Source organism: Coloeus monedula, assembly GCF_965178545.1.
Source record: "Coloeus monedula genome assembly, chromosome: 16".
Taxonomy (NCBI): domain Eukaryota; kingdom Metazoa; phylum Chordata; class Aves; order Passeriformes; family Corvidae; genus Coloeus; species Coloeus monedula.
Window position 1 is genome coordinate 995254 of NC_138796.1, and position 288358 is coordinate 1283611.

Below are 288358 nucleotides of genomic sequence, written 5' to 3' on the forward strand. Positions count from 1 at the left end.
GTGTGTGTCTTTAAACCTTTGCTGGTAGTTCTCCATATGGTCTCACCACTGTTACACGCTCAGATTGTGCTGCATAATTTTCAATGACACATCTTGATGTTTCCAGACCTGTGTGCTCTCTGTAGAACACACTTTGCAGTAAATACAAGTTACACAGGCACCCTGAGAGGTCTTGGCTGGCCCTCTAAGGGACTGTTAGGCATCCTCGTGGCCAGCCATTGCCAGTGCTCCAGTTGAAGTGGTAAGAGAATGAATTTTCTGAATATCCAAATATATTTACAATTCTGGGAAAAGGAAAAAAAAAAAAAAGGTTGAAGCAGTTGTCCTAACTTCTTGGGAGGGATGTGGTATTCACACCTCCTAAGCTGCTATCACACTTAGGTGCTTGTGTTAGGAGGAGGAGTTACCAGTCTCTGCCAGTGGAAGATAGCACAGCCTGTCTCTTCTCTCCATCCATGGGTGCATTGCACTGTCTGTAAAACTTTTTGTGACAGACTTTGAATAAGCTGGAAATGTCAATGGCAGAGCTGGATTGGGAATGCAGAAGACCATTTACAAAGGATCATAGGAAAGGAGTGTTTCCATTTTCCTCTATGAGGCTTTGTGGTGTTGCTGCCCCTCATTTTCTATTAGTGATGTGTTCTGCAGAGTGAAGCAAAGCTTTCTTGTACTTAATTCAGAGTAGCATCCCTGATGCCTTGTAAACCTGGTAAGAATTGAGCACAGGAGCACAGACTCCCAAGCATGATAATTCTGCAGATTTCTTTTTCATATTGAAAATTTTTTAGTATCAGAAGTTACATTTGGATAACAGAATCCTATCACCGTATTTTAATATGGTGTAAGTGAAACCACATAGTAACTAATTTCTTCTTGAATACAGAATTCTTTTGTTAAATCTAAATCTTTTCCTAGTCCTACTTTAGGCAGTATTTTAAGGGCTGGAGTTTGGTTTAGTCCCATGGGAGTTCCATTACAGACCTCTGAGCATTTCCCTCGATTGCTAAAGTTGATGTCTATTTATGGTGCCATTTATTAGCATCCAAGTACATGTTGTTATTATGTTGTTTTTAACATCCTGAAGTTGTACAGCTGAAGGTTTCATTTAACACACTTGAGTGCACAGTAGGCAGTACAGGATAGGATAATGGAACTCCATCTTTCTAGTTTTATTGGCCTAATCATCTTTATCTCTTTATTAGTTTACCAAAACCTTCCTTCCCTCCCAGCCTAACGCACAGAATGAGTTACCTTTACTTTAGTGTCAGTGAGTGTGAGGTGTTTGGGTTTTTTTTAATGTAATCTTTGTATTTTGGGAAGTTCATTTTCCTTATCAAATTCCATCATTTATGACTCACTAACTCCTGATGACAATGTGTTGAAGTGGATCCTTTCCCATTACGAGGTACCTACATGCTTAACCAAAACTCAGACCTGAATCAGATTTTATCTTTGCTATAGCTCTTAACTTCTGTTCCATACCCCCAGACTGCTTTCAATTTCCACTTAGAGCATCTTATATCCTTGCTGTTACATCCTATATCCCTTGCATAGGTATAACCACAGAGAAGGGGTTGGCATCAAAGAAATAAAACAATTTCATACATTCCTACATTGAAAGACAGTTTATCTACATGTCAGATTAAAGTTTCTTTCTCCAAAATGCATTACCTCAGGGTAGGAGGGTTCAGAGACCCACCAACAGCTGGTACCTTGCTCCCTCTTTAGAGGAAACATCACCTTTTCCCAGTTCTATGTTTGCAAGAGGCACTAACATGACATTATTCTACTCCTTTTTGAAATCCTGAAATGCGTGTTAGAGAGACACTGCTACTGTGTTAGAAATGTATCCAGTAATAATAGCTCAATATTTTTGCAGGTGTCTGTGAATAGGTGTCATATTCGTGGCTTCATTATTTTCTTGTTTCTTCCATTACAGCTCTGTTGTTTTCTCAGAACAGTTCCAGGGGCTTTAGGAGCTGTGTTTTGAGAAGAAGACTTCACTGGGGTTTTGCATTGCTGAGCCTAAATTGGTCCTTTCCTGGAGTCACCTATCAGTGTCACAGGAGTGCATTTCTTGGAGCCTCATGTCCTGGCTGACCACTAAAAAGAGCTTCCAAAGTGCACACATTGCCAGGGGAGTTTTCACATTTACCCTTGCACACACATTTGGGAGTAGATTCCCAAGAGGTTGCATCGAGATCTTTTTAAGTACTCAGATATGAGTGTGCTTTGCATAGTAATTATATACAGCTGTAATTGCTGAAGTGTTGAAAATAGGAATGTCTCAATAGATGATTCAGTTAATTCATGGTAAGTGCAATAGCAGACCCTGCTGTGTTTCAGACCCACCTCCCTGCAAAATGGATTTTTTTATTTAACAAAAAGTCATATTTATGCACAACTCTATTTGTGCTTGTGGAGTAAAAGCAGGAGAAACACTCAAATGGGACAAGTTAACATCTTATTCATTACAGTTCCAGTGAACAGCGGGGAAAAGTCGATACCAGCATTGGTATTGTCCAGTGTGACAAATGGTACTGTGAGCTCCTGCAACACACTTGCTGTAAAATGACTTTTTGAAGCAGGTAATAAAAAAAGAATCTGTTCACAGAATTCAGTATTTGTACAGAAGTTCTTTGTTTCTTTTTGAAGGCAAAACTTCAGTTTCACCGAATTTTTTCTGCTGGTGTTTGTGAGGCTGTCAGGACCAAAACAACCCCTAGACAAAAAAAGACTGCCTGGCCCTGAAACTTGATCCCTTGATTCATCTTAAACTGCAATTTCTGTTTTGTTCCTACTGCCTTTATCAATCTCTCTCAGCAGCACTGTGTAAGGTGTTGGGAACCACAGCCACACCAAGACATGGCTCTGAAATGAGCTCTTTGAGTAGCAGAAGAGATTTTGTGCTTCTGGAGAATGACTGGAGAGAAACAGAGCCTGGGGCATCCCCTCTCCTTGAGGGGAGGTTTTGCAGACCTGTGGTCTGTGCAGAGTTTTATTTATCTTCCTAGGTAGGATTAAAATACCCCTTAAAAGCAGTGCATTTAGTAACTTAGGATTCAGTGGAAAACGCTGAATTATTATGATTTTATAGTATGTTTCTGTTTTCAAATGTTATGTAAATGCCAAGAAATGATATTTTGAGATTGTTCTAAATTCTGAAAATACGAGATTCTACTCCATAAATGCTTTAAAATACTGAAGACTTTAACCTATGAACTTGCACAACTATTTTGCAAGGTGTTTCTGATTTCTCAGTGTCATCTGTGCAGGCCAGCTTGAGTTGAAAGAGGGAAGGACACCTGGATAACTGTAAAGGTGTATGTTATACACAGCTGTGTGGGGTAACTGCAGCTACACTGACCATAGTGATGGTGTTTTATAAATCACTTTCCTAACATCCCAATGTTCCTGGCAGTTTAGTACCAATAGTGAGGGAAAAGATACAAAAGGATGCCCAAAGTTATGTTGGAGTTCTTTTGGTGTGAAATAATACAGAACTGCAACTGCCATGCTTTCATTCAAGTCTCACCTCTCTTGTGACCTTTTGGTTGAGGGTAGCAAATCTTATGCAAAGCTTTGTATTTTGTTGTGTTTTAGTCACATCCTGTTCCTCTTGGTCAGGTTCAAATGCAGCCTCACAGCTTTAAACTTACCCAAGCAGGTCTTCCAGGTTTGGAGTTTAAATCCCATCAGCTGTGGGACAGGAGTCCTAAAGAAACCCAGAGACCTCACAGGGAGCTCTGGTGGTTCCCCTCCATCCTGAGCCACCACTTGGAGGCTTTGTGTCCCGGCCGTAGGTCGTGGTGCGTTTCAGAGATGTGGCACAGGGTCCTGGGTAGGAATGGGCCATCAAGGGCTCTGGGCTCTTAGCTGATGACCAGTTCTGGCCAGACATTGCTGGAGGTTGTTACAGGCCAGGGGGATAAATGGTGCTTCCTTTTGTGCTCAGTTCTCATCACGGTGTTTGTACGAAATTTCCCCTTTCTGTGAAGCAGCTGCTCAGCATCATCCGCATGAAAATGAGGGGATCTCCTCACCTGTCTCATTGTGTTAGCTGCAGTTAAATACTTCTTGCAAAGCCCTGGATGAATTTCATGACTAATAGTATATAGTGAAGAAAAAGTCATTAAAACCTTCCCAAAATATAGGAAGTGTCACCTGTGTGCACTGTGTTTTTTCCAGCTTGGCCTCTTATGTAAAACAGTGGCAAAATGTCAGCTGGAAGTAAATCTCTGTGCTCAGGCCTGTCACACAAGCAGAGACATCTCAAGCGTGAGCAGTTGCTTCAAGCACTGCTTTCATTGGGAGTCTTGAAACTTTCCTTTAAACCTTGGAGTGACTCAGCCACACTGTCCCTGTCCAAATCCAAGCTGGCTGGATGCCAGGGAGACCAAACCTTCTCAGTACTGAATTACAATTCTTGTAGCTAAAAAACTGATACTGTTTACATCTATAAGTCATTAGCTTTTATCGAACAGAGGCATCAGAAGAACATGATCAGTTACTGTACCCCGTGGAAAAGATGGGTGTATAATATCCCCATTCCAGGATTTGATCTTTTTCCTGCAAGCAGAAATAGTCTCAGAAGGGAAACTGTTGCCTTGAGAATTCACAGCAGCCAAGGTTCAAAGAGGTAAAGGCAAGTTTGTTGCAGGACATTTTTTCCTTTTCTTTGAAAAACACAGAACTCATTTATTGGTCACACTGTACCAGAGATGTACACAGGGGCAATTGGATATTTGCTTGGCTGCTTTTCTTGTTTCTAGTGGAAATACAAATGAAAACTATAAACCATTAATCCTCAGTTTAGTTTTGCAAAGTATTGAGCAGCATTTAAAAACAATTAGTTTGCTTCACAGCAGAAGTCGCTAGAGGAGAGGGATTTAGCAGCTGCTTCAGCTCAGGATTTGTACAGGAGAAGGCATATTGGTTATATGGTAGGAGTTACAAAAGAGGTAAAATTATTTACTTAGGCCTTCTATTTAAAGCTCAGCTAGAGCGTGGCTCCTCCTCAAAACAAACACAATGTTCTGGGGATAACCAGCCCCTCTTGGTTGCTAGGAGATGCTTGAATCCCGGTTCTGCCAGTGTGCTGCTGGCACCCAAACACTTTAATGCTCCCTCCATTTCTGGAATGCTCCAGTGTGGAACAAAGTGAAATCACTGTTAGGTCAAGGGAGAGAGAAGTAATGTTGCTGAAATCTCCAGGGTTTTTAAAGAATGAGCAAAGTCATTGGCTCTTTCAGCATTTAAAGGTGTGGTTTTTTCAAAGTTATCAACATTTCTTTAATGTTGAGCTTCCAGAGACTTTCTTCCCTTTGGGACATTGATTTGGTCTTCATGCTGAAGAGCCCTTATCGAGCCAGCAGTAGGGTCCTGCTCAGTGGAACTGTGTTCCTGTGGGATCAGGCACGCTCATGGCCTCCCCTGCACATTACAGACTTCCTATGGGATAAAATGCAGCTTATGATGCCCATGGTTTTGGCCAATGTATCAGAAGAGTCCAAGGCATTGATGTGTCCAACAGCTCACCAGTCTCTGGCCTCAGCTGCCTCCATTCACCCCCAGTGCTCACAAGAAAGATGTAAAGCCAAATAAAGATATGTTATAAATGGGACCTGACTAATTTATTCACTCAATAAAACATCAATAGCCTAAAGTTAACTGAGCAAAACCAGACTCACACTAAAATGCTAAATTAATACCTCCCTGCAGCACAGAATCCATTGCTTGAGTGCATTTTGCAGAAGTTGAAAAAAGTGACATTGTATAAACATGTTTTAAAGATTATTAGAAAGGGCACTCCTTCTAAGTCAGTTTTCCATTATTTTTAGCATTATATTTAGAATATTTAAAAATAAATTGTATTGGCAGCTCCTGAACTGCACTGCCTAGCCGCAGCTATCTATAAAGATGTTAAAACCCAAGAGTGTTGATCCCTTTTTTCACCAGCTAACCAACAGTTGGAAATTTTTTGCCATTTGATATTTATTACCTCCTTCTCTCTCCTGTGTTGTTTCTAGCTTTCAGCCCTAACTCACAGCAGCTCTGTGACAGTGCTGCATTTTGTCTGGCTCCAGCACCTGCAGGTCTGAAATGTCCTCGTGCTCCCCATCTCCCTGGCACGGGATGGAGAGCAAACAGAGGACAGGGCACCTCCCAGCAAACCCAACCAGCTTCCACAGCCCCCTGACCCGTCCCAGAGAGTTCTGTGCGTGAAGAGGGCACAGGATTCAATTTATGTTCTGATAGTAGGACTTCAGTTTAAATGGTTTGCATCTCGACTCTGTCCCCCTCCTTGCTCTGAGTAGTGCCACACTCTGCAGGCAGCCCTGTGGTGTCCCAGAGAAGCTGGGGGCTGGTTGTGACTTCCTTGCACTCCTCCAAGGAAGAGTTACCCTGCTCTTTATGTGATAATGCCTGTTGCCAGTGAGGCTCTTGGGAGCTTGTCCTTTATCTCTGTAGGATGGTTAGACCCCCTTATCAGCAATGCTCGTCACCCTGAGCTGGCTTTCTGTGGCAAAAGTTACTGCTGCAGATCCCAGAATGCCTATTCAAAGGGCAGGCAATGTTGTCCGTACCTCTTGATGGCCTGAAAAATGAGGGAATCTCAAATAATTGCTAAAAATAGGGAGGGTTAGACGTTAGATAACTTGGAAGTAAAGTGAATTTTAAAATGCGAATGTTCGATGGGCAATACAGCAGAGAAGGGAATGACAAAACTACCCCCATCCCTGAGCCTGAGGTAATTCTGAGCTAACTGTGATGCCTGTGCCTGCAGATCTCTGCTGTGTGGCCTTTGCAAGCTGATGAATGGCTCTTTGTAGCCTTGTACTATTTTTATTGCTTGCAACATTTGTTTTAGCCACAACAGGGAAGCATCCCTCTAAAAGGAAAATGCTGACACGTGTGAAGGAAACCCACAATCCATAACATCATTTAGCAGAGAGAGATTTTTATGTTGTTTTCTAGCCTCCATCTCTGTAATGCATCTCAGTGATGGATGATGTTGTGAAGGCTCCTGCCCAGCTCCTGGTGCTCTGCAATCCACAAGGGCTGCAGCTGGAGTGGGATTGCATTCACCTGCAGTAGCAGAGTGGCTCCCCTGGGCTGTTCCTTCCCAGCACCACTGTTCAATCCTGACTCCTGCCTGCATGAGGGCAGAGGCAGGGAAAGTAGGAAAACTGATGTCTTCCTCTGTGTGGTGGATCCTCTTACAGGATATGGGTGTTAAACACGCTCCTGATGTGTGAACCGTGGATTTCAATATAATAATTCTTGTCTGGACTAATTCTTTAAGCTTCGTGTAAATTTTACTTATAAATTATAAATATTTCTACAATATACCAGGTAATTTAATACTCCCTAGAAATGAAGCCATTAATCCAACCTCCATCAGACATTTTTGTGCTTTTTCCTATAATAATGCACAAGAAAGCTCTCCTAAAAGCCAACAAAATACTACATTGTCCTTTTTCAAATCTCTCCTTGACTTTTGCCACTAGTGCAGTGCCAATAAAATACTCAGCAACAGCTTGGCAGCTACTCTTCTCTAACCACTGCTTGTTGCATTAGTCACAATTATCTCTCTTTATATCCTCCTGCTGTTATTCCTACTCTTGTGGCCTTTTCCAGTTGTGCAAATACATATACATGCTCTTGAATTCATTAATAGGATGAATAATCACTTTGGAGTCTTTGGAACAACCTACCTCCTTCAAGATAAGGATGTGAACAAGTGTTCAATCACAGCTTTAAATTGTAAAGTCTTTGGAGCAGGAATTGGTTTCTGGTAGGTCTGTATAATACATTTTGCACTAGAGGACCACAACTGGACTTCTGTCCTACTGTGAATAAAATGCAAAGGTTCAGAGGTTTAATGCTCTTTATAATACAGCCAGGTAAATATGAAGTTGGTACTTTTGAAACCACTAATTAATCACAGCCAAATAATTGCCAGCTAAGGCAGAGTGGTAACCCCTGAAGAAGTAATCAGGAATTAAAGCCAGCTAGGGTGGTGGTGTTTAATAAAAATTACAGAGTGGTCCCTCTGCACTTGGTGGCACAAATCCCGTTCCTTGGGAGGAGCCAGTGCTCTGGAAGGGAGCCACCAGCCTGGTTCCTTCTTGCCTGCAGAGGTGTGCTCGGAGGGCAGTGAGCTCTTTGTCTGCAGGGTCCCCAGGATCTCTGCACAAGTCAGACTCACTAAGCTGGGTGTTCTTGCCAGAGGGGCCACTGCCAGCTCCTTTTGCAGCCTGCTGCAAGCACGCTGGCACGGGAGAGCAGAGGCTGCTGTTGCACAGCCCCCACTAAGAGGAGTTGTTCTTTGCATTCTTAGCTTTCCCCAGTGTTTCATGGATGGTTTTTCCCTGTTTCTCCTTCCCTGCAGCCCAAGTAGTGGTGTTGGCCCCTGCTTGCACACAGCTCTGGTGATGTCTTGCTGGGGTGTGTAAGTGAATTCCTCACAGGAATTGCCCGTACGGATTGCCTTGGGAGATGAGCAGGGGTAGGTGACAACTCACAGGCAGTCACTCCCTCGCTCCTGATGTATGACTTTGCTCCCTGCAGTTGTATTCCTGCCAGGAGTAGTGGCAATGCCACATCCTCAGCCTCACCGTTGTCCTTGGTGTCTGTGACCCATAAAGGGACCTCACAGATCAGTGACTGGCTGTCAGGGTTTAAGGACAGTGCTTCCATATGAAAGCCTGGTATTGCCAAATCTCTCTGGGGTTAAATCTAAGTTCACACAGTCAGTGGAAGACTCTCATTGATTTTAGTGGGCTTTGGATTCTTAGCTATATAGTTACAAGGCAGTAAGTGCCTGGAAAGACAGGCTTTAAAATACCAAGGTGTTGGAATTGAGCTGCAAATGGAAGACGTGTCTTCAGGTGAACTTCTGCTGAGCAGAGGGAACCGGGGTCAGCAGTGGGAGTGTACACGTTGCTTCACACCAGGAGTGTTTGAATCAGCCCTCACAACATTCTGGTGAGCAACTAAATGCACTCACATTAGTGGAAATCCAGATACTTTCTTCCCAATGATGATTTAGTGCATGGAAAAAAAATGAGGTGTAGGAAAGTTTTGGATTTCAGCCCACAGGGTGGAAGTGAATGATCACAGTACTTGAGCCATCTTTCACTGTGCTGTCATCATGTATTGGAAGGTTGGAGGTTGTAAGCAGCAGCTGTCCAGAGAGACAAATCAGTTGAAAAAAATTATGTCTTACAGGTTTCCAGATACTGACCCTGGGAAGATAATCAATTATAAAATCAATGTAATACATGGAACTTGGGATCTCATTCTGAGCATGCTGGGCTTTGAAAGATTCTGGCTGTGTTGAGAAATAGGAATGCTGCAGGAGTCATCCTCCTGTCTTTATAAAGGATGATTTTATAAACTGAAACAATCCTAATTCACACATGCCAGCACGTTGTCCTCCTCTGAGCACACTGACTGCAGGGTTTCAGTGTTCCCCTTGTACACTGCTTTTAACACATGTTGTGAAACAGGTGCAGATGTTGTGATACTGCATCAGATGGAGCAGGTTTAGGGACTGGATACAGGATCCATGTGTGTTTAATGCAGAAATCTTGATTGCAGTAAAGTCAAGGCAAAACTCCCATTGACTTTGGAGGGGCTATGTGTTCTTCCTACCTTCTCTTTTGGAGTTATCTGGTTTTCCTGCCTGGACTTGATGCTACTTGATTCCTAAAGCAGTCTTTCTTACCCTTTAAAGTGTGTAACAATTGTACCAGCACAATGGCCTTTTCCCATATGTGCCTATTAAGTATTTCCTGATCAGAGTGTTATGCCTGCTCTAGGAGAGAAGAAAGACACATTTAGTGGCCCACAGCTAAAAACAAAGCTGGTGGCAGATTTGGGAAGTGAGCCAAGACACTCAGTGCTGACCACGGGGCTGCCCTTCCTGAGTTGCTGTTTTGTTTGTCTTTCTGTGCTTTTTTTATTTTCAAAAATGGCAGACAGAGACAGGATTATAAATGTAATTAGAAGTCCTTAGGATTTGTGTCCCTCACTATCTTGAGCACTTTTCTAAAAGCAAGGTCTCTACGAGAAAGTAGCTAATGGAAATTTTATGTCTGTTTTCAGGTATCTGCCTAAAAACACTTTAATGTTTTATGTTCGGGAATACAATGCAACTGCACTACAAAAATCAATATTCTTAAATATTCCATTTGAGAACCCCAAAACAGAATATCTAATATCTATTAGATTTCTCTGAAATCTTTTCTACTGAGTTCATAAATGGCATGAAAAGGATGCCATTGCTAGAGAGCAAATGAATTCTGTTTCTGGGAAGGTAATTTACAGCTTCACATGAAAAGGATTGTGCATGGCATCTGCTAAATTTTGCTGCCCATTTTCCCCAAATACAGAGAGCAGCTCGAGGTTGCTTTTCTTTAGGGATAGTTTTTAACCCTGGACAGCTCAGCAAAATAGTAAGGTTTGTAATTTGGCTATTAGTATGTTATTAATTAAATAATATAGCTAGAAGCAGAAAAGACTAAATGTGAGGTACAAGATGCAATAAGTAAAATGAATTGTTACTCTTCTGGAGCTCTGTGTGAGTTCAGTTCAGATGCTGGCTGTATCTGCACCTCAGTCAGCGTGTGCTGCAGAGGGGAGGGCTGTGTGTGGCAGCTCCACGCTTCCAGCAGTGCTGGGATACTGTTGATATTTGTGCCACGCTCCCGCTCTGTGCCACAGGATAAATTCTTTCCATTGGTGGTGGTGGCATTTTGCTCATCAAAGCCACAGATCCTGGACTATGATCGCTTTTTCTCCAGATGTGGGAGAGTTTCTTCAGTCTGAGATTTCCGCTGGCAGCTCTGCAGTAGTCGCTTCTGGGGAGTGCAGAAGTGTGGGGGGATTTCTGGTGCTGCCCAGCTGAAATGGGGTGGGATTCCCAGGGCAGAGCACCAGATCTGTGGGCTGGGCTGAGTGCATAAATGGGAGTGAGTTTTCTGGTGTTCTGTGCCCATTCACAGAAACCAACTCTGCATAAACTAGGGAGCATGAATTTGTTGAACTTTATAGCTTTTTTGCCTGTTTTATTTGTTTATAAATCCTGATTTCTGTCACAGAGAGGGAGCACTTCACCAGCCATTTTAAGCCAATATATGGGCCCACTGTGAATGCTGTGACTTGCTCAATGCTTTAAAGACATGCTGAGCTTTGTAAAGAAAACATTAATAAAAAAGAGCTTATAAGGGGTATAAAGTTCAAACATACTGTGCTTTCTTGTTTATAACAAGATTTGTGTTCTTATTTTTGACATGCATTTTATTAAAACTTTCATCAACTTATTAAAAGTTCCACAATTTTATTCTCTCCTTTCAATTACTTAATCTCAAGCACCATTATAACTCATCTCCAAGAAATGATGTATCATGAAGCCCTTCCTTGACGATGTGAGGTGTTTGGAAGCAGGTAATGGCCGTAGGTTTCTCTGCCACCTGGCAGCTCTCCCAGGATGTGCTGCCAGAGGAAGGCTGATGGAGCTACATGATCATCAATGCACATTTCACTCATTTAGGGCCATATGAAACCTTTTGTGTTCCGTGCAAATTTCATGCCAGGGTGCTGCTTGCTCCAGAAGGTAAGAGACAGACTCTGCTCTTGCTCTTTAGCAGTTTCCAGAAATTTAAGACAAATTTCATTTAACTTGAGATCCATATGTTCATCATAGCATGATCAATGATAAGTAGTTTTGAGTCATGACTGGTGTTTTGAACATATGACATTCCTCATTGAATTCTTTTGGACACTCTTATTCCAGGCAATGGAGCAGTTTTGATTCAAGGTGAACTACATCAGTCACCGAAATTAGGTGGTTATTGGTAGAGGAAGAAATTCCTTCTTCTTCCCCTAGAAGTCAGCAGTGTATGCCAGAATGTATTTTTACAATATTGGTTTTATAAGAACAGTTTCTCACTTTTACTCATTTGAGAATTGAATTAGTTTTTGCTGCTGCTTCACTGACTTCACAGAACATTTCCCCACAATCATTTAACATGCTATTAAATTCTAGAGTATGTTGTCTGAACATCTGATAATTTGATTTTGAATGATGTTTGTGTCATTACAAAGTATTTTAGTCAGCAACAACAGTGTTGGTAATATGAAGTGATGCTTTTAACAATGAGCTCAAAAAGAGAGGCAGAAGCCCTGGTGTAAAGCTGGCAGCAGCCAGAATGGATGACTCCTGAAGCCATTATCTTCCAACAGCTTCTGAGGTTCAATGCACTTAAACTTGCTGCTTTTGCATTTTCATCAGCTTCTTCATTTCCTTCCATTTAGTCAAACCTGTGCAAAATTGGATTTCATAAAGCTATTTTTAAACAGTTTGGAGCTTCCAATCTACAAAACATGAAGTACTCTGAGGATTGCACTTCTCTCTAAATGTCTTTATGTTGCATGTTGTTATTCAGGGGCTATCAAAGCCAGAGAAGACCTAACAGATTATTAACTGTGGCCAGCTATTGATTCTCCAGTTCTGGGCCTTGTTGCACAGTGCAGCCCATTGCACTGGAAATGAATCCTGTTGAAGCTGTGCCAGTTTGAAAGTACCAAGCATGAGAGAATATTTGGTGTGTCCAAGTACCACATTTGACAGAGAAGTTACCTTGGCTTAAGCAATTGGTCATGTGGAGGATTTGTACCAAAGGGAAGAAAAAGGAAAATCCTGGTTGCTCAACAGTGCAGATTTATCTTTTTTGCCCATAAACATCCATGTTAAGGCAAAATGTGTTTGTGTTTTGCTCCAGCCTGAAGGGATGGGAACAGGGAGTAGCTGGTGCCTCTTCCACCATTTGGTCTTCAGGCCCAGGATCACTCCCTGGCACTCTTCCTTAGCAGGACAAGCAGCTAATAGAGACTGTATCATTTGCTTTGCTTGCTCTTGAGGTTCTGGGGTTGGCCTGATTGTTTTTCTGGGGATGGGAGGAGTGATACGCCGTGATTAGTACAAAACCTCTTAATCTGCTGCTTATTGGGGTTTATGTATTTTTGGTTTCTCCCTAAAAGTCTTGTCCTAGGGAATTCTCCTGTGGCTTGTGAATGTTTTGCTTTGTGAACATTTAATCCAGCGTGGGCTTCAGCAGTAATTAGTAACATGGATATTTATGGAGACATTCTAACCTGCTTTGTTCATGAATATTCCACCATGGTGGAAATTTCACACCCAATAAATCACTAATGAAAATGTCTTTTCCCAGCTGCATTTACCTGATGTGCTGTTAATCTTGCTGTACCCACTGGAGGCAGAATTACTGTCAGATTTGCAACACAGAAAGGAATTGATTTTTAATTAGTGACCCCAATAGTGTAGGTTAAAAATTATTTTTTAAATGGTGATTTAATGGCCCTTTTCATATAATGGCATCAGCTTCATTGCCTCTACTGATGTTTTCTAGGCTGCCATTCGAGCAGATGCTTTGAAGGACAGCGTAACAACCATTGGGATCAAAGGGATCCAGGAGAGCAATGGTGTGGGGAAGGTGGCTCTGAAAGCACGAAGTGTCAGAGAAACCCCATGAAACCCAGTACCCTGTGTATTGACAAATCTCACAAGCCAGAAGTGTCAGTCTGCTTGCATTTGGTCTCTTCCCAAAGTGGTCCTGAACTGGGCCATCCAACTCTTGGATGACATTTCATGAAGGAAATCATTACAAGATAAATCATTGTGTTTGGAAAGATCATAAATTATTTTGCCTGATTGATGAGCTTTACCCATTTTCCCAAAGTAATTTACATCATCCAGCATTCCTGTGGTCAGACATCTCAAATTTAAGGGAAAGCAGAATGGCACAGCACAAAAAGAGTGTGGCTTCCCTGAGATTGTCACTGCAGGTTAATTGACTAAATGAAGAATGTTAATGAAATACTAGAATAGGAAGGTCACTATTAAAAATTATCAGGGAAAGGATATGAATTGTGCCATAGGAGGGAGCTGTAGCATTCTCCTTTCCTGAAAGTCAGGCTGCATTTTATTATCCTGCATATTGCTGACTGCAGGTGCTCACAATCAAAAAAAAAATTATTAAGCACTGGTCAGTGTCAGTGAAGCTGTCAGCTCATTAAATTCTGTCAAAATCTGGATTTGCAGAAATCAAACCCTGCTTCTGAACTTGCAGGTCTGTGTGCCCCTGTGTAAATGCTACAGTGAGACCTCTGCAGAGAGGCTGTGACTGGGGAGCAACACCTTGGGATTTTCACCTGGATGCTGAATGCTGCAGAAGTAAGGCTTGTCTGCATCTGTGTTGATTAAGCTCTTGATAAGGCCATATGTTTCTCATGTGTCTACTGCTGTGACTTTTCCTTCAGGAAGGATAACCCAGACTATCTGTGGGCTAAATTTTGAGGTCTCTTTGTCTTGATTGTTGAACACACAAGTTGAGGAAATATCCAATATGTCTGAAATAAGGCCTTTTTTTATAACTGTTGCTAAAACATGAATTTTGAACCACTCAGAGTCCACCAAAATCAAACCCAGTTTTTCTATCCACATTGCTAGGTTTTGGAGCAAATCTTAATTCCTGAATTTAGAGCACTTAACTGTCTTTCATGACTAACAACTCCATCATGTTGGAGACCATGGAGCTGTGGCATGACTGAACACTCCTCTCCCAGACTGCAGGCTCTTTTATATTTTATAGAGGCTCATAACCGTGGCATTATTCACTGCCTTGAGATAACTCCTCTCTCTGAGGTGCTTTGTCTGAATCAACACTCCTGCAGCTACTGACTCTCACACGAGTTGTCCTTGCCTTCAGCAGAAACACGGGGCCCTCTGCATTGAGAAGGGAAGGCAAGAGTCTCTTTGAGAAACAGATTAACCCTAAGTTACTGCTGATGTCTTGAACTGGGTGTAGGGCGGGGGCTGTGAGCTCTCTCAGAGGGAATGCACCACGTAAGAAAAGCAGCCTACTCTCTACATCAAATCATGCCACAGGGAGTTGTAGGGTAACATAAAAATGATACAATGCCTCTTTGAGGGCTTGTTCATTTGTATTCTGTCTTAATCTGCGTTTGCACCGTGGTTTGGTGTTTGCAAAAGCAGTGCTGATTCGGGACTATGTGCTTTCCAAGTCCCCATGCTCCCATGCTGGTGGGACAAACCCACCAGGTCCTTCCTGCTTCCCACAACTTTGAAGGGCACCCCTGCTGTACCTCTGCTTTCAGCCCACGTTTTTTTTAACTAGAGTTAACTATTCTGTGTTGGTGCAGTTTGCCAGCAGATTTGTTCCTCCTGTGCTGATGAGAGAGCTCGAGCAGCCTGTCTGTGAGCTCACCTGAGCAGGCCCTGCAGGGCAAGTGGAGTCTGCAGGAATGGATCCCCAGGCTCATATTGTCAAACGCTTTGACAAAATGGCAGATGAAATTCATTGTTGATAAATGTGCAGTGATGCACATGGGAGGAAAAACACGCTCGGTGATGGTCTCTGAACTAGCTATTAACTCCAAGATCTCTTTCCTGAGTGGTTTTATAGGACTATCCATTATATTGTCAATTCAGCAGCAAAGCAAAACAAAACAAACCAAAGCCCCACTAGAATGGGAGTAATTACTAGGAAAAGGCTGGAGAATAAAACAGAAAGCATTGCTGTGCAGCTGTATAAATCTGTTGTGTGCCCACATTTTAAACACTTTATCTAGTTTTTATATCCTACAGACCTCCCCCTCCCATTTCAGAAAGGGATGATGCAGCTGGGAGCGAGCCACCTTCAGGTAAGATGGTCACATGTAAGATTTACATCAACCAAAAGGAGGTGCTTCTTCACAGAGCTGTTCTGAGCTCTGAATCTGCCATTTATCGTCGTGGAGATGGAAGGAGCAGGTAGGTAAATTCTCAGAGCAATGAATTGGTGGAAGAAATCTGTGTGTGCTGCCTCTGGCTCTGCAAGGATCTGAGCTGCTGCTCGGCCCCGAGGTACAGCAGGGTGCCCTGCCTGTATGTGATATATCAGGCACTCTACCCTTGGCACAGGAACCTGGACCTTTGAATGATCCCATACGACTTGTTTTTTGTCTCTGTCAAGCCTAAATCCTTGCTGGACTCTTGAGCAGTGTGGGACAGCTTATCAGCAGGCATTCCTAGAAAGAAGTCTCAGTAATGTCATTCACCCAGGTTTAAGGAGACTGCGTAGCCTGACATCTGTCAGATGCCCTCAGAGCTCAGTACAGGAGCTCATTCTCCAAATATGTCTGCTTTTTAAAAGTTATGAACACAGGGGGCTTGGAGCCCAGCGTAATTCGAAGTTTCAGGAAGATATGAATGGTTCCAAGACAAGTATTTGCAAAGACTGTTCCTCTGGAAGCAAGATGGCTTGCTGCTTCACCTTTCCAAGCTGTGAGCTCTCAGCAGTTACTGCTGGAGCATTAATTTTTTACTGTGAAATGCAGTGTCTCATCTTTCATTAATAAATTTTCTCAGGAGAAGAGGCAATGGCATTTAACTGTCAGGACAAACAAGGAAAGCCTTGTGGAAGCTGAAGATTCTGCATGTTCACCACCAAAGACACTGCAAGGGCAACTGAGCTCTCAGATCCCTGTAGAGGTGCAGTCAAATTCAAAAGATCTTTCCCTGGAGGTCTGAACCTTTTCAGAGAACAAAACCAAACCAACAACCAGAGCACTCTGCTTGTGAAGGTTCCTCTGGGATCCCCAGCTGGCCTGGCTCTGCGCTGAAACTTCCAGAAGGAAACAAAACAGACACATCACCTTGTTTGAACTGAAATTGTTGCCTCTCATCTTCAAACTTTCTACTCTAAAGCCACAGAAAGAAGCTTCTGTGAACCTGAAGACCTCTGTCCTCCAAGTCCTGCTCACTTCATAGCTGGGTCTGAGTATGATGGGCTGGGAAATACCCTTGGCCAGGTCATGCTGTCTCCCTGGCTGGGAGACATCTGCATTTGATCCAGAGGAAACCTGGTCCAGGTGCTGGGACTGGGGGATGTGGGAGGTCTCTCTGACACTGCACATTGCCATGGCTGATGCTCTTCATGTGGGAGAACAGTCAGTTACAGAGAGAGAAGGACTGATCCTAAAATACAGCTTTGCAAATAAAAAGCCTTGAGACACCTGTTTAAGTCTTGGTTATATCACAAGCTAATACAGATATCCTAGACAGAAGTCAGATTTTCTGTCTGCTGAGTTAATGAATTTATTTTTAAAACAATGTTACTCTTTCAAAAGGGCAGAAGGACACTGTTTTTAAAAGTTATCTTGTATACTAAGAAAAAAACCAAACCAAACCAGACCTTGAAAATAAACTCATTGCCAAAGTCAATAATGAAGTAGAGGTAAAAGGGTTCTTAGCTTGTACACAAGAGGGACTTTCCCACACAGGTGTGCAAGGATTGAAAAAATGCAGAGTTTTATTCTTAACTGAGAACTTGGGTGACAGCAATAGGAAGAAAAGATGACAGTGGCACCACTGCACGAGGGGCTGAGAACAGCACACACATTATAATGAATTATTCCAAGATACTTTTCTTCACACCTCATTGCAGACAGATCTCTGAAAGTTCAGTGGAACAGCCAGTCTCAGCCAGTACTGAGAGAAAAGCAAAATCTTCAGAAAAACAATCTGAGGTTTAAAACTGACATCACGGGGTATTTACCCCTACTTCAACACAGGTGATTCACTGTGCTGCTGCTTGGTTTGTAGGTCCTTACACTGCCCAGAGGAGCTGTGGCTGCCCCAGCCTGGAAGTGTTCAGGGCTGGACAGGACTTGGAGCAGCCTGGGACAGTGGAAGGTGTCCCTGCCCATGGCAGGGGTGGAACAAGATGACCTTTAAGGTCCCTTCCAACCCAAACCATGCCATGAGCCATGATTTTCTACCCTCCTATCTAAATTAGTACCTGTCTGGAAGCCACAGTTTTTTCATCTCAGCTTGTGCCCTCTTCTACAGCCAGTCCCACCTTGACTCCAGAGACACACACCTTTGTCCAGGAGGGCAAATCCTCCATCCCTGCCCACAGGATGGCTGCTGCAGCATTTTGCTGTTTTTGTAGAGGAAGGTGTTACCTTAAATGTGATCTGGTTTTCTCAGGCATTGACCAGTTTTATTCTATGCCTTTTCCCAAGTCTGATGCATAGAATTCTGGAGAAGTTTAGCTGTGGGCTAACCATTTGATCCCTGCCTGAAACAGAATGGAGAAACTGGTTGCAGGCATTACCCTTGGTCTTGGTAATCTGAGCGAGGTTAATTTGTCAGCAAAACAAGCAGGGGAAATGCAGTGTGCCTGAACTGCATGAATGGAGCAGGAGAAATTCACGGCCTTGTGATTTAAATTAATATTGATCCCACTAATAGGAATCGGAGGACCAAAATGAATTACATAAATGGAGTAATCAAGGCAAAAAATGTCTAAAGAGTAACCTTGTGTTAATGGAGCTGCTTTTTCTGATGTCAGGTAAAGGCATAGAGAAGGATAACACACCATTTGTTTGGAAAGATAGTGGGCACTGCTGTCTCCTGCTCTGACTGCCCAGGACTGCTGACATAGGAAATTATTTCTGAGGACCCAAGACAGACTTGAAAAAAACTATTTTTTCCTGTTTTGCCTGACTCTCTGTGAAAATACCCCAAAGCCTGAGGCTGCCACCACGTTTTCTGTGTCTGACTGACAGCCCTATTTCCCTTCCTTTGGGGAGTGTCCCCAGCTGGCAGGTGCAAGTAACCTTTGCTGGCAGTGCCTGGGAGCTCTGGGCTCCTACGGAGGGGCAGAGCACTGTGCAGGTAGAGATGAGCGGGAGCTGGGGCCGACGGAATCGGTTCAAAGCTTCTTGGCAATGGATGGACAGAGCAGGTAACACTGAAATGCTGCTGCTGCTCTGCTCCTCCACCAGCCCTTGCTGCACGAGGCAGTGCCAAGCAGATGTTGCTTAACCTGTAACTCCAGCTGCTGAGCTCCAATCCACTGGGAAGGAAGGACGGGAATGATTGTGGGGAGCACATCCTGGGCACCCTGGCCTGGTACAGGGTCTTCTCACAAGGACCTCATGGACATGTTTTGCCTCAGTGTTCTGCAGGTAGCACAGAACAGCAGTGTCTCTCGTAGGATTTGTGCAGGACAGTTTGTGAGCATCTTTGCTCTCTGTGGGCAGCCTCCTACAGAAACAGGGCCCTGTCACTTGTAGGCAGGGCTGAGGAGACAGCGGGTTAGGTCTCTGTTTGCCAGGTGCTGTCTGCTTTGGGAGTCTTTCAGGAAACTTCTCTTGCTGAGGAACTGATCTGCAGAGTGGGACTCAGGCAAACCTGGTCTGCTGTGGGAGAAAACACCATGGTAGAAACACTCAGTCCTGCCCATGCTCACCCCGAGGTCTGACACAGCCAGGCACCAGAAGCACTTGGCACATTGTACCCCGGGGTGTTCAGAGTGGGTGTGGCAAGCCCGGGGTTCAATTTGGCAATGGTGCCTAAGGAGGTGCTTATTTCAAACTGCTCAAAGCCTGGTTGGAGATGTTCTGTCCCTTCTCCAGTTCAGCAGATCAAGAATTTTTTCCCTCTCCTGACATAGCTGTGTCACCTGGAGTTCAGAGGTTCACTCGAGGGCATTCAGGGATATGCTCATCCAGTGTATGTCACTGGGGTTTGCCCAAGAGCAAACTGGGAATACGGCATCTCCACCTCACCCGTCTGATCTGTGCCCTTCCTTACTGAAATGTTCTGTCACCTTCTCCCACTGCTGTTACCTCTGACAGCAACCATGGTGAAAAACTTTCAGAAAGAGATTGTGGTAAGAAAAAAATTTTAAACAAAGTTTGACATTCACTTAAGTTGGTTCTGGAGACTTTGAACCAGCTCAGGGAATTTGGATGTGTCATTTTCATTCTTTCTGGTTCTGTTCAATTTTTATTATATAGACTTTATTTAAATGTCTCAGACTGCATCAAACATTGCTATTACTGGATGTGGAACTGTGCTGAATTGTGTCAAATGTATTACACACTGCTGCTTGTTTTTGAAATTTAACATTTTTTCTTGACTTTTTTTGACATTGTAACTTTAGTCATTCAAACTCATGTTACATTACTACTTTCTTGCATATTTAATACATTTCAGTTCTATCTCTGCAGCAGTTGCCAAAGTTTTCAGACAAAGCTTTCAAAAAATACAGTAAGTATAAATCTTCATTAAAAAGTTTTAAGAAGATTATTCCAGCTATTTTCCCATGGAGATGATCTCCGTGTGTTTGGTAGAGAGCTTGTGTGCTGGGGTGCTCTAGGATGCTGCACACACAAATTCAAGGGACATAAGACTGAGACAGTGAATCTTTAAAACAATATGGCTTCACAATAGCTGAAAAGCTGCATTATGCCAAATACTCAGAAAATAATCTTTCCCATCCATTAACTGTATTGTTACTAGAAGAATATTTGCTATCAAAAAGAAATACAAACAGTCAATATGGAAAAATATTAGCTGGAGGAATGCCAGGGAGTGCAGAGCAGAGTGTGCACATATGCAATGTGCAGATGTTCTCTGCTGCATTATGTGGCCAACAGAAGTGTGCAAAGACAGTTCTGTTTATCATCCCATCAAGTCAGTAATTTGCATTTAACACTCAGCAGATCTTCCATCATCCTTCTCTTCCTTCCTCGTTTCCATGGAAAACCCTTCCAACTTGAAAATAATTTCTTCCAGCTTTGAAGTAGTGTACGTGCCAAATGCCTGCTTGAGGGCAGTGCAGAACGCCACCACCCAATGGAGAAATGAAGTCTCCAGCAGAAGGACTCTGTGTCGCCTGCTCTGAGGGGCCTCTGCCTGTGCATGTGCTGGGAAAACCTCTGTTCTCTGCCACTGCAAAGGCCCTGGTGCTGCTGCACCTCTGTCTCCTTTTGGTGCACGGATGCTTGATCTGTGTGCAGGTGCAGCTCTGCAGTGCCCCCGTCACTGAGCTCAGCTGAGGGGTCAATATACAGTGTTTATTGTTGGTGTGTCACACAGGGCAGCAGCAGGAGGAGGACAGACACATTTGATCAGCAAATTATGTCTTCTGAATTTTAAGTTCTAGAAAATCATTTGGGCTGTCATAAGAGCTCAGACACTTGAGAAGCTCACACAGTAAAAGCAGAATGGAGATCTGATAATTCCCCTTCACAGTAAAATCAAGAATTACCAGCTGGAAGAAGAAGACCAGGGTAATTTTTTAGAACTTGACAAAGGAAAACAAAGAGGGGTAAAAAAGGAGAAATATCTCAGCTATTTCTTGGGTTTTTATTTACGGAGGAAATCTTTGTGTTCCAGTATTTATGCTTTTGTCCCTCCAGATGAGGCAATCAATTGATCCAGGTTTGTGAGAGGAAGGAGTGTAGAAATTTCTGAGTGAAAGGCAAAGCGAACAGGAACACATTTAGGCTTTGATGTATAATCAGTGGTCCTCACTCTTTGCTGGCACATCTTGTGCCAGCCTTTTTTACCAGTATAAAGAAAGGACAAAATACATTTCTCCTTTGACTCAGAACCTCTTCTGATGCAGCAGCAGAAGGTGAGTGAGAATCAGGATCATCACAAAAACACAGAACATTTAAAATTCTGGCTGTGTCTTATATCCCCTTGTACCAGACCGACTCAAAGTCTCAGTTATCACAACACTACCAAGCCTGGAGCCTCTGGTTTTGAGCAGGGACCTGTGACAGAGCTTTGCCTCCAGTCCTGCAGGCACCAGGTGGCTGCAACAGGACTGGGACCCCAAATCCCTGAGCTCTGGGCCCCTTTTCCTGCCAGACCAGCTCTCTTCCCTTCTTTTTTTATAGGAGACAGCAGAATAGCTTGACTGAAAGAATGATGTATGAATGTGGGGAGTACTGAGCACACTGCATGAAAAAATAATCAGTTTCTAGAATTGCTAAATTGACTTAACTGAAAGCTGTGCCTATAGAATTGCCAGAATATGGAATATTGTAATTAATTGCAATTAATAATTAATGGCAGACAGTTAATGAATTGATTGTCATTTGTACTGAAGTACAGAACAACGATCCACAACGTCAGAGGCTTGTTAGTTTGGCCAGCTCTTTTAGCCAACTGTGTCACCGTCACAAGGGCTCCAACATACAACAGGCAGGGTCATTACGTGGCAGATACCTGGCAGAGGGTGTGTGGAGGTGTCTGACAGCCAGAAAAAACTTCCTTCAGCTCACCTCACCCTTCCTTTTCACACAGAAAATCTAATTACACGAAATTCTATATGGCAAGTATTTGAAATGCCTAATCACGTGGCATTATGGGGGAGGAAGGAATGATGGAAGTTTCTCCAGACCTGACGTGTTCATGGATATGGACTTGCTGGTCTGAATTTCCACACTAAATATCATAGAAAACTCGACTACAGAAAGGCAAGAAAAAATTAATATTCAAGGCCAAGCCATTCAAAGGGTTATAAAACCTTTCCTTAACCCATAAGTAGGAAGGAACAGTACCCAATGACCTCAGAGCTCACAGCTGCCATGTCCTTCATTTCATTCATACCCTTCACTCTTTTTGGAATGATTTCTATGAGCAGAGGGTTTCTGCTGAATTGAAGATTAGGCTTCTCTTAATTGTATCCCTTTATTGTGCATTCAGCACGTGCCTGCCTCGTGTTTGCACGAGCACATCCAGGGAATGCTGCACCAGGATGCTGATTAGCACCCTGAGCTGCACCTTCTCCTGCCTCCTGTGTGACACTGCTGGTGGGAGAAGTGGAGTGCAGGGGAGGATTTCAAGCCTGAATTTTGAGCAGTGGCAAAGCTGAGGTGCCTGCGGTCTGAGGCATCGTTTTCCAGCTATCTGAGCTTTGCTTGGCTGAGTGTGGGACTGGCCTAAGCCCCCTTTAGCACTCCCAGCTCTGGTTAAAGGAAAGCTGGCCTGCGCTCCCTCCCTTGTTCGTGTGTGTTTGCTGACCACGGCGTGTTTCCTGGGATGCTGGGATGGCAGGGCCACAGCAGGAAAGTGGGAAGTCAGCACAAAGTCATGGAAAAATTGTGCAAAAACATGTGTGGACACATGGGGAAGGAGGTGTGAAGGAAACCAGGATGCTCTGGTGGGGAAGAGGGAATGCAGGGATGGAGCAGCTGGGAGGAACTGGAGGGTGGCCACTGTTGGGACACAGCAACTGGACATCTGGGTAGGGTCTAAAGACTCTGCAGAGGTAGAGATAGACCTGAGGGATATTGAGGGGGATGGAGAAAGCATAAAGGGCAAGAAGCAGTAAGTCCTAAGAAAATCTTCATAGAAATATTTGAATCTCTTATATAGGAATCTGTGTGAAAGTCTATATTGCCTGTAACAATAATATATTCATCCTGGGGCCAATAATAATGTTTTATGGAAAATAAACTCACACTGATTTAATTTCTTCTTCGTGCTTCTCAAGGGCAAGTATTCTTTGGCAAATTTTCTGAACAGGTTTTAGAGCTGGACTGCAATTGCTCAATAGTTTGTATTAAAGCTATTGCTAAAATTCAGAATCAATTAATGAGAATGGTGTTAGCTCACTGAATGTTGGAAAAGCAAAAAGGGAGCACAGATAGAAACTGCCTTGCTGTCCTTTTCACCGAGTTTGTGTCTTTTATGTCGCAAAGCTGAAAGGCCAAAGCAGCACTGGGGAAATTCTCTGGTGAAGGAGGAAGTCGTTCTTCCCTCCTTAATTAATGAACAATTTGAACTCACAGTTGATTGTTAGAGAACCAAAGCCAGACTCATGAACTTCCCAAATGTACTGAAGTTCCCTAAAGTCTGCATCAGGGAACTGGCAGTGGCTCCATGTGTAATGGATTATTTGGTCTATTTTTCTTTCCTCTTCATGTCTGACTCTGGCAAATAACCTCCAGCAGAAGGACCTATTTTTGCTTTTTCTGAGCATGGTCCTATGGTACAGCAACAATTTCAGTACCCCAGGCAGCACACGCAGTCTGTGCTGGGATTGAAGTGGCACTGGGGCAGCATCAGCATCAGCCCTGGGGTCTGTCCCTGGGGAGAGGCCCCATCCCATGGCTGCAGTGAAAGAGTCCTTGCTGCAGTGTCTCCTGCCTCCCACAGCAAGCGTGGAAAGCTTCTGCAGCCTTTAGCCCTGCTGCCAGCCAGGCTGTTGCACAGCTCTGTGGCCCAGCTGCTCCCAAGGAGAGCAGCACCAGACTGTCAGCAGTGACTGTCAGCAGTGACTGTCAGCAGGGGAAACCCCTCGTGGTCTTGTGAGCCCCACGTGCTGTGTTAAGGGATACCAGAGACATTTTAGGTATTTCTGATGGGACTGTAACGACTGGAAAATGCCCCAGACCCAAGGAACTCTCTTGTTCTGAGCCATTCTTTAGCTCACATGATTTCTTGTTTAAAAAAGTAATATTTTAAAAGCTCCCTGACACGCAGTGGAGCTGAATTCAGCAGGTTCAGATTTACTGATTTGAATTCACTGTGCCAGCTTTTGCTGGAGAACAAAGTTGTGTGTTTTTAAATAAAGTTTTTGTGCAAATGCTGTTTAGAAGACCTTTAAATAAATAATAAATATCTTCTATTTCATCCGTGCATATAAATTTACATTAATCTGCAGCTAAGTTAACAAATGCTACTTTTTGCCTTAAATACTGAGTTTGATGAAAACAGTATTTTGTGCCAAACTGGTTATAATGATCGTGTAATTGAGGAAATATATGAGACATTAAAACTCTGTGACATCTCCTTCCCATGCTAAAGACTGTAAGAGGGATTGATGGGACCAATAAATCCTTTCCCATAGGGAAGAATGCAGAAAAAACAGGAAGCAGTACAAAATATAGCCCACCTGGTAGTTTTATGGCCCTGTCTGAATGCTGTAATCATTTTAAAGAGATGTTGATTAGTACCAGCAACAGGAGTTGAATTGGCAGCATCAGTAGCATCAATTTCAACAGCAGCACTGGAGGTCCTTAAGTTCCCATTTTGTGGTTTGGATGCAAATGATTCATCCAGTCAGCAGGTGCTGTTCAATCCATACTAAATATATGGGGCTAACAGATGAAGGAATGCCGAATTTGCACTTAGAGAAATAATTGAATGCCTCAAATGTCACTAAAATTCATTTATTTGAGAAGACATTTTACAGTGCAGACAGAAAAGATACGGGCCCAGCTCTTCACAAGAGTGCATGTGGACAGGCCAGTTTATCCTAACTGGGAGTCTGGCATGGAGATGGTTCTTTCCCTTTTGTCATGAGTTTCCATAGTTTCCACATCTGAACCTCTTCCTGCTAAAACCCAGTCAAGCAGCAGTGGTTGGCTCCAGCCAGATCATCAGGATTCATCTGGCTGAGCCTGAAGGAGGAGAGGCAAACCACTGCAACTCAGAGAATTGGGAACACCTTTCCAGAGCTGCATAAATTCTCTTCATGAGCCTGAAAACCAGCAAGATGGCATGATGCCATCGGCAACAAGCGTCAGTGATTATGTTTCGCAAGCAGTTCCTGTCTTTCCATTCAAATCTTGTTGTTGGGGTTTATGTGTTTCAGTTTCTTCCTGCTTGTGGTGTCTGAGGCACACAATTAGAATGAGAATTGGAAGTACACAAGCAGCAGAGTTAATCCAAGGTTCCCTGTGGACTCAAACAGGCCGTTGGTGTTTCTCTTTCCTGCTGGTAAAGGGCTGGCAGAGGAACTGCACTGAGGCTCGTTGTCCCCAGCGTTTTGACATTCAAGCTGTCCATCAACATTTTTTAAAATGTCAGTTGTATCACGTATGAGAAGTAAATTGAGTCTGTAAGCGTTGTGCAGGGCCATCTCTGAACAGTGAGTGTGGAATTCAGAGGGCTCAGCAGCATTTGCAGCCACCCTCACGTGGGACAGGCAGGGAAGGTGTGGCCCTTGCACTGAACCAGCCACATTTTCACCTGCAGCAGGTGAAACGAGAGCTGCTGGTCTGCCAGTGTGCACAGGGTCCCAGCACAGTGAAATCCACTTATCCACAGAGTATAAAACATATATTTTTCTCCTCAAAGCCCTTTGATGCTCCAGTGATGTTGTACCATAAATACAACTTTTGCTGTAGCTATTAGCCTGGCACTTTCTTTTTGCACTCTTTTCCGTGGAACCAGTTTCTACAGAATTTAATGACAAATTGGACTTAGATCAGCAAAGCCTTGAGCGAGCTGGCCATTGATCTTGTGGCAGAATATATTGCTCTGTTATTCCTGGTGGTTCAGTTCCTATCACCATTTCTTTGTTTTGTTTCCTTGTTAATAAAAGAAGAGTGGCAAATACCTCCTGTGCTCATTATCTTTTCTACACCCCAATTTTTTCAGCTAATTTCCTGATATATTAATTTCTTTCTTTCTTATTTTGGTACATTTTCCTTTAAGGCATTGTAATTAATGGACTGTACTAATTTCCTTTGAGACAACATTCTTAATTGCTGTAATTCTCACTTATGTCTTTTAGGCATCCCTGCTGGCATTGATTCATTTCAATTTGCATTCCCAAATGCTGTAACTATAAATACCCAATACATGTAGGAGCTAGTCTCTCGTCCTCTGAATGCTATATAGGTTTTTCTTTGCTGTGTTTTGGTAGCAAAACTAAATGGTGACTTATGGTGTAGCTTTATCTTGAAAGCTGTCATGTGTGTGCCTTTATCATGTTTGTGCTTTGGGTTGGTGGCAAAGTGCCAGGGTGATGTGTTCCACTGTGCACACCTGCCATTTTTGAGTTATTTTGAGAATTATAACCTTTAGGGGTTTTTTAATACCAAATTGTCCAAACAAATGAGTTTTCCAGGGATAGAAGTGACAAGTTATGAATAGGACTTGAAAATCTAGAAAAAAATAACATCTGCTGGTGACACAAGATTTCTTTATATAGGAGAGGTGTGAACGAGATCATCTGAAGCTGAAGGTCTCCAGCCTGATGAAGGCAGCAGGAGCAGCAGGAGCAGCAGGAGCAGCAGGAGCAGCAGGAGCAGCAGGAGCAGGCCACTATGCAGGAGCATTTTACCTCTGTGCTCACCCCAGTGCCAGGGATGATCCTGCCCCAGGTCCAGGCTCTCCTACCACTGCCCCCACCTCACGCTGGCTTTGAACTGAACTTTGGGTAGAAATTTTGCTACTTTCTACTTATTTCTTGCAGGCCATCAGAAAAGCCACAAGGGAAAGAGATGTTAGTCTGAGCTGTAAATAAAATAGAGCAAAACGAAGCAGCTCTGTGTCCTGTTCCCAAACTCTGCCTCACTTGGACCTCCAGGTTTCTCATTTGACTTTGCACTCTTTGCACGCACTTTGTACAGTTACTTCTTGCAGGCACAGAACTTCAAAATTAGATGAAAATTACTTGGTTACACTTTAGTGTATCGAGATTGCTCCAAATGCAGTAAAAATATCCTCCACAGAGAAGTCCTATTTATAGATCAAAGAAATGCAACAAATAATCCACTACTTTGTTAGTATCCCTACAAACACATTCCCATGGAAGGGAACATGAAATGTGGCTCTGCAATCAGCTGAAGCACTTGCAGTTTCTGTATTGATGGCAGAGAGTTGCAATGGGAAAAGATTGCTGGATTGCAGGAAAATGGGAAAGGATTAAATAATTGTCTTCTCACCAATTAAGATGATTAATCAATGAATTAGGACAAGAATTGAAAGCCTAATGCACTAAAATAACAGTTATACTGGTGATTTAAACTGCTTTTATAGATTGCTTCTGTTTAAATTTGTGTCCACTGCACATCATTCACAAACAGGTGATGGGCAGCACACGGAACAGGCAGGAGGCAGAAAGGAGAGATTCTCCACTGAAAGGGTGGCCAGGCACTGGAAGGGGCTCCCCAGGGAGGCAGGGGGGTCACCACCCCTGGAAGTGTTCAAGGAATGGCTCAATGTGGCATTTAGGGCCACGGTTCAGCTGATCTGGTGGTGTTTTATCAAAGGCTGGACTCAATGGTCTTGGAGGTCTTTTCCAGCCTTAATGATTCTATGATTCTTTGATTTGTGCTAATGTGCAGTTCCAGGGCAACCACTGGCAAATATTTGTTGCATCTTTTCCTTTTTCCACGTGTTTATTTGGAATTTTTAACTCGTTTTTCAGTACTCTAATGTCTTTTTATGTAATGGAAAGTATTTCTGAACTATCATCATGTTCAGCAGAGAACCCCATTTTCCCCTGCCTCATTTGTTATTGTTGTAAATTTTCCATTCACTGACAAAAATGAGTTCTGTTTCCCTTGTTCTTTACGAAGTATAGAGTAAAGGGGTTTCATTGCAATGTCTTCAATGCCAATTAGAATGAAATGCAACATTGGCTGGCAGGAAGGCTCACCAGCCAGGCAGCCTTAGAGTCCAGATAAGGCTGGAATGTGAGCTGAGAACAGGCTGTGCTGCTTTCACACCGTTTGCTGTCATTGCTCCTAAATGATGGGCTGTTACACTGCCCTGGGCTCCTGGTGCACAGCACCTTTCCCAGGTGGGCTGTCCCTGTGCAGAACTTTGTGTCCCCAGGTCATTTACCTTCAAGGCAGTTTTAGCACCAAGCTGGGCACGCTGTGATGTGCTGAGTGGACCAGGCTTTCTCTGCACATTTGGTTTGGTTTTAAGTAATAATAACTTGACTCATTCTCTCTGTGTCTGGGTTTAAAACAGAGATAGATGATTTAAGATGAGAGTGAATTAAAATTCAAGATGTGTTGGGAGCTTGAACAGGCTGGGCTGGGTTCCAGGCTGCTTCACCAAGAGACAAAGACAGGAGGAGACAGCAGAAGTGGTGAGAGCAGACAAGAAAAAGTAAAGTGGTGGCTGGCAAGGAGCAGGGAGGGAGTGATTCCCCCCATGCTGAATGGGAAGTGATGTGAAGGAGGTGCTGCTGGGCCTGTGCTCTGTGTAGAGCCAACTTTTGCTTTAAATTGTTTTTAAGTTAATCAAACAAGGAGGAAAATGGTTTAAAAACATTGCCCCTTTTCCCTTTCACTCCTTCTTCCTACAGCTGATGCTACTTCTGTCTTTGCCATTTTCTCATTTTTCTCGTTTCTGCTGGCTCTGTGCAAAATGAAGGAAAATACTCCTTTTTCCTTGATTCCTTCTCCTCCCAAGCAGTCCTCTCTAGGAGAAAAATCTGAGAACAGCTGGACATCCCTGGAAGTGTTCAAGGCCAGGTTGGATGGGGCTCTGAGCAACCTGTTCTCATGGAAGGAGAACCTGCCCAAGGCAGGGGGTTGGAACAAGATGATCTTTCAGGTCCCTTCCAACCCAAGCCATTCTGTGATTCTGTGACATGGAAAAGGATGCTTCCCTCAGGACAAGCCCAATATCAGGGAGGTTACTGATGGCCTGTGGGAGCCCCGAGGGCTCACAGCCAGCATGAGGAGCAGGCTGAAAAAGTATCTTTTTTCCCAATTATCTTTTTTTAAAAAGTGTCAATTCTTTTTTTTTCTTTATTCCTTCTTTTGTAATTAGTTGGCATTCATTGGTATTTTCTTATGGAGAAAATGATGAATAGCTCTTAGGTTAACACTACTTTGCTTGCAAATGAACTTAAAATAAGTCCATTTAATAAATGATAACAAATGTAATAGAGCTGAAGGGAGGACCAAGTTATGCATCGATCTTTTTTTCCAAATTAATACATAAAATAAATTTGAGCAATATAATTTTCAGCTGGCTTCATAAAAATAAATAAGCATATTTTGCAAAGCACTACTAAAGCAGGAAGAGATGTAAACAAGACAACATTGTGCTCTGACTGGGATTCCATTTTTGCAAAAGAATGGTGTACTTTGTCAAGGAAAATTAATAATTAATGATCTCATCCTCTGAAATGTCGAAAGAGATATGAAAGATGTTCTGTTATTATGCAGGATTTCCATCGAGGAAAGCATATGCAGAAGGTAGCCAACCTGCTGTAGCACTGCTCCTCCAGCAGCTCTTGTCTATAAATTCACAGGACTGTCTGTAGTCTGCTGTGCTCCTCGTGCCCTGTCACTGCAAGCTCGTGTGCCTCAGTTTGTGCCCTGCACTCCGGGAACCCTGTGAGCTCATTGCTGCATTCTCATGGTGCTGCTGAACAGACCAGAAGCCAGTCTGACCCAGAGGTGGAGGGTGGTTGTCCTCAAGGAACATGAAGAATTAAACCAAATATTGGCAACTGCACCCTGGGCTGCATCTCTGGCAGGAGAAACCCACCTCTTCTTCCTTTCCTGAATTCAGCATCTGCCTCATAAATTCTCCTTCCTGGGACTGCCTGACATAGGAGCACACTTATTTAAGGTCAGAGCTAGCTTTTTGATAGCTTCCATAATAGTGACTGCCATTCCTAAGAATATATACTGTAAGAAATATAAATCGACTGGCCTTTGCTGCCTGCTGCTGTTTGTCAGAGTCCTCAGCTCTAAGGAATAAATCTGATCGTGCTCCTGCCATCGCTGACTGGAGCTGTGGGCTGAGCAGGGAGTGGGAAATGGGTCTGTTCTGAGCAGCCTGGCTGCTGCCAGGGGGCTGCTGAAGCCATTTGTTTGGGAAGGGAGCTGCTGTCACTTGAGTCTCAGCAAGCCCTGGCTTTCCTCAGAAATAGCAGGAAATCTGTATTAAAATCACACAATAGTTTGCACCAAAATAACACCATGGAGCTTTACTGGGCTCTAGGAACCTGCTCCTTCCCCAGCTCTGCTTCTGCCTGGGTATTCTCTTCACGTTAACCTGCACAAGTGGGAGAAGTTAAGTAGGGCTTTCTAGATTACACTTCACCAAGGGAAAAAGAAAGCCAGAACCAGTAACTTCAGCAGCTTTTGAGAGCAGCTGAAGAGTCTGAGAGAGTGATGTAATGTGCAAAACACAGTAGAAGTCCACCACGGAGAAAATCATCTGAAGTGCTGGCAAGGAGATCTCTCTGTTCTTATGCTAAAGCCCCATAGAGATCCATAAAGGTATTTGTATGGCTGACAAAATTCAGCCTTCTGTGGGGATATTCCTTCCTTGGCCTTCAGCAGCCGCAGCAAAGATGATGACTGAGACTTGCTCGGGCTCCCTGGAGTGCAGAGCACAGGGTCCTTCCTCTGGCAACATGGATCTCTCTGGACATGACACTTCTTCAGCACTTGTGGTTTTTTGTCCTTTGTGCCCATGCTCTACTCCTGGAATAAGACCAGGATTATAGTAAAGGATGCTGATGCTATGCAGTAAGTGTTCTCAGGGGCTCTGCAAAGTTACTTCTCTTCAGAAGATTTAGCTGTGCTGGCACAGCAAGGCTCTGGATATCTGTGCATGTCCCTCTTGTCCCAGTTGAGTGTAAAGACCAAACTCTGAGATGTGCTGTTGATCCTTACAGACTGATAAAAATGCCTAAGTGACTCGTGGATTCTTGATTCAGTTGTTCAGAGAAAATTGTTACAGCAAAGGTTGAGATGTACAGATAGTTTAGTCATGTCTTAAATGCAGATGCAGCACCACAGTTAGACATAGCCTGTAGCTATTTAAGATTCATCCATGATGTGCAGAGCAGCTCAGTAACACATCTCCAGCCCTTGTTCTCCTAAGGAACAGTGAAGATAAGTTTGTGGAAATATCTGTGGGGGAAAAAGCAAAAAATCTGCACATCTGGTCCAAAATTCAAAGTGAATTCAAATTAAAACATCTGGGGCATTTTGGAAAGGTTTGTTAACTTCTGTAAAAATTATTTTCAGGTTTGAAGTTATCTTACATGTGGCTCTTGACAGAAATCTACTCAAGTTGCAGTCTGGATCACTTTGGTCTTCTCACATTCCTCCATCCATACTTGTGTGACACCATGTTCAGATCTGTTGAAGGCTCTGAAGCTTGGCCACTGATTGCACGAGTAAGTTTTTCTCCAAGTCTCTGGGACAGCTGCCATGCAGAGAGCTCAGCTGTAAAATTCACAGTGGCTGAAAGGTGAACTTGGAGACACAGCAATGTGAGGAACACTCCACATCTTTCTGCTGTTGCATTTTATGGTGTACACTTCGCATTCTGCTCCTCAGTGCAGAAGATCGTATGAGGACAAAGCTGTGGGTTTTTTCTATCACAGCTCTTCAGCATCACAACACCCTTACTTTCTTCAAAGCTTCTGACTGCAGCTTAACATCAACGTTAACTGAGCTCCACTGACGGTGTTCCCGTGCCTCCACTCAGAGATGTCGCCCCGTCCACCGTTCAGGTGTGACTTTTCCCCAGCCGGGCACAGGGTTTGGCTGGGCAGAGAGTGCTGAGATGATGCTGTGGGCAAACTCCAGCTCTGCTCCCGCAGCCGAGGGTGGCTTCAGGAGAGGTTCTTCTCCTGGAAATACGCCATGGCTTGTAGGTGTTATAGCTACAGCCTTTCTTTTTCGGAACGCCACCCTCTCCAAGCTCGAGTGGAAGCTCTGGGCGCTCTGCTGCTTGCACGGGTGACACCGAGTGACCGGGGCCGAGCCAGCGAGCGGGGCCGTGCCACCACCGGCGGCTCGCTGCCAAGTGCACAAAGCTGGCATCCTGCTGGATGCTGCCCCAGCTCCTGCCTGGGACCGAGAAACAGGAGGAGGAGGCTGCAGCAGCAAAGGCGTTTCTGGGCACCACGGCGGGTGTGAAGCAGGAGCACCGAGGGTGGCTCTCAGCAAGCTGCTCTGGAGCTGGTGGCTTCCCACAGCCAGGGCCCCTGTCTAGCACCAGGTCTGACACCACTGCCCGGGTTTCAGGCACCAGCAGCTTCAGCTGCCCCTCGTGGGACAGATTTCTTTAGTGGGAATGAGGAGGGGCTTTGCTCTTTGCTGGGGTACGGGGCAGTTTCAGGAAAAATCCCTAATGGGGAAGGAAGCAGTTTATTTCTTGAAGTGAAGGATACAGGGAAGTTTCAGACAGCAAGGTGAGATCTCTACAAAGACAAGAGGAGCTCTCTGTCAAGCTCAATGCAACATCCTCTTGTAAAGACCAGCAGGTGTAAACTCTGCACACTGCAAACCACTGGGAAAGTATTCTTTCCAATTCTGTTGAAAATTTGGAAAGGTTTCAGCCCATGCCTCCATTGCACTCTTTTATTCATGCAACACACATTGCATTAAAATCACATTGAAAACACTTAAAGACAAAGAGCAGAGAGAGGAAGGAAGAAAAATCTTGGTGAAGGCTGAAACAGATTTGCTGCATCTGCCCCTCGTTACCCCGTCACCAAGGGGTGCTTTTTGACAGCCTTTATCTGCTTGCATTTCTGCCAAGATGCTTGAGGAAATACACCTTATTCTGTCCTTTCCTGTGAATTTCTTAGCCTTTATGGTTTCTCAGTATCAGGTGATTGTCAAGGAAACACAAATCCCACTCTATTTAGGAAGGAGGGTTTTTAACCTTAGTGTAGGTAAAGCACTGCTTTTGTTAACAGCCAGTGGGAAGATCCCAAACCTTTAGAATATTTGTGAAACTTCACAAGTTTTTTCCTAATGACTTAAAATATTTTTTGAGAACTAAAGCTTATTTCTGTCCTCCTTGCTTTGATGTCTTTATAAATGCTGGAAGACTGTCTCCCTGTCTGCTGTGGCTCTACATTTATAGCATGCTTACAGCAAAATCCTGTTTCTGTTTGTAGTTGTAAGAACTCCCAAGCTGATCCTTAAGTAAATCTGATTGCTCTGTAGTCCTTACTGCCTCAATTTGCCTAAAAAATATTGGTCTATTCTTTCTAGTTAATAAATGTGTGCCCCTCTGTCTGCCACCAAGGATTTCATTGGTGTAAGTAGTGCAGAATATTTCATGTTTTCCACACATGGATTAGAACAGGCTTAATGAGACGTAAGTATTTATATTATTTGAATAAACCAGTTTCTGCTTTTTTTCTGCTTGTTAATTTTGCTCATTTATTTTGAGTGTTTTGTTCTGCCTAACAGACCTGCCACAGGGATCAGTGAGACCTGAGATCAATAATTGCTGGGAGCAAAAGGCTAGAGGCAAGCTGTGGCTACAACAGGTTTTCCAGATCTGATTGGGAATGCTGAAGGGCAGTGCTGGCCTCTTATGTGACAGCTGTTCCTGACATCCTTTGCAGCTCAGGGGAGGTTTCCCTGCTGGAAGGGTTAATGTCACATCTCTGTCACTCCTGCAGGGATGAACCATGAGCTGTAATCGCTCTGGTGCCATTATAAGGTAATGTTCCTTCTCTTCCTTTTGTGTTGCAAATTGTTACTAATAGGTGTGTTTGGAAAACGGTATTTATGCTAAAGAAATAGTTGGCACTTTTCTGCTACTTAAAGCTTTCTTGGTTACTTTCCTTGTGCTCTTTATACTTCTCTCTTAACTCACACTTAGGGCTGAGTGGTTGGGAAAAGGCTCTGGCAGAGTGAACTGAGATCTTTGGGATTACTGGGGAGTTTTGTGTCAGCAAATTATTCAGACTAAAGCTTAAGAAGTACATCTGTCAGATGACTTGAAGAAACTTGAAAGAGTGGCGGGTGCTGGTGAGAAATCAGGTGCTGTTGCAGATAAGACATTTTATTCAAACAAAGACAAATAATCAGGTGTTGAGATCTGTTTTTGTAAAGGGTTTTCTGTCTCGAAGAGAAGAGGGATGCATCTGAGGCGCTGTATTGCTGTGGACTTTACAGATCTGGCCAGGGGAAGCACTGTTTTAGGAGCTGTCACTGTAGATCTTGTGGCCCCTCCAAAGACATCCCCAAAATGTGAGCCCTCCTTCACGAGCAAACCCTGTGGCACCTGCAGTGGCAGCCACTGGGAGTGTGTGTCACCTTTGATACATCTGTTTATGTCACAAACCCCACTGGTTTTTAATAGAAATGCTGTGTGGAATAAAACTCATTAGTTTCTTCTTTTTTAGCTTTTTAATCAGAAATTCTGATTAAAAGGGAGCAATTTGATCCCTGCAGGGTCTCTAGTTGAGGTTCAGTGTCACAGCCCAGGGATGGCTGCAGTTCTCCCTACAAGAGCTCCCAGATTATCCAAGGTAGTTCACACCTTGTGTATAACCTTCACCTCTCCCTCTTAAAGAAACAGCTGAAAATATCTTTGCATTCACGTTTTCTTCCTCTGAGATATTTAAAGCTCAAGCCCTGTGCAGTGTTTTAATATAATTGTTATGTACAGTTCTCCCTGCATACTTGCTCACTTCAGCAAACAAAGAATTGCACATCATTGATGTTCAGAGTCTGCAAAATTTATTCCCCAGGGTTGTTTATGTACTATGCTTGTTTTATTTTTCTCTCCCGATGCTCCTGTCAGATGACAGCTGGGAAATTCAAGATGTGTCTATATGAGATGAGAAACCATTTTCTGTTGGTTTAATAGACAAGGCAGCAGTTCTAGGAAGGAGGCACCACCTTAAGGCCTGAAAATAAGCAAATATTTATTTCCTGCTCTGCCCTGAAGTGAGATTCCTGTGCAGGCAGCAGCGGGATCAGTCCTGGGAGCCCCGGTGGAGCGGGGCCAGTGCCCAGAGGTTTTAGGTAGCAAGCAGAATAATTGTGACACTGAGTGTCTGCTGAAGGCTGGCTCTGAGCCCTGCACCGAACCAGGGAGCACATGGCAGAGATTTCACACCTGTGCAGGTGATAATGACACACGTGAAGGGTCCCACTGGTTTCTGTCAGTCAGGCTGGGTAGGAGATGCTCGGGTCTGCAGCCGTGCTGCCCATTCCTGCTAAGGCTGCAGTTCAGGGACCGGGCTGCTCCATCACACGGTGTGTGTGCCCCGCACAGGCACAGGGCGTGCTCCCATGCGGGGTGACTGCTTCACACCCAGGACAAACAGGGAGGAGTAAGGCCCATGCAGTGGGCAGCAGCCCAGGAGCCCGGCTGTGCTTTTCTACAAGGCTGTCCTCTCGCTGAGGAAACCCTCCTGGCATGGCCAGAGCTGGCCCCAAGCACAGGGTGTCCCTTTGCCAGCCTGCTTTTGCCTCTTGCGTTGTGCCCTTGGGCAAGATGCAGAGATGTGGCACTGAAACATCCTCATCTGCAGAGGAAAGATAACAACACTTTTCTTCCAAACAGGGATTTTGCTAGGATTAGGCAGTTAATGTTGCTGTGTGTCCCTAAAGTGTAAAGTGATGAATGTCCCTGTTAAACACCAGGGACATCAGTTTATTGTATAAATAGCAAGCGATAATAAAAATATTAAATTGGATAGGCTTCTTAAATAGTTCTTTCTCCAGGCTGCCAGTAACTTCATTTTTAAATCACTCAGAAGCAAATTAGCATGCAAATGTTTCTGCCTTCATTAACAGATGATTTTGACAGTTTTAAGTTTAAAAGACAAACAATGCAAGATGAGAAGTTAGAACCTGTTGTTCTCTGGCTGACAATGGAAAGCAGCTGTCAGAATCATGAGATTTCTGCTTCTAGTTAAAAAATGACACTGTTGCTTAAAGGAAGTATAAAGGAAAGGGGGAATGCCATCCGGGATCTGGTAACATCAAAAGTGGAAATAGCTAAATACAGAGTTGTGTAAAAGCTCACCTGCACCCATCATGGGGAGGCAGAGTATCTGGTAATTTCTTTGCACCTGATCTGCCTTTTGAATTTTGCAAGGTTATGTGTGTTCGATCTCATGCAAGCACAAAAGTCAATGAAACCCAGCAGAGTTTTTGGGTGGGCTATGAGATGTTGAACAAATCCTAACCGAGTTCAGAACAATGTGAGTGAGGCAGACAGATTTTGCTTGATATGAGCTAAAGGAAAATCAGATTTGTTGCTTGGAATCAGAGTGTATTAATGGATCTCTCTGCTATTTTGAATGCCTTTTCCTGCTTATCTCCAATTTTCACTCTCTTCCTCAGAATTGTTTCTGACTTTCAAATGATATAAACAAACATCCTGAGTCCCCATAAGGTGTAGTCTGGTGTTACACCTACTTAATGACAGCTGCTGACAGAAACGCTCCCAGCTCTACTCTTGGCTGTGTGTTCCTGCTGTCCCTTCTGCACTGAATCTTTTAGAGGTGGTTGGCCAAATTTCGTGGAAAACTATCTCAGGAAAAGCCCCCACAAAATCCCATACCCTGCCTGTTCCCTCTGACAGCCCGGTTACTGGTTTCAGCATGGGCAAGGGGACAGGGCCCTGGAGCAGGGACAGACTGCGGCAGGGAATGCAAACTGCTGGTCCTGACAGAAGCACCAGGAAAAATATAATGTGAAGTTCCTGTGGTGACACTCCTTGAGTGGGAAAGGTGTGATGTGAACATGGGTTCAGGCAGATAAAATCTCACTTTGACTGAGAGAACACAGCCCCTGCCCTCTCTCAAGTGGAAGATATCACAGATGTTTTCATTTGCAGTGTCTTAGAGATGTCCTGATTAAAAAAAATCTGTTGATATGAGTTTTTACTTTTGTTAATATTGGGAACTGAGCTCTTGTGTAATATGACTGCTGAAGTTTTCTAAGGTGTACAAAATGCTAGCATTCCTCTAGTAAGTACTAACAGCTTGATTGACTGAAGAAGAGCTGTGCAACTTTGTCTTGCAGCAAAGTGTTGGGACTCTCTATGCACTATGTGGTTTCTGTAAATGGCATCAGAGGAAGGAATGAGTTAATCTTTTCCAGTTGAAACCTCTCTGATACCCGCAAATTGAATGGAGTTTGATGTACTTTAAATTCTTGGCTCCACACAGAGACAAGGTTTGGGATGGTCAGTGGGTGAGAAGGGATACTATTTCTGAGCTTAGCATAAATCATTCTGTTTGCTTTTTTTTCCTGTCAGACTTAAAACTTTACTATTTTCTGCATGGTTTTCATGTCACTTCCTGCACCAGGATGAAATAAAATAATTTCATGCATGATAAAGAAATCCCTGGTCAGTTCTGTTCTGCAAGACCACTGTTGGAAGCTTTAGAGTGAGATATGTAAAAGGACAATGTAACTTTTCAATATCTATTTCAAAGACTTTTTTTCCCTGCTTAATCTTCAAAGGCTTTTATTCTGTCACAGCTGACATAGTTTGATCACTAATGTATCCCAGTGCTCTCTGTACAGACTGTGGGCATTCCAAGATGATGGGGGTGGTGTCTGCCATCACTCACTGGGTTGGAGGCCCTGGGCTCCTGCAAGGAAAACTGTCATCTCTGGTATTTGCAACATCCTCTTATGCACAGGTAAAGCACCAGGAGCTTGGCATTCAGCATAAGCCTGACAACAGTCAGCAAAAAAATCCATACAAGTAACCCCTTCCAACTCCTCAGGAGGCATTAGACTGAAAGCAACTGGTTTGGAGATTAATTTCTTAGAAATTTCTAAATGCAGAAAAATCTTCATGCCTTTCAGTACTAATTGGATGCAAAGCTCATGATTTATGCATTTGTGAGCGGCAGTGAGTGACTGCTGAAGGATGTGCCTGGCTGCTGTGTGCCCTCTGGGCTCAGGAGATGGGTTTGGTGCCTGCTGGCTGCTCACCCCTCCCGGGCACGTTGCTGTCTCTGGCTGCAGGTCACTGGAACTGTGCCACACTGTCCTGCTCTGGCTGGTGTTTCAGGAGCTCCTGTTACACCTGCCAGCAGAGAATTCCAGTGCTTCCCTGGGCTGTGTCTACACCGGTTTCCCAGTCCCATGACACAGGGGGATTCCCAGTGCTCAGACCCTGCCCAGCCTCGGCCCGTGTGTGGCCTGCAGCCGGGAAGGCACGCGCTGGTGCAGGAACCCCAGGGGCACTGGGCACGCCAAGTGACCCCACTGCTCTCTCTCGGAGGTTGATCATTCTCTGCCACAAGCAAGCTCAGGTTCAATCTGTCTTTGAGAGTGAGCAGAGCCTCCTCAGCCTTCCTTACAGCTATCCATCAAAACCTCAGCTAGTAATGCTTCCCTGCAAAGTAGGGGCACAGCCTGGCCTCTCCTTTTCCCTTCCTATGTAAAGCAGTAAATCTTCATTTTCTCAGAGCTCTAGGAGCAATTTCTCATCTCCATATATCCCTGTTTATAAAGATGTTACTTATGCAGACATCTCTTCTGCAAAATGTTTTCTGCCTCAAAACACTGAGTACCCTTCAAGCATTCCATTCCCCTTTTAACACACATCTTGTTTCCAGCCCAGCACCCTGCCCAGCCTTCTGCTGTGGCTTTGGCCTTCTACTGACAGCAGGTAATTTGCAACTCATCCCTCTCCATGTGAAAGCAAAGCTGATCATCAGCTTCTTCCAACCCACCACCTCTTCCCTGAGATAAAAGGCTGTCCTTCCTCACAAGGCGGCAGGGGAAGCGAGTCAGGAGAGCAGAGGATCACACAGCCACACTTGTCACATTAGAGGGGAGTCTGGTCCCTTCCTTGGGAACCTGTCATCCCCCGTTACAGACCACCTGAGCAGCTCCAGGGCTCTCTCATTAGCATTCCCTGTACTTAATGTGGAATTGTAAAACACTGAACTCGAGGAAAACAACCTGCCTTAAGTCCTGTGGCCAACTGCAAGCTATCATAGCAAGCCATGCTCTTCCTGTGGTGCTGGGGCAGCATTAGGCCAAATCTAAATGCCTGTGCCAACCCCATCTGGGTTTTATTCAGAAATAATTTGGCACTATTCATGGCACTGCAGAAATGAATATCCATGTACCCGCTGGTGTTGCTGTGGGTATTTTTGGCACACTCTGAAGTGGCTGCTCCAGGACACAGTGGAACAGAGCTCGGGGTGCTGAGTGCTCCTGGGGTCTGAGTGCCCCCAGCCCCACAGCTCTGCTGGGCATCTGCTGACCCACTGTGACTCCACGTTCACCTTGCACCAGCCTGAGTTCAGTGGCTTCACCAAGGAGGTTTCTTAAGTTACAAACGTAAGGAAGAGGAAGATTTGAGCCCAGCCATGATGACAGAAGGAACAGCACAGCAATAAGCCGGCTGCTTACAGCAGGAGCAGAGCGAGGCCTGCCAGCCGTGCTGTTTGCAGGCTGGCTCTGGTAGCACCAGGGCTGGCCAAGCCAGGCAGGAAGGGCTCCCAGCAATCAGAGCCGGAGCCCTCCCAGCAGCAGGGAGGCACCGCAGGATGTGCTGGACTCTGCTGGGCTCACCTTGCCCACGGTGTGCTTTCCTGGGGCACGGCGCCTTTGTGTCCCTGCCACTCTGCAGAGCCCAGCGTCCCAAGGGAAGCGGAGCAGAGCCACTCCAGCCCCAGCTCAGGGCACAGGCAGGGGCTGGGTGGGACTGAACTTTGCTCTCCCTGCTCAGCTCCTGCTGTGACACCTCCAGCTTTGCAAAGCCTGCCAGCATCCCCAGCTCCTGGACACATTAAATGCCACCACGCTGCAAGTGCACCGACGAGTTCCCTGGGGCTCAGCTACGCCTGTGAATGGCACGGCTGGTAATTCATCCTGTCGACAAGTGGGTGTGTTAATCAAGGGGAAAATTTGTGCAATTGGCTGATCCTGATCCCAATTAATTTCCCATTAACAGATTTCCTAAATCACTAGCAGAATGCCTAGTTACAGATGATGCCAATAACTCTTGGCACATATGGCCTTCTTGCCATTGTGGGAGGGAGTGGGCTGGTGCAGTCAGAAGGAAGAACTTGGAGCATCCTGGCACCTTCCTTAAAGTAAGGATTTTTACCTGAATATTTTTATGAAGGGGCTTCTTGCTGGAAGATGTGTGTCTTGGTCAAGATTGATCCCTTTGTAAAGTGAAATTAGGTTTTGTGTGATAAGAAGCAAAGTTTGTAATAGCATGTGTATTGTGAATTTTGATAATTTTGATTTCTGTCCCAAATGATCATGGCTCTGAGTTAAGATTCTGGCTTCTGATTCAGAAGGTTTTTTACAGGCTCTGACCACTAAAACATGCAGTATTGTGTGTTAGAGAAGGAAGAAACAATTAGCATACGTGGGTATCGTAGAGGTTTTATAGTGCTTCAGGTTCCTGCTGCTTTGCACTGCTCCACTGTTAAGAGCTGCCTTAAAATCGCTCTACCAAGGGGACTCTTCCAGCAGAGTCAAGTTTAGGGAGCTGGGACTTTCTGGATGGCAGCTGCGTGTTTAGACCCTGAGCAGGCTGGTGTAGTAAAAAAGTTAATTTTCATAGAGATCTTTTATAGTTCTGGATATTTTTTAAGATCCCTTCTTTAGTACATTAGGTTTCAGTTGGCAGAAAGAAGGCATTTTTTTTCTTCCATGAGGGAGTTCCTGGTGCCTCTGAAGTCAGTGGGAGTCCTGCTGTGCCTATAGTGGCTGACCTGTGCTTTTATCCTTCAGCTCTGTGGTTTGCAGTGAGCCACCTGAGTTGCCCTCGCTCCTGGACAGTGTGATTTGGGCTGCTCTTGGCTTCTGGCTGTGCCATCAACCCTTGAGTAAGGGCTCTGCTGTTGGAAAAGACCCTTAGGGCGAACTCAGTGGAGTTAACAAAGGTATCTTCAGTGGTGGGCACTTTATTCAGTGCTGGTCTCAAAGGAGCTTGATGTCATCTCTCATTTAGGGTTGGCTCTAGCAAGAGTTACTACCCCTATTTGCTACAGGTTTCTTGTTCCTTCCTCCCTGGAAATGTCTGAGCTTTCCTGCTTTTTGGGTATATGGCAGCCCCCGCTGTGCTGTACAGGGGCTGGGTGTACACAGAACACCACCAGTCAGCATGCAGTAACTTCAATAATCCTTTGCCTCTGTTAGGAATGGCAGACCTTAGCTTGGACATGGTTGTCTGTCAGCCCCTCTCAGCCCCAGCTGGGGACAAGTGCAGTTTAGGACCGTGCAGAGCCTGCGTTCCCTAAGGGACGCTGCGTTACCCACCAGCCCTGGGAGCAGCCTCTGAAGTAGGACCCAGAGGATCAGTTACTCAGCCCTGGAATTTAAACAGCAGCATGGGGAAGGGAAAAAAAAGAAAAAGGCCGAGCAAATAGTCTGGCTGGGGGGAAGGAAAATAATTTTATTTTATAATTAAGCTACAAAGCAGGATGACAGACTTCATAAACTGAGTTCTGTTTCCCCAGACAAGCCAATTAATGTACATGGTTGGAATGATATGTGTTTTAACAAGCAGCATGAAGAATAGTGTGTTTCAAGTTAGGAAAGTCACAGTTGAAGCCTTTAACATGCACAGTCAGCTAGATACAAAACACCAACAAATCTATCTTAACAAGCTTTTAAAATGTATTTGGAGTAATGAGGAGAAAATATAGGAAGACTTATAAACACACATGAAAGTAATTTCAGCAGTTATAGATTGCATAGCATAGTGAAAGCATTTTAGTTACTGAGCAGCAGTAAAATGTGTTGACTGTTTAATTTGTACACAGTTTTTTTTAATAGCATTTTAAAAGTTGCCTTTTGGCAGAGAGAATACATTAGGATGTTGACTTATTGTAAGGCAGATGGCTGACGAGAGAGCTCAAGTTATGCTCAAGGTTAGAACAATTGTGTGAGAATACTGCTCCTGAGGATCTGGGATGTACGTGGCTGTGGCTGGGATCCCACCAGCAAAGGCATTCTTGGATTAGCAGCTGGATTTCACATGTTCTGCCAGGGCCTGGTCCTGGCCCCGTGCTGGGCAACCTGCTCTTCGTTCCATGGCCCATAGAAAGGGCCTAATGAGAAATTGTCTTTTCACCAATGGTGATAATCAAAGAGAACAGGGCCCTCATCGCTGTTTGTGAAATGACTGAGATTTCCTGCACATTCTTCTTTTATCCAACAACCATGCAGGAATCCTATCATCCTTATGAGGCCTGGAAACTTCATCACAGATATTTTTACAGTTGGTATTTTCTGTCATAATTCAGTTTAAAAGTACTGCACTTGGAATAGTTAAGTCTATAGTAGTTCTTCACCCTGCCAAGAGGTTTGGTTTCCGTGCTTCCATCTGAGAGTCAAATGCTTTCCAGTCCTAAGGGCAGCAGTTAGCATGATAATAACAAAATTGTCCATACTTCTTGGCCATGTATGGAGTCCACATAGCAGGGTGGGCAGCAGTTACACCTGCTGCACACCAGCAAAGGGAAAGGCAGCAGCAACGCTGAAGCAGCTGCAAGTCCCAGGAGAGAAGGAATCGGTCTGTAAGGACTAAATGACAACAAAAATGTGCAAGAGCAGACCCTGCACTTCAGTGGCTGAGCATGGTGCTCTCTCTGCGTGCTGCAAGGCTCCTTTCTGATGATCTGTCTCCTCCCCTACCCTGGCAGTGCCTGAGGAGCATATCTGACTGTAAGGCAGCCTGGCTCAGGCTGAGGGCGGAGCTGAGCTCCTCTGAACCCTGGGAGTGCTGTGCTGTACAAATGCCTCTGACTGTTGTTTTCCCTAAGGAATGCCCAGCGGGTTGGACTGATGTCAGCTGAATACAGCCATAGGTGTTTGAGTTTGGAAATTGTTAGTTCAGGAGTCACAAATCTCATGCCCTTGTTCCTTGTGTTAGGCTGTTGTTTCTTGACTGCCCATCAATGTGTTTGAATGCACAGGATCAGCAGCAGTGATTTTTATGCTGCTTGGGTGGGGTTCATGTGTGACTCCCAGATTCTGTAGGCACAAGCCAAGGAGTCCTGGGAGAGCTTTGTATTACCAAACCATGAAAGAATCAATTCAATTGTGTCATTGCTGCTGAGCTGAGGGCTGGTGAAAAGCTCTGCTATGCTGAAGACTAATAAGAAGTCAAAAGAAAGCCCAAAATTTACCTCTTTGTGGCTTGGTGCAATATCCTGTGAATCAGCGGCAGTCAAGGCTTGTTTCCATCTATTTTTTCCCCTCTGTGAGATGAAAGACCAGGGCCCCACCCTTGAGTAATAAAGTTTCACCAGCAGTTCCTGCTGCTCGTGGATGGCCCAACTGCCTTCCCCGAGCAGAGAGCCAGCTCCAGCCGTGTCTGGGCCAAGTTACACTGCACCATCTGCTTGGCATTACACAGCAGCGACTAGCCCTGGCTTCCATCTCTCTTACACGTTAATATGGTGCTGCTGCACTCCAAAGTGTGGAGGGAGGCTCTTTGCAGAGGTGGATTGTGCACAGTGCAGCTGAGGAGGTGGCATCAGTGCTCCCATTCCTCCCAGGGGTTAACCTGCTGCTGCAGCCATAAGCCTGCCTTGGACCCCACAGAAAACACTCCATTGTTACTGTTTGCATGGAGCAGCAGCAGCCTTTCAGGAAAACTACTGAGGAGGAGAGCCACTGCCATGGAGCTGCTCACCCCCATCCCCTGGTATCTGGGTGTGCAGTGTCCTGAACCTCCTGCAGCACAGCTCAGAGGCTTCCCCGCAGCACAGGTGCCCCTCTTTGTCCACATCACGCCTCGTTTGCTTTCTCCACCGCCTCATGTATCAAAGAAACACCAAACCAAACTGCCACAGCCTCTATTCTGTTCTCCTTAAGCTCTAATCCCATAAAACAGCTCTGCATGTGTTTAATGCTCAGCATGGTCTGGTCATCTCACTGGACTCAAAAACCTGCTGTTCAGCCTTGTGCAGGGCTTGTATGGGAATAGCAGCATGGAGAGAGTGGTGTAGGCACAAGTGCCACCCACAAAGCCAAATCCAGGAGCTGTCCTCTTTCTTCCCAGCACTTAACATCCATTGACATCTCCTGCCTATGTCGCTTTTGGAACCACAATGCATTGTGTGTGCTTTCTGTTACATGAAAGGTAAAATACGGATGTGAGCTCAACTTCCAGGATGCAGAGCAGCCTTAAATGTAACCTGGCATCCCTTGACAACAGTCCCTTAAATGCACCCTGAAAAAAGGAATAGTTCAGATTAAGTTGTAGCTTCATTGCTCTTACTTTCCATGTATTTAATTTATCTCTACATTCAGAATCCTTCATGAAAATTATCACTGACTGTTTAACTCTGCTTAACTAATTGGTACTTGTATATGCAAGATTGGTGATCACCTATACTAATATTATTGGCCCCTGTTTGCCCTTTAGTGCTATCTGTTTTTCCCAGGTGAATGCAATTAGAGTGTAATTAATTATCAAATAGCTGTGTTCCTTTTATTCCGAACACTGTAACAATTACTGAGATCGGCACAAAACCCTGAATGCATAACACATTGTTTTGTGCCTTCCCTATAGAATCCATTGGAGAGTTCCCGGACAGTAAGCACAAGTAGCAGATACATAATGTATTTGAAGACCTATAAAAGTTTCATACTTGATGGCCCACTGGGAGGAGGATGCTTGAATTTAACTTTTAATTGTAGAGCTGAGAAATGAAATACAGATAAGGGATGGTTACTGTAACTGGCACCAGACCAAAACAAATGTTGGAGCCAGCTATCCGTATCCATGAATACATGAGTAACTTTATGCTCTTGGGTTGTTTAATTGGATTCTGTGGGGCTGTGAATTTGAGTAAACTTATTCATGCGTGGGTGTTTTCTGAGGATGGGGCTGTTGCGAGTACTTTCCGCGGTGGCACCGAGGAAGGATGTCGCGGTGACCGCCGATGGGCGGTGGCTGGCGCTGGCGGTGCGGCGCTGCCCACCGCGCCCGTGCTCCCGCACACGGCCCCGGCACCCCGGACACGGCAGCGCGAGCGATGCTTCCCACGGAAACCCCGGCGCTGCGCCCCGGCGGGCGGGCTCCCCGGTCCCCGATCCCCGGTCCCCGATCCCCGGTCCCCGATCCCCGGTCCCCGATCCCCGGTCCCCGATCCCGGTCCCCGATCCCGGGGGCTCCGCGCCCCCCCTGAGCCGGTGCTGCGGCGCCACCTGGCGGCGGGCGGGGGCGGAGGCGCGGCCGCTCCCGCAGGAGCTCAGGTGAGCTCCGGGGGCCTCGGGTGAGTTTAGACGAGCTCAGGTGAGCTCCGGGGGCCGCGGGTGAGTTTAGACGAGCTCAGGTGAGCTCCGGGGGCCGCGGGTGAGTTTAGACGAGCTCAGGTGAGCTCCGGGGGCCGCGGGTGAGTTTAGACGAGCTCAGGTGGGCACCGGCCGCCCCTCCGGCCCGGCGCACCCGCACGTGCTGTGGCTCTCGCCTTTGCCCAGCCCTCGCCTTTGCCCAGCCCTCGCCTTTGCCCAGCCCTCGCCTCTGCCCAGCCCTCGCCTTTGCCCACCCTTTGGTCTCGGTTAAACACCAGCCGGGAGCGCTGCCCCTCCACAGCACGGCCCCTCCCTGCCCTCCGACCACAGCGTTCTCTCCGTTCGTTCTCTCCTGGTATTCCTAACAGCCGGGAATCGGTATTCAAGAGAGAAGAGTGCTACGTGTTTTAATAATTTTCCAAGAGATTTTCCAAGAGCGGTGCTCTAATGCTGAGCTCAGCTTTCCATGGCAGGTTTTACTGGTTTGAGATGGAAAATAGCTGTTAAAAATGAGAAGGTGGAGAGGGAGGAAAAGGAAAACACCCCAAAGTCTAGTGATGACAGGTTGGAATACAATTAGCTGAGCTTCTCCTGGCTGGAAAGCCCTGAAATACTGAGGGCTGCAGGAGACTCTCGTAATGATATTGCAAGAAGCTTGAAAAATACGTTCTGTATTGTCCCTCAGTTTTAAGTGGCAGGATGAGAAAACCAAATTTCATTGGTAGAACACATCAGGGAGTTCCTTATGTAATTCTCCTCTCTCATCATGGTATTTTTATGTATGTTTTCTAACAGAAGCACTTACCTGATTATGCCATGGGCATTCTAAAGTATTGCCATGTACCTGTGGGGGTGCCTGACACAAATTAGGCCAGAGGATTTCAAAACTTCATTAGGTTACCACTCTTCTTGCCAGCTTATGCAGCTCAGAAATGCTGAACCATGAAGTCCAGCTTTCTAATATCCACAAACATATCCTGGGGCAGAGAGGCTCATTCCAGGTCCATCAGCTGGGAGTCTGGCTTTAATGATTCCCATCAGTTTCCTCTGTCAGAACCTCGACTGAGCAGAGCAAAGAGCCTGTCCATTTTTAACTCCTCCCTCTGATTAACAAAAATAGTAGCGTGTGAAGGTAAAGCTTCTTCCCCTAAATCAGGATTTGCTCCTTGGCTGCTATGTAAAAATAACTCCAGAACAATATCTGGAGACACCAGACCTCTCCTCTTTCAGTTGGAAATGGCTCATTTGCTAAATGAAGGTTGTTCCAAATCTTAGTTTGATGCAAGGCTTGGATTACACAGGCTGCTTTTCAGTGAGATTTACATGAGAAAAGACAACGTTCTCCACCCTCACATACTTTCATTTCTGCTTTTCAGAGCTTTTCTTAGCCTCCTCCAATACAGAGAATTGCTTTTCTCTTCATTGAGGGAAGGCTGGTGACTTTGACAGCTGCTGGGGTATCCGTAGTCTGTCACTCACAACAGCAAGTCACAAGAGCTGAAAGTCTGCCTGCATCTCTCAAAATAGGTTAGGTAGTTAGCAGAAACATTAACAGAGCCATTCCTTATACATTATGATTAATTGAGCATGAATTATGAATTATAGTTCACATTTGGTGCTCAGCATGCTGCTTAGGAACACTTGTCACATGTGGTACTCTTCCATTTTCCAGAAAGAATTAAAGGATGTTTATAGAGAAGAAGGAAGTATTTTGATGTTACTGTGGCATAAATTGGAATAGCTTCACTGTTCAGTGATTTTTAGTCTGGATTTCATCCAGGATTACTCAAGGGATAATTTTACCCAATTTTTATTGCATTTCTGTCTTCAGATGTTTTGTTGTTTGTGGGTTGTGTGCTCTCTCTCCACTCCCATTTCAAGGGAGTTCCCGATACTCTGGTTTGTGACTTCACCTTTGTTCCTGGTCCAGGTGCTGAAGGGCAGGCCAACAATAGCCTGCCTTTGGGGCAAAAATCAGACTGCAGGCTTTTCATCCACTTGGGGGTTTTTTTTAACAAGGCAGAAAATGTTTTAAAATCAATGTTCTTTCACTACATCATTAACATGATCATGGGGATGAAAGAGCTGTACTGAGCACAGAAGAAATATTAAAAATTTAATACACTGCATTACATGTAAATCCAGACAGGTATTTATTGAAAAAGCAGGAAATCATAACTACATACTGGGACTGAAGAGGTTGTTCTGTTCTGGTGTTATGCTAACACTAGATTTTTCAGTTGAGTTCTAAACAGAACAATTCTGGTTAAACGCCCCAAAATTGTGGTCATTTCACCAAATTCACCCCAGCCTCTGAATCTTCTAATCCCCCCCAGTTTGTCCTTCCAGCACACTCCTCTGTGATACCTCTTTTCTCTCTGCCCCACCTGTGACCTTTGGCTCCCAAGGAAGCTCCTTATTGCATGTAGAATCCTGGCGGCAGAAATGGGATTGTTTGGGCTGGAGAAAAAAGCAGATTTACATCCAGGGACCTTTACTGGGCAGGTCCTGGGGAGGGCTCTCAGACCAACACAAACACCTTGACTGACACAGCAACAGCAGCTTCTACCAGCCTGAAGAGCTCGTCCAGGCCCTTCTTTCACTCTCAGATTTACACTGCATTGCACATTACAGACGACTTAAATCTTCTTTGGGGTTTCTTCATTTTTGTTGTTATTAAAAGAATCATCAACACTTACAGGTCCACAATGGGATGAAGTGGGGGAAAAAGAGTTCTTCAAGTCACTGACTTCTTTTGAAAGTAATGCTGCCCTGTGCTTATGTACACAGATAAATCCATTGTTCTAAATAAACTGGCTACAACTGCATGTGCAAATGTAAATGGCTTTTTGCTTTGGCTTTGAAGGTGTTCATACACAGGTCTTGAAACTTCTTTGTGAGCCTCATGGCTCTCCCATGGGATGTTCTCCCATAGGCCAACCACAACATGGGTAATCAATTGTAAAGCACAAATTCTGGCAGTGAAGCATCCATTTTTTAAATAACCGTGAAGATCAAATTGACAAGAGGATGTAGTTTGTCCGTAGGAAACTCCCAAACAGAGAAAGTGATTGTGGTTTGGAATTGAGGATTTGTTGAAAAATCTGGGTTTACCCAGTCTTAGAGACCTCATTTTTACAAGCTCTAGTATTTTTGTTTTTGAGAAAGATGTTGCAAAGCAAGATCTCCCTACATGTAATTTATTTAGAGGCAAATATCTGCCAGACAAATAGAGGATGTACACCAGAAAATGTAGAATCACAGTGAAATCTGAATGAAATGACTCTGTCAGCAATGAATATGGCATGAAGAATATGGAATCCTTCTTATTCAAGGAAGATGTAAGGAAGGGTCATCTGGATGTCATCCACAGAGCCTCCTAGAGACATGCCTTGACAAGCCTAAAAAACTAATGCTGTTTATTTTCTAAGGGTCAAGGGTACTATAGCAGAGGAAACAGTACATATTACATCAAACCTAAATATTTTAGCAGTATTTATGGTTATTGTATACAGAGTACAAATATCCATTAATAGAATTCCTGAATGGGTGGAACTGGATTGCTCTGAAAATTCTCAGTTAGTGTTCCCAGTTCCTACAGACTGCTAACCCATCCCAACTGGTACTCAGTGCCATGGGTTAACTTGTCCTACCTCATCGTTCAATCAATATTTGTTTCTATAACACTAATTTTAATAGTGTAGCTTTAAGCATATGAACTAATCTGAAATTCTTTATAATTGAAGTAGAACATATCACTAAAAATGGTAATCTTTCCAGAACAACCTTTTTCCTACATTTATAAATTGGGGGGGAGGGGGGGGTGGGAATCACAGGGACCATTTTTGTAATCTTCTCTCAGCTTGCACAGACATGAATTAGTTATGTCTTGGACCCTTTTAAGGGGAATTTTTTTTTTCTAAACCTGCCTTGATTTGACCTTTAAACTAGAGATGATGAAGATTATTCCCCGAGAGTCCAGGGTGAGATGTTCTATTGGCAGTTTCGATCCCAGCCCTTCCTTACAGTGCCCAGCTGCGGAGTCAGCCAGCCCGTTTCGCTGACCTCTGCTGTGCTAAACAACCCAGCCTCAGTTTTTTGGTCTGAATCTTAAATCTCTTTTATTTTAACAAACGTTTTCAACCCCTAGAGCTCCTCAGCAGAAACGGTGTTGCTCCTATCCCCCGCCCTTTCATTACTGCTTTGGTTTTGCCACCTTTCAGTTTGTTAACTCCCCCCACTGTGGATCTGGTGCTGGATTTAGTATTCTGACAATGCCTGAGACAATACAGAGTCTCTATAGCTTATTCTTTAAATGCTGAGGCACAGCAGGATTGTATTTTGGCCACGAGGAAAGAGGAAGATGCCCATGCCCACAGGATTTCTGCAGCTTCTGTGCCTACTGAGTTTGTCTGAGCCTATATTGTATCTCTGCTGCTGGTACATTTTCTTGCAGAGGGAGGATATACTACAGTACTTATCTTCTCCGTGCTTGTGCTGGCTCTCGGGGGAAATTTGGCTTTTTAGTATGCAGTTCGAACTCTGTCTGAAAAGGAGTCATGGTTTGGATAATAATTTTTCAAACAAATTTAATACACTGATTTCCTTGGGATGAAGATAAAGTACTGTTCCATCCCAGACGCACCTAAAGGGCAACTTGTTTGAGTTAAGTTTACTGAAACAGAAGTGACAGAATATAAATTTTTTTCCTTCATGTCATATCTGAGAATCAAATAAGCAATTACACAAGAGTAAATTGGATTTATTTCAGTATCAGATTTGCAGTTCACTTGTTGGTTTATTTGATTGAGATAAAATAGCCTTTCATTTTACAGTAAACATGCTCAAGTATTACATTTCTTTCTTGGCTCCTTCAAGAGCTTGTAGTTTTTGAGCCTAGAATTGAAAACATTCCTGATATATAACATGTGACTGACTTACTTAACACCAGAAGCCCTCCCTGTAGTAAGGTGATGAACAGTCCTAAATATCTCTTGCTTTGCAATGAGGTGACTTTTAAACTGGTGCCAATTTATTCATGTCAACTTCTTCCATCATTTGCATTTACCAAAACACAAAAATTAAGTGCAAAAATAAGACCTCATACATATGCATTTGCTCAGTCTAAGGCGTCAGCCAAGTGTAAATACAGATCCAAGTTATATGACCCAAAAAGTGTACAATTTTAACTTTTGTTTTAGAAATATGGCATTTGAAGAATCTTCCTAGATTTTTCCAAGTGTTCAGATGCCTTTAAATAATCCAAATTGTCCTACTAAAAGGAAGCAGATTTCAGCAGGCTTCCCCTTTCTGTTTACCAAAGAGCTCTTACTGTAATTTGCTTTGTTACTAGTTATGATTTACACAAACGTTGCTGCTCCCTAACACCACCTAAGGCTCCCAGACAGCTCCAAGGGTTACTGCAAGGAACTGTACGTGCTCACCTCTCGGCCTCCTGCTCAAGGTGTTGGAATTGCTTCCTTCCCCTGCACTCACCCACAATGTATTTTGCAAAATGTGTCAAATCAGACCCCTCCAGTTCCAGTTTCTCAATCTGAATTAATTCCCATGGTGGAGAGGCAAGGATCATGTTGCTTTTGTTTCAGTTCATCTTTTATACAGAATTATTTTGGAACATTCTATTACAAATTACTTCTGTATTAAAAAGCACATTTTTTATCTAGAATTGTAACGCCTCTCTAGGCCAAACAGAATTTCGATGAAATATGTGAAGCTCTTTGCCAAATCCCTGAGCCACTGAGAGTCATTCTATTCTACACAAATCAAATTCGTGCATTTATAGTAAGTGTTAAAGAAAATCCAAACATGACAATTGAGGTTTTACAAGCCTGAAAATTATAGCCCAGCCACGGTAAGTGACGTTCTGACAGCAATGAAACTGAAATTTGGCTGCCAGAAGCTGTATTTAGCTGTTTGCTCTAATGGTTGTGCTCACCATGAATTCTGAAGGACAGGAGCAGTCTCGGCCCTGTAGCTGCAGTGCATGCAACATGCAGGAGACAGCCAGGGATCTACAGCAGAATAACAACTGCCAGCCAAAGGGATGAGCTCAGACAATTAAAAGCCACATTAGACCCTAAATGAAGGACACAGAGGAGCTGCCCACACAGGCCTCTGCTGGAGGCCACGAGCACTGCTGGACCTCGCGCTGCCGCTGCCCGCCGGGGTGGGAAATGCAGCACTCGCTTGGTGGGGGCTGCCAGCCTTTCACAAACACTGCACTCACGTCTCCTGTTTCTGCTGGCTACATAATGCTCTTTGCAAACATTTCTTAAGCCACGATTGGATCTTCCTATTGCAATTGTTTCTGTAGATCCTTTCAATAAAATAATACTATATATTAATACACATGGCTGTGTTTATTTTTCTAGCATCCTAACACGTTCATTTGTGTTTCCATGTGGAATTGGCAGGGCTCCTGCCCCTTTGGTTCACCTGCTAGTGTGGGAGGGAAGGGATCCTGAAAATTCATGTTGACCTCAGGGTAAATCAGAAGCACTTAAGCCATTCCGACAGCTTATTCATCTGAACTGTTTTTTGGAGACTTCAAGACTTCCCCAAATGATCTTATCAGTGCTTAGAAAGTTTTATTAATGTCTTTCTCAAATCTTTTCCTGTTGTAATTGCACTCAGAACATTTAATTGCTTTTCTCTTGGTGACAGTCTTATGTATATTTGAAGGCCATAAGCATATCTACTAATATTGTCCCAAGATATATAATATATATTTTCATTTATCTTTTTTTTTTCCCTTAAGACACAGCACAGATAGGCTGTGTCATAGAATTTACTATCTCCAGTGTTACCCCATGCTGGGTTAAGGACTTGGATAAAGAGTTTGTTCATTGACTTTTTAGCAGGGGGTGGTAAAGAGTACAGGGTTTTCTCCTCCACAAGGTTTTTAATCATTCCTGTGACACTTGTGCTCAGTCAAAACTAGTATTTTGCAGCTTAGTCCAGAAAAGGAAGCAAATGGCAATGTGAGACACAGAGCAGCAGAGCCAGAAGTGCTCCTCCTTGTTCAGGGTGCCCACTTTCATTTCTCCATAGTAAGATTAAGCATTTTTTTAGCCCTTTTGCACAATTGCTTAGAAACCCGGGGAGGGGTTGCTCTTCTCACTCCTTTCCACTTCCTTTCCAGTCCAGCTGTGTCAGAGGATAAGATCACCACGCTCAAATAGTCTTGACTACTGCTCTGAAGGAGAGCAGTGTGTGAGTGCTGCCTAACAGGCTTCTGACAGAGCCAGCTGGGTAAGTTTAAAGTTTATAAATGGATAGTCTGAGCTATGTCAGACAAATTTGCTTGAGGAACTGTAGGAGTGTTCCTGTAAATGTTTTCAGTAGAGTTATCTCCACCAGGGAATGGTGACAAGTACTAGCAAGCCCTGGAGGACACAGGAAAAATAAGTTGGACATGTGATTCAAAAATACTGAAGGTTCAGAGCTTGCCACAATACCATTTTTAGGGGAATGTCCAAAAGCCAAGATACTAAGAATAGGCAGCCGTGTTTTGCAAAGGAAGGGTTCAAAATGTTACGCCAGTGTGAAGTTAAGAGCTGGTGCCCCTGGAGCCAGAGAGCAGGGTAGGTGCAGTACAAGCTGCTGACTGCTCTGGGTCTCTTGCATTGCTGTGAGCCAGGAGCCAGCATGGTGAGTTCCAAAATGTGCTGCTGTAAGAGCAAAATCGGGCATCACTTCCATGTGCTGGGATTTATTTGCTGCTCAGGATTTACAGTCATCTCTGGCAATTGCTTCTGGCAGCCACAAAACCAAGTATATCTTATACTGAAGCACAGCAATAACAAGATTTGAATGTCATTAGGGGCTGCTCCTACACATCTTGTATTAAAGCAGCTAAGTGTTTAACCCATGAATAGAACTCCTATTATCTTTGCTTTTGAAACCTCAGTATAGATCACTTAACCACTCTGCAAGAAATCCCGTGAGAGACCAGCAACAGCAGGGAACAAAGTCGGGCAAGAAATAGCAGATTGTATCTGCTAGAGCTTTTTAAATACGTTTTTCACATGAGTGCAGTCAACTTGAATATTATTCCTAATATAGATCAACTTAAGACAGATTTTTGCAGAGCATGAGGCTTTGAGAATTTGGCCAGACAGTTTTTTCACTGAAAGGCTCTGCCAATTATTTACGGCACAAAGGAGAGAATAATGCATGAAATGCATAATATGCCTTCTTCTTCACTACATGGGGCTTAAAAATAAACGATACAGATCCTCTTTGCATTTTTCATCTGCGCTCAGGTAAATCTAAGTCTGAGCTAAGATTCTGTTTCAGTGGAGTTCATCTAGCAGAATGAGTGACCAAATTTGTTGGTTCAGTTTCCAGGAAAGAATGTGGCCATTTGAGAAGTTTCAGTGTTGCACAGGATCAGCTAGAGTCTCATCCACAGTTGTGTAAATCTGGAGGATCAGGAGCAGAACATTCTCCAGGCAAACAAGTTGTCAGATGTGTGTCATACCCACAACTTAATAATTAAATAGGTGGAAAGAACCAGTAATTTCAGCACTGAGCTGTCGTGGCAGGAACTGTACTATTCAGAAGGTAGAACTGCAGTCATGTAAGTATCTCCATCTCACAAGGCAGACCTGAATGAAGTAGAAGCAGCAGGACTTGGTATCTCCCTCAGTAAGACCACAGAGCAAACAAGCCTCCACCTCCAGCAGCCCTCACTGGAGAGTCAGCACATCCACAGTGCTTTTATGTGAGATGAATATCAATTTTCAAAACGGATGGAGCCACGATGGTGGGCACCAAACCACGCCTTTACCTTAAAAGTGGTCACAACAGTATGTGCTGTACTGTGGTGTAACCTGGCCATCTCCCTGCAACCTAACCTGTGCAGACAAACCACTGATCCCAAGTGTGTGCAAGTGGGCACTGCAGAGTAGCCTCTGCTCAGGCATGGTCAGCAACACAGCTCTGCAAAGTGCAGGGAGCTGGTATGTTTTGTGTGATGTTGTTGATGTGGACAGATAGGTTTACCAACTCTTTTTCCTCCCAGTCCTCAAGTTCATCAAAGCAGAAATCATTACGAAGCCCAAACCTTACAGACCAACACTGGGATTAGCTCAGTTGGTTGGAGCATGGTGCTGATAGCATCAAGGTTGTGGCTTGGATCTCTGTACGGGTATGGGCCATTCACTTCAGAGTTGGACTCGATGATCCTTGTGGGTCCCTTCTAGCTCAGAAGATTCTGTGCTTCTGTGAACAACCAGATGTAGAAGAGCACTTCAAGGTACAGTTCTGTCTGCTCCTGCAAAACTGCTCTTAGTTACCTACCCCACGAGGACTCTTCTCTGGCTCCTCAGTCTCCATACAGCTTCAAGAACCTTCCTATTTGTCTTGCCAAGACAGGAACTTGTTCCTGAGAGAAGCATGTTTGCTAGATTCACATGGAATCTCACATCTTTATGGAGGGTTTTCCATTGTGATGGAAAAACCAGGACATAGATAAAGTCAGCGCTGTCAAGAATGGGACTAATTCTCAAAGACTGTAAAGGAGGTATCAGCTTTACCAAAATCTTCCCTGACTTAGTAACAGGTGTTTACAATGTGTTACCACTTCTATGAATTCAAAAGCTGTTAAAATGAGAGATCACACAATGTATGACATAGCCATCTTTGTCATACATGGACTAATGCCTTACTCTGCCAAAAACTGTTTCTTTTAAGGCAAATATCTTGTCCGAAAACTTCCTTTTCTTGTAGCATTCAAATTACAGCCAAACAGGTTTTTGCACCAGCTTTTGCTAGTGACTTTCTAAATACAGAAAGATTAATGATTGTTATCAAGTTTGTTTGCTTAAATTTGTATGGTTGTCTTTGCTCTGTAATATCCTACATAGCCCATGGTGTTGGCAGACCAATGTCAGAGGGAAGCTGAGGCATTCCTTTGCCAACTCAGCTGTTAGGAACTGCAGCAGGAAATCAGGCTACCTGGTCAGCTCCCCTCTGCCAGGAGAAAATGGCACAAATGCACTTCCCCCACTCCCTGCCCTGGGAAACTTTGTCCAAGGGTTTGGAGACTTTATGCAGAAGCTCAGGAAAGTGTCACTGTCACACACTGGCAAATAGTCCCAGCTCCACCTGGTATGCTGTGCTCTGTGGGACTGCCCAGCGTGGACAAGGGACACGAGTGCAACAGTGGGAGCAAATGATCTGTGGAGGCTGCCAATACTGGGTTTGGCATACCATCATAAACAATGTTTCCTGACAGAAAAGCTTGTATTAAATCATCTACCACAGAATGGCTTTGTTTATGAAGAACAGCCATTTCTGATGCTATTTCATCAGATATGTTTTCAGAGCAAGCTTTCATATAGATGAACTTGTATCATATCAGAAGCTTAAAAATAAAACTTTGTCTTTAAAATACTGTATTTCCAGTGTTAGGCAAAATGAAAGACTACTGAAATCTTTGAAAAGCTGTTACTGTTCCTGCAGCAAGTGATAGTGATATCTCAGTAGAAGTTTAGACACATAGAACATGTTGTAGGTGACTATTGGGATAAATATCTACAAATACTTTGCACTGGTATGTCATCATAGTAAATATAGTCTAAAAACTATTGGGTGTTCTGAAAAACTGGCTAATCATGTAAACACAACCTACAGTGCCACTCTTTTTTCCTTCTCCTTTGATGACCCTTTTTTTGTGTAACACTTGTTTTTCTCCATCAGGTGGACAGACAGAAAAAGAAGCAAAACCTAGAATGAAAGCCCAAGCCAAAGAAACCTTCTGCATCTAAACAAAGCCCTATTTGCAACAGGCGGTGGCTGGTTCTAATTTAGATAATCCAAAGTAGGTCACCTGCAGGAGTCTTCCAGACTTTCCAACTTAGTAACTCAGATGGATAATAAAACAATTTTTAGTTAATGAGAGACCATCAGAAAAAAAGAACTGCAGGAAGCTGTGAACTGCAGTATCTCCTTACTGAAGACAGAATGACACATGGCAAGAACAGATGGGTAATGCTTCCGTGATTATCCTCGACCACTGGCTGAAAGAAAAAGCTGTCACAACACGGAGGGCTGTACACAGAGCACATATCCCCTCATTGATAGTAAAAGGTTTTATATGCTAAGAGATTATAAAGAAAAAGGGATGCTTTAATGTGATGGTGAAGGGAATAATTCTTCCATTTTCCTTTACATCCTGAAGTGGAGCATACGCCGAGGTCCTGAACTAAAATTATCTCTCAGAAGGAAGGTGTAATATGCATTTCACATACATATTACATATTGCATGCAAACTGAACATAGAACCTGCTTTTATTGTCTTTGGATCCTGACACGGTATGTTCAGTTGATAATTTATAGACAGTGTCACTGGAATGAAACGTTGGTGTCAAAAATTTGGCTTTTGCATATTCATTGACACCAGAGTTTGCATTTGTGCATTTGTGAAGTATGAAGTGGCAAAATGAAACCAGAGTGGATTAAGAAACGTTTGCTGGGATCTCATGTTTTACAAAACCACCAGAATGAAAGGCATTTTTTGCATGCAGTGGTCACATCTCCATTGACTTTAGTTCTGCCCCCGCACATAAGAGAGAACCTGAATTTTATAACCCACTTGGAGAGTAGCCTGATGTAAAATGAGTACCTGGCAAAGAATCTTGGTTTTGTTTATGAAAAGTAAAAAATGGAAGGGTGAAAATCCATGGTACATTATACCCAAGTGGTGAAGAACACACATGTAAACCATAAAAATGACTGAATTGCAGAACATGAAGTTACTGGTGGTTCTATGGTTCCAAAAAAATCAAAATACACTTCCTCTACCTTTTAAGTCTAGCAACATACCAGTGTTTAAAAACAAAAAGCAATGTTTTGGGAACTTGTTGCAGAGCAGACAGTGACCTGTAGTCTGAGATCGTGAAATTTTCAAGGAGTAATTCCCTACCCTGTTTTGCTCTTTCAGATTTGATGCTCAGACCAGTAAGACTGCCAGACTCCCAGGGAAAAGGTCTATGTCCTCCATATGCACTGAAACGATTAGGAGTGGTGTGTTGTTCTGGCTAGTGATGGAAGGAAAAGAAAAGAAAGAATTTGTCACTTCAGGGAAGGAGCCCAAACTTCAGAAGACATTGCTACTGCTGCTGCAGATTACTCATTGAACACTGCTCATGGCCTATTTCCAATCTTTTCTATTCCTAAGGCACATTCCTTAGGTGCTATGATTTTTTTGATTTCATAGGAATATACACAAATTCGCTATTTGTTCTGTATTCTTCCCAGATTTTCTTTTAAGACTATATTAGAGATACCCATTCTTAGGCAAATCAGTTCATTCACCTTTTTCCCCTTCAACCTGATAACATACATCTGAAATCTAAATTTTGATGTGATAAGGACATGACTGTTTTTAAGAAAAATGCAAATCTTCACTCTGAAATAACTTAGTCTTCCACTGATTACAGAATGTGCTTCTAAACCGCCTATGAGTCAGGCTGTGAGTTGGAGTTCAGATAAGCCTGCAGTGTTTGTTCACCAGATGGACCATAAGCTCTGCAAAGTAGAGCAAAGGATATTGCTTATTAACACTGCTCTCAACTCCACTTATTTCTTTGTGCAAAGTCTGGTTACTTGGTGCAATTTTAGACTGTATTTACACTGTTAGGAGGAGGAAACAATTTTTTTGGTAACAGGATAGGTAAATCTAGCAAAGTAGATCAGACTAAAATGGAACTGAGTATGGTTCTTTTTTTACATCATTTTAAGTAGGCAAGATTGATACCCTCCATCTCTCAAACGCACCCACACTGAATTTACATACCTGTGCAGTAGCAAAAAATATTTAAATCAATTATCTCTTGGGATTTTAGAGCAAATTAGCCAAGTCACAGTTGTTACCCTTGCTTAAAACACCATCTCTTTGACAGTTATGTGCAACCAACATAATACTTATGTAAGAATCAAATCTGTTTTTTCTCTTATATACTTTGTGCTAGATACTAATTCTCACCTAACATGGGCAACATGGGGAATTTTCGGTGGTAACTCTCTTAAGTGTCCTCTGTGTAACCTGATTAAATATCTTCTGATGCAACACAGCTCAATCAAGCTGCCATAATTCATAAATGTTGTAATAAGAAAAATAATTTAATGGTTTTAACTTTTATGCAATTTCTGATTTAGTTTGTTCTTTGGATTGGAACAGTTCACTTCTTCAGTTTCTGTGATTTTTTTTTTTTCATATTCTCAAGATGCTCAGCCTTGCCCTTTTTTGTTTGAATCACACAAGAAAAAAAAGACATTATTAGCTAAATTCCTTCTATCTGGCTGTTTTCTTTAGCACAGAAGAAGGATGTTTTGAGCAGTTAGTGGTCATTGGTTATATCGCAGTTTTAAAAGTGAATGCCATACCTACTGCACTGTCCTTTCCAGATTTTGCATCTCTAAATATGGGGAAAGGAGGAGGTTGAAGGAGAAGAAGTCTGCTCCTCTGTCTGCTCTGCTTTTTCTGTCAGTGCAGAAGTGTCTCATGCTGGGGCTCCCACCCATACACAGGGCTGACTTTACACTGAAGGCTAAGATCTTTATGGCCTATAAATTATTGTGGTTTGGATACAAATCTTCTCTCCAGAAGGGCTTTCAGTGTGAGACTGAGCATGCACTGCTGTTCCTCACTGCCCTATCAGTCACAGTAATTATATTACAAAGATTAGCAACATCCAGAGACATTTTCCAGCATAAAAATTTCCCCATAAAATCTGGAGGAAATTTTCCAATAGGTCATAAAAATTTTAAGAACCATGGATCACAAGTTCATCACAATTACTGCTGTGCTCCTTTTATAGAAAGCAGTGTTGCCCTGTGCTAAAGTATTGCCTGCCTCGGATGTTGCTGTTAGGGCTTGTAGCCATTTTAGGGTATCCATGGGAATGTGTCTCCCATTTCCCAGTGAGGTGTGCAGGACCAGAATCAGGTCCTGAGGCTCTTCAGAGCTCTTGGTCATTTGGCCTGTTCAGAGTCTGTTTCTTTTCTGGCACCATGAGCACTTCCTGCCATCTACAAGCCCAAGGGAAGGCCGCAGGGAGCAACCACTTGCTAAGACCACAACTTCCTTTTGAAGAGAAAAGCATTTAATCCCAAGTGGAAGATGCTTTTATCTTGTATTTGTCAGCAATTTGCTTGACTGTGTTTATAATGCCCAATTATCTGACAGTTTGGAATACAAAATTATCCATCATCTTCCTGAGCTGTGCAGAGTCTGTCAGAATATTCAGGAACACTCTGAGTCTTTTTCATTTCTTTGTTCTAACAGCTCACTTCACTGTATTGTGGGACCAGCAAATCTGATGCATGTGCAACTGGTGTGGAAGCCCGACACTGTCAAAATTTGTTATCACAGGCTCTCTGCCATCACCCCAGCTGGCAAAAATGGGACACGGTTCCAGTGCATGAACAGGAGGTCAGCCAGACGATGCTCTGCTGTCACACACAGAGGAGCCTTTCCGGGCTGACTTTCCTGGAAGTTACTAAGGATGTGTTCTGACCTCTCTGTTTTAGAGACACACCTCGCAGTGAATATGCAGTGTGGCACTCTTTGAAACTGACACTTTACACTTCATCTGCTTGTGAAATGTTGCAACGAAGGATAGCTCCTGTGAAATTTCATTTCTAGCCTCATTGGATCATGAGGAAAATTCCTTTAATAAAGGATGCTTTGGAATCTTACTACTTGTTTCATTTTCTTCAGATAAGAAACTAAAGCACGTCCAGTGGAAACAAAATCTCCCTGGTCCGTGCAAATCCAACCTGGCTGTCATTTTAAAAAGCAACTGTTCTTACCAGGAGATAATATTTTTTACCTTTGGATTTGGTTTTTAAAGTGGAATTAGGTTTAGAAAAAGAGGCACTGTGCAGGCAGATTTAAAAAAAAAAAACCTGCCTACTTCAGTCCTGTCATCAGATAATGAGATCTTTCAGATTAGAAAGCCAATACCAGTATGGGAGAAAAAGGCAACTGAACTCGTCCATTATATTCACTTTTTGAGACACTGGGCATCTAGCTACAGTCGCCTTGTGCCTGGTCCCTGCAAACCTGTGCAGGTGTTACACCTTGCTCTCGATCTCATTCCGCTGAAGAGAAATGCTGCCGGGGACCCTTTTGCTTCAGGAAAAAACCCCCATCATCTCAGCCTCGGGGAATTCGGGCCCTTTTCGCCCGTGACGGGTCCGCACGCGGGGGTCGCCGCCCGCCCGGCCCGGCCGTGAGGCCGCGTTCCCTCAGAAGATGGCAGTCGCCGCCCGCCCCGCCGCCGCCGCCCCCTCCCCTCCCCTCCGTTCCCCTCCCCTCCGTTCCCCTCCCCTCCGTTCCTCTCCTCTCCCCTCCCCTCCCCGCTGCCTCTGCCCGCCCCGCTCCGGCCCCTTCCCCTCGCGCAGGGCCGGGGCTCGCCCGCCCGCGGCCGGCAGCAGCCCCCGCCACCGCTCCTCCTCCGCCTCCAGCCCACCCTCCTCCTCCTCCTCCTCCTCCTTCTTCCTCTTCCTCCGCCAACCCCACCCTGGCCCCGGGCTGGCCCGGCCGCGGGCTGCCGCGCCGCCAGGGCTCCCCGCCGGCTTCCCCCATCCCCACGCGCCGCGAACACCTCCTCCTCCTTCCCCCCCTCCCTCCTTCCCCACCTCCGCCCTCCTCCTGCTGACGTCTGGCTCTGCCCGGCTGAAAACTCGGTGCCGCGGCGGATGCGGCGGCTTTCGGCAGCGCGGCGGCGGCAGCAGCGAAGATGGTGGCGGCTCCGTGCGCCCGGCGGCTGGCGCGGCGCTCCCGCTCGGCGCTGGTGGCGGCGCTCACCGTGCTGCTCCTGCAGACCCTCCTCGTCTGGAATTTCACCTCCCTCGACGCCGGCGAGGAGCAGCGCGGCGGCCGCGAGAAGCGAGACCGCGGCGGAGAGCAGCGGGGGCAGGCGCAGCGCCGCGGACCCGCCGCCCCGCACGGCAAGGCGATGGTAGGCGGGGGAGCGGCAGCGGCGGCGTCTCACGGCGTCTGGCGGTGCCTCACTCGTGCCGGGACTGCGGCGCGGGGAAGTTGGGGCGAGCGAGGCGCGGTCGCCCCGGGGCTCGCGTTCCCCGCGTGGGCGCCTCCCGCAGGTGCCGCGCTGCGGGGCCGGTGCTGCCCCGGTCCGGCGGGAGCGCCCGCGGTGCGCAGCCAGAACATGCATCCGCGGGATCCTCTCCCTTCCCCGAGAGAGGCGTCTCTCGTCCCATTCCCGGCACTGCCTGCCGCGGGATCCCCTGGCATCCCAGCATCCCCGAACTTGGCGGGAGAGCCGCCTGCCCCACACTGTCCTAGGGGTTTGTTTTAGTGCTGCTTGGCTTTTTTTCACCCTGAAAAGCGCACAGGCGCTGTTCTTTACTGCACAGCTCTGACAGGCCCAGGAGGTGACGGGCACTGAAATGTAATGCAATCATTTTATTAACCGCTGACAACTCAGGAACACTGAAACTGTGCCCACACAGGATGAGGACCTTGTCTCTTACCACGTTCTTTTGCAAACTCCCCAGTTTTTATTCAAGTGACTCGGGCCTGAAACCACAAGGGATTGCAAATCTGGCTCTATTGCCAGTAGAATTTTCTATTTTTGAATTTTCTATTTTTGAATTTTCTATTAGGCATGTGAAAAAGCAAATTAATAGTGTTCTTGCAAACCTCAGATGTATAGCACCAGTATTCTTCAGCTCAAGAGAAGCTTCCTTTGGTTTTTACTTTATTCTTTTAGCAGTAGGCTTATGTTAAGTAAGTGATGCCTCTCAAAGTGCATGCTTAGTTTTGTCAGTTTCTGTATTTTTGTTTACGTCCTTGGGAGAGAAGGCAAGAACTTGGGGCTCAGAGGTGACTTACCCTTGTAAGTTACAGTGAGTGCTTTGGCCTCGAAAGGCTGCAAAGAGCTCAGCTCCCAGCATACAGGTACTCCGTCACTAACGTTTGGGACAGCTTGTAGTACGTACCCACCCACTGTGTGCAGATCCTGCTCTACTTTCTAGATGTGAAAATTAAAATTCTGGTTTACTGAATTCAGATTTTGTCTGTACACATAATCTTGTCTTGGTATTTGCTGTGTTCATAAATGTAGCTATTTAGGCTCCACTATTTTTCCTCCAGCACCTTGCCCTCTGCCTCTTTTCCTGTCCTTCTAGTCTTTTGTTCTTTCATCTCTCAGTCTTCTCCAGCTTTTTTCCTTGATCTCTCTGCTGTGGGTTATCGAGGCTGGCTGATGCTGGTACCTGGGCAGGCAGGGGGCCGGGAGAGGGCAGGCTGCACCTGGAGCTTCAGCCCCGCTTCCCAGCTCCCCAGACTTTCTAGGAAATGATCCTCTTCTGTGGGCTCTGGGCTGTGTTGGAACAGGTACTCTTAGCAGTTGTCCTGGCCGTGTATCCAGTTTGCACCCGATGTGCAGGAACGAGTGCCGAGTTCGGGGTCGAGAGCTCATTGTTTCCATGCTGGCCACACGCAGACACAGAATATGAGTATTTTGATGCTGGCAGTTATGAATCATGCCTTTTGCATACAGTTTTGATCAAAGACCTAAAGATGGAGCACTGGGGTTCTGAATAGAAAACATGCTTTAAAACACATGCTGAGTGCACCAATTTTCCCCTCGTTATCTAAATGATTGGTATGGATCACACTGGGCTGTGCCACAATGCCTGACTTTGATATCAAAAAAAAAAAGGCAACAATGCTCAAGGCAAGTGGCAGCATACTTAACGAAGTGCTTTGTCAAGAGGTGATTTGGCAATGCTTCTTCAAGATGACTTTGTGGTAGTTGTGGCTTCGCTTAACCTGCACACTGGGAAGTGGCCGCCATCCTTAAAATTACTTTGTCAGAATACAAAACCTCACACTTAAGTATCCATCTATTGATGGCAATGTGTGCTTGGTTGGAACAGTGATAGGGAAATTGGCTTTGTGCAGCCTTCTGCCTTAAAAACTTGGCGCCTGTCTTAAATTGGTAGGTAAAGTTACCAGTCTTAATTTCAGACTCCGTTCACAAGGAAAATCTCTGATAAATGGAATTGTATATAATCTGTATGAAAGAAGATTTTTTTCCTGTTGCTTTGTTTCCACATTACAATGCAATTTATGTAATAGCCAAGCAAAGTTAGCATCCTTCTCAGTCCAAGTTTCCCATAGTTTGTGTATGTCAGATTGTTTTGCAACTGTTAGAGAAGCTGGCTGGTGTGAATACAGTAGTTCCATTATATCCACATGGCTTGGGTTAAGTGCATCTGAGGGGCCCCCCAAGGATTTTTCAAAAGTTTCTCAGTCTTGCATTTTAACCAAAAAATAGTATTAATTTTAATGTGTCTTTGGTCTGTGAATGGGATGGCGTGTTTTAATACGTTTTGAGGAGTATATTTTTGAAAGGTTGCTAAATGTTTTTCTGGGATGTAATACTTGATCATGTTTTTTTCACTTTTTTTCACTTGTCCTGCTAACTACCCTTCTAAGAGCCTTTATACTAAATAGTTGTGCAAACCAGATTTTGGACACTTGGCAGAAGACAGTGCTTTTCAAAGGTATGTCTGAAAGTTGCCATATGAGGCTACAGTGCTTTTATTTATCTTGGTTTTAATTTGTCTCAGCCCTGTGTACAACACTGAAATGGGGGTGCCTCTTTTACTTTACTGAGTTGGACATAACTAGTGTGAGGATTTGGTAATTTGTGTCTGTGGAAGAGAAACACAGTCCTTTGAACCAGGTGTTTAAAAGATATTTAGATTTTTATTAAATGTGATCAGATACATGTAATAAGCACTATCATTTGGTAGATAAAATAACATTGTACCATAGTAAAAGGGTTGCCACTGTACCTGTGCATAATTGAACGGGAATTGCCAACTTGGCAGGAAGAAACAATTTTGAATTGAGCAATTTTGCAACTGAAACCACTTACTGTGCTAGCTCCCCTGACCAGTCACATCTGGAGCTTTCATTAGTCATAAGCAGTTTCCTGCAGTTGTTCCATATTTAATTAAACCAGCTTATAGATACTTCTAAAGAAATATCAACTGTGTCGTTAGCAGTGATTTCAGTGGGTACTTGCAACTGTTCTTGCAGCTGCACCCTTTGCACGAGCTTTATTCATGCAGCCTAACTCAAGTGTCAAAAGCACAGAAGAATTAAGCTCCCTTCTGAGAGTGGGTTGATTTTTATGCAAGGGTCTTTATCTTTGGAAAGCATGCTACAGCTTTTTGTGCAAATACTGCAAGCATACTGCTCAGTCTCGGGCTTCCTTAATGCAGCCTGCTAGCGATGCTGGAAGGGGCTTGTGGATGATGTGTGTTGGGAGCTCAGAGGGAGGAAAATGGGATGCAAATCCCTGCTTTGGGGCTGCTGAGGATGAGAGGGATGTGACAGCAAAGCATGTGCTGCTGTGGTGTTGCACTGACAGGCAGATGTGTGTCGCAGGGGTGTGCTTGTGCTGCCCAGCTGCAGCCCTGCCGTGGAATTGGGTGTTGAAGGCCCTGACTGTGGGTACGTGCTGCTCCTTTGTGCCTCCTGCTAGCCTTGGGTTTTCACTGCTGCCTGTTTTGCCATAAAGCAGAAATGCCAGTGCCTGTTACTGTGTCAGTTCGGTGAAATACAGCTCTTGCCTGCTGGTGTGGGATCAAAGCGTTTCTTCAGTCTGAAATTTTGTGTGTTCTTTTAAAGAAATGGTATGTTCCTTTCAGCATGAAGCTGTCAGAGGAACCAAATATATTGACAGCTCAAAATGTTGAGAACTGTAGAATGAAAAGAAAGTCTGTTTGGGGTCAGTGAGCAGTTTTAATTCCAAGCAAAAGTTAAGCCAGGGAGGGCAGTCCTGAGGATCACCAGTGCTGCTCCTTAATTTCATATCTGTAGGGGGAAATGTGGTATTTCATCTTCTCCTGGCAATGTGGAGAGCGAGGCTGGGGCCTCCATGGGTTGATCAGCTGAATGTACTCGAGCCCAGTTTTTCTTGCTTGTTCCTTCCTTGTCACCTCCCGGTGATGTGTGCTGAACTCCGCCAGGTTAAAGGTGCAAAAAGTAATTACAATGTGTGCCTAAACTCTGTAATCCCTGTTGGTTACTGAAGCTAGGAAAGGCATCCAGGGGCTGCTCTGCTCCACGCTAAGGATTATAAAAACTGTGGTCAGTTGTTGTAACTAAAAGCAAAGAAGCAGCAACTCTAAAGCTGGAAAACACCAGGGGAATCATACAGCAAAGAAAAGCCAGGAGGCTTTACTCCACTTCCTCTAAGGTTCGTCCATCAGTTATTTCCCCCAGCATTGTCCAAATACTTCCCCAAACTAAAACCAGTGCAGAATTCACCTTGTGTATAATATAAAAGCTTGGGATTCTTTAAGGTTTGGAAACGAGTGTTTTCTTTTGAAGTGCATTTGCCCCTGGAATGTTTAGATTCTGCAGGTGGATTCCCAGCACTGTTTTGCCAGAAGCAAACACACAGCCCAGACCTACCCTCTGCTGAGCATCGTGTGGGAGGTGTGGGACAAGTGAGTTTCTGGATGGAGCACAGCTTTCAGTGCAGCACCAGCACTGCAGCACAGCTCTGCACTGGGGTGGCTGCGGGTGTGCCTCTGCCGTGGGCAAGGAGTTGTGCTGCTGCTGGAAGAGTCACTGTGGTCCCTGGGAGTTCACTCTACAGAGTTGCACTTAAGTGTAAAATAAGCTGTTAAGCTTCATAAAACAAATGAGTTTTCAAAAAAGAAGGAACTATTCCACCCCTGATTTATCCTTTTGCTTGAATCAGTGAATGTATAGGTTCCATATAGGTAAACACAACCAAATAGTACCTATTTAAATATCTTCCCCTGTAAGCAGCTTGTTGATGTAGAACTGTGGCCTCAGTAATTTAATCTGAATGCAAGAAATGAGGGAAAACTAGTTTTCAAAAAAATTTCCAGACCTGAGAGGTGCAAAGAAGTTTAATATGAGCTAATCATTTGTGTGTTAAACTTCAGTCCAGAGTGAATCAATCTCTGGAAATTAAGTCTCTCCTGTTTTAGTACACCGGGCTTAGTGAAACACCTTAGTTAAGGTACCCTGTGTTGTGAATAAAATTATTAGCATCGAGCTACTGTGTGGCCAAAAATGATATATTTGTAAGAGAATGGGTCCACAGTACTGACTTGACTGTTAAGTACAGTTCTACTTATTATCAGGAGCTTAATTGTACTGCACTACGGTTTTAATAACAATCGAGAAGGAGAATGGAGACAACTCATCATTTAGTAATGGCAAAGGGGGAGACAATACATCTGCAGCTGGAAGCTGCATAATGATTTTTACGAAGTCTTAGCGCTTAACAAGGCACCCGTTAATAAAACAAACAAATCTTTGCAGTAAGAGAACTAATGTATGCATCATTTAAGGGGAGTGTTAGAGCCAGAGTAGATTGTTGGTCTCCTGCAGCAGTTCCCTTGTTCAGCATCTTCTCTGCAGGAATGTGGGAATGTATGATATGAAATGCATTGGAAGCCTTTTTCAGGCCACTGGTGTATTTTTTTTTTTTTTTATTCCTTAATGTGTGATGGGATTTTGCAGATGTTCCCTTTGAAATAGAAGCGTTGTAATTTTTTAGCAAGAGAAGACCAGCTGTTGTACAGGGGATGTACAAATCCCATTTACTTCCCATCAGCTATTGCAAAATGGGTACTTTTTGGTGTAAAAGGCCTTCGTTACCTGCCACATGTTTTGGCTCTATTCAGAAATATTTTTCAAAATATTTCTTCCTTTCAGCATTGGAAGTCTGTGATCTGTGATATGGCATGGTATTAGTGCTTGCTGAAGGACCAGGAGTACAATGAAAGCATGAAGTGATCTTAATTTGTAGGAGCAGTCAAATTTTATAACCTCAAGGATTAATTTCAATTAAATACTTCCTAATTTTTCTTTACAGTGTTAAAATTAAATCTGGCACTTTCCTGAGGCTTTTGCAGTGACTCTTTAATTGGAATACAATGTCCTGTATTTTTTTCTTTTGGCTGTGGCTGATGGGATGTCTGATTCGAGCAGATGCAGGAGCATCCCTGTGCGGACGCTCAGAGGGCACGCGGGTTCTGGTGCTTATAACTGCTCATATGAGTAGAGTTTCAGGACTAGCAGTTTCAAGTGTTTGAGTCTGATTTTTAGACTTGGAAGCTCAGTCCTTCAGTTTTTTTAAGTAATGGTAGGCCTTTGATGCTGTTCCACAGAGCACATGTTGAATGGGAGACTGCTCTGTGGGACCGGGGAAAGTCCTGGTTGTCTACTCTCATTAGTAACCTCTTGACATCTTTAGCAGAGTGTTTAGGGCCACATAACTAAGGGTGACACATAGTTTTGGTTTTTTCAATCATTGGTGCTCCATACTAGTCCTCTTTGGTCTTGATAATTGTGTGTTTTATCTCTTTCCTCCAGTGGAGCCAGGCCCTGGCAGGTCCCAACTTTATTCTTTGCTTTGATATTTGGTGCTGCTGATTATGGCTGTCCTCTTTTGGGTGCTTAAGCCTGGGGTCAATCTCACAAGCATGTGGGGTCTGAGGCCTTCTCATGAATAGAGATGAGTGTGTCCAGAAGGCAATTCAGCCCTTTTGAAGTGTGCATCTGTACAAAAGCCTGCTCCTCTGGGCCAGCAAGGCAGGGGGCCGTGGCAGTGATGCTCAGGTACCTGCCATGCACGTAGGAATCCATTCCTTCAGAGGCCAAGGCTGCAAAGTGTGCTTGATTAACATCCCATCCTTCATGGAAGCGGTGTGGGTTTGAAGGAATCTGTTCTTGTGAAGCAGTTGAGATCTTCAGCAAGGACCAGGAGCTTGTCAGCTGCCATGCATTGGTATAACTCCATTAAAGTCAGTACAGACCAGCTGGGGATTCTGGACCCACAAATGTAATTATTGTTATAATACTAGCATCAAACAAGTAATCATTATTTTTACTCTCTCTTTTCATTTCGAAATGAGAAAATTATTTCCTCTTGGATCAGTGAAAGTAATTTACATTATGCACAATAATGGTCTACATGAAAATATAATTATTGTTCATTTGTATGGCACCATCTGGGCACTAGAAGCTTCACAGACACATGTGAGGAAAGGTCCCTGTCTTGAAGAGTTTACAGGCTGAATAGCAAGTTATAGCTGCTAGCAGTTAACAGGAGTCACAAATGGAACTTTGCAGCATCACCTGTTCAGCCCAGGACTTCCACAAACCCCTCCTCAGTGACTTCCAGTCAGAATTCCTCTGTGATGGGCACTGTACAGCCTAAGGGATGAGTCTAAGGATCATTAGCATGGATGGATCAAGAAAGAATGCAGCAAGAGGCTAGCATTATAAATTGGCTGCCCAGCTGGTTTTGACCAAGTATACTTGGAAGCACAGAATGGTTCTGATGCCTTGTGGACATGTGCTTCCTGTGGAGTTATTCCCAAGTTTTACATCAAATACAGCTTTATGAATGCTTTACTGAGTATGAGTATGCACTAAAAGTGAAGAGACCAGGCTTTTATAACTGTATGGTTATAAAAATTGAGCAACATTACCTAAACATATATAGTGTAACCTTGCTGAGTACTGAAAGGGTCTGTACAGGACACTGAAATCATGTGACTTCTTATTTTTAGAGATTATTAGAGAATTTCTCCAAGGGACAAACTATTTATAACATGCCTATAATTTGCTGCTTTTCTTTTTTTTTTTTTTTGTGATGAAATTAAGCCAATAAATGAATACTGGTTAATTAAAAAAGTTAGCTAAAAAAGATTTCACACTAGTGTGTGGCTGACTCTGAGGTCAGATCGTGAATGCTTCCCACATACATTTTGTTTTCAAGCTACTGTTCTGTTGCTGTTCTATTATTAGAGAGTAAGTGGGATGCTTATTTAAAACAATTCTACAAAGCTGAATGACACTGCAAACTTCAGTTTAACTTGGATTTGGTTGAATGAGTCATGGACACTCATTCCTGCTTCATGCTGCAGCCTTTGCTTGCCCTTCAGATGTGCTTTTTTGGTTCAGTTATATTGGTGGAATCTGAGTATTTTTCTTCCAGTTGATGCTGTTCACTGACTTTTTGTGGTGGTCACTTTTGGATTTTGTGCTGTCTGAATTTCTGAGAGGTCTCTCATTTTGTTCTTAAAACTCAGCCTGTTTCTAGTTATCTTTGTTCTTTATAATTGCACTCTTTCTGATTCAGGAGCACACACGGTTCAGTTAAAATGTCTTCTTTGAAAGAAAATGTGTTTGAGGTCGTGAGTGTTGTGACTAAAGTGAAGCAAGCTCCCTGAAACTACATCCAGCCTGTTGACCCTTACCTGGGAGAGGGTCATGAAAAATGACATTTCATGGGAATTTTTTTGTTCTTTAGAATTGCACAAGTGCATGTCACAGAGGCAGGTAGAGTTCTACATGTTCTACCTGCGAGCTCAGCAGGGCGACAACTGCCCCCCACCCTTGATGAGGAGTCCCACAGCTGCCAGTGTCCTCAGTTGTTTAAACTAAGGAACTTTTTTCTCAGTGTGGCAGTGTACCTGGAGCTGTAACTAAATAAATGGCCATCTGCTAATTATGAAAATGTAAACTGGACTTCTCTGTAGAAATGGAGCGTTACCAGAGACCTGGATTGGAGTCATCTTGAACAAGCATGTAAATAAAAAAAATCTGTTGTGAATCTCATACTGCTTTAGAGAAAAAAATACTCTCACGAAAGGTAGCAACTTGTCTGCAGAGATCCACATTTGGCTAGCTGGAGATAAATCTAGGCACCTAACTATATTGAGTTAGATGCTTACAGGCTTGCTTATGCGCTTAAAACTTGCTGTGGGTGCCTGACAGCTGTTTAAATATGTAAATAAGAATTCAGGTGGCTACTTTATGGCTTCGAAGTTCAGCAACTTGGCCTACAGTGTGTAAAACCAAGCAAACAAGCAGAAGAGGAGTGAATGTAGTAAACAAAGCTGTTAGTGTGTATACACTAGGAGAATAATAATACTTTGCACAGCTACTGTGCCTCAAATTGCTTACGTTTTGGCATTCACTTGAGTTTAGTCACTCAGTGGCATAAATAGAAACTTGGAGGTGCTGCCTGCTAGCAGAGTACATGGAGCAGTACCTCAGCAATGAGCTGCCTTTTTGGCAGTCTTACAACAAAAGATGTGCAAGTCTTCAGCGCAATATTTTGATAAGTCATTGGTTCTTATTAAAATAATAATTATAGCAATAATTATAACTGTAGTTGGCTCTGACTGAACTGCTGAGTAGAGGACAGGGGGAGGAGGATTATGAAACATCTGAGCAAAGCCATCTGAGTCCTGCTCCTTCAGCTCTGTGCACACAAATGAGGGTGTTTGTATTTTTGGCATGTCGTGTGCCAGTACATGGCACTGCCCATGTGCTGGGTGGCTCCCCCCAGAAGAGAGCTGGAGACTCCTGTGCAGCCTGCCCTACAGGCAGCTCATCATCCCTGTGTTCGTGTTTCTAATAAGAGATGTGATCAAAATAGGTGATAGTGTTTTACAGCAGTATGGTGATAAACTGGTGCAATAGGCTCAGGGCCATCTGGCTTTCTGTTGTTAGCTCTGACGTTTGCTGTGTCTCACCTTCATAGCAAGATCACTTCATCTCATCCCCAAAGCCCAGGCCAGCTCTCAGTGGTACTGAAACCAAAGGAAAGTTGGGTGGGTTTTGCAGGTGGCGCTGTAGCTGTGATGACACTGTCCTGAGCCTCTCTAATGTAATTCAGTATTAAACATTTACACTGGCCAGGCTGCCCCTGCGTGACCTCCTGTGCTAAGTGACTGCAAGTGATTAATGACTATTTATTAGGAGATGATGGTCTCAAACCTGCTCACTTCACAGACAGTGTAAACAGTGATTTCACCCTCAAGCCCCAGTTAAAAAATACAGTATTTTTTCTCCTTGCTTTCTTTTGAAGTTGTTTTTTTTCATCCCTGGATGTCTAAGAAAAGCAGACTGCACTGGCCTTTTCCTGCTCCCACCATGTGAAGCTGCAGTGAGCATCTAGAGTGTGAGTTTTGGGGTGCTTGCTCCCCTTGGTTAGGGCTCCAGTGAAATGCCTCATGAAATGCTCTAGATGCTCTCTGTTTGTGGAGCGGGTGTCACCTGGAAGGGATCAGTGAAGGGAAGCCCTTGAATTTCATACTCTCCTGGATTCAACCTCAGGGCTGTGTTTCCAGTTTAGTTACCAGAACCAGCCAGGCTTTGCTCTGAATTCTGCCACCTAAGCTTCAGTGCTGTCAAGCCTTTGGTGGGCAATGAACGAGGTGCTGTGTGTTTTGTTTGCTTGTAAATGTTTGTATATTGTTCTTAGTTTTAACACAGTCTCGTGTACTCACTTCCTCCTTGTCCCTGAACAATTCCCTCCTGTTGCTGGGGCTTTTGTCAGTGGTTGCTCCAGCTGGAAGTCCCTGGGAGTCACGGCAGTGACTCCAGTGGCTCAGCTGGGACTGTGTTGGTTAGGAGGTGGATTAATGTAACTGGTGAGGAAAGTACTTCAGGTCTCTATTCCACACTTGGTAAATAGTAACTCCATTATGAAATACTGTTTCACTGTTGAATAAATTGGTGTGGTTTTGTTTTCCTTGCTTGCTGTCATTGGTGAGTTGCTTTCTTCCTAACTTGTGTTGTCCAGTTTGAAATACTGTTTCCTGTTGGTTTGAAATAACCTGTTCTGCAGCATTTGCCTGTTTTATGTTGCCTACAGAGAGCAAAATATATCCTCAAATGTTTGAATCTGTTGCTAAGGTTAGGATGGTAGTTTCATAGCAACACAGAGATACCACAGGTGTTAGAATCATTTCTTTAGTAGAGAGTTGGTGGTTTGGTGGTTTCAGTGTTTCTCCCCTTCCTGTTTACTAGAGTAAAACGTGTTCAGGACTCGGGTTTGCAACTCGTGTGCAAACAGAGGCATGCATGCATACCTGTATTCCATAGTGGTCAAATATTTGTGGTCAAATATAAGCAAGAGTTGCTCAAGATAGAATTTCCCAGACTGAGTGTTGCTTAGAAATATTTTTCTTTACAGCATGCAGTTTAAACAAGTCTAGGATGTGGCAAGTCATCACTTCATCAAGTTTGTGCTCTTTTAGTAGCAGATTCTTTTAGAAAATCTTCATGTTTGGGGTTAGTTCCACCTTTGATCATTATCCTGTGTAAGCATAACGTGTGAGAGGTTTTTGTACAGGACTGATTTTGAGACACCTTTGTCAACTAAATTTCACCTTTTTCGGTGTGCTCAGTTGTTTGCTGTAGGATGAAGATGCAGATGTGTAAGAGCTCAAGTGAAACAGCACACTGAGAATAACCTGTGGCTCTTCAGAGCCACTGAGTGTCTTCATTAGGACGTGGAGGGCAGACATGGATGTAAAATCACTCAAGAATAGTCTTACGGATATCATTGTGTTAGGGTGGGTTTTTTATACAGCCTTTGTATTTTCATTTAAATTGTTAAAGTGAAAAGGGTCTTAAAATAAAGGTTGTTCTGTTGTCCTAAAGTGTTCCATGTCACTAGAAAAAAAAAAAGAAAGTATTTGATAGCAGTACTTCTTTAAGTGGGTTTTATAAATATTGGTTCTGTAAAACTAATATATAATGTTATTTTAATTTCTGTTCTGTGTTCTGAATGGAATTACCTGTGATAGGAGAGACTGATGGTGCTGGGCAGTTACAGCTTGAGTCCCTGCATATTTGTCTTGGCAGTGGTAGAATTATTGAACAATCAGTCTCCATTTTTAGTGTTTTTACGAGTGCAAGAACTTAAAATTCAGCTTTTTTTTTAAGGGCTTTTCATATTCTGCTGGCCTTGTTTGGTCTTGGTGAAATTCGTGCAGTGTTAATAATTTCATCCCATGCTGAATTACTAAGGATGCTCATGCAGGAGGACTGCACTCTGAGTTTTGCATTATGGAAATACTATGTTGATGGCAGGTGTGTTGAATCCATCTCTGTTACGTTTTGCTGTAGCTCTGATTATCTCAGTCAGCTTTTTAGAGGTCATGTGTGTAACTGGTGGACTTCCTTGGGCCAGATTTGGAGGGAATGGGTGGGGTTTCTGAATGGGCTTAAAATGCCTGCTTTGTATTCAAGTGGATTACCTGTGTTAGAATTTAATTTAAATGTATTGATCCCTGCCTAAGGAGATATCCAAATTACCCATAAGTGATGATCAGCCCAGGGTTCAGCCAGTGTGAGGCTAAAGTGCAAACATTTATGTTGTTGTCTTGTGTTCAGATCAGCTTGCACAGTGTGCCAGCTTCAATGGCTGGTTTATGGTGTTTTTAACAGTTGGACTCAAAGATCCTACTGTCTTTTCCAACCTAAATGATGCTATGATTGTATGAACCTAACTTTGATGAAAAATTAAACAAAGCCTCAGGGTCTAGAAGAAAGGTGCTCTGTCTGTGTGGCAGCAAGTGGATGTAGATTCAACTCCCAGCTTTACAGAATGCTGCTTGTGTGGCCTCCTCCTGGAGGAGGAAAACACGGGGCTGGTTGTCTCTGCTTCCCAGTCAAACAGAAGCACTGAGTCGCTGGATAGGGACCAGGTTTGTGTGTACCACTGCCTGGCAGACAACAAACACATGTATTGAAGCTGCACTGAGAAGTGATGTTTGCCACACGTCCATGTCTGTTTGTGGTTTGGGGATTTTTTAGTGACAGGGTGACTATCCTGGGCAGACCAGTCACCCAAAGGAGGTTGAAGGTTTAAAGGGCATTCATAACTTGGTAAGTGACTCACTGAGGAATACAGAAGAGAAGGTGTATTTGAAGAAAAGCATGAGATGTTTTTTTGCCACAATATCTGTTGGGGAGTAAGGAGACTAAGGGGAGTTGTGACTAAGGAGATGGCGTAAATGTACTTTGCTGTGACAAATTCTTATTGCAAAGGCAGTGCAAAAAGTGGCTGTTGTGTACAGCTTTTAAGTGTAAGTCATGTGCCTGGCATCACCCTGTGCAGGGTTCCCAGAAGCAGGCAGCTCTTCTCTCTGTTTCCATTTCAGAGTCTTGAATTCGTTTGAGCCCAACCTAAAACTGTCGCCTGCCAGTTCTGACAGAACAGTTGCCAGCCCTCGAGGTACCCAGGTGGGTTGTGCAGGGACCTTTCCTGCCACAAGAGAAGAGACCTTCCTGCTTCAGCTGTCTGAAAGGCCCTGATTTGGTGGGATGGATGGTCCAGGTCTGGACAGCGATGGTTAGATCTGTTACCAGTGCCACGGGCTGGGGTTGTGCCTGGCTTGCTTTGCAGCAGCTGGTTCTGTTTTGGAGCAGTTGGTGGATGGAACCTGTTCTATCTTCTTTCTGCTACATCAGTAATCGGGATCATTTTTCTGTGAGCTGCCACATCTGTGGCCCAAAACCTGTGCTCAGCCTGGGGGAAGGCAGTGAAAGGTGACGTTTCCCACAGCTCAGCGCTCGCTTGCCAGCAGTGGAAGCAGCTTATGCTGCTTCAATTCTGTGCATTTTAAGGATTTAACACAGATATTTATGAAGTCCTTTGGTTTGCATGTATCAGCATAAAGAAAAGTATCTTCCTAGATTCCTGAACATACCTAGTTGCAAGACTAATATTTCTTTTAAGATTACCCATCTCCTTAAGTAGTCCTTCTGTGTGTGTATGAAAGGGGAAAAAAAAACCAAACCCCCAAACCTTTGGCCATTCCAGCTGCTGATTGTGAGCATAAGTCCTTGAGAAGAAGCTTTTCTATTATCCCTAATGCTCTAAAGCTTGCTGAATAAACAAAATGAACACAGATGTTTCCTTGCTGCTGATACAATTAAGAAGAAGACGTTACTCAAGGCACTGCTCAGCTGCAACTTAAACTCCTGTGTGCAGAAATCTGTGGACCAAACAACTCAGTCGTCCTCAAGGAAACTTCCTGTGAAGTTGAACAGGCTTGCTGAGTAATACCTTTTGTGTTAACAGTTTATTAACCACTTACTGAATTACCCAGGTAGGTTTAAATTAGCCAAAAGCTCATTTCTTGCCATATGGAAATGCTGTGAGGGTGCTGCAATGTGCTGCTGAGGTCAAGTCCCATCCTTGGAGGAGTGACCATGAGAACAGGCATTTGCCTGCAGTTCTGGGGGACAGGTATGTGGCTCATAGTTGAGGAAAACCAGAATCAAAATCAGTACTGTACAGAAACACTTTACAGGTGTTTTAATTCTGGGTAAATACAGGTTGTGCTAGTTTTAACAGTTTTGTAAGAAACTTTCTTCACACGATGAAAGAGAAATAACTATGAATTGGTTGCAGTCTGTAGTTAGTGACAAAACAACTCTTTGCTATCACTCTGGTCAAGTTGCCTCTCTGCTTACTCTTCTTGCAATTCTTTCCTTGTTTAGGCAATTTCTTGTGAGACTAAGATTTTTAGGTTTATAGAGCAGAGTTTGACCATGTAGGTGTGAAGGGGAAGCCAGAAACGATGTCCAGATCTTCAGTGAAGCTGCGCCACAGCAGTGGATGTGCTCTGGGAGCAGAGGGGCTTCCAGGGTGCCCTGACCTTAGACAGCTTTCACAGCTTGCCTGCAGGTGAGGTCGTGGTTTGTAGAGGAGAGCAGGAGTACGTTAAGGCTTTAGAGCAAGCTTGAGGAATCTGACCACTTAGACTCTATCTGTCGCTGCAGGACCTGCTGTTGAGTTTAAAAAAAATAAAAAAAAAGAAAGACTTGGCATATGTTTGCAAGGACTCGTGTTTAATAACAATTTCAGACTGCGTGTTTCATGGATTTTAGAGGTATCAGTTGCTACTGGAAGGTAACTTTAGTCACTTTGCTCATGAGAAGTTTGAAGCAACTTGTGTAGGATTAAATTATTAAATTAAATCATTAAATAAAGCTGATTTCTGTTACTATGCTACTAGCTGCTGACTTCTTGGTAACTCTGTTGCTGGGCTTATCCTCAAATCCCTTTTTGTTGAAAGCATCCTGGTTTGGTGCCCGGCAGGCTGAGCTGCAGTGGCTGCTGGCCCCAGGCAGGGCTCTGTGCTCCTGGCCACAGCTGTGTTGGAAATGCTGCACCTCCAGCCACCCTCATCCCTCACAGCGGGGCTGATTCACCTGCAGGACAGCTCATCACTGCTGCAGAGATGAACTTGCTGTTTGGGTTCTCCCTTAGCATGCCGTGGAAACTTGCTTTCATATCCACGTCTGTGCTCCCTCTCTGCTCGCACCTTTCTTCTTTCTAAAGTGCAGATTTTCCTGTTCTCCCTTTCATTTTTTATTCTCACTGATGTGTATCTCTACTTCTGTTCTTCCGTCCCTTTTCTGAACAAAGATAATTTATTGTTTCTGAGCATTTGAGTAACAGTTTTGTCACCTTTCTGCAGAGATAGACCAACTTTGATCAATAGCAAAAGAAAGTGGTTGTAGAAATTCACACTATGCACTTGCATACTCTGTAGAGTGTCTTTGTAGCTGGTGCTTAGCATATTGCCTCTGGAAACGGGTTTCTAGCATGTAGCTTTTATTTGTGCAGCAAGGGACCCTGGCAAATGCTTCATGTTTGATATGAACTCACATTCCTTTCAGATAGTGAATAATGTGAATGAGGGCTTATCAACATCGTCTCAAAGAGCACTGCAGTTTGTGCCCTACAATGGTGGCACAATATGATTTGGCTTAATGGGAAGGTTGCAAACAGCATTTGAAATACTATAAACTGTATTAACAGTAAAAGCAATTCAGCGGGGAAGGAATTTCTTAGGAAAATGGTGAATTTTCTAATGCTGAATTCTCTTAAATGAAGACTAGAGTCTCTAGGGGAACTGGAAGTTAGTACAGGTATCACAGGGTGATATTCTGGCCTTAGTGGGACATGTCTGTGCTTGTGGTGTGTTGGAATATCAAAGGGCAGACAGGTAGTTGGAGGCTTTAGGTGAAGTACTGTTCTTGACACATTGTGTGTGATTCATCCACATCACTGTGCAGGAGCTTTATATGGTGCTAATGTTTCTGTTAGCTGTGCTTGATATTTCTAATTTCTATTTTTTCAAGATCACTTATGAGTTAAAATAAAATGACGATGTCCTCTATCCTTTAATATGCAGCATCCAATATGTAGCGAATTCTAAACTCCTCTGAAGCTGGTGGAAAATTCCCAATTACAAAATCACAGAATTAACTAGGTTGGAAAAGACCTTTGAGATCATCAAGTCCAACCTATTACTTTGAAGGAGTTAAGATTTCACCTTAAGGCTTGTTTGCTCCAGCATTTGTCCTTTGAGTTATAAAGTCCTGGCACAGCTGTAAGACCTGAAATATTTAGCAGTGATTGGTAGTGACTGACTGCAGTCAAAGTCACCTGGAGCCTTTCACCAAGCTGACATTCTGTTCTCTAAGCTCAGGTTGATGTTTCCTTTAACATTTCTTGCTTGAAATCAAGTTCAGTTTTGGTTCCCATGGCCAAAGAGGCAGTACAAGCTCTGCCCTGAGCTAAGGCAGTGCAGTGTGCTGTGCTGTGACATTTATACCGTGGCAGATCATCCTGAGCTGATGTTTAGGCTTCTTTTGCCAATGCAAAGCATTTATGGATCTTTCTCCCTGCTTATGAAACGCCCTTGTCTCCAGTATGGTATAAACAAATGCACTCAGAATAAATGCTTTTCCCCTGCACCCTGTTTGCTGACAAATCAACCACCCTTACTCAAATCTTCTTATCTCCATGTATGCATATACATACACAGATATGCTTATGTACATATATATGCATATCTGTATGGTGGAGGGGATTTCTTGCCATGTGAAAATCAGAGATCAAGGGGTGAATGCTCTCCCTGAAAGGCAGCAGGGTGCCAGCCCATCCCAGTTGCTGTATAAAAAGATTGATGTACGACTTTGATGCTGCATGAAGCAGCTTTAGATTCCCAGTGAACATTGTTTTGTTGCACAGAGGAAGACAAGGACACTAAATCTGTGGAGAGTGAATCTTGAGGAAAAAGAACTTCAGCAAATAACAAGATGAAATTTGTATTCATACACAGCTCAGGTGTTTAGAGATACAGGGTGTGTGCAGAGCTGTGCTGCTGTGACAAACCAGCTTTTTATTCTTAACAAAACTGTTGCTATTAGTCTCTTGCAGCACATCCAACAGCTCTTGTCACATTTGATTTCGGGTTAAAACTGTGTAAAGCCTTCAGGTTTTTTTAAAGGAACTTTACATTTTCTTCTGTTAGTTGAGAAGTGGTGTCTGCCTTTTCTTTCTTTCTCCTTCCTTTTTTTCCTTTTTGAAACTTTTTTCCTTGGTATTTATAACAAAAACTGCCAACTAAGTTTTGTTTCATGTTCACTCCATGACAAAGTATGTAATTGGCACAAATTTTTCTTTTATAGCTGAAAGAGAAAGCACAGTAAAGATTTGGAAAGGGAAGTAGTCTGTCTTTATCTAAAACAAATGTTGGTAATCTGGTGACCTTTCTAACAGCATAAAAGTGGAATATCTTGTATTTATTTGCAGTCTCCTTGGTTATAGAGGTTGTAGTGGGATCCTGCTCATCTCTTGCCAATTTCTGTGTTTTTCCTGCCCGTGCTTGTTTGTGTCATCAGGAGTTTGGAGGATAAACAGTTCAGTTTCTGCAAAGGAGAATGAACTTTTGCTGGTCTGCTAGAAGTTATCAGCAAAATAGATGATAAAGAGTTGAGGAATTATGGGTCTGCAGGATAGTAATGAGCAATTCCATTCTGGAGCTGTTGACAGGACACTGCTAGAGAAAGCTGTCAGAAAGTGAGCAGCAGCATCCTGCCATGATCGGGCACTGTCTGAAAGATTATAAATAAATATTAAAAATAAATTGCCCATTTTTATTGTTGCAGTGCATTTGTTGAGAGTTTCCTCTGAGGTTCTGAAATCCAGAATAAGATTGGTAGCACTTCTTAGTATCACCAAGATGATAGCTTTGTTTTAAAAGCTGTTTTAAAAATCTTTGTCAGATAAATAGCTGATCCTCCTTTCTTGGCTTGCTTTTGTTCCTCTGCTTTTAGGAGATATTGAAGAAGTGTTTTCCCTGTATGTATGAGTCGGTTTTCAGTAGCAGACAGGTCATGTTTTCATGAAGAAAGGATTGAGTGTGCTCTTGGTAAGGAGTGGTTGGAGCATCTTATGGTTGAGTGATACTGGGCAGAACTTTGAAACCTCAGCTGAGGTTACTTACCAGAAGTACCACGTTGGATGGAGGGGGTGATGCCAGTTAAAACCTGATGCACGAAGAAACTCTTAGTTACTTTTTTGGCACCTGTATTTCCTGTTGCCTGTTGGCATCTTTTTAGCTTGAAAAAATTGAAAGGACAGATGGGACAGCAAAATGTAGCATGCAATGGCCTCTGAGCCTTCTCTCAGAAAGCAGAAGATGTTTGCAGTTAGAAAAGTATGTGACTTTATGCTCCAGATTAAGTCCTGTAGTAAACTTGGAGAAATACAAGATGACATGGCAAGTGAGGTCCTGACCTTGTTAGTTTTTCTTTGTCATCTGGCAATTTTTCAGAAACTATCACTGTATTCATTATTTGTTCTCTATTTAAATTAGTTCTTGCTGCCACGTTTCAGTTGGTAATGCCGTCTTTAGAATTTTAAACCATATTTAAAATGTATCTTAGGGTAAGAATATATAATGAACCAATCACTATTCATGATAAAGCAGGCAAAGATGGATAAATTAATACTGTGTGAAGAGTCTGTAGTTTTATAATTTCAAATTAACTCATAGCCTGAATTATTTTTTGATTACGAAAGCATTGATAATTTAATAAACCTTGAATTTCTGAGTTCTAGCAAGGATTTCCAATTAATGTTACAAGTTGCAGTTCGGGTCTCAGTGAAGTTGTCCAGCACCTCTGCAGTAACTTTACCTCCTTTAAATTAAATATAGAGTGATCTTTGTCTTGGTTCCTGTAGAGAAGTGAACTCCACACTTCAGCCGTGTGAGGCAGACCCTGTACGGATGAGTTTTGTTCTGCACGGTGCAAGAGTAGCTTCTCTCATTGTCCTGTGTCTCCTCCTGACTGCAGAGGATGTTACAGTTTATTACTGGGAGTGGGAGAAAGGATCAGTCGGTGCTGGGAGACCTCTTGACTCTGCAGGGGTAATACGGGATACAAGGGGACAGAACTCAGAAGTTTTATTCTTGCTGACCTTTTTGTGTGGCCTTTGGTGGCCTCTGTGCCTCATTTTCTTTCTGGATTGAGTCTTTTGTCTCTTTGGATCTTGTAAGTTTTCTTTGAAGCAGGAATGTTACTTTACTCTATGTTCAGCACAGAGAGGCCCCCACTCCCAGTGGGGTTATTCAGGGGCTTTTGTGTAACATGTAACGATGGTCTGTATTGTAAAAAAGGCAAAGCAAACAAACCCAGAGAGGAGAATGTGCTTCTGGTTTGAAGGCAGCTTTGTGCATAAATATCTGTTTGACTTCAGGAAACTGCAGTTTATTAGAAAAGAAATGTTTAGTTGCAGCTTTCCAAACACTTCCAGATTTTCATTTTTTTCTCCCCTTCCTCCCTGTGTCTAAATGGTTCAGGAAAGTGCCTCTTCCAAATGACTGTTCTGCTGTTTTAACAAAGGTAATTGGTCCTAGGACTTTTATGGAGCTAACATCAGAGGCAGGCTGCTCGCTTTCTATTCAAACATCTTGGATTTGACTGCAAGACTCTTAGAGCTTTATTGTAACCTCCTGAAATCGTGCTTAGTGCAGTTTACCTTTACATTGCTCTACCAGTTTGTCTTCAGAGCCCTGTTACTCTATTTGCATCCATCTTTGAAGAGATATTCTACAGCATACTATTTACTAGGAGTTTTGATTCATTTAGCCCTTCTTGTCTCCCAGCAGATTGATTTACAGACATGGGTTGTTCATGTTGCTGTTTGCTGCTTTCAGAAATGCAGAGTCATGTTGGCAACAAAATGCTGCGGTTTCCTGACTATGGGAGTTAAACCCAGCCATGAACTGCAGGGATGGTGAACCTTTTAAAAATTGAATTTTATCTCATAGAGGCGTATTACTCCGGGAGGAATAAATTACTTCTTTGTAACATTTTCTGCTAAGATGTTCTTCCTTTAGCTTTCTGATTATTCATCAGCTTGTCAAACTTTTCCCGTTGCCTTTTATCCTTTTGTTTTAAATACCTCAAAAGTTCTGAGCGAGTTGCCAAATTTTCCTAGTTTGGAAGAGAACAAGTTTGGGAGCTCTGAAACAGTTGCTACAATGCCATGAGAAAATGCTGTGGTTTTGAATACAAATTCAAATAAAAATTGGTTGCAAACATTAATTTTCTGTTAAATGCTGTTCCGTAAAATTCTCAGGGATCTCACATAAATGCTTAATTCCTACAAACAAAGCCCCGAGAAGACACTTTATCTGACTCATTCAAAGTTAAGAAAAGAGTTAGTGCTCTCTTTGGAGTGAACCTGCAGGAGTTCGGAAAGTTGCACTGTTAATGTGATTGATTTTTATGTCAAGGGTAAATTTTTCCTTCAACATCCAAGTGCAAAGGTTCACACGCCTGCATGGAATAACTAATAAGTGTGCGTGATTTCAAAGTCTTCAGGAGGCAAAGGAGCAGAGTGTTTCCATACAAAAATGCCTGTTTTGTTTCTCTGGAGAGCAAGACAGCTGGTGCGGACTCTGTCAGGGAGAAACTTGTGTTAGGCTTTATTTCCAGCTCCTGTCAGATGGGTTTGTGTGATGGAGCTGCACAGCTTTCCCCCCTCCAGGATCTCTGGCCACTGTGGCCTGCTCTGCATTCGGACGGTCCTTTGCAGGCACTGCTTGGGATGTGCCACTTCAGTCATCGTGTAAAACCAGAGTTATAACTATTGGCTCCTTCCCAGTGTCTCAAAAGCAGCCAGCCTTGTTAAAATTGTTCCTTGCAAAGCCTGGCACTGCAGAGGCGTGGTGGGGAGCCCGTCAGAGTTCCACCTGTGTGCACCTGCCTTGGGCAGGCTGTGCCAGTGGGCTCTCCGTGCCCCCAGTGCTGCTGCTCCCAGGAGCTCCAGCAGCAGCAGCAGGAGCGGGACCCCCGCCCCGGAGGGCCAGGGCAGCTGAGCATCACATCCCTCAGCAGCTCTGCTCAGGCAGGGGCTCCTTGGAGCCTGTGTGGGCATTAAACACTGTCTCACCTGCATGTGTGTGAGCAGAGAGAACAAAAGCTTTGGAAAAACAAATAAATTTGCTTTTTTTATGCCCAAGCATTCTAGGCATCATGAACAGGAAAATAAATTAACTGGGCTTTGATAACAATGTGGGTAGCCTCTGTCTTCATCTGTGTATTTTTTCTGCCAGTCTCATCTGAAGTTAACAGGCTGTGTGTCCTGCACACCTGTGGGTTTCATTTGTACTCTCCTGCCCACATACCCTGCTCACTGCTAGCACTTTCTGTCTTACAGCAATGAGTTGGTATGAGCTATCATTGTGTCGGTGTTGATGTCTCAGTTGCAGCAGGCTTGTGTGTAAGGTGATGATCCCAAGCCCCAAATTAGGATGTATTACTCTTGCTCCTTACTTTGTTATTTGGAAATACTTTTCAACATTGCTTACCTGCTTAAAACCTCTGTTTCACATGGTATGGGTTAGTGTGACAGAAGCCTTCCATGCTGCTGCTTAGGTAACAGAAAGATGAACACTTAAATGTGAGTAAATGACAAGGCAAGAGTTTTATTGGGTATAGGGGAGCTGTTCTGTGCTAGAACATTGCTGTTTCACCTGCCTGTTGAGAAAAGGATGGGTTTCTCATACAGTTTTTCACTGCAAATCTAATTCATGCATGGCTGAAAGTCTTGTGCAGAGGGATTCTAAATGTTATGCAGAGGATTCCCTGAGGAAGTTTGATAAACAAAGCAGCACTATAGGTTATTGCATGCTCATTATGTGTTTGTAGGCCTTTTTTTAAAAGGGAGTTTAGATGGGTCCTACAATGCAGATTTTGAGATTCTGATCCTTTGGATAAGGTAGCAGAGGTATCGTTAATGAAAACTGTGTGGGGTACAGCAACGACTGTGGGTTTCCTAGTGCTCGAAATGATTGATGGAAGGATACGAGCAGAAAAGCAAACAGCACAGGATTATGTTTTAGGGCAGAGCTGAAGCTTTCAGGAAGAGAAAGATTTTATTTTTGCTGAAGTGCCTGTCATGGAGATGATGCTAGTGTTGGGTGCCTCACTGTGTTCTGCCAGCCCCTGCAGACAGGTAGATGCTCAAGAAGGCGAGCTCCCATCTGTGCTTCCTGTAAAAATCTTTCTCAGCTTCCCACTTTTAAACTTAGTATCTGATGTCATAGCTCTACCTCTTCCTCCCTTTCCCTCGCTGTTATCACTGTTCCTCATCTTTTGACCACTCTTGGTTTTAGTTTTTCTCTTTCCCCCCGTGAATCCCAGCCGTGTGTGCTGCACTCTTGCTGCTGCAGCAGCGCTTCCTCCTTGGGGTTTCTGTGAGGAGCCTCAGCCCAGCTTTGCTGGGTGCTCGTGGCACCCTGCCCCCGAGGCCAGGCCATGGCTGAGCCAGTTCCTCTTTGCTCCAAGTGCTGTGTGCTGGCCACAAAATGGCACAAAATGGCCCAGCTGTGGAGCCGCCCAGCTCCGGCTCCTGTCAGCTTCTGTAGCGGGGAAATTGGACCAGCAGCACACAAAGCTGGGAGTGTTAAGGGTTAATGTGACAGGCAAGTTACTGTTGTGGACCCCTAAATGGTCGCTCTCAAAAGTGCTGCTTCTGCCTTTCGGAGGGGCAGAGTTGTCTCTGGGGAAGTTTCTTAACATTTGTGGGCAAATAGAGTGGATTCTTGAAACCGGTAATACTTGCATAAAGTAACTGCCTGAATTTTCAGGGCAGTAAAATCAACCTTAGCCTGTGTCTCAGCCAGAGTATTGAGGAATTTCACATACAGACTGGGCAGTCAGTGTAGAATATCTGACTTTTTTATTTATTAACAGAGCAGTTAACATTGGAAAATGCTGTTTTGCTGAGAATAGCACATATTCACATGTGAAAACTCATGGTGAGATTTTAAAGAACTTGAGACCAGAAGAGGCACTACTGCACTGCCACCCTCCTGGCATTGTTGTCATCTTCTGTTCTACCCTACCACTTACAATGTAGTCTGAATATACAGTACCTGGTAATGACTGTACATGTGGGATAATGTGGGCATTAGAGTAAATTCTTTACGTCCTAAAGTGAAAACATAGAAAATGTTCAAGAAATTTTATCTAGAATTTTCATAGAACTAAATTCAAATTTTTCAACTTCCGTTTGATATTAAGAATTATGGTTAATTTCAAAGCATCAAATTTTCTTTGTGCTGCAAGATCCATTTTCTGTCCCTGTCTGCAACAGTAGTTGAGCAGATACTTACTCGAACTCTAACAGTAGTGTCTGGAGTTTTGTTTTACTGTTTTAGTGTGTGGAAAGGTGTAAGACAACATCTGTGTTTTTACCAAATGGAAAGAATTTCATCAGGAAATGTCTCCACTCCAAATACGTCCAGGTATTCTTTACTGCAATCAATACAGTTATTCATGGATTTCTGCTCCCCGCTCTCTCGTGGCTATATTTAACATGTGTCATTGTACTGGGCTACATCGTTGTAAGAAAGTTGTCACTGTTGTAGAGATGTGTGCTGCAGTGAGGCCAGGGCTGAACACAGCCACGCTGCTGTAGGAGCGTCTCCTGCTCCTGTAAGCATCAGCAGGGTGCTCTGTGTGCTGGCTTTCCCTGAGTTTACATTCCTGTAGTGGCTGAAGTTGGCCAGCTCAGCACATCGTCCGTGGTGTACGTTCACCACCTCACAGCTTTGCATAAATAATTGCTCAGATAATCTGTGTAGTTTGTGTAGTGCTGAAAACAATTTCCTGCTGCTGATGCCTATGGCATTATATATCTGCTTGTTGTGATGACATGTCCTCTGTTGACAGAACAGATTTATTTTATTTTTCAGGAATTTTGAGTGTTCTGAAATGAAGTGACCTTATCTTTTAAAGGTCAGTTGTTACACAGACACAATTAGGAGCATCTTGGCTGTTTTCATTGACAGGGATGAGCCCATATCACGTGTGAGAAGCAGATAGTATATTTTATTTTATTTTATTTTATTTTATTTTATTTTATTTTATTTTATTTTATTTTATTTTATTTTATTTTATTTTATTTTATTTTATTTTATTTTATTTTATTTTATTTTTTTCTCTCACTCTTCTGTTGTCTCCAATTGATTTTCTGCTGAAATGTGATGCTAGGCAGTCAAGATACAAAATTTAAAGTGAAGACTGCTCCCAAGCTGAGCTTTGGGATTTTTGGGGTACATACGTGGAGCTCACTTCATTATGGGTGCAATTACCCACAGTTTTCAAGAACTTCAGTAGAGTGCAGATCTCTGGCACCATCCAGAGGGCATTTGCCACTTTTTAGTTAAGTTCCAGCTGAATATTTGTCAACACTTGTAATTTTGAAGAGTGACACTTAGGCATACAGATGCCATTAGTTTTGAGTGAAGTTGGCTCCTTTCAAAAGCCTCAGCTGTGTGTCCTTCAGGACAGATCCCTTCACTGGGATCACCATTGCTTCCCACTTACATCACGTTGGGATGCCCTTGTTCCCCTCATGCATTTTCCCACTTAGTGGCCTGCCAGCATTACCTGCAAGAAGTTTTAGTGCTCCATTCTACAAACGCAGCATTTAAACAACAGCAAGTCTGATGTATTGCAGATTTACTCAGGAGATGCTGCCGTGCATGGGATCTGGGGTCAATGCCTGACTTAGCAGTGTGGCTTTGGGATAGGTGTCAGAGTTGTGGTGCCCTGTGTGGCTGTGCTCCCTGGGGCAAGGCAGGCGATGAGGACATGGGCCAGGCACCCTGCAGTGGATGTCAGCTGCAGAGAGCTGGGACACGTCTGAGAGGCAGCAGTGCTACAGCTTGGTTCACTTCCACAATGTTGTTGTGGTAGGATGCAGTTTACTACAGCAGAGAGCAAGGGATGGCTGAAAACTGACTTCAGCTAATACAGTGAAATTTCTACCCAGCTTTAGGTACAAATTAAGTTAATTTTTTATTGCTAACTTTTATCTCCCTGCAGTTCTGATTTAATAGGCCAATGAGGAGTTGTGATTATATTCATTTCAGGTGTCATCCCTTTAGGGTAAAGCCATATTACATGATTTTGAAAAAGAAGATAAATCTTCTTGCAGAGATTATCACAAAAGTAATGTTTGTCATTTCAGTTGCTCTGTTGCAGACAACAGATTGCAACTTGACAAGAAAATGGGGTTGCAGCCTTTTCTGAAATGCTGTCACACCTGTTTTTGTGGTAAGCATTTGAACTCCGAAAGAGCAAAAGCCCTCAGGCAAAGGAGGTACCTCTATGATATTTTGCTGAGATTGGGCTGTGGTATGAATTTGAAATATCTGGGGGTTTTTTTCCCATCAAATTGTTTTAGATTGGATTAGGTTAGAGTAATCCACTTCATAGTAATGCTGGAAATCTGTAAAACTATCTGGTAAAAAGATTCCTGATTTTCTTTGACCTTACTACAAGTGTAATGCCTTGTAAATGTGTATGAATATGCTGCCACATCTGATGAGGAAACAAAAGGTACGCCCGAGGCTTCACAAAGGCTTGGTGGCAGATCTGCAATAAGAAATCAAGACCTCATCTCTTGGCTGCCTGAATGTGCCCTCATTTTTCTGGATCCATGCAAAGAGGAGCAGGCCTACTTTGTAAGAGCAACTCGGTTCCTCATGTTTTCAACTTGATACCTAAACACTATTAACACTATTGTCTTAACCCTCCCCTCATTTTTTTTAGATGAGCTGACTAAGCCTGAAAGTGGAAGTACAACTTTCACGCTTGAAGTGACACGGTTATTGCAACAAGGATTTTACTAAATTCACAGCTGGCTGTGGTTTGCATAGTGAGCATAAATTAAACTCAGTGAGCTCTGCTGTGTTACCTCACTGACATAAAAGCTACGTCAGGCAGAAATACTTAAATGCACCCTGCAGAAATCTCAAACAAGTCCTCTCCTGCTAAGCACTCTGTGGAGGTTGGTTTAAGTTATTAATAAGTTGCTTATCCTTGTTATTTTCTGATACGTGGGCAGGCAGTTGTGATTTTGTGAGCTACACAATTCAAATTGCTCTTGGCCACAGTTTTTAATGACAGTATATAGAATATTTTAAGGAGCATGTGTGTGACCCTGAGCTGGCTTCATGGTTAAATGGCCATGGTGTGCCAGGTCATCTGTGACAAGTGGTACCACTGGCTTCCAGCTGTTGGCTGTTGTGGGGAGGGTATGAATAAGAACACATTAATTGATAGTCTGTGAGTGATCAACTTAGCTCTGTTATTTTTGTATGAAGCAAAGTAGAGAGCTTTTGCATTACGTATTGAGGTGTAGGAGGGCTTTGCTTCTTTTTAGCTGGAGATCTTTTATCACTTTCAGATTACTCTGTGGTGGCATACTTCAGACTCCTGCTCATACTGATATTCATACCTGACAGTAAAAAAGACTTGTAAATTAGGTTGCCTCTCTAACACCACTGTTTTGTTTTGCATTTGTTTATATTTTTGAGCACTAGACCAAGCAGGATGGGGTAACTCTGGTTTGCTGACTTGACTGGCCTTGCCTTTAGTTCCCTGGGGAGCGGAGCAGTGCAGAATGTCTCTCCTTCCCATGCTCCTGCATTAGTGCAGATGGCTTCCACTCCTGCCCTGAGCGTGTCTAGTTACCTTCCACTGCTCTTTGCAACTTGTTCTTGATACAGAAGTTGCCCAGAGGTTTGAGATGTGGGTATCTGCGTGGAGTTTAAGCAGTGTCTGATGTCAGCTCAGAAATATTTAAAGGTACTGTGGTGCAAAATTTTAGATCTGGTGTACATTGCATATGCGTCTGTTTCATATTGTGAATTTCAATGGCCTGTTTGTGTCTCTGTGTCCATTAAAAAGAACTTGGAAAATACTATTCAAAATGTTATGGTTACACTAAAACTGTTGGTGGCCTCCTAAAAACTGAAAAGCAAATACCTCCGTTGTTTCGTGTAGTGAAAAGAGAAAGATTTTGGCTAGTATTTTGCAAGCACTCCAGACAAAATGGTGTGTAAGCAGAGACAATGTGGCAGATGTTCAGCTGGTGTCTCCGGTTAGCTCTGTCTCAGCTGCGTTTTGAGGGTTGGCACTCTTGGGTAGCTGCTAATTTCAAGAGTTGGTCCCGGCTTTCTTTGGCGTTCAGTCAAATAACTTTTTGTCCAAGGCAAAGAAAAGCAAAGCCCGGTAACATTCATAACTGCTTTTAAAGCCTGATAATCATCATTTGTTTAACTTGGCCGACTCCCTGTGTGCTACTCGCAGTGCTGAGTGTCCCCGGGTGCCGCGGGTGGGAGCAGCCTGGCCCGGAGCCCCGTCCGTGCCGCTGTCCCCGGGCTGCTGCCGGAGCTCCGGTGCCTGCTGGCAGCCGCAGCCAGTGGCCTCCTTTCCCCAGAGTGCAAAACCTGGACACACTGCCTTGCTGCTGCCCAGAGAGAATTGCTGCTCCTCGGGGAATAACAGAGTTAGAGCCCTGGTGCTGATGCTATGGGATGCCGGCACAGCGAGTGCTTGCACTGTCAGAGCTCTCTGCCTTGCCATAACAAGGACTGATTGTGCAGGATGGAAGGATTTGCCTTCAAGACCTGTTCTTGAATTGCCATTAGAGTTTATTCATTGCCTGATACTTGTTCTTTTCCTAAGACACCATCAGCTGGCATACTTGGCCTTAAATTGGAAGGAATTAGTTTGTAGTAGATTGCTGTAAAGTGATACAATAATCTCCCTGTTCAGTAAATGTCTGATTTATATGGCATTGTTTTCCTCCCAGGATGTACATGTGAAAGTGCATTCTAATTGCTCTTACATCCCATGCAGTAAGAAAGTGGATTTTGGAGAAGTTAATACAAAAGGCAAAGTTACTGAATAGTTAAAGGGATTTATAAAGTGTTAAGCATTTTTAAAATTACACTTTTTTGGCTCTGGAGTAGGTGATCAACTCACGTTACTGAATGTAGAGGTCTCTTAAAATTTAATTTTTGTTTTTTCATGAGAAATTTAGACTTAAGTCTTTTTTACAGCCTTAACAAAGTTATTGACGGCATAAAGGGCTTGCTCTGGTAAATTCAGAGACAGGTTTTCAAAGCTGTTGTGATGCAGAATAGGAAGGAAAATAATCTAGTCCATCTGAAGTTTTGTGAGAGCATTGGTCAAAAAAACTTTGCAGTGTGTCTCCAGGTGGGAGGGGTGTGGACATCTTTAATGGTCACTTACTGCAGAGTAATGCTCTGAAGTGGAGCCTTTCATATCTGTGAGTAGAAACGGAGTGAAGGATTAAAACCTCTTAATGGTAAAGAGGCATTTTGGTTGTATCGGGGTAGTGCTGAGCACATCAGTGTTTGAATGAATGAGTCCCAGTGTTCATGAAGAGTAATGCTTCCTTTCTTCTGCAGTGAAGTACTTATTAATTACATGTTTCAAACCTTACTTTATGGTACTTTTATCTCTTCATCGGTGATCTTCTTATCTGGATGTTTCATTACTTCCAGAAAAGCACAGCCAGGGTTGATGTGAGCCAGACCACCCTGGCCTCTGCTCCTGTCCTCCTGAGGGCTGTCTGCAGGTTTTAGCTCTTAATTGCAGTACTCTGAGTCATCTCACTTCAGCATTGTAACTCCTTCTTTTTCGGGCTTTGTGTATTACTTTTCCTCAGCTAGCAATCAAAAATTCACAGGCTCATTTCCTTGCTTCCTTTTTCGGAAATGAGCTGTCTTTTTTAGCAGAACTTGAGGATAAGGCCCATGCATTACTATTTAAAGATCCTGATTAGCACATGTTGAAGAAGGTAATGAAGTTTCTTAACCTTCAGTCCATTAAAACTGATCAGAAGGACATTAATTAAATTGCTGCTTAGCTTAGAACAATGCTATTTCTTGCTTACTGAGAAAGCCCTGTCTGCAGATAGTATGAGCTCTGCTTCAGGGGGGACAGGCTTTCTCCTGGCCATTAGGGGATGAATGAATGGAGAGGATGTGTTTGGTTGCTTTCGAAGAGAGCTGTTTAAAAAGCCAGTGATTGCTATTTTAATGATCCTTTTTTTACAAACCTACCCCTTATACCCTTTCCAAAGCTGGATCTGGTGACTTGCTCTTTTTAAATTCAGATTAAAAACGTACCCAAAGTCAAATTCTGATATGATACATGATAGGCATGAGCAGTGTCAGCTCATATGTGCATACATACATGCATGATAGGGCAGGAGCAGTGTTAGCTCATATTCAAGTAGACTTATGGTTTATTTCCCCTGAAATGTTCAGTTTATTTTCAATCAAGATAGTACCAATACATGTAATGTTTTCTTTTCAAGTCTTATTAGTAGACCCTTTAAAACAAATAAAGCCATTGCCTTAGACAGAACTGAACCCTGTTGATTACATTGACAGATTTTGCTGTGGAAATTTTTTAAAACTTTTTACCTCTCTAAAAATATAATTACTCTAGGAGGGAGATAATGCTGAAAAACGGTGTTATTTTTCAAATATAGGAATCTTGTTATTTATAGTTTGAGAGGTGTTTGATATGCATTGACTTAAAGGAACTGTTGCTCTCGGAAGCTACCAGAAGAATGAGCTGGGGTGTGTTTCCTCTTAGATAAAACTGAATTTCCTATCTGCTGCCCAGCAGTCACCTGTCAGTTGCAGAATTGTTAGAATGAGAAATACTTCAGATTTTTATTTTTTTTGTCTGAAACACTTGTGTCTTGTGTAATATTGCCATTAGCAATGTAATGTTCAGTCAATTATCTGCCTCTGACAGAGCAACTGTTTATTTACGCTTTAGATCAGCGACGGTATCTTCAAGAAAAGAGATGTTGTACATGTAGCAATTTTTTTATTATTTTTTTTACTAAGCCTGGATGATCAGTCTGCACTCTTCTCAGAAGTGTTGGTTTGTTCCAGCAAGTAGGAAACTTTCCTTATGCTTGGTTAAGAACTTGCCTGCAACTTCCCACTAGTTTACAGTTTCCATGTTGATTTACTTGAGGGTATCGTGTCAGAAACTGAAGTACGTACTTCTCAGTTTTAGTTTAAAATCAAATAAGCAAATGAACAAAACCCACAGTCATAAAGAAACAAAGAATAAACCCAAACCTCTCCTCTGGGTGTTTGGGATGAACTGGCTTCATCCATTCTGCATTTAGTTCTAGGGGAGTTTTTCTGTGCAGCTGGGGACTCGAGATGCTGGGAAATCTGTAAAAGTCATTCCTGTCTTGTCACATTTTTAATTTCCACCATAGTAACTCACTGTCCCAGATCTCAGCACTGACTTGCTGGCAGAAGGTGCCCATGGCCCGTTTTTGTGGCCAAAGGCACCCTGAGTGCAGGGAAGTGAGGGCTCTGTGCCATCGTTCAGCGATCCCATCTCAGCCGGTTCCTTGACGATGCAGGAATTCCTCCCTGAGACAATGATGTGTCTGCATCCCCTCTGTCTGCATGCTCTCACGAATGCTGTGTGTTTTCTTCCACTAACTGAAAGGAAGTTGTAGTTTCACAAGGACCTACTTGGCTTTCATTGCATAAGGAAGATAATTTGTTTTGTTTTGTTTTGTTCTCTTGAAGGGGTCAGCAATTATATCATAAAAAGGATACAGCTGCAGTGATTCAAATGAATTAGTCAAAACATTTATCAAGGTACTAAAGCCACAAAATCACACAATTAGTGGTGAAGTAGTAACAGCAGATGAAAGTTTGCCTTTCAAACCTGTACAATACTGTACAGGTTTTTGATTCAGAGAAGTAGAATAGAGAGTTAAATTCTTGAGCATAGGGGTAACTCTGTAACAAAAACCTCGAGTGACCAGTGTATTTGTAAAATACGTGTTTTACAAATACACTGCATCTGCACAGTTGTAGTGAGATGTGCAAACAAGCGCTGTCCAGGCTCGGTAACTTTCTGCTGCAGTGCTCAGCCCAAGACAGACTTAGAAAGGAGCTTCTTCCTATGGAATGGTATGCTTGTGTTGTGTTTGTATTCCACAAAGCTACAGCCCTTAAAAATGCAGTCAAGGAGTCAGTAGGAGACCAAAAAGAAATGGACTGATTTCAAATAGGAAAGTTTTAAGTGCTTCTGCTCCAGTGATGTCCCTGGGTCTCTTCTAATGTGTGTTATACAGGAGCTCTGCGTCTTGAAGCAGGGTACTCTGAGGTCTGATTACTGTAGATTCAGGCCAAAGGCTGAGCCTTCATGGCCAAATTTAAATGCCTGTTTTTGTCTCAGCCATGACTATTACATGGAGGTTATATGCCTCTGTGCCACAGTATGTTGATATCCTTGTAGCATGTCTTCTGCTCTCAGCATAACCTGGGAATAGTGTAACTCGGGTCTCCTTAAGCAGCTATTGCACTTATTTAGATGCTTTATTACAGGTTCTACAGAGAGCCTGTATTAGCCTGTAAGTTCAGCCTTCAGCCTGCAGCAAATAAGATACTATGGAGGAAAACCTTTCGGCCCTGGGTTCTAGATGCAACAATAAGGTACTTGTTTATATGATTTTTCAGGCTGCATTCAGAGATGCTAAAAGTGTAGACAGATTTCAAATGATGATTTAATTGTTTACAAGTGAGTGTTTTCTGCAGCATACAAAAGAGATGAACTAATCCCCAAAGGCTTTTTGATATAACTTGAACAGATGATTTCCTGACATTGTTATATATCCTGGTTTAAGGCGATGAATAATTAGCTATTTAGGTTTAAAAAAAAAAAATACCTTGAGAACTAGATGTCAGCTGAAAAGCTGTCAGTAAATTGGGAACAGCTTTGCATGTCAAGTTGATTATAGCAATGAATAAAAGGAATTACAGGAAAATGAACCATGCAGTGTGCAGTTTTTAACTTCAGTCTCCCCACACTTTCTCCTGTCTCATTCTCCAGATTCCTAGGGTGCTTGTGATACTATCAAGCTGTGGAGTTCACTTTCACAAAATCCTTTACTGTGGACAACTTTTTCTTATTATTTACTCCTCTTCCTCAATGTGCAGTGACTTGAAACTTTACATTCGAGGATTTCCCCCTCCAGCCCCAAGTGCCATTAATAGCATCTTTTGTCTGAGTTCCTGAAATCTGGAAGGCCACTTAGGGCAGAGCTTCAGTTCCAGGCAGCTGCCTGGGATCAGGCAGGCACTCGGCCTCCCCTGCACATCCTGCGAGCTGCCAGGTTTGTCCTGCAGTAGCAGAGATCATTTTATGTTTTCCAGAGTGGATTGGATGTAACAGAGCAGTTGCTAGGTCTGAGCTGAGTGTTTGTGAGATGGTACTGAGCGAGTTGCAGTAAAGATTTGTGGGGCCTTTTATGCACAGCCAAATCCAGCCCAATGCTCTTGGTAGAAAGGGTCTATGGACATACAAGCTGATTAGGATCTTACAAATCTGTTTCATTTAAGCAGATGGGAGTGAATTAATGTTCTTTGAATTATTCAGCTTGAAAATAAAATTGTGCATCTCTATTAAGGTTATGAATTTAGATGGGCTGAAATCCTCTGACACCTCCACGAGTGGAAGCAGCACTGACTGCAGTGCAGGGAACGGAGATGCTTTGGCAGGAACTGAAGGACTTGTGTTCATGTTCTTGCATGAGCAATTGCCACGGTGGCATCTGAAGGCCAGTGCAAGATGAAGCTGCTGTAGGGCCATCTGGATGACAATTGCTGTTTACCAACACACAATACCTGTCTGATATGTAGACGTGGCAGGTTTTGTCTCTCTGTCATCGTGGTGACTGTAGTGAACCAAAGCAGTGCTGGGAGTTCCAGGAGAGAGGGGGAGCCTCTCCTGGCAGAGGCAGATGTGCTGTTCATGCAGAGGTGGCTTATTGAAAATAGATTGCAGATGGTGTGACAGCAGCACTGCACAGAAGAGGGGTTAGAGGGAAGGAAAAGAAGGAAAACTGGAAATTAAGGATGGGGATGAGAGGTTCCTCACTGACAGCTTTCCCATTCAAGCAATGAGCAGCAGTTGCTTTGCACTGGCTATTACTGTAACCCTTTCTTTTGCCTGTGCACATTTCTGGTCATATCATCAAATGTGTGATGTGGAGCAAGGTTTGAGTAAGAATGGCTTGAAATCACGGGGATTGGGTGCTGTTACTGTGTCCCATCTTAGTACAACGTGTGGGCTTCAGCTCGTCACTTGGTCGTGTTGGAAAGAAACGATGCTTTGGGGCTGCAGTGATTTTCATAGTGGTGCAGCACAAATCCAGTAGCAGCGTGCACCAGTATGGGGATTCAAACCTGAGCTCCTACAGTGTATTACGGAGTACTTGGCTGTTTATGAGGGGCTTAATAGCATCACATGAATGGATTGGTAGCTAAATGAAGGATTGACGAAGCTAATCTCTGTGAGAATCCTCTTTAATGAGTTAATGAGGTGTTCTTATGGCCTCCCTACACACACAGATGCTAATGAGAGTTTTTCTAACTTACCAAGTGATGAAACTTGGATCTGCATCCAGGCTGATAATAAAAATGATGGATAGGTTCTGTTATTTGGGAAAAATATGTTTTAGTTCTGGCATGAAAACTGCAGAAGGGAGCCAAAACTGCTGTTCTATCTGCATATTCTTGATCTTTTCCTGTAGCTTATTGATAAAACTCAAAGTCTAGTGCTAAACCCTCAGTACTTCCAAAGCTGAAAATCAGCAGCTGTACTTAAAAAAAAAAAAAAAAAAAAAAGTAAAGTATCTATTTCATCCTTCAGAGATCAGTGTTACCAAATTCTGTGTCCAAAAATTTCATTCAAAATTTTTCAAAAAGTTGTTTGTTTGGGGTATTTTTGTCATGTCTGTTGTTTTTCTGTTCGGAGTTTTTGTTTGTTTCTTTCTTTTGTTTTCTCCTCCCCTGTCATAAAGATTGGAATGTAGTAAGTTCATGCAGAGGAAGTGTCTGGTCCTAAATGGATTTATCAGGGACTTTAATCCATAAACCTACAATTTTTTAAGCTGTCTCAGGGAGATCATGAAAACACAGCTTGGTAGGATTTAAGGCACTGTGTTATTTTTAGTAGTGGGATTTTTTTTTTCCTGGCTGTGCTTGAATGGGGGGTCCCAGCCTTCCTCTTGTCAGTGCACTCCTGCATTCCTGGCATGTGCCAAGGGCTGTGTTGCTGCCACACATCTCGTTTGGCTCTTGGGCAACACAAAGTTCTGTTTATTTCCAGGGTGGCCAGTGAGGGGGAGGAGATGAGCAGTGTGTGGGGCTGTGGCCGGGCTGAGGGTGGTGGATGACAGGCAGCTGTGCCTGGACCATGTCGGACCTGCCTGCCAAGGATCTGGGGGCAGGATCCTGCTGCTGGACGTGTCCTCTTCACCTCACGGCAGCCTTGCATCCATCAGACACAATCGAGCTTTAGTGCAATCATCAGGTTTTGTTGGTGTGCTCTTTAATCCTCGTTTCAGCTCATTAATGAGTTTGTTCAATATGACCTCCCCTCAGCTCAATACAGTGCCGTTTATCATTATCGTTTGTTTACAGTCCTGCAGCCAGCTCTCAATTCCAGAGCTGTGCTTGCCCCTTCCCAAGTCTTTTTGAATTAATTTTTCAATTAGGATTTCGTGAGACACAGATGCTGTCCTAAAATCTGGAAAATATGACCTCTGCTGTGTATCCACTCCCTCTGTAACTCTATCAAAGAACAAATAAAGCAATTAAATTTGTCTGGCAGGCTTTATTCTGTATGAAGCTATACAGGCTTCTTCTCGTTCTCTTACCCTCAAGATTTTTAGCTGGATTTTCTTAACAAAGCTGATTTTTCCTTGTCTTTTCCCTTTCCCTCTGGAAAGACCCAGGGCTGTGTTCCTAGCCTCTTGGTGTCCTCAGTTTATTCTTTGGAAAGATCCTTCTCATAAGAATAGCAGGATGGAAAGGCTCAGGGCATGACCCCGGCTCTGTGCCAGGCTGTGCCCCTCTCTGGAAGGGCCCTGGGTGGTTGCAGAAGGGTTCAGGAGGGTGAAGACCTGAAGCTACTGCTCACAGCAGCATTTGATGACTCCCCAGCGTGGCTGCCACTGGACAGCGGTGCTTTGCTCTGCTTTGAGGGCAGGGACTGCGTGCGTGTCTTTTTCTGTGTGCAGTGCAAAATCTGGTGAAAATGTGCTTCCTTTTTGTTGTTGTTATTGGGGTTATGCCAACACCAGTTAAACTGGCCCACCAGCATCTCTCTCTCTCTCTTTTCCAAGTGCTTTGACATGGATTTCCAGCTCGATTACCTGCGGTAGCTGCAAGTGCAGCTTGTGCTGACTGGCTGACTTCTGCTCACAGCGTAGCAGCGCCCCACTCAACTTTGAAGCTGGCCCTGCCCTCTTCTCTTCAGCTGCTCCTCTAACTTTGGAACATGTTCCTTACTGTGCAGGCTTTAATTTTCTTCTGGTAACTTGTCTGGAAACTTCAGATGAGCCTGATCTTTGATTTTTTACAGTGTCCTGTTTCAGATAATATTCAGACAGATTGTTCTCATAACAGATGACAACTGGAGTGGTTGTCAGACAGGACATTTTTTCCCCTATAAATGCAATGCTTATGCTCTCAAGTGAATTAGTGTCTCCTTCCATGTGGGTTTTTTATGTAGATGTTTAAGACACTTGGTAACTCTATAAATACAGACTCCTCCAGCTCTATTAAAATGTTGCATAAGGACATGTGTCATTTTTTTTTTTCTCCTTTCTATCACTAGAGCTACAAATAACCTACATCCATGAGTGTAATTACTCTCAAAATCATACCCAGGCTGTACCTCCTGGGGTGCCCTCTTGGAGGTTTCCATAGCAGCATCCGCTGGGGAAGTGGGCATGAAGCTGTGGTTCACAGCAGCGAGGGCGTGTGGGGCTTTCAGAGATGAGCTGGGGCATGGGGGAAAAAGATCTTTGTCAGTAGCATCCGGTACACTTTGCCATCTCTAAACAACCCAATTCTATTGATCCATTAGATTAGAGTTCCTTGTCCTGTTACACATTAGCATTTCATGCTGAAATTCATTTGCTGCCTGAAACAAACTGTGCAGTTTGTTAGAACAGCTGAACAATGCAGCAGAGCTGTGGCTCCTGCCAGCTCTTAATAAATTATTAAGGAAAGCAGGACAGTTGGCCCTTGCTGTGAGTTGGTCAGATGTATCATTCTTAAGCAGAGATTTGGAAAGTGGTGTTGGAGCAGCTGTGCTGCGCTGAGGTGCCAAGGTTGGAAGATAAGTGAGCCTGGAGTTAATAAGTTAAAGCATTAACTGTCTGTCACTCGTACCTGTGAGACAGCTTGTCTGGCCTGGGGAGCTGACATACTCAAAATGTCAAAGCAGTGCTTGGACAGCAGCATCTCAGTGGCCAGACATATTTTACAGACATGTGGGAAAGCTCCCTGCTGCTATCAATGTGCTGCAGTTGCTGGCCCTGGATATGTTCACAGGTCTGTGCTGAGCTGGCTGCAGCAGATACTTTTCAGGTGGTAAAAGACACCGAAGATAGGAATAATTCCAGCTTCATTTGTAACTGGAACAGTATTTAATAGACAGAAGCTTCAGTGTATGGCTTAAACATTCAGTAAGATAGTATGGATTAATTTTGGGTAATGGTTTTTATGGAGGTATTAGGGAGTTCTGGGCTGTTTCTGGGCACTGACTGTTATTGCAAGGTAGGGAGAGTAGGTGTTGCTGCTGCTTAGGTTCTGTAAATGGCTACATTCTTCTGTACAACTCCGGCAGACAAGAGAACAGATTTATCTTTACTGAAAAGCAAGGAATTAGCAGGTTCTTAGATTTAACTGAGCTGCTCTTCTACTGCTGGATAAGCATGTGATTGTTCATTTGTTACTGCTGCTTGCCTTCTTACCTCGTCCCTTACTTCTGTCTCTTCCTTCCTATTCTCCTGCTCCTGGCATTGCTGGGCACCTCTCTGCTGCACTGGCACAGCTCTCCTTGCTTCGTGGCATGAGCTGACTGAAAGGACTGATTCAGCTGTAAAGTGACATAGAACAAATCAATAAAACTATAAAAGAACTTAACAAGCCAGTGCCCCTGTGTGTCTCAGGGTCCAGCTGCACAAAACATGGAAAACCTGCTGCAGTGCAAGTGCTGAGGTTCCGGGGTGACTGGGACTGCTGCTGGGGGCCACTGCCTTGTGCCAAGCCACACACAGAGCAGTGCTGCCTCCAGGGATGGAGAGAGGTGACTAGAAATGAGTGAAAATTGTCCATCAAGTATAAAAAAATCATTTGAAGTTCCTGGCTCACTGACCAAAGGTGAACAGAGCAGTGTGGGAACTAAAGGTGAGCAGTCCAGAGGTGATGGGAGGGGCAGCGAGCAGGAGCTTTGTCTGCTGGAGCAAGCCCAGTGCAGCCAGCAGCACTCGGAGTCTGAGCCCTGGGCTCTCCTGCAGTCAGGCTTAGGTCGTGTGTGATTGGATTGAAGCAATTCAAACCTGGTGTCTTTTGAAGCCGCTGGAAAAACATCTTTTGTGGCATGGGGGAGAGATGTCTTGTGGTCAAGGTCCTAGACTTTGCAGGTTTCTCTCCTATTTCCCATGTGACTTTGGAATACTTGGTTTATTCGTCTGTACCTCAGTTCCTCCGAGCCTTCCTGTCCTTTAGTTTTGTTTTGGGAAGGTTGCAATGTGTTTGAAAACATGTCTGTTTTCTTTATGGGAGTGAGATGTTAACCCATCATGAAAAACACAGTAGCCAAACCCCAGAGCAGAGCTGCTGTTCTCAGTGTCACCTTTCAATAGTAAACAGTCTCACCCTGATCCGTCTTTAAAGGTGATCAATGTGTCAGGCTGTTTATACAGCACTGTCATAGTGTTTACTCTCCAATTCCACTACAGATTTCATTTCATCACAAGCACTGGAGATTAATGATTCATAGCACTTGAAAAATGGCAGTCTGAAATTTCAGATGGGATGATTGCTGACGTCCCCTGGGGTTTAGTTATCACAACTCTTGTGATTCTGTGTCAGGCTGCTGAAACCTGCTAGAATTAAAGTGGAACATACACAGACCAACCAAAACTTTGCTTGGCATGCTGCCAGTTATTCCGCTGGTTTTTCCTAAGTGTTTCCATGTGATAATTTGCTCTCTTACCTTTCGTTAGCAGCTAATAGTCAGTGAGAGCCGGCAGGTTGGACAAAGCAGAGGTTGTACCTTTAAGAAAACCAGTGTGTACCCTCATCCTTCACATGTGGGCTATTGCTGTGCACATTGTCATCCATAACCATGCACAGGAGCTGGAGGAGAGCTCTGGGATTTACCCAAATGTGACATTTACTTGGCACTAGTGATAGGCAGATGATTTTAAGAACATGCCTCTTTCTGCAGTAAGAGTGAGTCTTTCTTTTAAGTTGCTGACTTTGAGCTTGAATTTTAAAACTATTTTTTGCAGGTGAAAATCCAATTTGGCTATATTTATGTCCTCCCACCTTCTTTGCCCTCCTCAGCTTCCTTATTGCTTTGCTTAAAGAGGAGAATTGGATTCGCTGCAGCTGTGTTTTGGGGACCCTCAGGTCAGCTCCAAGAGCTGTGCTGAGTGTGGTACCTGTAACTGCACGGGTGAAGCAAGAAAGCAGAGTGGGCAGTCGGGAATGGGGTGAAAGAAAACACCTCTGTGCAAGGCAGAGGTGGCATCCAGAGGCACCCCAGCCAAGTTTCACAGTCAGTGGAGTGCAGGCTGAGGCAGCAATGTTGTACTGTGTGAACTGCAGTTGGGAGAAAGCTTTGGGTTTTTCCTCTCACCATCTCTAGCAATTGTGCAAAAAAGTGTGAGCTGGGGGAGGAGCTTACCTGGTTTGTTCCTACTCTTGCCCCTAAAAGCCAAGCTTCATTTTCCTCTCAGGTAATTTGTAAGTGGAGGTGACATTTGAGTTGTGTTCTAATGATGGGGCAGAACAGTCCCCCTTGCAGTGCTGCACAGTGGTGGCAGCATAAGTGAATACAACTTACCACAGCCAAAATGAGGGGGAAAATAAACAGGAAAAACTGTAGGTCACAGGCCCATGCTGATACAGCATGTTCCACATGGTGAAATAATGCCATTCAAAACCTGGTTTATATTTACAGCTTTCATTGGGCCAGGAAGCTTTGGAAATTAGTAATTACCATAAGAAATCCATTCTATTCAGGAGATACTGGACTGAGTTTGTCTAGCCTTTAAGGAATCTGAAGCCTTCTCTGTTACAGGAATCCCCTGATCTTTCCAGGATGTTTTATACATTCAGTAGTAGCTACTTCCTCTTATGGAAATATTGCCATTTGGAAGGGAACAGTACATGTTGAAAAAGCTTTTGTCTGCAATCAAATTGGCACTGACTGAGAAAATCCAGATGATCTCCCAAGGGGGAGCCTGTGCAGCTGAGCTGTTCTTTGTTACAGCAGTATTCTGCTTGTTGTATTTAAACACACTCTGTATTCTATCTGCCCCACACACCTGCTAATGTTGTGAGCCTCCTGCTATGATATAAATGTGAGTGGGACAATGGAGGACAACATTGTGACCAGACTAGCATTGCTTAAGAGTCCAGCTGCAAAATGGATGCATTTGTCCCTGCTAAGTCTGTATGAGAAGAGCTGCAAGTGTTGCCATCATTTGTTTTAGAGTAAGGCTGCCCAAGGACAAGAGTCCTCTCACCTGCAGATGATTTTTCCCTCTTCTAGCTTAGCTGATAACATGATACTTGGATTTCATTGAGGTTTCTCAGTTTCCTTCCAGTCTTGGTGTCAGATAATATCTACTACATCTGTGTCCTGATGGTACTCTGGTGCTAAATGCAACCTTTCATCAGCCTGTTCTAAGTTAGCAGTGGGACAGAGGTAATCATGGGCTTTTTCACCTGTGCACACTGTGCTGCCTGACCCATGACTTGCTGAGTGGGGGAAAAGTGTGTCAAGGCTTTCAAGGCCAATTTCCTCCTTAAGCTTTTTTTCCTGGGTTGATAGCTTGTTTCTTCATTAGTGTATTTATGGTGATTGTTAAAACAAAAGCTGCTTTATAGGCATAATTAAAAGTAAAAGGAATATATTGTTTCTTGGAGGAAGCCCACTTTTTTTTTTTTTTTTTTTTTTTTTTTTTTTCATTCTATTCTGTGATTTAGCCAAAATGAGAATCACAATGGCTCAAAACTCAGAATTAGTCTCAGGAGCCTGATAATCTCATAGACGAGAATTTTCTAAACTAAAAGTGTCTAATTGAGACAGATGTGATGGATTTAAGAGAGAGCACCATTGACCTGGTTCTGCTCTGTTAGGCTTTCCAATTAAACAGGATGTGGAGAGCAAGACCTTGCAGAGTAATACCTGGACCAGCAAGACTGAGGTTTTAAATGTTCCTTATACTTTAAAAGATGTGCTTTTAAAGATTTTTCTTGAGTGCTAATCCCAGAACACTAATGATGGGATTTCCTACAGGGATGTTATCTCTTGCTAACCTTTTAATTAACAGGCTAAATAGACGATTTTGTGCTTTTGTGTTTAGAAGTTCTTTAATGAGGTTTGAATCCTCTGGCCAAGCTAAGCTAAGAGTTCAGGTTTTGACACCAAGGAAGATGCCAGACTGCAGAAAATGTACAGTGCACGTGCATTATAATGTGCAGAGCTGGAGAGGAGCGTTCATTAGGAAGAAATTTAATGGAAAACAAAATAACCACAGCTAACTGCAGCTGTTGGGAGGAAAAATTTTGCCAAGGATGTGGCCAACCCTTTCACCATCAAGTCTTGATCAGCTTTCTGAAAAAGTCCTAATGCCTTGAAATTACAGGAGCACCAGTCAAATATTGATCTGATCCAAAACCAGTCAGCTGTAATCTAAGAATTGTAAAAGAGCATCAAATCAAAGATGTGAGGGCCTGCACATGGCCTTTTGGTATACTCCTGTTACTGCAACTTTTTTTGCTCATCCAAATATTGTAGAGGTTCTGTAAATTCTGTGTGATTTCCAGATGTCTGGAAAAGTGGTAAATCTTAAAAGAAAATTAAAAAATAATCCTGCCATCCTTGTTGAAGCAGGTGTGTTTGTCCCTGATATCACTACTTTAGACCACTAACAGCTCAGAACACTTCTCTTCCACTATTCCAGAGTAATGGCTCTTTCTGTCTGCTCTCTTTGTAGATTGAACCTCCTAGTCCCTACACCAGCTTGGAGACTCAGGTTAGTACTACCCCCCATCCCACTTCTTTCTGAAAGAGAGGGCTGGGCTGGTGTTGCCCACCATATTTATGGTATCTACCCCTGCTGGTGTCCCTGGAGAGGGTGCAGGTGTAGCAGCCATAGCAGTAGCTCCTGGCATGACTGGCTGGGCAAGGAGAGAGCCAGATTCCTGACAGGAAACAGTAGGTGCAGATGGTGAGGAAGGACCTGGCGTGAAGCTGGACGACAGCAGAACTGACTTGTATGTGTTGGAAGAGAGGACACAGCCTTCCAGGCAGAGTGAGCATCCTTTCACGGTGTTCTCATTTCTTTTTGTACACTTTTTGTACACTCCCAGCATTTTCCCAATCCCTGCTGCTGGTCTGTTACTCTCAAACTCTTGTGCTGCTGATTTTTTCTTTAGACATTACAATGAATGGTAATGAATCTGTGGAGCTGCCTGGCACCAGAAGGTCAAAGTGACAGAAGGGATTTTACAAAGTCACTGATGCTTTGATTTGTGTTTTCTAACAAGGCAGCATCATTGATTTCCATTCTCGCTGATCTTTGGGAGACTGTGAGGGCTATGGAACTTGCATACTGAAGATGAGTGTTTATTCAGGACACATTGCCAATGCCCCTGAGTTACGGCATAAATATTTCTACCTTTGTCTTCTGCTGGCCTTTCTCTGGGGAAAGCTTTTGACTGGTTTGTTATTTGTTTCAACAAGCCTACTACATCTATTTTATGGACCTCTCTTCAGAGCCAAGTCCTTGTGAGTCAAAACTGGCAAGGAAGGATCACACAGAGTTTGTTATACACAGTGGCATTGTAAAGCGGTATCAAAACACAGTGCATATAATAAAGTACTGATCTGTGCATGAGGTAGAACTAGAAAGATACAGTAATAATGAAGACTTACTTGTGATGCTGCTTTTTTCCCCCAACACCCCCCTGCAATTTTCTCTTCCTCAGGTTATGCTGGGAATAGACCTCAATGGCATAAATAGCTTTTGTATAGCAAAGTGATATAAAGTGTTAATTCCCTTTCTGGGATGGAGAAGCATAGCACAGAAAACAAAAATGCACAAAGAATTTCTTACAAACAGTCAGATAATAATTGGATAAATACACACATGCACAGCTGTGTTTTACATGCAGCAGTTTCCAGGTCTAGTTACAGTAATTTTGTAGCCAGGGCAGCTTTGAAGTGGCTATGCCCACTTCCATGGAGCACACTGAGAGTTGTGTCTGTTTCTGTAGTTGCTTACTCCCTTGTGTCCTGGAGCCCCCAGCACAAGGAGAACCTACTCCTGGAACTGTTGTTCCCCATGCACAGAGTGGGACGAGTTATGTGTAAGATTCACCTGCCTGGGCTGCTGCACAGATCACGGGCATTGCTCACATTCACCTTCCTCCTCCTCTGACTGCCCTGTGTGACAGCCTTGTTGATGCAGCTGTGCAGTCCCTGGAGTGTGGCTCCTTGTCAGCATTCCCAGCATCACTCCATGAGGAATTAATGGGGCTGTAGGCTGACAGTAAAAGTGTATCAGTACCTGGTAAATCCCGTGGAGATATGGAGGTCTGTGTCACCTGCTCCCGTGTTTCTGGTTGGGAAAATGACTGCAGCTGGATGGATTGTAGTGCTGAAGCCAAAGCGAGATTTAAAAGAAAAAGACACCAATGTTTGATTGTCTTGCCTTACAGCAGTGTTTATTGCCACAGCTGATGACAATGCTGAGGCAGTGGGCAGTCTGTCAGCTCTCACTCCCAGAGCTGCTAGCTGGACATTTGTGGAAGTGGTAGAATTTGTCTGAAAACATGTTTCTGTGGGAAATTAAGGAAGAAAGCTGATAGTCTTGGACTACTTGAAATTTTCCCTGTATTTCCTCTTCAGGGAAAAGAAACCAAAATTGTGACTTGCTGGTATGGACCCTTGTTGGTACTGGTGGGAAATGTGTGGTTCAGTGTCATGTCCAGGGCTGAAAATCCTGTGCTGGCCCCGGGCGAACAGGTGCCTTTGGCCATGCAAAGGGTGTGTCCCACATGCACCAGCTCCTCCCCCTCCCCTCCAGCACCTTCTTGTGGCATCCCAGTCACGATGACAGGGACAGCCTGCAGATGCTAAGAGAGGTGGCAGAGAAATTTTCCTATTTTTACAGCCGCCTGTGAAAGTCTCCTTTCTCACGCTAACCAGCTGGGAAAGTGGTCTGTGTTTTGTAAACTATCTCACAGGTGCACAAGCTGTTTGTGCCTTTGTTTCCACACTGGGAAAAATATTTAGAAAATGGGTGTTAGGCTGTTCAGCCAATCCCTCTGGGAGGCGGATGGTCAAGCATCCAATGGTTTTATGCCACCCTTGTGAATAAAGCTATAAAAGCTGAATCATATAATTAAATAGGGCCATTCTCTGGACTTTGAACCCCGTCTTGCATCTGTGTCATTCTTTGCACTGTCTTGGCACAGCAGCGAGTGCAGCCCTGGCTGTGAACCATCCCATCCCGTCACACAGGCAGCCTTGCACTCCTCTGCCAGTTCTATTGCCAGCCACAGCAGGCCATGCATTAGGCAAGGCTGTATGAGGAGTGAGCTTTTGGAAGCTGTGTCCAGTGAGCAACAGAGCATCTGAATGTGAGGTTTGCCTTTCAAAGCTCCAGCCAGAGCCTGCCTTACTGCCCGAGCTCAGTGCACTCTGTGTGTGTGTAGAGAGCTGTCAGCCTCAGAACAGGATTAGCAAAACCTGTCATGCAGCAAAGCTGCCGAGGCTGAGAGTTGTGCTGCTCACAGCCGCACAGCCCTGGGGCAGAGCCAGAGCGTGCCTCTGCTCTTTGGCACTCACAGCCCCGCACCCCAAAGCGCTGCTTGCGCCCATCCCCGAAGCAAAACTAAGCCAAACACAGCACCCTGCCAAGGCTGCTTCTTTCTGTGAAAGGGATGGGGTTTTCTCCCATGGGGAGCCCTTGCCTGAGAGGTGGGAGCCCCAGAGGGACCCTCTCCTTAGGCGGGGATGGCACAACCCCCCTGTGACCACATCCCAGGGTGGCCTGGCCGCGCTGCCCTGTGCGTCACAAGTGGGCACTGACACTTTGGAGAGTGCAAGCTGCGCTGTCCCTTGCAGGACAGGTCAGTTCCCTGCTCCTTGTTGCAGGACTGTTTCTCTACTTTATAGGTGCGGCTAAACTGGAGGAAAAAATCAGTTTTAAGATTGAAATCATGGCTGGAGCCTGTGGTGCTGGCTTCTGTTAGGTGGCAGCTGCCAGGTGCTGCCATTGGTGGTGGGTTAGTAATTTGCATTGCAGTAAGGCCAGGCTTGAAGTGGAGCTTCCAAGAAAGGTTTTGCTACAAGTAGCAGGTTTGATGAGCTCCTCGCTCTACTTAGTGTCATCTTTAAAACAATTGTAAACCTAATATAGTTTTCATCTTGCTGCTTATGCACAATACAATTTATTATACATGTTATTCCATGACTCCACAGGAACCAGAAGGAATTATTATTATTATTATTATTTCTTTGTTCCCGTGTCTTTTAGCATTTAATTGTGCATTATCCTGTGTAGTAAATGTTACCTACATTTCTAATTGCTTTTCACTGTCTTCTAATGTTTATGTACAGCAAACAAAATATTTTTAATAAATGCTGATAATTAAATCATGATATTAGAAGAGCAAGCACTTAGTGTCTATGAAATGACACTAAGTTAATTATTTACAAATTATCTCGATGCTAATTTGGCTGTGGTCTTCGACAGTGTTTGGTTTCTTAGCAGGAAACATGCAACGTTTGATCGCTGCTTGCAGAGCACCTTTCTGGCAGCTCAGCTTTGAACCTGTGTTGGCACTGTTACCACGGTGCTTGCTAGCTGAGCACGGTGTCTTACAAAGGTCAAAAAGTTAGTCTTGACTAATAGCTGGTTTGTTTTTTTTTTAAGGGCAAAAAAGCAAAAGACAATTTGAATAACAAATGAGGCGCCATATCAGCCTTTTCTCAAGGTGTGCTGCCTGTTCCTTTGCCTATGAGAACACAGAAGTGTTGTGTAAATGGAGGTCATTACCATTTTATTTTAGACATCAAACTGACATATTCTTCACATTCATTTTTTTTCTGTTGTTGAATATCTTTGTGTTCTTTATAGCCCGGCCTTTCAAAACTGACACACATAAAACTGTTGATGTTTTTAGCTTGTCTTTAAATTTCTGATGCAGAGCCTAAGTTAAAACATGGTCCCTGCTCCAGATTTCTTGTGTTGCCCTGTGCGGGAGTCCCCTTCTGTCTCTCCTGGCAGTTGGGTAGCCTGGCACAGAGAGTGCTGGTGATGTGCCAGCACTGCTCCTGTCAGTGAATTGGTGTTTGTGTGGCAGGCGTAGCACACGTAAAACTTGGCCATTCATAAGGAAATTATTTAGTTCAGCATTTTTATTTAAAAGGTCCCTGACAGATGCAGGTTGTGCCATGCAGGAGGAGCTGCCCTGGCTGCTGCTGGGGAGGTCAGTGTGGTTTCAGTGGGTGCATGGTTGCTGGGCAGAGCTCCTCTGGCTTTCCTGCAGGAAGGCTGCAAATCCCTGCATGGCTCCAGCTGGCCTGAGGCAAACTGATGGACTTGGAAAGCCCAAAAGCTTCAGAGAAGCTAAAACTCAAGTGAAACTCTTGTTGGGGATCATAGTCTGCAGCAGTGACCATGAGGAGCTCTCTACGAGAGATATCTGTGAGTACCTGCATTTTTGATGGAGTCACTGGCTTCCATCTCCACAGCAAACAGGTTTCTGGCATGTTTCTGTTTCTTGTGCCAGAGGGTGGAAATCCAGGTCGTGTCCATTGCCTGTAGGATGCCTGAGGTCACGGCAAAATGCTGAGTAGCTTCTGCAGAGTTGGTGGAGCTGGTGTGGTGCCTGTGAAATCCAGGGGTGTGCAGATCTCATTCATGTTAAAGACATTCAGAGATTTTGTCTGGGTATGTACTATATTTAAAAATACCTTTAATATAAATATTTAAAAAGATCTTTAATATAAATATCCCACTGTTCCAGCTTGTTTTGGGTAAATTGTGGTTCCAGCTTAGAAGTAACAGTTTTTCCTTGTAGACCACTCACCACAATGCACTGGTTTGGAAGCTGTTCCTTTACTGTGCAATGAAAGAAGTTAGTAAAGACCTGTTTTGATTTATTGTTACACAAAGTGCCAGCATCATGACTGATCCATAGGTCTGTGCCACTTCTGACCATTACTTGAAAATTCACTCTGAAGTCCATGCTGTTCAAATATGAGAGCATCACTTCAAATTGCATTTGCTCCAGAGTGGATTGGGAGGCTTTGGCATAGTGCCTAGTTTACACTAAGCCTGCCAGCAAAGGAAGTTAATCAGGAATTGTTGGTCCAAGGTGAATTCTTGCTCTGTTTTAGCTTAAATGGCTTTCCACAGCAGACAGTCCTACATCTTGAGCTGATCCATTCAGCTCCAGGATTAGGCTGTGTGTTTTCAAAAGCATGATTTCCTTGAAGATGCTCCTGAAACAGCCATCTGAGGCTGTGTGCTCTCTCCAACACCAGTTCAAATACTGGCATAATTCAAAAAATGTCATTCATCCATTTGTTGAATGGGAGTGTGGGCATTGCAGTCAGTCAAGGACCAGTGGTGTCCCAGCTGGTAATTTTCATTTTCATTGGGATCATCAAATCCTCTTCTGCCCCTCACCCCCATGATCTCAGCTGGTCATGAAAAGGCAGCATTAGAAAGCTGGGGAAGGTAATCCTGGAAATTGAAACTGTAGAGGGTCAGCAGGGCTTGCCTGTCTGGCAAGGTGGGCTGCCAGACACGTGCTGTCTGGCAGAGATGCTCTGCTCCCAAAACAGTGTTTATTGTTTCTCTGAGTGTTTACTATTTCTCTAAATGTCCCTGTTCCTCTTCAGATTTTCCTTCTCTCCCTTGTCACCTCCTGATGTAACTGCTGTGGCTCTGACAGCATATGCTTTTCCTCCTAGGTTTCATGTTCTTAATTAGAATTTAACTTGTAGTTTGATGTGTCCCATTTTCTGAATGTTTTTCAGACTGAGATTCCTTGTGCCTAATGTCTGTGTTCCCTCTGTGGCAGTTGATTTTGTTCCAGTAATATTTGTAAATATGCTGCCTGGAGTAGAACACTTTCTTGATGTTCTTATTTCCATTATTGTCTGCCTTTGTGATATTGTATGTATTTGAATAACTTAAGTATTTTGATGTCTGAAAAAAATACAGTGGAGGCTAAATTCTGTCAGAACTATTTGTTTTTTCTATCCAGATTCAAAATTGTAGGACTTAGGCTGAAATCAGACTTGTCTTTTCAGTTATGAAACTGTTGTTTTTGCTAGATATTTTGAAATCTTGAATAACTGTATATTTCCACAAGAGAAAGTAATTTGCAGAGCTGAGTAATAGCCCTTACTCAGTAAAACACAAGACTTCCTAGTCAGGCAGTTGCATCATTGTGAATGCTCACATGCTTTGGATTGAAGGTGCTGTTTAAGTGTTTTCCCAAGTCTGGGCCCTGATGCAAAAATATTTGCTTATAATTTCAGTGAATTGGCTTTTGCTGTCTTAATAGGCTTTTTAATTATTTATTGGCAGTAATGCTGAAAGGCAGTGGATTTCCAGGATGTGTGCACTTCGAGTCAACACATGCGAACAACTGCCTTTAAAATGCCTGCTTCAGCATTCAGTAGGAAAGAAGGATCCATTAGGCTGGTCACAATCACAGGAGTGCAAATGCTGTGCAAAGATAGAGTGAAATTCCTAAAAATGCTGAAGGGTGTTTGCCAGAGTGCTTGAAGGCATCCAGCTGTCCTTGCCTGTAAAGGAGAGCCCCATAGAGCTGAGTAGGAAAAGCTTTTCTTAGCAGTTATAGTGTTTAGAGATTTGAGGTGGTTTTTCACTTCAAAACAAAACCAAATCTTTAGATATTTTCATAAAAGGTGAGCAGAAGATACTCCTTAAGCCCAGGGCTGTGTTATGTGTGCACATAGCAGAGGAGTCCTAGAGGTTCGGGGGTTCTCCCTGCTGCTGAGCACAAGTGAATTAGGCAGTCACCAGCTAATTCAAATTCCAGAGGTCTTTTCAGTGTTTGGAGCATAGTGGAAATGTGTGCTATTGAGAAGTAGCATGTGTGCTGCAAACTGCTGGTCTTAAACATCCATGTACTCCCCCAGCGAAATTCCTTGTTAAAAAGGGAGAGATTAGAGCAGGAATTTTATTTTCTCAGTCTCCTAGTTGTCATATGTTTCTGATGAAGCTCAACCATGCAGGAGCAAGGTGCAGTGTCTGCCCAAAGCACCAGTCTGCCTCAGCCTGAGCAGGACCAGAAATGCCCATTGCTCGGGTCCAGCTGAGGCTGGGCAGTGCTGCCTGGTGAGTGGTGCCTCTGGAAATGGAAGTGCCAGGTTCTGTGACCAATAGCCAGAGGCAAAGTCTTACACTGCAGCTTTAATTAAAGCATCTCAGGGAATTTGCATCATCTAAACATTATAACGCTCAGCAGGAACTTTGAGTCAAAGCCAAAGGATAATAAGAATTAAACCACATTTTAGCCATGTACATTACAAGGATTTATATTCTTCCCTGGCACTGAATAATGCATTACTGTGGTGTCATAACTGGTGTTACATATGACCTTATAAAATGCTGTGATCCTTTCAAGCATTTATTATTAAGTAAAAAACGAAATTTTTTTTTTTTTTCCCAGCTGTCTCACTTTCATGTTTTTTTCAAGTTCAAAATTGGTTTTGGAACATAGCCTAGAAAGAACAGTTAAACTTGCATCATTATTTTTAGGAAAATTTGCATGGCTTGCTTTTACAGGTATATAAAGACATAATGGTACTAGATGTAGAAGGATAGCTGTGAAGTGCTTTGCTTTTCTTTGCCAAAATTTCATTTAAGCATGAGATACCATCTCAGGGATTGAGAACAAACTCATAATTTCAGAGAAAAATATGAAAGCTGCTTCTCCAGAATAAACTTTTGTTATGTGTTACCAGGGACTAACAAAAGCAATAGGAGATAACAAATAGCTTAAAATAAAGAATATCTTGTGTATTATGTGATAAAGCATATGTGCATCTAAGCAAGAAAGTGGACAAAAAAGAGTCAGCACAGTCATTGTCAGTCACTGATCAGGTGGAGGAGAAGCCTTCAAGACCACACTGCAAGTCGCCAGCCAGGCCACTAAGTTTCTTTACTTGGCTTTTTGGTTCTCTTCTCCTGTTGCTGGTGTTCAACAGCCACTTCTCCTTGCAGCCCTTTGTAAGCGTGATGTCTTCTTTTACTGCTTGCTGGTGTTGATTTCCAGGCAGTGCAGGCTGCTAAAATTATTTTTGAAGTTTATCTTAGGCAAATAAGGTTAACGAAATGGAGGGAAATGCAAAAATTACTCTGTCTGAGGTAATGAAGAGAGTAAAAGGTGGCAGTTCAGGCCACCATTTCACCATTTCTGGGTGAAATAGATGTGAAGCCTCAGTGGAATCTCTGGGGTCTCCAGAGTTTAAGGTCTGAACATCCTCTGTGAACTTTGAAAATGTCACCAAATTCACACGCTGAGCTGAGGCAGGGCTGTGATTGTTCACGTGTGTACCTGTCTGCCTCTGCACAGAGCGCTGACACTGGGCTGGCAGAGAGCTGCCCTGGCAGAGAGTGGTGGCCAGGTGCTGGCCAGGTGCTGGCCAGGCGTGTTCCCTGGGGGCAGAGGCAGGGCAGGGCTCTCAGGAGATGCTCCCCACTGTCACTGTGCTGGGACTTCCCTAACAAAAGCCAGCACAATGTCTGTAACACCTCTGTGCCCAGGCTGAGTACCTGAGCATTTCCTCTGAAGTACTACTGTGCTAACTGGGCTTTTTCCACAAGGACCTTTAGCATAATCTTATTCTTAATTAACTCTGAGCCAGCCTTCCAAACTGTTCCCATGACATGTGGCTGAAGCAGGACTGCTGCGTAATCTGTGCACCAGATGTAGGTAGGTAGAAGGCATGTGTGTTTGTGTATTTCCCTTTTTGAGCTCTGATTCTTTAGCAGATTTTCTGTCCTGTACCCCAAACTCTCAAATGCTTACCAAAAACCTGAAAGGGCCTTGTCTTAGAAAACGTAGTTATATGCCTTCCTCTGCATCTGCTGGTATCAGCACCCCATCCCTTAAGCACTTTGCTTTAGTGCAAGTATTGCAGGTGCCAAGTGCAGCCTCCCTGCTTTTTATTATTATTTGTTGTTGTTAAATATATTTAGTTAATATATAAAGCTAAAAATAGTTGTGCTTCTGAAGGGATGTGGTGCTCTTGCTGGTTTACAGACTTGGTGTAGCTAAACTGTGCCAGTATCAAATTCATATGAGGTATGTGGGATCACTGAAGGTGAGTTAATACTGATGTTTCTCCACAGAGCTGCATGAATACAAAATTTCTTGGCATTAGTTAAAAAATTTTAACAGGATCCCCTTGTTGTTTAACAAAGCATTAAGTACTTGTCCAGAGAGCACAGTAACAACCTTCAGGCAGATTTTCAAACACCCAAACAAGCTTAAGGCTTGGTATTTTTGCATCACCTTTCATGTCTTATTCTTTGGGTTTGCTTGTGTTCTTACTGCTCGTGTGACTCAAAAGTATACGGGCAAACGCTAGCCAAGAGTAAACATTATTGTTTCTGTTATCATGATTATAAAGTTAAGCTGTGTAAGTCTCTCTGGGTAACTGCACATTGACCCCAGGTGATGCTGGGACCTGAGCAGGACAAAGGGATGCTCTGACTGCTCTTCTGTAGGTGGTCTTACAGCAGAATTCCAGATAATCTTGGGCAGGGCTTAATTCTGCTTACACTTCTGCCTTAACTGGGCAGCTGTAAATTTGTCTTGAACCTTGTAGCTGTCATAAAACAGCTGCTCTTCAGCAACTCATCCACCCTCCAGAGTCTCACTGGAAGAGCTTTTAGCCCTGTCTTACTCTTCAGTAACAACCTGAGGTGTCACTGGGTGCAATTCTGCATGTTCCACAGGGGTCTTCCAAATTTTTATGCTGGTGTTTGTCTGAGCTCCATTGCTTCTAGTGTGATGTTTTGAACAATGCTGCCTTTGGAAGGGCCATGGATGATTCAAGTGGCTCACCAGGCCCTGCAGTAATGAGTATCCCATGCTCTATGCAAGAGACAGTGAGCTGTGAAGCAACTGCAGTGAAGACTATATCCAGCTTCAGCTAAATAATTTGTTGTGCGCTGCTTCTCTGTTTATGATTCAGTTTTAAAGCCCCTTTTAAGTGAAATTGAATACACTACAAAGTGTTGGTTTCATGTGTTTTATTTGCAGTTTAATCAGTGTGATCCAGCTGCCAGTGCAGGGGAAACCAGAGCTCGATTTTTAATTATCCCTGCTTTGCCTGAGTTAGGAATTCCCAATAGTGCTGTCTGAGAAAAGATGCCAAAAACCGCATTGTTCTTTAATTAGCTGTTGTAATTGTTTCAGTCTAATCTCCATGATTAGCAGCAGCATTAAATACAGCAGTAAGAATAGGCCTGCCCTCTTTGTGCTGCCCTAGTAAACACAGTATTCTTATTTCTGGTAAGGGACGTAATATAAAATCAATTAGAAGCCAACTAGTGTTGATTGGAAAATGATAAAGAGCAGTTACCATGAAGTGCAGATTGCTTTGTAAAGTTGGTTTATAACCATTCTTCTGGGATGGCTTTACTGCCCAGTTTTGGGGAAAACACCAGAATAACAAGCTCTGTTGCAGAGAAGCCTTTGGGGGTCTTGCAGAGACTCCATCCTGTGAGAAGCTCTAATACAAGCTTGACAATAATCTTTGCTGGAACTAAGTTTAGTGCTCATCCAGTTTTAATAAAAGAGTCATTTTTACCCCTGTGCAAAACAGTTGCATTGTTAAATATGGACAATTGCAGAATATTCCCCCAAAAGGCATTTTTTTATTCAAGGTTTAGGAGTGACTTTTATTCTGAGGTTCAAAGCTGCTCTGCAGTGGTGCATCTGTAGTGGGGAATTTTGCTTTGCAAAGAACATTTCTGCACAAGCATATGTGTTAGATCTGTTTCAGAATGGATTATGATACACAGACAGGTAAAGATACGGGAAAAGTACTTAAAGACATGGAAGTACAACTCCCACGCCTGCTTTGATGGTGTTGAGCTACCTACTAAAGTACCAGTTATTACTTCTAAGTTCCTAAATACCTTTGTAAATTTGGCTTTAAGTATCAATGCATGTGGGAAAAGTAGGAATAATGCTCTTGGAAAATGCAGATTTAAGTTAGGTCATGCAAGGTCATGCAGTTTAAAGTGAGCATTTGTGAGTGTAAAATGAGCACTTCTAGAGAAATGTAATTGCTGTAGTAATGCTTGTAGTCACAGACTGTGGAAATGTGAATATTTTGGCTGGTGCTGTGTTTTTGTAAAGTAATTGATACAACCTTTTATGTCTTCTGCTGACATGTCAGACCCGCTGTGCTCCAGTGTCACCAGCAGGACTGGCAGCATGGGCTCAGGTTTTGTATGTCAGAGTGCAGGTGTGGCACAGACCTGGGAGAGGCTTCCTCTGGGCATACACCCACGAGTGCTCCAGGGCTTGCAGAGTTTGTTCTTGCTTGATGTTACCCTCATTAGGAGAGTAGAGAGAGAAGGTTTTGTTGCACCTAAACCCATATTTCCTGAGTCTAAACCCAGTGCTTGGGAGGAAAAAAACTAAAATCAATCCGACTAAACTTGCAGAAAAACAACTGTAAATTATGGGTGAGGTGGTGAAAGAACAGAAGTGAGTTTATGTCTGTACCAGATTACTCTGTGTGTATCAAGATTAGTTTGCAAGTGTAAAACAATTACCATTTTCTTGTAAATGAAACTGAAGAAAACTGCAGTTCTTTTATTCAATGCCTTGAGGTTATCTGAAGTGTTCTCCCTAATTCTTAGAAGGGTCAGATTAATACCTCTGATGGTTTGTTTGAATGGCACTGTAAAAGAGTTCATCCTGGTTTACAGTAGAAATGCACTTCAGTTAAACCACTAAAAAACATCAGGTATTTTTCCAATGGGGAAACAACTAAAATCTAAATGTATTTATTAGATTATTCATCTGAAGAGACAGTGTTTGAACAACAAAAGCTACCCATGCACTCAGCTGAGTCTTACTGGGGAAGTCACTGTGCAAGTGCTCGATGTTGTGAAGTTGGGTATTACTGAAATGTGAAACTGCCCCCAGCAAAGCACTGATTAAACAGGCTTGGCTTTATACAAGTCTCTTATTCTTTCTGCCTGTAATATACATGTGAAAGGAGACAAGAAAGATGCCTTTTTTTTCTCATCAGTTTATCAATAATTTTCCAGTTTATAGACCTGATTAAAAGTAGAAAGAGGAAATAATCATATGTGATCCCAGCGACCTTAAAAACACGTAACCATGTTTGTTCTATCAAAAGCAGTACTTGATAGATTCAATTTACTGATAATTTCACTGCTTGCTTTGCCGTAACAGCATTAAAATTGATCCACTGAAGTAGGTCTCTACCTGGGAGGGCCTGAAAGCTAAATACTGCAGAGTAATGACACAATCTTCCCATATTTTTCATGGATTCCTGTATTTTCTTTTCATGCCGGTGCAAAACCTCAGCCTGTTTAGGAAAAGCGTGTGATTGTCTCTCATGATACTGGCTGGTTTTCAGTATGAATAGGATAAGCTCCAGCATGTGTGACCACTGCTGCTGCACAGAGGACCATTCCTCCACCAGAGTGCCCCTCTGTCCAGCTGGGCAACATTGTCCAACAATGTAGGCTGGTTAAAGTATTGAAATCAGAAGAGTTGAATCAATATGAGATGGAAAAGGCTGGAGAATTAAGTCTGGTTTCTCTGCAAGAAGCAGTTGCTGCTTTCCATCAGTCACACGAGGAGGCTGACCTAGGCATTAATTAATTATTTATATTGATGCTGAGGTGTAATCCCATAAAGATTTCTTTAAATCACTGTAAATAGGCTGGGCTACTGTTAGTGCTTCCACACATAAAAGCAGAGGCCGTCAGAATGGAGGAATTTTGAGGTTGCAGTACCTGTGTGACCTGCTGCACCCCTCGGGTTTCTGCCTGTGATTTCTGGCAGTGTGTTGGAACCAGCGACTGACAGGCCTTGTGCAATCAGGATGTCTTCCTACCAGCTCTGTAATCACAGCAAATGCAACCAACTCTTTCATTTTGCTGCTTCTGACAGTACGTTCACAGTGTTCTGAATTCCCATAAGAGAAAATACAGACTTAGCAGACTACATGGCAGAGATGTGAAGTTCTCTGCTCAAAGGCATGGAGCTGTGTTAATTATTAAGTTCCTTTCCTCCATTGTCAGTCTCTGGTTTCTCTTGAAGTAAAAATGGTTGCACATTTCCTTAACTTCATATTTCAGGAAATGTAATGAAAACAGCAAAAAAAAGTTGGGAGAGTTAGTGAGCTCAGTTACCACTGATACCACTGGGATGAGCTGAAAATGGGCAGGGGATTTGAAGGCAAGTACAGAGAGCACAGCAACATCAGGGTTTTACATTAATCCTTTCACCTCAGAGGTAAGGCAAAACAGTCCTCTCGTGATGGAAGCTGCTGTTATTCCTACTAGAGAGGAAGGATTTTTCTGTCACGGCTTTCTGTTGGTACATTTAAGAGAATTTCTTTTGTAAACCAAGCCCTGAAATGTCTGATGGGAATGAATGGAGAGCACTGGAGTACCACTGAGCACTTAAGGGATCATTAGCTTTACAAATACTTAACCTATCAGACACAGATACATTCTACATAGCATAAATGATCTCATTGTTATAAATGTACATTGATTCTGTACATTCACATTCTGCAGAGCACTTCTAGAAACTGAAGCCAAAGTTGCCCAAAAGAAACTGAAGGGAAGAGGCCAGCTGGCAGGTTTGCTGCTGGCAGCAATGGCCTGGGCTCAAGTGGGTTTGAGGAATTGCCCAGCTTTGGGGCAGCAGAAGGCAAATCCTGCCACATTCTTTCTCACAGTAAGTGCTCTCCAGCATTTGTCTGTCCCCCTGAGACACCTTGGAAATTACCTTGGAGTGGTGGACTGATAATACCTGTAGATTTTAAATATGCACATGTGAATAATTAATTCTAATCTCTCTGTCTCACCAGCAGTGCATATAAACAGCAGGATTGTAAAACCTGCTTTAGGGTTGTGAAAAACCACCTGCAGTGTCATTGCACTTGTATAATCCTGTCTTGTGTTTCTGAACATGAATTTAAATCAATAGCTACCATGCAAGCACTGACTGCATAAATGCTGTTGTAGAGGTTCTCCTGCGGCTGTCAGCCATGGCCAATCCGTGTCTGGGCCAAGGGGAGGATGTACCATCCTTGCAGCAGCTCCAGCAGCCTTGGCAGCTGCTCCTGGAAATTCTCATTGCCTGATCTTGCATTTAGAAACAAGCCCAGTGCAGTAATTGGCTGCCAAATTTTTTGCAACTGTTATTTTTTAAGATTTTTAGTTAGCAACAAAGAACATGAAACTTTCTGTTCTTTGCTCCTTGGGTTGCTGTGCAATTATGCCACTGATGGGCTCATTATAATTTGTCTCCACTACTCCTTAGGGACTCCAGAGAGCTGCTTCCTTTAGACAGTGAAGTTCAGGCTGTACCAGCTATGTCAATCAGCAGAACTTCTCTTTAGAGATAAAACTGCATTAGAATTGGAGTATGTTTATTTTAAATCTCACATATGCATGTCTTGCTGTGGACATTCTGTGGAGCTGGTTAAAAAGGTAATATTCTGTTTTTCACTTAAACAGTCATCACTTTTCTTCTTCTTTAGTTGTGGGCTGCCATGAGCTGAGGGTGTGGGAGGGATGATTTCATCAGTCCCAGAGCCAGGTCCTTTCTCAGCCAGGACACACCCCACCCCTTCCAGTACAGAGAGCTCCTGCAGCGATGAAATGCGCAAGAGTCTTCCCTAATAAATACCATTTGGCCTTAAATCTGTGGGGTTCTAGCTGTCAAAGGGATCTGTAGTGGTTTTGTTTCATAAGGTACCCCAAAAGGTTTGGTGTGTGTGACTGAGAGAAGCCACCCCCTTCGAGAGCAGGCACAAATCAGAAGTGACCGAGGGCCCCAAGGCTCCCAGCTGGTGCCATTGCCACGTGAGGTGGAGCAAAAGCCCATCAGGCCACCTGGCAGGACCCAGAAAATTTGACCTTCTTCTTTTTCTCCCAAAATTTCTGCCTATAAAAGAATTGGATGGAAGAAAAGAAAATCAATTGACTCCATCCAAGCATTTTTCTGGTTTTAATTAAATTCTTTACTGAGCAGTAGAACTTCTTTGATTTTACTAACTGAAGATCTGCCCTGACAGAGAAGGCCTTGTTTGGATGGGGCTTTTTGACTTTTTTTTTTTTTTGTTTCTGTGTGTGGTGTTTTTCTGGAGGTTATTTTATTTTCCAAGCATAACTACTGAGTTGTTATTTGAATTCCTGAATTATTGCGGGAGCAATCGATTGTTGAAGGCTTCTATGGAAAGAAGCTATTTTTTAGAGAATTACACTGAGAATTCCCCTGAAAGGGCTCATGGTGAGATTATTTTCCTGCAGCTCCAGGGGACAGTAACAGAACTGGTGATTCTGATGCTGGTGATTCTTGGAGCTGGGGTGAATTTGGGGCTCGTTCCCAGCAGGACTCCATCAGTGCCGAGCTGGGCTCTGCCTGCACGAGCCCTGCTGGGCACTGAAAGCACCTCTGTGCTCCTGCACAGGCCCTTTTTGTCCAGAGGCTGTCCCGAGGCAGCCAGGGCTGCCCAGGGCTGTGCAGGGAACGTGGGGAGGGGAACGATTGCACCGCGGCTGCAGCTGCGGACAGGGCGCTCTTTCAGCTGCTGCAGGACAGTCACGTTATTCTTGCAGGGAAAACAGGGCCCTGAGCAAAATCTCCAAGGTACATCTGTGAAAAAATTCCTCTTCTGTACTAAAAATAAATTTAAAAATTAGCAGTGAATGTAATTTTTCAGTTGAGTCAAAAAAGTGTACTGTAGCAAAGGAAACTTTTTTTGGTCTTTGGTTTGCCACTAACACCAAAAGATGTTTCTTTTAACTCCGAACATGTTTGCATTGATCTGCTCTGTGTTTGTACTTCAGCCACTTAATGACATCCCAGATCTTAAAATCTCAAAATCCAGATTGCCCTCTTGCCTCCTTTGCTATCACATTGTGGTGGTTACAGTTTTGCCTCTGTCTTGGGTCACATTTTCAGGTCTCTCTCTGCTCAAAATACCAACTACAAAGTGTTTTGAAGCAAATGAGGAAGAAAGGGTGAGGTAAAATTGGCAGACTGGTTAACCAGAGGATACAGCAATGACTTCATATTTTATAGCCTGCATGGCCTCAGTAGGAAAGTTAATATCTTTAACTAGAGTTATAAACCTGTCATTACTTGGCATATTATCCATTGGATGTATCACTTCATAGTGTCTTTCCTGGCCTTCTAGCAGGGGTGAAAGGCAAATGCAGAAAATCCCAGAGCTTTAGAATAAGAAAAGGGATCTTCATTTTCCTGGTGGTCTTTATTTCACATAAAGTAAGGCTGGAAGAAAATATTTTTTTGATTATAATTTTATTGCTATCTTCCTGGTAATCATAGTGGGGTTTAAAAAAAAAAATTAAGTGTGTTTCTCATTTATCTTATTGTTTGAAAAAGCTGTTAAATTAGTTGCAGGGAAATCTTACAAGAGTCTTTATAGCTTGTGTATAAGCTGTAGGTTTGCTGAAGATCTAGAAAAGGCAGAGCCTGTGGAAATGTGCTGGTGCTGAGCCCCAGGTCATGTCAGGCTCCTCCTGGCACCACAGAAAGGTGGCTTTTGCCTATTGCTCTGTTAAGAGCAATACTGTTAAGAGTAACAATAGCATGTAATTTCATTTAGTCAAAGATACTAACCAGGAGAAATAGCGTGAGCATGTTTTCTCCTCCAGGTTTTCCCACATCCCTCCTACTTAAGGGATAATTTGCAGGGATGTGCTACATGTATCTCCTCTCTGGATTTGTAGGTAGTTTCATAGCCTTGAACATTATCCTTTGCGTATATATTTATGTAAATAAGGTAGAGAGTGTTTAGGGGACACATATCTCATAGACTGTTAAAATCCAGTATGTATTAGGACCTACTTGGTTGATTCTTTTTCTGTATTAAGAAACTCCTTCCCATGGAAGAAGTCCTTGTGTGGCCTTAAAAAGCATTCTTGCAGCAGCTGAGCTGTTAAAAACCCAGGAGCTGCAAACAAAATATTGTCATTTGTTAGCTCTAAATGAGCCCTTGTGCTCCTTCAAATGGCAACAGGAATTCAGAGCCATGTGTCAGTACAATTTGGTGGCTTGTCTCAGTTATCTCCCAATTTGTGTCATTCTTCTTGCATAGCAGATTACACATCTTAAATGATCACATTTCCATCATTTCCAAAAGAAAATCTAAACAAAGAAAGACAACTGGACAAGGGTTATGGTCGGAGATAGGAATTGGGAAGTTCATATGTTCCTGTCCGTATGCTTTTTGTAATAGCTGCTAGGAGGTTATCAGGTGAAGAGAATCATGTTAATGAGGCATATAGATAATTCCAGGAAAATACCTGATTTTGATACTATTTTCTATTTAACCATCCTAACCATGTAGGGAAATACAGTTCTCTGTGCTTTACCTGTGGGAAACACAGCATCCCATGTTTTCTGTTGGTACTCGGGAAAGGTGCAGCTCCTGAAGTGTGCCGGCAGTTTCCCCGGGCAGGGGCTGCTGTGCTCCCTGGTTTGTGGGGCAGATCAGTGGCAAAGGCAGTAGGGACACCAGGGCTGCTGTGGCTGGAGCTGAGGAAGGGCTGGCTGGGGGAGGAGCGGTGGAGAGCGGCCGTGGGCAGCAGCTCCCGGGTTTGGCTCAGGTGTGGCATGCACAGTGATGAGTGTGTGTGACTTGATAGCTACAGACACCCTCTCCACAGCTGCTGAGCCCAGCAGTGAGTGATTTTGTCCCGTTTGTTGTCCACAAAACGTCTCTGTGTGTGCTGTGGCAGTGCAGCTGTCTGATCTCCGTTGGGGCCAGGCAGTGCTGGCAGCGAGGCACGGAAGCTGCGGTACAGCGTGGCAGCTACCCTGTTCTGGATGTTCGCTGGAGAGACTTCAGACTCATCTGAAATTGTCTTCTTGAGGCCCTGAGACACGCACAATCTCCCTGTTTTCTTTTCTCTTACGTTCCTACCTGCTGTCACTTCTTTATGTGCCTGTGTGGTTGGTTTTCTGTCTCTTCACGTGGCACTGAGCAGCAGAACTGACCACAACAATTCAGTGGCCGTGAGCTGTTGAAAAGCTGCGTGGTCCCAGTTTGTATGCCATTGAGTAACCAGTGGGGCTCACTTGACAAGTCATTCTGTGCTGCAGATGAGCAGTCAGGATAGCAGGGCCTGCTTGCTGCTCAGTAGTTTCTAAATTAATGGTGTCATCTGAGTGCAGCAGTTGCATCTCTTATTACAGCAACATACAGTTGCTTTACTGGTGGCTAAAATCAGCTGTGGACCATATGGGTAGCCTCTAAGCTCTTTTGGATTTGCTAAAGTATTGCTTAATGATCATGTACTCAAATGTCTGGCATCAGAATGTCTATTATTTGACCGATAAAATCAGTGAAACACAAACTGGCAGCTGCCAGAATTCTGTCAGAAAGACTTCATGACTTATCTAAATTTAATATTGGCACACATTCTCATATATAGACTTTGTGAGTTGGTTCTGAAGCCTCCCTTATGTAAAATGAACTGTCAGCCCAAATGAGATTTTGTTTAGATTTTTTAGAAAGGGAACGTTGGTTAAAGGAGTCCTGTTTTGATACTTAGGTGGGATATCTTATTTGCCCACAGCTTTCCGAAGCAGTTCAGGAAGATACTTTGTGTTAATTTTTTGGTAGAAATTACTTATTGCTTGTGCTGATAGTTAAATGTCCGATATTTCACAGTGGAGCTGTGTGTCGTGAAGTGTTTGGGATGGAAGATGCTGTACAAGCATTAGGCACATTGCATTTTTGTGAGAGCTGGCCACAGACTGCAGCAAGAACACGGAGATAAATCATCCTTGTTTTCTCCCTCTGAATTTGCTGAATCTGCGAATTGCATTTGCTGCCTCCTGTTTTGCTTTAGATGAGCTGTAGTTTTCCCATGGAAAATGCCTTCTGTTTCACTTACAGGTCTGGACAACTCTCTCACCTGACTATTCCCATTGAATTTTGAATTCTCACAGTGCTGTGGGTCAGCCCTGCTTAGCTGTATTTGTGCTACTTCACCATTGTTCTCCTTACGTTGTGCTGTGCTGCCACATTGATGCGCCTCAGGCCTCGGAGTGACCTGTGTCCGTGTCCAGAGCTGTGCTCCTGAAGGAAACGCCTTCTGGCTGGAAGTGAGCTGCTGGGAAACCAGTGGGAACTGGTGCCTCCCCGAGCTGCTGCTGGGCTGTGCAGGCTGCACAGAACCGGCCCCAGAGCCAGCTCTCATCTAGCTCTAATTTATTTGTTTTATTAGCTGTTTTATGCACATACTAGTTTTAGTGGGATGAGTGTCAGCTGCATGATAATTACAGCTATTCTCACTTCAAAATTAAAAAAATGAGACCAAGAAGCCTTAGGCTTTCTCAGGAGCCCAGGCTTTGTCAGCAGCCATGAATCACCCTGGACTGAGTGTCAGAGATGAAGCAAACGTGCACATTTTTCCTTTGTTCCCTTAACCTTTTCTGAACAAACAGCAGGAGTTCTCTCTCTGTGCCTTAGCGCCTAAAATTTCACTGGGGCAGGAAAAGCTTCCAAACACAAACCTTGTAATTCTTAGCACTGGGAAGATGCCACATCAGCAGCTTTATCTGGTGCCATTGCAAAACACGGAAATTTTTTTACATTTTAACCACTTGTCTGAATATCCAGCTTCCTTTAACTGCATCAACAAAGAGGACGCCTGTCAAAAAAGGTTTTTTCCTTCCATCCACTCCTTTGCTTACTTTGTTGCAAAACAGATCTTCATGAGAGATGTTGCAAATTTATGAGGTTGTAGAGAAGACAAACAGGCTTTTTCCAGGCTTTTGTTTAAAAAGCTATTTGATACGTGTGTTGATATTTGAAAAATAATCAGGAAGTGTGTAATATGTAAATTATATATAAAATATAAACATATAATAAGTATGCATAATAATGGCATCTGCTGTTTTTACTTTAGTCTTCAGCATATGTAGCATATTTCAGTTTCACAGCTTTATAAATATTTCCATTTTCTGTGCATCTTCATAAGGACTTTAATGGTACTTGAGAAGTAGGAGGAAGATCTCCAGTGTCAATATGAGCCTGTTTGAGGAGTGATAATTCAAGAGCGACTTGGGACTGTTGATGTTGGAGATGGCGAATTAAAGGAAGGCAGAAAGTTGTGAAAACATTCAGTGCTCTTCCATGCCCAGTCTCCTGGCTGAAGGCCATTACCAGGGGGACAGGCAGAGACTTGCAGGGAGTCAAAAATTTTATTGAAATGTCTGGAAAAGGAACAAGGAATCCATTTTTATTTGTTTTCTGTGATAACATAAGCCAGATTTTAGAGGGACAGAAACTTTTTGTATTGGAGTAGCTTTATCCTGACTGTGAATTGCTTGGTTAACTATTCATTTTACACACGTGAAAATATTTCTGTTAAACAGTATATGCAGTCTGCATGCATTTTTGAATGCCTCTTTCTTGTCTTTCCAAGACCACCATCACATATGCAGGAGGGAGTTTGGGTAATAAAACTGTGTGGGGGATGTTCAGGGTAAACATTGAGACAGTGGTACCATGCAGGGAGCATAACCCCGAACCATTTTATTTGTCACAGGAAAAAATACTGTTCCTTTGAACATCATGGACTGCCCAGCCCTGTGCTGGGGGGTAATAAATGCACGATAGACCTCGTCAGATCCTTGCAGCTGTGGTTTGCTGCCTCAGCAGTGCCACAACGTACAAGATTTCCCACTTGGCTTTGGTTTAGGGCACTGTAGCCTTTGCAGTGACTTCCACTGGATTTTGCCTCCACTGGCAATGTCAGGGCCACGATGGCTGTGATTGCAGAAGCACTTGAATCTGCTCTTGTGCCAGCCGGGCCAGTCTGTGCCCTGTGGGCCAACACCTGCAGATTCATGACATGGCAGGGGGGGAGGAGGCCCTGTTGTTCCTGTGGGTATCTCTGGGGCATGCATGGGGCCCATGCATTTGGAAAACCCTAGGAGTCCTCAGCCCATCCTTGTTTCAGCTTTGCGTGGTGCAGTCTCGAAGCTTGTTCCAGCACTTTGACAACAATGGAAATGCAGCAATGTCCTGGGGAGTTAACTGCTAAAAATGTCAAACCCGTGTTTTCAGTTATACTCGGATCTTTTCCAGTTTGACTAATAAGCTCTAAACTACTAAACTCATTGTGAAAATGTAATTTTATCTGGAACTTTGGAAAGAATAGTAAGAGAAGAAAGCGAACTGTTGATCCCAATTTGTTGTGTCACTCTGAGAAAGAAGAGGTAAGATGTTGATGGTTATTAGGGAGAAGCTTTGAAGTTTTGTTTGATGACTTTCATGGCTGACAAAGAACTGGAAAATATTGGTGGCTTGATCCCAGTCAGGGCTCCTGAGCCAGGCCAACATGAGGCCTCCCTGTTGATACAGCTGTGCCAGTCCAGCAGTGCAAGAGGCAGCCTCACTGAGCTGGATGGAGGGTAAAGATGGGCAGGGTGGAGAAACAGTGCAGTCCATGGTCCTTGCCTGAAGCTGTATTAGAGCTTTAAGGCTGAAAAGTTTTGGGACATTTCATGTACTTTCACCAGCAAGGCAGCAGAGGAGGAAGCCTGACTCATCTTGGCAGCACTTCACAAAACCTACTGTCCTAACTTCAGGCAGAACCTGACCCATGGCTGTTCTTATGTTCCCTTATCTATTTAGAAACAAGTTTTTTGTTCCTTGTCTGACAGCTTTGCAGCTCTGCAAAGGTTGGAACCCAAGCAAGGGCAGCAATCAGACAAAAGGTGAACTATTGAACACCAAAGCAGAAGCTGAGAGATAAGATTAAAAGACAAACATAAAACACGTTGTATTTGCCATGGACGGCATCTGAGGGGACAGGTGCCCAGCAGCAAAGTTCAGGATGAGGTCAGAAATTATAGTCTGAAGGAGACTGAGGCTAAGTAAGTGTTTAATACACTTAATCCAGAGCTCATGTCTTCAAACTGCCCACATTTTCTAGAGAATAACCTAAGTATTGATCAAACTCATTCCTTCTCATTGTCTATACCATGTATGTCCTGAGTAATGTGTAAAACTTCTGCTGCCTATACATTTACACTTATCTTTTAGAAAGCTGCTTTGTTTTCCTTACTTCTCTTCCAATTTTTGTAAAATGCTCAGGGTCCTGGAGGTCTGGGCCCTTTGTTTAACATTTCTGAAAGCTGTCTACTTTCACATCCATGTGTGCTGATGTCACAGTCTGCACTTGCTTGACATAAGTTATTATTGAAGATTGGGTTTCTTCCCCTGTAATTCCCTTTTCTGAGCCATGCATTACTCTGGCCTTTGTACATTTTGTCATTAAGTCTGCTTGATAATTTTTTTACTACCAAGAACTAAAATCTTTAACTGCTGGAAATTCCACTGATCTTCAGTCAGTCAGTTTTCCTTAAGTAAACAATACCTGCCATACACTTGAGGTTGTACCATCATCTGCATGAGAGGTAGGTTGAATAGTCAGCCTACCATGGGCTTACTTACCAACCCAGAACTGAACTCTGAAGAGGGAACATTACAGCTTGTTTTCAGGATTCCTGGGAAAATTTAGCCCTTGAAAAAATGCTCTTAGAAAAAGTGTGGCATGGATTTTTCTAAATCTGGAAAATTGTTTCAGCCTTGTTATTTCAGTGTTCTTTTGCTTCATATTCTTTGTAATGAATAGCGACAGTTATTTTACCTACTGGAAAATCTTGCATGATTGGTCTCAGTTCAGTATCTGCAGGAGGAAATTAAGATTACACTGCTTGCACATTAATGATGAAGTTCCCATGGCTTTTTACTGACATTTTACTTCAAATACAAAGATACTACTGTTGGTGAACGAGATCACTACAGTTAATCCTAATGATCAGGATCAGATCATATTTGTATTAATGTGATCTGTAATTAAAAACAACTGCTTTGTGATAGCAATTAAAACATTCCATGAGTAATTAAATGCTGCTTTTTAAAGACTTTTTCTTTGCACTTAATGAACGTCAGGCTGACAGTCAAGAGGGCTGGTATTAAACAATTTCCTACAAATACTTGTCAGTTACGTTTTTCATGTCAGATAATTGCCTTTCAGTTTGCACTCTTGGCTCTGCCCTTTTCCTGTGCACTGAGCTGTGTATCTGCAGTTTTACTCCTAAGTGCAGTGGGGAGGCCATTTCCTTGCTCAGACTCTATTTTTATATTCATGCATATATTTAATGCATGTTTTTTTCTGGTGTTGGATACTCTTTATTTCACTGTTCTCCCCTGCTCTGCCCCTCCAAATGCCTGGAACAGCAGTGAAAGTAAATTTACTTTCCTGCCTCATGCAATATTGTCCTTTCTTTGTTCCTTGCTCAGCAGCCTGTTGCTTCGTACATACTTGGAGACAATTTTCAAAGTAGATGTGTTTAGAGCTTCAGAAATTTCACTGCCAACCAGTTCACAACATAAATGGAATTATATTGTAAAAAAGAATAGTTTCTTTATAGGAGATTGAATTAGAATATGGGCATTGCATAGAATAATTAGCATTGCAAGCAATTGTAGCTCATCATCTGGATTTGCTGTGAGTTCAGTCCCTGCCCCACAAGGAAGGCTGTCGTGTGTTTTGTGAGCAGGACTGTGCTGGAATGTGCTGGATCCGTGTGGGGCTGATGTGGCTCACCAGGAGTGAAAGACTTTCTCCTGTCCATTGACTTCTGGGTGGGCACTGCCAGAATTCCACCTTATCTGTAAAACCAGCACTGAAGTAATTCCCTTATGCGTGGGAACAGTCTTGTTGACTGTAGAGAAGAGGAATTTGTATTTATGGATGTTGTGTAACATTGCAATTGTCATTCCCTCTCTCTGTGGACAAATGATGGCAGATAAGATGAACAGGGGTTTTTCCAACCACTACTGTCTTGCAGCAATATTCTGTGTCAGTGGGGACTTTTGGCCAACTAGCCCACATTTATTCATTAACTGCAAAGGAAAAAATAATTCAAGTGCCTCTTTACTTATTTTAATCACGTCTATAAAATTAACACGAACCACTTGTTTACTGGAAGCAGCCCAGCTCATGCCTTCGGTCAAAGAGTTAAGGATGATAACGATCTTGGTGCTCTTTCCAAGACATTCATTATCTTGGAGATTTCAACGCAAAGAGAAAATGTTGCCTAATAGATTCGTAAGTCTGGTCTTTTTAAAGTTCCTTGAGCAATCCGAGGAGCCAATAATAGCCCATGTACATTTCAACAGTCATTCAAAGCCTTTACTTTCAGAAGAATGTGAAATTTATTTGGGCATAAACTGAGAATCTGGGTCATAGAGACGCTTGTTGTTTCTTCTTGATGAAGGCTTGTGCTGCTCAAAAGGGCACACAGGAATTAAACTAAGTGAAGACGACAGCTCGTTCTCGGCTTCCACCGCCTGCGAAATGCATCCTTTCGCATGCGGATTTACAGCAGCTTCGGCCTGCATCAGATTTCTTCAGATCTGCTCGGCTAACATAATTTCAAGCTAATAAGGAGTAAGAAAGGGCCGCACTCCGAGCTGCGCTGGCGATGGTCGATGGTGATGCCCGTGTCCCGGCAGCATTGCTCCCGGCCTGGAGCTCGCTGGGTTCGCGTGCGGTACCTGCTGGGAGCGCTCATCTGCGGCTCTTTGTTTCCTCTGTGCCCCAGGGCTTTTCCCTCCGTCCTGTGTGCCGTGCAGCTCACGGCGGGGCTGCATTGCTGTTCGGGGCTGCACTGCTGTTCGGGGCTGCACTGCTGTTCCAGGGCTGCACTGCTGTTCGGGGCTGCATTGCTGTTCGGGGCTGCACTGCTGTTCCAGGGCTGCATTGCTGTTCGGGGCTGCACTGCTGTTCCAGGGCTGCACTGCTGTTCCAGGGCTGCATTGCTGTTCCAGGGCTGCATTGCTGTTCCAGGGCTGCATTGCTGTTCGGGGCTGCATTGCTGTTCCAGGGCTGCACTGCTGTTCGGGGCTGCACTGCTGTTCCAGGGCTGCACTGCTGTTCCAGGGCTACATTGCTGTTCCAGGGCTGCATTGCTGTTCGGGGCTGCATTGCTGTTCCAGGGCTGCATTGCTGTTCCAGGGCTGCACTGCTGTTCGGGGCTGCATTGCTGTTCCAGGGCTGCACTGCTGTTCGGGGCTGCATTGCTGTTCCAGGGCTGCATTGCTGTTCGGGGCTGCATTGCTGTTCCAGGGCTGCATTGCTGTTCCAGGGCTGCACTGCTGTTCCAGGGCTGCACTGCTGTTCGGGGCTGCATTGCTGTTCGGGGCTGCACTGCTGTTCGGGGCTGCATTGCTGTTCCAGGGCTGCACTGCTGTTCGGGGCTGCATTGCTGTTCCAGGGCTGCATTGCTGTTCGGGGCTGCACTGCTGTTCCAGGGCTGCACTGCTGTTCCAGGGCTGCATTGCTGTTCCAGGGCTGCACTGCTGTTCGGGGCTGCATTGCTGTTCCAGGGCTGCACTGCTGTTCCAGGGCTACATTGCTGTTCCAGGGCTGCACTGCTGTTCGGGGCTGCACTGCTGTTCGGGGCTGCATTGCTGTTCCAGGGCTGCACTGCTGTTCGGGGCTGCACTGCTGTTCCAGGGCTGCATTGCTGTTCCAGGGCTGCACTGCTGTTCGGGGCTGCACTGCTGTTCGGGGCTGCATTGCTGTTCCAGGGCTGCATTGCTGTTCGGGGCTGCATTGCTGTTCGGGGCTGCATTGCTGTTCGGGGCTGCACTGCTGTTCCAGGGCTGCACTGCTGTTCCAGGGCTGCATTGCTGTTCGGGGCTGCATTGCTGTTCGGGGCTGCACTGCTGTTCCAGGGCTGCATTGCTGTTCCAGGGCTGCATTGCTGTTCGGGGCTGCACTGCTGTTCCAGGGCTGCACTGCTGTTCCAGGGCTGCATTGCTGTTCGGGGCTGCATTGCTGTTCGGGGCTGCATTGCTGTTCCAGGGCTGCATTGCTGTTTCAGGGCTGCACTGCTGTTTCAGGGCTGCACTGCTGTTCCAGGGCTGCATTGCTGTTCCAGGGCTGCATTGCTGTTTCAGGGCTGCACTGCTGTTCCAGGGCTGCATTGCTGTTCCGGGGCTGCACTGCTGTTTCAGGGCTGCACTGCTGTTCGGGGCTGCACTGCTGTTCCAGGGCTGCATTGCTGTTCGGGGCTGCATTGCTGTTCGGGGCTGCAGCTCGATCGCTCGGGGCTGGCCCGGCGGGGGCGGCGGGCGCTGGCCAAAGGCCGCGTTCCGGGCTCCTTCCCGGCCGCTGCTCCCGAGCCATCCCGCCCTCGGCAGCGGGAATGATGTGCCTGCCGCCCGTCTCCACAAGCGGCTTTTCCAGGAAGGCGCTGAGGCGTCCGTGGGTTTACGGGCTGCTGCCGTGGGAAGCGATGCTGCCGGCAGCTGTGCACGGGGTCCCGGGCTGTGGGCACTTGCTGGATTTGCATCTTTCGCAGCTGCATCGTGTCACTGAGACAGTGCAGTCCATCAGGCAAAATAGAGTACTGAAAGTCTTTTCTCTTGGATATATAAAAAGCACCAAGCAAAGGGCCAAAGCCTGCAAAATGACAGTACTTAATCTACCCCCGTTACTAAGGGGGCACAGAGTCTCCTTTGTATTGCTTCATGTGGATATATCCGTCCTTGCAAGCCACGGATTAGAAGCTGTGAGCTTCAAATCTGAGATACCAACAGTTCCCTTCGGCTGATTTCTGGCAGTGCCCTCATCCCTGCAGTTTATGCATCCTACGCCAGATCTTAGGCAGAGATTTTCTTCCTTTCAAACCCTTGCAAATATCACTCTGCTGAAGCGTTATTATGATGTTGGTGAACATCTAGCATTATAATTGTCAGGTGTCACTTTGATATTTGGAATGGTTGGCATAGTAAAATTACTAATGAGAAATACATGTTTTGAAAGATACACATAGCGTGATGTGTGAGCTATCATTGTGCTGTCTTTGCAAATGAAACTGTGTTCCAGCAATCAGAAAATTCTCAAAACAGTGTCTTTCTAAAGAATTACAGTGCATTACAGTAGTAGTATGTGCACCAAGGTTGCTGTAGGTTATTAAATATGCTTGTAAAAGAGAACTCTCCTGTGTATAAAAGACTAAATGCTGTCCTGCACACCAGGTTTGAGATATAAAAACAGAGGGGGAAACCTGTGATTGAATTTCCCATTGACTCCATGAGAGAAAGCACCACTGAATGTGTGGAGTCACTGACAGCTTGTCCCTGGAACTGAAATGTGTCTTTGCCTTTCACCCTATCACAGTGCTTGGTGTGACTTGAGTGCTGCAAAATCAAGAAAAAAATCCAAAGGGCAACTGTTTAGAAAGCCAAAGGTAGTAATCTCATCCTGCAATCATCCTTCCACTGCCCATTTAATTCCAATTAAGTGGAAATAGTGCCGCTGCTGAGTATTGCCACTGGTATATTCCCTCACAGCATGTTCTGGACTAGTGCTGATGCTATAGAAGGCAACTTACCAAAATCTCTGATACATCTGATAAATTCACACATTATCTATTTGTAGATGCAAATTTAAAGTTTACAGCTCACTTTACATTATTTTTCTGGTTTAGAATAGCAAGGTATGAGGAAGACACAAGCAAGAATTTCTTGATAGACAGGCCCCATTTTTCATCACTGTTTCTCTGCCTTCCATTTTTTTCTGCTGTAACATAATGATGTTCATTAAAACAATGGAGTATATTGTGATTTGATTTTTCTGCGTGGCATAGTCTATGAGCAGTGGCTAAGTTCACATTATGCCGTGCTGTCCATCTGGTTCTGCTGGATATGCTGGGATATGATCACTGCCTGTGTGTGGAGGGAGTCCTTGTTTCTGACAGAACTGTAAGTGAGGAGTTGTGGAAATACAACCGTTGTTAAAGGCAGTGTGGTTACAAAGAACTGCTTTGACAGCACTGTGCTTACAGCAGGAGAGGAAAGCTGCTCTGTGGCTGAAGAGAGTTGGGCACTGTACAGTCTGGCGTTTGGCTCAGATGTAGTCAATATGTTTAGCACGGTACAGAAAAAGGGTTTGGTCTCCAAAATGAGTATCTATGCAAATAAGAGAGGAGGGCAGTTTCCTAGAAAACTTTTTGATGTCTTTTCCTAATGCACATATTCTTCATGATCTTTGCTGAAGCCAGTAAAATGACAAGTTTTGGAACTTAAAGGTGCATCGTTTTTGGTATCAGAAATTTTTATTTTGCTCTATCTTTTAACTCCAGCACTCTCATCTCTCATCGTGTTGTTAAACCTGCTCATTTGTATAGCTCTGAATGAATTTGCAAGAACTGAGAATGCAGTACCACATACACCACCCTTGCCGGAGTGGTGCCGGGTCCCAGGCTGAATTTTCAGGAAGGCTGAACTGCTGGCAGGGTAGCTAAGGAAGCAGGTGGCAGAGCCCATAGTAATCCCCTGGCTTTTTCAGTTTTTATTTTATGAATGTAACTACTGGTCTTGCAGAAGAACTTTCTGTGAAGACACAAGGCAGTGTGTAGCACACCCACCAATGCAGCAGCGGGTGGCTGCTGCTCCTCTGCAGTGCCCCTGCAGTAAGCACGTGGGGGGAGTGTTAATATTTCAGTCTCGCCCAAAACAAGAGGAAACATGGAGTCCTTTCATTTCTGTGTGCTTGGTTCAAAGACTCCTTGTGATGCTGGGGAAAATAGATGTGAATGAATCCTTTTCTTTTAGTGTTGCTCATATTAATAGGCTTTGCTCTTCATGCTTGTTGTGTTGTAATTCTGATTGAACAACATTTATCAGTAGAAGATCACTGCAGGGCCTTTAATGATTATAGTTGTTCGAGCTGATAGTCTGAGACTATTAAATAAGGTCCAATTACTTCCCATTTATTTGTGTTGTTTTTTCCCTCCAAGTTACAAAATGTAATCCTAAAGTTCATTATTATTCTTTGCATTATATTCATCTAAATAGATTTTCTACCTAATTAAGGCTGAATACGTTTCTGCTAAACTGACTGTATTTTACGGGGGTGTTTCCATTTGTATGTGAGGATGTCTTTGGTTTCTACCATCCATATTTTGATTATGTTTAATTTCTATAGCTGCCAGAGATCTATTGTGTGTCTCAGCAATTCACCCTGGGCTGCTCAAGATTGTTTAGATTGGAGTTGGAATAGGCCTCCTGATGAGTTTAGCTGGAATCTAGTTAATAACAAGCCACCAGGAAACAATTTCAAGTGTTTACTACTGCTCTGAAAGATATAAAATCTATATTGGCTGAATTCTGGATGAAAGAAATAGAGATGAAAGGAGGGGAATTCAGTTCAGAATAACCGTGTTATTTTTTGATGGGGTTGGCCATTGAAACGGGAAGGTAAAAAAATAAGAATGAAAGGTTGGCTGGTAATGGGTATTCAGTGTGGTTGTTGCGTCTGTATTTTAAACATGCAAATGATTAAGCTTTACCCCATTCTTACTTTGTGTTATTTATTTACATAACATCTCTTTGGGGCACCTTTGCCAAATAATGAAGCAGTACAATTTGGTGAGAAATAAAAACACAGAACATCTCACATTTTCCTTTCAGTATCGGAATAGCCATCAGGAAAAACAACCATGTAGATTTATCAGTTGTTGACCTTACCTGCTGAACTCCTGTTAAGAAGTTGTGGGGCATTAATTAGTGTCTGCTGCTGCTCTACCACGTCTTTGCCTCACTGAGGGTCCTGTTCAAGGATCACAAAGTATAGACATTATTATAAAAAGTCACTTAAATACCTTTCCCTTGATAGAAAGCTCGTAAGCTCCTTCATGTCTGAGCTCTCTGTTGGAAGGACTGCAAGATCCACCTTCTCTTGGAGAGAAGCTGTAGGAAAATAAACCTCCAGGGTTTTCCTGAGCTTCCTCAGAAGCTGCATGTTGCACTGTCAGGCCAGTCCTCCTCCATCTCTTTCCTAGCTTTGCGGTGAATTCTGTTTGAAGATGTGGTTATGCTGATGTAGATCCAGGAGGCTTAATAACACTGGTTATTGTTCCAGGACAGATGCTCAAGTGAGCAGTCTTTTGAGGGCTTGTTTGCCTGGGAGCTGAGCAATGTGTTGTATCACCATGGGTTCCACGGTCCACACCCAGGCAGAGCTGAAGCTGCTGCAAAGCAGAGGTGGGAACTGTTAAAATGTGTGTGCAGACAGAAGAACTTCCCCCAGCTCAGGGAGTGCTGCTGTTCCTGTTGGTCAGTGGCACCGGGAGGGACCTTTGCCAAAAGAAGGGCTTGTGCCCGGTCTGGAGCCTTAATGAGATCCAGCGTCCTTTGGAGGGAACAAAATGTGTAAAATGGGGGCAGTTCCTGGTTATAAATCAAGTTCTGTTACGGATTGAATGAATTCGACTGGTCTGTGCTGTCAAAAGTCCAAACTTTGCCGAGAAGTTTAAACTAGCAGAAAACAAAGCGGTCAGTTTTGGAAGCACTATGGATATGTGCTTTCACAGCTCCCTCTAGCAGTATTCCAAACTTTTTAATAACTGGATGAACATCTGAAATTACTGTTGATACAATATGGCTTTTTGTACAGTTACTGTGCTAAGCTGGAACAAATGTGAAAAGCTGTTTGGTCTCTTGAGGGATGCAATATTATTTTACTCCCTAATCTAAATCACTCTCAAAGTAAGTCATATGTTAGTAAAAAACAGAAAAACTCTTTTGAGGAAAGCAACCAAAGTTTTGAAGCTGTTTTAATTTGATTTCAAACCAGAACATCTTCCCTTAATGTATATATGTCAAAAGGGATAAAAGCAACTTCTATTAATGATGTTTTCATGATGTTGTTTCTAGTGTTTTGGATCACACTGCTGAAATTGATGTTAAGGAAAAATGAAAATGGATGGTAACAGTTTTGGAAAGGAAGGGGAAAATAATCCTCCAGACAATCACTTCCCAATGCAGATGTTCCAGTGAGAGGTCCCCTGTGCACTTGGTGGTGGTCCATCTGTTACTCTGCACTTTGAAATGCCAGGTGTTGCAATAGTTTTGGGCTGGCTGTGCCTGTATCTGTTAGTGCTGAACCTGAAGGACTCATGCTTTTTCAATCATCAGAATCCCCCTTTTAACCCAAATGATTGCTTTGTTTCATTTTCCTTTTACATAACAGAAAGCACTGTGTTTGAAGCAATTACATCTTTTATCTTTGCTACTTTGCAAGTCAATAAACCTATTTTCACCTTTTGCATCTCCCTCTCTAATGAGAGGCATAAGTAATATATTTCTCACAAAATGTTTCTCCCAAGTCTTCAGCCACTGACAATTAGAAGTACAATGTACTTATTACAGCAAAACAGAAAAACATATGGAAATATATAACTACATTAACATCTGCTGCCTTTCCTCCATCTGCTGTCTTTGGCCACATTTTTGTTCAAACCTGCCAAACATACTCATTTTCCAAGGGTCTCATGGCACATCAACCACATCTTCAATTAAAGTTCCCAATTTCTTCTTTGTTTTGGTGGCACAGTGGGATGTCTGCTCTGCATCCATGTGGCTGCACAAGGGCTTCAAGCAGAGCAGTGGTGGTTTTACAGTTTGAAAGATGTGAGTGTGGTAGGACAGGAGACAATGGGGTGACCACGGCATAAAGTTGGTAGTTCTGGAGGCAAAAGGTTTTGATTTCAGCTAAGAAACAGCCCTCAAATGCACAAACATAAGAGCAGAAAAAAACCATTTAATTGTTGAGATGCCATCCTCTGACTCCTCTGGCAATTAGAAGGTGTCATTATTGGAATAATTAACAAGCACTATGAAATAATATGTCACAGCTGTGATTAATATTGAACAGAAACTTGTTTTAATTATCTTTTCATAGTTCTGTTTAAATTCTTCTCGGTCACAGGACAGGTAAAATAGATGGTCCTGTGAAAGCTGACCAGGTCTCTGAGGCTTTGACATGTGATACAGATTTTGCAGCTATTCCCCACCTCTGGGAGCTGGTTTGGATCCTGAACAGCTCACCCAGCGAGTGCCTGCCCCAGCTCTGGGGGCCTCAGCTGTGTGTGATCCTGCATGACTGCCCAGGCATTGCATATTTTCACATGAGGTCAATGATTGTGTGCTTTGCTATGTGAAAGGAGGAAAAATATGTAGTTTTCATAGTACAGATATTTGATTTATAGCTGGTCCTCAAGGCCAGCATGTCCAGTACTTTGTATTTAGAGGAAGACCTGTGTGTTTTGTTGTTGCTCTGTGTGTGCATATGCATATTTCTGGTTTGTTTTGCTGTGTCTTTGAGGTACCAAGCTTTGCCAGAGGAAGAATATGAGAAAATGTTCTCAGTACAAAAAGACAGCAAATCCTTCCGTGCTGGGGAGAAAATGAGTTGTCAGATAAACTGTAACTGTGAATATTTGCCATTCAGGGCTTGGTGGCACATGGTCCATCCATCTGTGTAGTATTTATAGGACTTTGTTGATAAAGAAATTGTACAATGAGTAACTTGTCCTGAGAAGGGAGCATTTTCTTATGGTCAGGAGGAAGTGCTCTGCACAATGCAGTGAGAGCCTCTGGCAGATAAATGTAAGCTCCTATTGTGTGTCTCTGAGAACTGATTAGGGTTTTCTTTAGTGTTCCCTACAAAGCCTTTCCAAAAGGAGCCTTCAGCAGCCCTGTGCCTCTGCAGGTGTGGGGCAGGTGATGCTGGAGCAGTCCCTGCCTGCACGGTGTGGGCTCTCCCTTGGCTTTGGTGCCTCGAGCTGCATCCCTCAGCCACAGCCTGCGTGCCCTTGCTGTCTGCAGAGCTGGTGCACCCCACTCTGCTGATGTTTGGGTCTCTGCTGATTTAAATGTGCATTAGGTTCTCTCTCTGAAAGCAGAACTGAAATTGGTCTAGTGCTGGCTTTTTGTGTATTGCAAAAATTACCAGTCACATTGCCTGGTGCAGGCTGGTGGCAGAGGGGTCCTTCAGGGGCAGTGGGAGACTCTGTGAATTGTACCTCATGGCTGTGTGGTGTATCCTGCAGTGGGACACCCCACTGAGAAAGGGCTGCCTTGTCGGAATTTTGGAGCCATAGTCTTTAACCTCCTGCCTTTGGCACGCAGGATACAGAACTGTACCTGAAAGATTACAGGAGAGTTGTGACCTGGGCAACCCCAAATGCATGTTTATGCTTGAAGATGCTTGGCTTGGATGCAAACAGAGGTGACAGATGCAAGTGAAACGTGAAGAGAGGCAGTCTGCAGGTGTGTGAACCTACTGGGGTCTGGCTGAACTGCTGTGGGTTGTGCTTTCGAAAGCCTCTGAGAGTGTTAACAGGCTGTCATTAAAATCCATTTGTCATTACAGACAGCTGTGAAGTTCTTCCAAATTCTGTGTATTTGTGCCAGGTACAGCGAGCAGCAGCAGCTGTTGTTGGGGCTGTAGTAGGTGACAGCAGCGATTTATTCCATGGTTTCCTCAGTAGACTGCAAAGTCTCTGCAGAAACCCAGGCTTTCCCTCCTGAGATAGATGGGACTTCGAATTCAATCAGGCTCAGAGTACCTGAGCCCCAGACCCCGACTCTCTGCAGATACAGTGGCTGATACACCAAAGAGCATCCGTTGTGTCTGACAAACTTTAGTACAACACACCAGAGGGAGAGTTTGGAGAATTTAAATCTGTGTGTTCATCAGGGAGCAGAATTTGGAGCTGAACTCAAATTCTCTCATAACATTTTAAGCTCAGAGCCATTTTATGGTTTTTTTTGCATTAATATTATAGTATTATTTTTAGCATCAATGGCAATCAGTATGTAATTGGCAGTGATCTCATGCACACTCCTGGGTACAGACTGTTCTTTCCCAGTTTTGGAGTATTTGCTTGTTATTGCTGAACTGCAGCGTGCACACGCTCAGAAGAGGCCCCACAGCCATTAAACTTCCCTGCCAGGGCTCTTGCCTTTGAGCACTCAGCAGTTAACCTCTCCTTGTATCTTCTGAGAACCAGATAAAGTTAGGACAGAACATTTCTGCTTGTGGAAATCCTTCTCTTAGGCCTGTGCTCTGTGCCATCCACAGTGTCACACTTCGTCTTGGATAAATGGTCCTATAAAGTCTCCAGAGGTTTCTTTATAGCATCTTCCAGTTCCTGAAGCAGCTACAGGAGAGCTGGAGAGGGACTTTTTGCAAGGGCATGGAGTGATTGGACGACCTCTGATTGTTTTTCTACTTAAATGACCCTATGTTTCTACATAAATGCTATTCTTTTCTTTTCCCTAAAGAAGTAAGACTGAGAGAAGAAACTGATTTCGTGCTCGCCCTTAAATGTTAGAATTTTATTTTTTTTTAAATATTTCTTCCCAAACTAGAAGTATTTTGTTTGTTTGAAAAATGTTTGGATTTTGGTTTGTGAGTTGTTGTCTGGTGTTGGTTTTTTTTTTAAACTCCTTTGCATTCCTCTGTGCCAGACAGCTAGAGCTAGTTGCAAACTAGACATTTTCATGGAGAGAGAATCACTCTATTCGCTCACTAAACAACCTCTTCTAATGAATAAACTATTCAAACATTTCTCATTGCTGAGCTGTAGAGGTCAAACTGATACTGACTCCCTGCATGGCCTGGGATAAGTCATTATCTCCCTCTCCTTTCTCTACAAACCCTGACTGTTAAATACTTCCTCCCAGAAGAGGTGTGAGAAACAATTAGCTCATGCTGATAAAAAGTTTTGAATACAAAATGTGGTTGATAGGTGCTAAAAGATGCTCCCATCAGTCATCATTAGTGATGCTGTCATTTCCCAGCCTCTGATTTTTGGTTAGGTGTTCCACCAGGGGAAAGGAAACGGGACAGACTCGAAAAGTCTATCAGTATTTTTACTTCTGTCTTCAGACGTTTTAATAACAATTCATCATCGATTTTATCTGCTACTGATCACTTCTGCAAACAGATATTTCTGTGTCCATGGGTCTAAAAATTGTGTCCCCCACAAGTTTCCACGGTTGGAGCAAAGCCAGCTCAACCTCACCCACCTCTGATGCAGACAAATATTTTACATGATCTATTCCTTTTCCTTTATATGATAGGTTTTGAATGTTGCAACATTATGGGCTGTGTATTTATCTAAGAGCATCGAGAGGAGGAACGTGGTGGGTAAGAGCTGACACCAGAGCCTGGCTCTGACCCTCCCAGGGAGGGTTCAAATGTGTGGAACCAAAAACAAAACAAAAAACAAGCTCAGGCTGTAGTCAGGTGGTGCTTTCTGCAGAGAACGAAGCAGTTCTGGGATACCAAACTGTGATTGTTAATCACAAAGAGTGAAGGAAAGCATTGAAGGACCTGCTTTTGCTCCGTTGAAACCTGTGTCTGTTTTCTCATGGATATTTAATGGTGTCAGGGTGAAGTGTCTGGTTAATCACTGCTCACAAACCTGTGTAAAACCTCGCTGCTCCATCTGAGATAGGGCTTGGACTGTGGCCCAGTGAGCAAGAGATGCCAGTGCAGGTGACCCCAGAGGCCTCTCAGCTTCTGTCTGCTGTGAGCCCCAACACAGGGATTTTCTGCAGTGTGTTGGATTGTAATTGATCTATGTTTTCGTGTAAGAAATGCTCGTAATGCATGGGATGTGGCTGTTCCAGTAAGATGAGTGTAATTTTTCTCCCCATTTGTAGGACGGCTATTTTTCCCACCGACCGAAAGAGAAAATGCGAACAGACAGCAATAATGAAAATTCGGTCCCCAAGGACTTTGAAACTATTGATAACAGTAACTTTGCTCCCAGGACTCAGAGGCAAAAACACCAGTCTGAGCTGGTGAAAAAACCCCTTAGCAAACAAAAGGAGCACTTGAGAAAGAAACTGGAAGAGGAAAAGATGAAGGAGAACTTGCTGCTGGGGAAGAACTCCAATGAGGCGGTGCAGGTCAGCGATCACCCTGGGAAAAACAGCAGCGTCAGCAACAATCTGAAGGACATTGACAGGTCTCCCAAACAGCATCTTTTAAAAAAAGTGGAGAACAGTTCCCCTGAGCTGAAGTACGACCAGCCAGCCAGGTGTGAGGTGACGGGCAAGGAGGCCGTGTCAGCCATGTCCCGGGCCAAGTCCAAGCAGTGTCGCCAGGAGATCGCGGATGTTTACTGCCAGCACAAGCTCGGGAAGCTGATGCCGGAGCAGGTGACGCGTTTCTGTGCCCTGGAGGGTAAGTTGGGAGATGGAGAAGGAGAAATGCTGTGCTGGGGGAAGCATTCTGTGCAGTTGGAATGGCCTCCTGATGGCAAAAACGGCTTTACTGCAGGAATGTGTAATGGACTCAGTCTGTGAAAACAAGGGAGGCTTTGAGGGTGTTTTTAACAGGGAATTATATGGATGTCTCAAGATCCTTGGTGGGTTCCTGTAGAATTCATTTCCACCAGATTTTTATTGCACAATGGGATCTAGGTATTCAGATGCTACTCCTGTTCTTTTAGTTCTGAATCTATGGACACCGAGAAGTGTAGTCAAAATCTTGTTATGCTGTGCAGGAATTGTGTGCTTTTGGTAATCAGAGAACAGCCAGTGTGAATTTTGGAGCTTTGTGCTAACCAATAGATGAGTGGCATTGCTGTTATGGCCATATGGCTATTTTCCTGTCACAGTGGAGTCCTAAGCATTTTGATAAGCCAGGTAATAATCAGAAGTATAGTAAAAAAAATTCCAAAAGCACGGGGAAAATCCAATTTTGTGGCTGACTTCTATTTTTAATGTTCTTGAATCAGCAAAAGTTATTTTTAAAATCACTGCTGGAGAGTCAGTTACCTCTGCTGGCCTAAGCCAAGCTTTGATTTGTTGTTTTGGTGTCTCCATGTCCTCAGATCACGAGTTACCTCTCAGCTTGCTGTCAGCTTGCATGTCCGAGCTGACCTTTTTCTACTTTTCAAAGAGTGCTTCATGTGCCACCATTCATCCAGCTGTAAGCTCTCTGTAAAGTGCCTTTTAAAAAAAAGTAGCATTGATCGGTTGATCAAAGTGGGTATCGATCAAGGAGCAGCGTTACCCACAGCAGCATTTGTTTATACAACAGCCCAGAGTCCCCACCCCATAACTGGCACTTCCAGCCCCTGCACAGAAGGATATGCCATGTCTTTGTCCAAGCTGAAAGTACAGAGGGAATTTATAAACTAGGGAATAGGTCTTGCTTTGAGACTGTAGAATAAACATGGGGATCCATGGGAACCAGGGGGTGTTTAGGTCCTTTCATTGAGAACATCCTCTGATGGCTTGTTTGCTGCATCATCACAAAGCAGTGGTTAGGGTGATTTCAGTGTGGTAGAGAGAAGGATAGTGTTGCTGTTTCTGAGATTAGGAGGTTAAATTCCCTGTACAGACAGTGAAAAAGAGGAGCTGCCCCAGAGAATGTATCTAAAAAAGCACATCTCCCTGTAACAGGATTCATAGGCTTTTAATTTAGAGAGGGTGCATCTTGCCAGGATGAATAGTCTGAGCACCCCCATTCCCCACCCCAGCGCATCTGTGACTGCTTTGTTTTGGTTTTTTGCCATGTCTCTTTTGGTGTTTTTTCTCCCTTTCTTATCATGGTAATACTCCAAATTGTTAAGCTGGGTGGGCAGGCACTGTGGACAGAGAATTAATGGAGCAGGCAGAAGACATGGTGTTCAGTGGGAAGAAGGGAAGAGGGACAGTAAAGGCAGCACAAGTTGGAGGGAAGATAAGAGAACAGTAGAGAGTCAATAACTGAGCAGAAGCAGACATCAGTGACAGGATGAGCATCAGCGAGTACTGCTGGGCACTGCTGAGGTGCCACTGGTGGAATCCACTGTGGTAAGCTTGTCCTTGCTATTCCCTCCCTCTCCTTCCCTCTTCTTCCCTCAGGGCAGGGCAGTCAGCTCCGCTCTGTGAGAAAGCTGAGGGAGGTCAGCACCTTGCAGACACTGTCCTACACTTTTGGGATCAGGGCCGTGTCTTAGTAATGGGATCAGTGCTGCAAATCTTGCGTAGGTAAGTGGATCCCATACACAAATATGCAAGGGGTATCCTGGCCCGAGCTGGAAGGTGTAGTGCCATTAGTGTGGGCAGACACTGCAGCTGTGCAATTTTGTACACACCTCTGATTCCATGCCCTGCTTGGTAATCTGTCTCCCAGGGATGCAGGGTGAGTTTCCAGAAGTTTTAAACAACTGCCGTCCTTAAAAACAGGTTTCTCAAGAAATATTTATTGCTTCTTTTTTAAATACAGGATTTCTCTTATGCCCTGCAGTCAGGATAACAGTGTGGTCTTAGAACATTTTACACTTGAAGCCTTTCAGCATGTATGTACCTTGCACATTGGTATAAATGCTTCCATCATAATGTCATAGCAAAATTCTCAGGAAAACTGGGAGCTACAAATATGACTAGAAAAATGAAGAAATTGTCTAAATATGATATATTTATAAAAAAACTCACGTGGTATGGATATATACCACATTTAAAAAATTAGGTGTAAAAGAACTGTGTCTAAAATTTTTAGGTTTTCTAAAGCTAGAGTTTAATTTAGTTTTTTGAGTGGTGACACTTGTTTAAAAAGAATAATTGAGAGACATGTTAACCTAGCCAGATGGATACACCTGGAAAATGTTGACTTTTCTTTGCCTCAAGGTTATTTCCTCCTGCCCATGCTGACAGCTGAAGTTAACCACTTCAACTGCCAGATTTCCTTGGCAGCAGCTCTGGACATCCTGTGTTCCATACGAGGTTGCTCTGGGGCAGATTTGGGAGCTTTGCTGTGGGGAAGTGGCAGTGCAGCAGCGTTTGGCATGGGACACGAGCCGCTCATGCAGGAAGCACCGATGCACAAGGAGACGGGGTCACCAAACCTACAGAGGAGATCCAGACCCTGAAGTCATTTCCCAAATGTTTGAATACAGAGCTGTCAAGACAGACAAGGGGGAATCCCAAAACTGAAAGCTCCCAGTGCCTACTGGGAGGCCTTATATGTGTATAATTTGGTAGGTCCCTTGAATTTTATAGCCCTTGATAAAGATACATGGTCTGAGTTTCAGTGTGTTGTGGTCCCAGATCTCTCCTCCTGCTGTAGAACATAAACACTGCTGTTCTTCACTCCCAGAGTGACTCCATCCCTCATGAAAGGTGACTTCATTAACTCTGGAGGTCCTTGGGAGGAGTTGAGCTTGGTTAGATGTTTGTGAAGTACTGGACATCAGCTTTTGAGGATGTAAGACACCCCATTGTTAGGATTGCTGGTAGGGGGAGATGTGGGTAGAGGCCTTGGCACTTTATATATGAAAAAAGTGGTCTGGTGTTTTTTAGCAGCAGTCAGACGTCTGGGGTCTGAGTCTGTGTATTCAGCATGTGTGTGTTGTTCCTTTCCATTTGCTTTGAACAAAGGTTTCCTGTCTGTTTCCAGCAAAATTGTGAAGTATAAATATTTATGTATTGGAGCAGCACATTCATCCATTATCCCAGCATATAAACGTGTTCCCAGTGCTGTGGTTTCCATTGAGATGTCATCCAGTGTTTAATCCCCTTGGATCTTGTCTTAGCTGATCAAAACCATGATGTTGCTAAGTGTAGCTATCAATCATGGACAGGACTCCATCCAGCTGGATTGTCATAAATGTTAAGTGATACATTCACTTCAGTGGTTATCAATGAGAACAGGATCATACAAGCCGTTTATTTTTTAGGTATTTTATTGTTTCCAGAAGCAGCAGGCAAAGGAAGTTGATTATAAGGATCTTCAGTGATAACAGAAAGGATTGTTAGAACCAAGAGCGTGGTGTCCCCAGTCTGACGTGCAGGTGTTGTTTCCGTGAGGGCTGCAGTCCCTCTAAGGGCATTGCTGCTGAAGCAGTGGAACAGGACATGGCACCTTCACCAGTTACCTGACTTGCAGAGCAGGTGAGCTGGCATTTCCCTGCAAGCTGCTCCTAAAAACATGGCACAAATGCTATGGCACAGGAGATGGCTGTCAAAGGCTTTAGGTGCAGCCTTACCCAGTCACGGCTGAGATCAGGGCAATGGGCAGCTTGCAAATCCTTCACTCACAAGGGAATGCTGGCCTTCGTAGAAGTGTGTTCTGGGGAAAATGCATTCAGCAAATGTAAGAGGGGAAGTGTAGGTTCAGCACAAGGTTGGATGAGGAAATAGCAAATCCAGTCCTGTGCAGGTGGAGGAGAAGATACAGGGAGACGTCCTTTGGGGAGTTCCTTTCTTCTCAGGGGATCAGCAACCTGTGGACAATGTGGCAGATGTTTCCTTGCTGGGGCCATGTCTGGCCTAGTGCTGTACAGGCCAGACTACAGACACCGATTCTCCTGGTGTGCCAGACTGTCTTCTGCTCACCAAAGCTGTCAGTGGATGTGGAACAGCTGCCTCTCTTCTTTGTCCATCATCATGCGTGGTCCTCCTCTGGTGCAGAGGTACTGGGAAGAAGCAGAAGTTTAAAAGAGAATTCTTGGCTCTAAAATACCCATCACTCTGTACCTAGACAAAATCCCCTTGGACAGATCCCGAGTGACCTGACCTGTGCCACGTTACCCCTGCAGAATCCACTGTTACTGTGGGCAGGAGCACAGTCCCAGAGCGGCCCCTGTGACCCTGCCCCTGCCCAACAGCAATGGGCAGCAGTGCAATTGCAATTGCACCACTCCACATTTCAACATGATACTGAAGTTGTGATTTCTGCTTACTGTCCTCCTCCTGAGATGGAAAAAGCCCAGCTGCTGGCCCAGTGGCTGGGTTCCATCCCCGAGTTCTCTGGTTTTCCCTTCCATGTGGACCATGGCAGTTTGCAGCTCTGCACCCCTTGCCTTGGAGGGTTGCTGGATGGACACAGAGCACAATTCCTGCTTGGTCATTGCCACCAGGTCCAGGAGTCATTGCAGGCAACATCCCAGGTGGTATCTGCACCAGGCCTCCTCTGGGCCAGCCTCTCTCACCTGCCATATTCCCAGGGCAGACTCTGGCCTAGTCCTTACCATTAATTACCCAACTGGGTTTATTCTTGACCCAGACCTGTGGCTCTAGATAGACCAAAGGTACATAGCAGGGTTTTTTGAGAAGTGTCTTCTAAGATGTAGTTCTAACAAATGAAAAGTCCACTGGAAAGCAAAGAGCCTCAAGTGATCCTGATTTATTTTCCCTGGGCTTTTCTGTTGTCTTTTCTTAGTTTTTCAATCAAAGTTAGTAGTTTTCCGCTACCTTCATCCCTGTGGGGTAAACCCAACTTATAATAAAGTAGGAAAATAATCAAGCTGCCCTCATTCAAAATCATTTATCAGCACTGAAAGAGCTTTTTCCAGATCAGACTGCCTTCTCCCTGGTTGCTTATTGATAATGCTGCTCTGGCACACTGAAGCAAGTGCTTTCAGCTTCTTAGAGGCTGCTGGGAAGAAAATTTCCCATTTTATTTTAGAAAACACAACCTGTTGGTTTTCAAACTGAGAGAAAAGTGCTCTGGAGCTCTGCTTACCGAATAACACACAGGTAATAGCAATCTGAATGTCTACAATGTTTTTATCTGACAGCTTCAAAGCACTCAGCAGAAAGAGGTGTGATTTGCAGGAAGGGAGAGGATAAGCCACTAAGATGCCAAATACTTGTGGGGTGGAGCAGAGCTGTTCTTCAAGGCATGGAAATGAAAGCATCCTCTACAGAATTTTAAAAGCATGGGAGCTGTAACGAAGCAAATAGAGGATTTCATCTGCTCAATATGCATGTGTGTGCACACAGTGACATATAAATGCGTGGTTTGTTTAGCTTTTAAGGTTTTGGCAGTGCATTTTTGGACTCACTGGGTTTGATCTACAGATCATTGAACCCCAGATTTATCTTTTTCTGCTGGTTTCAGGATTCCAAATGGCATTGGCTGCTGCTCTTTCCTGTGTGTTTAATCTGTTAGTGTGACAGAATCACTGTGGTGAGCTATACACGGTTTAAGGAGCATGTAAGAGCCACTGCACATGCAGCCCAGACAGCATTTTAATTTGCTGCACCACAGATGACTCTGGTTGCAGTAAATTTACTGTGAGTAGACTAATTGTAAAATAACCCTAATTGAGTAGTTATCAGCAAACAACATCCTGTGGAACAAAACTGCTTACAATTAATAGCATTTAAGCCATGCCCTGGTATTCTGCAGAACGCTAGGATGTAATTACACCATGTACAGAGATTGTGTTGTGTTCTGGAAACCGTGTTTCCAGCACTGCTTTCATTATAAAGGGCCATTTCAAGATTCAGTACTTCCATTTTAGGCGAAATGAATTTATGAAATAAATGATGTGTCTCTCCCCTTACGTGTGTGAAGCAGAACCAACTCTAATAAAATCAGTGAAGCTGTGGCACTGTCAGGAGAAAAATGAGATCTCAGGAAGAGTGTATGTTGCCAGTGATTCTCAGATTAACTTTTATTATGGCCACATGTGCAAGTTTGGATAGTTAAAAGTGGGGTGTAAGGAATGAAAAGTTACTCTGTTGTTCTGGCTGAAGATGGGCCCTTCTTCATGGCATGGATGGGGAATGCAGTCTCTGTCCCATTTAAGTGATGGCAGTGTGTGTCAGTGCCCAAAGGGCACACAAGCCCCTGTCAGCAGTCTGGAGGTGCAGGCAGCCCCTGGCTTGCTCTTGGGTCACTCTGGTCATTTGGGGACTGATGAGGCAACCCAGGTGTAAGAGCTGACAAAACACTCACCCCTGCTCACAGCTGATCTGTTCCCTGGGCAGAGGGCCAAATGGATGAATTATCCTTAGAAACTGGATCTGGCCAGTGGGTCAGAAACTGGACAAGTTTCTTTACCAAAGGAAGATGTGTGTACATCTTGTAAGGGAACTGGAATTGCTAGAAATGTCCTTGTGGCATCCCAAAGTAGGGTGACACTGTTTTGCCACCTCCCTGCATCTCTGGGGACAGCTGCACTGTAGAAAACAGGGGACTGGTGTTTCTCAGGGATGTGTGAGATTGTGGCATTGCAGAGCTGAGGGCTTCTTCCTCCAAAAATAAAGCTGTGATGAGCACAGGCTGGCTCTGTCAGTGCTGTCTTGCATAGACAGCTTTGGTTTTAGAAGAAATTCAGTGAGGGGAAAGCTGTTGGGTGTCTGTGCCAATTAATCCTTTCATTTAAATACAGACAGCTCCTGTCTAGATCATCTGCAAGTTTAGAAGTGGGAGAATGAAATCAGCCTGATGTTCCTCTTGTTTTTTTCTCCTGATGCTACTGTCTGGTCATGTTTCTCCACGTTGGACCTGTCTGATCACCTGTGGGTCTGGAGGCTGCAGACTTGGTCCCTGAGAGCAGACTTGCAGAAATCATCTGGCACATGGCATCTCAAGGAAATGCTGGGTGCAGTTCATGACACAAGGAGTGGGGGGCAGAAGGGATGGAAAATTTATGGTCAGCAAGTCCTAGTTCTCACCAAGCCTCTGTTTTGGAAAATGTTATCGTTTCATGGAGCATTAAAGGGGGAACGTGGGCCAAGCGTGGGAGAGGATAATGGCTGAGTATGTCCTTGCTGCAAACCTCCTGGGAGGAGAGCGTGAGCGTAGCAGAAGCTGAGTGAATATTTTGATAAAGATTACTGTGTATGTAGAGAGATGGAAGAAAAGTACTTAAGTACTTGTTAATGTTTCCCAGTGATCCTGAAATGTGTGGACAGAGCATTGGTGGGGAAAGTCAAATACAACTATGGCTAAAGAAAATTGTTGGTACGAAGCTGTGAGCTGGGGGCAGTGGGGAGAAGAATCAGGAGGGCCAAGAAACCCAAACCAAAACAGAAACAGCAAAGCCAACCTCCCCCTGTACAGGGAAAACTTGAGCCCTACTCCTTTTCATACCTAATGTTTTTCATATTAAATGGTTGTTGGACCTCTGGAGTGGACTCATTATGATGATTTTGGTAGACAGACCCTGGACAGGAAACATGGCATCTAATTATCTTAATTTTATTCAATGTTAAGCAAGCAGCTGTGTACATTAGTGCTGGACGGAGCTTGAGCTGGCTGCACAACACCTTTAATGTTATTCTTTCCTAATTTGACATTGCAGCCATAACAAAACTGTGTTGGGGTGTCAGTGTAACAGACTAACTGTAAGCAGGCAGCTTTTAGATTTGCTGTTCGTTTTAAGCCTAAAATGCCATCAAGGACAAAGGAGCACAGATCCAGCTTTGTCTTTCTAACCATTGCACTTCTCCAAATACCATTACGTAGCAAATTCTCAGTTTTCACAGGAATCTGCAGCTGATGAGCTGTTATTTTGAGAATGGGGAAGTGCCATGTTCCAGAAATGCCATGCTAGCTGCAGCTCGAGGCTGCCATGGTTTAGTTTGAAGCCAGTGGCACTGACTGTATTACTTTAAAATAATTGGGGGGGAAATTACTGACATTCAGTTTCTTCCTCCTGAGCCAAGGCAAAGAATTTTCCTCTTTTGTGGCTTCTAGAAACAATACCTTAAATATATACAGAGTTTGTTACAGTATTAAAAATACAATTAAAGGGAATGCACCCTGTTTCAGGAAGGTTTTTGAAAGGGTACATTTCTTTGATGTATTTTGGGAGTCACTGAGCTTTATGAGACCACTGGTTTGTAATGTCTTCCCCTGGAAATGAGGAAGAGTTGTTTAAGAGATCTAACTCTGAATTAAAATGCCAGCAATCTAGGCACGAATCCAATCTTACAGGCCATTATTGCCATTTTAAGATTCCATACCATAATTTACTTGTTTCTGTTGCAAATATTTCTTATGCAGAAGGTAGTTTTAAAACATCCGTCTTTTTTCTCCGTGGGTAATCATGACTTCTATAGAAAAACTGAATGACAAGAATCTGTAGCTGAGCAACCTTGAAAAAGATTTTGAAATTGCTCATTGTATATTTAGTCTTCCAAGTAAATGCTTGTCTTTGATAGTTTGAGAGCGTGTTAGAAGTGAATAGCCCTGATTTGCTGCTCACACTATTTTAATATCCACGGTACCTCACGGATGTATCATTTAGTTGTGTCAAATAAGTTACTCCTGATTGGCACCTTTGTAAGGAGGAACAGAGCTCCCACCTCCCAGTCCCTGCTGCTGTCACCAACAGGCTCAGCTGAATGCGCAGTAAAGTCTGAAGCATTTTACAGTTTTACTCGAAAATAAGATATTGCTTTAAAGTCCTGGCCCTACTGAAAGGCCCATGGCAAAAGTTCATCATTTTTCCTCTCTAGTTTTCTCACCATCCTCCAGGGAGGCCAAAGAATTTTTCAGTCCTTTCTCCTAGAGCTTGTGGCAGCTGAATGACCTCTGCCATCTCTTGTGTTCAGTGCTCACCCATCTGTCTTCATCCATGGATGTTACTGTAAAAATGGTGGAAGATTTAAGCCAAAAAGCAAAATTACACTGCAGGAAAATCATTATCTGATACCTTGAACTCTGTGGTTTCTCAAAAACAATTTGAATAGCAGTTGTATGTGCTTTCAAATTGGGAAATTGGTAGGATTTATTCTGCAGGACTGAATTGCTCGTTGCCTTTTAAAACAGAATTTCTCAATATTGTTCTTCTCATGATGCAACCCAGTATTCTGCAGATAGTGCTGTCAGGAGAGAATTGACCATGTTCCCCTTCCACATCACCATCTCCTGGGCTGCTACAACTTTTCTGGGTGCTGAAGACTTTGAAGAAAGATCCTTCTACTTCCTAATGATGTCCTTTGTCTAGACTAAGGAGCGTGGGTGCATTTGGGTTGTCAGTGGGTGGTACATGTTAAGCTCTTCATTAAGCTTATAAAGGCCTGGTTCAGACATGGGTTCAGGTTCCCTGTTCACCATCAGCAGATGCACACTGTTCGTGTTGTGGAGGGAGCGTGTTGTTCTCCACAGGCAATGAAATTCAGTGCCAACTTCAACCTCACACATTTTCATTAACAGCGGTTTGGATACTGCCTTTGAGTTATGCCAAAAGCCTGTGAATCAACAGCTTTTATTGAGACACCACTCTCCTTACTTTACATTGTTCCCTACTACCATGGCAAATGAAGGTCCTTGCAGGAGATCACCCTCCTGGCCTCTGTAATGCTGATGGTTTGTGATTTGGAACATAAAATCTTTATGACGCTGTACCTGTATCACATCTTTGTGTGAATCAGCTTGAAGAAGTTATGAGCTGCAGAGCTCATTTCCCACTTTCTTGCCATTTCCTCCATCTTGTGTTTGCTTACTTTAATGACCAGCAGTCCTTCAGGCATGTTCACAGGATAGCCTGTGTTGGAAGGGATGCACAAGGGTCGTTGAATCCAACCCCAAGAATGCCACCCTGTGCCTGAGAGCATTGTCCAAACACTCCCTGAGCTCTGCCAGCCTTGGAGCCCTGACCACCTGCCTGGGGAGCCTGCTCCAGTGCCCAACCACCCTCGGGGTGAAGAACCTTTTCCTAATATCCAACCTAAACCTCCCCCAATAGTCTGCAACAGTTGTAGGTCCACCAAAAAAACCTGTCAATCAAAAGGATCTTCTGCAAATCTCATTGGAAACCTCACTACTCAGCTGAAGTTCAGGGCAGCCCTCGGTGTAACTAGAATTGTATCATTCTCTTTGTTGCAAGGTGATTGTGTCTCTTTTTGGAAACTTCCTTGCCCATACTAATGGCAGTGTTTTGTTGAAGTCTTGGTTAATTTCTGTAACTCATTAAAAGTTGTAAGAGAAACACTTCGCTGGTGAGAATGCAGCATTGCTGGTGACTGGCTGTAAACAGCAGCTTAAGCAGTCTGGCTGCTTACTCACCTGTGGTTTTAATTGCAAATGAAGGCTTCCAGCCAGCCAATGGATATTGCTGTGCAGCGGAGCATTGCAAACCCTGCTACTCTCAGACTGAAAGCTCTGTGTGTGCCTTGTGTTACTGTGCTGCATAATAGTGTGGAGCTCGACAGTAGTATGACTAACCAGAACCATCCATTTTCATGTTCTTCATCTATTTGTGGGCTGTGATTCATTCTGGGCAATTTACTGAATAGTAGAGAGGAAAAGGGAAGTTCAAAAGAGAAATTTACTGCAATATATATTTTACCCATTTGTACTTTCTCTTTTGCATGGGACTGAGGTGGAGCTGCTCTGGAAGAATTTCACTGTGATGCTCTGAGCCGCTTTGGGGATCTATCCCCAAGTCATTCTCTCTGTCTGAGAGTCACTTCCTTTGGTTATTATTCAAAGCATGTGAGGAATATACCCCTGTACAGAAGGGAAAGCTGGACAGAGAACCCAGCCTGGCTCATTTGGCCACCGGGGCAGAGAAACAAATGGCTGAGGACAGGTGTGGTTGAGATTAACTGGGAGTAGAGCTACCAAGAGTAATTGTGGAAAAGGCTTCTATGTAACCCACTCTGGATTTGCTGATCCAGAGCAGAGGGAGGCTACATGGAGCTGATGTGGTTTTGTAAACAAATCTATCATTTCTGCCAGGAGGTGATCACAAACTCAAGCTTCCTGTGAAGTGTTAAAAGCAAAGTGGGCTAGAGGTTTAACTGATGTAATAAAGTAGCTTTGCTGACCCCTCTTAAATGATGTCTCACTTCAGTAAATTTATTCAGTAACCTCTATCAGTGAACCATAAAAGGTCTCTATGCACTGCTATCACCAAAATTTTAAGTTCACTGAGAAATAAACAAGACAATTTTGTTCTTGTAGGAGCAAGCAAAGATAAGGAGGTAGGGATTTCTGTTTTACCAGTCTATGGAAGTTTATAGTCCAAAGCAAAGTCCAGCATTTGGGAATGAGAACAGTTTTATGGCAGTTCTGATTCTGAAAATGTTCTACCTTGCAGACCCCTGAAAAACAAATGGGAAAATCACTTCTGACAGGCTCATGAGGAATATTACAAGGAAGCTTCAGATCTCTGACATTCTTAAGCTGGTCATCAAAAATGGAAGTCTTAATGAGAAATCCCGCTAGATTCAGCTCCATCATTTACAATTGAACAAGCTGCAGTTAACACACAAGTTCACTCATTTTCATTTCTCTCAATCATTTCTGGCCGTTTGTAGACATAATTTGCCAAACATGCAAACATTTCTGTTTTCATGATGTTTGCTTTATATTGCTGCAGCCTGCAAAATTTTAGGAAGTAAATTAGTGACGTTAGGGGGCCCCAGTGCAAACTTGAAATTACTCAGAGGGTTCTGCTGGAATCCATCCAAGCAGAAGGATCACTTAGAGAAGGAGAAAAAGGAAGGATGCAGCGTGATTGCTCTAGAAGTTATTAAAGAGCTTTCAGCTAAGGAGGGGACAGCAAGAATATGCTCCATTACACCACATGTGGGCCGACCAGATAAGCACTAAATAGAAATTAAGTCCTAGACTAGTTCTGGGGAAGCTTGGGTTTCATTCTTTGGTGTGGGACAGGCTCGTTGGGACACCTCAGCTCATGTCATGTACAGACCAGGTATTTAACTCCACTGCAGATGTATGCAGAGGAAAAGTGGTGGTGGTGATGTTACTGCTAGTTTGGTATTTATGTGGATTTTAAATCCTGTTTATCAAGAGACTTGGAAATAATTTTGTTACAAAATAACAGGTTTTTTTCTGAGTTCCCTAAGGGAGTTTGCTGAACAAAAGTATCTTTAAGGAGGAAAAATTCTCTCTTTTCTCCCTTTTCTCTCTTTCTCTCTTTTTCTGGTAGCTATTAGTATATCTAATATTCTTGTACTAGACCAAATCAGTTCCCTTTGTTTCAGGGTGCTTAGGAAGGGAACTGTGGTTTTACTTATCATATATTTCAAAGCCTGGCTGGTGCTATATTAGTTTCCACAATAAATTTCCCAAGGTAAAGTGACAAACCAGTAATTTTTCATTATGAATCAGCTATCCATGAAAGATTGGATTTAGGTCAAAATTTATTACCCTATGGAACTGAAGCCAATATTTAACATAATGTCAGCTATCTTGATATTAGAGAATTTTAATGGGTATGCAATTTTATTCAATGATGAAGTTATTTCAGTTGTGTAGTGTATGTCTGGGCAATTTGATATACAGAGCCTTGAGATGAAAATTGGATAAACATGGAAAATGGTGATTGATTGGTGGAAGGCTGCAATAATGTCTGCTTTGATATACCTTTTATTGTTAAATTATTTATCTAATGCAATCTCCTACAGTTTTAGGAGTCTTTAAGTTGGCATTAAATCGATGTTTAAGTCTTCACAGTCAGAAAGGCCTCATAACTCAAACTGATAAATATCTTCTAACACATCAAGAGGAATAATGATCCATCTTAATACTCAAAGTAAGAAAGGTGTTGTTTTTCCTATTTTCTATGAATCCCTGTAGAAGGACTGAGCCCTAAACCGGAAGAATTAAGATTAGAACACAGAAAGAAATATCAGAAAGAAAAAACATAGTAGTAGTTTGTCTGTGGAATGGAGAGCAAATTCAGTGTGCTTTGAGTAAAACTTGTCCCCAGGACTGAGCAGAGCAGTGTGAGCTGGCCGTGCCGTGCTGGCTGTCCTCGGAGGGCACAGCGGGGCGGGCAGGGGTCTGCAGGCACAGACAGGGGGGCACAGCTCTTCTGTGTGCCAGGGCACACGCAGCACCTGCTGCAGGTGGCTGAGCCTTCCCCTGTGCTGGGGTGCAGAAGGGGCAGGGAGGAGCAGCAGAGCAGGAGCGCCTGGCTCTGGAGAGCTGGGAGCCCAAGCGCTGGGATTTGCCCCGGGAGCTGCGGGCTGAGGCTGATCCCGTGCCAGGGGCCGGGCTCTGTGCCCTGTGCTGGGGAGCTCTGCCCTGATGGCCTCTCACTTGTGCTCTTTTGTCTGGGCTTTGTCTAATACAGATCAATAACTTGCTATTTCATTGTTCAGAAAATGGTGTAGGTAACTTTGTTTTCTACCCCGTCTACCAAGTGTTACATGGCAAGGGCCTGGATTATTTGTCTAGAAGGCAGACGAAAGGATCAGCAAGCACAGCTGAAGCTGCCTTTCTGCTGTGGATGTACCAGTTTAAACACCAGAAAGAAATATTAAGCATAGTCTATAGGCAAAAAAAAAAATTAAATCCTTATTCAAATCGTGACTAAATCAAGTGAAGAGTGAATAGGAATGTGAGTTCCCTTCTGCCTTAAAGGTGGCAATATTGTTGAAAACTAATGCTGCAATTTTATTCAATTAGTAGGAGGATTTTCATTTTTTGAAGTGGAGATAAGAAAAAAATTATCCTATGGATAAATAGAATCTCCAAATGAGTTTTCATCTTAAAGCGTTACAAATTTATTTCAACTATACCTAAAACTATCCAGCTGCAGTAGCACAGAGGCGCCCTAAGTACACCTTCAGTACTTTGTAAGTTTGTCCAGAATTCAAGTGGAAGGTGAAAACCTTGCATCATCCCTGAATAATACATTTCAGAGCTGCTGAAATATTTTTCCTCATTTACATAAATCTTGAGTAGAAATAATAGTGATTTGACAATTTTCTTTTCCTTATCTGAGTTGAGAACTGAAAACTTTAATTGTTAGCTGGCCTAAATTGGTGTAGCTTTGTTTGGATAAAGCAGTGAACTGAACCAACCCTGAAGCTTTTCTAAAATGCCATCATCTCCCTTTCAAACAGCATTTGCCTGTGCTGAGGCAAAATGGAGGAAATCCTACATTTCTTCAGATTAACTGGATTAAGCTAGACTGGAATTGTGTAACACTACACAGGAGACACTTAGCATCCCTAAAACCTCAGGCTTCAAAGGGCAGATTTTGTAGCAGCTCAGGCTCCCTACCTGGGCTTGTTTATTGCCTTGGACATTCAGACATACTTTTATGATTCATAATCGTCCATAAAGAAATTCAGCTGTTACTTAAAATGCTCTGTTGGGAACGCTCAGTAGTTATTAATTAATAATGCATCAGTAAAGCAACAAAAAGGCAGGTAAAGATGCAGTTAGAAGTATTGGCTGGGTCTCTGCTGCCTTCAGAATTGTGGTTATGTCTCGTTTCCCCAGGGTTAGCTCATCCTCGTGGCTCTGGGTTCTCCTCTTCATACTCCAGGCACTTTCTGTAGAAAATACTGACTGATGCATGAATTTACCCATAATTAAAAGTAAACCAAGATGCCTGTTAGCATTAAGAGGTATAAACAGACTCTTAACATTTTTTTCAGTGCCAGAAACCTGTCAGGGAGTTGTGAGAAGAGAACACAAAACCACTTGGTAATTTATTTTAAATGAAGAAAATTCAAGGCTAAGTGTAAGAAGGAAAAAAAAAAAGCACACTAAAATCTACTTTAACTGCTGTTATATGTTGCTAAAGAGTTTTATAGATCTGTGCCACTTTATTACAGTGCCAGTCAGGATCCATGCTGTGAAAGTCAGTGCAAACCTGGTGTCTGTGGGGTTAGAGATGGACCAACTGAATGTTGCTGCTTTTGAAGATAAAAGGATGGGCTGTTGGAACATTTCCTATACCCACTGCTGGCCCAGAGCTGAGCACTGTTTGGCGATATTTTTTTGTTTTTTTGCTTTCATGCTCATTACATTTGCAATGTGTCCTATTTTTGTGTGGTAATTGGTAATCTGGAAAATTTACTTGGTGTGCAAGATTTAATATTAGGTCCTGCTGTCATGCTGACAGTGAATTAGCTTTTTGGACTCTATCATAAGTTCTCAGCAGGCACATATGTAATTAAAATGAGCCCACGTTGAGTTTCATATTAACACTCAAATCACCTTTGGCAAAAGGTCTCTGTGTTCTTTCGGGATTATACTCTAGGGCAATGTAATTACAGTGTCAAACGTAATTTTTACTTTTAAATACTTCTTCATTTACAATAATATTAAACTTTTCCATGCTAGTTCACTTTTGAATTTATAAAATGATTTTGTTCTAATAAAAAGGTTGCCAGCACAGGCATTCTATTTCAGATGTTATCTTCAACTCTAAGAAAGTTGTCCTGTTGAACAGCAAGCATCTGGTGTCAGGAGACATTGGATTAGTTTCCATAGAAAGTCATTCCCGAAATAAAGTGTTCTTTCATTAGGGAAAAGGTGGTACTTGTGACAGTAAGGTCAGGGTGGTCCAGTCTCAGAAAGGGCAAGAATGAATGGTGTGTGTGTGGGTAAGCAGTTCACCTTCCAGCAGGAGTGTCTTGAGAAATAACAATGAAGAGATTTTTCATCATTCTTCTAATGTCACAATAAAGATGGGGAAATTGCAACTCAGATGTTCTTGATTCTTTTAGGTAATATGGGGGATTGTTAAGGAGGCTCAAAGTTAATCTGCATTTATATAGATCAGGAATTGTTCAGAACTGGAACATGAAGCAGAATTTGGTTCAGACACGCTAATTCTCTTTTGATACTGATTTTACACTGTCCATTCTCCACTGATTTCAGAGGGGCTGCAGAGTGGGAGATGGACTGAAATGAGTTCAGCAGACCAACTGAATAAAGTTAAGTTCCTACTATCCATTAACTCCTTGCCTTAACAAGTAATATTTCTTCTTGGCTCAATTACAAAAAATCTTCGGGGGGTTTTGGCTTTTAAGCTGGGAGGAGGTCGGGTTCCTGACGGGCAGAGGCTCACTGGAGTGTTCTGCAGCAGCAGCAAAGGAGACCTTGCTGGGAGACCTCCGTCCGTGTTTCCAGGTTCTCTGGGTTTCTCTGGGTTTGCACCTCTCTGTACTGAGCTGCTGCATCGGGGTCCTCGCTGCCCCTGCCCCTCTGGATAGTGAAGTACAGAACTATTTCTGCAACAAACCCACTGGGGCTTCTTTCCTGTCTCCTGCTCTGAGGGGCTCAGGGTCTGAGGGCTGTGCAGGTCACGGGCAGCTCTGACCACCTGGCAGCCAGGGAGCCTTTGGGCTGTTGCTGCAATCCTCTGCCAATGTTTCTTATTTCTCCTGGTCTCTTTTTTTAAATAAACATGTCATTTTACAATCCGTGAGATGTTTCTTGCGTTTCACGCATTTTCATCTTCGAAATGAGGTTTACTTAGCAGTTTTGCAGCCAGTTGATGATTTTCGTGCCCTGCTGTACCATAAAGGCCAAGTTGTGAATGAATTTGTTTAGGGCTCTGTCTTTTTAGAGGAGGAGGAACTGAATTACATCTCAAAACAAGTTGTTTGGGGTTTTTTTTTAATTTTTCTCTTTTAAGCCTCCCCTTGTGATAGGGATGATCAAATGGCTTGTGTATGAATGAGAGATGGCAGGAGGAAAACCCAAATATTGGAAACCAATGCCACTGGATTACATCTAGACCTTCAAAGCAGTTTTTAGCACTTGCTTTACCTAATTAAAATGCATAACAACTTGGATGTGTGCCCTGTCTCACAGTGTGCTGCACCATTAAGTTATTCCTGGAGATCCACACTAATGCACAGCTCTCTTCAGCCAAGCTCCCCAAATTCAGTGGGGTGGGATAAGCTGTGCACAAGCAGAGCTTCCCAGTGCCAAGGTCCTGCTCAAACCTTGCCAGCAGAGGCAGCAGCGTTGGAAGGCAGGATCAGTCCCAGCTGCAGGAAATGGGAAGTGCCTGGGGCCAAATTTAGTACCTCTGACTGCTGACATGAAATGGAGAGTTGCAGGATGGGAAGAGAGATTCTGAGGGGAAGAGTTAAGATAATTTTAGAAATAATGTCCAGAATTATTTTTGTCTGTGAAAAATCAGCATTAATTTTTTGTTTCAGACATTGCACAGATACTCCTCTTGTGCAGGATAGAGCACACCCTTCTACAAGTTACTGTTTCAGCAGCTCCTTGACATCCAAGGGCATCATGGACCTGTTAAAATCTGAGAGAAATTTATAACTCATTTATAAATTATGGTTTTATTGCAAGAATATATTTCGCATACAAATTCTCCCCAGATGCTTTTAGCAGCAGCCAGTAACTTATTTAGCCAATGAAGTGATGTTTTCTGAACACTGGATTTTTTAAACTAAACTCTAATGTCTACTGAAATACAGAAGAATCGCTTTATGTTGCTTTTGTTGAACAGTTTCTGATGCCAGCAATTTGATTTTTCCTTTGTTTTCCTTTAGTGGTATGTTACTGGGATCCTTTTGTTTTGGAGTGAAAGTCCTTTATTTTAGCAACAAGACTATGCTGTTTTGTTCTGTCCTTTGCCCATCACTCTAAGTGTGAACATGCATCCTCGTGAGTACCAGTCCAAATAATTTTCGTGAGAACATTTCAAAAACCAAGCTCAGTTAATTCATAGTAATTTGTTCCTTGCTGGCAAAACCTTTGTATTAGGAGTTGTTTTCCCTGTTGTTTCAAGGGGGTGAATGTTAAAAGTGCTGACCCTGCCAGATGTGTCGGGGCACAGGTTTGGTGCTGACACAGCTGGAGTGGGGCTGCTCCGGGCAGGGCTCCGTTCAGAGGGAGGGGAGGGGGAGCAGAGCAGGTGCTCAGCAGCTCTTTGCTAAGTGGATGTTTCACTCACACAGAACCCATCACAGTGAAGCATGGAATTCAAGATATGATTTTCAAGGCACCCTAATTGGATTAGAGGGATTGTATTAACGATACGTTGGCTATGAAATATTTAGAGGATTAATGCCCGATGATTCTTTTTTTTTTTTTTTTCCTTCTTAAACCACCTTTACTAATCCCTCTTGATCAGAAGCAGCTTCTGGAAAGCATTCTAGCCAGGAAGGAGAGCCCAGCCCTACCTTTCCCATCTCCAGGAGGAGAGACACAGGTTGTTACATGCACTGCACAGACCAAAATTCTCCATTTTAGTTAGATCCAGAGTACTCATTGTCACTGGTGCTTGTTTTTTATAAAAATGTGAATCTTTATGCCCTTAATATTTTACATGTTAATGAACAATTTTGGGGTGGAAGGGTGGCCTGTGCAAGAATTAGCACCCATCTATTTCTCCTGTGTTTTAACCTGTCTATGTATGCTAAAATCTAGCTCAAGTAGTGCAGTGTCCTTTATTATTCAGATGTTATTGTAACTGAGCATACCATCCAATTACATTTTTGAAGTCTGCTGAAGGAACCAGTGTTAATTGCTTACAGTAGAATCTATTTGCTTGTGGAAATGTCACAATATAATTATGTTGCGTTCTTCTGTCTGACAAGCAATATACCCAGAGAAGATTGGTCCTTTTTTTCTTCTCTGTTGAGTGAAATTATTCATATTCCACATTCATCCTGTAAGTAGTACACAGGTGCTTTCTGGAAGCACATAAACTGATCAATGATAAAATAATTCATGTGTTACTATTCACACGGACAAAAGAGAAGTCCTTTGGGTCATTTGACAAAACCATTGCTCAACGTGTCCTTTGACATAAAGGATATTTGACAATAGTTATGTGTCAAAAAATCAGTTATGCTGAAAAATGTATACTCTGAGTGCAGAAACTGCATTTGTTTCTGGGGGAAGCTTGTTTTTTAGGTGTGCTGTTTTACTTTAAATGTTTCAATTCCCACCATTTCCTAGCTAATCTACCAGTGTATACGAACTCGAGGCATATATGTATGTATGGTGCTTACACATAGTGAATCTGATGTCTCACACAGCTTTTATTGCCACAGTGTGAGATTCTTAGCAGTGCTTAGTCCCAGCCCTGCAGCCTTTGAAATCCATAAAGTTTAACTCAAAGGGGTGCAGAGGAAGCAGATCCTGACACCTTTGGAGTGAATCTGCACAGAGCTGTGCTATTTATCTTTTCTCTCCCTTTTGACTGTATTGTGAAATTCCTGTTAATTTCACTTGCACTGCAAGTGCCAGCTAAAGCATGAGGCTAAACTTTCCCATTTTGCAACACATTGACACAAGGAACAGGTATGAGGGTTGAGTTTTGCTTTTGCTAGTGCAGCCTTTGTTCTCAGTACCTAACCTGACCTTTTCAAACTAGCTATATAAAATACATGTGAAAGTCTTTACTTTCTTGGTCTGTTTCCAACATTATGTTCATAATTATCTTGAGCAGAGAATAAAGGCAAACTCTGTCCTTCCAATTCTACATTCAAAAAATAGGAGACAGATGTAATGGAATCTCAGAGGGAGGATTAACTTCGAGTTAACAGACCAGATACTCATATGGTATAAATTAACTTGGTTCTGGCTTTACACCAGTTGATTATAATGATTAGCTGTTAATTTCTTAAGATTATTTGGGGGAAGTGATACTTTACATAGGACTTGAAAGAGCACAGCACAGTAAAACAGAAAGGGAAGACATTGATTAGGCAAGTAACAAACATGCTTTTATCTGCCTATTCATTCCTTGGTAGTCTCAGCAGTACATAATGTCTCCTGGGAGGTTATGTGGAGTAGAGACGTGTGTAATTGCTTGTGTTTTCACTCCTTATTGATTATTCTTGCTGTGAGCATGAGAGGAAGAGATGGTGTAAAGGTTATGGTGTGCCAGTCTCCAAACACACTGGAACAGACACTCCAATCAGCAAAGGCTGTTTCAAATGCTAATTTGAAGTATAAGCCTTGATATACTTCTGTTGCTATTTTGCTTAGGATTTGTTATGTTGATATTGTTCCTTTCTTGTTTGATGTTTGCCTTGGTTGCTCTGTAGTAACTGATTGGCTTTCAAGATTCTGTTCCTTGAAGGCTTAAACTTCCTGATGATTTGAGGCAGAAGAGAAAGTCTGAACTGAAATAAGGACATTTTCTACATTGTCTTCTTGTCCTGAACAAGAAATCTAAAGGCTTTTCAGGAGAGAAGGGACTGAGGTTCTTCAGAGAAGAGCTGGCTCCAAAGCCCATTGATGTTTTGGTGTGAACGGTGGTGGGCCTGTCCCTGGTGTCCCAGCTGGGATGTAATCCATCTGCAGCAGGAGGGCTGGCAGCCTCTGGAGGGCAGTTCAGGCCACCTAAATCAGCAGTTGATTGTCCAGAAAATGCAAATTGTGAATGAGGTTTTATAAATGCTTCAGTCTGGGTTTATGTCATCAGTTTTCTTGGGAGTGGTGGGATGACTTATCTTGTATGACAAATTCCTGTTCTCGTCAGTTTGGGGCTGTTGACAGGAGCATCCTTAGCAACAACCAGTGTGGATAACTAAACACAAGCTTCATTTCAATCCTTTCACTTCTTGCCTTCTGTAACCTCTCCCCTCCTAATGAGCACAAGTCAGCTCTTGGAGCACAGGAGCTGAATGAAGGGTCTCCTCCTGCAGTGAGATCACTGTCAGAGGAGGGTGGCTCCACACAGTAGGAAAACTCTCACTCCTTATGTATTAGCCATAAAAGACAGGACTGCTGTTTTTCCTTTTCTCGTGGGTGTATTGTCATGGCACTGGTGCATTTAGGAGTTGTCCCTAGTTGCAGTGATGAGCTGGTTGGGCTCCACAAGTTTTGACTCTGAGCTGGAAATGGGCTGTGGGTATGTCCCAAGAGCCAAGCTGGAAAATCTCTTTTATTTGAGTGTCTTCTTAGGGCTGTATGACACAAGCACCTGTATATGGTGGTCTTCCTCTTTTTTTGTGGTTCCCAAGAGTGTTATCCCTCAGATGTTAAATCACAGAATCAAAGAATGGTTTGGGTTGGAAGGGACCTTAAAGATCATCCAGTCCCAAGCCCCCTGCCAAAGGCAGGGATGCCTTCCACTAGACCAGGCTGCCCAAGGCCTTATCCAACTGGCCTTGAGCACTTCCAGGCTTGGGGCATCCTCAATCTCCCTGGGCAAATTTGTTCCAGTATCTCACCGCCTTCACCGTAAGGAATTTCTTCCTAATACCAAACCCAAATTTCCCTTCTTTCAGTCTGTACCCATTACTCCTTGTCCTGTCACCACAGTTCCTGACAAAGGCTCCCTCTCCTTGTAGGCCCCCTTCAGATACTGGAAGGTTTCTGTGAGACCTCCACAGAACCTTCTCTTCTCCAGGCTGAGCAGCCCCAGCTCTCCCAGCCTGTCTCCCCAGGGAAGGTGTTCCAGTCCTCTTACCAACCCTGTGGCCTCCTGGACTTGCTCCAACAGCCCCATGTCCTTCTGATGTTGGGGGCATCAGAACTGGCTGCAGCACTTCTGGTGGGGTCTCAGCAGAGCAGAGGGACAGAGTCCCCTCCCTCGAGCTGCTGGCCACGCTGCTTTGGATGCAGCCCAGGATTTGGCTGGGTTTTGGACTGTGAAGTCAAACAAAGGTGTAAGGTGCAAGAGGAATGAATGGTCTTTGCAAGGAAAATTTGTGTCTGTTCTTGTATCTGCTTTATGCTGGATCTCTGAAGTCCAATAATGTCACTGAATATAGTAAAAATAGCCTGATGCTCATTTAAAAGGCATTTTGTATTCACCCTAATAACACTGATCATGATGTGCTAATTGGCTGTTAATTGATATGATAAATACTATTATTATGAGATTTATTCTAATTCAACATTAATTAATGTACTGTTGCTTTTGAGTGTTATTTATTCATGGCAGTCAGTAGGAATAGGGAGAAAATGCTTGACTAACACACTCCAGCAAAACTACAAATAATTGAGATTTGTCTCCCAGGAATGCTACCATTTTCATAATTAGAATAGTCAGAAAAGCAAGCTTGTTAGAGAGATGATTGGCCTGCCTAGATAAGTATTGTAGTAAATTAAGTTTAGTGTGTGTTGCAAGTGCAGTATAGTGGAATCTGATAATTAGTCGGTCATTTGCAAATGATAAAAATGGTTTCAGTAATGACTCAATACTGACTGCAAGATAGAACAAATTTTTTGTTTGAAATATGGTAGGCTGCTTCAAACCAATGCTGCCTGCTTTTGCTAGAAATTTAGTGAATAGGAGTGTGCTGCTGCTGCACACACACGTACACGGACCCTGAAAGTTGATTTGGAACAGTTCTGTGTTATCCCAACTGCTTTTGCACGTTTTGTGGTACAAAAAATTTCTGTCCTTGATCTCAAGGTTTTTATATTTTTTCATTTACAATGAATTCTGCAAATCAGGTGAAAAAAGACATATTCACCGAATTTTCTGGTGCAGGGTGTCCTTCTGGATTTGTTTAATGGATGATGTCTGCCCCAGTGGAAGTGGTGCATGCAGCATGAATGTAGCTGTAACAGGAGGATGACAAAGCTGGGATGGAAATGTTTTCTTTTAAATTCCAAAACAGACAAATATCTTCTGGATTTTTTCCCCTTGGGATAAAATAGAAAAAATCATCTTCTTATGATCCAGCTGTGAATATGAAACATTCTACCTGTGTCCTCTATCTTTCTACCTTTCTTCTTCCATGCCCTTTATTTTTCTGTTCATGAACAGCAGAACTGAACCTACATCTGTAATTACAGTGAGTTTCCCTTTTTATATAAATTCTGCAGGGATGCAGAGCCGCTCACAAACTCACTGTAGAGAAACTTCAGTGATCTCGTGAAGGGAATTTCCATCTGTAAGGCAGTGACTCTTCTCCTCTGACTGCCATAAGTTGATGCTGTCACCCTCTGAAATGATTAAAGAAGACTGAAAATACCCACATCAGCAGCTCCTTTGTTCCAAGCCAGGGCTTCTTCTCAGCATGGAAAGAACATTACTGAAATCTGTCTCTTTAATGTTAAATGCAGTAGCCACTGAGTGCTTCTAAATTATGTCTCACTGCTTGCCTCCTACCTTGCATTGATTTTTTGCTTATGGGTTACTGATCATATGAAGTTACACAGGATCATAAATTGCTCCTGTAATTCTTGATAGAGTCTGAGACTGAAAAGTAGTAGAACAGGGTTGTTGAGATAAAACATTGCTGCCAAAAAATTGAATATCCACTCTTCAATAGCAGCGTGATTTTGGAAATTTTTTCCAAAGTGCTCAATGCTAACTCAGAGATAAAAAGTACAGGTAACAGCAATTTTAAGGAAATCTACAGAACAAACTAGCAATACTCCTTTAATTCTGTAAATCATAACCATCCCTTTCAAATCCCCATGCCTGGGGACAGGTGTGCAGAAGATCATCTCAACTGATTTCACCTCTCCTACTTTGCTAAGCAAGTTAAAACCCACTAGGAGAAGCCAAACCTTGACCAGTCATGGTAATGATCTTCCTCAGGAGCTTGGTTTGCTTCCCTAGAGCCCCTCATGGACCTGGGCAGTGGATGTGCTGGGCTCAGTGGGCACTCAAGGTGCCGATTCCTTTTCATGGTAGATATCTTATTTACCAGAGGGATCTTCTGCACAGTGAACAGACTAGTGACCAGTGGGCATTTTACATATACATAATTGTAATAATTTAAAAAACAATATATATATATATATATATATATATATATGTAGTCAGTGCTCACCTAAAATCTTTCCTTTCAGTGAAGATCTCCACAAGGGCCACCATGGAAACAAGTGAATCATTTTTTCAACTGGAGGTGAAAATTGGCATCCCAAAGTTGGGGTTAATGTTGCTAAAGATAGTTTTCTAGTTTCTGGCATAGGAAAAATTGTCTTTTCATCTGACTGACACACGCTGTGCTTCAGAAGTTACCTCTCCTGTGCAAGGTGTCCTCAGTGGAGGGTACTGCAGCAGGACAGACCATCCCCTCTGGAGTGATGCTCTTGCTGGATGGGACCACTGGGGCTTAGCTCCAGTGAGAGTTCTGGCTCAGGCCAGGAGAATGTTGCTGTTATCAAACCCTCAGACCGAGTCTTCTCATCAGGTCCTGATGGCTCTCTGGTAAACTGCTCAGTGACATTTTTTGTTGTTTTTGTATAACTCCCAACTACTTCTATTACTAGGTCTGATACAAAATTTTTGTGTCCTAAATGAAAATGTTGTATTTATTTATTCGTTTTTGGTCTTGCCACCATTTGAACAAGGCAAACCTGTTTCTGCTCTAATCAAAATGGAAAACATTTTCGGATGAAAGCCAAGCCTGGAAATTCTCGACCTGCTGTGTTGTTGAGTTGTGAGCAATTGAAAAGGAGTTTATAGTGGAAATCTGAGTTCAGCAACTACACTCAGCTGGCTGCTGCAGAAATGGTCCCTGCCTCTTTGGAGCGATTATGTCTCATACTCCTGCTGTAATGACAGGGCTTCTGATTGCATTTATGGATGTAATAGCAGTAAATAGTGTGCTGAACTACACAGCAATAACTCTACTAATGTCCTCTATCCATTGACTCATGGATCAAGGCACAGTGTACACACGCAGCTGTGCTCAGATGAAGTCAGCAGCATCCAGGTATCTCTGTGCAGAGGAAATCTGTTGGACAGCCAGGACAATACCAAACTGAGAACAGGAGGTGATGGATTGATTAACAAAACATAAGATGGCTCACAAAATAGATTGAAAGATTGCTTTGTGCTGCTGGGGAAGTATGATGCCATTAATTAACAGTAGAGGTAAGAGATCAGCAGGCTGGCTCTGAGTTATATTGGGGGATGATTGAACATAATGTGGCATCACAACAAATGTGAAAATGATTGCACTGTCTTCATTATTCTGGCATTTAGTAATATGGCAACAGCTGAAGATTAAACCCTTAATTATGTGTATTGATTTCTCTTGGCACAGAAAGTACAAGTTAAAATTGCACTAGAGCTGAGATTCTCCTGTTATCTTCAGAAACAGGTACGAGTTTTCCTGCTAACACACTGATGCCAGGCTTTGAGCAGGAAGCAAAAAGGGCAGCTTTCACTTTTCTCAGTAAGGTTGTGAAAGACATTTGGTGACAGAGCAAAGTGCCATGGTTTGTTTTCAGTGGAGGATGGCACAATAAATACTCTTTGACACAAGGGCTGGAAGATGTTTGTTATGAGCTGGGTGTGCACTTCCCCTTCCGTCGAGGCTCCAGTTTCTCTGGAGCAAGGCCACGTGAGAAGTTGCTCTTCTATCCTCTGTTCCTGTCGTGTAATGAAACACCAAACTTTGAGGAAGCTTAAGACAAGTCCTGCTTCAAGGCCAGAGCTGTTTCACCTGTGCCAGATGGCCACAAAGGGGATGTTTGTTTGCTCTCCCCACTGACTCACGTGTGCAAAGCAGTTTTGAGGGTAGAGCTGTGCTCCCAAGATGGAACTGTAACAATCATATTCTTCACGGGTTTTGTTTTACTTTGTGTTCACATTGTGGGGTTTTGATTATGGTTTATAAAGCGCTGATGGTTTCTGGTTTACTTTGTATTGACTTTGTGGGCTTTTTATTAGGGTTTGTAAAGCACTGATCTGTGTAAATGATCCTAGAAAAAGGGAATTCCCTAAACGTGTAGGGAACTTCATTCAACAGGCAATACCCACACTCAGAGAAGCTTTCTAGGTGAGATGGAGTGCAGCTCCAGTGCCACTGAGACTGCCCCAAGTGCCATAGGAGATGGAAATTCTCTTGTGTTGGCTTGACTCATTTTTCTTGGAAAGGCAGGCGATGGAATGTTCAGAGGTGACAAGTGTAGTGAAGGCTTGGGAAGTGCTGCAGAGGAGAGAATCCACCCATGAATCCTCTGCACCTGGTGGGTGAGAAGAAGGTGATTTTGACAGCTGCTTTTTGCAGGACTGTATTGACTGAGGCTGGAGGCCAGTGGAATCAGCACCTGGATTGAGCCTTAGTGCATGGGGAGAAGGCAGTGTCGTGATGCACTGAAGGAGCTGTCAAATCCAAGCACTTCCTTAAAATGCTTTTAGATTTGTATCACCAGTGAATGGTAGGATGTTGAGTGAAATCCCCTGATGCATTTTCTGCGTATCCTGTCCCAACAGCCAGCAGAGGATGTGCTCCTACCTGAGGCAGGTCATTAATATGCCAGCACTGACATGATGTGCTAGGCTTTGGTCTGCACAAGTTTTACAGAAGTGAAGTGGCTGGAGTTATTCAGGTCTTGACATTGCTCATACAGATCTGAGGTCCTACTGTTGCTTTTAGTAAGCAGATCCTCAATTGAATGTTTCCTGCCCATTTCATCTTCTTTGCAAACCAGGCTGGTTCTTTATCAGTGGTCTGCAAAACAGAGGGTGCTAAGCAGCCACGAGCTAAAACCAGGGAAGTGACAGTATAGAGCAAAGTAGCAGATAGTCTGATGGAAAAAGTGTAACATTCTTCCTTCGTGAAACTCCAAGCAGCCAAGAATAGGATTATATTTAAAAAGCCATAATAATATGGAGGTGGTAAATGCAGGTATAAAACTCTAAACCTAAAAGAGAAGGAAGGAACAGGCACATGAAAAAAAAAAGGTTAGAGAAGGAAAACAGCAGAGAGCAAAATAAGTCACTGCAGGAATTTATTAGAGAAAACTGATGCAGTGAGGTGGCATTTCAGGTGAAAATTTGAGAGGATTTTGTTCTCAGTAATTGCTAGATAAATGATAGTGTAGGTATTGAAAGCAAGTTAGATTAAAATAAAAGACCCACTATATGACTATTTTAAATTCCCCTCACCTTCTGCATATCATTGCAGAAAGCCACTGATTTCGGAAGGAAGGTATCCAAAAATGTAATGAAAACCACTAAAAATATTTGAGTCCATTGATGGGAATCATCAGCTTGAAATCAAAGCAGTTTAAAAGAAAAATGGCTTGTTTTTGAAATTGCAATTGCCCTTCATTCCCCTGTCAGTTCTCTTTGCAAGCACATTTTCTTTCTCTCACAGTGCCTTTTTGTCCCTGTCACTGTGCAGAAACCCTAAGCATGTGTGTGGTGAAGCTCATCAGCTGCGCAGGAGAAGCAGTAGAACTGGGCATAGGCTAATGGCCATAATAAACAAACTGAAAATTATAGAATAAATTAAATTCAAGCTTTCTTTCTAATACTTTAATATTCATCTGAGTCTTACTGAATCAGTGGTGGAGGGTATTTTAAAGAAATACCATTTAAGTTGTTTGAGTTCCCCTGTAAAGTTAAGAGTGACTTATGGGGCTTGGAATTTCCTAATGTCTGGTCTGAATACAGCTGGGGCAATAAAGTCGCACTAATTTATGAGCAGTACTACTGCAGAGGGATGTTCCTTGAGGGGCTGTGGACAGGAAGGGTCTGCTCTCTGGGGCAGGGGGCCTCTGGGACTTCATAGGCTCTTTGGTGTTCTGGATCTGTGTGTGTTCCTGGACAGGGATGGAGCTGCCTTTTAGCCTTTTACATAGTCCAGCAAAGAGCCTAAAGCTTGGCACAAGGTAGCCCTGTGACATGTGCAGCTGTCCTGGGGCTCCAGGATGGGAAGAACGGACTCTGACTTAAAGAAGTGTGCTAGGGAAGCACTGCTGAGGAGACACTTGAAGGGAGAGTTGGGGGAGATGTTGAAACCATTCCCTTCTGAGATGTGCTGCTCCCATGTTGCAGCAGGATCTCTCTCTCGTGGTTGTCTAAAAGGAGTGTTTCAATTACTCAAGGGCATTTCAGTACAATTAAGGGGATTGTTTGATCACCTAAACAGCGCTCTGCAAACATTCAGTTGGTCTGGTTTTTCCAAGTTTATGCTACTCCCTTGAATAAGAAGATGCACAGGAAGGATTAGGCAAAGGTCTTTTTTCTTTGTCCAGCATTTGTTTTGTAAGTATTACATTTGGAAAAAAAGAAAGCTTTTGATACTGTTTACTTTTATCAACATATGTTTCCAGTTTCAAAAACCTGGGGAAAAGCGTCTTTCTCTTACTCTCGCATCACACTTGGCAAATGTCTTCTTTGTTGCTCCTTACATCCGATCAAACAGACATGAGCATGTGTTTTTAATAACTGCAGGAGATGTTTTGGAAGGTGCAGTGGGCTTTGTAGCTGTCTGATAACTGAGCCCAGAACAGCCTCAAATTTGTCCTGCAGCCTAGAGCAAGTGTCTCCACTGTCTGCAAAAGGAGTCTTCAGGTGGTGGGGACGTGGAGGTGAGAGGAGAAAGGGGCATCACAAAAGGCACTAAGTGCAGAAACTGGGTAACAGCTCAGATCTTAGCAATTTGAAAATTGTACCCCTGGCAGGGGAGATGTACACCCAGTAATTCTTAAGACAATGCTATTCCTTTCATTTAAAAAAGGAATATAGTTAAAATATACAAGAGGAACATTTGGGCAGGGGGAATTTTTTTGGCTTTGAGGTACTTTCCTTCTTTGTCTGCTAATATTCAAAATTTCAGGTTCTTTTTTTGTTGTTTTTGAGAAAGGTCCTTGCAAGGTCAGAGCACTGAAGAAGGTGTTGTTTCACTGAAGAACGAATGTTAGGTTTTGGATAAAATGGTGGTTTTCTTACATTGTGTTCAGGTTTTTGAATTGCAGAGTGGGTACACAAACCAAAACCAAAGCACTTTAAATTCCTTATTAGAAATGTCCCTCCAGCTCTTCAGTTTATCAGCACATCCTGTCTGAACCTCACACTGTGGTGTTTGCTTTAGAAAAGGAAGACCAGCAATTACTCTGTTAAAATAAAAATGAGCAGGGATTTTAAATAGTACTGGAAGACCCCCCATGAAGAAATGAAGATTTGCAGGTTGCATTTAAATGCTCCAGGGCACATCTGCTGCTACAAATAAATGCTATCAGTCGGTAATCCTCAGCAGCTGTTCAGTAGCAGAGTTCCCCCAGCTTCTCAGCAGAGCTGTGCTGATCATGGGAACGAGCAGCTTTGGCTCAACAGGTGGTTTCCTTCTGGGGGAATGCCGGCCTTGTCGGTGTGTGAGTACTTCAGACACTGCTTACAAACTTGGAGGTGATTCCTTTGAAGGTTCAAATGTCTGTACTCAGGTGGGGCTTGATCCAACTCATGAACACCCGGGTGTTTGTCCGTGCTCCTGCAGCCTTGTTCAGCATGAGGCCCACGGGCATGGGCTGCTGCCCAAGGGGTGATGGCCCTGTGTGGGGACAGAGGAGAGGGCTACAAACTGGATGGGATGCAGGCTGGCACCCCTCATGAGTTCTCACCCTGCCTTACAAAGGGCTTTGAAGAAAGAGCCCCGGTGGAATGTGTACTGCTCTCTGCACCCCTGCCCCGTGGATACACTCAGAGATGTCCTGTGTTTTGTTTTTGAACAGGAAAAGCCAACAACAATGTACAGTGGGATGAGGACTCCGTAGAATACATGCCAGCCAACCCAGTCAGGATCGCATTTGTCTTGGTTGTTCATGGCAGAGCTTCTCGGCAGCTCCAGCGCATGTTTAAGGCTATTTACCATAAAGACCATTTTTATTACATTCATGTTGACAAGGTAATATATCACTGGTTATAAATTGCCTGTCTCACCATCTGTCAGTCTACCCATCTTTGTCATCTTCTTCATCTTCCTTTTACCTCTGCTGCATAAAGTGCACGTCACTTTTCGTCTCTCCATCTATTACGTGTTTGGAGCCTCTTTTTTTTTTCCTTGAATTTTCTTTCTTGTTATCTTCTTTATGTAACAGCCTTCATTTCTCCTTCTATGTCAATGAGTATCTCCCCTTGTCTCTCTGTTGAACATTCAGTTAGCAGTAATTGATAAGTTGTGCAGACTGAGGTGGCGGTCCATTGGATGGAGAGCTGACCTGAGGTGCCTTGGGCAAGAGACACACTGTGAAAGGGAGGTGGTAGCAGTCACCTTTTTACTAAAGCCCTTTGGGATCTACAATGACAAATGGTGAATAAAGCTAATCACCCTGGTTAGTGATTACTGTAGTTGTAATAAAAAGTGTTAAACAAGGTTCTCTGTACATTTAGCAAAAGAAGGGTGTAGACCATAGGAAGTGAGGGCAAAGCAATGGCAGCACTCAGTGAGTCAAGAAGTAGGGTTGGCCTTTAGTGAATACAGGGAGAGTTAATTTTGGACAGAATAACTTGAATGTATTGCTCTTTTCTCCTGTGAAGCGATCCAATTACTTGCACCGGCAAGTGCTCCAGTTTGCCAGCCAGTACCCAAATGTGAGAGTCACCCCTTGGAGAATGGCCACTATCTGGGGAGGAGCGAGTCTTCTGACCACCTACCTGCAGACCATGAAGGACTTAATGGAGATGAGTGACTGGCCCTGGGATTTCTTCATTAACCTCAGTGCTGCCGACTATCCAATCAGGTACAATGAGTATTTTAAGAATGTACATGTTTTGTTCCTAAAGAAACTAAGTATGGCTGTAAGTCATGATGTGTCTGTGCTGCAAGGAGCAGAGGAGCAGTTTCTTTTGTTTTACAGCAGAAAACTCCTCTTGTGAGCTGGTGTCTGACAACCACACTTTAGCCAAGGATTCAGTCACCTGTCTGTACCTTGTGTGTCTTCCATTTGCCTGGGGGGGACTTGCACTGAGAGGCTGCTCTAGTTAGTCATTATTTCCAGCACAAGGGGCACCTGCAAGAGGGGATGAGTAAAGTGGCCAGAAGTGCTGGAGCTCAGCAAATGAATCCCAGGCATGGAGAGATTCCACCCTCCCGGGGCTCTGATTAACAGTTTGATGTGATGTCTCAGCAAGTGTTGAAGGTACTTCTCTCCCTTTTTTCAGTACTTTTTCTGTGGAGGATAATGGTTGTAGAACTGACAAATAAGTTGCTAGGAGTCAATTATATCTTCAGCATCACTCGTTGCCTGAATATCTTTATTCAGATGGCATCAGGCAAAGAATTTCACACACCATCACATGCTAAGGCTTGTGATTTTGAGTGAAATTATACTCTTTCTGGATTTACATCACCCAGGCCTCAGAGCTGCATTCTGTAAGTTTGCTACATTGTGCAAAAGTAGATCGTCTGTAAAAAAACCCCACCCAAACAAACAAAAAAAACAACAACAACAAAACCCACCCAAAAACCCCCAAGTGTCCTTAAACTGTTTTTAGGTTTAGGCTCTAAGAGTTAGTAAGAAGCAGGAAACATGAAATTCTCCTTGTGGCTTCTGTTTCCCTCTGTGCTGAAATGAATCAGTGAAAGGGGAAGTGACTTTCTTGGGTGATTGCCTGATGAGTGATGACACAACATGGTTTTAATACTCCTGCAAGAGAAATATGCTTCCACTGGTTAGGTTTCTCCAAGATCTCTCCCAAAGTATGAATCCCTTCCTGAAGGTGCTCCTTGGACAGAAATCACCACTGAAGTGAGCAATGACAAAACCCCTGAGGAAGGATTTTGTGAGGACTGACAAAAGGCTTTATTGCTGGTGCCCATTTCTAAGCACTCAGTGAAATGCAGCACATTTTGGGGAGAAAGATTAGAGCACTAGAGTTACTGAGACTGCCTTGATATTAGAACATGGGGATTTGAATTAAGAAATCACAGTACTTAAACACTTTTGGTGTCCAACAGGAAGGGAACTAATAATTTTGACATATCAACCTTGTTTATAAGGGAGAGTATGCAGTTTTCTGTGTATCTGTTGAGTTTCAGGAAAAGCTAGCTTGTTATTCCCTATTATTCACTTTCCTGATGAGGAATGCTGCATTGATGCTAAAAAGTAGACTAATGCAAGACCATAAAGGAAGAGGTAGGTGATGGCACTGTGAATCAAACAAGATAAATTGTAGGAGAATGACTGCTGAGGGTCTGGTGTGGTTACAGACCAGTGCCAGCAGGCGTGTCCAGTCATCCTGTGGTGCTGAGTCCACCCTGGCCACCATGGAACGCTGAGGCCGTGACCTGGGGCAGTCTGAACTGTTCCTAGCTCCCTGTGGAACAAGTCAAACCACAGGGCAGGTGGGGTTGGTGGCTGGCAGACCTGGCCACCAGCGAGCACAGGCTTTGTGGAGCAGACTGCAGTTGGTTCAGTGTTGGTGGGTGTGATAATGCCAGGCTGCCTTGCACTCCTCCCAGCCCTGCACGAGTGCCATCCAGCTGCAGCCATTCCAGGCCCTTGTTTCTTCAGAGGGGCCGTTCTTGGAGTTCTGTGAGTGCTTCCCCCTTGCTCTCAGAGCCCTGTGCTGGGCTCCTGGGGGCTCTCAGCCCCCGGGCAGGGCTGGAGTGCTCCCTTCCCTTTCTGCCAAGCACTCTGTCACCAGAACTGAGGGGAATGTGCTTCCTCTTCACACCATGATGCACTTCAACACAAATTCAGAAAACTTTTTCAGTGCTGCAACTTCAATGGCAGTGACTTATAAGCAATGTTGAGTATTTTTTAAATACAGAATATTACTGCTGTAAACCCTGGAAAATCTTATCTCATCAAATATATATATGAGTCCATTTCATTTTCATGATGGAGGTGCCATAAATTATTATTATTTATAATCTTTAGGAAGGCATTACCTCCCTACATACCCCAGGGAGAGCTGATTGTTTTTCCAGGAAATAGTAAATAGGGTGTTTGAGGGATTCTTTTTGTTCTTTTGGACCCCATGCCATGATTTGTCAGATAATGGGCTAGGGGCACTTTACACTTCTCTCTGGTTAGTCACATTGCAGTGGGTTTTGCTGGGTTTCCCTGCATAAGAACATATGAATTTTGTGGATTAATAGTTTTTATCCAGAGCTGCTTCATATTAAGCTTTCGCCTCCCATCTGCCATTCCATCTGTAATACTGAAACCTTTACTACTTCTCTTCTGATAATAAAAGCTAATCCAGCCTTCTAAGTCAAAAAAACATACTCAATATATGGGGTTAATACAATATGATGAAGCCTAAATCTGTCCAGGGAGTAGTCTGGTATGTTCACAGACTACAGCAGAATTGCCTGGAGCCTTTCATCCTTCAGAAGAGATGTCCAGAAGCAGATGTTAAGCATCATATGATATAAAGGCATGGGGGAAAATATTAGAACTATTCATTTTGTGAGGGAAACAATTAAAAATGTGTAAAATAAAACATATGCAAGCCAGGAAAATCCAGATACCCATATTATTCCTCCTCATGCCTGAATGTTTTGTTTGTGGAGTCTGTAGGTCCAGCAGTAGCACAGAGGAGGTGTCCTAATCCATGTGCTTCTCCCTGTTCCTGCAGTACAAACCACTGGCAAGCAGTCTGGACATAAAGGTGCCTCCAACAAAAGCTCTGTGTTTCCCTCTAATCATGAGGCAGTGTGCTGTTTATTGGCCTGGGTGAAATGATGTGGTGCACTACCCAACCTTGACTTCATTCAGCTCTGTTAAACATTCTCAGCAGGAAAAGGAGGGATGGAATGGCTAAGGACAAACCTCCACAAGCAGCTCAGAGGTGGGAGGTTGTGTGACTGCCCCTCCTTTTGCTTGGGCTGGTGAATAAAAAAGGAACACATGCCTACAGGGTTCTCAAGAAATCATCTCTCACAGTCATTACATTCATAAAGAAGTGAAAGAAAACAGCACCTTCCTTCCTTTTCCTTGACTTTTTAAATTTTAGTGGTATTTTTTCATAATTTAAAATCTTTTCTTTTGAGAGCCTCTTTCAAGACCATGTGAGAAAGCTATTGATGTCTTCAACCTCTTACTTTACATGGGTATCTATTTGCATTATTTATTGTCTCTGACAAACAGCATAAAGTAGTCAACCTTATGTTCAGGGACTGAAATTTCACTCCCAACAAGGTGAACTGTGGTAGAGCATCTATTCATGCTGAATGTTTAATGTGATTGCAGGAGTCCTTGGATAATGTGGCAGGTGAAGTGTTGCACCACTTAAATTAAGAAGTTTAATGAGATCGTTTAACAGTGAATGTCATGTCAGTGCTTACCTGGCCACAGAGCTTGTATAAAGAATAAACATAATGAAACATTTGAACTATTTATAATTTACAGTAAATTGCTGAGCCTCAATCACCAAAGGGATCACCAAATATAATTGCCAGCTAATGCTTGGTCTTCAATAAAGGTCAAGCAAAATTATTAGCAGAAGCCTGGGGAGTGCTTCAGAATAGTAAGAAAATAAAGTGTCTTCTTGATGGAGCCAGGAATGCAGATAGAACTGCATTTTCCATTATGGGCAATCAGGTATAACAAAGGAACTTAAACCCAGTGAAACTGCTTCTGTTTTGCTGCTTGACATTAATTTAGGATGAAGTTGCATAGCCCTGCGTTCCATAAAATCCTGTTCTGAAGACTCAGGTAAATGAGACACGTTCAATAGAAGTTTTGGTCTGGCACTTGAATGAAATGTCTATCACAATACAAATAGCACCTGAGGTTCTACACTCTGCAGGGAGGAGATGGGATGATCTGACTGGGCCTGGTGCTTTAAACAGGTGCCAATATGGAGATTATCTTTGCCAATCAGAATAACACTCGGAAATTAAGAAAAGTGAGCTGGCAAATCGCTGTTGACTGACCTGAGCTCGCTTCGTGGTGTTGCCCTCTGTTGGTCGAGGTAACATTGGCTGATACAAAACCAAAGTGATGACTTCTCAATGAGGGCCCTGGGCCAGAGAATATTTGCCAAGAGTGAAGAGGTGGGAGTGCAGGGAAGAGGTCTTCAGGTTTTCGTTCTTTTGGTAGGTGAAAATAATTACAACCAACAGATTTTAGAAAGAAGTTCAACCTTTGGAAAAAATGCTTCAGCACTTTTTCAAGTTATTTTTCAGGTGCTAGAACTACCTGGGAGATCATTTCCTTGTTTCTGCCACTGGCTCAGTTTCATCCCTTGCAAAGCATGGGTGACCACCACTCTATAGAAACTACATCAGGGACGATTTCTGTTCTGTCAGATTTACTGTGACCTGCCCCGATGTCACCTGTGATAAATGACACAACCTTTGGAGCAGGTGACTGGGAGAAAAAAGTGAGAGAATACAGTTTGCATGGAGTGGGTACACCAGACTGGAGCTATCCAGCTGCTCTTGCAAAACATCTCAGCTTTTGCAGGCTTGAAATGCAATATTGGAAATGTAGGAAAATCTCTTCTTAGAACTGAAACAAAGCACTTATATTCCACATACAGCACTCTAGCTTTGTGAGAAATGTCTGAGACCCAGTTGTGCCCTCTTGGTGGCTGTGAACTTAGAAATCCCAAAGCCAGCAGGGCTCATGAGAGCTGTGTCATGGCAAACAAGGCAAAGCCATTGGCTCAGAAGGCAGTTCCACTTTCTCACTTCTCATCATTTTGATTTGACTTAATTTAACAGCTCTGTGTCTCACTGAGATTCAGACTTCAGAGCTGTCCTCTACAAATATCTCCTTCCTGGCACTACATAAATTGGTGCTGGACATGAAATCCTGGCTAAAGGATACTGACTTTCCAGGGCTGAATTTGAGCTTACACCCCATGCGAAGCGTTGCAGCGCTGATCTGAAGGCCTTGCCACTAGAATAATGCACCAGGCACGAGGCAAATAGTACAGTGTTCTCTAAAGGGCCCTTTGGAATGCTGTCCTGGGCTGCAGCACTGCTCACTCGTCTCCCTACATCGAGATGGGAGTGCAGCACAGGTCGCTGTTGCACTACAACATCTGCTCAGATGCTGGTGCCTGAGGTTTTTATCTCAGGATTGTCACTGACACTGTATGTGGTTTTGTTTGCTCGGAATGTCTTTATCTGGCAAGCCAGATGTCAATCCACTCTTAATGCTTCACAGGGAATCTTTTTTCCTGTCCAAAAGGAACTTTATCAGTGTTCTTCTTCAATCTGCATTCTCTGAGAATTTCAGATTTGCTTCTATCTTTAATCCCTCAAATAACCTTTTCTCCTCTTCTTTCCTCACTTTGCTAGCACATTTGCCTGAGATTTATATATATTTTGAATGTTATCTTTTTGATCTGCTGTTCCATTTCTCTGTTTTGCTGTTCAATTATCAATGGTTGGCAAAGCAGTGGTTTGTGGGTTTTTTTGGTCCCAAATGGGTGGGGTGAAATGTGGAAATTATTGTGGCTTAAAAATTTTATTTACATCTGATGTTAACATAATGTTTTCTTCAAGCTGGCAAATGTTAGTAATGGGAGGCCCACCCTTTCTCTGTGCAGCCACAGCAGCTGAGGTTACTCCCTCTGCCCTCCCCTCCTGGATTTAAGGATTTAAAGCAGCTTTTGCTTTGGGGAACTGTGACATCTGCAGCTCATAGTAACTCTTCAGATATTTAGTACTTCTGAGATGTGCTCCATAACCTCAGTCTAGCAGCAGAAATAAATGCACCCCAAACTGGAACTGGTTTGTCCATCCAGGCATCTTTACAGTGCCTGGAGAACAAAGATGCATCAATAAGGGACAGTTCTAGAATAGGATTTTTACTCAAAGTACCCTTGTACTTGGCAGCACCTTACCCTGTTGATTACAGTGCTAAACATGGAGCCCTTTATCTCTTCCTCTGAGAACTGAGACATCTGAGCCAGTGCCTGGACCCCTGGGGGAGCTGCCTGGCAGACGAAAGCCCCAGATGCCAAACCTGCAGTTTGGCGGGCGCTGCAGCCTCTGAGCCCACCTTGGGCTGCCTGGCTGGTGTCCCCTTCTCTTCTGGTTTGGCTCTGGGGCTGCTCACAAGGGAGGTCCTCAAGCAAAGGGCCAAAGGGTTTTCATCTGTTTGCCATTTGCTTTCTGGATGTAATTTATTTTTTACTTATTTATGACTGAGAAAAATGTCTGTCTCCTAAAAGAGAGTTAAATGTGAGTCTTGCCTGGATTCATTCAGCATTCGGCCTGATCTGTACACAGTAACAGCACAAACGTTGTGATAACCATCATTTCCCAGGCTACAGTTGTGTCTTCTGTCTTCAGGATGCTACAGCAATGCCTGCAACAGTATTTTTGTGAGGCGATGAGGTGGGGCAGAGGAAGGCATTGAGCAGCAGCAGGGATCTCACCAGCTCCGTAGTTCTCCTTCACAGCTCCAGGGATATTTACCAAACCTGTTCCTCACTTACAGCTTGTCTTTGCAGACAAATGGTGTGGGGTGACCGAGTCAAGAAAAGAGTCCTTTGTGCAGAATGGCTCTTGTACCTTAAATCCCTGGTTAGCAGAGTTCCCCACTAGCTGCCCACACTGGCAAACCCTGCCCATGGTGTTCAGCTGCTCACTGCGCTCCTGGGCAGGGAGCTCCAGTGGGGTTTGAGCTCTGCTGGGATGTTGATCGTCAGGGAATTTCCAGGTGGGACTTTCTCTCTTGTGTGCTCTCCCACAACTTTGCTCCAAGAGACTTTTACTGTGAATTCAGTGTGAGGTGGGTAACAAAAGCTGCAGAGAAACAGGTCCTTGTGATGCTTACCTGGATTTGTGAGCAGAAACGTTAATGTCTCTTCAACTCACTTGTGTTTTGTCTTTTTTTTTTTTTCCCCCAGAAAGTTCAGTGAAATCATTGTCAATTCCAAAAGCTAAAAGTGCTTGAAAGAGGGAAACTTTCCTATTATGGCATTGCATTTTAAACCTGCTCTTCCTTCGTGGTCTCGCTGAATACTCTCAGGAAATTAAAAACCTGCTGAAATTGACATTAAGACACTCTTTTGTTTAGATTTCAGGATGCCACTTACAATAAAACAGCTGCAAAATAATATCTGGTGGCAGTTCAAAGTGAAGATAACACAACATGTGCTATTATACCTTTCCCAAGACACTCTTAAATAGTTGAGAACCAAAAGGCCATTAAAGGGTGAGCCAAAATGTTGTTCTGATTCAGTCCTTTAGTGGTGATATTGAAATAGGAAGGAGAAGGAGAGATGAATAGATAAATTCCTCTCCTTGAAACTGTAAGAGTTGAATGGTATTTGAGGTTGAAGCTTTTTCAGCTCTCACAGCTCTGTAGACCAAATGCAGGATCTGTGAGCGTGTCCAGTGCTGCAGAACTTGGGTGGTTCACAGGAGAGTAGGGCACCTCTGTGTGTGGTGTTCCTCATCTTCAGGGATGGGCTGCAGAATGTGTCTCTCTTGCTAAAGCTTCTCATTTTTCTTTGTAGTCCTGACTAAGTGGTCAAAACTTTGTGCCTTGAGATACTGTGGAAGCTTTGACCTGGTAGTGCAGAAATTGCAGACCTGCATTCTGCTGTGCAGTCCCAGCTAGAATCAGGGACTAGTTGGCTTTTACAGTTGCACCTTATTGCAGTTGAGTACTCTTCTGCTCGTCCTGCCCAGCACTACCAGAGCATTTGTGTGATACCTCTGAATCTCTCTGTATAAACAGCAGTGCTGAAAGCCTCTGACTGGCCCATCTGTAGTTCCAGGCTGATGGCAGGGGACGAGGCCCTAAATGGTTCATCGTAGCACATTCCACTCTGCTGCACGCAGTTTAATTATATCCATCACTCAGCATTACTTGATGAACCAGCTGTAGGCACGAGCATCCCTAAGCTTTCATCAGGATAATTGCACTCTTTGCCACATTAGGAACTGGTTTGGGGCCAAGTCTTTTCCAAATTCAGAGTCAGTCTTGGTTTAAAAGTTTTCTGCCCCAAAGTCACTTCTAGCAGGTCATCTTGCAACAATGCATTCTTGGGGCAGCTGAAGGCTAAAAGGTCTATAAATCCTAATTGGTTATTTGTGTCACCTTCTGGCTTTAACTGGGGCAGCCCCAGATGTTTTAGCAGCGGCTCAGATCATTGTATTCTGCTGATGGGATGCATGGTGCCAGTCAGGTGCAAGGCAGCTTCCAGATGATCTCCATGGCAAGGGCTTGCAGGGACCGTGGCTCTGCTTGCTCTGTGAGGGTCAGTGTCATTGCTGAACCCCTGTGCAGCTGCTGTTGTGTAGGCACTGGAGCTGCTCCCGTGGGGCTCAAGTCATGTTGCAGTGGCAGCTGCAGAGCTACAGCTGAAGGCTAAAACACCCTGATCTTTCTTCTCTGTGGGAAACCAGTACATGTGGTGTGTCAAGAGATACCAGTGCTGGGTATCATCACAAAGTGCCTGCAGAATCATTTGTGAGCCATTGCAGCCCAGGAGGGGAGAGGCAGCTGGGACATGGCTCCAGGTCACAGCCTGTCCACTTGGCAGTGCCAGGGGATCACTGGTGGCAGACTGCCTAACTTAAGTTCACATGCCTTTTCTAGAGTCTTTTCTTGAGCTGAAGTGAACCACTGGTTCTCTTCTGATGGAATAAGACTGTGTTGGTTGCAGCTCTGTTGAGCACAGCAGTGAGCAGGAACATCAGCCTCCCACCCTCCCAGCTGTTTTCTCAGCAGCCCAATTACATCAGTTAGTGGATCTGTACATTCCCCTTGCAGACACCCTCTCTGCGTGTGCCTCATATCCCAGCTCTGCATTCTTCACTGACTTGCTCCAAAAACAGTCCCAACCAAGAGTAGGACAAGTCATCAGCTGGCACAAATTGTCAAAATAAGATCACTGCTCAACCCAAATAAAGGTAACAAAATGTGACCTTCTGTTGTTAAAACCAATTAAGTTTCCTTCTATCAACTCTCAGTTCATTATCCCTTTCACCCCCCAGGCCCTGTTCTTCCATCTTTTCAGGCTTGGTGCAGAATTAATGTTAAATCCCATTAGCCTGACCCCGTTTTCCCTGTTTTCCCTTCTGGTCCTTTGAATTGATGCACTCCGACAGGTTGATTCAGCAGCTCAGGGATCAAAGGGAGTGGCAGGTCCAGGAGGAGCTTCAGGAAAGGCCTGGTTTGTAACAATTCACTTTTAATGGAGTTTGTGAAAGTGCCTCAGCAGTGGGGTGAGGAGTGAGGAGCCCTGGGCTGCATCCCTGGCACAGAGAGCACCACAGGGACCTTGTGCCAGGGGAGTCCCAGCCCTGCTCCCTTGGGATCACTCCAGGAGACTGAAGCTGCTCACTGCATGGGTGTACATTCCCTCTGGCCTTTTCCTTAGCAAGTGTGAGGTGGGGAGAGCAGTTACCCAGCTCCATCTTTCCCTCTGCACCACAAGAGCCATCTGCTCTTAGGGCTGACACCTGAGGACACCGCGGGGTCTCTGCTGTGACAGGACAGCAGGACTGCACCCCCAGACTGACAGACTCCACCAGGCACAGCTCTGCCATGATCAGCAGGGTGAAGGAGGTTTCTTTCTTCCCACTTTCTTGGAAGAAAACGAGCATTTTTGATTATAATTGCTCAACAACTATCAAATCATTTTTCAACAGTTAGCAAATAATTTCTCTTACTGACTTGTACAAATAAAATTTCAGATGCATGTGGGAATGTATGAATTGGATGAAGTGAATGGTTGCTTTAAATATGAGCTCATATTTGATTTTAATTTCTTCTCCTTTTGCGCAAAACTCTTGATAATTTAATTTTAGACATGGTGAAGAAAACTGCTGAACATAAACTATGCCATGTAAAATATACATGGTATAAACAAACAAAAAGATCCTATTCAGCCCAATATCTAGATTTTTTTCTTTTTATACAAAGTCTCACTAATTTGAGTAATGAACTTGATCATTTCTGCAGCTCACTCCACTTGCTTATTTAATCAGTGATTATTGTTTTCATCAAAATGGGATGTATCGTGTAGGCAGATGAGGTTCTACATGAATATGCAGCAGCAGACAAACACTGGAAAAACACAAAGCAGTGAGCATCATTCTGTACTAAATAAAATCCCAGTGCTTTTATGAAGCTAAAATTATATCATGTTTCGTTTTAATAATTAAATATCCTTGGGTATTAGCAGCTGGTTATTCAAATATTTCAGTACTCTTCTTTTCAGATACTTTTCAGCAGATATTAAGTGGACTCAGATGTTTTTGTGAGATAGGATAATCCTGTCTGTCTTAACTCTTTGTAGTGCTGCATCCTCACAAGTGATATGCTGGCATCCACAGGACCATGGCCCATCAAGAGTCCGTGGTAGTTAAATGTGGGAGTTTTCTGTGTTGATCCCTGCACTGAGGCAATGGTTAGAAACGGAATGGTTTGTTGTTATAATAACAGGTAAAGGCAACTTCATGAAAAGTAAATTATCTTGGCAAATACTTTTCACCAGCTTTAGAAGTCATGCAGTAATTGGCAGCAATTACCTTTGCTGACACAATGGATGTGCCTTACAGAAAGAAAAGGTTGCTCAGGAATTTTTCCTATGGAGAATTACCTGCCATGAGACAAGGCAAGGAAAGACAGAGCAGTTCTCAGACTGAGAGGAAGGCAGTGCTGATTCTCTTCTATTAACATGCTGTCACACATGGAACAACACATTTCACAGCCTCTAAACTGGGAAACACCACAAAGCCTTTGTTAGGATTTCCTGTAGCCTATTCCAGGAGCACAGAGCTGGCTTTATGCTCTGGCTTACACAAGCATGAACTGAGTGCACTGCACTGATTTTGGAGCATTACAGATATGAAAACAGAGTAAAGTCCTTTTCATAGTGCTTTATCAGTAGGAAAGAGGATAGAAAAAAGGGTTTTTTCATTGATTAAAGGACTTGCAAGAGGGAGCTTGACTCACTATTGAAGGTACTAAAAATATTTGAAGGAAGAAAATGTGGTTAATTTGTGTACTGGGTTCTTCAAAGATGCACTTTGGGCAGAAAGTGCATTTACCAATGTTTCTGTCACTCCATAGGTTTTTTTCTAGTGAGAGAAAGCTCTTATTGTCATAAAAGTTTTTAAATAGAAATATGCTGAAAAGAGAGATTGTTTTTTTTTTTTCCTTACAGGATTAAAACTAAGTAAATAACCTCATTAAATTTAGACATTCTGGGCATGAATCCTCTTTAGACATGTCTCAGTGTAAATAGCAGTGTGGCTTGAAGCTGTGTAGGTAACCTCTTCAGGTGCACTGCTGCTTCCTGCTCACTGTCTGTCAAAATGATCATTTACGTCAAGGCTCAGCTTCCTTATTGATGGAAATAAAAAATGTGATAGACCTTTGACAGTGTGATATTAAAACAGCCTTCCTGTGCCAAATTGTCAGCAGATAGTGTGTGTTCATTAGCTCCACACTCTGCATTCAATCAGTCCTTACACTCTTAATAGAAAAAGGTTAAAAATATTCACATTTGGACTTGCTGATGTCATCCACCTAACTGGTGCATTTTTACCCTGAAAATCACAATTCTTTCCATTTATCCTAAGCACAGCTACCTTGGAAAGTTGCTGACTGAAGTGTTAGTGGCAGCTTTTAGTGGAAGGTCAGCTAAAGTGACTAAGAGGAACATTGGCCTCATTGTGCTTTGTGTGAACCCCTCTGCCTGCGTGGGAGGAGTTTCCCAGGAGTTCTTCCTGGTGTGGGCAGGCTCCTGCCTGTGCTGCTGCTTCTCCTCCATTGTATCATCAATTTGGGAAGAATTCAGCTTGAACCAGAGCGGTGCCTGTTGTTGGCTTGTCTTCTGGAAGCCTGCCAGGTGCATGGAGAGCAAATATGGACAGGAACCATCACTGATGGTGCTGCTCAGGGGAGGGCAGAGCTGAGCTGGTGCTGCCAGGGATCCTGGCACGGCTCCAGAGCAGCACCTGTGCCCCTCCAGGGACCCTCCACGGACCAGAGGGAGACACCTTCCACTCTGATGCTGGGGGACGTTGCAAAAGAGATTCCAAACACACCTATGGCTCATCCTTTACATGCCTGTTAACCCCAGCAGGGCTGGGAATATTTAGCCAATGATCCTACCAGGGAACAACAATTAAAACAGAAGATTGTATGTTAGGCTATTTTTTTTTTTTAATTTTTTTAGATTTTTGTTGGTGGGATCAAAGGCCAAAAACAAACAGTTTGGAAACAAACTGTGAATGTGCCAGAGATGAACCGGCTATAATATAATATATAATATATAATATATAATATGTAATATGTAATATGTAATATGTAATATAGAATATGCAATCTATAATCTATAATCTATAATATGCAATATATAATATGCAATATATAATATATAGTATGTAATATATAATGTATAATATATAATATGCAATATATAATGTATAATATATAATATATAATATATAATATGTAATATATAATGTATAATGTATAATATATAATATATAATATAATATGACTGCACAAACTGCCTGAGCTCCAGGCAGGCACGCTGAAGAGGGGACCAGGCAGATGTGGCAGCTCTCTCCCTTGAACAGCTCTCACAAGGCCCTGCACAGAAACTTCTGCTGTGAACGTGACCTGCACTGATGCCAGGAGGAAATCTGCTCGCCAAGGCTGGCACCTTGGGTCAGCAGAGTGGCACTGGGGGACGTGGTTTGGTGATGGGCTTGGCAGTGCTGGACTCGATGATCTTAAGGGTCTTTTTCAAATGCAGCATTCCTATGGTTCTGTGTTTGGAGCTGACATAATGCTGAGTAATCACTGTTTCTGTGAATCTCTGGGTTACTTATCGAAACGTGCTAACATTTTAGATCAGAGTGTAAGCTGAAGAGTCTAAACCCCACATTGCTGTATTTTTTCTGCAGTAATCTGCAGTATTTTAATTTCCAAAGATGAATAATGCGAATGCCAGCAAGGCTTGATAAACAGTTTTTGCCAGCACTGATAAAAATGAGCATTTTTTTCATACATGCAGTTCAACTAAACTGACATCTCTTGTGAATGTGGTGGGAGAGGAATTTTGCTTTACTATAGCATCTACCTTTAACAAGTTTTCTAGCCCTTATCGAAGTTAGACACACGTCTCTGCCTTTACTTAAAAATATTTATTTGAAATAGGCACTTATAGGTCTTTCTAGTAAAGGCTGTCAGGCACTCAGGTTCTGGGCTAGCAAGATGAAAAAAATAAATAATGGTGATGATGTGCTGATGATTCATAAACTTAAATAGAAAAATAAATAGAAAATTGTTTAACAAATCAGGGTGAAACATTTCCTTCCTTTCTAGCAAAATACCTCTGAGCTGCATGCATCAATACCAGCTTATTTAGGGAATAAGTCATCCTGCACGTAGCTGATTTTCTTTGATTATTTTCATGTGTACCAGGTCTTGTGCAGTTGCACATTTGGAAGGTGCTTCAGAAGCTTTTGTTATTCAAGTATTTTTCAGTGCATTTTTTGTTGTTAAGCATACAAATAATCTAGACTTAGCAATTGCATACAATTAAATTTATGAAAGGAAAACGACCTTAATGCATTTCATAGTTTTACTCTAAAATACAGTAACTTGCAAATTATAGTGGCTTTAAAATCAGAGAAAAAGGGCTGCATATGACATGGTATTAGAAGGTAGTGTTTTCCTTATTTACTTTTTACTGCAGCAGCAGGGATGCTGAGAAAATGTCATTGTCACAGACAAATGAATTCCTAGGATCAATTCAAAGGTACTCCTGGGACTGAGGGAATTGTTAAAAAATGTTTTGTAGACACCAGTGAGTTAAATCTCAAAACAGTGGTGAGTTGGTGACATATCTGTGGTAGAGGTGGAAAATCTGAGTTCTGACTGGATTGGCCTCCTGGGAAAAGTCTCCTTAATAAATGTACTTGTGCACCCAAGAGATGGAAGATGAGGTGAAGGACAGCTCTCAGCTCTTCACCTCGTGTGTAATCGTTGCACATTCTGCTTCTGAACACGTGGACATGGGGACCCTTACCCATAAAGTAATCTGTGACAGTCCAGTGTGAAAATTGCATTGTTTGGGAGAGCTTCAAGTGTGCCATAGTTCAGCACATGCTGTTCAGTGCTTCACCAGATCAGAGACACAGTGATTGCACCATTGTATGGTGTGTTTGATAAGGCCCTGGAGATGAGATTTTAAATGCTGATGTTGAAATTGTGCTATAAAATAATTGGAAATTGAGTAATTTACTTTTTTCCCAGTGAATATTTATTTTAAAGACAGTCAAAAGCAACAAGTTGCAAAGTTTTAATGAGTGCATGCAGTGAGAATTTTATTATCATAAAAGCTGTAGGGTTTATTAGCTGATATAGGGCTGGAGTTTGTCATTAGCTAAAGGCCTTTCAGGGTTTCATGGGATATAGCTGCAAAACATTCCAAACAAATGAATATTCTATTTTAAAAGAATAATGAGACATTGAGGGTTTTTATAGACTCCAAAGTTTGCTAAACCAATATCTCTAATTAGATGGAGAAACTCTCTATAGATGCTTTGCATCAACGGCAGTACACACAGCAAATGTTTTAAGTATTTACATATCAAATACTGCTGGCAGCGTTTTGGCAGCAGTCCAGAGCTGTAGATAGTTTTAATCACATTTGTTCATTAATCCTTGGTGGAATTCTCTTATAAGGTCTCTTTAGGATTTTCATTTAAGCGTGTGCTGCTGCTTCTCAGCAGTGGGCTTATTTATTTATTTTATAAATGCTATCTGAAGCCTTGAATTTATAGAAAATAGGTTGTGGAGTGGCTCAGGAAGCAGACGATGGAGTATATTCTATTTTCTCTCAGTAGATCTCCTTTGTACCCAGGCATTTATGTACTCTCACTGGGAGGAGGTTTATTCAGCAGTGTGACATCTAAAAAAGACTTCCACTCTTTTTTGACTGTGCTAGTTCTTTTCTTTTCCATAGGAAACCGACAGTGGTTGAATGGGAAGCAGTAATTGAAAGTACAGCAAAGGGGGCTGTATTGCTAATAGAACGTCTGGAGCATCACACAGCCCTGGCAAAGCTGCACTGAGAGTAGCTGCATCCCTTGTGATGCCTGATCAGTGCCTGCAGCTCCAAATGCAGGAGGCTGACACTTTGAAACACACAGGTGTGGATTCCCAGCCCAGATGGCAGCGCTGGTGCTGGAGCACAACTCTCATCTCCCAAGCACTGCAGCGAGGCAATAGCTTCCTGCCATTATCTTGTTCCTCCGTTATACCTGACTTGAAAGACAAAACAAACCATTTAAGACAACACTGTTGTAAAAGCAGAGGTATTAACTGTCACCCAGAGCCTTCCTCATGCAGTTGGCCTCTGAAATTATATCTGTTATTCTCATTTTTATGGTACATTTTATGAACAACTGTTGTTATAGGAATCAGCTTTGCTGAGAGGCCTGCCGTGCTAATCTCTGTTCTGTGATGGATAGCAAAGGCTAAATACAGCCTTCCCCTTTCTTTGCATTTTTAGATGGCAGACTTGTTTGGGGTTTTTTTCTTACTACAGCCTGGGTCAGGCTCCTCTGAGCCTCCCCTTGCAGTAAATTGCCTTTGGAGAGGCAGGAGGACTTGGGAGCATCTGTGAGAGGGTCAGGCTGCCTATCCAAGGTCTGAAAGCTGAACCTTGCAAGGTTTTTTCCTGTATTCTCCTCATGCTGCATTTGCGTGGTTGATCATCTTGCTGGTAGTGTTCCAGAAGGAGGTTTTGTAGGGTTTTGCTTTTTTCTGTTGAATTCATCTGTTGAATCCTTTTGTAAGGCTACGTGCTGTGCCCACATGTGTGCCAGCTGGCCTGGTGGAAGGGCCAGAGCAGGTCAGGGTCCCTTTCTGGGGTGGGAAGATGCCATGAGTGCTGCTGTGTCCCAGCAGACACAGGAGTGCAGCTTCCAGAGTGCACTGGGTGCTGTGGAGGTGTGTGCAGGACCTGGCAACAGCCCCTCCCTGGCTCCTGGGCTGCTCTCCTTCCTCCCCAGCTCCTCTGTGCCCCGCAGTGATGCAGAACCTGGGGAGCCAGTCTGAGCACAGGCACTCCTTACGTGGAGAGAGAGGGATAGCCCCGGGCTGGGGATAACCAGGGAAGGAACTCTCCTGCCACGGGGGCTTGGTAGTGATGGCATGTCCTGATATTCTACAATACTGGGTTAATGACTATGAAATTAATAACTTACTGAAATCAGTGAGCTTAAGCATCATTATAAGAATTTATTGAAAAGAAGATAGCAGAATTTAAGGCTCTCAGTTCTTCCACTTCCAGGCTCTTGTGTGCACATCTGCATGTTTAACCATGTTTAACCACATTAACCATTAATATCATGCTTCACTCTGAATAGATGAGTTTTGCCCCATAATTCTGGTTCTCTTTTCTGAAGTCTTTCCCTTCTCTAGAAGCGACCTTGTAGAAACAGTTTCTTGGCAAAGAGCTGCTGGGGTTGCTGTAGGTCTGGGTTCTGTGGGGCTGGGCCTTCACACAGTCACAGGAGTCCTGGGAAAGGAAACTGTGGGGATGAGTCAGGCGGGTATGGGTGGAAATACCAAAGCTTTGGGCACTGGGAGAACTTGTAAGAGTTTTGACTTTTCTCTTCTGGCTGTATGTTTGCCTTCATCATCCTTGCTTCAGAGCTTTCATTGCTGCTTCAAACCACATTGGTCTCCTTGCCCTATTCTCCCAAACCCTTTTGCCTCTGGGTTTCTTTTTGTGCCTGTTCAGCTGTTCTTGTGATCCTTGCCTGCCTCTCCAGCACTCCCCAGCAAGCAGAACTGCTGCCACTGCTGCTCACCACAGGCAGGGCTGATCCCCTCCTTGCACTCACTCCTCCTGTGCAGCAGCCAGCAGGCTTGTCATTAGATAGCCCTAAGTTAATCAAGATAAATAATTAATAAACTCAGAGCAGTTCTCTTTCCTTCATCTGATTCTTACCCAGAATCAAACCATCTTGTTTCCATACTTGTGTGCTGCCAAAAGCTTCTGAACTTTTGATCCAACTTAGCCAAATTGTTACTCAATTGTATAGGTTTTGACATTCTAATAATCCCATTGAAATGTCTACTATTCCATACATCCTTGAAATTGCCCATGAGTTAAAGTACCTTACTGAATGAAGAACATTTTTATTAGCCATCACTATCTTCCAGAAGTAACAATCTCTTGTTTTCCTTTTCTCATATTCTCCAAAGACTTTACTAATCTATTTTCACAGCTGCAGACTGAGGACATCTCTGCTCTTTGCTTGGATTAGTCACCAGGGTTGGAGGGTTTGCTTAAAACCAGCAAGAGCAGCACTGCCCTTTGTTCTGGGCAGTGTCTGGCCGTGGTTGTGTGCAGGGGTTCTTGTGCTGCTTTCTGCAGAGCCCTCCAGTGTGTTCAGACAGTGCAAACACAAAGTCAGTGTTTCTCTTTCAGTTTTTCATTTCAGTCCCCAGTGTACAGGCCATATTCTGAAGTTACTGCCATGCTCAGCATGTGTGTGTGCTTGCTGAATGCCTGGTTTGCCTGCTCACACCCTGGGACTCCTCAGTCCCAGGCCAGGGGCTGCTCATGAGGAAACACTGGTAGCAGACTTTGCTTTGCTTTGGCAATACCTTCTGAATTTCCTTCTGCATGTAGGACTCCCCTTTTTCTCTTCCTTAGACCTGTAACTCTAATCTTGACCCTAACCCCAGGCAGAGCCCCAGCCTAGGGGCTCAGCCACGTCCCCAGTTGAGCAGTGCCATGGGTTGAGTCACTTTTGCAGCCTCTGGAGCCCCACTGCCTGCCCAGCCGAGTGCTGCCATCCTTGAGCCCAGCCCTACGGGGGCTTGGCTGAGTTTTGCTGGGTGGCATCTCAGCAGGTGGGCACAGTGCTCTGCCCCCACCACCCCAGCCCACCCTTGCTGCAGGAGGGGAGCTGCAGGACCTGACCGAGGTGACCTCGGCAAAGGTCTGGGGGAGAGGGGCACCCCCGTCCCAGCTGGCAGAGCTGCCCTTGCTGAACACCAGATCTGCAGCAGTGAACTCCAGTGTGCTTTGTTTCCCATCACTCTTCTTCACTTGTTGCCTTCCCGTGGCAGCCCTCCCACGTGCACAGGCTTTCTCCACACTCAGAGTCCACTGGAGGATCAGTTCTGCATTTCTCCCTGTGCTGCACACCTGAAAATGCCCATTTTCTCCCAGCCTCTCTACACTCACACCACCCTCCCTCCCTGCTAATGATACAGGTAACCAGCTGACTAATCCTTCTCCCTGGTGCCTTGCCCTCCAAGTGAGTTTAATAGCAAAAGGAAATAGAAGTGGGAGCTGTGTGGATGCATCCATCAGACCCAGCCTCAGGCACCAACTGCAGAAGGGCTTTTTCCTCCATCTGTATTCGTGCTGAGTTACACGCTGGGGAAACTGGTAGGAATGTGATATGTAATATCAGTGTATTTTTAATCAGTAGCATGAGCTACCCTCCCTCTCCCCATGACTTGATTTCCTTCTTAGGAAGGCTCTGTTGCACTTGTTACTTTTCTGTTTCACCATGATAGTTAGTAAAAGATTTTGTGCCAAATTTATGCTCAGTGAATTATCCCTGAAATTTGTGGAGCTACAGCAGAATTTAATTTGGCAGTGTGAGTTGCTCTTGCTCCCAGTGATGTCTTCAGCTGAAAATCTCGGCTTTCTATTGCCTTACTTAGAGAAAAAATGGGCCCATGTCTCCAGTTTTTGTCCAAAGGAGTGCCAGAGGCATTGGAAATAGCTGGTGCCAGAGGCACTGCCATGGCAGAGACTCCACTGCTGCTCTGTGTGAAGTGTGGCAGCAATCTGTGCCAGAGGCATTTAGGAAATCCACCCCTGAAGGCAAAGTTTTCTGAAAGGTGAGGAGGATTTTAACAAATGCATTAACATATGGCATGTTCAATACCTTTGATTTTCTTCTTAATATCTTCTGGTGGAATAAGTCAGAGGTGATGTGCAGCATCCTCATGAGGTTGGGGCCAGAAGGAGCACTTTGAATGAAAGCTTAATAGAAATTCAGTGTGCTGCCATGCTGAGCATGGAATTGGTTGACTGCATAAATCTAAATGTCAATTAACCAGAAAGTTTTACCAAATGGAACTATGATGTTTTAGTTCCATGTTGTCAACACATGAAAAGAAGCACATTAATTGAGAAGGAGTAGAACTCTGTATGAGTTCTTTAAAACAAACAATTAAAAATATTCAAAGTAGGACCAAGATAACAGCAATGTTTTCAAGAAGAGGGAAAATGTCAATTATGGATTACTTTGAGAACTAAGCATTATTTGGACATTTATAAGAATTATCTAAAATCTGAGAAGCAATGAGAAGTTTGTGTGGCAGCCCCAATACCCAATACACTTGGTAGAGTACTGCTGAATAGCAAAATACAGGTTGGTGAGCAATCTAGAAATGGTGATGTTTTATTGAGTGGTGTGGATTGTTACTTTGGTTGATTTGCTTTCTATCCTGTAAGGAAATTAAAGCTCAAGCACTTCCAAACTTGATTATATTTCTAAAGATCATCTTTGCATGCCAGCTTTTGCCTAGAAACTCACTTGAAGACGTCAGCCATTGAAACCATTTCATGTGGAAGCATTGCTAAGTAAATTCACTAAATGCCTATTCATCCCAGTAAGATGGAGAGTCACTGGAGCAGCAAATGTGAAAATCTGCACAGCTTACTATACAGAAAGCAGTTTCTGAGTTTGCCAAATTGAGATGCAGAGTCTGACCCTGGGAGGTATTGCAGCTCACATGAGGGAGTAAAGGAGGAGGGTCTCAGGGCCTGGTCTGTCAGGATGGTTGATTGACAGATAATTCATTTGGTCTGGATAAAATCAGTGAGTTTATGAAAATAGTTTACTTGGCTGATAACATTTCCAGGTTGCAGCCTGACCCCAGAAGTTAAACACATTTTGTACAGTTAAACACATTCAGGTTTAACTTGGTTTTCTGTGGCTTATAATAATGGAATGTTTTCAAAATACAGTACTATTGACAGCTCTTTTATCTTGAGTTTTTGTGCCATCAACTTCATTACAGACTATTGCTTAAATGGGCGTTGTATCCATAAGGTTGTGGGTTTGAATGCTATTCAGGAGATTAGGATCTTTTTAATGTGATTTATTCCGTTTTCCTAAATATGCTGACCTAGATAAATAGAGGACATTTTTGCTCCATTGTTAAAGAAATAACAGACCACAAAAGCTGTCAAGCGTAAATACATTCTTGGACATGTCAGCTGAAATGCTGAAAATGCTGGTGTCAGATTGCCTGTCATACTAATTGGAATTAACCTTCTAAATTCCTTTGTTCCTATTAATTATACTGCCTTTTTGACATCAGAATTCTCTTGCTTTATGCATTCCAACCTTGGCCTCTTCTCTATTACACAATGAAAACAAATAAGATGCCATTAGATACTGAACCAAATTCCCTAGGAAATGTCTGGCAAAGCGTGTAAAATGGGACTATCAGTGCAGTCATCTTGCAGCTGGATTTTCATACTTAACAGGTGTTGAGCTGTATTACTTCATACATACTCTGTTATAGTGCTTAAATTACCTGCCAAGGGTTGATAAGAAATTTGTTAAGGTGTGTTAAAAAAAAAGCTGTGCTTCCTTCCAAGTATGCTTTCCTGAGCAGAGGGAGTCATTGAAGTCCAGCAGCAGTCCAGTGGGAGGTTTTTTGGAACCACCTCCGTCAGAATCTGAGAATGGTCCCCAAATGAGAACAATAAGTATGTCAATTGCTCTAGACACAGTGGTTTTCACAGTGTGATTTGTGCACCTTTTGTTCTTTCTCTTGCAGGACAAACGATCAGCTCGTGGCATTCCTGTCCAGATACCGTGATATGAACTTCTTGAAATCACATGGGAGGGACAATGCCAGGTGAGTTGGCCCTTTCCTCACCCTCTTTTAACCAAAGCACTGAGAATTGTTGTATGGTGATGGTTTTCCAGCACTACCTGACTGAAGAAATCCCTAGTCCAGGAAAGAGAAGGGAAGGAGGAGGAAACCCTTTCCTGAGGATGGTTGTTTCTTTTTCCAGAATGACTTCTTCCCAAAGATGCTTTTGTGGGGAGAGAGGCACTAAGCAGACTGAGCAGACTGATGTTGCTTCCTCATGGGGACTTGGCACAGATCAATGTTTTGTGAGCAGGTGGCAACTGCCCCCCACTCCAGCACTGCCCAGGTGGCCCCAGGCACTCTGGTGAGCAAGACCTGTGTTAGCTGAGGTCTGCAGCAAAGCCTGGCATGGGCAGAGCCCCGGCTGTGGGAGCCTGTAGCAGCCTGCAATGCCAGTAAGAGTGACGATAGTGGCTGGAGCTTATCACAATCTACTAAAGTTTGGAGGTCCTTGAATCAAATCCTTCTTCATTCACCCTGCACGGGTCTCAGGGAGAAGAGAATGTGCTGTGTTTCCCACCAGTCATCAGTAATACTTAAACTTGCCACTGTGGTTTGAGGGAGCAGCAGTGACCAAACACCATCTTCCAAAGATTTCAACAACCTCTGCACATGAAAGGACTTTCCCATCTGACTGCCGTGGTCCTGTTTTCCTATTTATTCATAGTTCTGCAATTCCTCTTTTTCACTAGTTTTGTATTGTAACATCAATCCTACTGCAGTTCCAGCAACTCCATATGCTGAGTCCCAGTGGCTTTGCATCTAAAAATACTGTTTTATTCTGCTTGGGTCACCAGGTCTTCCCTTTATTCTGTAAAATGTCAAGTGTACCCAGAGAATGGGACACCCTGAGTCGTGTGCTCAGCACAGCAGGCAGACAGGATAACTCACAGGGCTCTCTCTCTTCTTGGCCGTTCTTACTCTTGTCACTAGATTTATCAATTCTGTCGTGTTCCTGTTTAAATTAAGTCCTCACAAGCATTCATCTTGTGCATGCAGAAATTCTATAGCAGGTAGTAAAAAATAATCCCGTGAGGAGTAATATTTAAAGCCAAGTCTACAGTTTTCACAGGAGAGTCCCTGGTTTGGGAAATGCAGAGTGTCAGAGTGATTGGCAGGCTGAGCTCTAGCTGGCAATAGTGATCCACAGCAGAGTTAGTGAAAGAGGAGAGGAAGAACCAGGGAGAAGCAGCCGGTCTCTTATGCCTCCTTGCTCCTCTGGTGCACCTGACTCTTCTCAAATTCCCTGAGCTGGCTAAGGAAAATAACTAATGAATGATGACACACCAACATCAGGCTGGTTCAAATATGCCAAGTTCAGCTGGATCAGAACAATTTAGATCAATAAAACACACTAAGCTGATACTAATTTAATAATGAAATGAACTAATGTGCCACTTGTCCTTCCATCACAGGAATAACGAACTCCTTTAGCAGTTCAATGGTTCTCTTTGTATGAACAACTAAATACCTTTTAGCTTACTACAAGATGTCACTGTGTTTTATTTTTTTTCCTGGATTTCTACCATAAATTCCCTGCATCAGGGAACATGCTTTGGGACACAAGTGCAGATTTGCCATCCCTGTCTGCCATGGTTGCCTAATCCCCACATCCCATAAGTGCTCCCACTGCTGACCACTGGATGAATGGATCCTTTCACATTACCCCTTGGCACGTCCCCAAATGTTCTACCAGGGAGATAGAGTGACTGCCCTCCTCCTGCACAGCCCAGGCAGCTGCAGACACACTCAAGCCAGCAGCTGCAAACGCCTCTGAGTAATGCTGGTGTTTGGTAAAAATTCATTCCATTGTTTCCAAAAGCTGATCAAAAAGTAATTATCCCCTGTTTGTACTGTGGGTGAATTTCCAGCTCCGCATCTACCTGTTGAGAGAGAAATATTTTAAGTGAAGATTTCTAGCCTGATATTTCATGTTTAGTGTTGGAGTGAGTCAGTCTTGTCTAAACTGGTCAGTGCACCCTCTGCTCTCCCCATCTGACACACAGTTCCCACCTGACTTTGCTGTGTGCCCAGGTGTGTGAGCTGTGCTCATACCAGTGAGGTTTATCCCTGTGGTTGGAATGGTGAAGTCCTCTGGGCTGAAATACCTTCTGCAAGCTCAGGCAGGTGAGACAAGAGCAAAGGCCCACCTAGGCTGTCAGCCCGTGTCCACATCCTACAGCCAGTGTCCCCAGGGAGCAGGAGGATGTGGTGCTGCTTTACAGTATTGTCCCAGCCTCTTGTGACCTTTGCCTGAGGAATTTCCACAGCTCAACTCAGTGACTTGCTCATTTTAAGAGTAAGGGATGACTATTTTTTTCTATGAATTTTTCCAGTTTTTAGATTTTGCTCTTTGCTTTGTCCTGTCACAGCCCAGGGGAAAAGAAATACCCATGAAGAGAATGGTATGGCCAAGAGCTTTGTAAGGTCTGGCAGAGAAGCAACAGCCTCAAGGATTGGCAGCAAAAAGTTAAGAAAAAAAAGGACAGCTTTTAGAACACAGGCCAGTGTCCATGTTATTGGGCAACAGAAGAAAACTCCCTTAGGATATCCTATCTCAAAACACACTGGAACAGAATTTTTAGTTTAAAACAACTAATTGAAGCCATGGTAAGGGAGAGGACACTGGACTATACTGGCTGCTGCCCCGTGTACAGTAATGATTGAGCTGGTGCAAGGTCTTTTTCTCAAAACGTGAACTAGTGATACAGGAGCACAGTATCTAAACCAAATTGAAAGCAGTGTATAAACCTTGCTAATACTTCCCATTTTAATTTATGGATGAATAATGGTTCCTAATCAATAAGCTTTTCAACTCTAAGTCTGCCTTGTAAACAACTGAAAACTCTTAATTTTAAGTCATCATAGTCTTTGGATCATACAACAGAGAAAGTTTAGAAGTGCTATCTTAAAGCTGAAATGCTTGTGCAGCTCAATTACATTGTACTTTGTATTCCAGCCATCACAGTATCAGTACATGTTTTACTGCCAAATAAGGAGAGAAACCAGGCTTCCTTTTACAGAGTTAAGTTCTGTTTTAGTTATGCCAAAGTAATGAAAAAGTGCATCGCTCTGATTTTCCTTTAGTGGCTTCAGCAGAGAGAATGGACATGAAAATGGCTCCTTCACTCAGCTGGAGAAGCATTATTTCCTGACAGAGGTGGATGTATGAGATGAAATTGTACACAGTGGCTGGGGTTATTACATAGTGCTTAGTGGGCAACACATTTCCTCCTCTTTTCAGTGTCTTAGACTATTAAAAGCAAGTGAATAACCTGGTGGTTGTATAAGCTGTTGCAATTTGGAATACGCAGAAGATTTTTTCTTTTTTGGCAGGAGCAGCACCTGGTTGATGTATTATAAAATAGAAAGACAGTCAAATGTGACATCTTCAATGACAGGCAGGAGAAGGGGGACTTTGCATAGAAACCTTTCCCCAGCAGTCATTTGGGAGCAGTGTAAAAATGCTGTGAAGGCTGGATGCTGTTAGATCTTAGAGGAATCTTGAGCTCATAGGCAAAATACAAACAGCTAAAGAAAAGGCCCTTAAAAGTTTGGTATGTATCCATATTCTTTTCTTCTGCTGATTTTTTCTCCTCATTAATGCTATTCTTTGCAGTTGTCTTGTGCCCTTTCTGGCTTCTGGGTTACAGATAATTTTAGAGGTGTTGATGAACTGTACCAAGGAGCATCACAATCCCATTCCAGTTCTCAGAGGCTAGAGAAACCTTAATTCCAAAGAACTGGAGCATGTTCCCAAAATCTCCACTGCTGGCACACATCTGTTGTACCCACCCCCATTTCAGAGGTGCCTTTTTTCTTCAGTGGCACATGCTGTTTGTTGGTGTGCTGTACACGGGGTTGAGGGGGGTGTGGTGGTCAGTTAGGAAAATGGATCACACAGTAAGTGCTGTTGTGTATTGCACTGATGAATTGCCCAGTAAGTGCCCAAATACTAGGGGAAAAAAAGGATTAATTATCGCTGGTGTTGGAGTAGTTTAACTGCACGTCCTCGCAGCACTTGCACTGCTGCTCATGTAACACATCTGGTGGTTCCTTTGGCACAAATTACCCTCAGCCTCATACTTTTTTTGCTAAGATTTTTAGAACACTTGAGTGTTCTGGAGCACATGGACTAAGATCTATTTTTTGCTTGGAAGCAGTTCAGCCCAACAGTTGCATGAGAAGTGTAGCGACTGAAATAGCAACATGCATCTTCTGTGCAAAGAGACTGCACTTCAAAAATTCAGACATTACAGCTAACTTCCAAATGTTCTTAGTGCTTTATGCTAAGCATTAGGGGAGCCATAAAGCCTTTACTGCTTCAGCTTGACAATTTGCCTCCTTGTAGGGCTTTTATTTCTGCTCGGCTTTAGAAAACAGTGCTCTAAGCTGTCAGTGCAAAGAGAAACAAAACCAGCCATGTGTCTTGACGTGGGACTAAGTAGGATGTTCTTTGTTCTTAGAGTGTACAAGCAAGATCATCCACTGGTTCAGGAAGGTGCTTTAAGTGAGAAGGTTTGAAGTAGCCATACTTTATGGGGCAAGGATGAATTAGGAAGGAGGTGAAAATTGAGATACTGGTAAAATAATCAGGAATCTTACTGCTGTCCGAGAACATTGAGATGCACACTTCATTTGCAGCCATGTGAACAGTAACTTTTGTGCCCTGTCATCTGAGCTCCTGAGGTGCTTTATAGAATGGTTATGACAGGGAACATCATTTTCAGCTGCACAGATGATGTTGGCCCTGGTGTACCCACAGGTCAGTGGCCTGATGTGGTAGCTTGAAAACCTTTATAGAAGGGGCTCACACTTGCCCTCAGTCACTAGAGAGGAGATGAGACAAGAAACCTTCTAGAGAAGACATTTATTGGAGACAAACAGATAGCAAAATGTCAGGTTTCATATCATTGAGTCTGTCTGTGGTGAGTTCATGCTATGTGTCTGCATACTATCATTTGCAGTTTTGCTTATTTAGTATAAAAATAATCACCTGAGTTGTGGCCTTCCTGATGGTGGGAGGAAACCATTTCATTTTTGACCTTCTAAAAGCTGTTTAAGTATTGCTTAAAAGATACTGTGTAAGTGAAGAGTGGTGGGAAGAAACCCACAGGAAAATCTTTGAAAGTCTCTCTCAAGCTTTATGCTCACAAGGAAATGCATGGAACTGTTGACAAAACAAGGCAATTCCTAGTAGAGTCATTATGGCAAAAAATAGACATTGTGAGTTTCCTACAACTAAAAGAATTTTAGAGGTTTTTTTTCATTTTGCTCCCTGGCCTGCGACATTAAAACACTAAGAAATATTGAGGCTTTTTAAGACTTTCTCTGAAAAAGAGACTTCTCCCTTAAAAGAGAGAAGGTGGAAAGTAAAGTTTTTCAAAACTAAGCTAATGTGTAGGAAAAGGTGGAGAAGAAGAAAGAATCACGAGAAATTTCTTCTAAATAGAGTGCAAAGATGTGCTTGGACTAAAGCATTAAATGGGTATTCTGGGAACATTACATATGGGAGAAGCAGAAACATCATATAGCATATGAGGTACCTTTTGTAAGCTTGGAAAGTCTAATCATGTCCATATAGAGATGGAATTATGACCAGATAAAATATGTGCATTCATCAGCTTTCAACAGCATCTCATGTGGAGTACCCTAAGTGCCACGGCTGCTTGACTTCATAAAGATGCCATTGGTTGAGAAGGGACACATTGAACATAATATTTCAAGGTGAACTTGTATCTTGAAAGAGACACTCAAATTACTGTTCCATTTTTGCTGCACTGTAGATGATCTGGACTCTGTACTGCCCGGTGTGTGTGGCAGCAGTAGTCTGCCCCAGGTTTAATTGCATGCTGAACACAGAAGTGTTTAAACATACATTGGAAACAGCTGTGGTAACATGGACTGTCAAAAAATCCTTCCAGCAGACCTGCTTGTTCCCATGACTTGCAGTGCAGCTTGTGCAGACCCAGAGAAGCTCCAGGAACAAACGTCCCAAGCTGCATCTCTCAGCTCTTGGGTGGCTGTGTCACCTGGGCTTTCTGCTCGGAAATCCCTGTGCTCCCAGGGGCCAGCTGTGGCCCTCCCTCCCCTGCACACCCTCTGTGCTCAGCTGCCCCTCGAGCTCTGCTGTGGGATGTGCAGAGATACAGGTGACAAACACTAATCACATTTTAAAGGTAACATTTCCCTGTGTTCTGCGGTAACTCCTGAGCATTTAGCACAGTGGGCATTTCAATTTGTGTGCTTATTTATGGCTTTGGCTTTTGCTCCTGAAGCCCAATCAGGAAATAAGCCCAATCTCAGTAGAGCAAATTCAGTCCAGAGAGAAGCTCTTTCTGGTATTGTTGATGTTTGTTTCTGCGTTGGCCCTAAAGCTTAGGGGGTTTGTTGAGATAGTAATGTGTTTAAATATTTCCTTCTGAGTAAGAGAATTAACAAAAGATAAGAATTCTGCCCTTGTAACGTTTTTGACCTCGTAACGTTTGTATTTAGGATGCCACAGTTAAAGCACATTGAAAAGCAAGTTACAATTATTCTTTCTCCTTCTCATTCCTTCCATCATTTCTGTCTGTACTGAGGATTATTTTCAAGGCCTTTTGAAACAGCAGGAATTGTGTGTTCTTTCTGTGCTTTCCACACGATGCCTATCATACTGGGTAGAAATCTTCCTCATCTTGACAGACTAAGTAGGTACTGTTTCTGTTTGACACTGTTCCCCTTTTCAAGCTTCAACTCCATTTTGGGAGTGGGGGGTCAGCCCTGGAGGCTTTCAGCATGGCAGGAAGAGGTCTCAGGAAACATACTGCAAGATCCTATCCTTAGAAAAACAGATGAGTATCTGGTACCATACAGACTTTTGGCTTAAATAGCCAATTGTTAATTATTTCAGATGTTGTAAATATTGTTTAACCCTTGGCAGAATAGAGTTCCTCATAGAAGTGGAGTGAAATCAGGGTCAGCTGGACCCAGCATGCTCGGTGGAGGCCAGGATTTCTACCCTGAGCAGGCAGGGAATGATTCTGCTCTGCACAGGTTTGGGATTCATGAATCTGCTTATTATAAAGAATGTTTCAGTGCCTGGTTTGTGGGGATGTACAGTAACCTAGAGATTGCTCACAAATTACTTCTTGCAACTGCTACACTCAAGATTGTCAAATTACTATTCTGGACTTTCTAGTTGGTCACCTAAACTGCAAATTACTGTTTGATGCTTCCCAACTGATTGACTCTGGTAAGTGTTCCCAGGGTGGCTGTGCAAACACTGCTGGCAAGTGACTCTCACATTTCTCATCTGTAAAAATATTTACTTGACTTTTCGCACTGAAATCGACTTTCTTCCTCAAATTTTTGTCTAAAGACAATTAAAAGAGGAGCAGATAAAGTCAAAGCATGCACAGCTTGTCCACATACACTCAGGGAAACATGGACGTGGTGCTAGTGGGGCTCCTGGCTCTACAGATTCTTGCTTTGACGTTGACTTTTGACTCGTGATGAATTGTTTTGATGGTGTTTTGTAACTTTTATTCACAGCTCTTATTCTTAAATCCTGAGTAATGACGATGAGGTCCTGGGTAGGTGCACCTGGTTAACAGTGAAATGTCAATGGGAGGTTTTCTAGGCAAGAGGCCAGAAGCAGGAAACATTTAGGAAGAAACCTTTTCACCTTAAAAAATATATTTTCCAGAAAAAAACTTTTTAGTGATGAAATTACTGATAAGTGGCATTTAGCAAGCTGATAGCCTCTGATACTTTAGGAAGTTTTACTCATTCATAAACTTCAGAAAACACCAAACTCTCTGATTTACAACTGTGTAAGTAGAGCATTCAGGAGCGGGGGTCTCTCCAAGTTTCCGTGGTTTTCACTTCCCTTGGAGAAAACTATCCAAAAGGAGGATATTTGATTGTGATGTTTTTGCTGATATTAAGTGACTGTGCAACAATATTTATTAGCAGTTAAAACACATGATTAGAGCTGAGCTGTGTTATACTCATGTTGGAGTTGTATGTGCTACACAAGTTACAAATGCTTTATGTGTGACACAGTCCTAGAATCTTGTCTGAAATGCATTTATAAATATTTAAATAAACTACAAAGTAAGAGGAGTTCCCTGAGATGGATTGCAATCGTGAGCTGCCTGGACTGACATCTCTACTCAGTGACAGACCACATGCTGCAGGCAGTAGAGGTTTTTTAGCAAGATATGAAAATAACTCTCTGGAACCGTGTAAACCCTGAGGCTGCATCCACACACAGTCAGGCCACAGTGGCACCTTTCACCTGTGTCAGTGTCTGTTTGGTGAGCTCAGCTGCCAACACACCTTCATAATATCCTGTGTTTCCTGCTTACTTTTGAGTGTAATCCCAGGCCCTCAAAACTGGAGGCTCTTTAGGAAGAATTAAAATTGATAAGAGGAAACATAAGATGTCTTAGACGGAATGTTCTATGAAATGAGGCAAAATGGCATGCTTTTCTTTACCCAAGTCTTATTTTAATTCTGTTTTCTCCTGGTTGACTCTTTTCATCATTATTTTCCTCCTGTTGTTTGTTTTAGCTTAGGAGAAAGGTCAGTTGTCTTCAGCTGATAATAGTCTCTGTTGTATTTGGCCAACCATACCTTGGTTCAGTTATGTATCTGAAACCTGGTGTGATGTTTCTAGGAAGGTTTCAAGAAGCACAAGCAAAAGGGCCATTTCTCTGGAGATCTCCAAAGGCATTGCAGCTCTTCAGTTGGGCTGTGCTGCCTTGCTGGAGGGTGAGTGATTGGAAAGTACATTTACTTTCTTCTAATAACCCAGTTGTATAAGATTTGGGGGCTGAGTTTGTTGTGAAAACAGTTTTACTCCCAGGAATTGGTTTGTTTCACTCCATATCCTGAGATTTGCTTTTCCAAGCCATTAGCTCCAAAAAACCATAGAACTGTGCACGAATAGAAAAAAAGGAGCCTGTCAACTATTTTGGAAAACATGAAGCTGTGAGTCAGGATTTGCTGGGACCTTCTCATCTGGAGTGTGGTCATGCTGTTCTGCTGCCAAGGTCAGACAATCAGGCTGAAGCTGTTGCAGTACCAGGGAGCTGTGAGCTGTACCATGGCATACTGAGGCTGAGGGAGTTTCTACGTAGAGCAGTTTTTGAAATAGCCAGGTGGTTTTTTTGTTCGAGGGTTCCTATTGCAGTCAAAGAACCTTCTATTTGAAAACTAGAGTAAAGGGTGATAAATTGGTAGAGATGGCAGTTGAGAGAAATTACTTCATGGAAAAGAACTTTATGTTCCTATTTCAATATAGTTGATAAAGTTCTGGCTTTTTCTTAAAATAATTAACTCTAATGAGCATTTAGTTTTGAGAGAAATAAATAAACAACCAAAGTTTCAGGCACATTAATATTTGATTTGGAGATAACTGCATAAATATTGAATTTGAAGATTACATTCCAGAGCACTGCATTAAAATTGCAAGACTTTTCTATTATCCTTCATAATGGAACATGAAATTAGAAACTTGTTCATGGAAAGAAAAATTTTTCAACTCTCATTCACACGTTTTCTGCACTGTTGTGTTAACAGAGGAGCTCTTCTCATACTGTGAAAAGAGACACAGCTATCAGTAGGACATAGACCCTGAAGTCATTTACGGTCCTTTTGAAAATTAATATGCACCATTTCATAATTGCATCTCCATTCTTTGATTGGTAGAGAATAGAACTTGAACCAGAGCGTTGGCCTGCGGGGTTAAGGCTCATGTTTCCAGATGCAGGACTCCAGAAAGCTTTGGTGTTGTTCCTTAACTTTTATTTCTTTTCCCTTTCCTTCAGTAGCATGTGTTTGAGGACCACTAAAATGTCATCTGGGCTTGCTGACCCTGAAACACCCTGGCACAGCTCTGTGTGGTTCGGGAAGGGAGCGCGGTGCCCCTCTCGCTGTAGGTGCTGTTGTTCTCCTGCAGGTCCTGCACCCACAGGGGTCTGGGGGCTGTGGGTTGCTGTAGTGGGTGCTCAGTGAGCATTTGCTGCTGCTCAGATGTGGGATGTGTCCAGTGCTCACATCCAGCTGGGGTGGACAGTGCTCAGCCCCCCTCGCTGCTAATTCACAGCTGCCCTGCTTCTCCTTCAGGGAAATCATTCCCAAATGGAGTAACAAACAGGAACCTGGATCAGACAGTCTCAAAACATGAGTGGGCATCCAGGCCAAAGTGCTTTCAAACACAGATAGATTTCCCAGTTTTTATTCTCTTATATTGGTCTCAAATAATGCATTTCCATAACTTTGCAGTTCTGCAGTTGCTCCTTTTATTCATGGTTCAGCAATAACAAAACACTGTTCCCCAGAGACTTGAAAATGGAGCAACCTTGCTCATTCTACAGCAAAGACCAACACAATGGTATTTCTTCCTAATTGGCTATATCCATATAGAAAAATTAATGAAATAGTAGCATAGGAGAAAATTGGTCATTTTACCTTTATGTACGTTTTCCTGGTTTTGAAAAACTGAATTTATTTAGAGAGAGAAGCCTCTCACACAGATTGTGTTTGTTGCTGTTCATGTTGCAGTTCTTCTGCAGTGGTTTGTTCAGAGTTTATGAACATTATGGACTCTCCTGCCCTACAGCTCTGTCACCTGCACAGCCTTAGGACAGCAGAACATGTAAATGATGTTTAAAAGCAATCTGTTGATCTTTGCCTCTGTAACTGAACATATAACTGATTAATCATTTATTAAACCTCTCTACATTATTTATGAGTAGAACAGAAATACAAACAAGTGACCTTTTGACCCTTTTTTGTTTGAGAAAGTAGCTTTTTATTTATAAAGCTCCCAATAATAACAAAATACAACTCAACTTTTAATGGCTCCCCTTGTATTCCCTCAGATTCATCCGAAAGCAAGGGCTGGATCGGCTCTTCCTGGAGTGTGATACACACATGTGGCGCCTGGGGGACCGCAAGATCCCAGAAGGAATCACAGTCGATGGAGGGTCGGACTGGTTCCTCCTGAACAGGAAGTTTGTGGAATATGTGACTTTTTCTAATGATGATCTGGTAACAAAGATGAAGAGGTTTTACTCTTACACGCTGCTTCCTGCCGAGGTATGGGAATGCAAAGAATCCCTCTCTGTGTTCAAACCTGCAGTGTTTGTGCTTGTCCCAAAGATCTGACCGAAATCAGAGGGGCTTTCACCTGATGTCAGTGGGCTTTGGAGCATCCCACAGTGGGTAATGAAAATTTTACTTCTATGACAAGTAAGCCCTTTAGGGTTAGAACATCTCTTGCAATTGTTTATTGCTTTATTTATCTTTTTTGCAAAGAGTGGCTTTGTTTTATACTTCTAAGCCTATTAATCTGTTACTGAACAACCAAAAATCCAGCTGCCCTTTGCTTGCAAATTTTTCCTGCACAAAGCTTTTGAAGGATATTAGAGATGGCGAATTCTCTTCATAAGTAGCTTTCCTTGCTATTATCCAGCGCTTTTCTTTAAAAATATAAACCCTGCAAACAAAGGTTTATTGTTCTGTTCAAAACTCAGCTAGAAGGCAGAGTCACAAATGATTTCGATCACTCAGGAGTCGCTCTGGCTACAAGTGATGCAGAAGGGGAATGCACACCAGAGTGGGGCTTTGCCTGGCGTGCAGCAGTGCGTCAGGAGCGCGCTGTCTGCGGGGAGAGCACAGAGCCGTGGCAGCGCAGGTTGGCAGCCTGTGCTACACCTGCCCCCTGGCTACTCTGCTCCCCTGGCTCGCCAGGCTCTGCCCCACAGGCTGCAGCAGTCAGCCAGCCCAAGAAAGACCTGATGACTGCCTTTAAACCAATAACTGCCTTGGCTCCTGAACATTTGAGGGATGGATGACACCGATCTCACAAATTTGGGCTCGTTAGTTTGTGCTGGAGCACAGAGATTGTTATCTTTTGGTAGGGGTTTATTATTCCACACACATGTTGCATAATCTTCTTTTAATCCCGTTTCTGTTAAAAATCACCTTTTCTCTCTACTCTGATAACCTTTTCATCCATTATCTAGAGAAATTCCTGTATTGCTATAAAAGGACACAGGGCAATGGGTAATTGGGTAGGGTTTTTTTTTCCCCTCTCGCTTGAATGAGAATGGATGTCTTTATGGGTTTAACCAAACAGTTCAAGCATAAAATCCATATTCACTGGGCTGTCATTTAACATTAAAAAGGGTAGGGGGATTATTTGGGGGCCAGCCATGCTAATGTTATGCTGGTTATTTATAGATCTTACTATTGGTGATTTTAAAGAGAAGCCACTGCTCTCTTGCAGGGCTACATTTGATGATATTCCGTAGCTTTTTTCCACAAGGTTTTCTTTGCAAGATACATAGCTGGCTTTGTAAAATGGCCCTGCCTTCACTGACCTGTTAACCTGCTGTATCAGTCCCCATTACACATGGTTTATGTAATAGCTGATTTTATGATGGTATAATTAGGATTGCCCAATAGGAATTCCATGCTGCCATGAGTCAGCAAATAAAGACTTATGGTTTCAGACGTAAATGCAGGAGGCACAATGTCCTTTTGGTGCCTAGGGTGAACTGTGTATTTCAGAACAAAGCCACTCAACTAGCAATGCATTTCAGAGTGCTGGAGATAGACACCCACAGAAGAGCTGTCTGGGACTGTATTTTTATCAGAGTAACCAGGGTGATGGTATAGTTTTAAGAATTGTTTTGGGAAACAACTTGAAATGTGCCATTAGCACGTTGCTCAGAAAAATAGTCCTAAATCTGGTAGACCAGGGAGTAACTTACAGAAGGGAAATAATGGGAATTTCTTAGAGCTGCTGGGGCAGCTGAAATAAAAATAAAATGATAGATGGCACTGGTGCCTTTCCTGGAGTCCTTTGGACTCCCAGCGCCCAAAACTGGTCATTGCAGAAGTGCAGTTATTCTGTGCCAGGTTGCTGGAGCAGCACCTCAGCTGTGTGTTGGGTCTGTAGAGTGTGGTGATTTTTCCAAGCTCTAGGGAATACAGGCACATAGAGTGTGTTTCATATGTGGCGGAACAATAGAGCTTGTTAATTTTGTCATTTCAAACAAAAATAGGTCACCTGCATTAGGTTTGGGCCCATGGGCTGAAGTGAAGGAGAAAATGGAATTTTGAGGAGCTAAATACAGTGATCTGCTGTGTGTTTGTTGCAGTCCTTCTTTCACACTGTGCTGGAGAACAGCCCGTTCTGTGACTCCATGGTGGACAACAACCTGCGCATCACCAACTGGAACCGCAAGCTCGGCTGCAAGTGTCAGTACAAGCACATTGTTGACTGGTGTGGCTGTTCACCCAATGACTTCAAACCAGCAGACTTCCACCGGTTCCAGGTAACTGAACACACCTGCAGAGAGGCTCTTCCCGCTGTGCTGGGTGTGGAGAGCTGGCTGAATGCGTGGCTGCAGCAGGGAGAGGGAAGGCAAGCTTTGACTCCGTCAGGCAGGTGGAGAAGGAGATGTGAGGAAGCTCTGATCTTAATTTCAGGAGAACGAAAGATTAGTTCTCCTATGTTTTGGCCCTGGAGACGTACCGCTGCATGGTAAGGTCACACAGCAACTCTTTGGACTCCTTGGCATTGGTAATCCACTGTGCCAGAAAGGAGGGAAGCTTGACACATCTCTGACTGCTCCACTGTTACTTGGTAACTCTCGTGAGTTTATTGCAAAGGGTTTTATTCCAATGTTCCAGCTCAGGTGCTTTCATCATTTCACGAAACTCCTGGCTTTCAGTGTTAAGCAATGTTTATAATCTTTTAAAAAAGCTTAGAAGTTGACCACTGTGCCTGCTAGAGACTTACACACACAAGGCAAATCCATTTTCATTATTATATTCAACAGCATGATCATATTAAAGTTTATCTCGTGGTTCTGGGAGCCTTAGTCATGAGGTTTTGATCACCCAGGTTTGGCAGGACTGTCTTAAAAAGTTAAATCGGTTCCTTTGTGATAGTTTCCTCAAGGCAGACGTGAGAGTGAGTCCTGTGCTCCAGGGTGCACTCAGTCTCGAGGCTGTGTCCTGCCTGTGTATCTTCTATTAAGAATGAACAGCCGCTTGTTTCAAGGTCACCAGATTTGCAATTCCATCCCTCCAGCTCCTCGGGGTTCCCTGCATAAAGCATGTTTGTTCAGGCTTTGTGTGGGATGGGGAATGTGTTACCCTACAGCACAGAAATGATGACTGCTCTGAAACAGAGACCTTTTCTTTGCTGTGATGTGCTGCCTACCAGGCACGCTTGAAGTCACTGGCACAAGCACTCAAAAAAAGAGCAAATGAGACGTTATCTAAGAGAGGCTCTGCTGTCCCGAACACCAATCCCAGGGAAGTCTCCAGCACAGAATAAATGGCAAGTCTTAAAAACCTCCTGCCAGACTGCAGAGCCTGATCTGCTCCAGGCTGTGAACCCACAACGATATTTCAGAAAACAATCAGGTAAACTGATCTGGAAAGTTCAAAATTAGAATAGATGTAAAGGCAGCTTCTGACACTTTCTGGTGAGAGCCCATCACACGAGCACACAGCACCAGAAGGCCAGGGCTTGCTGTTCCCACAGAGGCACAAAGCAAGCTGAGATCACAAAGCCCACAGCATGCGCCGTCTCAGAGCAAAACTGAGCATCCTCAAAAGAATTTTCCAACCATCTGGAGCACTCCTGAACTCCTTGGCACCTCAGAACCCACGCTCAAATATGAGCAAGGCAAAACAAAGACTTTTTGAAAGTTAATGGTAGTTGAGTAGCATATAAAGCAGTAATATGCCCAAGATTGTGTCAAGCGCAGAGAAAAAATCTGGGCAGGAGCACTCAGAAGGGGAGAAACCTCAGCCACAAATGGCACCTCTCCCAGAGACCTCTTACCACCTCCTAGCAGCAAGTCCATACACAGAAAGTGCTGCTCTGCCTCCTCTGAGCCCCTGTGCCCCAGCACACTCGTCTCCCTGGCTGGCACGTGCCAGTGCTGCACTGTCTGCAGGCTACCATGGGGCTTTGGAGAGTGCTCCCCACCCCTTCTGCACTTGGAGAGGGGGGGTGGCTGTTGCTCTGAAGGGATTGACACAGCTACATTTTCACTGAGTAATTATGTAGTTTTTAGCTGAATCTTGACATCACTCCTAACGATGAACGGTCCCGAAGGTGACCTTTTAAGTCATCTTTGCCTATGGAGAGTTCATGTCCTCAACTCCAGCCCATTGCTTAAGACAAAGTGTCGTGTCTGAAAATGGGAACTCAGCATCTTTTCCTGTCCTGTCCCAACAGCAGACTGCCAGGCCAACTTTCTTCGCCCGCAAGTTTGAAGCCGTGGTGAATCAGGAGATCATTGGCCAGCTGGACTACTACCTGTACGGGAATTACCCGTCAGGCACGCCGGGCCTGCGCTCCTACTGGGAGAACGTGTACGAGGAGCCCGACGGCGCGAGCGCCCTCAGCGACGTGGCCCTCACCATGTTCCACTCCTTCTCCCGCCTGGGCCTGCGCAGGGCCGAGACCTCGTTCCACGCTGCTGGAGACAACAGCTGCCGGTCAGTCCTGCCTCCCTCGGCGCTGGGGCACGGGGCCCGCCGAGCTCGGGGAGGCTCCTTGTGCTTGGCTCTGCTGGCTGAGCCTACGGCCACGAGCGGGGCCAGCCAGCTGCAAGCGCGCAGCGCTTATTTCCGGGAGTATTTATGTCCATAATAAAGCCGTGGTTGTTCCGGGTTGACATTACGTGACCTGTTTGCTGCACTTTTAAGGAGCTCCTCTCCAGCCTGATGAAGACTGACAGGATCCAGTTGGGCAGTGCTACCCCCACTGCTGCGTTTCCCTTGATTAATTTCAGCAAGTGTATTATAGCCTCAGCTCCTAAACCCTCCGTGTGATTGCAGCAGAGGTCATGTTCACCTCTATTATGCTTACCAAAAGCAGAGGACAGGATTTCAGAACAAATCTGAACACAGGCAGGTTAATGGTCCTTGCTTGTTTGTTCCCCTGGGAGCACACATGGAGTGCAGAGAGCTTGCTTGGCTCAGTTTGCCTGCTTGGTGCAGCTCTCTGTGCCAAAAGTGCAACTGGTAAGATCTATTAGCATCAAATACATAACATATATGTAGGTGTTTGTATATCTTTATATATAGAGAGAGAGATATAGATACATATATTTATCTCAAATAAAGGTCCTTATTCTTTAACAGGAATTTCCCCCTATACTCTAGATTCCTTTTTCACCTCTAAGCCTGGCTAAGAAGAATTCAGTCTGAAAGGGATTTGAAGGAAGAATTCCTGAAGTTAGACTTGCACAGAAAAGGCTCTCTTCATGGTGGCTGTTTGCTGCCTGCAAACACATCTGAAGCTGTTTAGATTCAAAGTAGAGAGGATTCATCTTTTAAAGTCTTACCTTGCCATCTCTTAATTCCTTCCTCAGAACGTGTTTCTGGAGCCTGCCTTTTTTTTTATCCTAATAGAAAACACATAGAGCCTAAGTCAGCAAACACTGAAGATGCTCCATGTGCTTTGATGGATGGATGTTGCCCCTCTTGTGTTCTCGAGAGGGAACCAAATGTGCCTTGACCTTCCTAAATTAGTCATGGAAGTGCTCAGCAAAGTCCCATTTAGAAAGATGTGGCCATAAGTGCTCCAGATTCCTATTAGAGTTTTGTCAGTGAAGGTTACCGGTGCAAAGCAATAAAAGATCAATAACAATTAGATAGAAATAATCGCTAGTAGCATGCCTTCCTTATATGAAATAAAGGCAGACCTAAGGAAGTCCTGGGTCATTTGTCCTGCAGAGTGAAGCCAGCAAAGAGGATGGGGACTATGTATAACCAGTACCGAAATAATTTGACAATTACTTTTGTTCTCACTCCTTTTGCCAGTGTTCTGATGCTGATTTATATCAATTATCACTTTCATTTCTGAGGAACTTTCCATTGCACAGGAACTCAAGGTGCTTTTCAAGCTTGCTCAGATTATAGATAGGGGCACCGTGACTGCAGCTGTCTCCAGGATAAAACACAGCTCCTTTACAGCAGGCTGGAGCCTCATGAAACAGTGCAGGGAGGAATTGCAAACCGTGATACGGAGCGGAGGCTTCGTTTTCATACCTGCCTGAGTCCCCTCAAGACACTGTGAGTCAGCATCCAGTTCAGATCAGAGCAAGATGGATAATCCTCAGGTTTATGATTCACATCTCTTCTCTTTTGATACTGCGCTGTCCTTGTGGGTGTTTGCATCTATACCTTTCCTCTTTCCCTCTTGTGGTTTTACATGTCTCTAATGGAGTCATGGAAGGATGGATTTGGGCTGAGCACCTCGACAGTGTTTCCTTTGCTGTGAGGCTGAGAGCAGCACCAAGCTGGCTGATCCTGCAGTCACCACCCCAGCTCATGCTGCGAGGAAAGCCTCTCCCGCCTCGGATCCCCCTTGGAGTCAGTCCCATGCTGCCACCCGCAGTGGCCCAGGAGATGTTTGTAAGAGCAGCTGCCTTGCACACTTTGCTAACGAGGCCAGCTCACAGCCTCAGAAAGCTGTGCCCCCTGCAGACTGCTCGGGTACCAAAGGAGATTGAGAGTCAGCATCTTCCGTGGGAGCAGCATTAATGTGTGATTGAGATTTAATTCATTTCTTCCATCTCCAGGCATTTTTACTCTCTGCTGCCAAGAGGCAATTTACTCAGACTATTTCAAGGGTATTGTAAATATTTGCTGCTGCACACATATAAAACAGGAGGTCTTAGTACTCAGAACAGAAGTCAGATTGTTGCTGGCATTGGCTGCGTAGCTTTACAGTGTTTTTGCTCAGTGCATCAGTGCTGGCCCTGTTGGTACCCTGTCTTCTTATGCTGATTTCTCCAGCTCTGGCAACTTCCTTCTGCGTGTTGCTGACCTCGTGCAATGGAAAGTCCTCCTTGGTCAGCTCCTCTTAGCACTCATCCTTTAATTGTGGTAACAAGCCTGAGGAGTCAGACGTAGCTGCCTTACTGGGAAGCTGTGATGCTGGTTGGTTTAACTTGTTTTGCAGTTAATGTCAGTGCTGTAAAGTGGCAAAATACTTGATTTCTGAGCTATGAATGACACGTTTTTAATTATTTATGCATCCATATGTACCCAAACATCATTACAGATGTTTCTGAGACTATAGCAGACAATCAACCATACATTTTAATTATTTGAAGCTGTGACTGCAGTGTCTTTAAATCTGAACTGCAACTGAGCACTTCCAATCTGTTAATGACTGGTTTTGCCCAGTTGTTTGACCTTTTTTCAAGGTTTTTTTTTTTTAATAATGAGTAAAAAAAATCACAGCAAAAGCAATTTCAAGTCTTTAAAGATTGTGAAGTTTTCTTCCTAAGATAAGGAGACGTAAAATGGGGACGGGATCCTGGTGTCCTTTGCTGCAGTGCCACCCTGCAGAGCGCTGCCCTTGGGGAAGGGGTTTGGGAATGGAGGGGGCCCAGGGGTCAGTGCCTGCTCACACAGCATTCCCTGCAGACCCTGGCAGCTCTGGAGCACAGGACAATCCTGGGGTATCCTTTATCCTACAGTTTATCTGAGCAAACAGTGCTTCAGCCTAATCTGTGTGTGTCTCTGGGTGCCAGTTTCTACCAGGAGAGGTGGCCAGGGAGAGGAGCCCTCTGGCACACAGAGGGACCTCCTAAAGAGCTTAGAGCTGTGCATAGGAGATTAATGACCCGATATTCTTAGTAACATATTTTTACGTTTTGGGGTAATCGGAACAGCCTAAGAATATCTGATAATGAGTCATCAACACATTTGAAATCTCTTAACGTACAGTGGTGCATTTTCGAGTTGAAATGAATGCTTCTTAAGCCATTAGCTCCAAGTAAATGGAGATTTCATGTCTCTCTTGCGTAACTGATGAGCATGTGCTGTTTTATAGATACTACCCCATGGGCCATCCAGTTTCCATCCACCTTTACTTCCTTGCTGACCGTTTCCAAGGCTTCCTGATCAGGCACCACGCAACCAATCTGGCTGTCAGTAAACTGGAAACTTTGGAAACGTGGGTGATGCCCAAGAAAGTCTTCAAGATCGCAAGTCCACCGAGTGATTTTGGGAGGTTGCAGTTCTCAGAGGTGAGTGTTCGTAGCCACCCATGCTCAGTGTCATGAGCCTCTGGCATCACAAGAGTGAGCACTAAATCAAGCAGCCTCTGGAAACTGTATTTCCATGTAAATTTGAGGTGAGAGTGACTTTCTAGCATAGTGCACATCCTTGTCATAGAAGGACATACTGTTGCCAGTTCAGATCTCTGGTCAACCCTAATTTCTTACATTAATCTGAGTGTCCTCACTCCCTTCTGTTCTAAAAACAAATGGAAGGCTTTTGTTGTTGTCAAAGGGGCTTTTTAAGTTACTTAAAAGTAGCTTAAAAGTTTTGTCACTGTGATTGTTGTGAGTGCTGTGAAAGGCTCCTGGGGAAAATGCCTTTTTTCTGCAATTCCAGATGTAAATAGTGATGTGTTTAAATGTTTCTCTCAAGAGTATGCTGAAAAAAACCTCATGAGATTAGTGGTAGTCAGGTACTGATACCACATGTGAGCAGAATATCGATGTTGTAACACAAAAGAGAAAATTATCACAGCAGTGGCTGAGATTTCCCACAAATCCTGTTACTTTTCTAGAAATTTGTCCCTGTGTCTGTCACAGAGAATAAAAAGTCTACCCTAAAATATATCAGGAAAGTTGACCACTAATAGGACCTGACATCTGTGTTCTGTTTTAAAGATACAACTGTCTGAGCAGTTAATTTCATGATTTTTCTTGTTAAGCCGCAAATTTCAATTAAGGTATAAAATTGATTGAACAAATGTGTTCCAGTCATTATGGCTAAGTCCATAAATTACCATCTTCTTGGGCAATTAAGAAATGCCTAGGTGGGATTCAGTGTTTTGGTGTGCATGGCAAATCCATGACACTAATGTGCCATTAAAGAGATGGATGGAAAGTGTGTTTCATTTATCAACGTGTCGGATGGTAGGCCTGCCATTTCGTGCAGTGATAAATGTTCATACAAGCTCCAATTCTCGTGATTTGTAGGAGTATTTCTGCTGTTTATTTAGTACTTCTAAGGATCTCATCACTGATGAGCTTTTTTGCGCATAAGGCAACGTTTTCTTCTATTTGAAACTCAACAAAAAGAGTTTTGGTGGCTGCTTACTTGTTTTCATTCTATTTTCTCACCTGATCTCTTTAATTGTCCTCTCCTTTCATAGATAATTCGTATTTTAAAAGACCGACAGGTACAATGTGAATAATTTAATCTTATTTTAATTGTTTATTTTACTTTCTGCCTTCCCTTGGCCTGCAGGGATCTCTGCCTCTGGGCCAAATAATTCTCTGTGTTAACCTGCTATAAATCCAGCATTAACTTTTTCTGCTTCAGTGTGGCTGGAAAGCTCTGATCTGCTGCTGTGTATTAAAATGCCACTGCTTTGTCAAGGTCCAGCAAGTGGAAAACAAACTTAGCAGTTTAGCTAAGATGGAAGCATCAGTGTTCACAGAAAATAAGAGTTGTGCTTATTGGGACATAGAATTCCTTGTTCTTCAATGACTTTCACCCCATGATCTGGCAGGAATTTAGAACTGAATGGGGCTATTTTAGCTGGGAACTTTCTCCTCTGTCCCAGCTCACACCACTGGGGCCAGCAGGAAGAGCACAAATATGCTGCATTGAATGTGCTCCCGAGGGTATTTGTGACCCTGATGCACAACTGAGATTGTGGCAGAGATGGTGGGATCTCTCCAGCCCCTGCCCTCTGCTCCTCTCACACCTCACTTCCCAAGGAGCGGATTTCACCCCACACCCTGGAAAGACAAGTGGGAAGCCATCAGCCAGCTGGGCTGCCCCACAGCTGGGGCAGAGTCCATGACAGCATTGCGATGGCACACGGCTCCTGCAGGCTGAGTCAAATAAAATAAACTTACAGGAAATCCAAGAGAGATGATTTCCAAGCATGGAACTCCCACACCTCCTAAAATTGGCTGGTGCACAATGCACACACTGTGTGTCCTGCCAGTCTGGGTTCAGGCAGCTTCTCCATGGAGGGCAGGAGATTGATTTGCTGCACAGAACTAAAAGTCTCAGCTCACCGTCTATCAGTTGAACACTAAGTTCATTTTTGGTCTTGTTAAGACTTGTGATTCATCACAGAGAATAAAATAAACTAGGTGGCAGGCAATTAGTGTGCATTGTGTGAACCTAATGGTCCTGTTTGTGGTGAGCAATGAGACACGAACCCATAATCAGGGTATAATTTATCTTGGGAAAATTTTATCTTGGGTTCGAACAGACATAGAAACAGAAGTTTTGAGCCAATGAGAGATTTCCAGCTTTCCAAATGTTCCCTGGGCACAGTGCTTGCTCTTGAAGCCCAAAATAAAGGTAATTAAAATATTGATGTGGGAAATGTCAGTTTCTCTGCCACATCCCTTCATAATTTATCAGATATTCATTACTGCTTGATTCTATCCCATACTTTGTGTATTCTATTTGAAAGCAAAAGCCTACTCACAATGTTTTAAAGAGCTGTGAAAATTGTTATAGGGCTGCAGTATCTCTTGCCCTGTAAAATCAGACACTTGGTACTGGGAAGTCAGCTGTGTAAAGTTCGAGGGTTATAAACGTGTAACCAGTGCTTTAAGTAAAATTCCCTATAAAATACTGTGCTTCTAGGAGCAGCTGGTACTGGAAGCTGTGCAGCATGGGAAAGAATGTCCCCAGCTGGAAAGCAGACATAAAGGGCAGATCCCATGAGCGGTGTGCAGCTCCCTGCCTTTCCCTCCCCAAGGTGCCTGTGGAGCCCTGGGGTGAGCCCTGGCCCTGGGGCACACGGGGACCCAGGGGTGCCTTTGTGTTGCTGAGGGCCTGCTCTGCAGCCCTGTTGGTGCTGCTGTTCCCTGGCCCTGCACACCCTGAGCGTGGGGGGACAGGCTCTCATGGAGGCCACTGCCACCAGCCCCAGAAGTGTCCCCTCCTCTCTTCCCCTGCCCTTTGGCTGTAACTTTTGGTTTGCTCTAAGGGAACCCAATGCCACGCCTGCACAAAGCTTATATCAACCAGACAACAATTGTGTTGCAATTTTTCCGCCAAAGCAGCCTTAGCTCTTCTACAGAGCAGTCCAATAAGCCTTTGTGCTATGTGAACACGTCTCAACATCTTCTGTGCAGCCTGGTGTGGAGCAGTGTCACCTGGAGGTTGGAGCAAGGGGACTGTAACTTTCTGATTTCTTTTTTCAGGGATGAGAAACTAAAGAGAGGGGAAATAGTTGAATGTCAGGAGTCAATGTTTAATTTCTGAGGATGAAGTAAATCTTCTGCAATGAGTTCTTCAGTAAGAAATATTGAATGTGGTAGAAAGAGCTTCCTTACAGACTTTTCTTTGCCCAGGAGGGTGTAGATTTGTTTCATGTGTTGTGACTATTATTTTCAGGTCCCTTGAGCACCAGTAAGTGTGATATGGCCACAGCTCAGTGAAGGTTGGCAGAGTAGATAGTAAGGTCTGGTCCGGAAATTTTCTTTCTCAGCTTATTTTCATACACATTCAGTGAGTCTTGTCACGAGAGCACGCACTGACAGCTCCTCGAGGCAGTCGATGCTTGGGTCTGATATCTGGGCTATGCTGTCTGGTTTGATTAGCTGGTGTGCTGGGTGAAATACCTCTGAAATACCAGCAATGCTGTGCTGATTGCAGAGTAGTGGAAGGCTCATTTTGTCTCATATTCTGCAGTGTCATAGTCCAGTAGGAGGAACTCGTGTGGTTACAGATGGATTTAGGATGGTAAGGTTTTCTTATACTGACCTTGTAGCTTTTTGCTTGCAGTCCTCCTTCAATTTGTCTGCCAACCACAGGGATTTATTTAGAAGGGACTGGAGACTGGACAGTTTCCAGTACAGGTAATAGGCGTCAGGTAATCACTATGTTTTGGGGATTTGGGGAGGATTTAGGCATTATATTGGAATCACTTATTCTCATGAAGTGAAACAAAATTAGAAGAAAAATCTCTGAAGCAAATGATCTACAAATATTTCTTATACTTTCAGGAAAGCAGGTTCTGACCATGCCCTTGTGAGGTGAAGCTTAGGGACAAGGACAGCTCAGTGTGGGGAAAATCTGCAATATGCACATACACTTTAAAAGTGGGGATCCTGCCTGTGTGTGCATGGGTCTCCAGAGGTCACCCACAGAGGCTTTCTGTACAGGGAACAAATCAACTCTGTGGTCATCTGCAATGTCTGGAGATCAGGGCAAAAGAAGACCAGAAGGACTTTGAGGGGTTTCATACCAGAAAGCAGAAGTGCAGCCATCAGTCCTGTGGTCACAGGAAAGTGGATTGAAAGGTTCAACAGTCCTCAGCCTCATAAACACATGCTGGCTTTAGTGCTGGGATACTTCCCATTGGCCTAAGAAAGCCAGTTACTCCATTTCCATGCTGTCTGGTCAGAGATGCTGTTTTCGGTAGTGCACAAGTGTTAGTGGCAACAGCTTGGAAGTTTGTGTCATCCCCCAGGTTATGGGTGAAATTCATGTAAAGAGCACTGGAATATGAAAGCTGCTAGGAAAAAAGAAAGATCCATTAAATATTTACACTAGATTGTGAATCAGCTGGTTTAATGTTAGTGAATAAATAAAAAACAACGTCACTATTATGACAATAAGAAAAGAGTTTACAAGAAATAAATTCCCACATGAGGCAGGAAGGGAGTGCAAGGAGACAGCATCTCATGGGTGGATTGTAGTAAAGGACCTGACGTGACTTGTTCTGAAGTCAGCAGCCAAAGCATCTTCCCTGGCCTCAGCAGCAGCTGGTCAGGTCTCTACTGCAGGGTCCTTCTCTCAAATGTGTAATACATTTTCATGACCCAGGAGATGATGAGTCCCATTTTTTTCCTGTGCATAGGCTATGTCCAGCCACTAGGCTTGGTCCCTTGTTGACTGCTTCTGTGAAGAGAGAGCTGCTCTAGCCTGTTGTGTCTCTCTTAAGATAAAGAATACCTTTTTATCAATCAAAAATGGACTGAAAAAGCAAGCCTTGCATTCTAGGTTGCCTCACAATTTGTGTGCACATTATGATCATAGATCATGTTGCTGCCAGCTTTTATATGTATGTATAATTCATGTGATTAGAGAAATATGATTTGAGTCTCTTGAGAGCCCATATTTGCTATAAGGGTCTCAGATGCTTACAGAGATGATGCTACCAGCACTGTGTTCTTTAATTTCAGATTGGCACCGAGTGGGATGCCAAGGAAAGGCTTTTCCGGAATTTCGGAGGACTCCTTGGGCCAACAGATGAGCCAGTTGGGATGCAGAAATGGGGGAAAGGCCCCAATGTCACCGTGACTGTCATTTGGGTGGATCCCATTAATGTAATTGCAGCAACATATGATATCCTTATTGAATCCAGTGCCGAGTTTACTCACTACAAACCACCTCTGAATTTGCCCCTGCGACCTGGTGTATGGACCATAAAAATTCTGCACCACTGGGTACAAGTAGCTGAAACCAAATTCCTTGTTACTCCTCTCACCTTTTCAAATCAGCAGCCTATCAAACAAGGTAAGTTCTATTATTTGCTACAGGAATGAAACAGTTACTGTGTCTGTATTCACTGTAAATGCTGCTGATAAAAGTAAGTAGCGCTGTATTGGAAAAGGATTAAAGAAAGGGATTTTATAGATATAAGTCAGAAGAAACTTTTGCACTAAGACAAGTGGAAGTGTCTGCATTTATTCTGTAAAACACAGCCACTTCAAACAAAAGACTATTTGTATCTTTAAATTATGCACAGTTCAGAATCCAGAGAGCTTCAGACTCTCAATGACCTAACAGCTATCATAAAAGCCATCATTTAGAAGTGGAAAGAAAAATTGACCTTTCAGTGCTGCTTTTCATTCATGTTTCCTCTTAGAGACTTACATGTGTTTAAACTGTTTTCTTGACAAAGCCTGTGTGTTTAACAATAAAAGCATTAATATGCTGGATTAGACAAAATTACCCTAGGCCAGAGCTCACCTGACATATTGTCAGGTCCAGGCATTCACTCCTGCCTGATACCTGCCAAAACCTGCTCAGTACTTGCCAAGCAGCTGTGTTAGAGAAATATCTACAAATACAGCCCTGGGACCAGACCCACACTGACAGTTTTTAGAAAGAAACCATTTTCTTCCTTGCCACAGCAGCCCTGAGCCATCCAAATACAGAGGCCATTCTGGGGCTGCCAGGCTCTGCAGGCTCCCATGTTTGCATGGCACAGGCATCATCCAAATGCTTGGGTCTGCAGACAGTGCCCAGAATACTGTGCTGGGAGAAAAGGGAGCATTTTTCAGCCACACCTGGTTTTTTATTCTGCAAGATCAAAACAAGCTTGTTGCTCTGAGTATCTTTACCATTCTTCTTAAAGTGCTCAAGTGCTTCCATCTGCCCAGTATTAATATTCATAACTTTAGACATCTTAAATTTGCTAGATACATGAACGATCCTATTAAGTTTTCAAAAGTCCTTCTTCCTGACAAGGCAGCAAATAAACTGAGTCAGGCATTTACCTTCCAGCATAACGTGCTGCTTCTGTAATGCAAACACCAGCAGACAACTGCTGAGAGCTAATGCAGCCCTTACCTCGCTCAACAGGAGTTTGATTCCCACATTTCCAGCAGAAGAGTGAACTTACTGATTTCTGCTGCTAACATTTGGTGGCATCGTTTCTTAAGCAGAAACTAAACCTCCTCCAACCCACTGCTGTTATTTGCTAATAGGCAATGATGAATTGTGAACAGACACCATGTGTAGAAGGAATTCATTTTCAAAGTTTGAGGCAGCCTGCTTCTGAATGTAGCTGCTACCAACTTGCCTGCTGGAAATCAATGAATTCCATGTTCTTTGGTAATTTAACATTTAAGGCATAAATTGCACAAGAAACGTGGCATGTAGCCAGCAGCCTTGCTGCTTTTCCCTACAATGTGAGAGCCCCACGGACAGGTAAACATGTCTCAGACTTCAAAAATAAGCCCACCCTTCATGGTGTAGAGGCAGTGCTCCCTTTGGTCCAAACTCTGCATCTGGAATAATTCCACTGAAATTGTGTGGTTACCCTGTGTTGCCCCTTGATACGCTGGGCTCACCGTTCTTGCTAAAAAGCCTGTTCATTTATGTGGTAACTAGAATCTGCTACCAGAAGGAAATACAAAGCTTGGGAACAATATTGTCTAGGAAAAAAGTCTCAGGAGTGATTTGGTGTACTGATGATGTGATGTGTAATCTCTAGATGACTGAGGCATGGAGGTAGAGAAGAAAGTTAATTACAGGGGCAGGTAGTGACACTCCACTGTAGTTAGAATTGTATTTACAATGCAAATTCCTGTTGTTTGTTTTTGGAAGGCTTTCTGTCTCAGTGACACTGTTGTGCTCTGTGCAGGCAGTCGTCATTTAGCTTTGATTTCCAGCTTTTGTCAGTTTGTCACCACTTTATTCTTTAAATACATTTTTCTCTGCCAAATAAAGGCACTTTGAGAGTATGACAGAAGAATTAGAACTTCTAAAAGAGCGATTTCTGGTACTGTAAACAATGCAAAAACTGCCAAAAATCTTCTAAAATGGAGGAATCGTATTATTTAATTGTCTTAACATTGAAAATAAAGCATCCATCAGACTTAGCCAGGAGTTGTCAGTAGAAGAGGGGAATATGTTTTATTAGTGATTTCTTTCAAATTTTTTTTTTCTGACCATCCTCCCCCACCACCAGCCCCCGCCCTGCCCTCCCCTGCCCTGATGAAAAAACAACTCTTGCAGAAAGATTGCCCTGGACTGATACATTTCCTAGCACTTTGCATGTCATTTCCTCTATAATGATTCAGCCCCCTCTGTCTCATCCACTCCAGATGAAGAAAGTGGAGTCCACAAAGTTTCAGACATAAAAATCTCTCCATGATCTTGTGTGCAGTTTGCTTTTGCCGTTCTAAAAAGCGTTTGCACAGAACTGGCAGCAGCCACTAACATCTTGTATCCTGAGAACATGGGCATGACAACAACCCTGGATTTCCTAAATCATTGCTTCTCTACACATCGCTTCAGCCCAGAGCACAACACAGGAAGGTTTCCCAGCATCGTGAAGGGAGCCACTGGCTCTTCTTTTGAAAAATCAAAGTAAAACACGTTCATTCCTGTATCATGACTCTCAGAATTCATAATTGCATTCAAAATAAAAAAATAATCATGGGACAGCTGCCAGCAAAGATGTTCTGTTTAGCAGTTTATAAAAACAGCATATGCCACTAGTTTATTAATTTTTCTATTTCCATTTATTTATTAATTTTGGCCTAAATTCTGTGCTTGCAAGTAGAATCATAAAGGGAATCAAGAGTGAGTGTTTTCTTTGATGCTGTGTCCAGATGTTTGCAACTGATAGAATGTAAATTGTTTTAAAAATACGGATTCACTGACCTTTTCAAAACCTGAATCTGTAAGAGATCAGATCTTACATGGAATTACTGAGTATGCTGTTTGGGGTATTTCCACTTTAAATACGGCTCCCTAAGCTATTTCAGTGGAGAATCTATAATCTAATGTTACTTATTCCTTCCTGCTCCTTTTCCCCCTCCAGTCATCCAAATCTGTGTCTATTTTCCCTATTTTGACTTGTGCCACTGATCAGCTCTGCCTTCAGCAGATACTCTGGCTCAGGGGTGCCTCCAAGTATTTGCCTGGTTGGAGAAAGTAAAAAAGAAAAGAAAAGGAAATTAGATGAATTTGTTAAATAAATCCTTTGGAGAAATCAGGTTCACTCTCTCCATCAGAGTCTGCTTCCCTCTACCTCCTGCACAGACAGATTCCTGTTTATTCTTCTAAACAACAGTTTTGAGGTTCTCACCATATGGTCGAGTGTGTGAAAGCCAAGTACTCCATGCTTGTTGTAAGGACACAGGAGGGCTGCCAAGGACCAGCAGGGTGCTCTAGGAATAACTGTGCCGAGAAAAAGAGGGAATGGAACGTGGAGAAGACAAAACAGGGAGTAGGCCTGTGTAAGATCACTGGCAGTGGTGACACACGGGAGTGGGGGGCTCTTGCAGGCAGCTTTAGGCAACCGGGATTTGAGTACTTGGACACTCAAGAACAGATGTCCAGCTCCCCTGTGAAGGGACTGCAGAGGCAGAACCAAACAACAGGTATCATTCAGAGCACTTAGCCAGCAGCTCACAGACTATAATCCAAGCTACCCAGCAGACTTCAAGTCCTAAGAAAACAGCAAATTCAGTAGATGTTGTGTCTGCATCCGCATCATCCCACTTTCCCCCCTTCCCTGCTCTTTAAAGGCCAAGTATGGTCGATTCACAGGGTCACAGTGAGGGGAAGAGAAAAAGCCAAATCAATTTCATTTTCAAATTTGAGTTTATATTCACAGCAAAGTTTCCCCAGCGCTCTCCCAGCTGGAGTGCCGATAATGAGTTGTCATCCATTTTATGGATAGTACCTGTTCCATTAAAGCCAAATAGGTTATTGTGAGCCAGTAGCAGGTTCACTTCTGGGGCAGAAAAAGCCCCAAAACCTCAAGATGATAGTAAACCCTCGATTGTAAATAAATGAATACATAAAAAGCCCTTCCTCATTTGAGCAAGGAGGGCAGTGAAAAAGAGCAACCTCCTTTTTTGCTTTAAGGGAGACCTTTCCCACGCTGTTCCCGGCTTGATGGCATGTCCTGGACATGGGGCTGCTGATCTTTGCTGCTCCCATGGAGCCTGAAATACCAGTGCCTGGTCCCTGTGCCCCCAAACTGCAGCCACCCCTTTCAAGGATGACAGCATTAGCAGACATGGGCGATGCACTCAGGCATCTCAACGGCCTTTTAACCTAATCCATATTTATAGATCATCTCAATTAGCAGATACTGGGAAACCTTTGTTTTGCCCTTGGTTGTTTGCAGTGGCTCAATCAATTCTAATTGCATCTATACAGATTATAAAGTGGGTGGCAACTTGTGTCAGAACTGCTGTGATTTCTTTAAATTAACCAGAGGTAACATGACATGCTCTTGATAAATGCAGTAATAGCAGCAGGCAGGCGCATGACTGCAGAAGAGCAGACATGCCCTGGAATCATCATTCCGAGAAAAACCCTGAAGACAGGGATTTGCTTTGAAATTTAGTTCAGATCCAGCTGACAAGGAGTCGATTAGCTCCACAATGAGCAAATGAAGCACTGTCTTGTTTGCTGCAAGAGAAAACAAACAAAATGTCAATAAAAAATTACCTCTTTGCCAGAGGGTTTCAACACAATTCAAGTAAAGAAATAAAGCTGTATGTTCTGTGTTGCTTTAAAAAACCCACAGGTCTAACGCCTTAATATGTACCAAGGTAACCACATTTTTCATTCCTTAGCGCACTCTGTCTAAACTAATTTGCTTTTTCTGCAAAATGATGAACATACCCACACAAAAATGCTGAAATCCCAGCCTGTGTGGCTGCCTATAGGTTGTGTGTTTAATCCAAAGAAGTTAGACCAAGAAAAGTCAATTGAGAATGTGTCCTCACATGTGAGTGAAGAGCAAATAAAATGTGAGTGAAGAGCAAATACAAATAGAGGTCAAAAATAACCAAGTTTTTTAGAGTTTTATTTCAAGTCAGTGGAATATATTCTGCATTGATACACGTCCTCCTGAAGTCACAGGGATGGCAAAAAAAGTCTGGCTTAATGTCTGCAATTCAGCTAATTTTGAATTGTTTTTTCTAACCATACGGATTTAAATGTCTAAGCATTTAGAGGCAAGCCTTACATTCTTCATTGTTTCTTCATGAGCTCTTCCTCTTGACACTTGACTGAAGTGTCAGTGCTTCAAGAGCACGCCCAGTAGTTCCAGCCTCCTTTTTACAGCATTTTTGGGTCTTGGGAGCCTCACTGTCTCTCTTCTGTACCAGCTCAGTACGTTATGGAGCATGGTTCCCTGTCATTTTTCCTTTAATGCAAAGAGGAACAGCCCATCTGCCATTGCTCGGATGAGCAGCATCCTCTCTACTTTCTCCTATGAACTGTTCAACAAAGACTTGGAGGCTCCAGTAGAGGGTTCTGAGTCCAGTCCCCAGCATCTCCTGTGGATGAGTATGTGTGACTCTGCAGTCAGGTTGCTGTTACCCAGCTTTTTCCTTCTAGGACGTGCTGAGACCTAACTTGGGGTGCTGTTCTGCTGTGGGGCAGACAGTCCCCACCAGCGCCAGGTCAGGGGTCTCCCTGTATCTTGACTGCAGCAGCACCTTTCACTGGGGGCAGTGGTAGCCCTTAACACAACCTCTGCTGCTTTGCCAAGCACTGAGTCCTGCAGTTTCTGCAGGTTTCATTCTTTCCAGTCCTGATAAGCCCCCAAGTCCTGAGGCCTGGGACAAGCGCGAGGCTGAGCCAGGGAGAACAGCAAGTTCTGTTTCACTCTGTTTCTTGTCTGAATAAAGATCTCTCTTGTTCCGTGCACCAAACACATGCGTGGCAGGCTTTGATGCAACAAGCTCGCTGAATTGCCTGTTTCAATCAGATGATCCTGCTAGTAATGCCAACTCTTATTTATTTGGGGATTTTTACTCAGAATGTTCCTATTTAATTAATATGTTGACAAACAGTCTTCCATATTTAATTGCTTCCAAAGGAGGAAATTTAATCATGTGTACTTGTTCTGTTTCTTAAACTGCAGAGCTCTGGCAGAGCACATTCCTGACAAGTGCACAGATTGAACTCGTTTTGACTACAGGTTATTGTGGATATCTACCATTTAAAATAAAAAGAGGGGTTTAGATAAATGCAGGAACAGTGAAATGATGTATAATGGTGATGGGCATGTGCTGAACCACTTTAACTGGGGATTCGAAGTGACAGACTTGCAGTGTTTGACGTTAAAGACTTTGCTGCAAATGTAATAGCAAAGCTCCAATTAAACGTCCCTTTTTCCCTCTAAATACACGGATTTATTTCCAGCACCTGAGATACTGTCCTCTGCATGGAAGAAAGGACTCAGTGTCAGGCTGCAGCGCGAGCAGCAAGGACATGTGGAAGGAATTGTAGCCATGAATGTGTAATTCCTGGCCTCTGACGCTCGCGGGGCGCAGTGGCTTTCCTCGCCTGCAGCACCCTGAATGGGCCCATTTTCTGTTCTAGACAGTGTGTCTGTTGGCAGAGCTAAACACATCCTCCGTGCCAGAGCGAGGATGCTGGGGAAGGCAGCTGAGAGCGAAAAGAAATGGTTGGAAATTTGCTCCCGACAGGCACTCGGTGAACATTTTTGGAGGGTCCCTTTGTGATTTTATAAGGAGCGCCTTGGTGCACTCAGACTCTCAGAAGTCAGCCGACCTTTGACAGGGGCAGCCTGACCCACAGTGCCCAGTTTAGGTCTCTGAAAGCATTGTCACAGCCCAATACTGATTTTTACTGCAATATTGCAAATTTGGGGTATTGTACTGTATTTTGCTGAGATAGAAGGGTTGCTGTATGAAAAGCAACCACAATGCAACGTGTCATTAGGGAATGGTTTTGATCTACTGTTCAGCACAGGAGCTTGAAGTGTAACTGTCATGAGAGAATACTTTCCTAGTGAGACTGGAGCACTTCCAGGAATCATGTTGGGGCTACACCTGCTTGTGAATCTGGTCTGTCCAAAACCATGGTGTTGTCCTTTTAGTGCTACAAATGGCACCACCTGGGTTTTGCAGGCAGATAGAGCTAACAAATGTTGTGGCTTTTCCACAGCAGGGCAAGGTTCATCTGTTTAGGGTAAAAAAACCCATAACAAAACAGGCTGAGGTCTTGGCTCTTTCTCCTAGACAAATCAATGATAGCATTTGGATGTCTGACAGGGGTTGGCAGACTTCTCACACCAGGTGTCCTTGAACTTTTTCTTGTTTCGAGGTGCAGCCAGTCCTGGATGTCCTGCAGCTCTGGAGATGCCAGTTGTACATGTTGAAAATAAGGGTGACTCTGTTTTCAGGGTCAGAGCTTTGCCTCCTAAGGCAGCACTTGCAGGGTGAGAATCACAGCGAACAGAATCTGTAGTGCTGAGCACGAGGAGTGCCAAAGCTGAGCCCAGCTCCTGGGATGCAGTGTGTGGGAAATGGGCTACAGCTCACCCCTAAACCTTGGTCTTTTCGTTTACTGTAGCTTTAGATCCTTAGTGGTGGCTATTTTAATGCACTAACTTTGGCGTTTGCTTCTGCCTTTGCAGAGGAAGCCATCAAGCTGCACAGCGGGCCTCCGAAGAACGCGTACATGGAGCAGAGCTTCCAGGGCCTGAACCCCGTGCTGAACATCCCCGTCAGCGCCGCCCGCCTGGACCAGGCCAAGCGCAACGCGGGGCTCGTGGGCGCCCGCCTGGAGGCCTGGGTGGACTCTCTGGTCAGCAGCGTCTGGTCAGCCGTGGACATCTGCAGCGTGGGTCCCACAGCCTGCCCCGTGCTGCAGGGCTGTGCCCAGACAGCCTGGAGCTCGCTGAGCCCCGACCCCAAATCCGAGCTGGGCCCCGTCAAACCCGACGGCCGCCTGAGGTAGCGTCCGGTGCGCTCTGTCCCGGCATAGGTTTTTAAAAGGGAATTGAACCTTGCTTCTCTGTGAATCTCGCACCAGGTTTCAGAAACCTAAGGGAAAGTTACATTTTTTTGTTACTTACTGCAATAGAATTCATTTAAAAAAACAAAAACAAAACCAAACGAAAGTTCTGAAGTTCTGACAAGGCCTTTGGCACTGCCCTCTCCATCAGCTCTGTTGGGAGCAGCTTGCTTCATCCCACAGCCTGTGCTGTCCAGTGGGCACCCAGCCATTCCATGTGCCACTGCACCCACCATCCTGTGGGCTTGGAAACAGTAGCACCAAGCCATGGAGAGGGCAGTGAAGGAGCAGCTGCTAAATGGGGTTTTTTTAAAATAAATTTGTCTGTACCTCTGCTGTTTCATAGGCTTTCGTTATTTTGCTATCATGAATAAATCACAGCAAAATTCCCTTCTGCTTACGCGTCCTGGGGAGGTTGGTTCCTGCAGGCTGGAGCCTGTATGGCCACATGACCTCAGAGAATGCGAAGTAATTATGGTACAACCTCACTCGGATTTTTAATAACACAAAGTAATTCTGGACACAGCTGATGTCTGTTATCCTAGTTAGAGAAAATGAGCAAAAGCAAAAACTTTCAGATCACTTTCAGAGGTTTTTTCAGACTAATTTAATGATAAACTCTAAATGAAACCAGTGTTTTGCTATAATAGTCTTTTATGTCTTATGCAGTCGGGTTCAGGGTCAGAGTACTAAGAGTATTTATTAAAGAGCAAAGAAGTATTTTGAATTTCAGCCCTTTCAAATGTGCAGGTATTTTTGGAAGCCACCAGTACCTGAGTGTTTTCACAGACTGCCAGTAGAGCAGGTGTGTGTGTGTAGGCTGGGGTGGGTTGTGATGTGTCTGCTCACACCCTTTGCTGATTTTGCTCATGAGCTGAGCTGAGTTTTTTCTCAGGCAGTGGAGCTGTAAACCAGTAAAATAGTAAATTTGGGACCTAAATCTGCAACAACAGGTTTCTTCCCTAATTTGAGTAGTGGCTAGTAAGTCGTAACACTAATTCCCTCCCTTGGTCTCAGATCTCCATCTCTTCCTAAAGTTGGATCCTTCCAGGCTTTGCCAGGGCATCTGGAAGGCTGTGCAGGATGTGGGTCTCTGCCCAAAGCCAGGGGAAGGAGAACAATGCCGTGTTTCTCTGTGCTTTTACTTTATTCTGTCAACAGTCTATCCTTGCCTGTCTTCAGAATTCCTAGCAGGCTGCATCCTGTTTTAAAGAGGCATGTTTTGCATCATTTCAACCTGCATTTTCTACAGTAGGGAAAAATTAATTTACATTCCAAGAACTTTTAAAATACAGGTTTTATATGCAAATTCACCTCCAAATAATGTATTTTACATTAGCAAAAACATGCACTTCGTTGTTGTTGCTGTGTTAATCTCTAGTTAGCAACAGAACCAAAAAAGGCCATTAAAAGCTATTGGGTTAATTAGGAAAGAAGTCCTGTTGCTGTAATAAAGGAAGGTATCTGTTCATCCTTCTGTATGCATGGATAACTTTCTGCTGAGAGTTAAGTGTCCACATCAGGAGGGAAACAAACCTTTAAATCATTCCATAATCACGTCTCACAGGAAGGTTGAATTCCCTTTTAAACAACACTTGCAGTAGGACTGTAACACACAGATCCCCGTGGCTTGTAGTGTCTCTGTTGTATTGGTTTAAAGCTACTTCAGTTTGCTTTGGACTTGAAATTGTGGTGTCAGCTGTGCTGACATTAAGGCAGAGCATTGAAATGTTTATCTGGCACAAAAATGGATGCATAGAAGGAAAAATTTAGGTATTTATTATTTATGTTTTAGTCAATGACTAATTAGTAGGTGCTGCTTTTGCAGCTTGAAGATTATGTTATTTTACTAACTGAAGCTGCCTTTATTAAGAAAAGGCCTTCCTCCCCTCACACCTCCTTTTCTTTTTTTGTCTTGATTTTGTCAGTCACGAGTGGTAGCTTTAGGAAAGTTTGTAGCAATGAGAGCTGATTGGAATATTCCAGTCAAGATAACGTTCCAGCTTTTCAACCAGCTCTGGAGGCAAGCATGTGTGAAACCAGGGTTGCCAACAGGTTTATGTAGTAGAATCACAGTGTTATTACTTATTCAGTAGGGTTTTTAACAGTGCTTGTTTTTAATGTAACATTCCTTTGTGAAGTTCGTATTTTCTGGGGACCTCCAATCCTCACTGTGAAGTCCGGGGCTTCAGTCACACTGATGCAGTGGCGACTGCACGGTTTGAGCCCTGCAGATCAAATGAAGAACATCATATTTAGGGCACACAATAAAATTCATTACAAGCCCAGGCAGTGCTTGTTCTCAGTAAGGCTCCTGGGTTAGTCACAAAACCTTCAGTCTGTCTTGCACATAAGCACATGTGTAGGGGTGCACCCACGCACACGCATGCAGATAACTTAGTTTTTAAATTTGATACTTGTTTTTATTCTTAAGCAGGAGCGTTTTTAAGTGCTTTTTTGGTAAGTTTTCATTAACTAGACCAAGCAGAAGGTGACAACAATCACGTCTTCTGTGGTTAGGAAAAAATCTGCCACTTTTATCATTTAAAATATAAGGTGCAAATTATTTTGTTTTAGTACAAAAAAAGGGAAAGAAAACAGATGGTTGCTGATATATCCATTTGCATTATATGCTAGGTTTAAAATATCTCAAAGAAAATTTATATGAGTTTATTTTCTGAAAGGCAAGAAGCATTTAAACAGTGAAGTTTTGTAGCAAGCTGGCAACCCCAGTGCTGCTGTTAAAATACAGGATGCAGAGCTGAAGGGGTTGGTGCTGCAGTCCTTTCTTAGGAAAAAATTCCACAGAGTGCTAGTGCTAAATGAGGACTTCAGAGTCAAGTCCAGCATAAATAAAAGGTGTGACAGTATGCTAGGGGTAAATGCTGTCTGTTTGAAGTCAACAAAGGATAAGCTGCCATGTTTGGAACATCTTCTGGGGGCAATGTCAAGTTCTGGACCTAAACAGCCACCTCTGCCATAGCTGCTATCATGCAGACATGGATCCAAGAGATATATATGAGATTCTATGTCTGAGTTACAAAGTCCAGTAGTTGTGAATAAAAAACATGTAAAGCCAGACTCTGCATCAGGGATTAGAGCTGGCTCCAAGCTGATGCTGCTAAGCCCGACTTAGTCCTGCTTAGTGGCTTCTCTGGTTTGAAATGGCAGCACTGGGAGCCTGTGATGAACATTGTCAATGGTCAGAAGAGAATAACTTCACAGATCTTACATTTGGTGAAAAGGAGAATTCAGAGCAGGAACCCACAGTTGGTACAAAACAAGAGAGTTACACATCTTCATCTGAATGTGCAGGTGTTCTTTTCCAATCACACTGGCCAGTCCTTGCTGAACAGGATCCCAGCCAAAAGCCTGCTTTGATCAAAATTCATTTCAGTGGGAGGGGTTTATATTTCCATATGCACACGTTTGTCCTCTGTGTGTAATGCTTTGCTTGTTTAAATTCCCTGCCCATTCTGCATGGCAGCCATGTAACACTCCTGTGATCAATCCGTATTACACAGAAAGGGAATGTGGCAAAATGAGAACATCTGCATATGTGATTTAATGAATTATGTCCAAAGTCAGTCTTAGCATTATGCAAACCTGTTTATATGGTAATGTTAAACCCCAAGGCTAAACGAAATAGCTCAAATGACAGTTTATTTTCAGATTTGTCCAATTCTTTCTTTGATGACATTTGGACCTTGAGTAGTAATATTTGCATTTTCATTTTCTGATATTCAAGGGGGTTGTTTTTAGAATTGAAATTATGTCTTCATTTTTTGTGCTTGGCAAGCAGAGAATTTTAACAATTCCTTCATGATAGCAAGTGTTATACAACAAAGTCCCTCTGTATCTCTGTTGTTAAGCCTTCATTATAGCTAAGCCTAGAGATACAGGAATGTGCATTCGTGCATTACAAATTGACTTTCCTGGGTGTTGGCTTCAGTGCACAATGCCTGTACAGTTGTTTAATGGTGTATTAACAGTGATCCTGCAGCACCTTCAGAAGTACCAACTAATGTGCATTCACTTTCCCTCCATCTCCTGCAGCGCTAATTGCCACCCTAATGAAGCCTCCATCACTCTTAGCCACGGTTATAGTGAGCACAGTAGTGAAGTCAGTGAATCAGAACAGGGACAGTGTAAACCTGACCAAAGGGAGAGAGAAAGGCTAAAGAAGATGCTGAAACTTTGCAAAAGTTTGACACAACTGTGTTGCAACAAACCTTTGAACAAACTGGGCTCCTTCTGCACAGCAAGGCTGAGAACCATTGATGCCCTGAGATCTCAGTTTTGACTTCCCATATAAAGAGGATCCAGGTGTTTCTTGTAGCCCAGCAATGAGGACCAGCTTTCTGTTGATTACTCTAGTTCTCTTTCATCACAGCCATCAGAGAATTGCCAGCTTACCGCTGTTTAGCACACCCTCCTCGTTGTCTTCCCAGCTCCCAAAGCTTCAGGAGCTGGCCACATGAAACCTTGGCCAACTCCAGCACTTTCTGCAGAGCAGGAAGTTTTATACTTGCATGAGCCAAACCTCCTAGGCTTCTTCAGAAACCCAGATGCAGATGAGCAAAGTTTGCTTTTCAGAGCAGCCTTCAGTACTAGTGCACAGGAGGGAGTGGGTGAAAGCCAGCAGTTACCCTGTCCTGACTTTCAGGCATGGGAGTCTGATGTATGTAAGAGGAGACTTGGTTATTTGGTATTTCAGCAGCAGAGTAAGACAGACGTGGTAGGAAGTGGTTGGCAACCGTTCCCACTGGCCTTTGCTTCAATTCGGTTGTCAAAAGATAATGATCCAGATGTGTTTTTACTTCTACCATTCAGCCCTCCACTATAGTCTTAAAGATTAGTAGGACATTACCTTAAGCCCATAATAAATGACAATTGAAAACATCATGTAAAAAAGCTTCTCCAAACCAAGCCCTCAGGCTTCTGCCAAGGCAGCTCCAGGGGTGATGCCCGCAGAGAGGGTAGGGAGTGATGCAGCGTTAGAGAGGACAGAGCACTGCTTTTCCAGAGGCCCAGGAGGAGTTCCTGAGAGCAGGAATACCTGCTGCAGAGCCCTGAGGGCAGCTGCTGCTGCAGCCAGGCACAGAGGAGCCAAAGAAATGTGAATTAGGGTTAAGGGCAGCAAGGAAGATTTTGTAGGACAGCACATTTTCCTGCAGAATCTTCAAAAGCAAGCAAACACTCTGATTTTCAATTCTCTTCGAAAGGTGTATTGTAGAAGAGATTGACCTTCAAAACCTTCACCACCACCATCACAGTAAGGGAAAGAGTAATCAGGCTGAGAGCATTTAAAATTGAGGCTACAAGACCTTGCAGCCCGTGGTACCCAGGACCACGGCAGCATTAGGGTGTCTCAGTTACGTGTGGCGTTGGGAGCAGTTACCCTTCATGATGTGACACTGCAGGTACCACGTTGATTCCGTTCCTTCTTACTAACAGTAGTGTGCTGATCACTCTGCTCTTTGCTTCTGCCTTGGTTACCTTCTTTTGCTCATGGGTGCTACCACAGCTGCTACCTCACTGTGTCTGCAAACACGTTTACCTGAGAACAACAAAAAAAGGTACCAGAAATCTCCTCGAACTGAATGTACAATCTATGCAAATTCTCTTTCTACTTTGTTAAAACCTAGAAATATTACTTCTAACCTTGCCAAATAAACAGCAAGATACTGTACAGGTGCCTCTGATACCAGAGTGACAATTCTAGGCGCGGTTCATGGCGCTGCATTTGTATATTGTAATGACTCGGCTTGTCTTTGGTTCTGTTGTAATTAACACCCTCAACTGAGACAATAGCGCTCCTGCTAGGGGAGCACCTTCAGTTTGCTGGGAATATTCCAGAGGAAGATGTCTATGGCATTTCATTTTATTTTCCTGCTTAGATCCAAAAAAAGGCACAGACCTGCTGGTCAGAACTAGGGTGTTGTTTCAGCTTTTCTGTGGGTGAATCCTATCAGCTTTGGATCGCTCGGTGTCTGTTCCCATTGTGGCATCCAGTGTGTTGCCCCTTAAAGAAAGCCTTACTTCCATCCTTTCTAAATGTGGCCTTAAACTGTGTTAGGAACTTTGGTGTTGTCTGTGTCTTGCTCACTTTCTCTGTTGTGGAATGAATAAAAGGCACCTTGAGATTTCTATTACAGCTCAGTTGTGTTGCTGTCAGCTTACACTTCACAAATACAATAGAAATTGCTTACAAATGCAGTCTTTAAGGAAAGAAAATGACCTTCCCTTCGGGCAAAAGGAAGTCTCAGACATTCATATAAACCGTAGGAAATTATGAGCTCTGTCTTTTGCAACTCACTGTAGATAAGGAAGGTTGGTTTAATTACAAAGTACAAACTTAGTAACTTTTAATTTATCTTCAGACTACAACAGGACAGACTGCTCTCAGATGCACAAGGCAAACTGTAGAGTAATTTCACTCATTCTAACATTCCTCTCAGATTTGTACTGGTAGCTGGGAGAAGAAATATCCTCTAATGGTATGGTCTTAAAATCTGAAGAACGTCACCACATGGGGCCAGATTTTGGCTGTTGGTTGGGAATATAACAGTACATCTAGAACATAGTGGAGTCTGGTTGTTTTGTCTTAAGTCATAAATGCATTTCTGGCTTTTGGAGCTTCATTCAAAGGTTGTCAAAGTCAGCAGAAACCAATGACTTCTGCTAAGGCTTGTATATGTTGGGTTTCCTTAATCCTTTTTTCCATGAGAACTGTCATGTTTCGGTGAGTAGCACCAATATTCCCGGCAGGCTGCAGGGCTTTTAGGCATCCCAAATCCTGTCCTGTGTTGGTATTCAGATGTGGATACAACCCAAAGGCAACTAAAAGGGTTTACATAAAAAAAAAAAGGTTTGTGAAACTAAAATAATTAATTCAATATAATGAAATTATTTTTCTGACTTTGTCCTTTTGGTTCTGTTCTGGTTTGATTGGATTTTTCTATTGCCTAACATAGTCCATAATAAGTTATTCGTATTCTGTCATTTTCAAAGACTGGTGGTAATATAGTTTTAAGAAATAACTATTTTGTTATAGATCATAATATGCATAAAATTGTACAGAAATATTTTGTAATCTATTGAATAAGAAAAAAGAAAACCATGTATATACAGGAAAGTTTAAAAAAAAATTGGAAATTCAAATGGAACACACTGAAAGATGTAGATATTTTGCTATTTATTTAAAGGAGTATTTTATGAGATATTGAAATGTCTTAAATTGACCGGTAATCAAAGTTCAAAGTCAGAATGCTTTTCTTGTAGTAGAATGTGATTTTCAGCAATTATTGCACTACCCGTTTTTGCACCCTTTTGTCTTTCATTTAGCAGAAACAATGTGCCTTAGCTGTATTCTTTGTCAATGGGAGTTTGGTTGTTTGTCCGACAAAGCAAATTTTTTTGCAGAAAAAGAAATGGATGTATGAAATACTGTATTATACCAAAAACACTGCAGTGTATATAAATGCTTTCTGTCATACGGTGTTTTCAGATGCAGAGTTTTAAAATAAAATTTAAAAAAAGGCTGTCTTTAGGAGCGCATGTGCACCTTGTATTGTTTTCAACCCCACCGATGTGTGCCTTATTTGAAAGAACTTTGCTGCTTGGTGATTTCTGGGAGGAAAAATGGGCCTGAGCACTTTCCAGCCTGTGATCCCAGTGCTGCTGCCTGGTCAGTCATTTCTCAGCCCTAGCAATTACGGAGGAAGCATTCATGGGTGCCTTTTGGAAATGAGTGTCACTGGTCAGAGCTCGCTCACAGGCACTGCTGCAGCCTCACCTGGGGGCTGCTCCCAGTGCGGGGGTGGAAGGTGGATGAACTTTGCAGGGCTCCCAGCACTGCTGGCACAGTGGCACCCAGAGACACGTCCAGATTCTTGTTTTCAAGCCCGGGTGTCTGCTTTTGGGCCAGAGCCTCCCTGCCTTTTCCAGCGATGGCAAGGAATGGCAGGCAGAGGATCAGAAGGGATTAACAAGGAGCTCAAGTAAAGTCTGTTTTCTGAAGGCCATTAACCATGAGAAGTGCTGGAGCAGTGTCTTCCCTGCGTCCCCAAAGGGTGCATCAGCCAAAGAGAAAGGACTCTCTGATGGGCTTAGGGATGTCCAGCTGGGTGCAGGAATCCAAATTAACGCAAGGGCTGTTCCAAGAGCAGCAGAATACGTGTCCTTTGCCTGAAGTGCAAGGATGAGCTCAGAAAGACGCATTTCTTCCGTAGTTCCCTGCTGGGTTATGGAGCCAAACCAGCCATTGCCCAATGTTCACTCAGGGTGAGCACTTACATTTATTTCCATACCCCTGGTCTCCACACAGAGCAGGCGCATTTCTTAGAGCTGCTTCCATAGATGTGATGGGGGAAAAGTTGAATTCTCCTAAAAGTGTGTGATTGGTATCTTTTGCACCATCCTCCTGATGTATTGCAGGTTTGTGTCTCTGCACAGCTTTTTGATGTGGGATGCTTGAAAATAACTCCTTGACGACCTTCCAGAAGTCTTTGACAGCACCAGGAGCTGCCTGACTTTTCATGCACCCCCAAGCCATGCTGCAGGTTCTCTTGGCAGCCAGAACTGCGTTTGATCTTGTGTTTTCTTTTCACCTGCTGTTCAGGAATTCCACTTTTTTGGCACTTAGATGCAACGAGGTCTGTTTAAACAGAGGAGGGAACATAGCGCTAATATTTTAGTCTTGGCACAAAGAAAAGATTTTCTGTGGAGGGGAAAAAGGAAAAAAAATCCTGCTTTCAAAGTTGAAGTCTGGTTTTATTTATAGCTGGTATAAGAAGTATGCTGCTTTTGTGCTGGCTTATTGCTAATCCAGCTGCTGATGGCATATTTAAAAAGCCCTCAACCTTTGTTTTAATTATCTCCAAATGTGTCATTGGCCACTACTTTAAAGAAAAGGGGGAGGGTGGGGGGGAAATCAGGCTACCAGGTGCTCAAGTGTTTTGTTCGCTTTGTAGACTTCAGTAAGAATCTGCTCTGTAAGGCACAGGAATCCCAGTTCACCACGGGGAGGATGGTCTGGGACAGTGTCACACTGGCAGTGTCACAGTGGCAGGAAAGGCTGCGCCTCTCTGTCTGCTGGAAACACCAGCACCACATCTGTGCATCTGCCATGCCTAAGGTGTCTTATTGTAATTATTTAAAGTCTAGAACATGGGTAATTCACACAATGACACAAGACCTGGGGCAGAGCAGTTTGCCAATAGCTGCACAGTAAGCCAAGTGCAACAGGAACGAGGTATTTAATTGCCTTGACAATGGGGATTTTGATATTTGGCATTTCTTCATCTGATACTAAAGAAACTGTAACCTATTTTCTAAAAATCAGAAGCTGTTAGCAATCAGGCTTCACAAATACAAACAGCTGTAAATCTTCGCTGTCTATGAATGATTAAAAAACAGGAGATGTGTGAGGTTGTGCTATAGTCAAAACCAGACACAGATGGCAATTTTTCATTCTAGGAAAGGTGATCTTGGCTATTCTGGTGCCAAATCAGCCCTTCAGCATGGGTTGGTCCCTGTGCTGACTGCAGGACTCTGAGCTAGGGCACAGCCAAGGCACCAACTGTGAATCCCACCCAGATGGGAAAGGCTGAGCCTGGAGCTGGGGGACTCAGGGGGGACCAGCTCAGACACTGCACGTCCTGGAGTAAACTGCCAAACACCACTTTGTTCTGGCCAGCTCTCAATCAAAGCAGAGTCATGCCAGGATCCTAAATTCATGGGCAAGGAGTTTCAGGTTAATTTATTAATAGTGTTAACATGATCTGAAAGTATCCTGCTTTTTGCAGATTCAAGCCTCAAGCTGCACCCTCTTCTGGAAGAGACCAGATTGGACTTTTCAGCTAAAGCATGATGTCAGTGTACCCATTCACTGTACACCGTGGCTGCCCCATGCTGGGGAAGCATTTGAATCCACCATCCTGGGGAAGCACTGGTGAATCTGGAAGCAAAGCTTTCTGCTCCAGCAGCGTGACAGCAGATGCTGTGGCCCCTGCTGGGTCTCTGTCAGGCTGCTTGAATGGAAATGAGAAGAGTTTGAAAAGCGGCAGGAGTGGTTTGTGTGCCCAGATTTGAAGGTTTAAAACAGGGATTTGTGCCTAAGCAGCCAGAGTTATAAGATGTAAAGCACCTTTTCCTTCTCGCCCTGAAACATCCATGATGATGCTCGGTGCTGGTTCCAGGCTGCCAGTGGTCTCTTCTCTGAATTAATGCCTCCACTGGAGCAGGCAGTGCAGCTCTGCAAAGCCCCAGCCACTGGCCCAGCTGGGCTGACACAGTCCCTGCACGTGTCCACAGGCAGCACCAGGGCAGCAGAGCCTCCCTGGCCACATGGAAACTTCCTAAAACACTTGTCTGCCCGTGGTGCAGAGTGTCAGGAGTGACAGCTCACATTAATTATGGACCATCCATAAAATGTATTTGATTTCAGTAAGACAGAGGCCAAATGTAATACTTCGATATGAATATAATACTTTGAAATAAATATACTTCATATAAAAATACATATTATATCTGTGTGTATATAGATACAGCACCCCACACCACATGAGCTGTTTTAGACTCAGTTTGTATTTCCACTGACTGTAAATTATCCCTAATCTGGTAGCATGGCTGCAATGGAGCAACGTCTTCCCAAGGTATTCAGTAGTGCACAATGTACAGCCTTCAAGAAGGAGAGCAGTATTTCACTTACATAAATGAGTTAAAATAATGTGCTCTTCTTAGTCTGCTTCTGTAATTGTTTTGGTTTTTTTCCTAACTAGGACTTGCATAATAATAAAAGAGATTTGACTAGAAACATAAAGTACATTTTAATGTGATCTCATTTATGAAAGTCTATCACTGGATACATATGGCAAGGAAATGAAAGTATTCTTAAAACAGATTAATAGCCAAGATCAAATATTTCACTTTCTAATAGAGTCTGCCTATATGTGCTTTAAATTCTTTGCTAAATTTAAATTTAAAAGGGCGGTTTTGGTGCCTTGAAAGGAAGCCACTGCCTGCCACGTCATCCCCGATTTTCCATTACTGCTCACTGATGGTTTGCATTCATTAGCAGAGGGCAGCTCCAGCCCTGGCCTTCAGAGGAAGAAATTACTTTTTGCCTCAAGTAAAAAGTGCTGTGAGCTCCTTCCCAGCAGCCCGACCACAGCAGGACCAGCCAAGCCATGGCAGAGGCAGGTGTCCCTGGGGAGGGACGGTCCAGGGACCACTGTGGCCACCCCCGGGCAATTGATGCAATGTCTGAATGTGTTTAAAAGCATGCATTTCTTTCCAGAATTCCCTGTTCAGAAGCTTTTTTGTTGGATTTAGTCCTTCCCTCCACAGATCCAGTAAGTCCCTAACCCGAGGTCTGCTGGATCAACACCTCGCGTTCCCCAGGTCTCTCTTTGGGGTGCCAGCACTCGGCTACTTGCTGACTCCAAGCTGCAATGCAGCCCCTTCCTTTCATATGGATAGGTAAGTGCTGATTTAATTTGTCCATTCCTTTAATTAATTAACATCAGTTAAATTGGTATCGATATAATAGTGCATTAAGAATTAGCACAAGCTGTATAGCTCTTATTTAGAATGCATCAGCACGAGTGTAACCCAGCACCACAGTGACTGCAATGCTCTGTATCCACTCAGTGAAATGACATGATTTGTACCAGGTTGCTCTTAATCCAGCCTCAAAAAGCCAAAATTCTCTCTTTTTTTGTTTTTCCCCCCACACTTGACTGGCCTTGAAGATGTCCTAAAACAAACCAAGAAGTACCAACAGGAGACTAACACAGCAGCGACACTCCGGGTTTATTTTTAGCCCAACTCTCTGCCTGGCACATCTCAGCTCATGCCCAATGTGCGTCACACAGAACTAAAGGAATTTGAAAGTGGCACTGCCATAAATGAACCCAGAATCCCCCAAGCCCCTCTTTCTCATCCTTATCAAAGGCAGATGGAGAGACTGCCTGTGCTGGGAAGGGGGGATCAGGACACCGTCTCTTCACCCCACAAAAATTTAGGGTGGGGAGAACCCTTAAACCACCTGTGTTTGAAGTGCTGCCTGCCTCATCCTGCTCTCTGGGCACGGAAAATGGGAAATGCTGGTTGGCTGAACAAACTTAACAATGTATTTACCCTTAAACCAGGGCCAAGAGCAGAGCTGAGCCAGGAGCTGGTCCTGCTGCTGGGAGCTTTGCAGCCCACCTGCCCTTCCCAAATTACCTCTGTGCTGTCAAGACACTTGGCTTCTCTGCATCTCTGAGCTGATTAATTGAAAAAAGGAAAAAAAAAACCAGATGAGATGAGAAAGATGAGAAATAGTGAGGCAGTGATCTGAGCCTGCATCCACACTAATGTTGGTGTGTGAGCGTCCCTGCACGCCTGGGAAATGCATTTTAGAAACTCAGCGTTAAAGGGTTTGGGTTTCGGGCTGCAGAGCAGGGCTGGCACTGCCCATGGGAACCGGCAGAGTTCCTTTGCTGGGCTCCAAATGCCTCCAGTCCCGGTGCCCAGACAGGCCAGGCACTGCCACGTGTGAGGCGATGACCGCATTTGAAACTCCAAATTAGTCATGGCAAATAAATAACTTCAGAACAAGAGCTGGCTGAGAACTGTGGTTCACATTACCGCAATATTTTTAAGTCTTGAGAATTTCCTTTTCTCTGCTCCAGTCTGGACAAAAAGTGCCATTAACCCCAAATACTGCTGCTCACACACAGGCAGGCTGGGTTTCTTTATTTGCCTAATGTTTTGGCTGGATTTCTGACCACCTTTCACTTCTTTTCCTCCCTCTGATTCTTTTGTTAGTTTAGATGGATTGAGCTGAACCAACAGCAAAACGAATTAACTATTTAAAATGCATTGAAATAACTCAAATAGTTGTGAAAATAAGAGCTGAGTCTGGCCCCTTTCCATGTCCATGTTACATTGCGGTATAGTTTGTGTCTTTTGACAAGTTCATCATGTTTTGTAGTGTGGCTCCACAGAAACCCAAGCATTATCTGGTAGCTCCCACTGAAAACCATCAATTATTGCCAAAAGCCCCCTGGCAGCGCTGAAAGCCTGGCAGGGTGGCATCAGCTCAGCCATCCCACACCCCCTGGAGCATGGGGGACCCCGCCTCGCCCCGCTGCGTCTGGATGGGGACGAGCAAGAATTCTGGAGCAGCCGGAGGAAAGCCGGGCAAGATTCACTCCCCCGCAGGGAGGTGGGGGCACAGCCCCTGGGAACTGGAGTGCAAGACCGGGAGCACTTTGTCTCAGCTCAGCCCTGCAATCGGGCTCCCCGGCGGCCGGGCTGGGCGAGGATGCCGCGCACCGGGGGACTGCTGCTGCTGCTGCTGCTGCCGTGCCGAGCAGCTCTGTCTCCCACTGTGTTGACTCAGTTCTTTTGGTTTCATTTCCAAGCAGGCTTAATATTCCTTTTCAAGTGATTCATTCCCTGCTTTGCAAGTGGTTCTCCTCCCACAGCCGGCAGCAGGACTAATTCAGATGAGTTACACTGGGGGACGTTTAAAGGAATTTTTTCTGACATGCTGGAAGAACCACAGTGCTGTGAAAGTTCCTGTCCATGCACAGGGCTGATGAAGGGCTCTGGAGCAACCCTCGAAGGTCTTCTGGAGCATTTATAAAATAAGGAGGGATGGGGAAAATATGAGACACAGTTCCTTAAAGGTTAATAAAATCACCTTAAGTGCCTGCTAGAGGGAGAGCATGGTCTGTAAGTCTGGGGTATTTTTTTGTTTAGTTTGGTTTTCTCTAGTTCTTAACATTTTTTTTCTGGGAGCTCAGTGGGAAAAGGTGAAACAGAGTGTATGGGCTCAACTTCTGGTGGTAGACGGTTCAGCCCCCCCCCCTCGTACAGATGCTGTTAAGTTGAATGACTTTGAATGGCATGAAATTCTCTCTGTGACATTTCTGATCATGTTAGGATCAGAATTTCACTTACCTCAACCCCACAGAATATTTCAGCAACATGTAATTCCAAGGAATCCCCTTTTCTTCTGGATTTCAGCAAAGTTGGGGCTAGAGTTACCTGGAGAGCTGGGTTTTAATATATGCCTTTTATCAGAACACCAATCAGTACTCTGGTGAGAAAACTCCCTCCTGAGACAGGTGTCATCAGGAGCTTGGGAATTTTGCTTACTATCTGGCTTTTAAACTTCTGTGAAAAGCACAGCTGAGTGACAGCGCTGTCATCTCCAGACCTAGCTGGGAAATCAGCTGCAGCATCAGAATGTGTCAGAAGGGAAAGAAGCCTTTGCTGGCTGGGGACCCCAAGCTGTGCTCCTAAAGCCAGAGCCCAGGGTGGTGACCCTGTCCTGCACTGGGTTTTGCTTCATATTGCATGAAATCTCATGTAAATCTCTTTTGTGCTGTAACTTTCTTATTCAGTCTTTTTGGAGGTGTTTTGTCACCCATCCATCACTGCATGGCAAGGGTGGCGAGGTATGTCCACCCACACTGCAGAGCACCTGTCCCTGCATGAAAATTTCCAGGGAAGGCTCCTTTCTTCTCCCTCAGGTCTGATGCACCACCAGTCACTGCAGCTGCTCTCTCTGGATGCTGTTATTCAGACTGAATTATTTGTAAGTCCCTGAGGGATGGATCAATACCAGAAAAGTGATAAATATTAGCACGTGCCCCACGTGCTGCCTCGGGGCTTTCCTGCCTGCGTTGGGCCAGAGCTGGAGCGTGCTGGGGATACACACACACGTACACATATGGAAAGGAAAAGGCACTGGTGTCTCTGAAACGATGACAGTCCTTTGGCTGATGCCAGTGTCACATGAGAAAAACCCTCAGAAGATCTCTGTGACATGGATACAATCAGAGATACAGATCAGTGGATAAAGATGAAGGGTCCTGTCAGGCCAGCTGTAGGTCACATCCACAGCTTCCTGCTGCTGTTTTATTCCTAATGATTTTCAGTGTTGCATTTATATGCTGACAAATATGCAGTTTAAAAACATTTTGCAAGTGCGAGCCTGTGTAGCGGCTCCCTCGTGAATTCCACGTGCTCCAGCGTCGCCTCTTCCCATCTGTCCCCGCAGGGGCCGGCGCTACTTTAGCTGGGCACAAATGGAACATTAGGAAATGAACAGTACTTGGGAGAAGCTGAAAGATGATGTGAGGGTTCAGGCCATGCTGTGTCTCCAGGTTTGTCCCATCCTTTCTCCTGTTCCTGCGCTTTGAGCCCATTCCTCCTCCGACCCCGCAGGCGCTTTGCCAAGGCCTGTGATCTGGCAGGTTCCCACCCAGAGGTGCCCTCGCTGCCCTCCCTGGCTGAGCTGAGCTCCCGCTGCCAGGGGAGCGCATCCATCCTCATCTCCTGGCAGTGATGGAACAGCCCTGTTACTTCTCCTGGCTGCACAAGTATCCAATAACCCGCTGGGTTGCTCCAGCACATGGAGTGATTTTGGTTCTTGTCCCACTGGAGGCACAGTGGCCGTTGTTAGCAGGGTGCAGCTGGCAAGGGAAGGAGCTCGTGGCTCCTCTCTTCAGCTCTTTGCACCAGGAGGAGTGGCCGCAGCACTCCCTGAGGTATGTACATTGTGTTGGGTCTGGCAGGAGGGTCTGGTACAAAAAATTACATCTAATGAGAAATAAATGATTGGTTTTCCCGGGAATTGTTACATGCAATTGATCAGCTCCTCAGGAGATTGCCATCCTGGGACCCCAAGTCTTATTTGAAGTTTTGGCACTAGCAATGTTTGCATAAAAGCACCGGTGGTTCCCAGCCTGATTGCTTGGAATTACCCCAGGGCTGGTACATCGAAGGCAGCAGCAAACACCTCCTGGCAGGAGGATGCTCTGTCTCCAAGGCTTCACATGGCAGAGACCTGAGACCTTCCCCAAACCTTGTGGCAGACGGAGAAGTAATTTTGGGATCACTCATTTTCCAGTCTCATTCTGCCTGCTGCATCATCCCCTGCCTGCTTGCATAAGGCACAAGGACTATTTTTAACAGGCAATTTGGTTTTATTAGTGACAAGGAGATAAATAAACACCCTGAGCTTTTGGTTCCTGTGGAAATAGCTTTGATTCAAAATCTTTCCATTTAAGGACACAGTCAAAATAAAGTTCCCCAAAGAAGAATGGCATTTTCTGAACTTTTTTTCCCCAGTAGCCTCAGGGTCAGGTGCCTGCAGGGATGGGGGAACACAGCAGATGAAGAAGCAATGCTCCCCTTGGAGCTCTGTGCTGCCCAAGAGCTCAGCTCTGCTCTGTGCACACCCCAGAACTCTTTTAGATGGAATAAATCAGTCCTGGATTCCTTCAGATAACCAAAACCTGTTCTTTCCACTGTGTAACATCTGTACCATCTCAGGGGCTGAGAAATAGCCCCTAAGAGCAGCAGTGCCCCTAAAGCTCCCAGAAAAGCTTTGGGAGGCTGCATAGAGCAGGAAAAGAGGATTATTTTTTCTTGAGCTGGTAACTGTGGATGTTTTAGTCCCCTAGATCAAATCTCACTACATCTAACTCTGCTGGACTCTTTTACCCTCTGTACATTATTTGTAGGCAGATATGTTTGTAGCAAAACATCACTGAGCTCATGCACCTAATGTATTTCTTATTACAAAATTTATTTTTTGGAGGGCAGAACAAAAAATTATTCCAATTTATATTAATTCTTCCAATCCTGGATAAAATGGATGGAAGAAATATATAAAGAAATACTGGAAATTTACATTCCCCCATGAGCCTCGAGGCTTTCCCAGGGGCTTGGCTCTGCACCATTTTACAAGGATTTAACCAACATTTAAAGGTTCATTGTCTGAAAGCTGTCCAAAAACCCAACAAGTTCCATGGCTTGGGTTTCTCCAGCCCTGGTTACCTGCACACCCAGCAGCACCCAGCCCTGCCTCTTGCACAGAGCCACCAAGAGCTGTGGCTTTGTCCTGCTGGACTTTGGGGGATGAGGCTTTCTTCCTGTAAATATTAACATGAAGCAGCTGGATCTGCCTTCCCCATGGCAAGGACTGGCCCCTGGCTGGGATTAGTCCTGTTCACTCCAAGACCCAGAGCCCCTGAGGGATGGGCAGGGGCCCACGGCCCAGGAGCCTGGGCAGGGCTCGTGTGCTTGCTCAGGGCTTGTGATCAGTGCAGTTCAACTCCAGCACATCTCTGCTTCTCAGCCTCCACAACACTACAGGAATATTTTCTTTCTTCAGGTAAAACACACAATATCTCAGCTTTTAACCTGGCTGCTGGGTTCTAAAGTAAATTCCTTTGGAATCGAGTTTAATGTCTGTTTAAAGGAAGGATAAAAGACAACAATAAAACAATAAAAAACAAACAAAAAAAAACCACCAGACAAACATAATTTTAATTTCAATCTGACAAAAAAATTATCCTGTCTGATCCCAAATGGGAACTGTTGGCTGTTTATTTTCCCTTTTTTTTAAATCAGCCCCACATTAACTCACAGAAATATTTTATTATTCTCCATTTACCCATTAAAGATCTGTCTGATCTAGATCCTAAAATGATGTAGATGGAAATACAGATGGAAATACATCCCTCAGTGCACAGAACAGAGCACTGGGTTGCTCGTAGTGGGTCAGCTCACAGCAGGCAGGACCCTGCCTTTGCTTTTTGACCACCCCACACAGTATTGAAGAGGGAAAGTCCTCAGGGGCTGTGAGGTACTCACTGCTGTGGCTTCCTCTGTATTTCTGGAGCAGAAATAGATGGCTGTAAAATTTGCTAGTTATTTTCCCCCTCAGACTGTTCACATCAGAGACAGCAGGAATGAATTTGGCCCTCATTTGTTTCCAAATACTGCAGCTGCAGCAGGCTTGCTCACTCAGTATCAATCTGCTTTGCTTGGGACATTCCCAAAGCTAAGACACAGCCTCAACATTTGATCAACCATGCACTGTCCATTGCTTTTCCCAAATAATCCCTACTTACAACCAAAAAGCTGACCCCTACTTCCTTAAACAACACCATCTGTAATGCTTTAAGTCTTTTATTTTCTTCTAGGTAATTCAAAATAAAGAGAGATGGGCAAAAGTGTGAACAAACTCACACCATCTCAGCCATAAGAGCCTGGTTCTCAACTCCAGTGGGCTTAGAATCAAGTCTTATATATCTCAGCAATTTATAACCTGATTTACTGGTGCTGTACAGTTCTCTCCTCCTCATGAGGGGGAAAGTATATATCCTTTACAATGCAATAATGGCCCTGTCTGATAAAGCAATAAAAAATGGAAGATTTAACAATATGTGCCCTTTCTGTGTGCCCTGCAGGTTTAGACTTTGATGCAAATATTTATCCACTTAATTCATTGCCTTGATTTTCTGCCATTTTGGGGAACTCCCACCACAGGAGGATTAATTTTCTCTACATAATGTTCTGTCCATCTGCTGTCCTTGTGGCATCTCTCCCAAGGGTGCAGCAGAATGCAGCAATGCAACATGACCACAACACAACAACCATCACCGTCCAGAAACCCCAGGCACGGCAAAAGGCCGGGAGAGGCACAGGAGAGATGCACTGAACAAGAGATCTGAGCGGGGAGAAAGAAGCACATTATGTCCTTTTTCAAGAGCTGGAGGTTTAGTTAGCAATTCTTAGCAGTGTGTGGATTAGCAGGGTGTATTGATTTCCAAGATGGGGAAAAGTGCCCAAGGAAGGAAGGGCAGCAGGGAGGAGCAGCACTGCTGTTCCCATTGCACGGGCAGTGATGGATGTGCCACGTGTGCAGTGGCTGTGCAGGGGACACAGCCAGACCAGTGCCAGGCATGAGGCATGACCTAAATGCACCAAACATTCACGTACAGTGCACTTTACACCTGTTCAGAAGGAGGTGGGCTTTGCTCTAAGGGCTTGGTAAGCCAAACAAGCACAAAAACCCTTAAAGATTGGCAGGAAAGAAGAAGAGGGCAGAAGTCATAAGCTAAACACGAATTAATGCAAGGCAGCCCTGGGAACGGGACGTGGGATTTGTGTTATCCCCATGGCTCAGCTCCTGCAGCCCCATGAGCTTCTCCCAGCAGGAGCAGCAAACCCTGGGGCTCCACCCCAGTGCTGTGTGCCCCAGGAGCCTCGGGCAAGCCCTGAGTGCTGCTGTGCTGCCCTCTCCACAGGACATGCTGGCACCAAGGGCAACAGCCCCACCACAGCTGAATCCCCTACCGAGAGATTGGCTCTGCACGTTTATACACAGAACTCCAAGTATTCATGTATAGCTGCATTTCTCTGCCCCCAGACTCCAGATACATACACATGCACATTTACACTGTATTCTGCACTCTGCATAAAGTGCAGGATATGTATATGTGGGCATAGAGAGAGAGTGAAATAAAGCCCTAGGCAAAAACAGGGGGCAAAGCAGCTTGTTATGTCTGCCTTGAAGGAACGAGACCCCTAAAAGGCATGAGTCATTTATTCCCCTATGCAAGAGCGAATCTGATTGCTTGCAGGCCATGTTATTAAAAGCAGACACTGAAGCTTCGTGAAAAACCCAAATATGAAACTGTTCTGTGTGGTGCACAAACACAACCAGGCTTGTTTCTAAAACCACCCCAACCTCTGGGCATGTGACAGCTTCCCAAGCTCAACACAGATAAAACCAAGTTTCCAGCAAAAGGACAACCTACAGCAGCTCTGGTTTCTGGGGAAGTTCCTGTTTCCATTGGCCTTAGAGACGAAATCATCTTGTCCTTCAGCGCAGGGCTGCGCCGCTGGCTGTGAGTGCTTCAGCTCTTCAGTTCTCTTTATCTCAGCCCACGAGTTCTCTCATTTCTACACTTCTGATTCTCCCCCTATCCTGCTGGGGGAGAGTGAGAGACGGAGTGGCTTTGTGGGGCTGGGTTACCCCTGGAGCTAAGCCATGGTGTATGCACAGAGCAGTGACATCCACGGGGCACTGGTGGATGCAAATGGCAGCTCTCCTGCTGAGCTGTGTGCCCAATTAGTACACTAATTGCAAACAGGTATTACGCAGGCTTCTGTGCCTTTGACCAGCTAAATGCCTCTGGACAAACCTGTGTAACTGAAAATGTGAGTAACTCCACTGAGACCCGAGTCTGTGTGTGTTTATTGGCTTCAGGACTCGTGGAGCTTCATGCAAGAAACCCAGGGAAGATAAGGGTTTATCTTTAACTTCAGCTTGAGCTACAGGGGTATTATTGTACAGAACCACACAAGGCACCCATTTCCTTTATGATGCAGAGGACCTAAAAAGACAGGTGTAATGAGGAAAGGAAGCAGCACAGCATTTCTATGGGAGGCTATGGCAAAGCCAAGCCAGTCCTTACAGCCCTGTGAAAACTCTGCCTGCCCCAGAGTGTTATGCAGAGAATACTGCCACTGTATTTTCCTCTTTTTAGCCGCACATTTTTCACATAATTCTGACGAAGTCCTACAATATGAGCAACTGCAGCCTGTTGTACTGACCTGTGCACTGAGATTTTGAGTGCTTGGAATAGCAGAGCTGTGTTAATGCCAGTAAGGAGCTTCAGAGAGGGAGTGTTTTTCTGGCATGATTCTATCACAGTAAGACCTCGATAGCTGTAGGTGTCCCTCCCTGCAGAAGAAATCCATGAATGGCAGTGGGATCCCTCTGAGTCACACCACAGCCCGACACCGATGGAAGCACATTCGGAGCAAACACACAGCCCGTGATGTACGAACACCCCCACAGACCGTCCATCCCCAGGGAAAGTGCTGCTGCTTTCGCTCTGTTCCTGCTGAGCTTCCTGCCTGGAGAAGCCTCTGCCAATGTTCTGTAAACTCTAATTGTTACTGTGGCTGCAAAGCAAGCTGTGTATTCCCAATACTGTCCCACCCCTGCAAAATAACAGGATAGTTGTACTCACAGCGCAGCAGAGTCACCTCAGAGTGCTCACAGGTACGCTCAGTGGGGAAGAAGAGAGGAGGGACAGCATTCAGCCTTCCCTCTGACAGCCTGCGTCCTGGTGGGACACAGGTGGCTCTGAAGTGACAGGTCTGACAACACCCACAAAGCAGCACAGCACGGCAGGCCACGGCTCGGGACAAAAAGATGAAAACGGGTCATGTACCTTTTCCCTCCTAGAAACCAATGGGGTAATGAGCATTGTGGCTGGGTACAGGAACACTCCTTTGCCTCACCTTCAAGACCCTGCTTTGTGCTCTTCTACTGATGGGAGGTGCATGAATTTTACCCTCAACACAGTGACAGAAATCACACACCTGCAGTTACCAGGGGATTTCATGTGACTGCCATTGGTGACAATGTTCTAGGCAATATGATGTGGAAAATACACAGAGATGCTCTCAAAGGATATTTTTTCCTGCCCTGTGGATAGCTCCTTTTGTTAATAATTTTCTTGCGATAACTGGGACATCAAATTATTTTGGAGTTGTTCTCAAAGGTGTATAGATACTTCATTTTTGTGCTGACAGCTTTAATTATTCAGCGCCGCTGCAGCACCGGATGAAATATAATCGCAACAAAGGGCTCCTAACACCACAGGTAATAGCCAATTGTGAGGATGGCATGTTAAAATCAGCAGTGAAAAACAGCTTATACTCTCTGACCTCTACCCAGTCAAATCCTCCTGTTGCTATAGTTGCTGTTCTAGAAAGAGTGTTGTTTCTCTCAGCTGAGAGTCACTTATGAGACAAAAGGAAAACACTGCCTTTGCTTGAATCTTTTCTGTGGTCCCAAGTCATTATATCTTATCAGTGGACTGATTACTCATTTACAATGCAAACCTATTAAAAAATGTAATTTTCTGTCCTACCTCACTTGACACACAATCCCATTTACTCCTGCGGAGATGCAGTGACTCTTTAACATCTTGAAAATTCAAATGCAGTAGAAATAAGCTCAGTCTCGAGTGTGATGTGGGCAATGGACCTTCCTCAGAACTGAGCTCCCCCAGTCCTTGGTGGGCGGCCCCACAGCTGCAGAGGTTGAACTCACCGTGCAGGAAAAGGAGTGTCCCAGGGGATCCAAACCCCTCTGAAATGACCCCAAAGTTCACAAGCGTCCCACACTGAGGAAGTATGTGGAAGCTCAAACATAAGTGGGAAAACGTTGCTAAGTGCTCATAAAACGTTGCTAAGTGCAGAAACTGGGTATAGCAGAAGCAGTGGTAGGACCTTTGTCTACAGCCAGGGGGATGAGATGAGGTCAAGGAGCACAGAGGAACAGCAAAGGACATCCTGACTGACAGAGGAGCAGGGCCTTACAGCATCTGAGCCACTCCCTGGGCTGCTCATAAATACCTTTTAAAGTGATTTTCAGTATGGGAGCAGGTAGAAGGCCAGGCTGGAAAACAATTAAATCTAAAGAAAAACGGAAAGAAGAATGTGCTGAGGAAGAGGACCTCGCCAAAGCCCTTGGTTGAAATGTGCAGTTGGGTTCCTGTCTGGCAAAACTCAAAAATACTGTCTGGGAAATTCACTTAGTTAAGAGAAGGAAGAGTAAGAGTAAGTAATTAAGGTTCACATTATCCTTTGAGCCTGGCATCTGCTTAAATTAGCTCATTTGATCTCTGCTTTCTCCTTTAATCTGAGTAGTTCTGAAAGAGTTATTACAGGACACAGGTCTCTGTTCTGGTTTGCCTTTTTTTGCCCCACTATTTATCCAATTAATTTATTTTTTCTGCATTTTAGATTCCTTTGTCTGCTTTTACCAATTTTCCCTTCATGCATGGTCTCATCTTTCTGCCCTTGCTCTCACTTCCTTCCCACATGGGCTTGTTTCGAATCTATTTGTTTTTTTAGTAATGAAATTTCCAAAGTTTTCCTGAAGATTGAAACAGTTATATCATGGCCAGAGGACAATGCCAGCCCAGATGCCCTGCAGAGCTAGAACCCAGGGCGTTGCAGGGCGGGCATCAGCTATTTGCTCTCCTGGGTCCCACCCTGCTCTGACCCCAGTCTCCTCACCCCCAGCTCACCCAGGTTTCTGATTCCTCCTCCAAGCTCTGCATTGGGAGTCTGGATAATTTTAGAGCTGTCCAGAGCAATACACAGAAGTGAACAAGATGTGCCCCACAGCTAAATTTTCCACCCATTCTTGTTGTCACTGTATGACCAGAGAGCCCCGAGTCTCAGGGAGGCTTGGGTAGGTACTTGCTCACGTTGGTTTCCACACAGGTAACACATTCAGACAGTGTTCAGCCCTTCCTGGATTATTTGAAAGCCTGGCAATTCTCACTTTCCATGTGCCAAGGGTCACTTTGCAGGAGGTAAAGCAGTGTAGGAGTTCAGAAGCATGGCAACCTCAGGCTCTGTGCCGAAAATCCTTTTCTTTCACCATCCCACTGCTGGCTCTGTGGAAAGGGGCTCTCAAGGCTACATACATCACCAAAGTTTAAACTAGGTCCATTGAATTTTATCAGCAATTTTTTACTTTGTTAGCCATTTCATGCTGCCTACTAACATTTGTTTTTAATATATTGTTATCACTCATCACAAAAGGCTAATGCTGTTAGTGCTTTCCATATTGTATTATAGAAAACAAACCAGAAGGCTGTGGCTCCTCACCCTGCCATTTCCATATATTTATAGACACATCTCTCTCCCTGAGTGCTCCCAAACAGCTCTGCCCAAGATGCCAAGTCCAAGGCATGGTTGGTTGGAAGAAGCCACACAAAACACACTCAAGAGTGTGAAAATGAGGGATGAGCTCTTTCTCGGTGAAGTTGTGAGATGCTCTTTTGTGGACAGGAGCATCCTACCAAATCTGATCAAAAGTGATCTAGTTCCTGTTAGGATTGAAAAGAAAAAAAGGTAAATATTCCCCACAGCCAATACTATCATAATTAAGTTTGATTATTAAACTAAAATACAAACAGATTAATTTTAGTGAAATCACCAATGAAATATCCATGGATGTCTGAATGATTCACCCGCTACTGAATAGTACAAGACATTTCCCATAAGAGACATTCATGCCCATGGATACATTTACAAAATACACTGAATGCAGTATTTAAGATGGAAGCATAATACTCCTGCTCATCATGAGCAGAGAATGTAAGTCAGACTTTGGGATACATGTTGATGGTCTCTGAACTCTTCTTTTCCTTTTTTTTCTCTTTTTCACCCTGGAATTCACGATGGGGTGTAAAACAGTAACATCAGAAGGCAGCAGGTACTGACACCCTCTGCAAGAGGTGGCCTGTGCTCTTGGGATGGGAACTGGCACCTCCTTGTGCCACGTGTACCAAGCTGAGCCCTGTGCTGGTAAATAGGCACATAGCACTAAAACAGGTGAAGAAATCACTGTGATATACTGCAGTACCTCACAAAAAAAGGCCCAAGTGTTTGTCCTGCACAGCAGAATCAGTTTTCACCTTGGTGGTGTATTTGCATTCAGAGCTTTTAGGTTTCCTAATGTTGTTTTCACTGTCACAACTGGGACCACACTAACATGGCTCCCATTTAATCCAGGGGCTATCGAGAGCAGGAGAAAGGGGTATATCTTCTGCACAGTGCCTGTGAAATTACCCTTATCCTTTGATATATTAAAATTGAAGTGCTATAAATTTCTGTTGTCATGGAGATATTTTCCATGCCACTCCATGATTGGCCATCGGAATTCACTTTCCTTTGGGTTTTCCAGCCTAATTAACTGTTATATTTTTGCTGGCAGAGAGGAAAAACCCGCATGAACAGTTTTTGGACTGTGACTGCCTCCCTTACGGAACAAATTTCATTTCTGTATACTATTAAAGGTAAAATGCATAAGCGTGGCTTGCATTCCTAGTGCAGAAAAGGCAGCAGTGCTCTGGCAGGAGTGGGTTTGAGGATGGAGCTGCTGCTTGGATCGCCTGAGCAGGAAGCAGTGCAGCCTTGGGTAGGGCTGCACGTTCCCAAGGCAGGGAGAGGGGATGGAGCAGGGCACAGCCACATAAAGCTGGGCATGTTCCCTGCAGCCACTGCCATGGGGTGACCTTAAACCCCACCAGAACAACAGCAGCACTCCCAACACGTACAGACAAACTCAGGATCCAGGGACCTCTGGGCAGGGTCCAAAGCCGACTTCTGCCAATCATAACAATGTTGTGTTTACTCCTGTCTTTGTTTTCTTTGCCCTTGTGTTGCTGGCTTCTCCTAAATTTATTTTGGAGTTCAAGGATGATTGATCAAGTCTGTCAGATTTGGAGAGCGGGCAGGAACAAACTCACTCATTTAAATTGGTATCTCCACAAAATTTCAGGCTACCTGTACCCTTCCAAAACCTGCATGGTCAAGTGTTATTTCAAGAAAATGCCTGGTGGTAGAGGTTCACCCTACCCACTCCCTAGTGCTGTGGTTGATTATAAATTCAAAGCTAATTTATCTGCTGCTGTACAGTCTGTAACACAGACAGGCCTGGAGATCAGCTTCCCCTATGCTTTTCAAATTAAACTGTGTTTGATGTACTTCTCTTCCTGCCTTTGAACACTTAGAGTCCATTGGCAACGAACTGAATGATTTGGTACTAAATAGACACCCCTCTCTTTCCCCCCAAGAGAATTAGCATCAGGTCTTAATTTACTAATGGACTATAGACATCCATTAATGTAGTAATTAATTCAGTGCTAAAGTGCCTGTAAGACAGAACCACGCTGAGTGCACGGGGAAAAAATTACAAGTGACATCTTCCCAGTGAGCATCACAGGGTTTTGGAGGAAAAGTTAATTTAACAAAGAAATAATGGTGTACTTTATTCCTTGTCTACAGCTCTGTGTCTAATTACAGCATTTGACAACAATCCTATGCTCAAGTCTCAGTTTTTGGACAGGGGTCCAGTTTTTTCCATCTTGCAGAAATCAAGCATGGAGGTGGTTCAGGCCAGCCTAAACAGCTCCCTCAGAGCTTGGCAGAGCCTCCTCGGCAGCGTGGCAGGGTGCTGGCTCCCAGCCCGGATAATGAACCAGACAGCACAGGCAGCCACTGCCTCTCAGCCACGGCAACAAAAGCAAGGATACTGTGTGCACATCCCCTGTCAGTGCCTTACACCCACACCTTCCCAAAGCAGCCAGTCCTGCAGCCTCTGGGCTGGCAGCACCTTTCATTGCTCCCTCTCCATCTGCTTTTGGGGCTGCTGCTGGAGGAGGTGGGTTCAAGGGCCTGGGAGTGGATCCTCAGCTTCTCCAAACCTCACCCTTGCTCCTATAAAGCAATTCCCAGTATTTGTCACACTGGTGTGCAGCTGCTTTTATTGGTGCTACAAAAAGACAGGACACGTGCTCCTCACCTTTCAGATTCCCTCTGCTGATTGAAATTAGCTGCCTTCCTGAAAATAATTACTGCCAGTGGCAATTATTACAATTAAAGTGTTTACTAATGGCTTGCAATGCCCAGGCTAAGACAGGCATCACGTGCCAGGTCAGGAATGAATTTAATTAGGCATTATTTAGAACTGCATCTTGGTTCATAAATTAAACACTTTTCCAGTCCTGTTCATTTGTGAGGTATCCATTGCATTCCAATGAGAAAGACAAATGAGCAACAGAGCAGTTTTTACTTAGAGCCATTCAAAGCTCCGTGAAGCAATCAAAATTTTTTTTTTTAAATGCTAGATTACGTATCTTAGGAACACACCAGCCAATTTAAATAAACACACCAAATTAATGAGGCATAACAATTATGTGAGTTCAGGGCTGACATGAGCTTTCCAATGGATTTCACGTGGTAGAATTTCATTTGGATGAAGAAGCTGGGCTACAGAGTATACCAGAAAAAAACTGCACCGGGTTATTATTGCTGCCTTTATGGGTGCTGTTTGTATGGCTTCTATCATCACTTGCTCTTCAGCTCAGAACACAAGCATGCTCTTGTGCTGCACAAGATTAACACTTAACTGATTGCTCTTAACTGCTGGAGCTCTGCAGGCATTGACAACGTGCTTGGTCTGATTGCATCAACAGAACCATGATTTCATTACGGCTTTTCATGCTGCACTATCAATATGAGGGGATGGTGTGGGTTCTTCAGGCTCTGTGTTACCTGTGCTGCTTATTAGTGACTGCTTGGGCAGGATTGTGGAACTACACAGAGGAAAGGGTATGAGCAGCCCACCAACTGTTGATGGTCTATTGTGTGCACAAAGCAAGCAGCGTCAGTTGTGCTATGCCTCGTTCAGCCTCTGTACTGAGCACAAAATGACACTCTAGGTGTGTCCCATGCAGCATGGGAAAGGTTGGTGAGCTGAGAAGTTTTTGATCATCCAGCACCGGATGAATGGTCTGGCTGCCTCTGAGCCACACCCTGAGCATGCCCTGGTTTGTTCTCGGCACAAATCCTTCACGAACACCTCTGCTTTAAGACCATGTTTTCTTTCAAAAACAGGCGAAGGGGTTGCACGTGGTGTGGCTGCACGGAACAGGTGTGAAGGCACCATTTGGGTGGGGATGGTAACCGTGGTTACTGAGTGCCTTGGCACCATGTGCTCAAGAAACTCAGTTTCAGCCTTACTCAGTCTGTGGTCTCCCAGGCTCTAGCCAAGGTATTTCAGAGGGACCATGCTATTTTCTTCTCTGAACATCTCTCTTGCACCTGGGACTGTGCTCCTTCCCCTCACTGCCTGTGGTACCTTGCCAAGCAGAGGCACCAGCCTCCCCTGCTCATGGCACAGCTTCCTCTTCCAGACACCAGCAGCAATCCCAGCTACAGGGAGCTGCCTTTGTCTCCAGCTGATCAGCTGCTGGGTGCCACCCAACCACAGGAGCCTTCGTGCCACTCTGCTTTCAGACTGTGCTGTAGCAAAAGCAGCCCAGCTCCCAAGGACGCTTTTGCCTTCCGAGCTGCTGTGATCCATGTGTGACACACACAGGTTAGATTAGAAACCCGTTTGTCAGTCAGAGCTGAGCACGGTGCTCGCTGCACCGAGCATTGTGGCACGCCGTGGGTGTGCCCGGCAGGGTGAGCATGCCTGGAACCAATGTGTTTCCATTAGATGGGCTCCAGCGGGGACTTGGTGTGCCAGGGGGGAGGGTGTGTGATAACCTCCGAGCCTGGCACTGCAGAGACACTGATGAGCCATAACCTCATGGGGAGTAAGATCTGCTGCTGCTTTCCTCACCCATGTCTGCTGCTGGATCAGGCCCTCGGATATTTTTAGGCGCTAAAATAAATATTAAAGGCATCAGAAGCGTTTCGAAAGTTGGTATCTTGGCATTTTTCTCTAATTCTGCCACTGAAGGGAGGAACACGGTGGTTTCTTTCAAATAACAGCTTATTCAAATGGATAGAACCAGAGAGCAGAGATGCCTGTAAATATCATACCTAAATTTGCTGCAAACAGAAAGCAACTGTGTGTCAGCTGGAGCTGTGTTTACTCCTAATGCTACCAACAGCCACAGCTGGGCTGGGACAGAGCGGAGCAGGGAAATCTCCCCGGGGGCTCTTGCCTCTGCAATTTTAACAGACTACTCGGGCAAACTTTATCGAGTACCTAGTAAATAATTTTTAAGAGGTTATTTGCAGCTTGAGCCAGCTATTCTCAGCACTCTGGTGGTTTTTCTTCCAATCAATTGTCCGTAAAGTTGTACGCTGATTTTTATCTTCCTAGCACAATTACCTAGTGCTAATGGGACAGGGGTAGAGGAACTTAAAAACCCGGAGAAGATGATGAGAGTGTGATAGCTGAAAAGGAGCCTCTTCCTACTTTGCAAAGTTCATTCTGGGCTGAGAAAGGAGTAGCCCAGACAGAAATGAGCCCCCTCCCTGCACACTTGGCTGGGTGCAATATTCACACAGCTTTGCAGTCACAGTGCACTCACAACCCACGAGCCCTCCAGCCCAGCTGCAGCCAGCCCTGCTCCTGCCCCACATCAGCTCCAGTCCTGAGAAGAAATGCCCCCAAATGCCCGTGAACACAGCACTGTGTCCCAGAACCAGCCAGTTCACTTCAGCCTGAGACCTGGGTGGTGAAAGCACAGTTCTTCATAACACACCAGTGAAACTCAGTTTTACACCCACCAAAGCCCAAGCCAGAGAGATGGCTCTCTTACCACAGCAGAAGAGGGCTTACCCTGTGGCAGCTGATCACTCCACAACCTGCAGGAACTGGTAAAGTTGCTCTCCTCTGGCCTTTGATTTCTGTTTTTAACAGGGACCAAACACATTGTTTTTAAATCTCAAGCCTTGAAAGCCAAAATTCACCCAAAGAATGTCCTGAATCACAAAGCTTCAGTGACTGCCTGCAAACCATCACAGTGTTACCAGAGGGAGCCAGGGACCCTCCTCACCCACACTCTCCTGGCGTTTGGTGACACGAGCAGTGCGAGGAGCCACGGTGTGAGTGCAGCACAAAGGGAAGCAGGACACATCTTCTCAGGGGCTCCTGAACCCTGCAGCAGCGTCTCACAGCCTGCTCCCTGTGAAATGTGCACAGCCATCAAACACAAGCCAGAAGCAAAAGATCTGTGAAGTTTAAAAATCTTCCACAAAAGCTTTCCCCCCACTTCAAGGCCAAGGAAAGAAGCCAGCCTTGCAGCACACAGCAGAGAGGAGACAGAGACAAAAAAAGACCTCCTAATTAGAGCAAGATTCAATAAGCCTTGGGCTTGTTTTAAAATGAAAATGCTACCACTTCTTCTGCAGCAGTGACCTTACTTTTGCCTTGAGGATTAATACAAAGCACAGAGGCATTTGCAGTCAATATTTTCGGTGGAATTGCCCGGGAGCATGTGAAGTCTGGAGGATACTGTCTTTCTGGGTCAGGTTGGAGTTTTCTCACAGAGATTTCAATTCATTTTCTTCCATTTTCTTTAACTGTCTATCAGCTTTGCATTGATCACAATGCTCGTTTCAGTACCCAGCCTTTGTGGCTCCCAAATATCTTACAAACACCCATTAAATCCCACAGCTCCCTATGGGGGACAGAGGAAACATCACTCTCTTCCAGGTGCAATGTGAAGCTGCAGGCTGCAGCTGTGCTGGCCTGCAGAGGTAGAGCCAGAACTAAATCAGATTTAAATCAGACATTTTTTTCTCTTCAGACCTGGTTGCTAGGTATGACAGCAGCTAATTTATGCACCCCTGACCCAGGTATAATTAGCTGAGTGTATGAGATATTATTCAATATATTATTAAGTGAATGAGATAATAATTTTCCTATGGGTTTGCATAACATAGCAGGGTGAGGAGGAACTAATCTCTACATCCAGCTCTCACCTGCCAGCTCAATATTAATATAATTACTTAATATATTCTATGTTATATCAATGATATATTAATACATAAATTAATGCAATAAAAATACCCATAATATTTGCAATTACAAACCCTCAGGACTCACATAACCACACACCTATCTCCTTCCTGAAGAGCCATTCATCCACCATGATGTGACCATGGGCACAATCTGATCTACTGTAATTTCACCTTCTTCTCCATAGCCCCACACTGCCCAAATTCCCAGAGCTTTCCAAAGATCCCACTCACTCCCTCATGGCAGGCTATGCTTTCATGATTCTACACTGATGACAGAAGTCTCCCTGCCCAGGGTTGCTCAGCCTGCCCTGCAGGCTGGGTCGCGGCCCCTCTCCTGCAGGGCTCAGCCGTGTGCGGTGCAGTGCTCAGCAGTGTCTTGAGCGTGCAAGGGGTTACTCACAGCACTCTCCTGGTATTTCATAACCACACAGACTCCTGCCCCTTGCCCAGTGCCAGCAGCACAGACTGATGATGCCCTGCCTGACTTTGGTGTCAGGGCAGGACGCTGCCTCATCCGGATGTGGTGTGACCCTCCCAAACCCCACTGCCGGAGCCCAGGGGGTGCAACCCTCCCCGTGCTCCAAAGGCACCTGCACAACCTGCAGCTGGGGCTGCCAGAGGAGCTGCACACGCCGTGTCCCTGGCAGTGCTCACAGCCCTGTGTCTGCTGCGGGTGATGGGGTGAGTTGCACCACTGCCCACATTCCCCCGTTTCTCGTGGAGCTCAGTACAGAACGTGTCATCCAGCTCTGGACACACGACACTGTGTCACAGTGCAACAGGCAATGAGAGCCTTGAAGCAACAGTGCCACCCTGGGCATCCCCAAAATTCACTCAGGAACCTGCTGGCAGGTGACAGAAGGATAAAATATTGAAGCAAGGAAAAAAACAAGGTCAAAATCTATGGCAATATTACAGAAGCAGCTGAGCAGACCGGAAGCTTGTCACCAGGTACTGCATTTTTCCAGCTGTGAAACTCCATTTGAAGGGGCAGTCAGAGGCCTTTTTTTTCTCCTCAGTTTCCTATTATGTGTTATTCACATTTTCATGTGGTAGTTCCTATGAGAAATGCACACCTTCCAGCAACTAATTGAAAATTCAGATAATGAAGACTGCAGCTCCTGATAAAAAATTTCCAGGAATGAATTAGCCCTAGATGGTTTTACTCTCTGCTTTTAAATTCATGTTTATAATGAAGGAAGAAAGCTAGCTGACTTGAGAAATCAAAACCCCACTGCAAATTACAAGCCAGGAAATACTTTACCTTGAAGGCGAAAGTTGGACTATTTTACACCAAAGATAAAGAAGCCACATGTCTTTGTTTTACCTGCCCAGACGTGTTTTTGTAATAGAGCAGCCTGGTGTAATGACATTTCGTATTTCAACTGTCCATTTGTCACAGTGGGTTTTCTTCCTGGTGTAATAGCACAGAAAAAGACCAGGACTGGGAACTTAATGTCTTTGTTCTTTGTTCCTGTCTGTAATTCTCAGATTCTTGTGTTTCTTGATACTACATGAATCCCAGCAAAGGGATTTTTGCTTTTGGGCTGTGCAGTCCATTTCTCAAGACGAAGAGCAGAAATCCCTGTGTCTGGCAGATGCCTGGAAGCTGTTCTGGCATCCTTGGGCCAGACACAAGAGACAGCCTGAGGAGCAGGGGCACTCCTCAGTTCAAAACCCAGTCTGTGGGCTCAGCCTGCACTGCAGCCTTGATGTGGGAGAAGGCAGGGAGGGAAAGCTTTTTGCTGTGAATTTTTGTAAGCACATCAGGGAATTGTGTAAGCATCTCATTTGTGCTGTGTGGGATGTCATCTCTGCTGGCTCCGAAGGCAGAACGTTTCTGTGGCGCTGGCAGTCATGCACACATGTAGAGACAAGGCACCCTCATCGATGGAAAGCTCTCTAAGGCATCTGAAAAAAAAGTTCAGGTTCAGACTGTTCAGACATATTCTGAATTGCCTCTGTGGCTTTGCAGAAAGAGGGTCTGGAAGGTGTAATTTCCTTTCTCCCACCTTGTCATACTTCAGAGAGTGTCCATATATGTTCACTGAACCTGGCTGCTGCAGGCTTTGGGCAGCTCTGCTGAAGAATAGGGTGAGGGCAACAGGTACTGAGGCCACAGGGGCCTCTGCATCCATTGTAGTCCCCTAAAAGCTTGTCTTTCCACAGGGTTGTGTGCCTGTTTACCCTCTCTTTCACCTACTGAAAAAGCTGGACCAGTAAAATGCTCTCCACTGAATTTTACAGAGGGACCAAGGATGGAATAAACAGATGTCTCTGGAAATCCAACCTTAATACTCACCAATTCATAGCCCCAGGCTGTCCCCACAGTTCGTGGTGCCATTTGTTGTGGGCTTTTTCCGGAGTAAAACACTTCAAAACTCTCCTGGGGACAAGCAGAAGCCCAAATTCTGATTGAACCCCTCAGAGTTCATTCTCTGTCATTCCTCACTAATCTAATACATTTTCCAAGCTGATTAATCCAGGCTTCTGTAACAAGTGTCGGCGCTGCGAGCGCGGGGATCCAGGCCGGGCACCGGCTGCGCTGGAGCCCCGCTGGCAGCAGGGCCGGGCGGTGCTGGGTGGCACTGCAAAGCCAGCCCCGAGAGCGTGCTGTCCCTGCCAGGCACAGAGATGGGAACACCGAGACGTGAGGAACTGAAATATTTCATCACGGACCTTTCTGCATTTTGTTCTCCATTTACGCTGGTAAGTTACACACGCTTTTAAACTGAAAAAAACCCAATAAAGTATTCTTTGTTGGGATGTCAAAGTGCACCTACTTGCACCCCCTACATCCCAGGGGTAAGGAATAAGCATCACCTAAACGGGTCTCCCCTGGGAATGAATGACTGTGTCACAGAGCTCCCCCAGCAGCCACGGGCCATTTGCAGGGATATTTCTCTGAGATTCAAAGCCAGGCCTCTCTGTAAACAAAAAGCACTGCAGCCTACAGCCTGAGTGAGTAACTCTGTGTGCTGAAGTAGCAGATGCTCCTTCAGACCCATCTGAATGCTTCACCCAGTGCAGGACAGGGACACCACAAGCACGTGTCTCAGCACTGCCCTGGAGACTTCAGCCCAGCTGTGCCAGGGCATGGCAAGGCTCTTGGCATGGCATCCCCAGGGGAAGGAGAGGGGCTGTGGGCAGAAAAATCATAGTTAATCATGGTAACTCTTTTATAGAGGAGTTTTTTTCTTTTACAGGGAAAGGTTTGGAACAAATTAGAAATGGGGAAGAAAGGTCAAGCTAATAATGGAGCACGGAATAACAATGGAATATAAAAAAATAGCTTATGTCTTAAAAAACTCAATCTCTCCTTTGGAATCAGCGCCTGAAGCAGGAGTTGCCCAGTGTGTTTACACCACCTTTCTAAATTATCCTGGGATTCCAGGAGAAAATACTCTGTCCCCAAACAGCTTTTCAAGGGGCTGTTGCATAATTGCAGCTTCAAAGGGTAACCAGCAGCAGTCAACTGAACACTTCACCTGTACAAACTCCAACACCATTCTGGTGACAACAGAAAACATCAAAACCACTTTTATACAGCAGAAAACCCTGGAGCAGGGCTCAGTAACTTGGACCAGGGAGGACCATTCAATTGTTAGTATCAGTTAGTTATTTATGACCCTTTTCAATGGTCACTGACATCTCCTGGTAGTGTTTTCAAGGCTTCTTAGCTCTCTCCCACTGCAGCTCTGTTCCAAGAGCAGAGTTCAACAAATTACCTGCCTTGATCAAGGGGTTGTAAACAGTGACCTCAGGATTCCCTTTTAGCCTCCATTTTTTATGATTCTAGGAAAAATCAATTTTCTTTCAGGGAAATCTGACAGGGACATTTTTAAATTTCCACAGATGAATGAAGAAATAGAAGGTGGGAGGTGGTGTGTCATAGGGGATGAAGAAAAATATCTGACCACTCCTTAGTTTTATCCAACACCATGCAGACAAGATGGGCCCCACAGACATCCCCTGGGACACTGATACGCCCTCCTGAACCCACTGGAGTGACACCACGAGCTGGCTCAGCCTCCTTTGCTCACTCTGGGAAGATGAGGCTGAGCAAAGCTGCCCAGCCCAGCTGTCTCCCCAGCACTGACAGAAAGTGCAGCCACCCGGCGTGAGTCATCTGCAGGCGATGTAAGAGCCTGGAGAGATTCCAGTGCTGCTCCTCATGGAGACCTAAGAATGCCCACGGCAGTGAGAACTTCCATGGGGTCCTTCCTGAGTTCTTTTTGGAGTGGCAGGAAGTTCAAACTGGGCAGGAAAGTCTCTTAGTGCTAAGATTATTCATGTATGTGACCCATTCGGGGAGCTCTGGGCTTTGAATGGGCACATCATCATGGGCAGGTAACTGCTCACTTGTGAGTGGGGCTGAGGGGCACCAAGAGGAGGGAAGAGGCAGCTGTGTGTGCTGCTCACTGCCCCAGCATCTACTGAGAGCGAGCTGGTGGCCCCCGGGGCACACGTGGTTGGGGTGCTCGTGTGTTCTCAGCAGCTTTGTTTCTGTAGGAGCAGTGTCATGACTGGGGCACACACAGATCCACCGAGGCAGGCCATCCAGAGGGGTCACCACCCCAAGAGAAGAGAGGAGGAAAGACAAGGGTAGGGCCAGGTAGATGGAAGACTCCAAAGAACTGACAAGGTGATGCATAAATTAACGTGCATCGAGCGTTTCCATCACAGGAGCACTGTCAGGTTGGTGGGGGGGTGGTGTGGAGAACAAGCTGAGAGCTTGAACAGACTTCAGAGAACAATTGCTTGCAACAGGCACATCAGTTTTGGAGAAACACAGGCCGAAGTCCCTGGAGGTCCAGGCAACACCCAGGCATTACTGCTGGATTAAAAATTTCATGTTGAAACATAAGAGTTCAACCCTGGGAAAAACAAAAGTTGCAAATGCCTGTCTTAGCTCTCGTATTAAAAGCCCTTGATGAAGAGGGAGAGAAAATATATGATATTTGTGATTGAACCAAATTGGGACAAGTCCCCTGGGCACACACAGCCGGTGTCAGGCTGTCCTGCAGCAACAGCTGAAAGGGAATGCCATGAGTTGAGGTGATTTATAGCAAACCTTTCAAAGCCCACCAACTACTGTAGTTAATGTACAGACTGCTGTTAATGTGACTGCACCATTTCAGCCTCAAACTTTCCTTAGCCAGAGAATTAAAAAAATTTTTTTAAAAGCCCCACACAAAAACTCTGCCAAAATTAAAACTTGCAAACAGAAGTCACCAGCTGTTCAAGCCGAATTCGCACATGCAGTGAGCAGATACCTTGAAGCCAAGGTGCTTCATGGAGCCAGGAGAGGAGGAAGGCACAGCGGGGCCGGGGGAAGGCTCGGTCCGTTCCCCCGCACGGAGCGCGGTCCGTCCCGGCGCCGCCGGAGCGCTGCCCGCGGGCAGCCCCGGACACACGGAGCCGGCCCCGCCAGCAGCTCCAGGCACCGGGGCAGGGCCTCTGCAGCCTCTGCAGGGAAGGGACAGCGTGGCAGGGATGCGGCCCCTGCTCCGCTCACGGGGCACAGCCCGTCCCGCCCCGCACACAGCCCCTGCCGCGGATCTGCGCATCCCCCCAGCAAGGGCAGCCTCGGAGGAAGGCAGTGGGAAAGCCGCAGAGAAAGGCCAGGGAGCAACGCCTCTGCTCAGGAGGAACAAAGTCACTGGAGATTAGGATTTCATGGCTCTTTGACTCACAGAGCTGCAACACTTGAGAGCGTCCCAGTGAACCCGGGCTGTGAGCAGGTTGCCCCGCTTAGGAAGGTGGGGTGAGTTTTTGCAGTGGGAAGTTTAAAATATTCAGACAGGCAGCTGCCAGGGTTACGTGGCTCTCTTAGGTCGCTGTAGTTTTTTTCTTATCTGCCAGTGAAGTTTCCCAGTGCCTTTAGCTAAACCAAAACAAGAAGCCAAAGAAACAAAAGCCCTGCCCATCTGTGTCTCCCATCACTCCCTCCACAGAAATATAGCAATTAGTATTTTCCTTTTCAAATATCCTCAAGGGTCAGACCCCTTCTCCATCAGTCACCACCAAGCCAGGCAGAACCCTCTGCTCATTTCCCAATACTGAGACCAACATTTGGCATCTGAATTGCTTTCAAGAGTGCATCAAGAGTTTCAGAGCCTGACACTTCCCTTAAGGCTATTTCAAGGAGATCCCAGAATGTTTAGAAATTGAAACTATGTCATGAAGTGGCAATTGCATGAAAGAATCACTGCAGGAAGCACCTTCAAAACTAGAGCAGTGAGCTCATCACTAGGCATAGATGAAGCTTCAAGTGCTATAAAATGCCCTTTGAGTAATTTCCCCACAGGTCAGTAGGCTTCAGCCTGCAGAATTGCTGTGGAATGATAAGTAGCTCCCACCTGGTAAATGTGAACCAGCAGACGGTACCTCGACAGGAGAGCAGCAAGGCTGGTTGAGGCTCCCTCTTGTTTGGCAGGCTTCCAGGTATGAAATTCAGGGGTGCAGCTTTCCTCCCTGCCCTGCTTTAGTTAGCAGTGCAATTCTGTGCCATCCCAGCACCAGGGGCCCTTTCCACGTGTCTTTCCTGGGAGCCTAGGAAACAGTTAAATATCTGGGAGCGAGGGATGCTGTTGGCAAGGGGCTGACATCTGCCCTTCAATATGCACACCCTGCTCCCACTGCCAAGGTAGATCAATGTTTAATGCAACAGCCTTGACAGAGTGCTGTTAATAAAGATGCAGAGAGAAAACAACAAAAGCGTTTGAAATAGCAAGGCCACATCACAGAGCTTGCTCTTCAGAGATCTGCAGTGAATTTATGGGAGGCATCCTGAAAATGTATGAATGAAGGCCCCATCCTGGATCTCTACCTCAGGTGATGTTCTCCACCTCCCACCACAGCTCAGGGCAGCGTGGAATGCAGGAGAGACGTGGCCACCCACTTGTCCTGACCACTGGTGCACGAGAGAAAGGGGACAGTGGCACAGGACCTGGTGTCCCTGCCCTGCAGGAGGGAAAGGGAAGGGGGGGAGTGGGACCCTGGTGTCCCTGCACTGTCCTGACACTGACAGTGCTGGGCTGCATGTGGAGGCCGTTCCCTGAGAGGTGTGGGAGAGGTGAGAAAAACTGAACACACATCCCTCTCTCTTTTGCACAGGTGACCTTCTTGAATAAGTTGCCTTTCACAGTTTGCTTTCCTATTAGAAAAATTATTTATTCAGGCCATACAAGCCCTCAGGCCCGTGAGCTTATCAACACAAACAACACAGCTAATTCTTTGCCTTTTAGGCGCCATGTGCTTGGAGGAGTTTACTAATATTGATAAATAAGGTTTTATTCTCTGTATTAAGAACAAACAAACCTCCAAAGATTTTTTTTTTTTAAATTAGGGATTTATCCAGACATCTGGATGATTACTTGCAAATTCTCCAGATTTTCTTGGCCAGTACATTTTGCTGGAAATCATGAGATTTCCAATGGATTTTTGGTTTTCATCCAATTGGAAATACAGCAAGAGGAGTTTTTCCCTCCCAGCCTTCCAGGATTTCTAGTTCATGTGCTGGCTGGAATCAGCACATATAGAGGGGCACAAAAAGAAAGCTTGATTAAGAAAAGCTGAGGAAATATTTGTACTTCAAAGGTATCTTTCCAGCTTGGGGTGATGGTTCTAATTAGTTTCTAATGAAGCGAAGCTGATGAAGCCTTGCTTTGTGGGACTGTTTAGATGACCGCTCATAGCAGAGTAGGACACTGAGGAGAGAAGATCTAGGCCTGTGCCAAGCTCGTGCTTATGATCAGATAGTGTGTCTGATGGGTATCTGAATTACCCAGTTCTTAATTAGAGGTGGTTATTAGCTCAGAGTCTGAGCCTCTCCATCTCCACCCTCCAGGTCTCTCTCAAGGACGCCTGCTGGGACTGCTTTTGCCACCTATTTTGCAGGATCAGTGGAAGGCAAGGAGATGACTGAGCTCAGTGGTGTTTTCTCTCATGCCACCCTCCCACAACAGGATGGAGGAAAGTGGAGCAATGGAAAGGGAGTAAACTGTAGTGATGGGGGGGCAAGGCAGAGATCAGAAACATCCACGTGGCAAAAAAGGAGATAGGAAAAGGAGGAGGAGATTGAGGAGATGTGGCCTGAGGCAATGGAATAATCTCCAAACACATGGCCTGCCACCTCCTTTCTCCAAAATCAGCCTACATCTGGAAAGATACAGTAAGAGATAAAGCACCAAATCCAAACAGGACACCAGAGGGAAAAAAATCAAGGTCAAACCGTAGAAGCAAGTGAACCCCCATGCCAAAGTGGGGGAGAGCATGGGCCATTTGGTGAGAAGGCTTCCTCCTTCCGAGGCTCCGCTGTTGGCTTGGTAGCACCGTGGTGTCCCCTGTCCCCAGCAGCCAGCAGCAGGTCAGCACAGCCACAGCCATTCCACAGCACAACCCTGCTGGAAACTCCTTCTCTGTGCACCAGCTCCACTTCCAGGAATCTGCTTTTAGTGAACTTAGTGAAGATAGGATTCCAGGAAAACAGATGTCATGCACTTGGAAGAATTTTGCATTATATTTAATTTCACCAGCATGTGATGAACCAACAGCGAGTTTCAACCCGTGCAGGCTCTGAAAGCAGTCGAGGCACTCATGGGCAGCTTTAGGACACAATGCCTGGACCATGCTCAGGGTCACTGGGGCTGACATTGCAGACAAAGGCAGGTCAGACACCCTGCGTGGCCCCGCAGGGCTCCGGTGGCACAGGCTCCCCGTGGCTGCTCACCCAGCACAGCACAGCTTTTGCATTTGTAAATGCTTTGGAAGCAGTGCCTGTCAGTGTCATCTAGGAAAAACAGGGATACTCATCTATGGAGAGAGGGATTTTCCTCACAGGGCACAGGGAGCAGAAGGAGGCAGAACTTCTGTTAGTGCTCTGTACAAAAGGCGATAGATAGTTTGTAAAAGCTATTCCCTATAGAACATAAAAACTCTCTGAAACTTTAACTGAGAATCATTCACAACATGTTTAAGGCTTCGAAAGCCATCAAAGCTAACGAGAATTCATTAAGAGAGAAAATAAGATTGTAATTAATTAACTTATTGGAATTATGAATCAAGAATTACACAGAAAAGGCTATGCATCACTTTGCAAGTTATGCATTTAATCAAATAACTGGGCAGAAATATTTGCATTAATAATTGCACCAGAAAGTGCTGATCACAATGTTTAATAAATCCAAACTGTTAATTCTACAAACTCTATTTCAAGTCTGAGACATTCGTACAAAAAGTTCCTCCGGTATAAAGGAAGGTTTGGGGCTGTGCCCTTAGCAGTTAAAACAGAAGATTCTTCCAGAGCGCTCTGACACGTGGTCAGAGGAACAGCTGGAACCTCACCCATGTCAAGCACCTCTTTTCTTCTGCAGAAGGTTCAGGACAAGATCGTCGTGTTACAGCCCAACAAGAGGACCCTGGCAGTGCAGTAACCGACAGCCAACCTTCACAATTCCTGGTCAAAATTAACCCTGCTGGACCTCCCCGTGAAGAGCTGTGTCCAGGGGCACCATCCACACCCTCAGCTGTGCCCCAGCTCAGGCACTCGGCCTGGCCCCACCTGGGCTGGGCTCTGGGGACAGCAGCACTGGGGACAGGCAGGGGTGTCCTGCCCTGCCCTGCCCTGCCCTGCCCTGCCCTGCCCTGCCCTGCCCTGCCCTCTGTGCCTGCTGCCCTGTCCTGCCTTGCCCTGCCCTGCCCTGTCCTGCCCTCTGTGCCCTCTGTGCCTGCTGCCCTGCCCTGCCCTGCCCTGTCCTGTCCTGCCCTCTGTGCCTGCTGCCCTGTCCTGTCCTGCCTTGCCCTGCCTTGCCCTGCCCTGCCCTGTCCTGCCCTCTGTGCCTGCTGCCCTGCCCTGCCCTGCCTTGCCCTGCCCTGCCCTGCCCTGTCCTGCCCTGCCCTGCCCTGCCCTGCCCTGCCCTGCCCTGCCCTCTGTGCCTGCTGCCCTGCCCTGCCCTGCCCTCCCCTGCCCTGTCCTGTCCTGCCCTGCCCTGCCCTGCCCTGTCCTGTCCTGCCCTGCCCTCTGTGCCCTCTGTGCCTGCTGCCCTGCCCTGCCTTGCCCTGCCCTGCCCTGCCCTGCCTTGCCCTGCCCTGCCCTGCCCTGCCCTGCCCTCTGTGCCCTCTGTGCCTGCTGCCCTGCCCTGCCCTGCCCTGCCCTGCCTTGCCCTGCCCTGCCCTGCCCTGCCCTGCCCTGCCCTGCCCTGCCCTGCCTTGCCCTGCCCTGCCCTGCCCTCTGTGCCCTCTGTGCCTGCTGCCATGTCCTCGCTGTCCCCTCCCAGCCCCATCCAGCCCCTGAGGCTGCAGGGAGGGGCAGGCAGGAGCCATCTGGCCAAGGAGCAGCCTTTGGCAGCCCCCTCCCAGCCCCCTCTGCTGCATGTACTGGCTTTTATTTCCTTGGATCCCAAACCCAGTGACAGCTCTCGGGAGTTTTATGTGTTCAGGATCTGAATGTTTTATCAAGCTGTTACACATCTCACTCCAGGCACATGGAAACACACCATCCAAACTCATTTTCAGTTTCTGGCAACTGAAGGCTCCCCTACTTTGCCTAAAACACCTTAATTTTATTTTGACTCTGCTATTTTCTACTTTTATATCTCTGTTATTTCTGCTTTTCACTGATTTGGGACTTTTTGACTTTGTGGATAGAGCAGCAGAACGACAGTAACACTGAGTCATGAGGTCTCTCAAACTGCCTCAAATCAGAATAATTTAATTCAGCCATTTGATACAAATGCCAGGTTATTAATATGCCAAGTACAGAGTTTCATTGCATCAACTTTTCCCCGAGTTGCAGACATACTTTACAAGCAATAGACCTGTAAGGTTTTGTTTGGTGACACTGAGATGTAGTTTTTGCCCTTTTGTCTTTCCTTCTCTTTTTTCCCCATAGATCTATTTGCTAAAATAAATTGAAATTGGGTAAAAGAATATAAGGCACAATTTATACTAGATATATCTGCAATTACTAACTCTGAATTAAACATATTCCTTCATGAATAATGAAGCAGAAATAGGCCAGAGGAAAAATGAGATAAGATCTTCAATCCATGTATTTTTAATTGCTTCATTATCTAAAATTTGGTATGAATAGCAGTGGATACAGTTTGCTGTTAATGCACAAAAAGAAATGAGAATTTTCAACCAAATCACAAAAGGCTATCAAAAATTAATTTTGTGTGCTGTGATCATTGAAAATGTAAGTGATTTTGTGGCAGAGTGACATAAAAAATACCATTTATATGCTAATAATGAACAAGTCATATTTTTTCATTTTGATGCAAAATAAATTTTATTTTCATTTTAATGAACTGTAATGAATTATAAGCTGTTTCTTTTTATCTTTAGGTAAAAGCTGGGGAAAAGATAATGGAAGGTTGACAAGAAGATTGCCCCTGAATGAAAATAGGATGGAGCAGAGCGTGACCCTTGCTTTGACATCTTAGACCGCTCTGCTGGCTTGGCAGTCCATGGGCAAAGCTGCCATTTAGGCTCAAGGTGAGCCCTGCCCAAATTGGGCAAAAGAGAGAAAATCATCCACACTGGGTGGAAAAACTGCCCCTTTATTTCATACAAACACGAGCATCCTCAGAAGGGGGTGTGCCATGCTCTCATCCACGTAGATGCAGCAGGTCCAAGCTCAGGGATAACTTCTGTATCCATGGATAAAAGCACAAGGTACACTCATTATATTGGCAGTCCCTAACTCTGAATTAAACATGCTCCTCCATGAATAATGGAACCCAAGAAGGCCAGAGGTACAAAGGAAACTGATCCAAAGCCTATTAAAGCCAATGAAATGTCTTGCATTGATGCATACCATATTAATAAATAATTATGGGATTTTTTTTTTGCAGTAATTCCTAGAAGCACCAGGCACAGCCAGGATCTTTATCACTCAGCTGCTGCACACAATACAAGAGATAGTCCTGTCCTAAGGGCATTACAATGTAAGGATAAGGCGAGACATAGCAAGCTGGATAAGAGCAGGGAAGCCACACAACCTGTGAGATTGTTGTGCTCAGCAATTATGTGCAGCAGGCTCGGCGCAGCAGCTGCTCCCACACTTCTGAAACAGTCGAGCATGTACCAACACCAGCTGAAATCAATAGATATTGAAACCATTAAACACCCAGGAAAACCCAGCTCAGCTTTTTAAAATGAGCCAACCATAATGAAAAGCCAGTTTGAAACTGCTTGTCTTGTATTTACTGCTCCTCGCTCACACCGAGGGCTCTCCTCAGCGTACCTGAGAGCAGCCTGCAGTCAACTTCTTTGCACCTCTCTCTTGTGAAAATGCCCACACGTAATCAAATTCCAGCTTTAGCTTCCTTCTTGGGGCCTTCTGCATATTATTTAAAACAACCTGTTGTGCACAGTGCTCTGTGCTCACTGCTGCTCCACTCCCACCAGAACTGCACTGCTGCACCAGGCTCGCGCACCTCTGCAGAGGGTGCCGGTGCCTGGTGGGGAGCTCAGAACACCTGCTCGAGAGGTTACAGTGCTTGTGGATTCCAATTTGCATCTTTATGCATGGTAATACCCTTAATAAGCTCATTCTAAATAACTCCATCCCAAGAGGAGCCCTTCTGCTCATTCTTTGGACTGGAGTAGTAGTGGTAACACACCGATGATCGTTTCTTAAACTTTGCCAGGAGAAAGAGCTCAGTCTTGGCACAAGGGCTCACAGCGATGGACGTAAGTTACAAACCAGAAAATTATGGTATTATATATATCATAGATTCCATGATTCTATATTAGGAAAAATATTTCACCTGGAGGTGCTCATCCACAGCTCCCAGCTGGGCTTGTCCTTGCCCCGTCCTTGGGATCTCAGCTCTCCTCAAAGCAATGCACACATCTGCTCCGTGCTCATTTGTGCAAGTATTTACTCACAGGGTTTTGTTCCTTGGGTTTTTTGTTGTTGTTGTGTTTTCTACAAGTTTTACCTTTGTTACTGCTCTATGAATCATGCACTTAACAGGATAAAAAATGCAATAAGCAGCATTTCATCTTGGCCAACTGCTGGGTGAGGCAGGCGGTGACCAAAAACATTGCAACTCTGCTCCTATGTCTCACCAAAATACTTTAAAAAATAACCTGGGTAAAATTATGAAAGCCATGAAGTGGTGCTGAAGAACTACACTACTGAACCAGTCTCCACACTAAAAAAGAAAAGAAGTTACTTGACAGTCCGAGTCAGGATACTTCTGAAGGTGATTTTCCAGGTTGAGCTTGGCCTTAATTTTGCAAGGGATTTCACTTCAAGGGAGAATATTGTATTGGAGAAGGACACAGCAATGTATTTTTTCAGCACTACCATTCATGCAGATGCATCATATTTTTATCCTGACAATTTCATTGATTTCAAATTTAAAAAAAAAAATGTAGTAAGTGTTTTCCTACTCTTCATGCTAAAACAATAAAAGAGGAGGGTGATGCAAAATGGAGTAAAAGCATTTAAATTTTGCTCTAAAATTAAAATGACACTAAGTATTTTTGGACATCTTGGTCTAACTTAAATATTTAGCCTGTGACATTTTGGATCAAAGGGAAATGTGTAAACTGCAGCTAACAATTTCTGATATTAAAAGTTGTTTAGAGAATTGTGGAGGGTAACATAGCACAGAAAAATATGAAAGACGACAAAACTAAACTTCTTAAAGAAACCAGATAATTGATAATTATTACTGGAGAAAAGAAATAGCAGCTGTGATAACAAGGCACTGAGTCATCAAACAGATGTGTGAAGCAGAAGATGATAAAACAAAGGAAGAGATAGATAATATTTACACGTAATACCAATTTCATTCCAAAAGCAACTTGAGATTTGAGAGGAATTTATTACTAGGTGCAGTCATGAACCTACCTGCCCATCAAAAATGCAGAAATAACATGCAGCAGTCACATCCCAGAGAAAAACTCGGGAGCTGGACTGGAAGAAGCTCCCTCTGGTACGACAAAAGAGATGGGTGTGAGAAGTTGATTTAATTAGCATATTGATTGCAAATCAAACTGACCAAAAAGGCTTTTACTGAGGCTGATACTGGTCCAGTGCTAACAGCGAACAAACCCAAGTGACAGCTCTCCCCTGGGACCATCTCGGGGTCCTGTCCTTCCCTTGTGGCGGTTCGAGGCCCCTGGATTGGGAGTCACACAGAAGGATGTGCTCAAGTTGAACCACAAGGTGTTGAGGAATAAGAGCAACTCTTGGCCAACTGAATAAATCACCTGAAACAAGGGAACTCCTGATGTTCAAACAGGCTGGCGGCGGAGCGGGGCAGATGAAGCCCTGGGCTTGCAAACCCAGGCGGATTCCAAGATAAACACAGCCAAAATCAGGTGCAGACATCCACGAAGAAGTAAACAGGATTAAGACTTTTTACAGATGGAGAAAACTCAAAGCCTGAGGCTTTCACAGCACACCCTTGTGAGCTCATCCCAAACCAGAAGAGATTGACAAGCACAGTGCCTGAGCCCTGGCTTAACCAGCTACAAAACACCCTCCTTGCACTTCCACTGGCTGTCTATTGCCCAGCACTGTTTATGCCTTCAAAGGTTGTTAGCAAACCTACAAATTGTTTATGCTTTCCTTTCCTTTAGTGTCTGCTTTAATTTTTTTCCTTGAGCTAAATTTTAACATTTCCAGTTGCTGCAGAAGGGAATGGCTTAAGAGCTCATTTGCAGACTTGGTTTTGTTTTTCTCCTTCTCATCTCTGGGATGTACAGAACACTCACACCATGCTTGACAAGATCTCCAATGCAAAGCTTTTTTGTAAATCCTATTGGTTTATCCTATTATTTCCCAATTGTTATTGTGAATTTATTTGAAAAGTAATTAAGAAAAGAAAATTACAAGAAAAAATTAATGGGGCAGAAGACCCCCTAAGTGAAGATGGAATGAACTATGTTTTCACTCTTGGAAATGTGCATGAGAAGACTACGTAAGCAGTAACAGAAAAATAACAGATGTTTACAAGAAAAAAACAAAACTGAAGAAAACACAGAGATATGAATAAACACAGTTTGACTCAACCAATTAGAAACATTTGTTTGGTCCAACAATGAAGCTTTGACAAGCGTCAAAGTTTTTGTTTTAGTTACTGTCTTGACATAGTTACTGAAAATTGCCCAGATTTTTAAGGATTTGTCCTAATCACATAAAATTGTACCATCATTTTCTTTGGCTGCTACTCTGCTCAATAGGAAATCTTGCCAACAAGAGACATGTAAGTCTTAATCATGCTTGAACAAGGAAGACTTACCATTCAGTTCTCAATAAGACATAATGACTCAGATAGAAGGTGATTTGCTTGCTCACATTGTTCAGCCAAATTACAGATTTTCTACAAAATCTCCATAAATTTTTTTCCAAATGTAATTCTGTTATTGTATTCTCTGTCTGTAAATTTTCCTGCTTTTTTATCATTCTGTTCAGGTTTGCATACTTAGAGAAACAGAGCCTGGGAAGGAGGCAAATATCTGCCTGCTTGACACACTTCTGTCTATTGGCATTTTCAAGAGGTACCAGCAGCCAAATCTTCTGGGCTACACCAGGCCCCCTCTGACCCAAGGAAGGAAACTTTTCCAAGCAGCCCCTGCTTTTAGACCTAGGAGGGGCTGCTTGCATCTCAGCTTTCTGTGGAACAGGCCGACCAGAGCTGACCTTAGGAGCTGCTCAGGAGCAAGCAGGACTTCCAGGAGCAGAGGCCACAGCTGCTCTTATACTCCTGCAGACACTGTGCAGCTTGAGAAAGGGATGGAAATGTTCCAGGTTAGCCATATCTTGGCATCAGAGGCCCTTATGGAGAATGAATTCAGTAGATCCCACCCCAGGGGACGTGGAAGTAAAAACCAGTTTGCATAAAGCCTTTCTTGCTCACCATTCAGTATATCCTCCTCCCTAAGAACCTCCTCTCCAAGGCTTGCAATGGTCATTTATCACATCCTGGGCAGCCAAGGATCAAAGCCTAGAAATGAATCTGAAGGAAGAACAGCGGGAGGGAAGAACACCCTTTCCACCCTGCTGCTCTTTCATGGAGTGCATGCCAAAATTAAACAGCAGCTCCAAAAGTCTCCATCTCCACTTGTGTGGCACTGATTGTTGGTCCAATAACCACTCAGGTCCCACAAGTCCATGCATAAAAAGAACCAAAGAGATGTATTACTGAGCACAATTTTTTCCCTCTGAGACAAGGCTCACTCTGTGAGTGTGCAGAAAAGTACTGGGAGATTGATCTGAGAGATCTGAGAGGAAGAATAACAAAATGACAGGATGGGCACTGCTGGCCCCAAATCATGCTCTGCCAATAACCTCCACAATTTTGTGGCCCCAAGCACAGATGGGTTCTTCCAGTCATTCAGTCAGCAGTGTTGGCTGGGATGGTACAGGCATCCTAATTCATCAGCAGCTCTTGATTTGCTCTCTCTGTTTGTGCAGCATATGATAAATGCTATCTGATGGATTTGACATGGTGTCCATAACAAAGGTCTAAAACTGTCCCACCTCCAGACATGCTTTGTATTTTCTGGGTATTACCTCCTGGTTTTCCTCAAGTGCCACGTGGTCTCTGAACCACCACAGACAAGCACGTTCCTGTTACATGAGGAGCTGGGTGTGTAATGAGCAATACAAAGCCTAACAACAGAAATTCCAAAATACACTACTCCTTCCTCAACTCCATAAAGTCAGTTAAGGAAGAACATAAATGTTGAGAGATGTTGGTGCAAAAGGCCGGAGTTCATTTGACATCATTTGTGTCTGCTGGCTTTCAGAGAACATTGTCTGCAGATTTATGATTCACCAGGTAGCTCTAAGAATGTCTGGGTGCTTTGGAAACAGCCCTTAGACTGCTATAAAAGAGAATGGAAACTGAAGCCGAAGAGGATGCTGTGAAGTAATTGGGTTATTAACTGCTTCCATTCTGAATGACATGCAGGTGTACCCAGAAAATGTTCCTTTTTATTTTTTGAAAACACTGAGCCAGTGTGCAGAGCTTTTGCCTCCCTAAAATTCCTGTTTTCTTTCAGATTTTACAATACACTTCAATCTGGCATGTGGTCACAACGAGGCCATTACTGGGTATGACCACTTAGGAGCTGCTGCTTTTCAAGTGACTGCAGCAGGAAAACCAAGCTGCTGCGTGCACCTCAGGGCTGGGGCCCACGTGCTCTTGCAGGGTCAGCTTGTTCAGGAACCTGAACATTTCAGTGTTGTGTCTTTGAAACAAGCAGAATTTACAGGACTAAGGGTTTTATAGCCAAAAATCGAATCAAACCTGTGTCAAAGAACTCTGCTTCTTCACTTCTCACTTCTTTTCCCTGCTTTTAAGACACAAGCACGTGTCTCAAAGAAGAAGGCAGAGCAGCAGCACATGTAACCACACTAGTCAAGCCTGGAGAAGGCTCATTACCGAGAGCCAGGACAGCAGTTAGAGCTCTCTGTGAGGCAGCTGCATCACTTGACAAACACGAGTGCTCCTGTACTGGACAGGTTACTGTTTAAAAGCAGCAAAGTGCTGTGAAATGATAAATTAGAATGGTCGTATGGATGTCTTAGTGAAAAGTAAAGCTGCAGAAAAATATAGCCATGTCTTCATGAAGAGGAGGGGAAAAACAACCCCAACTGTTGAAAGCAGATGAATTGAAATGTGTCTACAAAAATAACAGAAGACACATTGGTACCTACAGCAACCATCCCCACTTGGCTCCATCTGGAAGTCCAGGAGCCGAGAGGGAAGAAAAGAGGCACAAATGCTGAAGTGTCTCAGGGAGGAAATTGCATCTGGGGGATGTCTTAGCAAGCAGGTTCCAAATGCAAAATTGATAGCAATCATTTATTTTTTTTTAAAAGGATTCTATCCTAGAGGAAATAAAACACCAAAGGAAGCGAGCATGTCATGTATTTCAGATGCATCACTTTACACATAGCACAAATACATTTTTCTTATTATTTTTAGGGGAAATAAGCCCTAGGTAGTCTCATAATGTCTTGGTAGAGTGTCAAAAGGAACCTGAACATTTCAGTCAGATCTTGTTTGGAGGGTACTGCTATTTGGCAAGGAGATTTTCACACTGTTGCCAAGCCTCAGTCAGTTTAAGGATTTAAGACCTCAGTTGTTTAAGGCTCTGTTTACAAAGCAATGCATCATGTCACAGCATGGCACTGAAGTTGTAAATGGCTCCCAGATTTTGAGAAAACTCTACGCTGCAGTGGAATACAGATCACTCTGAGACACAGCCACAGGCTTTGGGAGGGAAGGCAAGCACTCTCCTACACAAGCAGGGTGCCAGCTCCTGAGCTGGTATAAATCAAAGCAACCTTTTTCCAGATAAAGAGAACAATGGTGATTTATATGCACTGAATCATATTGAATGTCTCTTGAGCAACACTGACCAGGGGTCGGTGCTCTGAGCAGGGGTGCTGGACCAGGAGTCCCAGAGGTGACTTCCAACCTCAGCCATTCTGTGATTCTGTCACTGCTTCTCTGCAAATTATAACCCTGGGGGGAAGGGAGAGGACAACCTTTGGTAGTGGCAATCTTTGAAACCACACAGCTGTGGGCAGGACACTGTGTCCAAAGGCAGCTCCGTGCTCCAGTGCTCCAGTCTGCACTCCCAGCCAGGCACAGCACTGTGAGAGCAGCCCAGATAACCCTCAAAGGTGTCCAGGTGATTACTGGTGTAACAGATGGAAACACAAAATAAAGGAGGATTTTACCAGCACCTGATGGGGTGCACAAATTGGGACATAATTGGGGGACAGAAGTACTAATGAGTTATTCAGCTTCTAAGTTACTCGCTGTAGAGCTTCATTACATATTTTTTATACTAACTGAGCATGAATGTTCCCCCTCTGATGGCAAAAAGAGAACAGATAAAACTCAGAAGTCCACGCAGCTTGCTGCCTCTTTCCTCTGCTGGAAAAGGATAATTATCTCAGGCCTGCCTAATCCTGGAGGATTTATCCCAGACAGTGTCAGTGCTTTCATTGTTCTACACAGTGCTGGGCTTTTTCATCCACAGAGCTCAAAGTGCCTTACTGTGGGGAAGGCAAGCAGACCTCTTTAAAAGACAAAAAGCTCCCTCCAAGCCACACACATTTTGTGTTGCATTCATCTCCCTTTATACATGATTGCCAGAACTGGGACAAGTGCTTGGCAAGTCCTATAAGACAGAGGAAAGTTTCTTTGCATAAACTGGGAAGAAAAAGACCAAACACCCCAAAAAGGAACATGGTTCTTAGTGACTGTGCAGAGTAAGGAGGCGCTGCAGGAGCTTTCGACCTCTGCACTGGAAACTCAGGGGGGATTCTCAGTCCTGTCCAAAGCAGCAGTAAATCACAGGTGAGTTACAGCACTGTGTGGTAGGGTCTAACCCTACCTAACCCAAGGCAGGTTAGAAAGAAGCTTCTTTTCCAGCTGGAGATAACAGAAAGCCTATTAGACACTGACAGCCCATATGCCTTGCTGCAGTCACCTGTAGGAAAAGTCAGATGGAGAGCAGGGATGTGGTGATATGAAGTTATGTATTTACCTAATCTTTGAAAATGGATGGTGAATATCACTGAGGAAAAAAAAGAAAAGACTTCTTAACATGACTTCAGCACTTGAGGGGCAAAGGTTTTCTTTTAGGTGAGTCTCAACAAGGAATATAAGTTATTTCATTAGATATCTGTGGACCTTGCTTCCCTTTTTGACAGAACAGGAATATCTGCTTTTTGTGGCTGAGTTTGCAGTAGGTCAAAGAAAGGTTTTAGATTTCTGCCCTCTGCCCATTAGGATCAGGAAATCATTATTTATACTCTGTGTCCTGGCCCAGACCCACACAACAGTGCCTCCCTCTCGATGAAATTGAGGTTGGCCTTAGGCTGGCCCCTCTGAGCTTCCTCAGGAAGAGAGAGCTGTTACAAGTAGTCATTAACCAGACAGGAATATGAAGAATGAATGCTTTAGTGTCAGTGATACAGAAACAGAAAAAGGAAGAAGTCTTCTGCCAAAAGGCAGCTGCAGCCCTGAATGGCACCAGCTGTTCATCAGCGCCTTCTGGAAGGAGCAGACGTCTGACCCTGCTTCCAGTTTTCACTGGTCCCTTGCCTTTCCAGTGACCAAAACCCAGAAGAGTCTGTATGAACTTGACATGAATGACCAGCAAGACAGGGCACGTTTTCAGCTTTCCTGGGCTGACTTTACAGTTTAGGCAGTAATAATGTGAGCACTTTAATTTTCAAGAGAGGCATATGTGATCTATATTACACTATCAACCAATGTATTTATAGCACCAGATCAGCCTTCTACATCCTAAATTTCTACCTTGCAGAGCTGATAATTTCAGATTTACTTAGCTACTGACAGAAACCTGCAAGCTCTTCATTATATATCTTGCGAAGAACTTCATTTCTGTGCAATTTGTGATGTGAAGAGTTTCTTAAACAGTCCTCCCCAACCATTTTAACAGTTTGACTCTTTAAACGGAACTAAGAGAGGTGAATGATCAGGAGCTCAATGCTACAAGGGAAGCAGAGGATGCCCTCAGTTTGGGAGAGATGTCAGAGGAGTAGTCAAGCACCAGCTCCCTCCAAACCGAGTGCACAGCACAGCAAACACATCTCCAGTTCACCGCCCTCTCTAACGAATTTAGAATTCACTTTCTTTGAGAACATTAACAATGTGCAAATGTAAATTCCTTTGCAGCCTTCTCTCACTGATGGTGGTATCTAAACTCTATTTGAGGATTATTCATCAGAGTGAATATGTTTGAGATGTAACACCTCACCTCAATGCTGAAGGGCTTGGAGCAGCTTGAAAACAGGTCCGTGGAGGAAGGAATTCTTGCAGGATAAAAAGGGATATTAAATGCAAAGGGTTACATCCATAGTGGTGTTTTGTGCTGGCAGAAAACTCGAGTGCAGCCAGAGCAACCAGAGCCAGGGTATCTTTTGGATCAACTTCTACCTCAGATTTCCCAGTGCTGCCTCTCAGTGGGGAGTGCTCATCTCACCAGATCACGGGATTGCTGCCGAGGACATGGGCTGCACAACATGCCCTGGCAGTTTCTGGGTCCCAGGACACAGGACCACCCCTCCCTGAGCATCACTGGGGAGTTCTCTGCATGGATGCAGTCCTGAGGCACCCAACACACTCAACTTGGTTAGGCAGCAACGGGGAGCTTTGCTCTGATGGCTGGGAAGCATGAACAGCAGCATCTAAATGTGGATTTAATTAAGGCTGCTACCCCTATTAGCATTTAGCTGGAGCTAGATTTTAACCATCATTAGAATCAGCATAATTACCATATGTCAGAGAGCCATTTAATAAGCTATGTATCTCCACTATTTGTATTTCAAGAATAAGCTGGAAATAGTAAGCATTTTGTCTCCAAGACCCCTTTGAAATTAGACTGTTACAAAGATCATGCAGTGTAATATACAATATTTACTGTTTCAGGTTTATCTTGCAGCACTGCAGTTTACAGCTAGCTACTGACTGGTAACCTAATTTTGTAGATGTGTAAAATGCTGCAATAAAGAAGTTACTATGTATTTCAAACATTAATGGCCTTCCAGGATCTGGGAATTTCTCAGTGAGCTCACCAACACGTTTTATTGGCAGTATAAAATTTATTGTGTTTACATACCCTTTAAAATGATGAATACATCAGAGCTATCAAAATGCTGGGGTGAGATTGCAGAGAACGAGTCAAAGATTTTGAATTAAATTCTGTGGTCCCCCCCCACGCCATCTGATACACAGCAGAACCCAAACTGAGTCACAGGAGAAGTGACAACACTTGTAAAGAAGTTTTCCTTTTCTGCTTCCCAGAAACATTCATGGGGAATTGATAATGAAGCAACGTTTTGACAGCACAGAAGCCTAAGACACAACAAAAAGACCTCATTATAGCTCATATTTGAAATATTTCACCATGGCAAGCCAACACAAGGCAAGACCTTTACATTTGTAAGACAAAATGAACCACTTAAAGATACTGTGGGGAAAGTCCTGCTTTACATTAAATGGAACTTTTTGCTATATTATTAAACTGACAGCTTCTGTAAAGCCCCCGATAAAGACATGCTGGCATGGCACTGCTATCTTACCGTTAATAGGATCTTCCAGCAGGCAAAATGAAAGTCAATAAATGAGAAGACAATTCTCAAAGACAACAGGCATTTGAAATGAAGACTCTCTGTCAGCCAGAGAACGTGTGAGAGAAACAAAAATAAGCATAGGTACAAACTCACAATCTGTGTCTTTAATAAACACACTCCCTGAAAAATAAGGATCATCAGGAAAGGTAAATGCCTTCCAGATCAGTAATACATAAATTTTATCTATGTTTTATCTTTTTTGTCAAGTCAAATTTGATCAGTTTTCCTGTATCACTCTCATTCTAATGAGGACATGCTTTATTTATTTCAGAGGAAGAAATAGTCAAACCGAAAATGTTCCTGCCTGATGGATTAGATTGCCTTTGGTCCTTTGTGGCTGCCACAACACTGAGTTATTTTAAGCCTCACTGGAGCCCTTCACAGGCTCCCACTGGAAGAAGAGGCACCATGGCTCTCACAATGTCCATCAGCAGGAAAGCAAAAGTGGCCTTTCCCTGGGAAAAAATGGACCCAGGAATATGGCCATAGTTCAAGTATGACTAAACAGGCATTATTTACATGTGTCCACAAAAGCAGCATATTCAGTGTCAAAGCTGGATTTTCAAAATTTGTTCAAAACATGCATTTTGCTTTAAAAATGTAGCAACAAACTCAAAATATCTCAATCATGTTGAACACAGGAAGCACGTTCCTTCCTGGGAAACACAGCTTCTCCACCCTGTAGGCCAGAACTGCCTCAAGGGAGGTTTGCTGTTCCACGGCTGCTCAGAAAGTCCACGTGAAACGCGTGATCGGTGTTGCTGTGTCTGACTGCCAGCCAAGCCCTGGTGCTCCTCCAAAGTCAGGATCAAGAGCTGAAGCAATCCCTCCCCTGCTCTGTCCCAGAATTCCTGGCCAGTGCTTCCCACCAGCAGAGCCTTTTCCCTTTTACGCATCTTTTCCACGTAGCTTTCACTGATCCAGGCACCAAACCATCCGTACCACTCAGGTGACCCAGCAGGTGAAGCCCAACTCCCCTTCCCACGACAAGAGGGAAAACCCAGGCAATGAGAACACGGCTCATGAAAACACACGTGCATCCCTACCCCAACAACACCCATCCCTCCCCTCACCTGTGGGACTGAGCTGGGCTTCAAACATTTGCTGAGGGACACTGCAGGGCCACACGCAGAATTAGCAGCCTCATTCCAGCAGGAAGCTGGTATCAGGTGGCACCATGTAAATACAGAGCAAAGCAGAAGAGGAGTTCTTAAAAATAAGGGGCGTATGAGTAATTTAACTAATCACTACAGTCAGCCCAGCAGAGCACACTCTTCTCTTACACAAGCAAACAGAAACCTGGGAAGTTATAAGCTGTGCTGGCAAATTAATCTTAGAATACAAATGTCACTGTGGAAAATTCCTAAATCCTTTCATTCTTCTGTTCAAATTACAGCATAATTTCATTTGTCTTAAAGGTTGGATCCAGGCCTGCATCCCACGAGCTTGAACACTGAAAATGCATCCAGACCCAGAGCAGGTTGGACACAGCCCCTTCCCATCCCTGCAAGGAGGGACCAGCGTTGCCCTGTGACAGACACCTCTGCAGAGCAGCTGTGGCCATGCAAATCTGCTGGGAGGAGCCATGGGGCTTCCTGGGGGCTCCAGCGCCCAATTTTGCCTCCTTCAGCTTTGGCTTAGGCCACGCGCAGATCCTAGTTTCTCTGGAGTCTACATTAAAGTCATCAGAAAACCCAAGACAGCTGAATCTTGAGGCACACCGGGACAATACCCATGGCTTCAAGTGGCAGAATCACACCTTCATTAATTAATTCTTGCAAGGTTTCTAATGAGCAGAGATAGTTTGTATTCACAGGCAGCATTTGCTGCTGTTTTATAATATATGCAGTAATTATGCAGCTGATGGAGCCCTATGTAGCTGCTAGTTCTTTCCTATACATAAATTAACAGCAGGATTTGTGTAATGATGGGATAATGAAGGCCCGGGTCATTGGTATTCATCTGTAGAAGGCCTTGAGAGGCTGGGTCAAAGACAGAAATGTTATTTGGCTAACACAGATAGAGACCATTGTTAAAGGGTTCGTAGTATTATTGCATTCAAGACCCACATTAACTGTCTCCATGGTAAGTAGAACAACTTCTGGGAGGGTGTTTTGTGGATTTAGGGGTTTTTTGGTAGGTTTTCTGCGTGTTGGTTGGTTGGCTGGGTTTTTTAAGGGATTTTTTTTCAGATGATGGTGGAAAACACCTTCCTTGTGTGACCTCCTCTGTGGATTTGCCCTCCTGAGCCCCAGTGTGCCATGGCAGGGGGGCAGGTTGCCTCTGGCAGTGCCACCTCTAGGTCCCAGCACACAGAAGCAGTTGGAGGGCTGGGACAAGGGCCTTCAGGTGTCCCAGCTCCCTTCTCTCTTCTGTGTCTTCTGTTCCCCATTTGTGCTCCTTTGCCACAGCTGCAGGGCTCTGGTTTTCCCCCGTGCTGCAGGACAGGTTCCTAGGCTGCAGCAGAGGCTGGGTTTTTACTAGGTCACGTTAGAATTTCTTGGTGCCTTCCTACTCACTCTGCTGGGTTTGGCACAGCACATCCCTGTGCTGAGGGAATGCCTCATCCCCCTTCTCCATCCCCAGCACCCTCAGAGCCCTGACACCCTTCTGGGGCCAGGCAGGGAGTGAGCCCCAGCCAGGGCAGGGGCACTGGCCAGCCCCACAAGCCTCCCCCTGAAATGCTCAGGAGTAAAACATATCAGAGCAAATGTGCAAGGAGCAGCACTGTGACTGGGCAGACAGGCATCAGGAAACACTTCTAGGAAGAGAAACCCCCCAGCTGAAATGCAATCTGCAGCCAGCCACGCTGCTGAGCAGGACAGCAGGGCAGCACCAGCTGCCTCCTGGCAGGTGAGCCCAGGGAAAACTGAGCAGCCCCGGATGCTCTCAGCACCATCCAAGTAGGTCCTCAGCTCTACAGAGACAAAATTTCAAATTTTCACTCCTTGCAGAAATTTTCCTCTCTTCCCAGATGCTTCCTCTTGTGTCCATCCCTGTACTCCACCCCCATTTCCCTCACACTGATGTCGTTCCTCTGCAGCCATGTTCTGCCAGGGTATGACTCTAGAGAAGCAGACATGGATGTTCCTCCTCATCAGTGCATCCAGGCTGGGCTCTTGGAGCCCTCGTGCCCCCGGGCCACCATCACCAGCTGGCACTCACAGATCAGTGCCAATGGTGATGATGAGCTGCCACACCAAGCCATGGGCCCCAGTGACCACAGGACAGCAGGCTGGGAGTGGGGAAGAGCTCTGCACACTCTGCATTAGACCCAGCCTGAGCTCCCCTGTCACCTCTGCCTGACTGCCAGGAGGAGAGTCAGAAGAGACACTTGGTGGTGCCAGGTTTGCCCTGTGTGAATGAAACCACTCCTTGCTGTGTTCATCTTTAGCTCCCAATGAAGCAAGGAAAGGCCCTCCTGCGCCTTATTACCCACACAGCCTCTGTCTGCCTCCAAATGCTCTCTGGCTAAATGAACCGTGCCTGCCTCACTGCAGAGGACCATGGATGGAATCCCTGAAGGAGCTATGGAAGAGCCATGCATGGACGATGGCAATCTAAAAAAAGATACTCCAGAACATCAGAGCAGATGATTGTCACTGCTTTGCACAGAAGCCAGAGAGCTTTAAGTTCCTTTTATCAATTGTGTTTGCCAGTGATAACACTTAAAATAAATATTTGGCTGGCAGAGACCTTTTCCTGGTGTATCTGATTTACAAAGCACTTTGAGATCCCAGGGGGACGAGGAACGCTGCATAACTGGGCTTAGGAAGTGTTTGAACAGCCCTTTTCCATGGTTCTGCTTATGAGTGGAACAGTGATACCTGCACTGACTCTTACAGCCAGAGTGCCTCAGGGGAGAGTCCTCGTTCAATGCTCCAAATCCTGGGATCCCCTCCCCTTCGATCTGCCCCTTCCCTGAGACTTACTCTGTGTAAAACCACCAGTTCCTCTAATACCACTGGCTTTGAATCACATCTTTCTTTTATTCTTAACTGATACATGTTCAGGCATTCACACCTCCCTATAGGGTATCTCTCCTTCCTGTGCTGTGACACACCACCTGCAGCACCCAGCCTCGACCCAGCCGTCACCCAGCACACCTGCCTGCAGGCTTCCTCGCATTTCCAGCCCAGCCTCATCCTTGCCAGCATAAGTTTTGCTGATGACATCCTTCAGCTTTGCTTGTTCCCTCAGGTTCACAGTGCTGAGGTTATCCTTGGACCCTTGAGGAGCTCCCAGCTTTCTCTACCACTTCTGTTCGCTCCCACCTCTTTGTGTTAACGCTTCTGCTTAACACTGCACCAGCTCCAATGCTACAACAACAGAGCCATGCCAAAGTTACCTGAATTTTGTAATCCTTGCTCCAAACCTGCGAGAAATTGCTCACTGACAGAAGCCAGGAAAAGTCCCAGTCTCTGCAGCTGCTAACCAAAAAGCAAGATGAACAACTATTTAATCTCTTTTGTTGCCTATCTTATTCCTCTTGGAGCCAGACTGGAATGCTACTGTGGAATTCACAACACTTTCCCTCAAGAAAGTCACCAGAAAAACTTAGGGAAAAGCTCTGCTCACTGGGAGGAGATCAGATCTAGTTCTGACCCTGTAGGGTCTTTGGGCTGGGCTTTGTGCCTCGTTTGCCTGAGAGGAACGATGTGTGTGAACACTGCTCTCCAGATAACAAACAAAACAACTAATGATAATGGGTATAACCACCATTTTAACAGCAGAGTTAGAATGGAATTAATAATTGTTAATATCAATGCTGCACCTAGTCATAAATTCATATAGTTCACCTTGTTCAGCAGAAGTCTCAGAGCTGTGATCTCAGTAACTGCTCATGTACAAAATTCCCACTGACCAAGAGCTGTAGGCAGCCTTTGAACATGGCAAGGTACCTCCTGGCCCTACAGCTCCAGTGACTCAGTGGAGAGGAAGACTTCCTTGTCACTATTAGCTTAATGAGAATATCTTAATGAGTTTTGCCTTCTCTGGGACAGTTTGTAGAGGTGTGTTTGGCAATGGTCAAACCTCTGTGAAACAGCTTGTTGGACCCAGATGTGGTAGACAAGCAGCTCTCTAATGATTGCATGTTGCTACAGAAATTGCTTTCTGTGGAGAACTACTGGGGAAAGAAACAAGGAAACAGGGATTGGAAATGGCAGGGCGTCTAGCAGGACATGTAAAATATAAAGTTGCAAAGTACCTGTGTCCACCTCTGCACAGTAATCTACATCTAAATTTTTTTTTCTTCTGTGCAAACTGCATGGTAAATTTAGTGAAAGTAGTGAATTTTAGGGACAGTTACTGTCACTGAACCAACATTTCTCACACCTTGGTAACAGATTCAGGACAGAAATAGAGAAGGCTTCCCATCCCATCCATTCTCATTACCAGCTCTGCCCTCCCTCCTGCAACCAACCTATACATATGTGCTTGCAGAAAAGCTTACAGCCCATTACAGTTTTCAGACCAGTCCACTGGACTGCTTGAGAAGTCACTGCAGATTAAGTCTCTGGAAAGAGATTCCCAAATAGATTTAGCTTCATATTTTGTGTTGTATTTATTATTACTTGAACAAAGTTATGAGAATGAGATGGTCTGCTCCAATTGTTTTTTCTTTGCCAAGGCAGAAATCATTTTCCCAGGCTAGGAAGGCCAGCCCTTGATCAGCGTTACACAGGTGACAGTAACAAACTCCCAGCCTCCAGCCCTGATCCTGTGGTGTGACCTGCACATCCAGACCTCCCTCCACACACTCCCTGTGAGCCCTGCAAGGCTCATGAAACCATGTGGGCTTTGTCATGCAGATCAGATTAAAAGCTCAGAGCCCAGTAATATCCTCACTTAAATCAGCCATAATATGTTCTGTTATCTACTATGAAGAGAGCAGCAGAGATAATGGTTTATAGTCTCCACTTTACATACAAATTCAGCTGTACATCTGTCCAATGGTCTCTTAAAGTACTTCCAAAGAGCTCTGGTAAAATACGTTATTCTAATTGTTAATCATCCAAACATCATATTTGAAATGAGAGAAGCATTGAGAAGTGCCTTAAAATACTCATTAGAGTGGGAAATGTCTGTTTCTGACATGCTTTTGTTTCCAGGAAATCCCTCATACTCTCATTGGCCAAACACCACGTTCAGTGTCAGTTCCACAGTCAGAGATCAGCCCTGAGCACGATTCCAGTGTCGTGGCATCCAAAGGCCCTGCTTACTCCCAGCTTATAAATGCATGAAGGTTTATACAGAAAGGAAGGTCTGACACACGAAGTAGCCAGCAGCAGGGCTTCCCTGGATACAGTCCCTCAGGGCACAGGTATTGGGAAGCAGCCCTTGGGTGTGTGATTAGCAGTATCAGCACACTCCCTGCAACCCAAACCACGAGCACAAAGGGGTTAGAAAGCGTTTAAGCCTTTAAGCCCCTCGGTCTCCCTCTGAAGGTGTCCTGCTCTTCGTTTCTAATTCATTAGAGAATAAATCTGTGATAAGCAAAGTAAATTAGATTCAGTGACATTCTGCTAATTGAGTCATCTTCCTCTGCCTGGCTTGGCTGGGTTTTTAATTACCAGCTAATCTCATCAATATGGTGGATGACTGGCAGCGTGATGTGCAGATCACGGTGGTACAACCGCAGCAAAATAGAAATAGAAGTTCACGGCTCATTGGTTGACCCAGGTCTCTTTTGTCATACACAGGAATAAATTGGGCAGATCTGCCGGTCATCTACTAACCTCAAAGTATGGGGAGCAAGGAGGATAATGGAAGGTAAATAAACAAACAAACCCAGCAGAGCTGCTGGGAAGATCTGCGGCAGTTTCAGGGATGATGGAGCAGGAGGGAAAAGGGCTCTGTAAACCTGTCCTGCATCCTGATGAAGCTCTACTGCAGTGAGGGGTTGGAAATGGCAGGAATTGTGAAAGGGATATTTTTATAATTGCAATAGTGTTAATTTTGCCCTACTGTAGAGAGTAACACTGCAGATTCTCCCAGACATTGCAGCAAGCTCTGCTCTTGGCAGCACGGAAACCTCTCAGGATTTGCAAAGAGTCAGCCCGTGCCTGGCACACACCTCCAGGAGCTGCATCTGGGTAGAGCAACAGTAAACCAAGACTAAACCCTCCCCTACAAATCTCCTGTATAGTTACACTCACAGCTTACCTACAAAGATTATTTTCAAACTCAAAGGCTCCTGCCTGGACAGAGCCATGAGCTGCCATCCTGGGCACTGCGGCTCCTGCTAAACTCAGTCACAGGAGGAGATTTGCAGCACCACTGAAACGTGATCTAGGCAAGTTTTTGTTGAGTTTGACAGCAAAACTGATTCTGCTGGGAGATTTACACAGGTGGATCCCAGTGTGCAGGGGCCACTGGCTGGCCCTGGGATCCCAGTCTGGTTGCTGAGATCCCAAAGCAGGACCAGGCTTACATTTGTCTACATCTGTTCCTCTTCTACATGTATTTTTAGACTTAGCTCTATGACATAAGCTACCTTACCACCTCAAATAAGAGACTTAAACCAGAGATTTATAAAGTACATTAACAAATCTAAATCAAACACTTGATTCATACAGCAAAGAGCAAGAATATTTCTCACTCGGTAATTCTTCCCAAGCATCACCTGCGCCGATGACATCAGTGGAGTTTTACATCAACTTTAGAAGATACAAGACCTTATATTTCATTTTTCGAAGATTTTTTTCATTTTTCTTAAGTATCTGTGCAGCAGACAAAGCCTGAAGCTCAAGCTTCTTATCTAAGCTTCTTATCTATTTTTATCTAGCAATAGTAGATTCATTGGGGTAACAGCCCAAAGCAGCCCTTCTTGAGCACAAGCTCAGTCCTTTTTGTCTCTCTAATGTAACTGTTAGTGGCTCAGCCTCTGGAAATAACCAAACAAATTGTTGTCCTGCATAAATACGTTCTGACTGTATAAAGTATTTATAAATCATCCATGTCATCTTGGAGCCTGCTCACTTATAACGTGCTGTTTCAGTGAACAGCACTGACAGTAAGTGCTAAACAAGTCACAAAAAATGAACATGGAAGGGTTGTGAACATCACCACAGTAAAACCATTAAATGTTGAAATTAATGTCTCTATTTTAATCCCATAAAATAAAATTTAAAAAAAGGAGAGGGTTTTTTTTATAGTATTCGCTTAGCTATAATTTAAAGTGCAGCCCTTAGAGAGCCTGTTTAGGCACGTACATGCTTTCAGAGGAGAAGAGAAAGTAATATCACTGTAAGAAATACAATTATTCCCTTTTTTCCTCACCAGAAACAGCAGCAGAGCTGGTACAGCCCTGCATGGAGGGGAAACGGAGGGAGAGAGGGTCCTGAGTGCAAATGCCAGAGTTCCCCCAGTTCATGTTTCACAGAGCAGAGTGCCAGAATGAAGAACATTCATTCACACCCCGGGGCAGGTGTGAGGATCAGCCCTGCCAGCAGTGTGGGCTGCCCAGGCCCTCGCTCGATGCCTTGCTCAGGGTGCCCTGGCAGGGCCAGGGGCACTGAAGGCGGGGCTGGGGCACCACAAGAGGTGATCCAAGTGCAACAGCTCCCGGGAGGGGAAGGAAAAGGCAGAACGACTTCATCCTTCAGCACAGCAGTGACAACTTTTTGCCCTACCCAGCTGTGCTGGAGCTCTGCAAGGCAAAGCTTTGTGCTCAGAGAGGGCTCAGCCTGTGGCTGCTTGTTCAGCAAAAAGGGGCTTTGTATTCTGTCCACAAACATCTCCCAAAGCGCTCCCAGCACCCAGCCAGACCTTCACGGCGAACCTAAAACCATCCTGGGCACCTGCACAGGTGAATTCCCCCCACTTCTCTTTAGGGCAGAGCTTAAAAGTAACATTTATATAGTTATAGTGCTCTATATACTTTTCTTGAAGTACCTAGCCAGGGTCTGCAGACAGAGATGGATTCCCAGCAGGCAGAGAATGGCTGGCTGCCTCTGTTCTATCTGAGATGGATTGATGGTTATCGTCCTTCGACAGCAAACCCGAGAGACACAGCGACTTCTCACAAGCTGCAAACCATGCAGGGGGAGCCAAAAATAAATGAGTCAATGGCTCAGGCTTATTCTACCTGCCCACCAAAAAACAATCAGCCAAAGAAGGAACCTCAAACCCGTGTGAGTGCTGGCTGGGCAGCCGAGTCCCAGAGCTGACATTCAGAGTAGGAGGACTGGGGTTGGTTTTTATGACATGAGTGAGGCTGGTGGCTTCAGCAGAAAGGGATGCTCTAGGAATATTCAGGAGGAGAATCCCCATTTGACCATTCCAAGGCACTTGAACAACTCACCTTAAGGGTATTCAGATACTTCCTCAATGTGTTTTACTTCCTACTGAGGGGAGAAGGAAGTGCTACAGCCACCCCCAGGCACGTGTGCCCTTTTCTTCTCCCGTTCTCCTGTGAAAGCAAGTTGACCTCAGCTGCTTGCTGCAATAAATCTTCTCCCATTTTCTCCTTCCCTCATTCTCTCCTGTTTAAAGCTGTTTGCACGTTAGACTTAAATACATTATACTCATTTCTCTAGGAGCCCTGACACGTTGTTAAATGACCACGAATCTATTTTAGTTGCACCTTAATTTATTAACTCTGCTGCCCGCCTCCAGTGTTGGCGCCTCTGTTGTAGGATCATAAGAGGTTTGGGTTGAATATCCTCCTAACCCTATTTCATATGCAGAGCCATTCTTTCACTCCACTCCATGTTATTATAATAAAGCAAAATGCTCTCTCATTTTTTCATTTTCAGTTCACATTGGGATACTACATACCTTATTATTTTCTTCTAAGTTCTTACATTCTTTCTTTTGTGTAATGCAGTCAGAGAGCACAGATATATTCTGCCCCTAAAAGCTGCTTTGCTGCACTTAGGGATGGAGATAATCCTATTTTTATCAAGTGAACTACTGAATCTTCACTCCTGAGAGCTCTTTTCCCCATCACTGCCAGAAACTGGCCACACCCTCAGAGGCACATAATTGCCAGTCTGCACATTGAGATATTTCTTTCCACCTCTGGGATACTGATAGCAGTTTCCAGCTGCTCCTTGAGCCCCAGTGACACAGGGCCTTTTGGTTTCTCTTGGCCAACAAGCCAACAAGACCTAAACTGCTGGTCATCCCCAGCCCATCAGCCAGGACTCGCCCCTGCAGTCCTGCAGCCAGTCCCACCCCATCACCTGAAGGGTTTGCCCTCAACAAAAGGGCAGCTGCACTTTCCCCAGAGGAAACACTCCGTTCTTGAGAGCTCCATTTGCTTTTCTCTGCCTCAACTTCACCGTTTCATTCAGACACTTAAGTCTTTCACTCACACTACATTTTGTAGCTCCAGTGCAGCTCTGCAGAGTTTAACAAATGGTTTGAAGCTGCCACAAAAGGCTGCTTGGTGCTTGGTGGCCCTTGAGCAGCCTGGAGCCCCTCCGAGGTGGGTCACCCCGGCCACACGGGCTCGTGCCTGGGCTGGCACAGCCTCTCCCTCCTGCCAGAGCAGCTATTGATTTCTCCAGCTGTTCTCGGGGGAATGCACAAGAGAAAATTATTTTCTTCTAAGTTCAAGTGCAGGAGTCTGCCTTGCTAAAGGGCTTATCTCTGCCTCTAAGTTTTACCAATACAGTCTGAGTTGTATAATTAAAGTTGCACAACCCCCCATGGTGTGGAAAATCCTATAAAAATGCTTTATATGGAGATAACTGTATGAATTCAAAACAGCCTCCTATCAGTATAAATGCACCCCCATGAGAGCCTCTACAAATATAGTTGCTGTCCAAGAGCATACATCAAGGGATTTTATAACTCTTCAGTGATTTATGTCACTCTATAGCATTGAATAGTGTCTAGTTCGAGCAATCCAAACACTGGGAACAGATGAATCTTTAAAAGCTCATGAGTTAAAAAAAAAAATCTATATTTTATATCATATATTTATATTTTATGGTGAGTGCTAATTTAAGTGCCACACAGTTATTTCTCCTTGGATTTCTAGCTCCAGTTCAAACAGGCTTTAGTATTTTCATTACAATTCAGTATGTTTATTTAGCATTAGAGCTGGCTGAACTATTCATTACTAATTTAGCCTACTTATTTATTTTTATTTATTTATGGTAAGTGAATCTTCACCAAATAAATCCTAGTTCTCCTCCCACAATGTTCAGACTCTAACAGCATTCCCTGGAGAGAATTTGGGAGGACAATTATTCAGACCCACAGTCTGTTCACATCTATCAATTCCCCATTTATTCTTTGTGGGGTGTGCCTGAATGCCTGAGTGTTTGCAATGCCTCCTAGGAGTTCCTGCAAACCCATTTCTGGAAATAAATGTATTTGCCATTCAGCTGTGCTAAAAAAATGAAATAATTAAAACCCCAAAAAAGAAAAAGAAAATGCAATCCTCCCTCTCACACCCTGTCCAAGCACTCAGATGAGCTGTGTGAGAGGAAATCACATATTTTCTGTGACAGACCACGAGTAGCTCCTATCCACAGCAAGCCTACCTAATTCACCTCTCACTAAATTAGACACTCATTTGCATATGTGAGTTCATTCTGTCCCTGCTTCTTTCAAAGATGGAAAGAGCAGAACACTTTACTGGGATTTGAAATCTCTGAGAAAACCCCTGCCCTTATGATGACTGCCTTCCAACACGTACCAGCAAGGACAGAAATAGCTGAACTTTGGTCCCCATTCCTGCAGGGAAACAAAGACCAGAGAACACCACCTGCAGCATCCCTGTCCCCTGGAGCTGCTGTTCCCTCTTGCAGAGCCCTCTGCTCCCATCTGCTCTGGTCTGTATAGCAGCCTGCAGATCTTGCTTGTGTCCTTTTCAAGCACACAGAGCTCTGTGAGATGTGGAAGGGCACCCAGCACATGCTGCCATTCATTCTGCTTACAAACGGTCACCCTGCACATGATGCTCATTCTGCAAGAGGCTGGGACTCTCTTTGCTTTTAAAAGCACCACATGTCCAGGTCTCAAGGCCTTTACAGAGCAAGAATAGCCAGCTCTGCTGACCTGACCTTCAGAGCTCCTTGCTAGCCCTTCCCCATCCCATCTTGTGGAGTGTGTACCCCAGAGAACCACAGGGAAGCTCCCAAGCTTTCACCTCTGGGAGGAGAGCCTCAGTGATCCTGGTGCTTTGCTGCAGGTATGGCAGTGCTGAACACACAGTTTGGTGCAAGGGAGATAAAGCAACACTGCCCAGAGAAGCCCTTTCTGCTTTGCTTCCTCTCAAGCCAGCAATTCAGGTTTTTCAGCAGCAGGAGAGAGTTTTCACTTTTAATTTACCTCTTTCAGCACTAGCTAAATATTCCATTTTTCTCCCCTGCTATAACCAATAAAAGCCAAAGTGAACACACTTATTATCTGTATCTGACACCAGCAGTAGAAATTCAGCTCATCTTTTCATTCCTGCCACAGCAGAAGGGAAAGGTTGTTGAGACATGGCTTCAGGCAGCAGGGCTTTCTCAGCTCTAGGCGTGTTCTGTTGAGACTTTCTCATTCCCTGGAGACATCCTTAAAT

At 44.1% G+C, this 288358-nt stretch overlaps 1 protein-coding gene across 1 annotated transcript; it reads left to right on the forward strand.

Annotated features, from left to right (window-relative positions):
- Positions 1-61403: 61403 nt before the first annotated feature.
- On the forward strand, positions 61404-223463 carry XYLT1 (xylosyltransferase 1; the record flags this gene model as incomplete). Its single annotated transcript, XM_082292544.1, has 12 exons — positions 61404-61625; positions 102783-102821; positions 138662-139187; positions 168816-168988; positions 169621-169823; positions 190863-190943; positions 201833-202049; positions 204119-204295; positions 206218-206480; positions 209833-210028; positions 215177-215510; positions 223141-223463. 12 exons carry the CDS (start codon positions 61404-61406, stop codon positions 223461-223463), a joined length of 2754 nt encoding a protein of 917 aa, XP_082148670.1.
- Positions 223464-288358: the final 64895 nt, after the last annotated feature.